This window comes from Delphinus delphis, chromosome 5, assembly GCF_949987515.2.
Source record: "Delphinus delphis chromosome 5, mDelDel1.2, whole genome shotgun sequence".
Classification (NCBI taxonomy): Eukaryota; Metazoa; Chordata; class Mammalia; order Artiodactyla; family Delphinidae; genus Delphinus; species Delphinus delphis.
Genome location: NC_082687.1, coordinates 17,314,297 through 17,592,400, shown reverse-complemented (window position 1 = coordinate 17,592,400; position 278,104 = coordinate 17,314,297). Strand labels below are relative to the sequence as shown.

The window sequence follows — 278,104 nt, the reverse complement described above, 5'->3', positions numbered from 1 at the left end:
ACTTGCAGACTTCACAGTGGGAAATGTCTAGGGTCAGGTACCAGTGAATTCTGAAATCTTTGCAAGAGCTTTAGATTTCATCCTCTGGGCAATGGGACCTCTGTTGAAATTTTCTGAGCAGATTGGTGATATGATTATATTAAAACATTAGAAATTCATTCTTGCAACCCTGAGGAGGGGACATTAGAAGTGAGGAGAGGAACAGAGTGAGAAGGCTTTAGCTATGTAGAGGCAAAAGGGAACGGAGCCTGTTTTAGAGCAGTGTCAAAGGGGAAGGAGTGCATCAGATAAATGAGATATTCTTAGGAAGTATAGGTGACTTGGCACAAAGACTGATGGAGTGCAGGGTGCAAGGTAGAAGGAGACAGAATTGAGGCTTATTCCAATGTGTCTGTCTTGGCAACTGGGTGTGGACAGTAGGCCCCTTCACCAACTTGGGGTCTAAGAACAGCACCAAGTATTTGTAGTGAAGATGATTAAGATTGGCATTGGACTTGACAAGTTTGAAGTGCTTCTAAGATTTTCATATGGAGCTGTTTATACAAAGTCTGCAGCTACGAATTAAGTTCTAAGCTAAATATATAGATTTGGGGTTGATTCCCATGTTGATAATTCCCTGTAGTATAAGTCCACCTTTTCTAGCATTGAATTCTCCCATGGCCCCCACCCCCAACAAATTACAAGATGCAAAATTGTGATTTAAGTGTCAAAACTACAGTGATTTCAATTACAAGATGCAAAATTGTGATTTAAGTGTCAACACTACAGTGTGATTTAAGTGTCAAAACTACTGGTGTACCACCTCACACCAGTCAGAATGGAAATCCCTTTGCTTATGCAAAGAAATATCTCCCTCAAGAAATCCCTTCTGTGTAAACTACCTTTAGAAGATTCTGGTGTCTACAATTATCAACATTTAGACAAGCACAAGGTGTTGGCTGAATCCCTGGGGAAAGATAATATTTCCAGGGAGAGAGTATAGGACATCAAGAGAACAAATCAGAAGGAGAAACTGAAAGATCATTTCAATCAGGGAGAAGGTATCAGCTAACAGCCACAGAGAGAAGTGTTTGCACTACTATTTAAGGAACCATAAGTCAGTCAATTGACTGAGAACTAGGAGAAATGACTGAATAGGAAGAGAAGTGACAGACTGTGGAGAGACCTTCAATGTCAGGCTTTGGCTTTTCTTCCTAGAGAAAAGAGCCATTGAAGGTTTAGCAAATGTACCAATCTGGAAAATTAATAGATCAGTAATAAGTAGAATAGACTGAGTCTGGGTAAGGAGACCAGCTAGGAAAGAATTTCCATAGGACATGAGTGAGATAGATGAGAGACTGATCACACGTGACAGATGTGAGAAACTCCATAAAGGAAGGATCATTGAGATTGGTGCCTATTGTGAGAAAGAAAAGCCAAAGATGACCACAGGTCTGTAAATCAGGGGACAGGTGAAGAAGAAAAATCCACATAGAGTGCCAAAAAAGGGGGTTTTAAAACGAAAAGAAATGGGCCATATCTTAGAAACATGGATTTTTGAAGTGACAGGAGGCATTCAAATGATGTCCAGTAAGTAGACATAAGACTTCAGATCCAAGATGGCATGGGACATGAGGTAATAGTAAAAAGGATTAATATAAAAATGATTTCTGATATCAGAGGAACATGTCCTCATCTTTGAAGTAAAAGAACATGTCCTCATCTTTGAAGTAAAAGAAGTTCTGTGAATAGAGAGAGAGAGCAGGCAGACGAGATGGGAAGACAATGAGGAGACAACCTGTAATGAAGGCCAGAGAACTGAGGAAAGAACTGCGTTTTACCTCTGGAAATGGCAGTTCTAGTAAAGAGAAGGAGAGTGGGAGAAGCAAATTGCATAAGCAAAGAAGTTCAAGAGTTGAGTTGTAATGACGAAAAGGCAAGTGTGGAAAACTTTAAAATATTGGACAAAAACAGTAGTAGCAACAGGGTTGAAAGGAAATTCTTTTTGGGGGATAAATGAACAGTCAGTGGACAGTAGAGAAGAAATGATTAAAAAAAAATTTTAAGAGAAATAATAGATTAAATTACCACAGAAAAGACAGGAGATGGCTACAGCACACAAGAAAGGTAGAAACTAATCTCCATTTTCTTATTTGTAAAATGGGGATAATAAAAGCACCTATCTACAGCACTGTTGTGATAATTAAATGAGAGTTCATGTAAAACACATATTCTCACTCCCAGCAGTTCTTTGTCCTACAATAATATCCACTGCCTAAAACAGTATGTAATTCTCAAACCACTTCCATCTTGCTGCCTCTACCATAGGGCTTAGGAAAGGTATATATTGCTTTCCTAGCCTTTCGTACATCTAGGAGTGGCCATATGACATACTTCTTGCCAATAGGGATGTAACAATATTCTGATGGAGACTTCTGGGATGAAGCTGCCCATTTTTTGATGAAGGAAACAAATATGTTTGCACTATCCCTTTTTTCTCCTTCCCCCTTTTTTCTCCTTCCCTGTTTTGCTTTCCTTAAACATAGTTGTAAAACCTGGAGCTGGGGCAGCCATCTTGGGACCAGTGATAACAATCGTAGAAGAACTAAAGTAATTTCAAAACCGCTGGCCTTCAGGGACTTCCCTGGTGGCACAGTGGTTAAGAATCCGCCTGCCAATGCAGGGGACACGGGTTTGATCCCTGGACCAGGAAGGTCCCACATGCCGTGGAGCAACTAAGCCTGTGCACCACAACTACTGAGCCTGCACTTTAAAGCCCACAAGCCGCAACTATGGAGCCCACATGCTGCAACTACTGAAGCCTGTGTGGCTAGAGCCTGTGCTCCAAAACAAGAGAAGCCACCGCAATGAGAAGCCCGCGCACTGCAACGAAGAGTAGCCGCCACTCGCTGCAACTAGAGAAAGCCCGCGTGCAGCAACAAAGATCCAATGCAGCCAAAAAAACAAAACAAAACAAAAAACGCCTTCATGTCACCATGCTGCTGAACACATGCAGAAAAATCCCTACTTCCAAATTATGATTATTTGGTAAGAAAATAATTCTTAAGTGATTAGTCCCCTCAGAGTCAAGTTTTCAGTTATCTGCTCTTGAATACATTTCTAACTACTACACTTCTTAGGGTTACTTTAGACTTCCTAATCCCCACACTAAAATTTGAACTGGAGGCCCACCACCTAGCCTACTCTTCCTCCCACAGGTAAGCCTGCCAAACGTAAAGTGCCATCGAACACTCACTGCCATGGCACACTGCCTGCACATAGTAAGCTATTGATAAATAATTGCTGTTATTATTACTATCAATAGCCTTTGATGAGAGAAACAAAAATGTGAAAAAACAAATGAGCTACTAAAATACTTCTGTAAGAGACACAAAGCACCTTTATTGTAACAACAGCTGCACAGCAAGGAGAACAGACGTCACAAGACATGGCAGCAGGAGATTTCTCATCCTCTGACCTCTAAACAGGTAGTCCTACAGCTTATGTGTCAAGTATTCATGGGTTGCCTTACATATAACCTTTAATATTATGTTTAACTTAAATGTTATGCTGAGATTGGTTCAAGATGGCAGAGTAGAAGGATGTGCACTCACTCCCTCTTGTGAGAGCACCAGAATCACAGCTAACTGCTGAACAATCATCGACAGGACGACACTGGAACTCACCAAAAAAGACACCCCACATCCAAAGACAAAGGAGAAATAGCAATGAGATGGTACAAGGGACTCAACCACAATAAAATCAAATCCCATAACCACTGGGTGGGTGACTCACAAAGTGGAGAACAATTATACCACAGAAGTCTACCCATAGCAGTGAAAGTTCTGAGCCCCATGTCAGGCTTCCAACCTGGGGGTCTGGCAACAGGATGAGAAATTCCCAGAGAATCAGACTTTAAAGGCTAGTGGGATGTGATTGCAGGACTTCGACAGGACTGGGGGAAGCAGAGACTCCACTCTTGGAGGGCACATACAAAGTAGTGTGCACATCAGGACTCAGGGGGAAGGAGCAGTGACCCCATAGAAGACTGAACCAGACTTAATTGCTAGTGTTAGAGGGTCTCCTGCAGAGGTGGAAGGTGGCTGTGGCTCACCATGGGAACAAGGACACTGGCGGCAGGAGTTCTGGGAAGTACTCCTTGGTGTGAGCCTTCCCAGAGTCCGCCATTAGCCCCACCAAAGAGCCGGGTAGGCTCCAGTGTTGGGTCGCCTCAGGCCAACAACCAACAGGGAGGAAACCCAACCCACTCATCAGCAGACAAGCAGATCAAAGTTTTACTCAGCTCTGATCACCAGAGCAACACTCAGCTATACCCACCACCAGTCCCTCCCATCAGGAAGCTTGCAAAAGCCACTTAGATAGCCTCATCCACGAGAGGGCAGACAGCAGAAGCAAGGAGAACTACAATCCTACAGCCTGTGGAACGAAAACCACATTCACAGAAACATAGACAAGATGAAAAGGCAGAGGACTACGTACCAGATGATGAACAAGATAAACGCCCAGAAAAACTAAATGAATTGGAGATAGACAATCTTCCAGAAAAAGAATTCAGAATAATGATAGTGAAGATGATCTAGGACCTCGGAAAAAGAATGGAGGCAAAGATCGAGAAGATGCAAGAAATGTTTAACAAAGACCTACAAGAATTAATGAACAAACAAACAGAGATGAACAATACAATAACTGAAATGAAAAACACACTAGAAGGAATCAATAGCAGAATAACTGAGGCAGAAGAACGGATAAGTGACCTGGAAGACAGAATGGTGGAAATCACTGCCATGGAAAAGAATAAAGAAAAAAGAATGAAAAGAAATGATGACAGTCTAAGAGACCTCTGGGACAACATTAAAAGCACCAACATTCACATTATAGAGGTCTCAGAAGGAGAAGAGAGAAAGAAAGGACCTGAGAAAATATTTGAAGAGATTATAGTTGAAAACTTCCCTAACATGGGAAAGGAAACAGCCACCCAAGTCCAGGAAGCTCAGAGAATGCCAGGCAGGATAAACCCAACGAGAAACATGCCAACACATAGTAATCAAATTGACAAAAATTAAAGACAAAGAAAAATTATTAAAAGCAGCAAGGGAAAAATGACACTATACAAGGGAACTCCCATAAGGTTAACAGCTGATTTCTCAGCAGAAACTCTGCAAGCCAAAAGGGAGAGGCATGATATATTTTAAGTGATGAAAGGGAAGGAACTACAACCAAGATTACTCTACCCGACAAGGATCTCATTCAGATTCGACGGAGAAATCAAAAGTTTTATAGACAAGCAAAAGCTAAGAGAATTCAGCACCACCAAGCCAGCTCTACAACAAATGCTAAAGAAACTTCTCTAAGTGGGAAACGCAAAAGAAGGAAAGGACCTACAAAAACAAACCAAAAACAATTAAGAAAATGGTAATAGGAACATACATATCGATAATTACCTTAAATGTGAATGGATTAAATGTTCCAACCAAAAGGCACAGGTTCCTTGAATGGATACAAAACCAAGATGCGTATATGTGCTGTCTACAAGAGACCCAATTCAGACCTAGGGACACATACAGACTGAAAGTGAGGGTATGGAAAAAGATATTCCATGCAAATTGAAATCAAAAGAAAGCTGCAGTAGCAATACTCATATCTGATAAAATAGACTTTAAAATAAAGAATGTTACAAGAGGCAAAGAAGGACACCTCATAATGATCAAGGGATCAATCCAAGAAGAAGATATGACAATTATAAACATATATGCACCCAACAAAGGAGCATCTCAATACATAAGGCAAATGTTAACAGCTATAAAAGAGGAAATCGACAGTAACACAGTAATAGTGGGGGACTTTAACACCTCATTTACACCAATGGACAGCTCATCCAACAGAAAATTAATAAGGAAACAAAAGCTTTAAATAACACAACAGACCAGATAGATTTAATTGATATTTATAGGACATTCCACTCAAAAACAGCAGATTACACTTTCCTCTCAAGTGCACACAGAACATTCTCCAAGACTGATCACACCTTGGGTCACAAATCAGGCCTCGGTAAATTTAAGAAAACTGAAATCATATCACGCATCTTTTCTGACCACAAAGCTAGGAGATTAGAAATAAATTACAAGGGAAAAAGAGTAAGAAAACACAAACACGTGGAGGCTAAACAATACGTTACTAAGTAACTAAGAGATCACTGAAGAAATCAAAGAGGAAATCAAAAAATACCTAGAGACAAAGGACAATGAAAACACAATGACCCAAAACCTATGGGATGTTGCAAAGCAGTTCTAAGAGGGAAATTTATAGGAATACAATCCTACCTCAAGAAACAAGAAAAACCTCAAATAAACAATCTAAACTTACACGATACAGCTCCACAGGTGAATTCTATCAAAAATTTAGAGAAGAGCTAACACCCATCCTTCTCAAACTCTTCCAAAATTGCAGAGGGAAGAACACTCCCAAACTCATTCTATGAGGCCACCATCACCCTGATACCAAAACCAGACAAAGAAACTACAAAAAAAGAAAATTACTGACCAGTATCACTAATGAATATAGATGCAAAAAACCTGAACAAAATACTAGCAAACAGAATCCAACAACATATTAAAAGGATCATACACCATGATCAAGTGGGATTTATCCCAGGGATGCAAGGATTCTTCAATATATGCAAATCAATCAATGTGATACACCATATTAACAAATTGAAGGATAAAAACCATATGATGACCTCAATAAATGCAGAAAAAGCTTTTGAAAAAATTCACCACCCATTTATGATAAAAACTCTCCAGAAAGTGGGCACAGAGGGAACCTACCCCAACATAACAAAGGCCATATATGACAAACCCACAGCAATCATCATTCTCAATGGTGAAAAACTGAAAGCATTTCCTCTCAGATCAAGAACAAGACAAGGATATCCATTCTCACCACTATTATTCAACATAGTTTTGGAAGTCCTAGCCATGGCAATCAGAGAAGAAAAATAAATAAAAGGAATACAAATTAGAAAAGAAAAAGTAAAACTGTCAGTGTTTGCAGATGACATGATACTATACATAGATAATCCTAAAGATGCCACCAGAAAACTACTAGAGCTAATCAATGAATTTGGTAAAGTAGCAGGATACAAAGTTAATGCACAGAAATCTCTTGCATTCCTATACATTAACAATGAAAGATTAGAAAGAAAAATTCAAGAAACAATCTCATTTACCATCACATCAAAAAGAATAAAATACCTAGGAATAAACCTACACAGGGAGGCAAAAGACCTATACTCTGAAAACTATAAGATACTGATGGAAGAAATCAAAGACGACACAAACAGCTGGAAAGATATACCATGTTCTTGGATAGGAAACATCAACATTTTCAAAATGACTGTACTACCCAAGGCAATCTACAGATTCATTATAATCCCTATCAAATTACCAATGGCATTTTTCACAGAACTAGAAAAATCTTAAAATTTATATGGAGACATAAAAGACCCCAAATAGCCAAAGCCATCTTGAGAAATAAAAACGGATCTGGAGGAATCAGGCTCCCTGACTTCAGACTATACTATAAAGCTATAGTCATCAAAACAGTATGGCACTAGCACAAAAATGGAAGTATAGATCAATGGAACAGGATAGAAAGCCCAGAAATAGACCCACGTACCTACGGTCAATTAAACTATGACAAAGGAGACCAGGCTATACAATTGGAGAAAGACCGTCTCTTCAATAAATGGTGTTGGGAAAACTGGAGAGCTACACGTAAAAAAAGTGAAATTAGAACATTCTTTAACACCATACACAAAAGTAAGCTCAAATGGATTAAAGACCTAAATGTGAGACTGGACACTCTACAACTCTTAGAGGAAAACAGAGCAGAACACTTTCTGACATAAATCACAGCAATATCTTTTTTGATCTGTCTCCCAGAGTAATGGAAATAAAAACAAAAATAAACAAATGGGACCTAATTAAAATCAAAAGCTTTTGCACAGCACAGGAAACCATAAACAAAAGGAAAAGACAACCCACAGACTGGGAGAAAATATTTGCAAATGATGTGACCTACAAGGGATTAGTCCTCAAGATTTAGAAACTGCTCATGCAGCTTAATACCATCAAAACAAACAACCCAATCAAAAATGGGCAGAAGACCTAAATAGACATTTCTCCAAAGAAGACATGCAGATGGTCAAGAGGCACATGAAAAGATGTTCAACATCTTTATTTATAAGAGAAATGCAAACCAAAACTACAATGAGATATCACCTCACACCAGTCAAAATGGCTAACACCAAAAAATCCACAAACAATAAATGCTGGAGAGGGTATGGAAAGAAGGGAACCCTCCTACACTGTTGGTGGGAATGAAACTTGGTACAGCCACTATGAAGAACAGTATGGAGGTTCCTTAAAAAACTAAAAATAGAGCTACCATAGGATCCTGTAATCCCACTCCTGGGCATATATCCGGAGAAAAACATGGTCCAAAAGAATACATGCACCCCAATGTTCATTGCAGCACTGTTTACAATAGCCAAGACATGGAAGAAACCTAAATGTCCATTGACAGAGGAATGGATAAAGATGTGGTACATATATACAATGGAAGATTACTCAGCCGTTAAAAAGAATGAAATAACGCCATTTGCAGCAACATGGATGGACCTAGAGATTGTCATACCAAGTGAAGTAAGTCAGACAGAGCAAGAGAAATATCATATGATATCACTTATATGCAGAATCTAAAAAGAAATGATACAAATGAACTTATTTACAAAACAGAAACAAACTCACAGACTTAGAAAACAACTTACAGTTACCAAGGGAGAAGGGATTGTTCGGGAGTTTGGGATTGACATGTACACACTGCTATATTTAAAATGGATAACCAACAAGGACCTACTGTATAGCACAGGGAACTATGCTCAATATTATATAACAACCTAAATGGGAAAAGAAATTGAATAAGAATAGATACATTTATATGTATAACTGAATCACTTTGCTGTACACACCTGAAACTAACACAACATTGTCAATCAACTATACTCTAATATAAAATAAAAAGTTTAAAAACCTTCTAGCTTATACTACTGATAAAAATGTGAATTGTTATAGGTTTCTGAAAAGCAATTGGCAATATTTATTAAAATGCTAAAGTACACCTGTCCTTTCCCCCAGGAGTACTATACTTGGGAATCAATTCCTAGAAATAAAAGTATCTGGGTGTGAGGATGTAAAGACAAGATTATTTACTGCAGCCTTGCTTGTAGAAGAAAAAAATAAGTAATTTTTAAACAGTCTAATTGACAGAGTAAGGAATGATAAACCCCTATTTTGAATGTTAAGTGGATGTTTAAAAAAACAACTGACATCTTTTAAGAGGGACGAATGGGATGCATCATTACATGTAGAAACTGAAGTACAGAGTAGTAATGTGTATTGTATGATCCAGTGTTTGTGAAAGACGAAAATAAACCAAAAATAGATTCCCATTTATTAGTATATAGGTTTATATGAGCATGGAGAAAGGTATGGAAATGTACATACAGGCTGTTTACCTCAGAAACCTGGCCTGACTTGAGTTGGAGAACAAAAGTTAACCTTTTACCTGCAACTGTTTGGCTTCACTTGTTACAATGAAACTTATGACTTTATTACCTATAAAGAAACTGTAGAGAAATGAAAGATTTCAACTGCTAACATACATATGTAACCGTGAAATAACTTGAAGTTACTGTGATTTTTGTTTTCATTTTCGAAAAAACACTCCGGCCCAATAATTGTCAAAATAATATAAACTGTTTGGGGATGTCTCTAAAATCTTGAGAAGATTTCAAAACTCTCTGTCCATTTTGCACATTACTCATGGAGTCATAAACATGTTTTTCTTAATGGATCATTTAGGAACCTATAATTATCTAAGGCAGATATATAAGGCTAGATATAAGAAACATTTTTCACAGGCCTTTAAAAAATGTTTAGAGCTTTTAAACATGAGTTTGTAAGGTCTAGTAGATTTTTGGCTGATAGTTATATGAAATTAATATAAACAAACTTTCTGGAGTTACCTGCATAGTTCTGGATTCTGCATTTTTTTCTCCCAAGGGGCTTATCTTTGGATCTTCACTTGCCCTCTTGGACCCCAGAATGGTGGCAGCTGGGTATGTACTTTCCACATAGAAAACTGGAAAATTCTTCTCTGAATAATCTGACAAGCCAAAAGAGAAAAGACCTCAAAATACCAACATTGCGATGCCCTAACAATAAAACACACCAGATAATTCTACAGCAAATCCCACATTCAAAAAAAGCCATCCATGTGTTCTGAGCTTCCCAATAGCTTATTAGTGTGCCATTCTTCAACAGAAGCAGACAACCAAGAATCAGCAGACATTTGAGGTGATTCTATCAATAGCTTTCTAATATGAGAGAGAACAAAGCAAACAAAGAAAAGTTGGAAGAAATAATCCATGAAAAGAGAAAATGTAAAAATCTTCAAAAAGGCTGTTATTAATATTCTGAAAGAGACAAGAAGATGGGGTATACATGAAGTAAGAACAGGTGGCAATTTAAAAAAAAAAGAGCTCTTGGGAATTAAAAATTATCATAGCAGGAAAGGAACTCCAATAGAAAAATTTAAAGATCTCAAAAAATCTATCCCCCGCAATGAACTTTTTCTCAGGAGGCTACCTGATGAAGTTCTCCTAAAGTGGTAAGTGAATTCAAGAGAAAAACACGGGATCTAGGAAGCGATGGTCTCACCCTGGAGAGAATGAAGGGATTCCCCAGGACAAGGGCAGAGAAGCTTGAGGATGGCAGATGTGCCCAGATGCAGAGCATTCCCAGCCCACACTGGTACAAGCCAAAAACTCCAGTAGGAAAAGTGTCTGGGAATAAAATTTCCAGTACTGTGCTGGCTCCTCCTTGAAAACGCCAAGGGTCTTGAGAAGTTTAGATGGAGCCAAAGTTGACATGTTCTGGAAAACTGTGCTACAAAACTCAAGTGGCTTTAATGATGACAAAGATATTGATGAAACACATGCAGCTCTAATATGAGGATAATAGTGAACTTACTGCATAGTTATTGTGAGGATTTAATGACTTGATACATGTAAAGCATTTAGAACATACTGAGAGTGACAAAGATATTAGTTGTCATCATCATCATCGGGCAGGTTATTAAACTCTACAGTTAGGCCTCCTGGAATACTGGCTCTACCACTAGTTGTTTATCTTGGGAAATTTATATAAACTCCTTAAGCCTCAGTGTCCTCATCTATAAAATGTACATAGCAATGATATCTACTTTATAGGCTAATTTTAGGGTTTGAATTAGATAAGACAATGTATATAAAGTACCTAGCAAATTAAACACTCTATGAATATTAGATATTGATAGTAATCATTTGTTTTCCATGGAAAATAACATATTTTAAATTTTTGAGAAGAAAACTCTCCACCATTAGAGAACTATTCTTAGTTTTAAGATAGTTTTATATTGTTGCAACCATGGCATTTGTATTACTTTGTATTATTTTAAAAGTATTATGAACATTTGGTGTTTCTATAACATCTCGGTAATTATATTTTGCATCTGCCAAGCACATCATCAAAATGATTCGAAACAAGTCACCAAAACATTTGTGGGACATTCAGATTGTTTGTAGTTTGGCTCTCATCAAGAAGACAAAAGTGTACATCTTTGTCATTTTGGATTTTGGCTTCTCATATATTATTTCCCAAGACTCTCAGGAGATATGCAAACAAGACTGACGTGTAATGGTCTTCATGGCAAGGATCCCAGCTCCAAGCTACAAGAACATTGGCAAGCATTTCAACTCCCTCAACATCTCTGACTTCAGTCTTAAAATAAAAATGAAATGTTAACCGAATAGTTATAAATGATTTTGAATGTGGGTATTTTTCAAAACTGCTCTAGGAATTTATTTTTTTAACGTTTTTATTGGAGTGTAATTGCTTTACAATGGTGTCTTACTTTCTGCATTATAACAAAGTGAATCAGTTATACATATACATATATCCCCCTATCTCTTCCCTCTTGCGTCTCCCTCCCTCCCACTCTCCCGATCCCACCCTTCTAGCTGGTCAAAAAGCACTGAGCTGATCTCCCTGTGCTATGAGGCTGCTTCCCACTAGCTATCTATTTTACATTTGGTAGTGTATATATGTCCATGCCACTCTCTCACTTCGTCCCAGCTTACCCTTCCCCCTCCCCGTATCCTCAAGTCCATTCTCTACGTCTGCGTCTTTATTCCTGTCCTGCCCCTAGGTTCTTCATAACCATTTTTTAGCAAGTTTTTTAAACTCCTTAATTGCCAGTCCCATCATCTGAAAAATAGGGTAAATATAGTAGTTCTTTTCTTACCTAGTGTAGTGAGAACTAAAGGAGAAAATGCAGGTAAAGCACTTGGCAAACAAGCTGACACACGTTAGGCACAAAATGAACGTTTCATTGTAGCAGAAACAATAATGATAACAGTAGCTTCAGACAAAAGTTGAGGAGGAAGGTACATATATTGCAAAAGATAAGTGAAGGATTTCTTCCTGTTTTAAGATATCTGGGTGCTCTTTTATTTCTTCATTCGTGCAGTTTTCCATGAGTTGATTAAATGTAAATAAAACTGTATAAGTACTTCAATGTCAAATACTAGAGAAAACTTTACCATTGACCAACCTCCCATCATGAAAGTTTCTTTTTCCAGAAACTCTAGATGTCTGAATTTCCAATTTGAATAAAAACCCAATTTAAAAATTAAACCATTTCAAAAGTGATGAGGCTGGTGCTTGGAATGACTAAGTATAATTGACACCGATATTTCTTCTCAGCGCTAACCCTTTGCTTCATTGAAGGAATTTATTCACATTTTCTAACATTCTTCACGTATCTGCCATGTCTCCATCCTCTCTCACTATATGCAACACACTGAAGAAGATCACCCTTAATAAGATTCTTGTTTTGGATGGAAAAATCTGTGATGGGTTTTTCCTATCGTTCAATTCCATGCTGACAAGTTTCTAAGTTACTCAAATTCTTGCATAACAATTATATAATATTCAAATATTTTAGTAAAAATTGTCCCATTAGGCAACATAAAATATTTGAGGCGAAGGCTCTGATAAAGTGTACTAGCTGTCTTTTATAAAAAGAAGTCAACCCCTTTTTTTTTTTTACCATATCCTAACATTTCAAAATAGCCTTAAATGCAATTTTACATAAATTTATAAAGAACATAATGTTGTAGAAACACAACCCTGCTAGGAATATAAAGACCTGGGTTCTAGGTTCAGCACTTCCACTTTCTAGATGTCCATCAGTGTCTTAAAATGTACCCAGGATTTGATTTAGTCAGATATGGTACGATGACAGACACAGTGACAACTGCCTTGAAAGAAGAGTTTATTGCTCACAGTTCCCCCAAAAGAAGGGAGCATGCCACGCCATGCAGGGCCATATGGGGAAGCCCAGGGTCAGTCAGGAGGCAGAAAGAGCTAAGGAAAAGCATGGGCCAGGGCCTTTATTGTGGATTTCAGGAAAAGGAACAGGCAAGGTGGGGTAGGCAGGCTAAGTGAGCTTCAGTGGGTTCTGGGCCATAGGGGTGGTCCCAGTTATCTGGTAACTGGCCCTGGGGTGATTTAGGGCAGGAGGATAGTGTCCCAGAATGTTGGCACCAACAAAAGGAGGTGGATGGGGGATATGGACTGAGATTGGTTGGCTTGCATATCAAAGATGTACTGAAGCAAGCTGTTTGCTATCTCTGGAAATTAGCTAACCCCGGGAGAGGCAGTCCCTCGCTGGGTCCACAAGGTCCCAAGATATCAAAGTATTCTAAAATATATTTTAAAAAAACAAAAACATAGTAAATACAATCAGTAAAAAATATTTAACCTCTCCGAACATCAGTCCCCTCAAAGTCAGAAAAATAGGGAAAATAATGCCTGCTTCTGCCTCACTCACTGTAATCAAATAGTAAATGGGATCTAGGCAGGATGCCACCAGCAACTTCTGCAACTACTCTACTACGTTACTCTCAAAACACTATTAAAGTACAGAATTTTATTTCTGAGGTTGAAATGTTAGGTTTGTGAAGGAGATATATCTAGAGCCTCAGAGAGGCTTGGTGTATGGTAACTCAAATCATACCAGCTGGAGGGTAAGCTGTTACAGGAAATCACTGGTGCCCTGAGCACAAAGGATAACTGCGGGCTGATGGTCTGCGACCATGGCAGCACTGGATCCACTCCAACAGTCCAGTCCACTATAGCCCATGTAGGGCTCAGCTACCATATTGGTAATCTTAGCACTACTGAGCAGTAACTGGATTCTGCTATGAATTAAATTACCTTGCTTTTGATGATTAGGAAAGGAGTCAAAAAGTAAATGGTTTACTATCCCCCATGAATGCTTTTGCCAATTTTCTACATAAACAGTTCATTTGATTCTTTGTTTAGTTTTGATTCTTTTTTCCCAAGTCTTGTTATTATTGACCTCTCCTTCTACAGAGTTTAAAACCAGACTCTATTCCTAAACTGGTAACTGACTACTTGTAAAAAAAAATTAACATAGATTTACTTATAACCCATAAGTTGCCTTTATTCATTTATTTATTTTTGGCTGCATTGGGTCTTCGTTGCTGCATGCGGGCTTTCTCTAGTTGCGGCGAGCGGGGGCTACTCTTTGTTGTGGTGCGCAGGCTTCTCATTGTGGTGGCTTCTCTTGTTGCGGAGCACGGGCTCGAGGTGCACGGGCTCAGTAGTTGTGGCATGCAGGCTCAGTAGCTGTGGCTCATGGGCTCTAGAGCGCAGGCTCAGTAGTTGTGGTACACGGGCTTAGTTGCTCCGCGGCATGTGCGATCTTCCCGGACCAGGGCTTGAACCTGTGTCTCTTGCATTGGCAGGCGGATTCTTAACCATTGCGCCACCAGGGAAGTCCCCACCATGAGTACTGAGTGAGTTGCCCTTTGAAAGATATCAATAAGGCATCTGAATTGCTCCAAGATGGAAATTGGTATTTGTGTGTATGTGTGTTTGTGTAATGTGACATATCTTATGCATATGACTCTTACACCCAAGATTTTATGAGAAGTGAGAGGTCTCAGATCAAGTATAAAAGAGGGTGGCTGTGGGGAACCTTTTAGAGAATGGCAATAAAAGAGCCTTAAGTCAGTTCTGAAGAGCCCTTTAAGCAGTCACTGTGTGAACCCAGATGGCTACCTTTGCCCATGTCATCACTGTCCTCATCTATAAAATGGGGATAATGATACCTCTTTTCTTGAGAAACAGGTATGAAGATCAAATGTGAAAATAAGAGGAAAGACCAATGAAAGAAAAAAATACTGCAAAATTATGTTATAATAAAATTTTCATTGTGATTTGTTTGAATACTGATATATATGACCAATAAATTAAATTTAATTGGGAATTAAATTAAATTATAGTACAGGGCTTCCCTGGTGGCGCAGTGGTTGAGACTCTGCCTGCCAATGCAGGGGACACGGGTTCGAGCCCTGGTCTGGGAAGGTCCCACATGCCGCGGAGCAACTAGGCCCGTGAGCCACAACTACTGAGCCTGCGCGACTGGAGCTTGTGCTCCGCAACAAGAGAGGCCGCGACAGTGAGAGGCCCACGCACCACTATGAAGAGTGGCCCCCGCTCGCCACAACTAGAGAAAGCCCTCGCACAGAAACGAAGACCCAACACAGCCAAAAATAAAATAAATAAATAAATTAATTTAAAAAAAAATTATAGTACAACTTAATTAGCAACTGACTATAACACAATTTTGAAATGACCTAACTTCCTCCAGAAAATTATTTATTTACAAGGTGCAATTTGTGCTGCTTTTATGGGTTTATTTTCAATCAACAGTTTACTGTTTGGTATTTCAGAAATATTTCTCTTCAGCATACATTCATTAAACATTTAATAACAACATTGTGCTAGACACACTGAAAAAGCAGAGTTGAATGAAATCCAGAAGACTACAGATTCAAGGCATAGAGACCTCATTTCTGACTGGAAGACGGGAAGCCCTCGGGGAGCAGGTCAGCCCTAAGCTGAGCCTTGGGAGCTTACAGAACTACAACATGAACAACAGGGTAAAAGACACTGTAGAAATTGGAACTGTGTGTAAGAACCCATAAAAGAGAGAACAAAACTTGCATATGGTAAGCAGCAAACAATTCCATCTGCAAGGGCCAGATTGTGTTTGTGTAGAGTACTGAGTGAGTTTAAAGGTCTTGATTGCAAAATATTTTCTATGTCAACAAGTAAGAGTGCAAGAATTTTTACATCTAAAGAGAACTGGGTTTTCCTACGATATTATCATGCATTTCCTGGGCCTTACTATATGATATTGCTATGCAGTCCCACCTAGTAGTGATTGACATAAATCAACAATAATTTTGGTTGAAATTATTAAAGTGCACTTTGTAGCTTGACTGAAATCAGTCAAGCTACAAAGCATCTCAAAAATACAGGTGTTGGAGTGTTTGACCTTGAAGCCACTTTCTAGCTCTATGAGTCCACCCATGCTTCTATGTATATTGAGTTCAGAGCTTATGAGACTATGGTTCTGGGTTCTGAAACAATGTGGCCCAAATACTTTTTATAGAACTCTGAAACTGACCCTTAAGTAGCTCTCCTTTATATCTCCAGCTAAATATTTCACTCCTATCTCCCAGCAGTATTTAAATAAATGTATCCTATTTTGTCACCAGCAGTAAGAGAGTACCAAAATCCATCCATCACTAGCCGAGAAAAACAATAGACAGTTCCCACATTATTGACTGTGGATTGAAGCTTCGCATTCATAGGAAAAGAAAAGCATGCTGAGAATTTAGAACTAAGATTCTTCTCCATCGAAGCATGAGGTTCACGCAATGTTTCCTACAATGGTGTATGCGAGAAAATCTAAACTGAAAATTAAATAACACATAGCTTTTCAAGCATTTTAAATTTAGTGTTCTCAAAATATTTAAAGACCATGGTCAACAAATCGTGGGTGAAAATGCAAAAGGTGAATCTAATTTCCTGAGGAGATGAGGTAGGCATTGATGCTAACTTGAAGGAGAACATGCATTTATTGCTAAATGGCCACTTTTGCAGAGTTTACAAGCACATAAAAAAGATCAGAAAAGTTGCCACTTCTGCTCTTCACATTTACTATGACTAACAGGTAATGACTATAAATAAGTCCCAGATATTAATTTAATACAGTCATCTTCCCTACCTTGAAACCTAATTTCAGAATTTGACCCTAGAAACAGGCAGTTTTTTCCAACTTATTCAGAAAGTCCTCAAGCAATTTACATTACTGAATTGGAATATGAGGAAATGTTACTTCTCTTTAAATTTACTTTATTGGGATTGGCTTGATAGTTATCTATGATTTAGCAACATTAGACTTTGGTACCAAAGGTTAAAATAAATAACATTATTCTTTGTAATATTAACAGTGTATGTAGTAATAGAACAAAACAGAGTGCAAAGAAACTGAGATGAACTTTCATGAGAAAAATAAAATGCAGACCAAGCTTCTGGGTTTTATACTCCTGGGATAGAATATTATTAACCCTTCCCAACCCCACTAACAGAAGCCATTTGCAGAAACCTTTCTGCAAAGGGACTTACTGAACTTAGCTTTGATAGGGTATGGGCAGATGTAATTTCTGAGGTCATTTGGCTGTCACCTTCATTTTATGGGGAAGAAAATCAAGACCCAGGTAAGCGCAGTGTAGTGACTTACCAGGATCACACAGCCAATTACCAGCTGAGTAAATTTTGTATTCTTACCACTCCTTTCTCTACATGAATCTTCCATGTTACTCTCACATCTTTCATTTCACTCCTCGCGCACAGTGCCTCAATTACACTGAGCTTCTTTCAGTCTTCTCCCAGTTCCTGCCCCTCAAATGATACCAGGCTCCCTTGTCTCTGAGCCTTCACACATGTAGTTCCTTGTTCTGAAACCCATCCATGCCCAAACCCCATCCCCACCAAACTCCATGTTCCTTAACTCCCAGCCATTGTCCAAGTCACATTATAGCAGGGCCCTCAAGCTCCCAGAAATCTAGGTTACATATACTTCCTCTCTGTTCCTATTGCACCCTCTACTCCCCCCATTATAATATGTCAAACACTATATTGTAATTGTCTGATTAATTATTTGTTTGCACTATTAGACTGTGAACTCTTTGAATATCACATTCATCATCATTACCACAGCATCAAATGCAATGCCTGAAATATGGGATTGGCTCAGTAAAAAAAAGCTGTTTAAATAAATGAATAAGTAAGAACATGTGTTAATGAGCCAAGGTACTACAAATGCATTTAGAACAATGGAATTCGAATACTGCACACATCTAGGGTACCTGCCACTATACAATGTATAATGCTTGTTATTCTTCCTAACAGAGAACTGTGTTACAGCTATTGAAAGGGGTTGTGTAGTACCACAGGAGATGAGGGATGAAGCTAAGAAGCTGACATTTGAAGTGGAATACTATGATGATTCTCATGTAGCCATTCACAATTAGAAAACAGATGCTGTGGGAATCCTCCCTTTCCAATCATACCAGCTCATGGGCAGCTACAAGGTGATTAAACGTCATGGAGTGAACAGTAAAAAAATCAGATTTGTAGTTACTAGAGGTAGGGGTTGGGGGGGGTGAGTTAGATGAAGGTAGTCAAAAGGTACAAACTTCCAGTTATAAGATAAATAAGTACTAGGGATATAATGCACACGTGATGAATATAATTAAAACCGCTGTACCTTATATATGAAAGATGTTAAAAGAGTAAATCCTAGGTGGTGGAGTCAAGATGGCAGTGTGGGAAGACTCGGAGTTTGCATCTCCCCACGACTAGGGCTCCTGCAGGATGCCGATGGGGGGACCTCAACGCCCAAGGAGACGGGAGGAACCCCAAAGCAAACCGGTAGGATGTGTGGGGACTGAGTTGGGGAGGAGAAGTGGAGGTGGAACAGGACTGGCACCCCTGAGGGGTGTGGCTGAGAGGGGTGAGGGGTTCCCATGCCTGGAGGGACGCTCGGGGCTCAGATCGTGGGGTGTGTGCCCAGTGTGTCCCCTGCCCAATCGGCCGGGGATGTCTGCGGGCTCTTGGGCAGGGTCCTACGCCCTCAGAGGCCTGCTCCGGGCCGCACTGGTCTTGGGGGCATGGGAGGGAGGCTGGGGGAGAACAGGAGAGGCAGGCAGGAGGGTCCCTCCAGAACCAGAGGAGCAGGGGAAGGAGCAGAGGGCATTGGCACCACCCACTAGAGCCCGGGAAACCTACTGAGCTCCCAGGCCAGTCCCCCACCCTCCAAAGCCCCCTCCAGGCTGCGTGGGTCCTGGGGGCATAGGAGGGAGGTTGGGGCGGGAGGCCGGGGCAGGGGGGGTGGGGGGGGAGGGAGGGAGTACGAGAGGCAGGCAGGAGGGGCCCTCCAGGACTGGAGGAGCGGGAGAGGAGTGGAGGATATTTGCCTCACCCACTCGAGGCCCAGGAAAACTGCTGAGCTCCCTGGTGGGGTTCCCCCGTCCTCTGAGACCAGAGGTGGGAGACACGGCTGGGCCCCTTCTGTTCCATTGAGCCGAGGCCCCACACCCCACACCCCCAGGGCCTTTTCCAGCCCTGTGGGTTCTAAGCAGAGGCCCCACCCACCACCCAAACCCCACCCCTGCTTAGGTCCCACCCTCCACAGCCAAGGCCTTTCCACCTTTTTTTTTTCTCCTCTTTTATACTATTGTGGTTCTGTTTTACCTTCTGGTTGTTGTTTCATCTATATATATATTTTTTCTTTCTAACATATCTGTTTGTTTCCTAGTCTAATTTTATTTTTTACTTTGTTATCGTTCTCCTCTTTTTTATTTTTTTTGCCACCCTGTGCAGCTTGCGGGATCTTGGTTCACGAGCCGGGGGTCGGCTGAAGCTCCTGTGGTGGGAGCTCCGAGTCCGAACCACTGGACTAACAGAGAACCTCAGACTCCTGGAAATATTCATCGGAGTGAGGTCTCCCGGAGGTCCTCATCTCAGCACCAAGACCCAGCTCTACCCAACAGCCTACAAACTCCAGTGCTGGAGGCCTCAGGCCAAACAACTAGTGAGACAGGAACACAATTTTACTCATAAAAAAAAAAAAATGAGATGACAAAAAACTATGTCACAGATGAAGGAGCAAGGTAAAAACCTACAAGACCAAATAAATGAAGAAGAAATAGGCAATCTACCTGAAAAAGAATTCAGAGTAATGATAGTAAAGGTGATCCAGAATCTCGAAAATAGAATGGAGGCACAGATTGAGAAAATACAAGAAATGTTTAACAAAGATCTAGAAGAACTAAAGAACAGACAAGCGGAGATGAACAACACAATAACTGAAATGAAAAATACACTAGAAGGAATCAATAACAGAAGAACTGAGGCAGAAGAACGAATAAGTGACCTGGAAGACAAAATGGTGGAAATAACTACTGCAGAGCAGAATAAAGAAAAAAGAATGAAAAGAATTAAGGACAGTCTCAGAGACCTCTGGGACAACACTAAATGCACCAACTTTTGAATTATAGGGGCCCCAGAAGAAGAAGAGAAAAAGAATAAAATATTTGAAGAGATTATAGTCGAAAACTTCCCTAACATGGGAAAGGAAATAGTCAATCAAGTCCAGGAAGCACAGAGAGTCCCATACAGGATAAATCCTAGGAGAAACACACCAAGACACATATTAATCAAACTAACAAAAATTAAATTCAAAGAAAAAGTATAAAAAGCAGCAAGGGAAAAGCAGCAAATAACATACAAAGGAATCCCCATGAGGTTATCAGCTGATTTTTCAGCAGAAACTCTGTAGGCCAGAAGGGAGTGGCAGATATACTTAAAGTGATGAAAGAGAAAAACCTACAACCAAGATTACTCTGCCCAGCAAGGATCTCATTCAGATTCCATGGAGATATCAAAAGCTTTTCAAACAAGCAAAAGCTAAGAGAATTCAGCACCACCAAACCAGCTTTACAACAAATGCTAAAGGAACTTCTCTAGGCAGGAAACACAAGAGAAGAAAAAAGACCCACAAAAACAAACCCAAAACAATTAAGAAAATGGTAATAGGAACACATATATTGGTAATAACCTTGAGTATAAATGGATTAAATGCCCCATCCAGAAGACAAAGACTGGCTGAATGGATACAAAAACAAGATCCCTTTATATGCTGTCTACAAGAGACCCACTTCAGATCTAGGGACACATGCAGACTGAAACTGAAGGGCTGGAAAAAGATATTACATGCAAATGGAAATCAAAAGAAAGCTGGAGTAACAATTCTCATATCAGATAAAATAGACTTTAAAGACTGTTACCAGAGATAAGGAAGGACACTACATAATGATCAAGGGATCAATCCAAGAAGAAGATATAACAATTATAAATGTTTATGTACCCAACATAGGAGCACCTCAATACATAAGGCAAATCCTAACAGCCATGAAAGGGGAAATCAACAGTAACACAATAATAGTAGGGGACTTTAACACCCCCCTTACATCAGTAGACAGATCATCCAAACAGAAAATAAATGAGGAAACACAAGGTTTAAATGACACAATAGACCAGAGAGATTTAATTGATATTTATAGAATATTCCACCTGAAAGTGGCAGAATACACTTTCTTCTCAACTGCACATGGAACATTCTCCAGGATAGATCACATCTTGGGTCACAAATCAAACCTTGGAAAATTTAAGAAAATTGAAATCATATGAAACATCTTTTCTGACCACAATGCTATGAGATTGGAAATCAATTACAGGGAAAATAAAACGGTAAAAACCACAAATACATGGAGGCTAAACAGTGCACTACTAAATAACCAAGAGATCACTGAAGAAATCAAAGAAGAAATTTAAAAATACATAGAAACACACACTTCCTCGGTCGCCGGCGTTCAGGAGCCCAGACGCAGCATCTGAGTCACCCGGCACCTTCTGTTCGGTCAGGCGTGAGGGTCTCGCCATGGTGTGTCGTCTGTGCCGCTAGGCCCGTTGTATGCCCGTGCACTCGCCCAGCCACCCGGCTGGCCTGCGGAACTCCCACCCGTGTCCCCCGGCTGGTCCAGGGGGTCCAGGCACCGCCTCAACAGGGGCTCCGCGGGACGCGCAGACTGGACCACAGCCTGCACCCCTAGCTGACGGCGTCATGAGGCACCTGCCGTACTTCCGCCGCAGCCAGGTGGTGCGGGGCTTCGGTCGCGGCTCCAAGTAGCTGGGCATCCCTACAGCTAACTTTCCTGAACAAGTAGTAGATAATCTTCCAGCTGACGTATCCACTGGCATATATTATGGTTGGGCCAGTGTTGGAAGTGGAGACATCCATAAGATGGTGGTGAGCATAGGATGGAACCCAAACTACAAGAATACAAAAGAGTCCATGGAAACTCATATCATGCATACTTTCAAACAGGACTTCTACGGGGAAATTCTCAACGTGGCCATCGTCGGCTACCTCAGACCAGAAAAGAACTTTTGATTCTTTAGAGTCACTTATTTCAGCAATTCAAGGTGATATTGAGGAAGCTAAGAAACGACTAGATTTACCAGAACATTTGAAACTCAAAGAAGACAATTTCTTCCAGGTTCCTAAAAGCAAAATAATGAATGGCCACTGATGGAAAAGCATCATATTTATTCATTCACTGTTTTCTAATATTTTACTGCTTATAACTCTACAGTCTCATCTTGGTTATACTTTAAAAATCAAACATTTTCCTACATTAAACTGTGAATTAATGTGAATTAAACAGTACAATGTAGTTACCATATTATGTTCCAACTGTTCAATTAAACCCATCATGTTACAGTACTAAAAAGGTTCATTTTAAAAATCAAGATTCTTTTTTATGTAATATGTTAATAAAAATGTACCACTAGAAAGGTCTTAAGTGTTTTATAATGGAAATGAAATATATATAAATGTGGGTAACAGGCAAGTCACTAGTTTGAGATGAGGACTATAATTCTCATGGTAAAATTCTAGCATGCATGTACCTATATAGCATGCTCTGCTAATCAGAAGGCTCACAAAAGTAACTATATTAAGCAGAGGTTTGACAGTTTATTACACACCTAAGGGGAAAAATCCAGACTTCATATTTTTGATATTTTGTGCATTTATATATTATTATAGACATGAAGACTTGTGAAATTTCATTTTAGTTAGTCATTTCCTTTAAGGGCTCAAATCATTGTACTGTGTTCCATCTTTGTTACAGCTGCCTCAGTTCTAATTGGTCTAGACTCTCTCCCTATTACTTTTTTGTTTTTCTTTTAAAACAGTAAAATAAGTGTTTTTTGAATCTCTAGCTCTCATTTATGTGTTGTATAACACTTCTCTCTTTTTAAGAGTAGATATTCTTCAACATTTTTCTTAACCTTTGTTTCCTGTAAAAAACTGTCAGTGTCAGTTCTTCCATTTAGAATATCCAACTCTACATTTACAAAATGTAGAGTTTCATCTGTGTCTGTATCTGCCATCCCATTCCTTCATTATATGAACAGTGATTAAGCACATATCTCTTGCATTTTAGAAAAAACACCCAAAAGTTCATCTGTAGGTTTTCTCCAAGTTTAAACGAACACCTAGCATTTCATTTACATATACCAGTTTCTTAAACAACACAAAATACTTGTTTCCCTCCCAGGGAAACTATTTTAAGAGCCAGCTAAACTATGAAATACAAGGTTATTTGTTTTTAATGTGATTATATGTTCCTGAGCAAATGCAAACTGTTGTAGTTGTGTGTGCACAATGTAATTTAAGGCTAAAGAGTGCTATTTAGAAGATAATTTTAAAGATAACTTATTATAAAACCATTTTCCCCTAATCTGCATAAACGAGAGAACTGATTTTAACAAAACTGTTTATATAATATTTAGAAGAACATCTAAAGCTAATGTTGGAGAAGGGAGAAGCAGGAATAAATTCACTTGGATTGTTTTGACTTTTTGGTGTATGAATTTATGGCAAACAATGTAGTATGTGTCTTTTTCATTTCTTCTTTATAGAAATACTTAGAAAATGTAATTGAATGTTAGAAATCCTATACTTGAAAAAAGCCTAAATTATCAGTGGTTCTATGAAACAAAGTTAAAAACAAACATGGAAAGTGTAAAAAAGATTTGTGTTTGTTTGAGTAGCCTGTGACTGATTGTGTCCTCATTAAGTGTGAAAATTCTTTGATATTGTCACCTTACATTTTGTTAAATAACTACTGCTTTTGAAAAGCCTATTGTGTGTGGTTTAGGAGTTAGTTAATAGTGTCTACATTTTTTAAAGTTTTATATTAAGTATTTATATATTATAAGAAATTGCAGTAGGGCCATTTTCGATTAGTCAGTGTTTTCAGGCCTTGAAAAAAATCTTGACCAAGTGAAAAAAAAAATACATAGAAACAAATGACAATGAAAACAGGTTGACCCAAAACCTATGGGACATGGCAAAAGCAGTTCTAAGAGGGAGGTTTACAGCAATTCAATCTCACCTCAAGAAACAAGAAAAGTCTAAAATAAACAATCTAACCCTACACCTAAAGCAACTAGAGAAAGAAGAACAAAGAAAACCCAAAGTCAGCAGAAGCAAAGAAACCATAAAGATCAGAGCAGAAATAAATGAAATAGTGGCTGTATCAATTTACATTCCCACCAACAGTGCAAGAGGGTTCCCTTTTCTCCCCACTCTCTCCAGCATTTGTTGTTTGTAGATTTTCTGATGATGCCCATTCTAAGCAGTGTGAGGTGATACCTCATTGCAGTTTTGATTTGCATTTCTCTAATAATTAGTAATTATTGGGTAGCTTTTCACATGCCTCTTGGACATCTGTATGTCTTCGCTGGAGAAATGTCTATTTAGATCTTCCCCCCATTTTTGATTGGGTTGTTTGTTTTCTTAATATTGAGCTGCATGAGCTGTTTATATATTTTGGAGATTAATCCTTTCTTCATTGATTCATTTGCAAATATTTTCTCCCATTCTGAGGGTTGTCTTTTCATCTTATTTATAGTTTCCTTTGCTGTACAAAAGCTTTTAAGTTTTATTACGTCTCATTTGTTTATTTTTGTTTTTATATCCATTACTCTAGGAGGTGGGTCAAAAAGGATCTTGTGCTGATTTACGTCCAAGAGTGCTCTTCCTATGTTTTCCTCTAAGAGTTTTATAGTCTCTGGTCTTACATTTACGTCTTTAATCCATTTTGAGTTTATTTTTGTGTGTGGTGTTAGGAAGTGTTCTAATTTCATTCTTTTACATGTAGCTGTCCAGTTTTCCCAGCACCACTTATTGAAGAGACTATCTTTTTTCCATTGTATACCCTTCCCTCCTTTGTCATAGATTAGTTGACAATAAGTGTGTGGGTTTATCTCTGGGCTTTCTATCCTGTTCCATTGATCTATATTTCTGTTTTTGTGCCAGTACCATATTGTCTTGATTACTGTAGCTTTGTAGTATAGTCTGAAGTCAGGGAGTCTGATTCCTCCAGCTCCGTTTTTTTCCCTCAACATTGCTTTGGCAATTTGGGGTCTTTTGTGTCTCCACACAAATTTTAAGATTTTTTGTTCTAGTTCTGTAAAAACTGCCATTGGTAGTTTGATAGGGATTGTACTGAATCTCTAGATTGCTTTGGGTAGTATAGTCATTTTCACAGTATTGATGCTTCCAATCCAAGAACATGGTATATCTCTCCATCCATTTGTGTCATCTTTGATTTCTTTCATCAGTGTCTTATAGTTTTCTAAGTACAGGTCTTCCACCTCCTTAGTTAGGCTTATTCCTAGGTATTTTATTCTTTTTTTTTGCAATGGTAAATGGGACTGTTTCCTTAATTTCTCTTTCTGCTCTTTCATTGTAAGTGTATAGGAATGCAAGAGATTTCTGTGTATTAATTTTGTATCCTGCAACTTTACCAAATTCATTGATTAGCTCTACTAGAGGGAACCCTCTTGCACTGTTGGTGGGAATGTAAGTTGATACAGCCACTATGGAGAACAGTATGGAGGGTCCTTTAAAAACTAAAGATAGAATTACCATATGACCCAGCAATCCCACTACTGGGCATATACCCAGAGAAAACCATAATTCAAAAAGACACATGCATGACAATGTTCATTGTGGCACTGTTTACAATAGCCAGGTCATGGAAACAACCTAAATGCCCATCGACAGATGCATGGATAAAGAAGAAGTGGTACATATATACAATGGAATATTACTCGGCCATAAAAAGGAATGAAATTGGGTAATTTGTAGAGACGTGGATGGACCTAGAGACCATCACACAAAGTGAAGTAAGTCAGAAAAAGAAAAACAAATATCGTATATTAATGCATATATGTGGAATCTAGAAAAATGGTACAGATGAACCAATTTGCAGGGCAGAAATAGAGACGCAGATGTAGAGAACAAACGTATGGACACCAAAGGGGAAAAGCGGGGGTGGTGGGACAGTGGGGGGGATGTACTGGAAGATTGGGATTGACATATATAGTCTAAGATGTATAAAATAGATAAATAATAAGAACCTGCTGTATAAAAAATAAAATAATATAAAATTCGAAATATAAGACCTATCTGATAAAGGACTTATCCAAAATATATAAAAACCTCTTAAATCTCAACAATAAGAAAATACTCTATTAAAAAGTGGGCCAAAGACTTAACAGACACCTCACCAAAGAAGATATACAAATAGCAAATAAAGCTATAAAAATATGTTTGACATCACATGTCATTAGAGAATTGCAAATTAAAACAACAATGAGATGGCACTACACACCTACTAGAACAGCAAAAATCCTAAACACTCACACACCAAATGCTGGCAGGGATGTGGAGCAACAGGAACTCTCACTCATTGCTGTTAGGAAAGCAAAATGGTGCAGCCACTTTGGAAGTTATTTTTGTGATTTCTTAAAAAAACTAAACATACTCTTACTACATAATTCAGAAACTATGCTCCTTGGTACTTACCCAAAAGAACTGAAAACTGTTCATACAAAATATCCATACAAAAACCTGCACATGAATGTTTATAACAGCTTTTTTCAAAACTGCCAAAACTTAGAAGCATCCAAGATGTCCTTCAGTAAGTGAATAGATACACAAAACTGTGGTACATACAAACAATGGAATATTATTCAATGCTGAAAAGAAATGAGCTTTCCAGCCATGAAAAGACATGGAGGAAATTTAAATGGATATTTCTAAGTGAAAGACGCCAATCTGAAAAGGCTACATACTGTATGATTCCAACTATATGACATTCAGGAAAAGACAAATCTATGGAAACAACAAAAGGAGCAGTAGTTACAAGGGGTTAATGGGGCAGGGGAGGGATAAATAGGCAGACTACAGAGGATTTTTAGGACAATGAATCTATTCTGTATGATATTACAATGGGTACATGTTATTATACATTTGTCAAGCCCACAGAATGTACAATGCCAAGAGTGAACCCTAATATAAATTAATGATTTGGGGTGATAATGATATGTCAATGTATGTTCACTGACTGCTACAAACGCACCACTGTAGTACAGATGCTTATAGTTGGGGAGGATGTACATGTGTGGGAATGGGCGTATATGAGAATTCACTGTACTTTCCAAACAATTTTGCTGTGAACATAAAACTATAAAAAATAAAGTTAATTTTAAAAAGTTTAAAAGAATAAATAATGGAATAGAAAAGAAGAAAACATTAGCAAAGATCAATAAAACTAAAAGCTGCTTCTTTGAGAAAATAAACAAAAGTGATAAACCCTTAGCCAGACTCATCAAGAAAAAAAAGGAGAGGACACAAATCGATAAAATTAGAAATGAAAAAGGAGAAATCACAGCTGACACTGCAGAAATACAAAGGATTATAAGAGACTACTACAAAAAACTATATGCCAATAAAATGGACAACCATGAAGAAATGGACAAATTCTTGGAAAGGTAGTTTTCCACAACTGAACCAGGAAGATTTAGAAAATATATACAGACCTATCAAAAGGAATGAAATTCAAACTATAATTAAAAATCTTCCTACAAACAAAAGTCCAGGACCAGATGGCTTCACAGGCGAATTCTATCAAACATTTAAAGAAGAGCTAATACTGATCCTTCTCAAACTCTTCCAAAATATTGCATAGGGAGGAACACTGCCAAATTCATTCTACGAAGCCACCATCATGCTGATACCAAAGCCAGAAGAAGATATCACAAAAAAGAAAATTATAGACCAATATCACTGATGAATATCGATGCAAAAATCCTGAACTAAATACTAGCAAACAGAATCCAACAACATATTAAACGGATAATACACCATGATTAAGTGGGATTTATTCCAGTGATGGAAGGATTCTTCAATATACGCAAATCAATCAATGTGATATACCATATTAACAAATTAAGGAATAAAAACCATATATCATCTCAATGGATGCAGAAAAAGCTTGTGACAAAATCGAACACCCATTTATGATAAAAACTCTCCAGAAAATGGGCACAGAGGGAACCTACCTCAACATTATAAAGGCCATATATGACAAACCCACAGCAAACATCATACTCAATGGTGAAAAACTGAAAGCATTTCCACTAAGATCAGGAACACGACAAGGAGGTCCACTCTCACCACTATTATTCAACATAGTTTTGGAAGTCCTAGCCATGGCAATCAGAGAAGAAAAAGAAATAAAAGGAACACAAATTGGAAAAGAAGAAGTAAAACTGTCACTGTTTGCAGACAACATGAGACTATACATAGAATATCCTAAAGATGCCATCAGAAAACTACTAGAACTAGTCAATGAATTTGGTAAGGTTGCAGGATACAAAATTAATGGACACAAATCTCTGGCATTCCTATACACTTACAACGAAAAATCAGAAAGAGAAATTAAGGAAACAATCCCATTTACCATTGCAACAAAAAGAATAAAATATCTAGGAATAAACCTACCTAAAGAGGTAAAAGACCTGTAATTAGAAAACTATAAGACACTGATGAAAGAAATCAAAGATGACACAAACAGATGGAGAGATATACCATGTTCTTGGATTAGAAGAATCAATATTGTGAAAATGACTATACTACCCAAAGCAATCTACAGATTCAGTGTAATCTCTATCAAACTACCACTACCAATGGCATTCTTCACAGAATTAGAACAAAAAATTTTACACTTCGTATGGAAACACAAAAGACCCTGAATAGCCAAAGCAATCTTGAGGGAAAAAAACAGAGCTGGAGGAATCAGGCTCCCTGACTTCAAACTATATTACAAAGCTATAGTAATCAAGACAGTATCGTACTGCCACAAAAAGAGAAATATAGACCAATAGTATAGGATAGAAAGTCCAGAGATAAATCCACACACATATGGTCACCTAATTTACGACAAAGGAGGTAAGAACATACAGAGGAGAAAAGACAGCCTCTTCAATAAGTGGTGCTGGGAAAACTGGACAGCTACATGTAAAAGAATGAAACTAGAACATTCCCTAATACCATACACAAAAATAAACTCAAAATGGATTAAAGACCTAAATGTAAGGCCAGACACTATAAAACTCTTAGAGGAAAACATAGGAAAAACACTCTTTGACATAAAAAACAGCAAGATCTTTTTTGACTCACCTCTTACAGTAATGAAAAGAAAAAGAGAAAGAAACAAATTGGACCTAATTAAACTTCAAAGCTTTTGCACAGCAAAGGACACCATAAACAAGACAAAAAGACAACTCTCAGAATGGGAGAAAATATTTGCAAATGAAGCAAATGAAAAAGGATTAATCTCCAAAATATACAAACAGTGCATGGAGCTCAATATTAAAAAACAAACAACCCAATCAAAAAATGGGGGAAGATCTAAATACACATTTCTCCAAAGAAGACATACAGATGGCCAAAAAGCACATGAAAATATGCTCAACATTACTAATTATTAGAGAAATACAAGTCAAAAGTACAATGAGGTATCACCTCACACCAGTCAGAATGGCCATTATCAAAAAATCTCGAAACAGTAAATGCTGGAAAGGGTGGGGTGAAAAGGGAACCCTCCTGCACTGTTGGTGGGAATGTAAATTGATACAGCCACTATGGAGAACAGTATGGAGCTTCCTTAAAAAACTAAAAACAGGGCTTCGCTGGTGGCACAGTGGTTGAGACTCCGCCTGCCGATGCAGGGGACATGGGTTCGTGCCCTGGTCTGGGAAGATCCCACATGCCGCGGAGTGGGTAGGCCCGTGAGCCATGGCCGCTGAGCCTGCGCGTCTGGAGCCTGTGCTCCGCAACGGGAGAGGCCACAACAGTGAGAGGCCCGTGTACCGCAAAAAAAACAAAACTAAAAACAGAACTACCATATGACCCAGCAATCCCACTACTGGGCATATACCTTGAGAAAACCGTAATTCAAAAAGAGATATGTACCACAATGTTCACTGCAGCACTATTTACAATAGCCAGGACATGGAAGCAACCTAAATGTCTATCAACAGATGAATGGATAAAGAAGATATGGCACATATATACAATGAACTATTACTCAGCCATAAAAAGAAACAAAACTGGGCTTCCCTGGTGGCGCAGTGGTTGAGAGTCCGCCTGCCGATGCAGGGGACACGGGTTCGTGCACCAGTCCGGGAAGATCCCACATGCTGCAGAGCGGCTGGGCCCGTGAGCCATGGCCGCTGAGCCTGCGTGTCCAGAGCCTGTGTTCCGCAACGGGAGAGGGCACAACAGTGAGTGGCCCTCGTACCGCAAAAAAAAAAAAGAAACAAAACTGAGTTATCTGTAGTGAGGTGGATGGACCTAGGGTCTGTCATACAGCATGAAGTAAGTCAGAAAGAGAAAAACAAATACCATATGCCAGCACATATATATGGAATCTAAAAAAAAAAAAATGGTACTGATGAACCTAGTGGCAGGGCAGGAATAAAGATCTAGACATAGAGAATGGACTTGAGGACACGGCGGGGAGATGGGGATGCTGGGGCAAAGTGAGAGTAGCATCAGCATATATATACTACCAAATATAAAATAGTTAGCTAGTGGGAAGCAGAAGCATAGCACAGGGAGATCAGCTCGGTGCTTTGTGACCACCTAGAGGGGTGAGATAGGGAAGATGGGAGGGAGGCTCAAGAGGGAAGGGATATGGGGATATATGTATGCATATGGCTGATTCACTGTGTTGTACAACAGAAACTAACACAGTATTGCGAAGAAATTATGCTCCAATAAAGATCTATTAAAAAATAAAGAGTAAATCCTAAGAGTTCTCATCACAAGGAAAAAAATTTTTTCTATTTCTTTAATTTTGTATCGATATGAGATAATCTATGTTCACTAAACTTATTGTGGTAATCATTTCATGATGTATGTAAGTCAAATCCTTATGCTTTACACCTTAAACTTACACTGTATGTCAATTATACCTCAATAAAACTGGAAGAAAAGAAAAAGAAATGCAAAAAAAAAAACAAAAAAAACTGAAGGAGTGAAGTGCACCCTGTAACTACGGATCCAAATGAGATGACTTCCAAGACTCATAAGCAGAGATGATTATTGTCTCTGCTTCCTATTACTAAAGTCAAATCCTATGATTGCCAGTTACCCACTGGACTTGATCCAGGGGACATTTTCTGGTGCCTATGAGGAAAGAGGGGAGATAAATGTAGACATAACAAATGGGGGCAGGTAGACAATTTTGTCCTTTAAAATACTCATGCTGTAATTATTTTGTCCTAGCCACATTTATGCAGGCAAGTCAGTCATTTCAGCGTTTCAATTTTTGTGTTTCAGCATCCACTGTGTCTTCTCATTTTGAGATCCCAGATGATGAAAATGGAGCATAAACATCCTCAGCAATGCTCCTTTCTGCTTTTTTCACTAATAAACCTACTGATTAAAGTTTGACATTAATTCGTAGGGTTTTTTTGGTATGAGTTTAATCCATCTACATTACTTTTTTAATTGAAGTATAGTTGATTTACAATGCTGTGTTAATTTTAGGTACATAGCACAGTGATTCAGTTATACGTATGTATGTATACATCTAGTTTTTTTCCCTTATAGGTTATTACAAAATATTGAGTAGAGTTCCCTGTGCTATACAGTAGGCCCTTGTTGGTTATCTATTTTATATGTAGTCATGTGTATATGTTAATCCCAAACTCCTAATTTATCCCTCCCCACTTTCCCTTTTGGTAACCATAAGTTTGTTTTCTATGCCTGTGGGTCTATTTCTGTTTTGTATATAAGTTCATTTGTAACTTTCTTTTAAGATTCCACATATAATGCATCTACATTATTTTGTTTGCTGATATTTTTATAATTATTTCTTATATTGTGTGGGGTTTGGGGGGGGTTTAATTTGTTTGTTTGCTTTCTGAAAGGTGGAGAGAAGAAGGCAGAAGGCTAGAGACCTGGAGACCCAAGGAATGTATGGTGTGAGTTACCTGGGTTTTCTGCATGCCTCATATATCTCAGACTTGGAGCTGAAGAAGCCAGAAACCTCAAAACAACAACAGGCACAGACAAAGAAATAAGGCCCCAACAAAAGCCTGCTCTCTCTAACCAAAGAGTTACAAAAGGGGCAGCCTAGTAAAACAGAAAACATTTAGATAATAGCTGCTCTACCCCCACCAAAACACAACAGAAAGAACGGTAGCCCCACCCACCAGGGTGCTGTCAGAGAAGGCAAAGGAAGGATCTGGGAATTTCAACCCCATCTGGCAGTAAGGAGCACCCACCCCATAGTGTGGGTGGGAAGCCTAGACTTCCATGCCCACCCAGCAATAATGAAGTACCCCTCCCCTCCTTCCTGAGGTGGTGTCAGAGGAGCCCTGGTGAAGAGTCAGAACTTTCACTACCACCCAGCAATAATTAGGCTACCCTTACACACACACACACACACACCCACACACACACACGAACACGCACACACACACTCACTCCCCATTGTGTCATAGGGGCCATGTGATAGCAGTAACAAGGCACTGCTATCCTTTCCAACTGGGGAGGTGTCAGTGGAAGCTGAACGGAGAGTTGGAATTCTCACCTCTGTCCAGAAGTATAAGGAGCAGTCTCCGCCTCAGGAGGTGATGATAGCTAGTGGGGAACCTGAATTCTACCACCACCACCCCCCGACAGTAATGAGTCAGTCTCCCCCTCCCCTTCCCCTGCAGAGCTACCATGGACCCCCTGCAGATTTCACCAGTTTTCACCCCAGATTTCACTCAGCAGCCTGAGTCCCTCCCTGCTCCTTCTCCTTCCTCCCTGCCAGAGCCCGGGATTGCACAGGCAGCCAGCCCCAGCCTCTGTACAAGTACAAAGACACCAGCCTAGACCCCTGTGGCTGACCCCCACCACCGTGCACATGCTCGGGGCTAGTGCCTCCAGCTGTGCATCCGCATGCTGCCAGCCTGACTCCCACTTCCAGCCTCCACTGTCAAGTGCATACCCACGGCAAAACCCTGCAGCCTTGCGAATGCAGCCCCACAGCTGCTTGTGGGTCTTGATTTTGCCCTATCTCCAGTCACTAGTCTGCACTGCTGGGCCTACCTGCAATGAGCCACTCCAGCTTTGCACCTGCACTCCACTGGTCCAAGCCTGTCCACTGCCATGTGCCAGTTGCAAGACCCTGCAACCACAGGAGTGTACACCAACAACAAGGGCGCCATAGCTGCTTGTCAGCCCCGACCTGACTGACTGCCGTCACTGGGCTGCACCACTGTACTCACTTACAGCTAGCCAGTCTACCTGTACAACTGCATCCCACCAGCCTGACTTCTACCACCAGCCTCCACTGCTACACACAGGCCCATGGCAAGACCCTATACCACAGGAGTTCTTGCCAACAGCCAGGGCCCCCAGAGCTGTAGGTGCACCCACAGCTGGCCCCAGCCTTTGCTACTAGCAATGGCCCTTGCCACTGCATGTGTGCCTGCAACCAGCCCCTGCCACTACACAGACACTTGCAGCTTCTTCCCACAGCTGAGCCGCTGCACAGACACCACCATTGCCTGCCTTGGTCCCTAGCCACTGGACCTAGAGGTACCGCTGAGAACCCCAATAGCTCCTGCAGCCACTGCAGACCCTTCCGCAGCACTCGCCAGGCCCATGCAGTTGTCAGTTGACAAGTGTACCAAGACATCCAATAGAGAAAGAATATCTTTTCAACAAATGGTGCTAGGATAACTGGATATCCTCACACGAAAGAAAATGTTGGCTCTTCACCTCACATCATATACAAATTAACTCAAAATGGATCAAAGACCTAAATGTAAACACTAAAACTATAAAACTTAGAAAAAATTGATCAGTGTAAATCTTTGTAACATTGGAGTAGGCAGTGGTTTCTTAGATACAACACAAGAAGAAGAAGAGGAGGAAGAAGGGTAAATAAATAAGTTGGACTTCATCAAAATAAAAAATTTTTGTACTTCTAAGGATATTATCGAGAAAATGAAAAGAAAACCCACAGAATGGTAGATAATATTTTCAAATCATATATTTGATAAGAGATATGTGTATCTAGAATAAAGAATTCTTATGACTTAATAAAAAAGACAAAGAGCTTAATTGAAAACAGGCAAATACTCTGAATAGACATTTTTCCAAATAAGATATACAGATGGCCAATAAGCACATGAAAAGATGGTCGACATCATTAGACGTCAGAGAAATTCAAATCAAAATCACAGGGAGATACCACTTTGTACCTACTAGGACGGCTATAATTTTAAAAATAGGATAATATCAGATGTTGACAAGGATGTGGAGAAATCATAATCGTCATACACAGCTGGTGGGAATGTAAAAGGGTGCAACCACTCTGGAAAACGGTCTGGCAGTTCCTCAAAGAATTAAACATAGAGTTCTACCATATAACCCAGCAATTTATTTTCTAAGTATACACCCAAAAGAAATAAAAACATATGTCCACACAAAAATGTGCATGAATGACTATAGCAGCATTATTCATAATAGTCAAAAATTGGAAACAACCCAAATAAGCATTAACTGATGAATAGATAATGTACTATATTAATACAATGGAATATGTTTTGGCCATAAAAAGCAATGAATTATTGATACATGCCACAACATGGATGGACCTTGAGGACATACTGCTAAGTGAAAGAAGTCAGTCATAGAAGACCACATATCATATGATTCTATTCAGTAAAAACATCCAGAATAGGTAAATCTATACAGACAAAAGGTAGATGAATGGTGGCATTGGGCCAGGGTGGTGGTTTGGGGTGGGGGACGTTGATGAGAAAGGAATAGAGAGGTATGGGTTTCTTTCTGAATACTTTCTGAAAGTATTTTAAAATTGATTGTGGTGATAGTTGCCCATATCTGTGAATCTACAAAAAAACTGAATTGTACGATTTAAACGAGTGAATTGTATATTAAGTCAATTATATCTCAATAAAGTTGTTTTTTAAAAAGACAGAAATTGGTAGAGTAGATTTAAAATCATGACTCAAATGTACGCTGTCTATAAGAAAGTCACTTTATATATAGGCAGGTTGAAAGGAAAGAGGTAAAGGATATATATCATGCAAACATTAATCAAAATAAAGAGGGACTATATTAATATCAGATAAAGTGGACTTCAGAGAAAATAAAATTGTCAGAGGCAGAGCAGAATATGATATAATGATAAAAGGGCAATCCACCAAGAGGAACCAGCAACCCTAAATGTGTATGCACCCAGGGCTACAGGTTCGTGAGGCAAAAGCTGGTAGAACTGAAAGGAAAAGTAGACAAATGAACAATTTTAGCTAAAGGCTTCAAAATCCCTGTCTGAAAAACTGATAGACAAATTAGAAACAAGGCAAAGGTACAGAAGAACTTATAACACCATCAATTAATCGAACCTGAGACATTTATTGAACATTCCACCCCAAAGCAGCAGAATACACATTCATTTCAAGTGCCCATGAAACATATTCCAAGATAGATCATATCCTGGGCCATTAAACAAATCTCAACAAAGGAAAAAGAACTGAAATCATACAGTTTGTTATCTGATCACAATGGAACTGAACCAGAAATCAATAACAGAAATCATAAACATCAATGACAGAAATAAAAGGAAAATCTCTAAGCACCTGGAAGCTAAACAACACACTTCTAAATAATCTGGAGGTCAAAGAAGAAGATTCAAGGGAAAGTTTAAAAAATACATATACCTGAATGAAAATGACAAAATACCGAAATTTGTGTGACACAGCTAAGGCTGCACTGAATCTGATCTATGGTACCAAATGCTTACATTAAAAAAGAGGAAAAACTGCAAATCAATAATGCACATTCACGCTTCATGACCCCAGAAATAAAAGAGCACAATAAACGAAAAACAAACAGAAAGAACAAAGTAAGTTAATAGCAAAAATCGGCAAAATTGAAAAGAAAAAAATAGAGAAAAATCAATGAAACAGAGCTTGTTCTTTGAAAAGATCAATAAAATTAACAAACCTCTGGCAACACTGACAAAGAAAAACAGGAAGAACATACAAATTACCAATAAGCAGGAATAATACAGAGTATATAACTACTGACACTGCAAACATCAAAAGAGTAATACGAGAATACTATTAACAACTCTACACACGTAAATTTGACAACTTAGATAAAATGGAGTAATTGCTCAAAAACCGCAAGCTACCACAACTCACCAAATACGAAACAGATCACTTACACAGCCCCACAAATATGAAGGTAACTGAACTCACAATGTAAAATTTTAAACATCCCAAATTAGTAATCTGTAGACCCAGATGGTTTCACTGAAGAATTCACCCAAACATTTAAAGAATTAACACCAATTCTACACAATCCCTCACAGAAAATAGAAGAGGAAATAATTTTATGAAATTGGTATTACTATGAAAACAAAATCAGGCAGAGACAGTGCAAAGAAAGAAAACTAGTACACCAAGTAGAATGTGTTCCAGGCATGTAAAGCTGGTTCAACATTTGAAAAGTAGTCGATATAATCCACCATAATCCAACAGGCTAAGGAAGAAAAATCATATGCTCATATCATGACACAGAAAGAGCATTTAATCTTCTTCTCTTCCCCTCTAGCTAAAACTTTCCCACTGGTGTTGCCTTTCATTGGGAATGTATTTCCTTGTCCCCATGTTCATCAGGGTCCTGGTCAAGACTCTCTTAATCCACATACAGAGATTTGGTCAAATCCAAATCCTGATTGTTAGACTTCTTACAGAAACTGGTTTCAATTTCTCTGAGTGACCAGCTCAGAATACCAAGAGGTGAGGAGCTTATGCTAAACTACTAGATACAACTGTCTAGTAACATCCTAATTCCTCGAAAATGCGACACATGCTTGGAAAATCAAATGGATTACTCAAGTTTAGAGTTACAGAGATCATATCTGCATTTGAAAAACAACATAGACACAATTCTATACACGCTATGAGAAATTTTAAACTTGGACATTTAAAAGACCAAAAGAACTTCATGATTGAGAGAAGAAAAAAAAGTTTACACAAATTCACCTTTCGTGCATTTTCACTGAGCTAAGTCTATTTCATATCATACTTAGGAACCTCCCTTAAGGAACAGGAAAATCTGAGCTTCCAAGCATCGGGTGTGTTAATTTCCTGATTATACACAAAGCTCAGGACCCAGCCTCTTGATCAAACAGTGATGTTTACTCTCTTGGACTTTGAAAGTTGTAACCAGAATCTCCCTTTCTCAATATATTCATCTGTGGCCAGAAGAACACGGAGAAAATCAGCATGAGTACTACAGAGAAAGTAAGTATAGTCTTCTTTATGTCATATCATAATTGTGTCAATCTGTGCGCTTGTCTATTTACCAACACCTCATTGCCCAAGTAGTTTGTATACTCCTAAAGTGGGAGAGAGTCTTAATCTTAATACCTCTCCTTCTCCTTCCCCTTTTCTTTTATTCCCTTAATGTGCTTTGCCTTTCCTCAGTTTTTTCAGTCCTTAATAGGCAATATATCAAACCCTCCTATATCAAACTTTCCAGAGTCAAAGATATACCCCCTCCTTCAAGGATCTCACAGAGAGACATAGTAATTATAAGAGTGTGCAAGAATAATAAAAAAAGAGAGAGAAAGTGCTCCTAACTTAGCCTGGCTTCACAGAGAAGGTGACATCTAAGAGGAAACTTACAGATGTAAGAATTCACCAGGTAAAGGAGGAGACAATTGTACAGGCAGATGAAACAACATGAGGAGAATCTCCAGAATATTTTTTGTGCCTGGAAGTGACCAGAAATAAGGTTGGAGAGAATAACAGGAAGAAGATCATGGAGAGCCTCGTAGACCATGTCGACAGATTCTGATAAACAATTGGTGGCAATATCATTTTTAGGTAGGGAAAGAGCATGATCAGAATTCCAGTTGAGATAGCAATTCTATAGAAGATGGACTTGAAGGTGATGAACCCAAGCCAGGTGAAAGGTAATGAGGACTGGACCACACAGTAGCAGCAGGAATGGAGAAGAAGGGACAGATAACAGAAACTTTTAGATTGTGGAGACTGAGGGAAAGAGAAAAATTAAGGCTACTTCCCAGGTTTCTTTCTTGGATGAGTGAGTAGGTCACATGGCCACTCACTGAAACAGAGAATAAAGTAAAGAGTAAAGAACAGATTGCGTGTTAGGTCCACCACTGGGCAGGGGGAGGGTGGTGGCAGAAGAAAGAAATAATGGTGTGTATATGTTTTACCATGTGGAATTTGAGGTACCTGTAGGACATTCAAGTAGCTGATGAATAGAATCTAAAGCTTAGGGACAAGTCTATCCATAGATACAGATTATGAACATCATCTACATAAAGGTAGTAGCTGAATCTATAAAAACAGGTGAGACCACATAAGAAGAGAATTTATAATGAGAACAGTGGTGGGCTGAAATCAGAACCCCTAAGAACTACCTTACCATCAACAACCTCGTCAATCTCAGTCTGCCAGGGACCACCACCATTTGATGAATTGCCACAACTAGATGGTCTCCATCCCTGCCTCCACCCCAAAATTGATTCTCTCCCATACCTAAGATCACAAAAAAACTCCTACACTGCAAAGTCATTTCTACCCTGACACTGGACAACTTCATTCATGGTAAGATCAAAAGTATGACATCTATCCTCTTGGTTGTGTAGCATTATGTAAATATAGTTAGAATTGCAAGACTAATTTGAATACAGAGACTGATAGTACAAGAAAAGTTGAATTGAGGTTCAAGAGGCTACATTCAGCGTATATTTAAGCGATGGTTTCTTTTTTTTTTTTTTTTTTGGCTTGAGTGCAGAAGAATTGGAGTCAACCTTCAAATAATCATGAATACAGGATTTCTCCAACTCCCAAGCCTAAGGAGTTTCCTTTTCTGCCCCCATATTCTTTTTCCCAGGTTATCAGGTGCAGAACAGCCATACTCTGGAAGCCTGGTGGCCCATTTTCCATTGAGAAGGTAGAAGTGGCTCCACCAAAGGCAAAGGAAGTTCACATAAAGTTCGCATAAAGGTAAAAAAAAAAAAAATCCACAACATTTCCACACCAAAATTCAGAGCTGTTCACTGTAAGTTATACATCATTTTCACAATGTTCAATTCAAAAAGAAAACTATACACTCTCCTATTCCTTTTTTATTAAAAATTTCCATCCATCTTTAAATCTAGCCAGAGAAAAGTTTAGGGAGGTATGGCATAGGCTACATACCCAAAGGATACCTATTTGTAACTATTACTATTTACTAATTAAAAGAAGTTTCTACCCACAAACCATATTTTAATCTGTACTTGCAACTTTCTTTATGATATTCCTCATGATATTTAAGTTATCTTGAAATACAGTCCTCCCTCTATAGCTGCAGGGGATTGGTACTAAGACCACGCCCACTCCATATCAAAATCCTAGGATGCTCAAGTCCCTTATATAAAATGCTGTGGTATTTGCATATAACCTACACACATTCTCCCGTAATACTTTTTTTTTTTTTTTTTTTCCGGTACGCGGGCCTCTCACTGTTGTGGCCTCTCCCGTTGCGGAGCACAGGCTCAGCGGCCATGGCCATGGCTCATGGGCCCAGCCGCTCCACGGCATGTGGGATCTTCCCGGACCCGGGCACGAACCCGCGTCCCCAGCATCGGCAGGCGGACTCTCAACCACTGCGCCACCAGGGAAGCCCTCTCCCGTATACTTTAAATCATCTCTAGGTTACTTAAAATAGCTAATACAAGATAAATGCTATGTAAATTGTTGTAAATACAATGTAAATGACATGTAAATAGTTGCCAGCATGCAGCAAATTCAAGTTTTGCTTTTGGGGACTTTCTGGAATTTTTAAAAATAATTTCAATCCCTTGCTGGTTGTATCCGTACATGCAGAACCCACAGATAAGGAAGGCTGACTGTATGTTGTATGAAATTTGTTTGATTATAGATAAATCAAGTCTGAATCCTTGGAATTCAGGTTAGAGCTGGAAGGGACTTAGGGATGCCTGTTATTTTACAGATGAGAAGATTGAAATCCAATAAGGTGCAGCGACTGTTCAAACGGCTAAGTAAGAACACAGACTTCAACAGTTTTTCTCAACCTTGCTTATATATTTGGAATCACCCGGGAGCTTTGAAAAATGCTAATAACTGAGTCCCATCCTCAGACATTTTGAATTTGTGATTTAATTGGTGTGGAGTGCAGTCTGGTCATGAGAGGTTTTAAATCTCCCCCAGGTGATTCTAATAAGAGGCTACCAGCCCAGAAGGTAGTTCGCCTGACTTCTCGTTCAGGTTTTTTAAATTGCCATTATTTAATTTTAACAATGATGAATAAGTACTTCTTATTAATGGATTACAGAGAGTCATTTTCTTGCACAGTTACTTTGCCTGTGCAATCCATGCCCTCTTTTCAGAGAGTCTTCTCTGGTCTATACCCCCTGCCGAGTGCACAGAAGTCCATTTGGCTAACCCCATCCACGCTCTACCCACAGACTCACAACTCATACAATGAGATTTGGACACTAACTCAAAGACATCTCCACCCATTATCTGATAAGCTACAAATCTGAATCTCTCATCCATGCATTTGAACAAGATACAGAGAGATTGAGCAAGGCAGGGGATGGTGGAAACCGGAAAGGCTGGAGGGGCTCAGGGCTGGTGGCCATTTTAACCATGTGATCATGATGAATAAGAGAAAGCCTGTCTGCAAAGAGTAATAGGAAAATGCAGCTATGCACACAATGAATCAAAGTAGAGAGATGAAGACAAAGGCTGCTTGATGGATTTCTAGATCCATTAGGTCTGACTGCACTTCCTACAATAACGTTACAAGCAATTCTATGGTATTCTTCCAATAATCCCCCTTTTACATGGGCAAATTCAATAGATTTCAATTCTTGACTTAGTTCTGTATGTGTGCGTGTGTGTGCACATGTGTGCCAAACGCGTGCCCATTTTAGAGATGAAGAAACTGAGACTTGGAAGGATAATTTACCCCCAGGTCACACAGCTAAGAAGGAGGGGTGGGGACAGAGCCAGGATTCCAGCTTTGAGCTCTTTCTTATCCACTGCTTTGAGAGTCTCCACTTTATCTGGCTGATTTACAACAAAAAATGGGACTATGACTTGTACCAATAACACAACTATAAAGCCCTAATGTGAAATAAATTAAGGTCTCAATTATAATAGGAGACATTATCCTTTTCCTTCCGGTGTTCCAATTCCTTCATTTCTATAATTGGTCCTTCTCCTCCACACTCCCACCCACAAGCTCCAATGAAGCACAAAGTGAGACCTTTGATCAGTCACACTGTGGTTTTACAACTGTCTCTTCTGAACCCATCCTGCCCTCTTCAGTACTCTTTTTTTTGTTTTTTTTTTTTACATCTTTATTGGAGTATAATTGCTTTACAATGGTGTGTTAGTTTCTGCTTTATAACAAAGTGAATCAGTTATACATATACATATGTTTCCATATCACTTCCCTCTTGCGTCTCACTCCCTCCCACCCTCCCCATCCCACCCCTCCAGGCAGTCACAAAGCACAGAGCAGATCTCCCTGTGAACAAAAAATAGAATGCACTGAAACTGAACCTGAAAGTGCAAACGAGACAAAAATTTCCCAAAAAAAGGTCAACCAAGGGAAACTGTTGAACAATTATTTAAATGAAGCATATGATAAATAGTTGAACACATTAGTGGAACCAAATAGGGAAGGAGTCCAGAACTGGACCAAATATATACAGGAATGTACTATAGGATTAGGTTTACCTTTCAAATTTGAGAGGGAAACATTGATTATTCAATATATGATGTTGAAACAACTGGATAGTTATCTGGGGAAAAAAGGTAAGTTGAGCTGCTATTGCATTCTTTATACAAAAAAAAATGCTATATGAATCCAAGAATTAAATGTGAAAAGTGAAATCACACAAGTGCTATAAAGTACCGTAAGAGAACACTGTAGGAATGGAAGGAAAGGAAGGAAAGGAGAAGGAAAGGAAATTTTAACCAATACAAAAATCCATAAGATGTAAAATAACATATAGATAAATTTGAAAAGTTTTTTAAAATTCAGAGAAGGAAAGGAAATTTTAACCAATACAAAAATCCATAAGATATAAAATAACATATAGATAAATTTGAAAAGTTTTTTAAAATTCCATATATAAAAAATAACCCCCCAAAAATCAACAAAACAATATGACAATAGGCAAATTTCCTCACTATATAAAGAATTCTTTAAAAGCAATTTAAAAGCAATTTACAAAAATTGGCAAAGAAAATACATATCTAGTTTGGAGGGAAATATAGAGAGAGATAGATGCAGATATATACACACACACACAAATGCTTTTAAGCATGTGAGCAGATGCCCAACCTCAAACCCTCAAATGTTAAATAAATAAGTGGGGGAGGGATGGATTGGGAGTTTGGGATTAGCAGATGCAAACTATTATATATAGAATGGATAAACAACAAGGTCCTATTATATAGCACACCAAACTATATTTCAATATCCTGTGATAAACCATAGTGGAAAAGAATATGAGAAAGAATATATATATATGTGTGTGTGTGTGTGTGTGTGTGTAAATGAATCACTTTGCTATACAGTAGAAATTAACACAACATTGTAAATCAACTATACTTCAATAAAATAAAAATTTTAAAAAATATAGTGGAAAAACACCGTTTACCTAAGAGATTAGCAAAGACTTAAAAGTATGATAATATATAGGGCTTACGACCCTTGAGGTTGTAGGACTGGAGTTCTCAACCTCAGCTGATGGGCTGTCAGCTGGGGCTGCTGCCCTTAGCTCCTTGAAGCTGCGCACATTCCTTCTCATGGGGCTCCTTCACCCCCTTCCAGCTTCAAAGCAGCAGTGACACATCAAATCCTTCCTGTCCTTTGAATCACTATATCTTTCTCATCTGCTTTCCTCTTGTCTCCTTTCAAGGGCTCCTTTCATGAACTTTTGGTCCACCTAAATAATCCAAGATAATCTCCTATTTTAATGTTAATTGATTAGTAACCTTAATTACATCTGCAAAGCCCCTCTTCTTTCCATGTAACGTATTCACTGGCATGATAACTTGACATATTCAGTGTCTGAGGACTAGGATAGGACAACTTTGGGGAGCCACTTTAGAAATTCTGCCTAACACAGCCCATGTGTGCCCAAAATATTCATTGCATTGTTGTTTTTCATGTCAGGGAGAAAAAAAATCATAAAAACAGGAAACAACCTAAATGTCTTATCGGTGTCCAGGGGACTGGTTAAATAAATTATGATATATTTATACAACAGAATACTATGTAACTATTAAACAAAATGATAGAATGCTACATGTACTAAAATGAGAAATCTCCAGAATCTATTGTTAAGTAAAAAAGCAAGGCCTACGACAGGGTAAATAATATGCAGCCTTTGTATTTTTAAAGGACTTATATCTCTGAAAGATATCTCTGAAAGATATTGACAAGAGTAATTGTCTCTAGGGTGGGGTAAGGAAGACTGGAGACTACGACATCGGTTTTCACTTGTGCAGTTTAAATTTTTACCGTATGTATGTGTTACTTTTTAAAAAATGAAAATAAGTGAAACAAAAGAGTCTAAATCCTACAAATGCTTTTAACTGAAAATTGCTCTGGTTTACAGCAGTAGACAATGGGACAGTCACTAAGTCCATCACAGGCAAGTTATTCTAATGTTCTCCTTATACTTTGAACATTACTAGAGAAAAACATTACTAGAGAAAACTGCCTACCATTGGTTTCCATGGCCAAAGAGAATGGGCTGGTGTAAAACACAGAAGACAATCCTTTCTCCCTGATGATTTTTTAAAAGAAGAATAGAACCAGGAGTAAGACCTCTGGAATGGGGTTTTTCAAAGGTACTTGTATATTGTAAATATTTGAGGAGGACACAAAAGGAGACAGATGCAGACCTGGGATTGCAGGAAGTGAGGACAGGAGTTAAAGGGCCTCTCTAAAGAAACTTTCATAAAGAGCTTTCCCTTTGTCTCTTTAGAAATATTTTCCATTTCTTCACATTTTCTTAACCCCTCTGAAAATATTTTGATAATAAATGAAACTGTATTAACAAAACAGAAAGAGAACTCTAGCAAACAGCAGAACCCATGGAGCACTGCCTCGTTTATATTGCTTAAAATCATGACAAGATTTAACTTAAAATAAAAACAAAAGACTTCTTTGGTAGAAAAAGAAATCTCGGATTCTACCTGTGTAATCCAGATATTTGTCGTGCATGTGTGTCCCCACCTTTCATTCACTATCCCCCCTCCAAAAAAATGGCTGGGGTCCCCATGACAATTACTGAAGTACATACTCCCTCCATGTTTTCTGAGCGTCCCCAGGAGCTAACATTCATGTGGTCTGAATTCCTGCTCCTGCTGAATCGTTTTTGAACCATCCCACTGGTCAGTTGTCTTCCTGGAGCTACTGTTATCTGGGCTACTTCACTATATGCTGCACTTTCCCTCTTCCTGTAGTTCCCAAAGCACTACCAACACAAAGCCCTAGTGGGTAGCAGACTTTGCTGATGATTTAGGAAAGATAGATTATAGTACAGTGTGACATGAACTGACAACATTAAGTTTAATGTTAGGCTCTGCTGCCCTCATGTCCTCTGGCCACTCCCACTCATGGAATTTTACATGAGCTGTCTCTTTTCTCACTCATATCTCATACAAGCCGATTCTTGCCCTTCTCTACACTCTTTCTCCAAGAACTGGTACTTCTGTTGTACCCACCCACAAGCGAAAGACCCAAAATTCCTCCTATTTTATTACTTACACTAATATAATTCTTATTTGTCTATACGTCTTCCACCTAAGCTCTAACCAGAACCCTTGCCCTACGTTACCACCCACACCATTAAGGCATTTTCCCCATACCAATCTGAAACTTTCGTTTTCCCTTGGCCAATTGTCACAAACTGTAGCCAGATCCTAAAATAACACTTTTTCAGGAGAGGAATCAACATGGCAGAGTAGGAGGACACGGAGCTCACTGTCCCAGAAAAACACATCAAAAATACATCTACACGTGGAGCAATTCTCATTGAAAACTGGAGACTGGCGAACAGACTCTTGTACAGCCAAGGCTGTACGAAAGACCCACACAGAATCAGGTAGGAAGGGAAGAGAAGTGGTCAGGTCAGGACCTGCACATCTAGGAGGGGACACAGAAGACGGGGAGGATTACATGGGTTCAGAGATCCTCCCTGGGGATTCAGCCGTGCGAGCCACATATCGGGCACCCCAGCTTGGGGGGGGTAAGTCCCCTTGGCTGGTTTGAAAACCAGTGGGACTGACAGTGGAGCTGTAAGAAACCTAGACTATGCTCATGAAGAATGTGTGCACACACTTGCTCACTCCTGAAACAAGGCAGAGGAAGCAAAATGAGATTGTCTGGGACTCTGACAAGTTCCCTACAACTGCCCCAGCACGCGCCCCAGCCTGAGCCCCAGCCCGAGCCAAGTGTCCGCTCCAGGCCCTCTTGTTCCACAGCACAGCTCCACACTAGCGCAAGGGCTGATAGAACCGGGGGAGTGCACAGTTGTGCAGGATGGAGCCGACTCGGACCCAACATGGCATCATAACTGGGTGAGGGTGGCCGTTGCTGGCGCCCATGGAAGCAGCAGATCTAGAACTCTGACTGGGTCCAGGACTGCCACAGCCCATTCCCTGACCCATGCCGAACGTCCACACCAGCCTCTCTTGCTCAAGCACTGCTCCCCTCTGGGGCGAGGGTGCAGGCGCTGGGAGGGGGCAAAGCACACAATTAGAGGGATTGGAACCAGCTCAGATCCGACCCTTACAGCTTTTGCTCCAGCAACTAAGGACCTGACCCCCACTCCCAAAAAAGTCCTGTTGGCCACTGAGCAGTAGAGAAGCCCCAGCTCACACCTGGCTCTGGCACTAGCCCCTCTATCTCCAGTCCCACCTCCTACCAAGGTGATAGCTGCCAGCACACCCTGGGGGAAGATATGACTCATGCTAATGTCAGATACAGCTCTCCCTGCAAAGCCACTGGGCACACACGGACTGTATAGGGATGTTTCCACACAAGCACACCAGAATAGGTAACTGTTTCACACAATATCATAGAGACAAGAAAGTTAAGCAAAATGAAAAGAAAGAAAGTTAAGCAAAATGAAAAGACAGAGGAATTTATTTCAAATGAAAGAACAAGAGAAAACCCCTGAAAAAGCAATTAATGAAACAGAAATAATTTACCAGATAAAGAGTTCAAAGCATTTGTAATAAGAATGCTAACTGAATTCAGGAAAAGAATCAATGAACATAATGAGAATTTTAACAAGGAACTAGAAAATATAAAAGGAACCAGTCATAACTGAATACAATAACTGAAATAACTGCGCGTCCAGAGCCTGTGCTCCGCAACGGGAGAGGCCACAACAGTGAGAGGTCCGCGTACCGCAAAAAAAAAAAAGTAAAGTGTAACATAACAACTTAAATATTCAATAATAAAATATTAGTTAAAGTCTGGAGGAGATAATAGAATACTATGGCTTTTTACCAACAGGATCAGAAGTATTTCAATATTTTAACAATTGGCATCACCTTAATAGGGTATGTTAGCTGCATATAAGCCCTGAATTTTCCCTAAGGAAAAGCACAAGTACAACAGGATATACATGAAAAGACTTGTTATGCAATTCTGATTCATCACAAAACAGAAAATGGATGAAAAAAAAATGTGGTCAATTCATACAATGGAATACTCTACGGTAATGAAAATAAACAAAGTACAGCTACAGGCAATGTGGATGAATCTCACAAAAATAGAGTTGAGAGGAAAAAAAGACATGAAAGAACACATACACTATGACTCCATTTGTATAAAGCTTTTAATCAGTAAAACTAAACTATATTGTGTAGAGAAGCATAAATCATAAAAGAAATGCAAGGAAATTATTATTAGGATTGTGAAAGAGAAGGATGGATATAGGAGGGATTCTGGGTCAGTGGAAATGTCCTTCACTTTATAATTATTTGTTAACTTATCTAATAGGTTTAATGACCTTTACTCTGTTATCTTATATTTTGCAATAAAAAAAGAAAAAAACAAGTAAACAGAAATACCCAAATAGTTGGAAGCAATGAGGGTTTGCAGCTGAAATATGACACCACAAATGATGATGTGGAGAGAGATGGGCAAAGTTGCAGATTACAGCAACAAAAAAGGAGAGAAAATAATTGGAGAATAGAAGAGCAGAAATGGTATTTATTCAAAGACAATTCTACACAGGACACAGAGCACCCTGGATAGAAGAAGAAGAACTTAAATCAGAAAGAAACTTCCAAGGCAAGTTTCCCAAAGAAAATGGGCACCAAGGGCAAAGTAAGCAAATATACTGTTTCTTTGTTCAATTCTTGTTTTGTGTGTGTGTCTTTATACAGTTGCTAAAAGAAGCGTCCTTGGGAATTACTCTCAGAAAGCAGCAGTTTAAAGTTGATCAAAAGCTAAGTCCTCATCAACAGATGTACGGATGAAGAAGATGTGGTATATATATACTCATATAGGTACTTTCCTGGTGGTGCAGTGGTTGAGAATCCACCTGCCAATGCAGGGGACATGGGTTCGAGCCCTGGTCTGGGAAGATCCCACATGCCTCGGAGCAACTAAGCCCGTGAGCCACAACTACTGAGCCTGTGCGCTAGAGCCCGTGAGCCACAACTACTGAAGCCCGCGTACCTAGAGGCCGTGCTCCACAACAAGAGAAGCCACCGCAATGAGAAGTCCCCGCACCGCAACAAAGAGTAGCTCCCGCTTGCCGCAACTAGAGAAAGCCTGCACACAGCAACGAAGACCCAACGCAGCCAAAAATAAATAAATAAAAATATATATATATATATATATACACACACACACGTACATACACACTCACAATGAAATATTACTCAGTCATAAAAAAGAATGAAATCTTGCCATTTGTGACAAGATCGGTAGACCTAGAGGGTATTAAGCTAAGTGAAGTAAGTCATACAGAGAAAGACAAATATTGTATGATTTCACTTATATGTGGACTCTAAAAAGCAAAAACAGATGAACAAACATAACAAAACAGAAACAAAATCATAGATACAGAGAACAGGTGATTGCCCAGGGTGTGGGGGTGGGGAGTTGGGAAGATGAGAGAAATAAGTGAGGGAAATTAAGGGATACAAACTACTAGGGCTTATAGCTCTAGCAAATTCTCAGGTGATGTCAATAACTGCTGGTGGCAGGGAGGTCCACATTTTGAGCAGCGAAGATGTAAAACACATCTGCTCTAGCAATAAGGATTCAGGTAATGCAGAGCTGATAACAAATGGTTCAATCAACAAACACATATTGGTCATCTACCATGCCCAAATCCTATAAATTTATCCTCTTTATTCTGGAGAGAAAAAAATCAAGCCTTTATAATAGGGTAAACTTTAATACACCTGTTCTTTTTGAAAATTAAAAGTGCAATGACTACAATGTAGAATTTGACTTCTTATTTTCAATTAAGGTCCCTTGTCTTTAGAATAATATAATTATATATAACATCCAGCCACAAACTCCAAAACTCTCTTTCATAAAATAATAGTATCAACATGTTCGTTCATTTTTTTTCCATGATATTCTTTCTTTCTCTCTCCTTCTCTCTTCCTCCCTCCTATCCTTTCCCCCTCTCCCTCTTTCTCAGGTTATTAAATGCAAAGCAGCTATCGCCTGGAAAGCAAACAAGCCCCTCAGCGTTGAAGAGGTTGAGGGAGCTCCCCTCAACGCTCATGAAGTTCGAATTCAGGTGTGTGTGAACTTTCCCAGGGCGGGACAGGCAAGACACCAAATGCAGACTTGGCTTCGGTCAGGTCAAGCCTATGTAGTATAACTGGGAGTCCCAGGAGTTTTCACTATGGGGGAATTACATATTTAGGTTCACAATAAAAACAGGTATTATCCCCAGGAGGGGTAAATTGTAAGAATCAGACAAAGGAATTCATTTTAGATTAGAATTAGGTAGGTTTTCTTTTTGTTTTCCAGTTGCCAGTTATTGAAAAGTGTTATTAAAAGAAAGATTGAGAGTTTGGTTCAAAACAAGGAAAGATCTGATGCTAAGGGTCCTGGGTGCCCAGAGGAGGGGACAGAAGTGAGACAGCAGGGAGAAGACATGGCACTGAGCAGAGAGGGATCACAGGCGACAAGTTGAGTCAATTTCTCCATTTTCTCCGCAGCTGACCTGGCTTATATTTTTCCTCAGGATCACCAACCACAGTAAGAGTTGATGCATGAGAATGAATGAGTTATCCTCATGAACAGAATCCTGAAAAATAATACTGGGACACTTCGTAATTAATTAAGACAATTCCTTATTTGATATCTCTCTTTTAACTATAGAAGTTTTATTACCTCTATTGTATTTCATGTCGTTTCAACAAAATTTGAACAAGCTCTCGAAACCTGTGTTCCCCCTCCACTCCCTCTAACAGAGTTTAACTTTTCTGTTACCTTTGATTTCTCCTCTCCTAGAGACAGTGACTGCCAATTCTCTCTCTTTGTGTGATTTTTTCAGTGACAGTGAAAGGAAGAAAATAAAGATGCATTAAGAGGAAAGACTATATCGCAACATATTTTTAATTGTTCTTTTTTTTTTCAAAATGCAATTCTTTTATTGAGCTCAATGAGTGTTGTTAAGTTTCAAGGTGTCATTGGGCCTAAAATTATCCTCCTAACAACCCCAATGATATAATTACAGAAACAGGACTCAAGTCTGCGGTTGCTTTGTAGATAATCGCCACCACCTTGTGCCATACTGATGCCCATGTCATCCATCCTCAATTTGAGGGGCTTTTTTCCCAGTGATCCTTGGCCATGAGGCTGCAGGAATCGTGGAAAGTGTTGGGCCAAGAGTGACCAACTTCAAACCAGGTATTTAAATTTCTGATTCCAATTAAATGGAAATGTCAGGATATTTCAGGGATAATTCCTGATACAGTCCTGGCTTTGCATGCTATAATTGATCTCTGTTTACATAAGGGGACCATCTTTTCCAAAGCAAAACTGAAGCACACAGTCTATCAGAGTCTAGCAATGAGACACAATATTTCCAATCAGAGCTGCCTAGGGACTTCCCTGGCAGTCCAGTGGTTAAGACTCCACACTTCCACTGCAGGGGGTGCAAGTTCGATCCCTGGTCTGGGAAATGAAAAAAAAAAGAACTGTCTAATAAAATCTGCGAAATACAGTCACTTTATTTACATATAGCACTGCGAAACTGTCCTATGATGCAAAGCTACAAGGTGAGCTTACACTGAGCTTCCAAGGGGGAACAGATGACAATTTAAAACAACCTCCTCTAAATAAAACAGAAAACTATTTTAATATTATAAAGAATTTAAAGAATGATGACTTATAGGTAGCTTAAGCGAGAAATATTATGCATATGTCAATGTTAGCTTAAATGTCTTCTTGGAAGTTTGTAAGATAAACATGTGTATGAAGCATGCCAATAGTCGAATTATTTACTTTACATTTTGTAACAGATCCATCAAATACTGCAATATGAGCTATGCAATTGTCACTTATCAGACAGGATGAACCGTATCATTCTTTCTTCCTTTAATGAGGATGCTCCAAACTGAGAAGTATATTAGTATCTTTCCATTCAAAACAAGATTATAGAAACAAATTGCTCTCCAAAATTTGGCATCCACAAACAAGTCTGGCCAATGTACTCCCAGCTCTACCACTTACTGGCTGTGTGACCTTAACCAGTTAAGTCACTTTTCTGTGACTCAGCTCAGATTTCCATTTTCTAACGGGGACAATAACAGTACCCATCTCAAAGGGTTGTCCTGAGAATTAAATGAGATAATACATGCAAGCCGTTAGAATGGTGACTGACACATACTAAATGTTGAACAAATGTTAATCATCATTATTGGACCTTGGTCATCAGAGGATAGAAATCATTATTGAAATTGAATAAAAAGTAGAAAATGTAGAATTTGAGAGTGAACTAAATGAAACATGAAGATGACATATAGTTTACTCTCCATATCTAGCCTATTGCCCACCTCCCCTATTATATAAGGATGTTCTGTTCCATGCAGGATGTTTAGAAATGTAATAAATAAAGTCCTTATGTAATAAATAATAGTCATAATGCAGAGTGTTGCAATGACAGCAGAGTCTCACAAAGGACTCTGCACTTGATGGTATAATACAGATGTGTTGCTTGACTGCCCAGCAGAGAGAAAACGAAAAAGAAAAAAGACAGTATATACAATACTTGGGAGAATCAGCAATCTTGCAGGTTAATAAAATACTGTAGCCACCTATACTTCCTACTGAACATAAAATGTATACCATAAAGAATGGTGTTTTCCACCGATTCACCTGGTAGAAACTATAAGTAACATCTTAGGCATCATCTAACACATGGCCTTCTTTTCTAGGTGACAAAGTAATTCCACTCTACACACCTCAATGTGGAAAATGCAAGTTCTGTCTGAGTTCACACACAAATTTTTGTGGAAAAATCAAGTAAGCTCTATAAACTATTAGTAAGAGTATAAATCGTTACAAATATTTTGGGCAGTACATTGGCATACCTAAATGGAGTTGAAGAGGTGGATACTTTGTACCCACCAATTCTAGATGTGTACAAGAAACTTGTAAAATCACCCAAACAGACATGCACCATAATGATCATTGCAACACTGTAATAACAAGCAATTGAAAATAGGGTAAATGTCCTTCAATAAGAAATAGATTAACAAATTGCTATGTAGTAACACAATGGAATTACTATATACCAATGAGAATGGCTAAACTTGCTCTAAATATACTATATAACAATGAGAATGGCTAAACTTGCTCTAAATGTATCAACATAGAATAATCTCACACATATAATGTTAAGGGAAAGAAGCAAGTTTCTCACAGATAAATTTAGTCATATACAATAACAATACCATATATTGTTTATGGTTCATGTGTATGTAGTAAAGGGAATGATAAATGCCACATTCAGAATAATAGCTACTTCTACAGAGGATGAGAGAGGAATGCAATGAGTCACAGTAATTTATTCCAAGACCACATAGATGTAAGTCCTGGAGCTAGATTTTGAACCTAGGCAGTCTGGCTCCAGAGTCAAAATTTTTAATTGCCTTATTCTCTACTGAGACTATAGAAAGATCTGTTTTTGCTTAATTCTAATTGAAACTAGTTATTTTAGAAGCTAAAATTTTACTACTCTTACATAGATTACTGTGCCTCAATTTCCTCATCTATAAAATGGGGACAATAATAATGCCTACTTCACAGGGTTTTGCAGATATTCAAAGAATGAACACACCCTTTTGCAAACCTTTAATAATAGATTTTGACAATGACCATCAATTCTCTCTAACGTCACAAAAATAGAGATAAGGTATTATATGCCTCCAGATGAAAATACACAACACTATTTTAGCAATATTCCTACAAAAACATAAAACCTGAATCAGATCAAGCATTTAGATCAAAAATACTAGTTTAGAGGAAATACAGTGATGGAGAAACATGTTAAACCAGATTACAAGAGTGTAATCAGAAAAATCTAGAGTGAAGAAAATTCTGGAGGCCAAATGACTGTTTCTTCAACAAATAAATGGCAGGGAAAAAACAAGGGGTGGGGTGAGAACCTATAAATTAAAAGAGACTTAAGAGACATATCAACCAAATGCAATGTGTGGAACTAAAAGAATCTTTATCTTTTAGAGACACATACTGAAATATTTACAGATGAAATAGCGATGTCTAGGATTTACTTCAAAATAGTCCAAAGTGGGGAGGATAGGTGCTGGTGTTGGGGAAGCAGGTAGGTAATAGATGAAACTAGATCAGTCATGAATTGATAATTGCCAAAGCTTGGAGATGGTTACATGAGGATTCATTTTGCTATTCTTTCTACTTTTATATGTGCTTGAGTTTTCCATAATACAATTTTTTAAAGAAATACATGTAAAGCCCTTAAAAGAGTTTCTGGCACATAAGAAGTATACAGTCAAAAGTGTATTATTATTATCATTATTACCTTTAGACCAATTCTGACTATATATTTAGGTGAAAATTCTCAAGCCGTTTTTTTTCAATTTTTCCATCTAATAAAATTATCATAACGAATACATAACGCCTAATTTTTTTCTTCAGGAAAGTAATCAGTGGTCCATCTACTTTCTCTTTTTTTGTATCTTTTTCCCCTAGGCATTTCAAAACTCCTATGGGTGATCAAAAATTAATGGAAGACAAAACTAGCAGGTTTACCTGCAGAGGAAGACCAATTTACCATTTCATGGGAACCAGTACCTTCAGTCAGTACACTGTAGTGTCAGATGTTAACCTTGCCAAAGTTGATGATGATGCCAGTTTAGAGAGAGTTTGTCTGCTTGGTTGTGCATTTTCAACTGGCTATGGTGCTGTAGTCAACATTGCCAAGGTAAAATACTTAATCACCAGGTTGTGTAAAATAGACATTACTAGGAGGCAGCATGATAAAGCAACCAGATTTATCTTCAAAACCTGGCTCTGCTGTTTATTACCTCTGTGATTTTAGGCAAGTTATTTAACCTCTCTATTCCCATCTCTCTACCATAATATCTACTACAAATAGTTGTGGGGATAATTAAATCATATTACATATGTAAGACATCTGGCCCAGAGGCTAGCATATAGCTGGCACCCAGTTCATGTTCTTTTCCTTTACTCGAATGTTAGATTATAGACTGTCCCTGATTTAAATACAGCCTGATAAATATGTCCCCTAAATGCGAATGCTCGTCCTGGGGCAGCAGACCCAGTCAAGAGACAACAGAAACCTCCACCCATCTCCATAGAGCCACCCTACTTTCTCCCTGACACAGCAGATTCCTCTCTCTCAAACTGTAGTAATTCATCTCTGCTTCTCACCCTGTGCCTTTGTGGCTTCAGGGGAAGGTCTCAGATGGCAGCCCTGATGATGGTAAGATGCATCCCTGGAATTCCATGTTAGAATTTAGCTTTTACAAAGCTCTTCAACTGAGAGATTAGAGAGATGTCAATATCACTTGGACGCTTCAAACAACCTCCTTATTGGAACCTCCTTGACATCAATCTTTTCCCCTTGACTCTAAACTGCAAAATGCAACCAGAGTGATCTTCCTAAACAAAAAATCTGAAGTTTTTATTCCCCTTTAATTATTCCCCTTTTCCTTCAATATGCTGTAGTCATTCTTTCTCCTTCTTCCTTTTGTGGCTCACTGTTCCCCTGGGCCTGACCCTCAGTCTCTGGGCTCTGGACTGCGTCTCTGGACTTTTCACACCTGGCTCCCACCAACACTGCCTGGAAAGCTCCCCCACTTCTTCTGGCTGACTCCATTTATTTATCCCTTCCTGTTGGAAGCCTACTCCCCCCTCCCAGGCATGCATGAGGTATCCCTCCCTCCCACTTTCCCCTAAAGTTTCTGTATTTAACCCTGTCTTCCTTCTTATCACACTATGAAGAAATTTCCCATTTATTTCTCCTTCCTATTAGATGATTTGCTCTGTAAGGGCAAGAATTCTCTCTTGTTCATTGTGATAGCTCCAGAGCCTAGCCCTGTGCCTGGCACATAATACGAGCTTGATAATTTTTCAGCAAATGAATGAATAAAGCCAGGTTCATGTGAAACACCTAGAACGCCTTGGTGAGGCTTGGTCCTCAGCCTTGCAATCCAAATATTCTTTTTTATCAGATTCCTTAGAGTTGTTCAGTGCCAAGGAAACAAAGTCAAACTAACCAAAATAAGAGGCTGATCTAGTAGCCAGAATATCGAGATATGACTTTTCGTTGAGAATTACATCAGCCATAAGAATGCTACTCTTGGCTCTTAGTGTATTATCTCCCTCTAAAAGTTCATTCATTCATTTATTCATTAACAAAAATGTAAAACTATATGGGAGGTCAAACTACAATCGGAAGGCTCCTGGAGGAAGGGTGTTGCTAGTTGGGTGGAGTTCAGAGTTGATGTGACCCTCCAGTCAAGGCGTAGTTTCCTCGAGCTAACACTGGAGACACAGGGAAAAATTACTGCTCTTTGCCACCACACCCCACCCTGCCCTTTTCTGGACTCCATGCTGACTGTCACCTTCTACTGTTCTAGTCTTTCTTCAGGGATATTAACACTAGAGATTCAGCCACAGTTTTCTTTTAAATCTAGTCAGAACTTACCTAAACTCCCAGAATCTGCTCTTCCTGCTACTGAGGAATAGCTAAACCACCTCACGCTCAAAGAAGAGAAATAAATCTGATAGGAACAAGTTAAGAGAAGTGAAGCGTCAGTAATTCTAGTCAAAAGGCAAGAGCTTTAATAATGTTTAATTTACTTCTGGGAAGAAAAGTGATGCATAAACTCTGATTAATTATTGAGGACCACTCCCCCAGTATCACCAGAACTCTGGGTTCTTTTAAACCTATTTGTATCCTTTACTGCCAAATTAATCACATTTCATAGAGATCTTTGGAAGCATAAAAATGTCCTGTAACAGTGTTGTCTGCAGATAGATAATCAGTGTATATATGTCAGTGCTACTCTCTCACTTTGATCTATTTTAAAAAGAAACCAATAAACCCATTAAAATGTGTGGGCTTCAGTTTTTGTTCTCATAACACCAAAGGGAAAAGGAAGACAAGAAAATGATTTTCACTTGGGTTTGTTCGTTTTGAGCTGAATATCTAATGGTCTTCAAGTGTTTCTGCAGATTTAGACAGTGATTCATCCATTTTCATGTTGGCAAATTGCCCCCATTTAGCTATATCATTTAGTTTTATGACAGGCAGTCTTTATTTATATGGTCCTGCCCCCACCTCACTCGGTCCCTATTTTACAAAGTGGGACCAGGGACTCCTGGTGGTCCAGTGGTTAAGACTCTGTGCTTCCCATGCAGGGGGCACGCATTCTATCCCTGATCAGGGAACTAAGATCCCGCATGCAGCACGGAGTGGTCAAGAAAAAAAAAAAAAAAAAAAGTGGGACCAGCTGCTTGAGAAGTTAATGTATAATTTTCTTGCCTGCAGGTCACACCTGGTTCTACATGTGCCACCTTTGGCCTAGGAGGTGTCGGTCTTTCAGCTGTAATCGGTTATAAAGCAGCAGAAGCTTCCAGAATCATAGTTATTGACATCAAAAGTGAGAAGTTTACAAAGGCCAGAGCCCTTGGAGCCACCAACTGCCTCAATCCTAGAGACCTAGATAAACCCATTCAGGAGGTCATTGTTGAAATGACCAATGGAGGTGTGGATTTTGCCTTTGAGTGTGTAGGTGGAGCTAAAATCATGGTGTGTATATTTTTTATAGTAGGATATAATAAATATTGCTTATTAACATTTATAATATGTGCATCTTAATATACTTATTAAATTTTAATATTTATATACATGTATAAGTTATGTTTAAGAATAGTTATTAATACTATATTAGATATCATATGTTACATACATATAATTAATTTTTACTTATTAATAAATATTAATAATTACTATTTAATATTAATGTGTTATTAATATTTGTTTATTCTTTCACATGAAAGTCAGCAAAAAATTAAGAGAAAACTTAGAAATAAAAACTTTCAAAGAATTGTGCCTATGAGAAGTGAGGAAAAAAAACAGAAAAGGCAGATTTAGAGGAGGGAATAGACAGGGTGAATGGAGTCACCCCTAACAGCCAGAGGTATCCACTCTCATCTTAAAGTAGAGCAAGGAGATGTTAGCAACCTACAAACAAGCCAGTTCTGTCCATCAGATCTCAATAATCAGGCTGCAGAATTAGGTCCAAATTACATATGTGAAATTTTCAATTAAAAAAGTCAACAAGCTGCAAAATTAAAAACTCAATCTTTTTTTCCTAAACACTACAATTTTGTATCATTCAGATTTCTTCCCTCTCAGGACAGGAAAGGAGGGCCCTTCTGAGTGCAGGGCCCTGGGCAACTGCACTGGTTGCAGGCCCACATAGCCAGTCCTGTCTGTTCTGCTCCAGAAAATGGGGTAAAGAGCCAACTGCACAGGCAACATAGGGAGAAGTTAGCCTCCAGAGCACGCAGCCTTAGTCTCCAGCAAATATTCACCTAATGCATCTTTGCTCAAAGCCACTAGGTAGAGTTTTGTTTTGTTTTTTTTAACAAGATGACCAAAGAATTCATCAGCTAACTTTTCTGCCAATGGAGGCTTCTTAGTTCATTAGTGAGAGCTGTGAAGTAGTTATGACACTATTCCCTTTTATTTACCCCTTCACTCAGCCTGGCTCCTAAAACTCTCCTCTAGAGAGGGTACACAGAATGAAATTCTGTACTTCAACCTCCCAGGAGCAGGCTTTGGCAATTTTCCCCTCGGTTCTTACCTGACACAACATGATATGACAAAAGAGAATGGAGACTGGGAAGGCTGCCCTTCCTGGGTCTTTCCTCTTAGAATGGCTTCATTATAATAGTGCAACTGCTTAAAAGAGGATCTGGCAGGTAATAAGCACTCGATAAATGGTAGCTATTACTGACATTCGTGCAGTGAGGACCCCTTGTACTGCACTGCTTCCCTGCATCCAAAGCTTCAGGCCTTGCTTTTTCAATTGTCCTTGGCACCTGTGGCCTTCAATGTGCCACATCCCTCCCTCCACTTCCCACAGCTCATATGTTTCACAAACACTGAAATTCAGCCCACTTATTTTTCTAGTATAGAGATTCTCAAAACTGGCTATACTTCAGAAGTACCTGGGGAGTTGTTGTTTTCCAGTATCAGTGAATTGACCCATACCCAGGATATTCTCATGCATTGGTTCTCAAGCTGAGAACCACTGATCCAAAACTTGGCAGGTTCTATTATTAACTTATTTATTACACCAAGAAACGTATTTTAAATTATGGAATAGAATTACACTAGAGAACCCAGATAAAAAGAGATGGGTTTAATCACAAAAAGATGGGCTAACTACCCTTCCACCAAAAGCTTCCATAACTAGGGAAAGCTTAATTTCTACGTTGTGGAGGAGATTCCAGTAATGGGAATGAACTTAATTTCAATGACCACTAATGCTCTAAAGCAGTCTAAAGAACCCAACAGAACAATTAGAAATTTACAGTAATGGACAATTTTATAAGATTTTGAGAATTAAAAATTCTCATCAAAAGTTATCAGAGGCTACCAAATAAAACCCTGTATTTGCATATAATACCCATTTAACTAAGTTATAATTATGGAGGTTAATTCCCTGCTTGGAGCAAAGCTCAGAAATGTAGAGAAGGGCAATAGGAAAAACATTAAATTAAAAAAAAACAAACAAACCAGGAGTAATGTAGGCAGCTACCTTAAGGTTGCAAGCAGTGCCTGTGCTCTTTACCTCTCTCTGTGGATCTCTCTGTACAATATACATTAAACAAAAATATTTCTGCCATATAAGAAGTATAGAAACTAGAAGAGTTGCTATTTAGAAATGTTAGAGATTCTCAAAACTATAAATACATATTCAAATAAAGATTTCAAAACACATTCTAAAAGTTCTAGGTCATTGCATTGCCCATCCCTAGTAAGACAGACAGAGAGAAGAGGGAAAGAGTTTACTGTACTTCAGATTGCTTCTTTCATATAATGATCAGTGATGAACAGGAATGGTATTCCTATTGGGACTTCTGTAGAAGTAAAAGTTGCCTCAACAGGTGAGAACAAAGTTAACCACTGGCTATGGCAAACAATATGGGATAAGTTTATATTTTTCTTGTATAATATTAGTCTCAAAAGATTTTAAATGTTCAACTATAACATAGGGCTTCTATGTGGAATGGCCATCCACAAGTTTATATCTTTCTTAAACTTATTTACATTTTCAATCTTGGCATTTTTATATTAACTCCAAACCTGCAGTAGGTTACGATAATATTTTCTCTTTCTCTCATGCAAAGATCAATGCAAATCCCCTGGGCCCCTGTCTTCCATGTAGTGATTCAGCAATCAAGGAAGTTCAAATTTGTGGCTTTACAATCTCAACAAGAGGTCCTCTTGGTTGTTAGAGTAGAAGGGACAGCTGGCGGGATGTACACTGGCTTTTCTATTTTGGCTAGGAAACAGCACACGTCACTCCTGCCCATAGCCCAGAACTAGTCATATGACTCTACTTAACTGCAAGAGAGCTAAAAAATATAGGGAAGCAGACGAAATGTTTGACGAGCAGCAGCCACTGTTATTTTCTGTTTAACCATCTTGCCTTCTGTTTTAAATAGCATTTCTTTTAAATTATCCTACATTGAGATCTGCTAAGTTTACAGTATATGCCTCATTTTTAGACTCTAGTGAATACTTATTCACCCTCTGTTCGTGACTTAATTTTGATCCTTTGTCCCTGGAATTGCAAATATCTTCATATATACCATTGTACCTGGTCAAAAACTTGTTGACTAGAGTTTATAATATCTTCTATAGATCTTTCTTTACCTTCATGTATGCATATTTTTCTTGATATACAATGAGATGCATTCTGGGTTCAGCATAAGTGTGGTATTAAACAGAGTAAAATATGTTTGGTTTCTTTTCAATATCTTTTTTGATGACATTCAAAATTTTATTGGATATTCTATCTGAAACAGAACACTGGTGCCTCAAGTCTCAATCTACAATATTACAACCTCATTAGCCATTATCTTTTATGCAGAGTTGTGTAAAATTTCCCTAAACTATTGTACAAACCCACATTGGAATTCATGTTCTACTTTTCTACTTACTCAGCTAATCTTTTTGTTTGACCTTCAGAGAGCAGCCCTTGACAGCATAACAGTAGGTTGGGGAGTATGTACATCATTGGAGTAAACGTTGGTGACAACGGATTGAGTGTTTCTGCAGTGGAGCTAATAATGGGCCGTACTCTAAATGGAACAAGCTTTGGTGGTCAGTTTTTTTTTTCTTTTAATTTTCTTCATAGTAGTACTCAAATTATCATAATTAGGATTATTGAAAGGAAAGGAAAATAATTTATTTTTTAAATATTGAGTGCCTAGAACATATCTGAAGACTACCTGAAAGCTATTTATTCTATTAGTTACTTGAAAGTAAACAGAGTTTCTTTATAGAAGGATAACTATAATTTGCAAATTGAAATTCAGTTTGCATTAAAATAGACCAACATAGGGGAACAAAAGGTAGACAGTGATCAAATTGAGATACCTCCTTATCTAGAATTAGAAAATAATCTTGAATTTTTCTTTTGAAGAAAAAAAATTTAATAGATAGAAGTACAAAAAATTAAACATAGCAGGGGGATAAGCTATTTGAAGCAACCCAAATCTGACCTGATAATTTCATTCATTCGACAAACACTGGTTAAACTACCTTTTCATGTCAAGCACCATGTCTTTATTTGGTATTTTGGCCAATTACAGATTGGAAAGGTATCGATTCTGTCCCAAAGCTGGCTGCTGACTACAAGAATAAGAAATTCGATCTGGATGCACTGGCGTCCCATACCCTTGCTTTTGACAAAGTTAATGAGGGATTTGACGTAATGTACCAAAGAAAAAGGTAAATTACCAAAGAGATGAGTGAGCAGTTTGAAAAACCTTTATGATGATTCTATTTTCATTTGATGTTGAAAACTAACCAGTGTGTCTTTTCTGACACTTTCCACATCATCAGAAGTACTCAATGTCCTTAAAAGATTAAATAGTGGCCATTTGCAAAAAAGAAAACTTCCTACTCTATTTCCATAATGTACATGGACATACACTGTTCCAACATAGAGTGGTGATATAAACTGACACATATTTTCCCCTTCACAAATTGTTAACTCAGTTGGGGCTGCTCCATAGCAAGAGAGGTTTCTAGAGTATAATGTCAGGTTCAATATAGTACAATATGGCCCTGAGTCTGGAATCACTGTGGTCTGCGACTGACACAGAATGCCCACTCCAGGCCCTTCATTATCAGACTCAGGTGAAAACCATGGAGATGTGAGTAGTGAGTGGCAGGTAACAGATACTTAAAGGGTTCCCCAACTGCCTCATTCTCTTGCTTTGTCATGGTTGTCTTACAAGTGATTCAAGTCTACAATTTTAGCTACATTGTGCTCTCTTGGCATAGACCCTGAGAAATGATTTATAAAAATGTCCCAATCAGGGGATCCCTGGTAACTGGGGAGTGGGTAAGACTAGGATCAATGATTTTGGTTAAAATAATCAACCACAGTGTTGATCAATAGAAGCAAAGGCCAAAACACCAGGAACAGTGTTACACAGAAGAGATGCAAAAAGGCAACAAAAAGAAGTGAAAGGGGGAAAGTACATAGTTAAATGACAGGACTTTGAAGCAGAGAACAAATGTTGCAAAAGAAGAAAATAGGTCCATGGTGTGAGAACCAAGGATACTTCCTGGGTAAGAAATCTGAGAAAATATCTCTATTCATATGAACTCCCTAATTTGCAAAAGTGTTAACTGCAATGTAAAAAAAAAGACGTTCAGGGCTTCCCTGGCGGCGCAGTGGTTGAGAGTCCGCCTGCCGATGCAGGGGACACAGGTTCGTGCCCCGGTCCGGGAAGATCCCACATGCCGTGGAGCGGCTGGGCCCGTGAGCCATGGCCGCTGAGCCTGCGCGTCCAGAGCCTGTGCTCCGCAACGGGAGAGGCCACAACAGTGAGAGGCCCGTGTACAGCAAAAAAAAAAAAAAAAAAAAAAAAAAAAAAGACATTCAATAAAAAGAAAAGAACACTTAAGAAAATGGTAATAGGAACATACATATTGATAATTACCTTAAGTGTAAATGGATTAAATGCTCCCACCAAAACACATAAAATGGCTGAATGGATACAAAAACAAGACCCATAAATATGCTGTCTACAAGAGACCCACTTCAGACCTAGGGACACATACAGACTGAAAGTGAGGGGATGGAAAAAGATATTCCATGCAAATGGGAATCAAAAGAAAGATGGAGTAGCAATTCTCATATCAGACAAAATAGACTTTAAAATAATGACTATTATAAGAAACAAAGAAGGACACTACATAATGATCAAGGGATCAATCCAAGAAGAAGATATAACAATCCTAAATATTTATGTACCCAACATATGAGCACCTCAATATATAAGGCAAATTCTAACAGCCATTAAAGGGGAAATTGACAGTAACACAATCATAGTAGGGGATTGTAACACCCCACTTTCACCAATGGACAAATCATGAAAATGAAAATAAATAAGGAAACACAAGCTTTAAATGATACATTAAACAAGATGGACTTAATTAATATTTATAGGACATTCCATCCAAAAAAAAAAACAGAATACACTTTCTCCTCAAGGGCTCAGGGAACAGTCTCCAGGATAGATCATATCTTGGGTCACACATCAAGCCTTGGTAAATTTAAGAAAATTGAAATCGTATCAAGTATCTTTTCAGACCACAATGCTATGAGACTAGATATCAATTACAAGAAAAAAATCTGTAAAAAATACAAACACATGGAGGCTAAACAATACACTACTTAATAACCAAGAGGTCACTGAAAAAATCAAACAGAAAACCAAAAAATACCGAGAAACAAATGACAATGAAAACACAACGACCCAAAACCTATGGGATGCAACAAAAGCAGTTCTAACAGGCAAGTTTATAGCAATACAATCCTACCTCAAGAAACAAGAAACATCTCAAATAAACAACCTAACCTTACACCTAAAGCAATCAGAGAAAGAAGAACAAAAAAACCCCAAGTTGGCAGAAGGAAAGAAATCATAAAGATCAGATCAGAAGTAAATGAAAAAGAAATGCAGGAAACGATTGCAAAGGTCAATAAAAGTAAAATTGGTTCTTTGAGAAGATAAACAAAATTGATAAACCATTAGCCAGACTCATCAAGAAAAAAAGGAAAAGACTCAAAACAATAGAATTAGAAATGAAAAAGGAGAAGTAACAAGTGACACTGCAGAAATACAAAGGATCGTGAGAGATTACTACAGGCAACTATATGCCAATAAAATGGACAACCTGGAAGAAATTGACAAATTTTTAGAAAAGCACAACCTTCCGAGACTGAACCAGGAAGAAATAGAAAATATGAACAGACCATTCACAAGCACTGAAATTGAGACTGTAATTAAAAATCTTCCAACAAACAAAAGCCCAGGAAGAGATGGCTTCACAGGCGAATTCCAACAAACATTTAGAGAAGAGCTAAGACCTATCCTTCTCAAACTCTTCCAAAATACAGCAGAGAGAGAAACACTCCCAAACTCATTCTACGAGCCCACCATCACTCTGATACCAAAACCAGACAAAGATGTCACAAAAGAAGAAAACTACAGACCAGTATCACTGACGAACATAGAGGCAAAAATCCTCAACAAAATACTAGCAAACAGAATCCAACAGCACATTAAGAGGATCATGCACCATGATCAAGTGGCGTTTATCCCAGGAATGCAAGGATTCTTCAATATACGCAAATCAATCAATGTTATACACCATATTAACAAATGGAAGGAAAAAAACCATATGATCGCCTCAATGGATTCAGAAAAAGTTTTTGACAAAATTCAACACCCATTTATGATAAAAACCCTCCAGAAAGTAGGCATAGAGGGAACTTACCTCAACATAATAAAGGCCATATATGACAAACCCACAGCCAACATCATTCTCAATGGTGAAAAACTGAAACCATTTCCACTAAGATCAGGAACAAGACAAGGTTGTCCACTCTCACCACTATTACTGAACATAGTTTTGGAAGTTTTAGCCACAGCAATCAGAGAACAAAAAGAAATAAAAGGAATCCAAATCGGAAAAGAAGAAGTAAAGCTGTCACTGTTTGAAGATAACATGATACTATACATAGAGAATCCTGAAGATGCTACCAGAAAACTACTAGAGCTAATCAATGAATTTGGTAAAGGAGCAGGATACAATATTAACGCACAGAAATCTCTTGCATTCCTATACACTAATGATGAAACATCTGAAAGAGAAATTAAGGAAACACTCCCATGCACCACTGCAACAAAAAGAATAAAATACCTAGGAATAAACCTACCTAACAAGACAAAAGACCTGTATGCAGAAAACTATAAGACACTGATGAAAGAAATTAAAGATGATACAAACAGATGGAGAGATATACCATGTTCTTGGAATGGAAGAATCAACCTTGTGAAAATGACTATACTACCCAAAGCAATCTATAGATTCAATGCAATCCCTATCAAACTACCAATGGCATTTTTCACAGAACTAGGACAAAAAATTTCAAAGTTTGTATGGAAACACAAAAGACCAGGAATAGACAAAGCAATCTTTAGAAGGAAAAATGGAGCTGGAGAAAGCAGGCTCCCTGACTTCAGACTATACTACAAAGCTATAGTAATCAAGACAGTATGGTACTGACACAAAAACAGAAATATAGATCAATGGAACAGGATAGAAAGCCCAGAGATAAACCCACGCACATATGGTCACCTAATTTATGACAAGGTAGGCAAGAACATACAATGGAGAAAAGATAGCCTCTTCCATAAGTGGTGCTGGGACAACTGGACAGCTACATGTAAAAGAATGAAATTAGAACACTCCCTAACACCATACACAAATATAAACTCAAAATGGATTAAAGACCTAAATGTAAGGCCAGACACTATAAAACTCTTAGAGGAAAACATAGGCAGAACACTCTATGACATAAATCACAGCAAGGTCCTTTTTGACCCACCTCCTAGAGTAATGGAAATAAACCCAAAAATAAACAAATGGGACCTAATGAAACTTAAAAGCTTTTTCACAGCAAAGGAAACCATAAACAAGACGAAAAGACAACCCTCAGAATGGGAGAAAATATTTGCAAATGAAGCAACTGACAAAGGATTAATCTCCAAAATTTACAAGCAGCTCATTGCAGCTCAATATCAAAAAAAAAACCAAACAACCCAATCCAAAAATTTAGGTCCAGAAGACCTAAATAGACATTTCTCCAAAGAAGATATACAGATTGCCAACAAACACATGAAAGAATACTCAACATCACTAATCATTAGAGAAATGCAAATCAAAACTACAATGAGGTATCACCTCACACCAGTCAGAATGGCCATCAAAAAATCTACAGACGGGCTTCCCTGGTGGCGCAGTGGTTGAGAGTCCACCTGCTGATGCAGGGAACATGGGTTCGTGCCCCAGTCCGGGAAGTTCCCACATGCCGCAGAACAGCTGGGCCCGTGAGCTATGGCCACTGAGCCTGCGTGTCCGGAGCCTGTGCTCTGCAACGGGAGAGGCCACAATACTGAGAGGCCCACATACCACCAAAAAAAAAAAAAATATATATATATATATACAAACAATAAATGCTGGAGAGAATGTGGAGAAAAGGGAACCCTCCTGCACTGTTGGTGGGAATGTAAATTGATACAGCCACTATGGAGAACAGTATAGAGGTTCCTTAAAAAACTAAAAATAGAACTACCATATGACCCAGCAATTCCACTACATATATATATATATATTCCACTACATATATACAATGGAGTACTACTTAGCCATAAAAAAGAATGAAATAATGCCATTTGCAGCAACATGGATGGACTTAGAGATTATCATATTAAATGAAGTAAGTCAGAAAGAGAAAGACAAATACCATATGATATCACTTATGTGTGGAATCTAAAATATGACACAAATGAACTTATTTATGAAACAGAAACACAGACATAGAAAACAAACTTATGGTTACCAAAGGAGAAAGGGTGTGGGGAAGAGATAAAGTAGCAGTTTGAAATAGCAGATACAAACTACTATATGTAAAATAATCAACAAGGACCTACTGTATAGCACAGGGAACTATATTCAATATCCTGTAATAAACCATAATGGAAAAGAATACAAAAAATAATATGTATATATATGTATAACTGAATCACTTTGCTGTATACCGGAAGCTAACAACATTGTGAATCAACTATACTTCAATTTTTATTTTTATTTATTTATTTAGGCCATGCCACGCAGCTTGCAGGATCTTAGTTCCCCAACCAGGGATGGAACCCTTGTCCCCTGAAGTGGAAGCACAGAGTCCTAACCACTGGACCGCCAGGGAATTCCCTATACTTCAATTTTTTTAAAAGAAAAAAAGTGGGGAGCGGAGAAAAGACCCTTTCCTTCCTGCCTTTGGATACTGTCATGTAAGGACATGACAGTCTGGAGCTGCAGCAGCCATCTTGCAACCATGATGGGAAAGACGAGACTGGCAGAGAAGTTGAACTAGAGCCTTGACATCATTGAGCAGCAGAATTTACCATTCTCTTTCATTAAAATGTCCAGCACTTTCGGAAGCAACCATCTACCCGCCACAGGCTTTGAATGGCTCATGTACTTTAACACTCTTCTACAGCAAAAATCTTGTGGTCCCTAAGGCTTTGCCTTTAATACTTTCTTACTTATTTCCAGTAAATCAGAGTTGATTTTCTATTAACTGTTCCACCCCTGCATACCTAGAGATAATCTACTCCTTAAAATCAACTGGATTTTCACTGCTTTCAGCCTCAACAGGTCGGATAATTAATCCCAGACTGACCCATTCCCCTGATGATCTGTTTTCTTGCAAAATTCCTGATACTGCTTTTGACCGACTTCATTGCAAGTCACAGGAATCAATTCTGGCTAATTTATAATGATAAGGAATTTATTATTGGGCAAGTCCTAGAACTATCAAGAGGACTAGAAAACACTTTCAGAGATTTATAGCTTGAAATTATGTCCAAACCCAGGCAGCAGAACTGATCTGATCACCATTTTTCTTGACCTCAGGTTCAAGATGCCGCAGACTGAACCATCAATTCCACCCCTGGACAGAGGACACCGCCACTGGCTTGACTGCCATTACTGCTACAGGAAATTAAGTCCACAGTAGAGAAGGAGTGAGGGACTTACTTCTTCTCCCTTCTGTGCTCCATCTCCTCCCACTTCTTGCTAGCTACTGCTTCAAGCCCCCTCAATTGTCCAGCCTGGAAAAGAGGAGAAATTTAGAGGAAAAGACTACATTTTATACAACCAATACTGTTGCAATCTGATATTGGTGTCCTTTGGGTGCAGCATCTTTTAGATACAGAATTCCTTCTTGAGTGGGGAATTTCTGTGGGTTTCACAAAGAATCCTCTGACCCAGTAGGGATCTCCTACCTGCAACTCCTTTATAGGGATGATTCTTTCTACAACTGGACAACTAAGACGCTACCTTCAACCCTTTGCTTCCACAAGGGTCACCTTACCTCTCCAGATGGATTTCTGTGATGAAGCTCCTTTTAAAATAATCTACAATTGTATCCCTTTGCAGTTTCCACCTTTGGTCCATGGGAAACACACTTGTGTCCTTGTCCCCACTAAACTCTGCTCTACTTCATTCTGCCACCAGCCTTAAATTTATTTCAGGTAACAGACCTTGCATCTTCCACGTTTCAGAGAAAATACTTCAAGCTTTTTGAGTGTTTTTCTTCTCTTGGCTTCAGATGAGGGGGAAGTGCTCCCAACATACTTACCAGGAAGTAGGAGGGGCATATACAGCACACTGACAACTCTCTCCAAAGAAATTCTCCCTCCAAACCATTTCTGCCCTTCCCCATGGATTCTTTGCCCTCCCTTATATAGCTGAGAGATAGGAGATGAGCTAATGCTGACAGAAGATGTCTCTTAGCATGTCCTACATAAGGTACTCTAGTACCTTGCTTTAGAACGTGAGGGTAATTTTGGCACCTATATTGCTTGGCCTTGGAGTTTTTAGCCAAAACTGAGACAAAATGAAAAGTTCCATTTTAACTTCCTGTTACATTTAATCATGAAACTATCCCTTGTACAGGCATACCTCAGAGATATTGCAGGTTTGGTTCCAGACCACTGCAATAAAGTGAATGTGGCAATAAAGTGAGTCACATGAGGTTTTTTTTTTTTGGTTTCCCAGTGCATATAAAAGTCATGTTTATACTACACTGTAGTCTATTAAGTGTACAATAGCATTATGTCTTAAAAAAAAGTACATACCTAACTTTATCACTAAAAAATGCTAACCATCAACTGACAACACAAGGTTGCCACAAACCTTCAATTTTTAAAAATTCAATATCTGTGAAATGCAATAAAGTGAAGCACAATAAAATGAGGTATGCCTGTACTTCTCCAGCCTGTCAGGTTTTCCAGAGTCTCCATAGTTCCAATCAGGAAAAGATATGTTCAGGTTACTTACAATAATGGATAACTTATAATACATTACCTACAAAAAAACATAAGGAAAATTTACCTCTTTGGGATCGTTGCACCACCCAAGGAGTCTCTGACCCCCTAATTCTGTGATATGTGTTCGTCTTGAAAAATAACAGGAAAAACTGCACAACACAATTCAGATTTGCAGCTGCAAACTAGGTGTCCATCTACTTTGTATGCTATGTGTATGTGTGCTTTCCAAAGAGAAAGGATTTGATGGGTAGATTTCGAGCCTCAGTATTTAATAGAATTAGTACCAACCACTTCTGGCTCCCCTGTGTTTAACCCATCTGTGGCAGTTCAGTTTCCTGTTCCAATTCAGAGGGGCCATAGCAAGGGCTATCTCTACCTCTCTAATGGAATATGTACCCAAGCAATGTCAACTGAAGCTGGTAAAACAAAAAACAAAAAAAGTTCCCCTCAAAATGTAGCAGACATTTATGGCTTCATGAACTCTTCCTTCAATTCATTCAATACTTATCTTTATTTCTTGTGAGCTCTATGAAATATGCTTCAACTTTCTGAAGTCTGTTTGACTATGTCTAGTGTACACTTACTTGCATGTTACAAAGTCTAAAATGACAGGTCATTTTCACCTAATAAGCCCTTCAGTTCAAAATGAGCTGAATTAAAAATAAATTTAAATATAAATGTTTCAGACATTAGATGAAATTCCTAAAAATCTTACATGTTCTGGTATAATATTATAAGTCATAATTCTAGTTATTACTTTAAAATGCATATCTCAGAAATAAAAATAACTTTTAAAAATAAGCTGAATTATCTTAAGAGTTAGAATTAAGTACAAGTTAACAGTGTCATTCATTGTTTCCTCTCTTCTATTCAATGAAATGGAGAGCACAGTAGGTCAAGAATTTAACAAAGGGCCTGCTTCCAAATGCTGCCAGGAGGTTGAGATTCCCCAATACTTTTATATTTTGCTGCTATACCAACTTTGTGATCTGTACCTGGAAAGATCACCTGTATCTCCTACCTGCTCAGGCTATTTCTAATTTAGTCCACACTAGCAAATTCTCTAATGAGACTGAGGGCCTCTGATTTCACCTTGTATCAATTTTGTCTTCTCATAGGAAGTAGATGAGACTTAAACATCTACTTGTAATTCCTGTCTATTATTATTATTTTTTTTTTTTTTGCGGTACGCAGGCCTCTCACTGTTGTGGCCTCTCCCGTTGCAGAGCACAGGCTCCGGATGCGCAGGCTCAGCAGCCACGGCTCACGGGCCCAGCCGCTCCGCAGCATGTGGGATCTTCCCAGACCGGGGCACGAACCTGTGTCCCCTCCATCGGAAGGTGGACTCTCAACTACTGCGCCGCCAGGGAAGCCCTATTATTTTTTAATACACTTTATTTTTTAGAACAGTTTTAGGTTCACAGCAAAACTGAGTAGAAATACAGTTCCCACGTACCTCCTCCTCCCTACCGCACACACACAACCTCTCCCACTATCAACGTTCCCCACAATACTGGTACATTTGCTACATTGATGAACTACTTTGACACACCATTATCACCCAGACTCCTATGTTAAGGTTCACTCTTGGTGTTGTTCATTCCACAGGTTTCGGCAAATGTATAATGATATATATCTACCATGTAGTATCATAACAGAATAGTTTCATTGCCTTAAAAATGTTCTCTGTTCCACCTATTCAGCCCTCCCTCCCCACTAACCCCTGGCAATCACTGATTTTTCTACTGTCTCCATAGGTTTCTTTTCCAGAATGTTAAATGTATAGTTGGAATCACACAGTATGTAGCCTTTTCGGATTGGCTTCTTTCACTTAGTAATATGAATCTAAGATTCCTCCACGTCTTTTCAGGGTTTAATAGCTCATTCCTTATTAGTGCTCAATAATATTACATGGTCTAGCTGAACCACAGTTTATCCATTCACCTACTGAAGGATATCTTAGTTGCTTCCAAGTTTTGGCAATTATGAGTAAAGCTGCTATAAAACTTGTGTGGACATGAGTTTTCAACTTTTGGGTAAATACCACGGAACAGGATTGCTAGATCACATGGTAAGAATATGTTTAGTTTTGTAGGAAATCACCAAACTGTCTTCCACAGTGGCTGTATCATTATGCATTCCTGCCAACAATGAATAAGAATACCTGTTGCATTTGGTGATGTCAGTGTTTTGGATTTTGGCCATTCTAACAGGTGTGTAGTAGTACCTTATTGTTTTAATTTGCAATTCCCAAATGACACATGATGTTGAATACCTTTTCATATGCTTAGCTGCCATATGCTTCTTTAATGAGCAATATGTTCAGATCTTTCACCGCATTTTTAATTGGGTTTTTTGTTTTCTTATTGTTATTTGCATATTTTGAAAATGGCCCTTGATCAGATATGCTTTGTTAATATTTTATCCAAATCTGTGGCTTCCCCTATTCTCTTGACAGTGTCTTTCACAGAATAGAAATGTTGTTTTATATTAATGAAGTCCAGCTTATCAATTATTCCTTTTATGGATCATGCCTTTGGTATTGTATTTTAAGAGTCATCACCATACCAAAGGTCATCTAGATTTTCTCCTATGTTATCTTCTAGGAGTTTTATAGTTTTGCATTTTACATTCAGGTCTATGATCCATTATGACTTAATTTTTGTGAGGTCTGTGTCTAGATTCATTTTTCTGCATGTGAATGTCCGGTTGTTACAGTACCATTTTTGAAAAGACTGTATTTTCTCCATTGTATTTTCTTTGCTATGTTGTCAAAGATCATTGACTTTATTTATGTGGGTCTATGTCTGGGCTCTCTATTCTGTTTCACTGATGTGTCTATTCTTTTGCCAATACCACACTGTCTTGATTATTATAGCTTTATAGTAAGTCTTGAGGTTGGGGGGTGGCAGTCCTCCAACTTTCCTCTTTTCCTTCAATATTGAGTTGACTAATCTGGGTCTTTTGCCTCTCCGTACAAACTTTAGAGTCAGTTTGTCAATAACCACAAAAATATCTTGCTGGGATTTTGATTGGAATTGGGTTGAATCTACAGATCAAGATGGGGAGAAATGACATCTTGACAATATCAAGTCTTCCTAACCAGGGACTTCCCTGGCAGTCCAGTGGTTAAGACTCCGTGCTCCCAACGCAGGGGGCCTAGGTTCAATCCCTGGTTAGGGAACTAGATCCTGCACACCACAACAAAGATCCCGTGTGAAGCTACTAAAGACCCGGCACATCCAAATAAATAAATAAGTCTTCCTATCCATGATCTGGACTATCTCTCCATTTATTTTGTTCTTGTTTGGTTTCTTTCATCAGTTTTGCAGTTTTTCTTCAGAGATCTGGTACATATTTTGTTAAACTTATATCTAAGTATTTCATTTTTCCCATGCTAATGTAAATTGTATTGTTTTTAATTTCAAGTTCCACTTGTTCATTGCTGGTATATAGGAAAGCAACTGACTTTTGCATACCACCTTGTATCCTTCAACCTTGCTATAGTCGCTTATTAGTTCTACAAGTTTTTTGTGGATTCTTAGACAGTTATGTCATCTGTGAACAAAGACAGCTTTATTTCTTCCTTGCCAATCAGTATATCTTTTATTTTCTGTTCTTGTCTTATTGTGTTAGCTAGGACTTCCAGTATGATACTGAGAGGGAGTGGTGAGGGGGGATAGCCTTGCCTTGTGCCTGATTTTAGTAGGAAAGCTTCTAAATACTTTCCTATCATTAAGTACATTGTTAGCTGTAGATTTGTTGTAGATGTTCTTTATCAAGTTGAGAACTTTCCCCCCATTCCTAGTTTCCTTAGAGTTGTCATCATGAATGGGTGTTGGATTTTGTCAAATGTTTTTTCTGCATCTATTAATATGATTGTGTGATTTTTCTTCTTTAGCCTGTTAATGAAATGAATTACATTAGTTGATTCTCAAATGTTGAAACAGGCTGCATACCTGAGATAAATCCCTTGGTTGTGCCATATAACTCTTTTTATTAATTACTGGATTCAATGTGATAATAGTTTGCTGAGAATTTTTACATTTTTACCCCTTTATCATTATGTAATGCCTCTCTTTATACCTCATAATATTTCTTGCTTTGAATCTGCTGTCTGAAATTAATACAGCTACTCTAGCTTTCTTTGGAGTAGTGTTAGCATGTTATATCTTTCTCCATCTTTTTACTTTTTTTTTTTTTTTTTTGCGGTATGCTGGCCTCTCACTGTTGTGGCCTCTCCCATTGCGGAGCACAGGCTCCGGAAGCGCAGGCTCAGCGGCCATGGCTCACGGGCCTAGCCGCTCCGCGGCATGTGGGATCTTCCCAGATAGGGGCACGAACCCGTGTCCCCTGCATCGGCAGGCGGACTCTCAACCATTGCGCCACCAGGGAAGCCCCATCTTTTTACTTTTAACCTATATGTGTCTTTATATTTAAAGTTGGTTTTTTGTATATAAAATATATTTGGGACTTGTTTTTTGATTCAACTGACAGTCTCTATCTTTTAATTGGTGCATCTAGACTATCGACATTTAAAGTGATTACTGATATAGGTGGATTACTATCTATCATATTTGTTACTGTTTCCTATTCGTTGTCCTTCTTCTTTGTTACTGTTTTTGTCTTCTCCTTTTCTACCTTCTCTGGTGTTAATGCAGTATATTACATGATTCCATGTTTCCTTCTTTCTCAGCATATCAGCTATACTTCTTTATTTATTTACATCTTTATTGGAGTATAATTGCTTTACAATGGTGTGTTAGTTTCTGCTTTATAACAAAGTGAATCAGTTATACATATACATATGTTTCCATATACTTCTTTAAAAAAATTTAGGGGGCTTCCCTGGTGGCACAGTGGTTGAGAGTCCGCCTGCCGATGCAGGGGACACGGGTTCGTGCCCCGGTCCGGGAAGATCCCACATGCCGTGGAACGGCTAGGCCCGTGAGCCATGGCCGCTGAGCCTGACGTCCAGAGCCTGTGCTCCGCAACGGGAGAGGCCACAACAGTGAGAGGCCCACATACAGAAAAAAAAAAAAATTTAGTGGTTGCCCTAGAGTTTGCAATACATATTTACAGCTAATCCAAGTTCACCTTCAAATAGCAATATATGGATTCTTTGGTAGTACTAATACTTTACAATAACAAAATAATCCTAATTCCGCCCTCTAATCCCTTGTATCATTGCTGTCATCCACTTCAATTATACATAACTATAATCATCAAATGTTCTTGCTGTTACTACTTTTTTTAATGAGAAGATGGAATTGGAGGTAGGTTATTTTCAACTATTTATTTATTCGGCTGCGTTGGGTCTTAGTTGCGGCATGCGGGATCTTTTGTTGTGGCATGCAGGATCTTGCATTGCGGCATGCAGGCTCTTCATTGCGGTGAACGGGCTTCTTTCTAGTTGTGGCGCATGGGCTCCAGAGTGTGGGGGCTCAGTAGCTGCAGCGCACAGGCTCTCCAGTTGTGACATGTGGGCTCAGTAGTTGAGGCTCACAGGCTCTCTAGTTGTGGCACACAGGCTTAGCTGCCCTGCAGCATGTGGGATCTTAGTTCCCTGTCCAGGGATCGAACCCGTGTCTCCTGCATTGGAAGGCAGATTCTTAACCACTGGACCACCAGGGAAGTCCCACTATTATTATTTTGAACAAACATTATCTGTTAAATCAATAAAGAAAAATAAAAGTTTTTATTCTACCTTCACTTATTCATTCCCTATTGCCCTTCCTTTCCCTATTTGGATCTGAGTTTCTGACCTGACTCACTTTCCTTCTCTCTGAAGAACTTCTTTTAACACTTCTTGTAAGACAGGTCTTCTGGCAACAAATTTCCTCAATGGTTCTCTGTCTAAGAAAGTCTTTATCTCTCCTTCACTTTTAAAGGATAAAGTCACAGGACACAGAATTCTAGATTGGAAGGTTTTTTCCCTCAACACTTATATACTTCACTTCACTATGTTTTTGCATAGGTGATTTCTGAGGAGAAATTGGTTGTAATTCTTATCTTTGCTCCTCTTTTGGTAAGGTGCTTTTTTCCCTCTGGCTTCTTTCAAGATTTTTTCATCTTTGATTTTCTGTCATTTGAATATGTTATGCCTAGGTGTAGTTTTTTCGTTTGTTTATTTTTGTTTTGTTTTTTGGCATCAGCCTCCTTGGTGTTCTTTGAGCTTCTTTAATCTGTGGTTCAGTGTCTGACATTAACTTGAGGAAATTCGCAATCATTATTGCTCTAAATATTGCTCCTGTTTCTTTCTCTTCCTTCTTCTGGCATTCTCATTATGTATATGTTATGCCTTTTGTAGTTACCCCATAGCTCCTAGATATTCTTTTCCATTTATTTCAGTTTTTTTTTTCTGTTTGCTTTTCAGTTTAGTAAGTTTCTACTGACATATCTTCAACCTCATAGATCTTTTCCTCAGTTATGTACAATCTATAAATAAACCCACTGGCACTTCCCTGGTGGCTCAGTGGTTAAGAATCCGCCTGCCAATGTACGGGACATGGGTTCGATCCCTCATCTGGGAAGATGCCACATGCCGTGGAGCAACTAAGCCCTTGCACCACAACTACTGAGCCTGCACTCTAGAGCCCATGAGCCACAACTACTGAGCCCGCGTGCCGCAAATGCTGAAGCCTGTGTGCCTAGAGCCCGTGCTCCGCAAGAGAAGCCACTGCAATGAGAAGCCCATGCACTGGAATGAAGAGTAGCCCCCGCTCGCCGCAACTAGGGAAAAGTCTGTGTGCAGCAACAAAGAGCCAATGCAGCCAAAATAAATAAATAAATTATTATTATTATTTTTTTTAAACAAAGGGCTTCCCTCATGGTGCAGTGTTGAGAGTCCACCTGCCGATGCAGGGGACATGGGTTCATGCCCTGGTCTGGGAAGATCCCACACGACGCGGAGTGGCTGGGCCCGTGAGCCATGGCTGCTGAGCCTGCGCGTCCAGAGCCTGTGCTCTGCAACGGGAGAGGCCACAACAGTGAGAGGCCCGCGTACCGCGAAAAAAAAAAAAAAAGCCCACCAAAGGCATTCTTCATTTCCATTTCAGTGATTTTAATTTCTAGCATTTCTTTTTGTTTCTTTCTTAGAATTTCCATCTTTCTGCTTACATTATCCATCTGTTCTTGCATATTGTCTATTTTTTCCATTAGCACCCTCAGCATATTAATCATAGTTATTTTAAATTCCTGATAATGTCAACATCACTGCAATATCAAAGTCTGGTTCTAATGCTTGCTCTGTCTCTTCAAACTGTGTTTTTTGCCTTTTAGTATGCCTCGTCATTTTTTGTTGAAAGGCACATATGATATACTTATTGGGTAAAAAGGTGGTAAATAGGCCTTTAGTCATGTAATGGTAAGGTGTAGGAGAAGGGGAAGGTTTCTGTAGTCTGATGATTAGATCTGGGTCCTTCAATGATACACACAAAGACAGAAATAAGAGTACCTTTAAGGAAAAAGGATGACAGGATGAGTCTGGGACAAGTTGAGTCTGAGATAATTGTGAGATATCCTAATGGAGGCAGAGGTCTAGAAGGCAGTTGTGTGCCCAAGTCTGGAGTTTACTGGGAGCCATCCTGATTCATAATCTAGAAGTGGTCCTTATATAAACAGAAGTTAAAAGCCATGGTGTAGATGAGTGGGTAGAGTGAAAGGAAAGGCTTCGGACAAACTTTTTGGGAGCACTAACCCTTAAGGTATATACTGAGGGAAAGGAGCCATTAAAAAGACTGAGCAGCAAGGAAGAAGAGTGGTCTGTTCAGTAGAGCCATTTTAATAAAATTCAGCATCCATAACAGAGTTTAAGAGTAAACTGGCAAATACTTCATCCTCCCTCTCTCTACACTCTGGTCCACTCTTAAAACACATCAAATGCATCCATGTTTCAGAGATTTTTCCCTGCCCACTTCTCCTCCTCGCAAAGTTCTCTCCCCATGTCCTATCGACCACCATCAGAAATCCTACTCACCCTTCAGCAGCAGCTGGCATAGGAGCCTGGTGTAAAATGAAGGATGTTGCCCACCATCCAATTCTGCAAGGATTGAGTCACTGGCCACTGCAGTCGCTGACCTACAGTGCATCCTGAAAGGAATTCAGGGTGAAGATCAGGAAAGTGGCACTCCGTGCTCTGGGAAAACAGGAGAAACAGGCCCTTAGATAGTGAGAAATATTTCAAGAGAAACTTTTTTATGAACCTGGATTCTCACACCTTCCCATGCACGAAAATCATTCACTTAAGATAGCTGTTCCTCGGGACTAGCATAACCTTCTAGGAGATAACACGCTGGATTACATGGACCTCCCTCCTCCAAATCACATATCTATTGGCCTCCCAAGACAACTCTTCTGAGCTATCTGAGAGGCTGTCTCCCACGCCACAGTCCCCAGCAGGACACTGAATAAACTCACTGGTCGTCCCTTGCGCGTTTCTTTTCAAGTTGACGCTGGGAAGTGTCCTGAAGGCGCTTCCGTTTGGGGCGTGCCCTTTATTCTTCTTCAAACAGCTCAGCTGACGGAGACTCCCTCGAACAACTGCATCTTACTCGCCTTGCGCTCTCAAGACGTGCCCACAAAGTGTGTAGAAGGAGCACAAAGACGGTGCAGTCCTCTCATGGCTTCTCACATGCTTCCAGAGAATTTAATTCCTGGCTCCTCACCTTCCACCACTCTCCTTTGTAAGCTTTATCGACGCTGCCTGGGCTACAGTCACACGGGGAAACCCTTTCCTGACAGATATAGTGCAGGGTGCCTGTCACGTGGCTCACGAAGCTGCCGCCACCAACCAGCCTCCTTGACACCCCTCCAGCTCCCCGCGAGACCACCTGGGCCTCCGCAGGCGCGTTGGCCGGGCCGCAACCCAGGCCCCGCCCCTCACGGCCCGGCCCCCGCAAACCCCGCCTCCACGCTCTCCCCGGCGCAGGCGGGACCGCGCCGGACGCACGCCCCACCCACATCCTCGATCTTTCATTGCGGTGGGGACTTTCCCGAGTCCTTGCTTTGCGCTGACCGGAATCCGAGAAGATGGCGAGCCAGGTATTGTCAGCTGCTACGCTGGCTGAGTCCAGAAAACGAAGCGAGGGAGGGAAACTATGGAGCAGAACCGGGCCCCTGGCCGGGTGGGGGGGGGATCGTGGCGGGGGGGGAGTCAGGAGGTGAGGGGGAGACGCGCGGGGCCTGGCCCTGAGACGGCCTCCGGCTGCCGGAGCTGAAACGGGGCTTCGGTCGAGCGGTTCAGCAAGAAGGGAGGGAGGAAGCTTTGTTTCGGCTCCGTTCGTGGGAGGGTTTTTGCTGCTGCTTCCTGGGACAGCCGAAGCGGGGTGGGGGTGGGGAGAACCGGAGAGTGGAGGTGAGGGGGGAGTCGGTCTCTAGCCTGGTGTTCTGGGGGTGGCTTAGGGGCCGCCACGCCTTGCGTACACAAAAATAAGTAACTTGCCCGGGGCCATACTTTTCGGTGGCAAAGCTGCAGCCAGAGCCCGTGCTCCTAACCCCTGCGTTGCCTGTTTTTCACGATAGTGGTTCATAATTGAGCTATTACTGTGCTACCAAGGAATGTTTTTTTTTTGTTTTTTTTGTTTTTTTTTTTTTTTTTGCTGTACGCGGGCCTCTCACTGCTGTGGCCTCCCCCGCCGCGGAGCACAGGCTCCGGACGCGCAGGCCCAGCGGTCATGGCTCACGGGCCCAGCCGCTCCACGGCACGCGGGATCCTCCCGGACCGGGGCACGAACCCGCGCCCCCCCGCATCGGCAGGCGGACCCTCAACCACTGCGCCACCAGGGAAGCCCCAGGAATGTATTTTTGGAAGGCTCTTAAGGGCCCTTTCGGTAACGTTTTGGAGCACTTGGGCACCAGAGCTTTTTTTTTTCCCTCCTTTAATCCTCACATAACAGCTATGCAAGGTAGTGTAGCCCATTTTACAGACCAAAAACTTGAGGGTTAGTGGTTTGTCGTGCTTAGTGATAACACTAAACATAGTGAGCCGGGGTTCCGAACCCTGTGCAACAGACTATTATTGCAAGTTCTTGAAATACAGATTAGACAATAAACAAAGGCAGAAATATATGAGTAATATGATTAATCCGTCTAAAGTTGCTGATTGTTTTAATGCTTTGCAAACAGATTTTCTAAAAAGATTTGGACTTGAATAGAAATGGTAAATTCTAAACGATCTTTCAGATTTAACAAGTTGGCAGGGTTTTTTCCTTATTACCAAGTGCCTTCAGCAGAGAATGTGAAAACTTATAATTCCTGTGATAGTTCAGATGTTGAAGTAGAGCAATTGCGTGTGGATTTAGTGTGGGGCTTTGTTTTGTTTAGAATTGTCATTGACAGGAAAAGGTTAAACTTTCACATATGCTTTAAAAGGGTGGAGAAGGGACTTAAAGCTTAGATTATGGATGATTTATTCTTGTTGCTTCAGATCTCTAGAATATGTGACTTCATTGTTAGTATTCTGAATTTTACCTTTGGAGTTTCATTTTGAAATTTATGGTACATTGAGGTGAAAAAAGATTCTAATGCAGTGTATGAATTTTTTTTACCAGATTGATTGATCAGATTTAATATCTACATTTTAATTTTAAAAGTGATCATTTCCAGCCTCGCCAATTAACACAAGCCACTCATCCTTCTACATAGTTCAGTTCTTTTTCTCTACTCTTTGTTCTCTTGCTACTAATAACTACCACCTTATTTCTGCAAAGCTACACTGTATAAGGGGCTTCATATTCACCATTCACAGTCACTCTATATGTAGATATTTTATCTTTATGTAACTAATTCTTCCTCATCTTTCCGCATCCCAGTTAAAAGTGACACTTTCCCAAACCCACCAACCAAAATCTCCACATTTTGCATTCTGTAGCACTTTGTGCCTATCCCTTTAAATCACACTTTTTGTAATCGTTAGCTTTCGAGTCTGTCTCCTATAAACCCATTGCAATCTTTATTCTGTGAACATGCTTCATAAGCATTATGTGAACGAGTCAAAACCTTCCTTATTACACTTCATTCTCTGGTAAAGGAGGAGTGTACTGACTAGACTCTGAAGTAGCACTATACTATAGAAATACAGTATGAGTCACATATATAATTTTAAGTTTTCTATTAGCCACATTAAAACGGTATTAAGTTGGATTAAAACTTAACCCAATGTAGTCAAAATACTATCGCAACATGTAATCAATATTTTTTTAATATTATTGAAATATTTTAATTTTTTTATACTAACTCTTCAAAATCTGGGTATATTTTCTACTTACAGCTTATCTCAGTTCAGACTGGCCATTTTTCAAGCACTCAAAAGCCACACGTGGCAAGTGGCTACTGTGTTGGATAGCACAGTTGAAAGGGATAGATGTAGGGTTTTTTTAATTCCCCCATTCTGATACTTTTCCTTACGCTCCTTCCCACGGTGCAGTTTTGCACTAAACCAGTGTTACTTAAACCAGCCTGAGCAAAAGAATTTCGTAGGGCACATCTTAAGCATTCAGATTCCTTGGACCCTGTACCAGACTAGAATCAGATTTTCTTGGAACCTGTATTGTTAACCAGCTCCTGTTTATGCATTGTAGAGGGTCATTAAATATTTGATGAGTGAAACTTTATTTTTTTTATGGGGGGGGGGCATGCGGTTTGCAGGGATCTTAGTTTCCCCGGAACAGGGATTGAAAGTGGGCCCCAGCAGTGAAAGCGCCGAGTCCTAACCACGGGACTGCCAGGGAATTCCTGAATTAAACTTCTTCATGTGGTCATCTCGATTAAACCTTTTTAATGAATATCACTTATACGAAGTATAAACCCGTGCCAGACAGTTCTCCATATCACTTAGAGTTATATGTGTCTTTGTGAATTTGTGATATACTTTCTAAGATTAGCATTCCAGCATCTAAATTAACTAAGTAGTTTGTTACTAGTTCAGGAGGATAAACATCTTGCTCTGTTTTCCCCATTTCAGGTTATCAAATGTAAGGCTGCGGTTGCCTGGGAGGCTAGAAAGCCTCTCTCCATAGAGGAGATAGAGGTGGCACCCCCAAAGGCTCATGAAGTTCGAATTAAGGTAATGAAACATCCAAGGCACTGGGAGAAAAAGGCTTACAATTAGGTCTCTGGATAGATGAGTCCTCTGAGGTCTGCAGAGGAGAAATCCCAAAGGACAGTGTCAAGGAGAAGGTATTGAACGTCATCCAACCTTGGAATCACAGCCTCTTATTTTATCCCTCTCACCTTTGCAGCAGTCTTCTCCCATCTTTTTAGCTTTGGTGTTGTGCTGAGCAGCCTTCTCCATGGATCATTGGATTACTGCATTTTATCTTCTGTAGTCTGGGTTTAAGGTGGCTTGGTAGGATGCTCCCCTTTCTGCTGATCCCATAAGTTAAAATCTATGGTGACACATTAGAAACAAAAGAAGAAAGAAATGGTCTTTGGATTGTTAGAAGAAACTTCAAATAAGATTTAGGAAGAGGTTCCTAATTGATTAGACCAACAAGCAAGTGAAGTAAGCTTGCTAAGAGAGCTTTAAAATGTACTGACCCTTGCAGACAAGGCCAGGGTTCAGGGGATTCACTATTGCAGTGCTTCTCAACCTCTGCTGTGGCAGGGAAGTTGAAGTTACCCCTGGAGAGAGTCATACTGCACAAGGCAGGCAGCTGGATGTTCTGGCATTCTCCTCTGTACTTGTTTTCATATAAAATCAGTGCTTTAAAGTAGTGAACATTGAATAAAACTAACCTCTAGAAAAAATAAGCATTTTTTGCTGTGAATTGGAGTATACTTACCCCATCCCACCTCCAATTCTCAGGTTCCCAGGGGTCACACTGAACAGGTTGAGAAGCCAGAGCCAAATAACTTTCAGATCCTTTTAACCCAGGCCCAGGGATCTGAAATCTTAGACTGGTGTGTGTGTATTTCTTTAAGTTCAGAAATCAGCCTGGTTGTGATTTTGCTACTAAAAAAGAAAGTGTTGGTCCTGGATGTACTAAAATGAGCCGTATCGGGCACACTGAGTTCAGCAGGCTTCCTTGGGAAACGGCTAACAAACAGCCAAGAATGTTACATTGTAATTGGATATATTTGTGAGAAGCATAGAAGCATAAATACAGACACCCCCAAGACTTTTCCTTTCTGTGCTTTTGGTAGTTTGGAGAAGTGAGAGGTGCTTGAAGGCTAGAGAAATCGGGATAAAGGGCTTATTGAAGTAGAAATTGTGTGTGGCTGCTAAAAGGGGAGTTGGTTCCAGTAAAACCTCTGAGTTTTGGCCCAGACCAAGCAGGCTGACGTATTTCAGAAATAGCCAATACCTTATTAGAAATCGCATTCCCCAGCAGTTAGGAGGAGGCCAGCAGTGAGATGGGCTCCACCTGCTTTTGCACACAGGGGATGTTCCTCTCCACACCTGCAGACGGCACAGTGCCCAAAACATCACCTTGTTTACCTTCTCCTGCTAACATGCACTGAAAAGGAGAATAGATGTACCATGTTTCATTGCCTATAAATGCACCGTTACTTTTAAGTACCACTAAGAAAATGCTGCCAGTTCTAATTAAGATGCCATAGACTTTAAGCATATGCTGATTTTAGAGAGGTTAAAATATGAAAGAATTGTATCTTCTAATCAATAAAATGTTATTAAAGTAAAAGTGCCTCCACCTATGCCTCACTGAATCGCATGCACACACGCAGACACTTTAATACCCTGTTAGATTATTGCCACTGCAGTTTGCCACACTGACGCCTATACCCTGAGTGGGGCTGATCCTGAAGGGAGTTTTCCAGTGATCTTGGGACATGAAGGTGCTGGAATTGTGGAAAGTGTTGGTGAAGGAGTTACTAAGCTGAAGGCAGGTAAGGAGAGTATTTGAATCACTTATTTTACAATTTTGGCTTATTTCTATAGGGAAATTATGTTTCTCATTACTTATACATTGTTTATTTGTGAATAAGTTATCGCCTCAGTAAGTTGTCAAGATTGATTTTATACGCCTCATCTGAAAAGCACAAATATTTGAGAGTTTCTTTCTCTCTCATTATGCAGACTGCTGTTTATCTGAAATGGTTTAAGTACATCGCCAAAGCAAATTTTGCCCAATTAAGCAAGAATTTTTGAAGATGCATTGAGTCAGTGTTTTGAAGCACATGACCTCCTTGTTCTCCACGTACTGTTTTAAAAGTTTCACTTAGACAGAAATTTGAAGCTTGTATTTTTTGCATAGGCAGTGTCTGAATGATGTCATGTAGGTAAAGTTCTAGGTCTTAAAGTTGTTAACTTTGCAAAGCTGCATGGATTGACAAGAATGGGAATTTGGGGGACTTCCCTGGTGGAGCAGTGGTTAAGAATCCGCCTGCCAGTGCAAGGGACAAGGGTTCGAGCCCTGGTCCAGGAAGATCCCACATGCTCCAGAGCAGCTAAGCCCGTGTGCCACAACTACTGAGCCTGCACTCTAGAGCCCGCAAGCCACAACTACTGAAACCCGCGCGCCTACAGCCCATGTTCCACGACAAGAAACGCCACCACAATGAGAAGCCCATGCACTGCAACGAAGAGTAGCCCCCGCTTACCGCAACTAGAGAAAGCCTGCACACAGCAACGAAGACCCAATGCAGCCAAAAATAAATAAATAAAATTTTTTTAATTAAAAAAAAAATGGGAATTTGCAGGGGCTGATGTATTCATTTAGAATCAGATGCTACCTATTCAGGATAATGTCCTTGCATTTGTTTTCCAGGTGATACTGTCATCCCACTTTACATCCCACAGTGTGGAGAGTGCAAATTTTGTCTAAATCCTAAAACGAACCTTTGCCAGAAGATAAGGTTAGTATCTTTTTATTTTATTCTTAAAACAAGAGGTAACACTAATCATGATAATATCATGATAATAAGTAATTACGTGGCAATTTATACAGGGCATTTTACATGAATTATTTCATTCCATCTTTAGGGCAACCTGTCATTATCATTGCTATCACTATATTCATAGATGAGAAAATTTAGACCCAGAAATTAAGTGGTGTGCCCAGCATCATCAGCTGTTAAGAGGTACCTCACAAATTTCTGAACCCGTTCTCTTTCCATAACACTAGGCTAAATTTGCCAAAATATGTAGTAAGGAGGGACATGCTTATGAAATTAAATGAAGTCATTTTTATGAGCCATTTTATTGTCCATGAAATCGAAGTAATAAAACTTAGCTCATAAGGTTTTGGGAAGACTACAAGAGATAACATAACCTTTTGACACAGAAAAGGTGGTTATTTGATTGTAGCAAGGTAACACACTTAAAGAACTTCAAGGCATTTAAGATCTTGTGTCTGTTCGCCCCTTTTTTGTCTTTTTTATTGAAGTAGAACATACATATAATGAAGTAATTAAAGTATACAAATCTTAAGTGTACAGCTCCATGAATTTTTATACATATACACACCTAATAGTTATAACCATCACCCAGATCAAGATAGAGAACCCTTCCAGCAGCCCACAAAGTTCTTCATGTCGCATACAAGTCAACATCTGCCTCCCTCAAAGCTAACCACTATTTTGATATCTTTCACTGTAGGACTTCATATAAACAGAATTATGCAATATGTGCTGTTTTGTCTGGCTTCCTTCGAGATGTATCCAGGTTGCTCTGTGCATCAGTGATTTTCTTTTGTTTCTTTCACATTCCATTCCAAATAATCACTGTTACATTCTCCTGTTCATGGACATTTACGTTGCTGCCAGTTTGGACCTGTTGCGATTAGTGCCACTATAAGCATTCATATGTGTCTCTTGGTGGACATATACACAACTTTCTCTTGGGTATTTCCCTAGGATTGAAATTGCTGAGTCATGGGATATACTCCCACCAGCAGTGTTTGGGAGATCTGTTTATTTTTGCATTTTTTTCTAATGCCATTGACAAAATTAGTTTCTATTTTTGGAAATAAGGTTCCATTTATTTTATCACGTAAATCCAGTTAAAAAGCTAGAACCGGGCTTCCCTGGTGGCGCAGTGGTTGAGAGTCCGCCTGCCGATGCAGGGGACACGGGTTCGTGCCCCAGTCTGGGAGGATCCCACATGCCGTGGAGCGGCTGGGCCCGTGAGCCATGGCTGCTGAGCGTGCACGTCCGGAGCCTGTGCTCCGCAATGGGAGAGGCCGCAACAGTGAGAGGCCCGCGTACCGCAAAAAAAAAAAAAAAAAAAAAGCTAGAACCGAAAAAAGAAAAAAACTAGGCATTTTGAAAGGGAATTCCAAACACGGTCTGAAAAAATTTTGACACGTCAGATATAATAATGGTAATAGGTTTTTTTGTGGCTGTCTGTAACCTTTTAGAAGGACAAGTCCTTTCAAAGCTTAAAATACATCCCATATCACCTTTTGTTCAAGAAACTCTTCTGGGACAGGAGCAATTTCTCACATTCAGAGCTAAACAAACTTAACTTGCTCTCATAAAGATACAAGTTATTTATCGTAGAGCTTTGTCACCTATTTGTTGTTTGTTTCTGATCATATTTTTGTTTTTCTCCCAAAGGAAATGTACTTATTCTTGAATCCAGAGGCAATCCATTTTTCTTCATCTATATATATTTATTTATTCACATGTATTCCAAAGGATTTGTCCAAGAATGTACATCAAATTGTAGTGTTTATTTTTGTTAAAATAACATATATATTAAGCACTCTGTGCCAGGCACAGTGCTAGTGCTTTACATAACCTCATTTGATCTTTATAGCAATGTCTAAGAAAGATAGATTTCTCTGATTTTCTGGTGAGGAAATTAAGGCACAAAAGTTAATTCACTTGCTCAGGAGCACGTGGGATTTGAGCACAAGTGTGTCTGCCTTTAGGGCCCATGTTCCTAAGCAAGATGTTACATCACCTATTTAGAATATCAAAAATAATTTTTGTTACCATGTATCATATCAGTGGTGAGAGCTACACTCTTGAAATAGGCCTCCTGAAAGGTCTAAATCAGCCAGTGTGGACATCTACTTTCATCAGCTGATGTGGATAGTTGCTTGTAATCTTTGCTGTGTAGATGCTGGTTTTGGCTTTATGAAGTTATATTTGGTCACAGAGTTTTACGATGGAATTTTAAAATCATTTCATCTGATCCATAAATTGTACCTGTTAAAATTATTTCAATACTCTGACAGTATAATCCAGAAGCATATTGAATGCTGGAAAAGATAGGTAAGATTATAATTCTTTTATAAGTTTTCCTAATAAGGCATTGCTGAAAGGTGCTAAATTAATGAATATATTAGAAATTAGACTTTTGGTCTTAGCACACTCTTCTGTTTACTGGTCATTATTTTTAAAATTGATTTCTTTTTCCTGTGCATTTTAGGAAACTTGATTCTACCCTACCTTCTTCCTTTTTTATTTTCTTTAGAGTCACTCAAGGGAAAGGATTAATGCCAGATGGCACTAGCAGATTTACTTGTAAAGGAAAGACAATTTTACATTACATGGGAACCAGCACATTTTCTGAATATACAGTTGTGGCTGATATCTCTGTTGCTAAAATTGATCCTTTAGCCCCTTTGGATAAAGTCTGCCTTCTGGGTTGTGGCATTTCAACTGGTTATGGTGCTGTTGTGAACACTGCCAAGGTAAGTGTTGGCCTGGGTTTTAGCGTCCACCTTCTAATTTCATACAACAAAGCCTTGCTGGAATAGTGAAATAGGCCCAAACAGTAAGAAACCTAATGATTTCCTTGACTCTTGTGAAATGAGTACCTTATAGACTATCTTTACTATTAGGTGGAGCCTGGCTCTACTTGTGCCGTCTTTGGCCTGGGAGGAGTTGGATTGGCAGTTATCATGGGCTGTAAGGTGGCTGGTGCATCCCGGATCATTGGTGTGGACATCAATAAAGATAAATTCACAAGGGCTAAGGAGTTTGGGGCCTCTGAGTGTATTAACCCCCAGGACTTCAGTAAACCTATCCAGGAAGTGCTCGTTGAGATGACTGATGGGGGAGTGGACTATTCCTTTGAGTGTATTGGCAACGTTAAAGTCATGGTGAGTATGCTTGGCTTCATTCCAAGTGGTGGTGGTGGGGGCTGCTTTTTTTAATGTAATTTCTTTAATTAAGGTCAAAAATTGTTTTGTTTTGTAAAGGAAAAGTCTTGAATTCCCTGATAAGAATTATTAGAAGGGAAAATGACTACTTGAACTAGAAATTGGAAATGATACAAGGGAAAGATGAAGGGAAATGTTTCTTTGCTTTTCAGTGTACACATAAATCTCAGAGTATGTTTCATTAAATGAAAAGGCAAAATGATGCAGCTGTAGAGAACATGGGCTTTGGAATTAGATATATGTCCACTTACTAACTCAGTGACCTTGAGCAACTACTTAACTTCTCTAAACCTGTTTCCTTATGTGTAAAATGCAGATAGTAACTGTAGGTACCTGACACAAAGTAGACACTCAGCAGAAGTATAACTATTACTTCTCTGCCTGCTGCCTTTATTAAGCCTTTAGAATTTTGAGCTAAGATTTACTTTTTAAAATAACAAATGAAAGCTTTTTATTTTCAATTTGTGTCAGTGTTGGGCCAAGTTCGTAAATTTTTTAAAATACCTGTTAAAATTGTTCAATAAAATTAAACTTACTAAATACTCACTTTGGACATTTTGTTGCCGTTTTTCTAATAAGCTCTGTACCACCACCCTCTCCCCCGGAAGTTTCTGGGGAAGCAGATATTCTCAGCACAGTGCACTGACCTCTGTGATTTGCCTGCAGAGAGCAGCGCTGGAGGCCTGCCACAAAGGCTGGGGCGTCAGCGTGGTGGTTGGAGTAGCTGCCTCAGGTGAAGAAGTTGCCACTCGTCCATTCCAGCTGGTAACAGGCCGCACGTGGAAAGGCACTGCCTTTGGAGGTAATTTGGTGGATGAGATGAGTACATTTTCTCTTTTGTTACTTCCATTGGCAGAATTTTAATCCTAGTCAGCATTTACCCCTGGGACTGGGGAGGTGCTCAGCTTCTCCTGAAGCACAAGGCTACTTCTTACACATTGAAAAAAATATTAATATTCTGTTAATGAAATAGTTGAGGGTAGGTCAGGAGTGAGAAGCTGGTTACAGGATAAGCAAACGACAGTATCAGCCACCCTGTGCCGTGTTGTAGACTTACATAGGTTATTGGCATTTTTTACTCATTTGTCCAGAGAGTGCAGTGATCCCTGGATGTGATCATACTTCCGTCTGAATAGCACTGATTTCAGCAGTAACCAATACTAAGTCTTAAACTGAAAATATTAAATTTGACAAAACCTTACAACAAAATTGAAAAGCTGCCAGACTGATCATTTTTCCCTTGTATGATCCTAAAAGTATGTGGTTGTTTGGGGTTGCCTAACTACCAGCAGAATGCTGAGAAAGTTTCCACCTTTTTCAAGGTTGCTCAGCTAGAGAAGAGAAAAGACATCAAAACATGTTTGTAGGGGCTTCCATAGTAGCACAGTGGTTGAGAATCTGCCTGCTAATGCAGGGGACACGGGTTCGAGCCCTGGTCTGGGAGGATCCCATATGCCGCGGAGCAACTGGGCCCGTGAGCCACAACTGAGCCTGCGCGTCTGGAGCCTGTGCTCCGCAACAAGAGAGGCCACGATAGTGAGAGGCCCGTGCACCGCGATGAAGAGTGGCCCCCGCTTGCCACAACTAGAGAAAGGCCTCGCACAGAAACGAAGACCCAACACAGCAAAAATTAATTAATTAATTAATTAACTCCTACCCCCAACATCTAAAAAAAAACTATTAAAAAAAACAGCTGTTTATTTCAAAAAAAAAACATGTTTGTATATCCCAACTGTTGTGAATAAATGAAATCTAAAGTTTTTCATAGATTTTTAAAAAATATATTTATATCCTTACCATCCTCCTAAGGAGAAAGAATTACATAGCATGAGGGTTTTTTTCCTCAAGAATTTGCATTTCTTTTTTTTTAACATCTTTATTGGAGTATAATTGCTTTACAATGGTGTGTTAGTTTCTGCTGTATAACAAAGTAATCAGCTATGCATATACATATATCCCCATATCTCCTCCCTCTTTCATCTCCCTCCCACCCTCCCTATCCCACCCCTCTAGGTGGTCACAAAGCACAGAGCTGATCTCCTGTGCTATGCGGCTGCTTCCACAAGCTATCTTTTTTACATTTGGTAGTGTATATAAGTCCATGACACTCTCTTACTTTGTCCCAGCTTACCCTTCCCCCTCCCCGTGTCCTCAAGTCCATTCTCTAATAGCATGAGTTTTTAATGATCTGTGTTTAAGCAAAGTGTCCCCTACCTCATGCCAGCTTTTGTTTCAAGGCCAAAAGAAAAGATTAGGAAAGTATGAAAAATGAGGGGTTTGGTCAGAGTTTTCCTTCCTTATACTACAGAATTTGTCAAGGCAAATGTCAAGCTGACTAAACCCTCTTTTCCAAACCGCTACACGTATGCCGCACTTGAGTATTTTAAATGGACAGACTTTCAGAGCCATACGTGCAGCTCAGGGGCATCATCTCAGGGTCCATAGCTGTATTTGAAAGGGTGTTCTTAGTCCGGGAGACTGAGCCAGGGGGTTTGGTAGTCACCTCTCACTGAAGCCTCATCCAAGCACATGCTTATTGGGAAATAAGCTGGAGCCTTGGGGCCCCATGGGTGTTGCTAAAATATGACTCACAAATGTAAACAGAAGTTTCAGTTTAGGGAATGGCAGTGGCTGTGGTTGTCTCAGTTACCAGATTTAAAGGAGAAGAAAAAGCACTGCAGTTTGGAAGGAAAGGGTAACTGGTAGAGGACACAAGAAGGGAGATTTGGGAAAGGCTCAAAAGAGGTTTGAAATGTGGTCCAAAGACTCCCTGGTTTAAAAGGTGGGAAGGCTTCTTTGTTGATTTACTGCTTCTTTCAACACAAGTGAGAAATTGAAGGATCTGATTTTGTTTAAAATGGTAACCTGTAACTAAAGATCACCTACTTTGCTTTTCAATTTCAGTTTTCTCTTCTGAGATGGTACCCTTATTGTTGAAATTAAAACCACAGAAATAGTCATGTATCACATCAGTTTTTTTCTTCCTTGAATTTCACGCTTACAGAAATCTTTGCTGTTGTGGACTTAAATAAGCTTATTCTGATTCTAGAGTTCTATCCTGTATGGTATAAAAATCTCCATTAAGATTTAATGAGATTTTAGTAAATCTTAATACAGAAAAAGTAAGTGCTCAAAAGGCATTTACTTTTTTCTTAAAGATGTGCATTTCTTCTTCCTCTCTATGCTGATTTTGAAGTTTTTCATTCCTCTTTAGTTCGTGAAAAAATTCATTCTCTTAAATGTCTTTGTCACCCACTAAGTAATAAGCATACTGTAGAGATTTGTTGGAAAACTTAATGAGTAGATGTATGATTTCTTTTAGGATGGAAGAGTGTAGAAAGCATCCCAAAGTTGGTGTCCGAATATATGTCCAAAAAAATAAAGATTGAAGAATTTGTGACTCACAATTTGCCTTTTGACCAAATTAACGAAGCCTTTGAACTGATGCATGCAGGAAAGAGGTGAGCTTTCTCTTTAGCTGTTTAATGTAGAATGTGGTAATGATTTGGGGCTTATGCAGGGAGAAGGGTAAAAAAAAACAATTTTAGTGGTCTTCAAAGAAATCATTCAGAACCTGTTTATTGCTTTCTTCTCTTACAGCATCCGAACTGTTTTAAAGCTTTAAATTCAAAAGAGAAAAATTCTTCCATCCTTATAACTAAGTCTTGTGGTCTGATTGGAGCAGCCAGACAAGCAGGAAGGAGCTCTTTCAAGTTCACATCTTCTTAGACCCTCATTAACTGACTCTGGGGAATAATGTTTTCTGTATAAATTCATAAATGTCTAATCAAGGACAAGGCTAATACTGTCATAAGTCTGTTTTCTGGACTCTTCACATAAATAATTGCTGGCTCATTAAGGAATATTTTTAACATAATAAAAGGCATTTCTGCATATGTGTGGAAGTTGTCAGCTCTGTTGTATGTCAAATTCTTTGTCATGGTTGCTCTCCCCATTATCTTCATTCTTTAAAGGAAAGATGGAGGAAGAAGGGCGGTGGTGAGTATCTGAACCTTGTCTTCTACTGTCCTTGGTAACTTTCGCTTAACTTTTAAGGGTCTCAGGCCCATTTACTAAAGAACAAATTTCTCCAATCAGCAGTAGCACAGTTAATCAGAACCCAGATCTGCTTCTGTGAGATTATCTTCTTGTGGGCAAGTACCATGCATTGTTCAGACTTAGACTCCTAATTCCTAGTATGACATCTGGCCCACAAATTCATCATTGAAACTACCTTCTGAGCTTAAGTAGGTATATATGTGTTGTTGGTCACTCTGAACTATTTCAAGCATATGGAAAATATTTATATACTGAATACCCAAATTTCCAGTACTTATTTTGTCAAATCTTAACATCTTACTCTTCCAGGCCACTTTGCCTTTCCTCTTCTGCGGTATAGTCGACATCCAGAATTGGGTGTTTATCACTCCCATGCATATTGCCATACTTTGACTACACATATCCGTAAACCCTTTAGTCTTCAGTATTGTCATACATGTTTTAAACATGATACTGTCTCATTCTGCAGCTTTCATTTTTCACTCATTATTTTGTGATTAATCCCTCTTGTAGGTGATGCTCCCATTCATTAATTCTAGTACTGTGCAGTAGTCAATTATATGAACTACCATAATTTATCTGTCTCCAGTTGATAGCATATAGTTGTTGACCAAATTGTTTCTGTATTGCTAACAACACTGGTGGAACATCCTTGTACATTGTGCTCAGTGCATTAGTTATGAAGGATGTGTACCATAGGATAAACACATTTTAAACCTTACTAGAAATTGTCAAATTGCTCTTAAATGTGGTTGGACATTTTTGCAAATCAGATGGGTGTGAAATGACTTTTATTTGCCTTCCCCTTAATGACTAAAGTCTTTTTTTTTTTTTTTTTTTTTTTTGGCCGTGGCACACAGCATGGTGGGATCTTAGTTCCCTGACCAGGGGTGGAACCTGAGCCCCCTGCATTGGGAGTGCAGAGTCTTAACCACTGGACCGCCAGGGAGGTCCCAAGTCTTTCATTCTTTTGGCCATTTGTATTTCCTTTTTTGTGAGGCATCTGTTCACATCCTTTGCCCATTTTTCTGTTGGATTACTTCTCTTTTTCTGAGTAATTTTTAGGGGTTCTTTATTCTAGATGCCAATCCTTTGTAAGTTTTATATTAATATATTTTATATTTCTTAATTTTTATTTTAGTATAGTCAAATCTATCAGTCTTTTCCTGGTGCTGTTAAGTAACATTTAGGTTTCTTTACCCTGAGCAGAATAAAGCAGCAAACGAAAATGATGCATAGTCTTACCATCCAGGTGATCCATTAACACAAAAATAAATACATGAAGGCAATACATCCAAGAGTTAGAACATTCAAATAGTAGAGAAAATTGCATAAGAAAAGCTACACTTCCCTCTCCCCCCAAAAAAATAGGTGACCACTATTTAGTTTATGTATCTTCCCAAAAGTTTCTATGAATATAATAGCATTTATACATATACTTTAACACGAAGGAATACTATTAACACTATTCTGTGCTTCCCCCCGCCCCCCGGTCTCCATACCGTTTATTTCTCCGTCCCGGGAGGTGGGGTCGCTGGGGGCGGGGCGGGCAGAAAACCGCGTGCGGGCTGCGGGCCTGGGGCAGGGGACTCCGGAGCGCGACGTGCAGACGAAGGTGGAGCCGTTCCAGCCCACGTTGGCCGCGTTCATATCGTAGTAGTTGATGTAGATCCTGCCCGGGCTGACGCGCAGGCGTCACAGCAGCTTGCTGTCGGAACGGTTCTGCGCGCCGCCGATCTTGGCGATGCTGTGCAGGCTGCAGAGCGCGCACGGCTCGCTGGAGCCCCCGAAAGCCAGGAGCTGGTCCGGGACCACGTGCACCGCGATGTACAGCGCCGGCTTGCCCGTGGCCTGCCTGCGCCAGCTGCTGGGTGAGATCGGAGAGGAGCCCGTCCGGCACAGAGGCGCGGGGCACGTTGGTGTTCACCAGGAATATCGACATGACGGCGAGGGAAGGCGGGGACAGGGATACAGGAACCAACCGACTCTCGTGTGAACGGCGCCCCGCCTATTATGTGCCTTTTTCTTCTTTCTACATCATAGCATAGTTTAGACTGTTTTTGTATCAGGACATCAGATATGCCATGCACATACATATCTTTTGGTTTGATTGAAACCATGTGCTTTTTCTTGTTTTAATTCTTTTGACTGATGTAGCTTAATTACTCCCAAAGTTTGTGTTTCTGAGAGAGCAATATTTAGTTGACTGAAAACTAGAAAAGTGGCAGTTATGGTCAGGACTTCTTTTTTGGATCTCTGGTGCATTTGAAGGACTAGGCAGTATGACCTAGCTTCTCTCATTTTACCTAGAGGGCTGGAGACCCAGTCGGGACCCAGATGGCTCCAACCTATTGTTCTGGGTGAACTGGAAGAACAGAATAAAAATAGCTTCTACCCTAGCTGTAGGAAGTGTGCTTTAATCTGATTTGTTTTAGCTCAGCCTTCCAGGAACGAAGTATATTATTGCCTTAAGCGACTGCAGTAACAGAATGGGTATATAGGGTAATAATGGAGGAGAACTAATAATTTTTTTTGGTTTTTTTTCGCCTTTATTTTTCTTCTCATACATGAGTTATACTTGAATGAGAATGGCAAACATTATGTTCTCCAATAATGAGAAAATAATTTTAAGATAGTAAAATAATGTAACTCCAATTCTTGTAGCTGGCCAATTAGGGAGTTTACTTTTCTGTCACTGTCATGTACATAGTCTCGAGCCAGCTAATTCAGTTTAACAAGTATGAGCATTTCCTGGCTGAAAGTACAATTGTCTCTTTCAAAGAACCAGTATTAAGAATCAATTTTACAAGATCTTTAATATAAAGATTCTTGGAACATGGAACTATAGGTATAAAGTATTTCTTGTTAAGATACTTTAATACATCCTCTTGGGTGGCATCTAGGTTGTTACGTATATTGCGGAACCAAATATTTTTTGGAAGAACATACACAACATAGGGCTAAAAAACATTCACTATGTGCATGTCAGCAAATCTATCCTGGTTGTCCAAAATGAGGACTCTACCACCTTAGAAGTATTGTCGGGAATTTTTTGAAGTTATGTTTAAACTGCTTTCTTGGATAAAAGGTATATAATTTTAACACAAGTCGCTAACCTCTGCTGTATATTTCATGAAAGTTGGTAAAAAAAATTTTAAGGATCCAAAATTTTACAATATTAGGATGTATCTTTTAACAGCTTTTTGTTTTTCATTGAAAATGCTGGTATACTTGCCATTTTTCAAATCTTTCCTGCTTTTCCATTTTCAGCATGTCGGGCTATTCTGCTTTCTATTTAACCCACCTAGTGATGTTCACTGTAGAAAGATAGTCCATATACAGGCTGACTTGGAATTCCATGTCTGACTTGGAATGAGTTCTTTACTACATGCACAGAGAACTAACATAAGGTAGAACCTGTGGAATGATGAGGTTATTGAGATGAGGGAAAAAACTGCATTATTTCCAAACTTTGTTAGAGTGGAGCCAGTTAATGTGTGTACAGCTTAAACAAATACAGCTCCGAAAGATAAACACAATGCTACTTCCATTCATCCCATTTCAAAGCAAAATTAAATGTAGCTCATGATTCTCAAAATGTTTTGTTGATCTGGGAAACAGGGAACATATTTTTACATGCACAGATGCTTCAGAACATTTTCTGCATGGCTACCAATCTCCCAAGTAGGTTGATGATCAAAGTCCTAAAGTAACTGACAGTTCTTTGGGCCTAGAGATACTTTGTGACCCAGGAAAAAACCAACTTTGCACTCAGCCAATTTTGTTTCAATTAACATGCAAGATCAGATTCTCTGTCAGCAAATACCCTGCAGAAAAAACAGACAGAAAACACATTTGGAAAACATTAAGTATATTTAAACAGTTACTTAGATAATAAGTACATAGAACTATACCAAGGAAATCATATCTTTAAAGAAACAACTAGGAAGTAAACCAGCACAGTGAACCGGTACGTACAAAGTCCTGCATTATACAAACTTCTTCTGGTGGAACTTTATAGGAACAGAGCAAGTGGGATGGGCTTTTAAGCAGATTGATTTTTATCAAACTGGACATCGTAACAGAATTCATTGAGAGGTAATATGTACATGCTCCCTTCAGGAAAGGAGCGCTAATCCACCACTGAACTACCCAGAGTTTAGACGTGGACTGAAATATTCCTGACTACCAAAAATATCTAGATATGTTAAACAAGATAAAACAGTGGAAATTTGCTTTAAAATACCTGTTGTTCTCTTTCTTAAATCTACATCTTAATATTAAATGTTCTTATCGTTGGCTATTTTGTTTTCTCAGAATCACCCAGGGCTCAGATTTACTGGTAAAGTTTGAAAAATTCTATTCTGAATTTTCTGTTGATGTCTGACCCAAGTACTGAAATAAAGCAAATTCGCTTTATAGTCACATTATATATAGAATAAAACAGTTGCTAAGTTGTGGCGTCATTACACAAATAGGATACCTCCATAGAGAAATACGGTGATTTGTCCAAGCCATTCAGCTAGTTTAAAAAAATCAGAGAACTGGGCTTCCCTGGTGGCGCAGTGGTTGGGAGTCCGCCTGCCGATGCAGGGGACACGGGTTCGTGCCCCGGTCTGGGAAGATCCCACGTGCCGCGGGGCGGCTGGGTCCGTGAGCCATGGCCGCTGAGCCTGCGTGTCCGGAGCCTGTGCTCCGCAACGGGAGAGGCCACAACAGTGAGAGGCCCGCGTATGGCAAAAATCAGAGAACTCAGAGCCCTAGTGTCCTGATTGTTGATCTCGTGATCGTCTCATGACACCACAGTGCAAATGTGCCTGAGAGTTTGGCATGTGTTTGTTGTTGGGAGCTGAATGAAGAGGCTGGAGTAATAGTAAAAGGGCCAAGCACCCAGGAGATGGAAGCAATTATTCTACTCAAAGCTTCGCAATAGTAAAAAGGCTGGACATTCACAAGAAAAATTATTAAAATACTTTGAACTCCAACAAACATCAGTGGTAAGTGAAAATCTTTCCAGGAAGCCCTTCTTGAGTGCTCCGCATATTGACTTTGGGGCACATTTTAGTGAGATAAACCAGTGTTGACACGTTTGAATGTAATCACAGAATTACCATACACAGACAGTTCTGTTGTTCCTCACCACAGTCCCCAAAATGAAAAGCAGCAGGTAACAGGTAGCCAAGGCCACCTGACTCCTGGCTTTTTTTTGCAAAATAACCAAATGCAAACCACTGTTTTTCTTTTTCATACTTAGCAGCAAAAGGAAAAAGAGGTAAGGAAGGAGGCTGCCACCAAAGGCTGCTTGTGAGTTCAAACACAGTGGGACCACAGAATTTCGATGCATGGAACCTGTGCTGCCTTTCTTTCGATGTTCATTTTTTAAATGAAGCAAAACACATTAATAACTTTTAGAATATCAGCATAATGCAGCCTATGTTGTGAAACAATCTGTTCCTAAAACAATGTCCAGATGTTTTTTCCTACTCTGTACTGAAAATAGGCTATACATCCACATTACAAGTGGTATAATTTGCTCCTCTGGTAGCTAGAGAACTTGGTAGAAGCCACACACCATCAAATGTAGACAGAATCATATCACATTATCTCAATTGATTCCAGTATTTCTAACTCCCAGACTGCTAAAAAATCTTCCCCACCTGTATAGCATGCTTTGCCCCCAAGATTCACTGCATTTACTGTTGAAAAGTAACTTCATGGTTTATGAAATTTAGAATACTGCAGGATCAAAATTAATTACTTCAAATAGCTTTTAACCCAATACTCTGTACCCCCTTAGTGAAATATGTTCCAAGAATAAGAACAATCACAACTTTTACACTTAAATTTTGGTAGTGATTTTGGTATAGTAATTCTAAAATAATTTTACATGTCATGTAGAATCAAGCAAATAAGTTAATATTAATGTTGTTCAGAACCAAAGTTCTCACCATGGGAGAAGGAAGATACAAATATGGAACAGGGAAGGGTGAGGAAGATTAGTGTTAAATTTGAAATCAGAGTATCAGAATGAATTCATGATTTATAAAAAATGCATTTGCTGGCTCTGTTCCCTGAACGGCCCTAGGAGCAATGACACCCCAGCAGCACCCAGATCTTGATTTCCAAATACCATTCCCCATGAAAAGAAACTAGGGCTCCTTGGAGAAGAAGCCAATTCCCAGGCTGGGGCAGGAAAAGTGTATGATAAATCTAGAACATCTTGATACGGCAAAAAGCAAGAATGTGCTCAAAGGCTAACAGACACAGATCAAAATGACCCATAAATAAGCTTAAAGGTGCTTCCACTGGCCAAATACAGACCATTTAGAGTAACTAATTGAATTTTTAAAAACAACGAGCCCACACTGATACTCAAAAAAGTGCTTCTTTAGTAAAAGAATGCCAGCCAAGAAATGCAGACAGAATGCTAGATTTAGAAAGTCCCTATTTGCAGCCACCAATGTAACAAAATAATGGATTCCGGCAAGGATTATTAATGAATGCTAAAATCATTAAGTGAACAGGATATCCAAATGGTCTCCAAGTATCTCCTCCCAAATTATTTGCTTAAGAAAGGGATCTTAAAATAGAAAATCTGAAAGAAACCTAGTGAGCAAACATATATTGGCAATAATGTGACAATGACAGTATGTGCCTTGTGATGTGATGTGATGCGATGCGATGCGATGAATGGGACACACCACATGCCATCTATGGAGTCTTCTGCCAAAACATTTATCCTGAACCTACTCATGAGGAACAATCAGGGAAGCACAGAATTCTACAAGCTAACTGGCCTGCTTTTTCAAGTCAGTTTCATAAAAGATAAAAAAAGGTGGAAGGATTGTTCTAGAGTTTAAAAAAACCTACAGATGACAACCAAATGCCATGGGTTTGGATTCTGCATTTTAAACAAGACAAACGCTTTAAAGTACACTTGGGGGGAAACTGAGCCTCAGGTTTGAATGTGTACTATACATTAGATAACTATGAATAATCAATTCCTTGGGTGTGACAGGAGTATTATGATTGTGTAGGAAATGTTCTTATGTTTTAAGAGAGACACACTGCAACAGTAGCAGGTGAAGTACGACAATGCCATTTCTCTCAAAAGAAAAATGCTTTTTATATAGAGAGATGTGACGCAATAACAATTGCTGAATACAGGGAAAGGATATGTGGTTATTTCACTGTACCATCAACTTTTCTGTAAATTTGAAATTTTCAAAATTAGAAGTTGGAAGTAAAAAAAAGAAAAAACGGGGGAGGGGGTAGGACAGAAATAGCTTACAGATACCAGGAGGGTGCATTTGGGGGCTTTAGCAAACTGGAGCATCCCACTCTCAAATTTAACCAAACTCAATGAAGAGCCAGAAGTGGTGACAGGACAAACTGAGGAATCAAGCTAAGATGGCAAATTCCTAAACACCCTCTTCCTGTTAATTTAGACATGTGGATGGCAAGTAATATAAAGGTGTTGGTGAACGGGTTCTAATGTACCTTTATACATTTTACCAGCAAAAGACATAAAATGAAAATAAAAGGCAAACACCTTTCCCTTCTACATTGTAATTCCAAGGGGGATGAAGGACTGTCAGGGGAAAAAAAGGATTATTTTAAAGTTAATACAAAAAATAAAAAGCTAACACACTGACATTTTTGAGAAGTTGGCAGAATGATGAAACTACCCTAGATGTTTTCTCATCTAAACCTACTAAACAAACATTTGTAATCAGACATATACAATTAGACTAGAGGACATATTGTTTTAAAATCTCCCAAACCGAGAAAAGCACCATCACCAGTGTGGTGTTTATCTTTTAACAGCAACAAAAAAAAACTACCCACCAAGACTTTTTTTCTTTGAGCTTAATTTCTAATAGTAGACACTGAGTAAGCCCACACTGTTAATTCCACTATCAGTACATAAGATGCTGCCTTACATATGCAGCAGTCGCCACCTTAAACTATCTCAGAAATATGGTTGCATTTCAAATACTGCTGGTAGACTGCTGAACTAAACACAGTACTGGAATTTGTATATAGACATTCAACTTAAAAAAGTATTTTTACTCAAATTTTATTTTAGATTATGAAATTAGCCTCCCCATTCCCACCACTTCCTTCTGAAATCCCCAACAAATACAGCAAAGTTAACAACTACATGGTGGGATAGTCATTCAAACTTTTTAATCTCCCTTTACACATTATATTAACATTCATATTGCAAGGCATTCCATTCACAAATATTACAGTTTGATAAAAAACTTCACACACATACCAGATTCAGCCACTTTACTAAATCATTAAAATAATAAAAGTAATGAAAACATTATAATTCCTTTAAAGCAATAAAGGTCTGAGGCACTCTGGGAAAGATGTTCTCATACAAATGTAACATGTCAGTGGTATCGAATTATCTTAGAATAAACTTACCAGATACCTAGTAATCAAGTACTCTCTAATGACAATGACCTTGATCTGATATGTCGTCACTGGATGCACTCCCATTTGGACTGAACTACTGAAAGGAACACAGATGTTGGGCAGCTGAGGTCATTTCTAATGAGGTTCCCAACTATGTAAAGGAGAATTGTGGTAGCACACCAAGGACAGCTGCATCCCTGCAAGGCAACAGTCCAATTTCAAAGAAGTTCCTTTCTCATCCCCACCAGGTTTATTAAACATTAGCATTTCCAGACTCTGCTCACTGCTGGAGAGATTTCAGAACTGTCTTTCCCCATCAACCCCCACAGTGCAGCCTCCACCCTTCTCTGAATATCTCCAAGGTATGCCTTTGAAATAAGAGAGAAGGGAGCGTTTTTCCTACCATTATGACCAAACAGAGGTCTGAAATAGCAACTATTACAAAAATCCCATTCTCTGCAACAGCCAGCTTCCGCTTGGAGCGTGGCTATTTTTGCCATAAACTAGATTTTTTAAAACCTGATCATCTTTTTCCAAGGTGAATTTTGCCATAGCCATTCATGCACACAGAGTCCACACTGGAAAGTCTCACTGACCGAGTGCTTCCTTACACACAATTACGAGGGTAAATTAGCAGGGGAGGAGGGAGGCTAATTCCCAGCTGGGAATTAAATCACTGCAAATGACGGGTCCATTTACGACAGCATAGAACCCTGTCAGAATCAACACAAACCCCAGGTCACATAGTGTTTGGTAATTACATATATGGAATTTAAAATGTATACGTATATATTTCCATACATATATAATTAAAAAAAAAATCGGGAGCAAAATATGTTGCTAAAGTTTCAGGGATTCTCATCTCCAACATTCACCTGGAAAGCAGGTGGCTCTGAAGGCCCGGTTGTGGCAGTGATAAAAGCAACTAGAAGCAGGTTTAAGTAAAAGTGCTCAAAGGGCAAATGAGAAAACAGGGGCGCAGAGATTTTTTTGTGTGGGGAGAGGGGAGCATTGAAAGGAGTTGAGAAAGCTTCCTTTATTCTTCTTGGCTTTTTCAGACCCAAGACAAGTTCTTGAGGACACACATCAAATGCTGTAGTCCTTCCTTATCTATAGTCGAAACAAAACAAGTTATAAAAAATGTCCTCTTCCATCCTGTACTCTCAATAAAACACCGAGTACAGCCAGAAGGTATCACTGAGATGTGCCATCTCGGGAGAAATTAAAATTGGGACATGAAGTGAGGCCGCGCGCTATCGAGTCGCCGGGTTAGGATTTCGCAGCCAGTGTCCGTGACCAGCAGGGTGTGCTCGAACTGGGCAGACCGTTTCCCATCTCTCGTCACTGCTGTCCAGCCATCCGGCCAGGTTTCATCCTGCCATCCGCCTTAAACAAACAAACACCAGTTCTTAATTCTATCACTCAGCTTGTTTTCTTAATAAACTCCCTAGGCAAGTGTACTGGCCTGTACTCCAAATCCTTGGATATCTCAGAAAACTAATTTTAAAATTCACTATTAAGATTCCTATCTACACTTCAACTGTTTAAGCTAAAGCCTTTTCTATTTCATTTTGGTCTTTAGTCCAACAAAGTAATAACAGTGTTTAAATTTTAAAACTTCACATTTTGTATACTTCCCAAATATTAAATCAAGGTGGTATTTCCAACATAAAGGCACTCAGTTTCATTTTCAGAAACGTAACTGATAACCACTCATCACAGAACTACAAGTAAGAAACTGAATTAATGAATTTAGCTCTCTCCTGGTATAACTTTGGAATCTGACTGAACTATAGCCGATGTATATTGTGAAGGAAATAGAGTAACTTCTTATACTTTTATTATAGCATTTAATTCCTGATATAATTTTTAAATGGCAGGCACAAAGATGGTGAGAACAGATTATACTCTGAAATTTTTATAGGCCACACCCCTGTAACCAGAAAGAGGGCAGAGAAAAAGAGAGACTGGTGAGAAAATTTTTAAATTATTGGGAGTTCCCTGGTGGTTAGGATTCCAGGCTTTCACTGCTGTGGCCCAGGTTCAATCCCTGGTCGAGGAACTGAGATCCTGCAAGCTGTGCAATGCGGCCAAAAAAAAAAAAATTATGATGAGGGAGAATGGGTTAGAGAGAGGGTTAGAAAGGAAACGAAGGGACAATGAAAAGAGCTGGGAGACAACACAGGAAAAAGAGAATGGGGGGAGGAGTAGGGCAGGGGAGGAGAGGCAACAGTGGAATGACAAAGTTCTGCAATTCCAGATACTACTATAAAAATGTGTTTACAGAGACTTTCTTATCTCCAAATTAGATGTAAAAAAAAAAAATCAATATTCTTCATTCTGAGTAATCTTTTTTGCCTTGGGGGTGGGGGGCCCACACTTCACAGCTTGTAGGACCTTAGTTCCCTGACCAGGGATGGAACCCAGGCCCACGGCAGTGAAAGCGCCGAGTCCTAACCACTGGACCGCCAGGGAATTCCCATTTTGAGTAATCTTTACCAAAGATTAGGTCTTACTGCCTCAGACACATCCCAGAGTACAAAGTCTGCAGTGAAGTAACCTACTTTTGCAATATTAAACCCCAGTCTAAAAAGAAAATATGAGGTAGCTTAAAGAAAGTTAACTCATGCTTTGTCAACCATCTAAAGATGAGTAAACAGGTATTTCTCAATGTAACGAATGATCTTTTCACAAACGGATTTAAGACATAATACACTGGGGGTTTTTTATAATTTTTTTTTTTAATTTATTTATTTTGGGGCTGCGTTGGGTCTTCGTCGCTGTGCGCGGGCTTTCTCTAGTTGCGGCGAGCGGGGGCTACTCTTCGTTGTGGTGCGCAGGCTTCTCATTGCGGTGGCTTCTCTTGTTGCGGAGCATGGGCCCTAGAGCACACGGGCTTCAGTAGATGCAGCGCGCGGCCTCAGTAGTTGTGGTGCGTGGGCTTAGTTGCTCCACAGCATGTGGGATCTTCCCAGAGCAGTGCTCAAACCCGTGTCCCCTGCATTGGCAGGCGGATTCTCAACCACTGCACCACCAGGGAAGCCCGACATAAATACATCTTTAATTTTATTGTCATCTGCTAAAACAGATCCTTTACTAATGTCAAGTTAAATATATTAGACTACTATTCTAAGGAAATTCAAATTCTTCTTTGGATTAGAGACCTTCCACTAAGCAGCTGGGATTTAACCTAGCTGAGTTACACTGAGGTATATTTGTTATAATCTGACGATTGTCTGAACCAGCTCAACACTGTGTTATTTGCTTACTCCCGGAAATACCACTTCATGTCTCACCAGCTAAGTGCCAGTTAATGGAAATAGGTATGTAACCAAAATGACACTTTCCTCTCACTGTCTTGCCTTTCTCTGCTAATATACTCAATGCTCTTGCAATGGGTTACATATGATCATTATTCTTATTCCAGGGAATGACAAAACAATACCTTACATTTGTACAGCCCTTTAAGGTACTTTGTGTTAATACAAATCATCTCACTTAATTCTTACAACAGCCCTGGGGATTCAGCAGGATAAAGATTGTAACTTCCATTTTACAGAAAAGGGAACAAAGGACCAGGTTAAGAAGGTAGCCTCTAAAACAACCTCCAATGCTCCTCTCCCCTTGAGTGTGGGCTGGATTTAGTGACTCAGTTCTAAGGAAGAAAATCTGGTAGAAGTGATGGGATATCACTCCGAAGATTAGGTTATAAAAAAGACTGGAAGGATCCCAAGGGGACGCATCCTTTAACACAGGGACCAGGACACAAGAGCCCTACTACTGTTGCCCCACTCTGCATCCCCCAATCCCAGCGAAGAACTGGCAGAAAGCAAAGGTGAAGGCCTCATGAAGGAGGCCCCAGTTATTATGGACAGCCTCAGTGGGGGGCCCCAATCATGACACCAACCATCACTGCCATGTGCCTGTCACAGTGACCAACAGCGAGGACACAGAACTGCCAGTGCTGAGCGTGTCTATGCTGTGCTTTTTCCACAGCAGTTGTATGACACCACCTGACGATATGAGGGCAGACCCTCAAGCGGCAGAATGGCTCATGAGTTTAGAGTCCCACAGATTCTGCCACATAACTAGCTAAGTGACTTTGGGCAAGTTACTTAACCTCTTCAAAAATCAGTTCGCTCCCCTGTATAATGGGGATAGCACCTACCTCATAAGTTGTGGAGAATTAAATTATATAACTCTGCCGTAAAACGAATAGCTCGGACTTCCCTGGTGGCGCAGTGGTTAAGAATCCGCCTGCCAATGCAGGGGACATGGGTTCGAGCCCTGGTCCAGGAAGATCCCACGTGCCGCGGAGCAACTAAGCCCGTGTGCCACAACTACTGAGCCTGCACTCTAGAGCCTGTGAGCCACAACTACTGAGGCTGCGTGCCACAACTACTGAAGCCCGCGCGCCTAGGGCCCGTGCTCTGCAACAAGAGAAGCCACCACAACGAGAAGCCCACTCACCGCAACGAAGACCCAATGCAGCCAAAAAATAAATAAATAAAAATTAATTAATTAATTTGAAAAACAAAAAGACAAAAAAAACACCAAATAGCTCTAGCTTCTTTTTTCCTCCTCCTCCTCACCCCCACCAAGACAAGCAAGAACTTCTGCACAGGCTTGATGGAGGCGCCTAGTTATTACCATGCTCCCTTTGACAGGACCTTTATGAAAAGGGACCAGGATTCAAGCACTTCAGCATCTACGGACAGCAGGCAAATTACCGTGCAGAAGGTATTGCTTTCTTGCCAACCCTTACAATTTTCAGTTCTCTAACATGATACTGAATCAAGTTAGAGATAGGACGGGGAGTGGAAATGAAGCAAAAAGAAAGTAGAGCAGACTACTAATCTGATCATGAGTAACCAAAAGTAAACAAAAATTCAATTAAAGAATGTTACAGCATCCCTTTTTTCTCACCTTCACAAATCATTGGCTCAATTGTAAATACGTGGCCGGCCTTCATCACTCCAACTGCTTTATTTTCTGAAATTAAAGAAAAAAATCTCAGAACACAGCAAAAAAACCTACAGCATATTGTTAAGCAGCTCCCTGGGAAAAGTACGCAACTTATATTCCCATGAGTGATTCTTAAATTAATGACTTTCTCCTCTCCTGATTCCCCTTTCTTAAAGCAGATCATTCAACAAACAGGGATTTTACTGAAAACCACCTACTCTGGGGCAGATACTGTCCTAGGCATATTTCATTTTCTTTACGTCTTCTCTAGGAAAATACAGAGATGCCCTAGGCTGGATCTCAGATGTGGTTATCGCTTCTATAAAAGGAAAAGTGCCCCCCATTTATGTTATAGCAGGGTTAGAATTGCAACCATGCAACCCAGCAAAGCGCCACACTCATGGAGGTACGACACTTTAAAGAAGAAGACATTTCGAATTCCACCAGAAGCCTCCTACCTCTTGGGTGCGTGTAGGGGTGTGGATGCGGGTAGAGATGGGGGCACAGCCCAGAGAAACAACTGCACCATTTTTTAAAAGTTTTGTAAATTGTCTTATCTTCGGAGGGGGACAAAGCCCCGCACACTAACCTACTTTTCTTTAATGCTGGCACGATTATTCCTTTCTATTGGAAACAAAAATTCCATTTCTCCCTCCAAAGACTTTTTGTCCAAGTTCACCAATTACAAAAGTATTTTTCAGGATCATTGTGAGAAACTCAACTATCAGTGCCCAGGCGTGCCATCTTCCCAAGAAGGCCAAAAATTTTAAACGGGATAGGCCTTTTTAGACAATCTCAGACGAAAATGGAGAACCAGTTTAAAGTTCAAACTGTCAATAAAAACCAAAAACTGATAAGAGCATCGGTAAACAGGTGACTGCACTTGCGCTGCCGGACCACCAGGTGGCGAAAGCACCGGCTTTCAGGGGTTTTCTGCGTAAGGCTGCGGTTCTTCCGGAGGGCAACCCATGTGTCGACAGAGGCCGACCCTGCTCAAGCTGCTCTGTCTAGGTACGGTCTAACCTCACCCGCACGTTTACACTCCTGCACGCCCTTCCTTGTGAATAGCTATCACGCTGCTTTCCGCTATCTTAGGTATTGCCAAAATACACTTATTCTACAGATTCCAAATCAGGAGTTTCTAAATTATTATAAAACTCTGAGGGGCAAAAATAATCTTTACTTTTTATTTCTAATTTCATGAACTTTCTCTCCAAATGACATGCAATTTACTACATATATAGACTTGGTCATATTCCTTTGGGGATATCAAACAGAAAATGTCAAAGAGAGTCAGTGTGGTGTCATGGAAAGAAAAAAGGATAAAGGAATTGATAGCTGTGCTGTCCAGTAAGGCAGCAACTGGGTGCATGAAGATCGGCACTTAAAAAACGGCAAGTCAGAAAGTGCATGTAAAAATATGCCGATTTCAAAGACAAAAAAACTGCATGTAATATATCGCAATTTTTTTACACTGATTAAATGTTGAAATGCTAATATTTTTAATGTAATGGATTAAATAAAATATAAAATTAACTCCATCTGTCTCTCTTTACTTTTTCAATATGACCACTAGAAATCTTAATATTACATATGTGCCTCACATACACTGGACAGCGCAATACAGAGAATCCAAGTTCCACTCCTGTTTCTGCCATTGATTCATTGTTGTAGAAGTTACAACTTGCAGCTAACCTTGACTCATGGTTTCAGCTTCTCAACAAGGCTCAAACATACATCGCCTAGCGACTACACTATAGCAGATACTACTGCTGAGTGCTTTTACAAAAGTGTGCACCCGCTCTACCGTCTGCCTCCCAGAATTACCGTGATATATATTCTAAAGATAGGGTAGCATCACGTTTACTTTCGAACCATAATGACAAAGAAGCACACTACACTCTCATCTAACGAGGACTTCTCTTACACGGAAGGAGGTGGAGGGAAGTCACACAACCATTTCCTGGTTCCGTGCTCCGGTGCTTAGGAATATGAAGTCACAAGCCAAAGCAGGGATCGTTTACATTTCAAAAGGCCTCTGCAGTAGAGACTCTCAGCAGCTTCCTTTAACACGTCCCTAAAGGGACCACACATATTTTGTTTTATCTAAACCCGATTAACACTTGACTTTTCAAAAACATATCAGTTGGATGAAATGAAGTATACCTGGGTCCTTGTTTCTTTTTTCAGAATTTTTATTTCTAATTAAAGAGTTTAACATGAAACTCAAGCGCCATCTCTTGTGTATGGGTGGTATGGTATTTTGCTGACACCATCATCACTGACCTGTATCTCCGTCTCCCATAAATTCTATTTCCTTCAAAAAAAATCTCTCTTTATGACATATGCACACTACTGTGTATTGATATAAAATCGATAATTCCTGAGAGCCTACTGAATAGCACAGGGAACTCTACTCAATACTCTGTAATGGCCTATATGGGAAAAGAATCTAAAAAAGAGTGGATATATGTATATGTATAACTGATTCACTTTGCTGTACAGCAGAAACACAACAATGTAAATCAACTCAACTCCTATAAAAATTAATAGACATAGACAGATAGACAAAAAGTCTCTATCTAGTCCATACCTAAACCTAAGTTTGTTACCTCTGCAAGCAAGGGTGCTTTTTTCATTCCCTCCCTTGCACACTCTTGTTCCACACACAAAACACACACACGTACACGTGTGGCACACGCCAGTGTCATCAGAATAGCTACTTCCATTCTGTTAAAGGCAATGCACATCAGGTGATCACAGGGCTTACCAGGAAGGAATGAAGTTGGCTACCTATTTTCTATTGCTAGCTTTTATTTCAAGCACAATTCCAGCTGAAATAAGAAGGACTATGTGGTCTGCTAATAAATGCTTATTGATTTATGTCAAATGCTGTGCCTTAAGTGCCTTCTCTAGCTCCTCCTGTTGAGACGTTTCTCACTCATTTCCCTTTCTCTTCACAACTACTGACGTCTTAGATTTTACCTCACATCTGGATTACGACAACTGCATCAGGCTGAGAAGCCTGGCTAACTCACACCGGCAATCCATTCTAGACACCACTGCTAACTTTTCTTCCCCAAATGGCAATTTCACCTTGCCATTCTTCTGCCAAAAAATGTTCTACAAATCCCTAAAAGGAAGTCAACTATCCTCGATCTGGCACTGCCCATTTCTAGTCCTTAACACATAATTCTCAGCCCAAGCTTATCTTGTCTCTGTTCAGTCTCAACTTGAAGCACCTATTCATGCTTCCCCACCGCCTGGAATGCCCTTCCTCATCCCTCCAGCAAACCAAAATCTCAATCTTTATTTCTCCCACAAGACCCAGCGCCAAACTGCTTCAGTACTTCCTAGGCAGCACGGGAAAGACTGACTCTAGAAAGCCAGACAGAACCTAGGTACCAATCCTACACCTGACGTTTATTTACTAGTTTGTGTGGACTTGAATAAATACACCACTTCCCTAAACGCAGAATCTGCTTTTTAAAAACAGGGCTGAGGGCTTCCCTGGTGGCGCAGTGGTTGAGAGTCCGCCTGCCAATGCAGGGGATGCGGGTTCGTACCCCGGTCCGGGAAGATCCCACATGCTGTGGAGCGGCTGGGCCCGTGAGCCATGGCCGCTGAGCCTGCGCGTCTGGAGCCTGTGCTCCGCAGCGGGAGGGGCCACAACAGTGAGAGGCCCACGCACCGCAAAATAAAAAAAAATTTTTTTTAAAAATTAAAAAAAATAGGGCTAAGAAATTATTCATAGAGTTGTGATGATCAAATGAGATAATGTATAGCATCACCATCATCATTATCATCACTCTAAAAGTTAACATGCATTATCTCACTTAATCCTACTAACAGTTCTAGGGTAGGTACCATTCCCTGCTATTGCGCATATGAGGAAAAACGTAAGCACAAGGAGGTACATGAAAGTGTCTACATAGCAATGGCTCCTACATATTTGTTAAATTCCTCCTTAGGTCACTTACTGTGGACGGCTTTCCTTTCTAGCACTAAATAACAGACTCACCCCTGCATGTCTTAACTCTCCAAGAGAAAGGTTTCTGTAAGACATTAATCGCCCAAAACTTCCTTTGTTAATCTATCAGACAGCACTCAATTTGAGAAAAGGTACTTTTTTTTTTTTTTTTTTTTTTTTGCAGTACACGGGCCTCTCACTGTTGTGGCCTCTCCCGCCGCGGAGCACAGGCTCTGGACGCGCAGGCTCAGCGGCCATGGCTCACAGGCCCAGCCGCTTTGCGGCATGTGGGATCTTTCCGGACCGGGGCATGAACCCGTGTCCCCTGCATCGGCAGGCGGACTCTCAACCACTGCGACACCACGGAAGCCCGAGAAAAGGTACTTTGTCGATTCCCCTCTATACCAACAAAGAATACAGTAGCTGACATGTACTGAGGACTCAAATCAAACCCAGCTGAACCAATTTCATTTAAGGAATCAGAATACATGTGGCAGAGAGTACTGGCTGTTCACCAAAATTACTAGTGTCCTTGTCTTCCCGAGCACTCAGCTGGATTACATTTCCCCACCTCCCTTGCAGTTAGTGTAGCCATGTGACTGAATTCCTGCCAATGAAAAGTAAATGTAAGTGATTTATGCCAAGTCCAGGCTGGCCCATTAAAACCTCCCAAGCATACCCCTCCATGCTTCTCCCCTCATCCCCAATATCTGTACGACTAGGAGGGGAACCCCCAAAGTGATCTTGAAAGCTATAGGTTGAAAGTGACAAGAGCCTGGGTCAGAGAGTAACTGTCCCACCCCACACCCCCAGAGTGACCAAACACATATGCTGTGGACTGTTATGTGCCTTGTGTTTACATTCTGGGGGGTCTGTTTATAACAGCTAATAGATTACTTTAATAAATACAAAATAGTAGGTCCTGTTAAATGTTTGAATATTTGTTAGTTAGCAAATACCAAATCTTTGGACAGTACTTACTGGCATAGTGGGGTACATTGGGGGCCGTATGAAAAAGCTTGTGGATTCCATGCCCACAATAGCTTCGAACAACTGAAAATCCATTTGCTTGGGCATGCTTCTGAATAATGTTTCCCAATTCTCTGTATCGAACACCAGGTTTCACTGAAAGGAAAAGAGAAGACTCATGACAAAGAGAAAGAAAAACTAATAATTACTGAGCAATCACTGTCTATGCCAGGAACCTTTCTGAAGGCTTTACACACCTACATTCCGAGACTTTCAAGATGAGGAAACCGAAGCACAAAGAGGCTATACTGCCAGGAAACGGCAAAGCTGAGATCCAAGCCAGCAGCACCTGCGTTTCCTCCTTTTTTGCAGAAGAAGAGGGCGTGTGCAGCAGTAAGGGGTTGGGAGAGGCACCGCTTGCTCTCTGAATAAACAAGAGAATGGAACACACACTTCTCTTCCTCGCCTTCCCTAAGGTCAGTGTGCTTTCCATTAAAGCGAGCAGAAGAGATAAGAGAAGAAAGAGCATCAGGAGAAAAAGGAATGTCCAAAAAGGAACTTGACTTGTCCTCAGTTTTAGTCTGGTCAATTTCTCAAAGAATTACTTCCCCTGGGCTTCTTTATACCCATAAAAGTGGTTCTCAAATTATGCATAGTTGCCTCTGCAGAAGGTCTTAAGAGTAGGATGTAGAAAGGTACTTCTCACTGTATACTTCCAGCCCCGTTTAATTTTTATGACTTTTACCACTGTTTAAATAAAAACCCAAAGAAGCGGTTCTTATTGCTGCTACAGCTCTCCTAGCATGGAGACTCCTAGGGAACGCGCCCACGGTTCTGGGGGTCCTCCCACGCCCTACAGTCCCCTACTGTGCCTCTCTCATCTCCAACCTGAGGCGCAGGCACAACACATCCTCTCCCATCAATCAAATTTCCAGGTGAACGGCTCAAGGCATCATTTTCATAACATTTACTTGCTCTTAACCACATCTTCCAGCTTGACTTTTTTTTGGGGGGGGGGGTGGGAGGTTAATGATTTTTGAGGAACATGCTGACTTGCATAATGATTTTCTTGCATTTCCATCCAAGCCGTCCTATCAGCCCCAGTCAGCAGGGAGGAAAGGAAAATTTTAACCATGGTGCACAACACACAAGAAACTGTTCAACAACAAGGACGGAGGGTGAGAGAGGAGACTTCTCCCCTAATTCTCAAGCCAGAGGGAATTCTGGTCCCAGGGAAGTACACTTCATAATATCTGGAGACGTTTCTGGTTGTCACAACAAGGAGTGGTGGTGCAAACGGCCTCTGGTGGGTAGAGACCAGGAATGCTGCTAAGCATCCTACAGTACACAGGACAGGCTCCCACAGCAAAGGATTATCAGACTCAAAGTGCCATGAGCATGCAGACTGAGAAGCCCTATTCTAGAAGGCTAATTTCATAGCTGGTCAAGCTCTCTAGTGCTCTGCACCAGGGTGGGCAGCCAAATTATTGGAAAACAAGAGGCAGGAATGATACATACAAAAGTGTTAATAGCACTTTCCAGAGATGAAGCAACTTCTATTCTTTCCTGTCTACTGTTAATGAAGACTTTGGTTTCTTGTAGGTTCTTAGCAACTTTTATTCCTGTGTCACTGTAAAACAACATTCCAGCTGTCTGGTTATTTCAATCAACTCACAGAGAAGCAAAAGGGACATAGACATTGAACACAGAAACCCTAAAAATGATTTAAAACTAAAGCTTCCAAAATGAGAAACTAAATATTAAAGTCCTCATCTCACAATACCACAGAGAATATCAAAGTTTTTAAGTATAATCAACAGTGAAAAATAAGGAAAAGAATATCTCACATATTGATATATAAAAATAATCACATGCTTTCATTTTTCATTCCTCTGACTTCATTAAATTAGTAAAAATTGCATCATATCCTATATTTTTGCCTAAGAACCCTGTCCTGTCCAATACATTGTTGATGATATATCAGATTTATTTAACAGGGGGTAGGGGGTGGATAATACACTGAACAATAAGGTTGAAATGCTGTGGATTTTAACTGAAAAGTTATTTGCCCTCAAACTGTCCTTTGTAATAGTCTGTTAACATTTGCAACAAGACTCTCCTTCTCTTTCCTCACAAGATATGGCATAAATTTTAAAAAACCTGGATGAACTGTTGTATGTGAGAAAAATCCCACAGAAATACACCTCTACCCGAAGATATTATTCACTGCAATAGCAAGATATATGGAAAACACCAAAATCCAGTAGGGGAACAGTTGTAGAAATTTTTATACTGTGGAATATAATATATAGCCATTAAAAGAATGGAGATCTATGCATACAGGTACGTACGTATTTTAATATGGAAAGACCTCTAAGATATTACTAGTTGAAAAGTACCAAATTATAGAATACCGCAAATCTTATGATTCCGTTTAACCTAACTAAACACATACATACAGTTATGTGTGTTTCTATGTGTGTACTAACATACTGCAGAGAAAAAAACCTAAATGTTAAAAGTGGACACCTCTGGGGACTTCCCTGGTGGTGCAGAGGTTAAGAATCCACCTGCCAATGCAGGGGACACGTGTTCGAGGCCTGGTCCGGGAAGATCCCACATGACGCAGAGCAACTAAGCCCGTGCGCCACAACTACTGAGCCTGCGCTCTACAGCCCGCAAGCCACAAGTACTGAGCCCATGTGCCTAGAGCCCGTGCTCCACAACAGGAGAAGCCACCACAATGAGAAGCTCGCGCACTGCAACGAAGAGTAGGCCCCGCTCGCCGCAGCTAGAGAAAGCCTGCGCGCAGCAACAAAGACCCAACGCAGCCAAAACTAAGTAAATTTATTAAAAGAAAGTGGACACCTCTGGAGAAGAGAGATTAAAAAACAAAAAAGGAGAGGCAAGCGTAAAGGAAGATCACTCATTTTTCTCTTATAATCTAACACACTCTTTCCCAAAATAATTAAAAAGTAGAAGAAAAGTTGCACTGAAGAACTATCCACAAGTCAGAAAGAGAAGAACAAATACTGTATGTTAACACATATATATGGAATCTAAAAAAAATGGTTCTGATGAACCTAGGAGCAGGACAGGAATAAAGACGAAGACATAGAGAATGGACTTGAGGAAACAGGGAGGGGGAAAGCGAACCTGGGATGAAGTAAGAGAGTAGCATTGACATATAAACACTACCAAATGTAAAATAACTAGCTAGTGGGAAGCAGCTGCATAGCACAGGGAGATCAGCTCGGTGTTTTGTGACCACCTAGAGGGGTGGGATAGGGAGGGTGGGAGGGAGACGCAAGAGGGAGGAGATAGGGGGATATATGTATATGTATAGCTGATTCACCTTGTTTTACAACAGAAACTAACACAACATTGTAAAGAAATTATATTCCAATAAAGACGTTAAAAAAAAAAAGTATCCACGCATTCCTCCTCATTTATCAGCCAGAGAAAAGGAAGATAAATCATAGAAGAGTCAAAGGAATAAGCAATAGTCCGGTCCATCCTCATCAAGGGATTCCCAAATCATCCTTAAACCTACTACTGCCAAACCCAAAGCTAACTCAGGGAGGGTAGAGGCACAGCTGGGAGGGATAAGGCATGCACAGTATAGTGACAGGTCACTCAAGGCCCACACCACACAGTAGCTCCAGCGGGTGCCCAGCACTGAGCCTGACCTGCATCAATGGCTTGCATCAGGCACTCATACGTGGTCTGAACCAGTTTCCGAGCTCCCTCATCCACGTCTCCAACAAAAAACGTCTCATTCAGGTCCCCATGATAACCATTGCGATAAAGAGTGATGTCCACTGCAAAAGAATGTGCAAACATAAAGACCACACTTGTTTTTTATCTCAAAATTGAAGTTAACTTTCTCCAACATGACAGAATCAAGCAGCTTAATGAGAGAGATAACTTCTGCATTCACAAGTGACACCAATGAATACACACTTAATGCCCAAGAGACACTTCTTGTCTGTAATGCAACTGAACTCACTGTGGAAAACAGGTCCGTGGTCTCGCAGCACAAGCCAGACAGTGGGCTTTAATACTCTTACAGCAGTCGTTAGATCGTTTACGTCAGAAGAAAAATGTAACCCCGGATATATTCATGCAAGATCAATGACCCAAGTTAAGAACATTAAATGAAGGACTTTGCCACGTTTTGACATTAAACAGGAAATACTGCTTTCATTAGTTATCTTTAATGACTTTTTCCTCGTCCTAGTGAATCAATAAATAGAAACATTTACACTATTCTACACTTATTTTTCAAAGACTCATTTGCCTTTCACTGATTTGTGACTATTCCCACGTTTAAAAATACAGATTACCACTACACCACTAAACTCCACTAAATGTATCCTACGGAGCACATTAAATGAGTATTCTTAAACCATAAATTTTCAGTCCACTTAAAATATCACAATATAGGTGTGTTGGCTCTAGCACAACACTCACGTTCCTGAAAAACCTCACACATTATGTGTGTAATAAAAATAATAAGGCTTATATATGAAAAACAGCATTGGGCAGACCCCTCAAAACTTATGGAACTTTATAAACAGATACTCTAACTGAAGCAAAAACAATTCATATAAAAACAGTGTCAGGGCTTCCCTGGTGGTGCAGTGGTTGAGAGTCCTCCTGCCGATGCAGGGGGACACGGGTTCGTGCCCCGGTCCGGGAGGATCCCACATGCCGCGGAGCGGCTGGGCCCGTGAGCCATGGCCGCTGGGCCTGCGCGTCCGGAGCCTGTGCTCCGCAACGGGAGAGGCCACAACAGTGAGAGCCCCAAGTACCGCCAAAAAACAAACAAACAAACAAACAAAAAACAGTGTTGGTCAAGTCCCCACTACCATTCACAGCCAGCATCACAGTTGGTCCATTCTCTGTAGCCTTTAACACCTGGGCTCAGGCTTCCTTGTTTGATATATAGATCCTTGAAGATATCTGATTACTAAAGAGACCAAGTTCATCAATATTAAAAATACCATCGAGGGGAGCCTAATTCATCAACATTTTTTCAATCACGGAGGAAAATGTTTTTTGCAGCTTCTTTCTCTGCACTTGGAGTTTCCCAAAATAGCTTAACACAGTGGTCCCTAAAGCCACTTTCTGAACTTCTTACATCAAGGACAATACTTCTGCAGAATTTTTAGCTTTTTTTCTTAAGAGCTTCATATATTACTAATGATTTCTCTTTATCTGTAAGAAAGCCTGCCCTGATTTCTTCAAAACCAATAGTGGACTAAAAGGAATAAGCAAAAAAAAATCCCACTTGAATCAACATTACTTCCACACTTCACTGACATCTTTCCCCTATTTACCAATCACATAATGATCATCTGCATTAAAGAACCTGTATCAAGCACATCATAGTAGAAGCACCTTGAAAGCAGTTAAACATCTTAAAACCATAAAATAGGTTTCCAGAGATTTTCAATTTATTTTAAGTTTTAAATATGAAAAAAGTAAAAGACAGGAAGCAAGTGAAGAAAATGCAAGTCACTATTAGACTCCCAAAGCCTTGCTGTTTCTTTGCTAACAGTGACAAAAGTCACACTTATTTCTTACCATTAACAATATCACCTTCTTGCAAGGGCCGTCTGTCTGGAATTCCATGGCAGATCACTTCATTCACTGAAGTACAACAAGACTTTGGGAAATTATAATAATTCAGGGGAGAAGGATAGCAATTTCTTGCAATGCATGCCTATAATAAAATAAAAATACAGAGAGAATAATCTGGAATGTGCCAAAGAAAAAGTTAATCTGTATACAATTAATCATTTTAAAATTTGAAAAATGTGGAAAATTTTGTTGTACAAACGCTCCTAATGAAGAACTTATTTAAGATTTTATTTTAGAAATACTAGTAGCTATTACCTTAAACAGTAGATAAATAGTAGGGTTTGTAAGTCAGACCACAGGCAAACCAGTTTACTTGATAATCGCAAAGGAAAAGAAAATTCACATATTCCAAATATTTACATATACAGATGTCACTATATGAAGATTTTATTTTAGAATTACCTACTCCTTATTAAAAACATATTATTTAAATTTAAAATTTTAAATTAATGTGCACACTTAATGTAATTATAATTTCTTATATAGAAACAAGCCTCTATCCCTAATAATAAAAGTAATAAAAATAAAAATAAATACTAGTAATAATTAAGAGATGGTAAAGTATTCCCTGAGACATTTTAACCACTACATTCATGTGGAACAACAAAAGAACCTCTAAGAAAATGATCTGGTTCCCCATAAATAAGTCTTATTTTACTTGGATGTTTTTATACAGTGGTAGTCATAGCATACATAATTTCTCTTTCCACATTGCCACAGTCTTCCTACAAATAATTTAAAAATAGTTGCCTAGAATACACTTTGTGGAATGTACTATAATTTTATTGGCAATTCTAGTATTGAAAATTTATATTAGTTTCCTCAATTACAAAAAAATTATGATCAATAACTACATGCCTATCATTTTTCCTTATATTTAACGATATGCTTCTGTATTTCTTACAGCAGTATAAATACTAGTTAAGAGCACACAGAAGCAGATTGCGTTGACTGAAAATGCCAACTCCATTACTTACAAGTTGTGTAACCCTGGGCAACTTAACCTCTCTCTGCCTCAGTTTCCTTATCTGTAAGATGGAGATGACAGTAGCATCTATCTCATTGAGTTGCTGGGGAAATTAAATAAGTTAATAAAAGAAGCACGTAAAAGAGCACCTGGCCTATAGGAAGCATTCAAACTGCTATTAATGCATACCACATACAGCTGACACGAAAAACCTGGGGCCACAGGGGGTGGGGGAAGGATGGAGGGGGAGGGGGAGGGGCACTGACCCCCTGCACAGTCCAAATTCCACATATAACTTGACTCCCCCAAAACTTTACTAATACCCTACTGTTGACCTTACCAATAACAGACAGTTTAACACATATTTTGTATGTGTTATATACTGTATTCTTTATATTACATAATTCTTTGTATTATATATTGTACTCTTACAATAAAGTAAGCTAGAGAAAAGAAAATACTACTCTAAAAATCATAAGAAAAAAAAGAATGCCACGTGGTGAGGCCAAAGAATTTTTTTTTAATTTTTATTAAATTTTTTTTAAAAATCGAAAGGAAGAGAAAATACATTTACAGTAGATATATATATTTATTGAAAAAAGATGAAAGATCTTTTTCATCACATGAAAAGATCCATGCAGGGACTTCCCTGGTGGCGCAGTGGATAAGACTCTGCGCTCCCAATGCAGGGGGCCCGGGTTCGATCCCTGGTCAGGGAACTAGATCCCACATGCATGCCACAACTAAGGAGCTCACCTGCCACAACTAAGGAGCTGGTGAGCAGCAACTAAGGAGCCCTGGAGCTGCAACTAAGGAGCCCACTGCAACTAAGACCTGGTGCAACCAAATAAATAAATAAATACTAAAAAAAAAAAAAAAAAGATCCATGCAGTTCAAACCTGTGTTGTTCAAGGGTCAACTGTACTTTATAACATGGAACAATATCCAAAAATCAGGATTTATAAAATTCCAAATAAAAAAATGTTCTAAACATTTTTATAGCTCAAGACACATTGTCAAATTTCCTTCCAAAAGGATAGTTCCAATTTACAATACCACCACCATGCAAAGGAGTACCAATTTCATCATCTTCCCGTAGGCAATGGACATAAACATCTTTAAAATACTTACTAATTTAGTAGGTCTTTATGACTTGCATTTGTTTGATTACCAGAGCAGGTTTAATTAGTTTTCCATGTGATTTATTAACTAATTATTGCTCTTCTACTATGAACAACCTAATCATATCATATATGTACTCATCTACTGTAGGGTATTTTTTTTGTTTTTTTTATGATCATGAATATTTATTTACTAAAGGGTTTTAAGGTCTCTCTTTGGTAGATAAGCAATCTTTATTTTAAAAGTATACTTATACCATATTTACTACAAACATGTATCTGGTCTGTTTGTGGCCTTGTTATTACAGATATAAAAAGGAAGACGTTTTCCTACTAATCTAGTTTCAGAAGTTATATTCTTTTTTATTTCAAAATATTTGATGCATGTGGTAGCGTGATTTACTTAAAGTGCTAATAAAGCTAATCATCTTATAAAAGCTAAACTAAAATGTTATGAAATGTGAGGTTTCAGAAACAAGATATTTCAAGCTTACCTCAGACCCCAATACCACAGATACTTAAAGATGGGAATAATGACTGTTGAATACTTTCTATATTTGAAACAAAGTGAAAACTTTGCTTTCAAATTAGCCAAGTGTAGATATTCAGAACTTAGGTTTACTTAATTTTTTACTTTAATGTTTTAGACTAAACATCTAACAGTATGAAAAATTTTTTCAAAGCATAAAATTAAAATTCTTACTAAGTGTACAGCATGATCTATTTCTTCAGTAGTTACACCTGGTTTAATCATATCAGCAGCAATGTCCAGTACTTCTCTGGCAAGCTGTAAAAGAGAAACACTTCATACATTCAAGAAGAAATGAAATAGAAATAGAAATCTGTACCCTTTGGACTAACTTAGATTTTGTAGGATATTGATAAGACGAACCTCACTTTGCATATTATAATCCTGAATTTTCAGTTTACAACCATTTGTATGTATTTCTAACACCCATTAATAAAAGTGTATGCATGTGTGTGTAAACATATAAATAAAATTGGGCTAACTAGAAAATAGCTTAATAAGTACGTCTGACTGATTTCTATGTGAAAATGTACATCCTAAGTAATCTAAACAATAATGAACTGATGAAGTTTGAAGCTTCTCACAATTCTACAACAGGGAAGAGAAGGGAGGGAAATAAAAGAATAGACGAATGATTTTCCTCAAAGAACCAAAGAAAATAACTATTACATGTAGAATGGATGAACAACAAGGTCCTACTGTACAGCACAGGGAACTATATTCAATATCCTGGAATAAACCATAATGGAAAAGAATATAAAAAAGAATGTATGTATAACTGAGTCACTTTGCTGTACAGCAGAAATTAACACAACATTGTAAATCAACTGTACTTCAAAAAGTAAATTTAAAAATAAAGTAAATATGGCTAATCACAGTTTTACTACGTAACATTTGTTACTTTTATAAATGAGCAAATCATTGACTTCATGTGTTATAACTACTTAAACATGTTCTATCCCAAGGGGGGGAGAAAAAAACTCTTACCCTACATACGAGTCGCATCCCTTCTATATCTTCAGATGAGAGTAACTTAATTTGAGAAGTACCCTTAAGAGCCTGCTCAGATTCAGACATTCCTGGTAAAGAAAATCAGTAAGTAAAACCAAAATGAACAAAAAGACGTAGTATATATTAGCATAATTATCCCCTAGATGATATAATAATAGTCAGGTCTCACTATTTCACACAATGGTATTTCATAATATGGGAGGGTCCAGGTCAGGTTTTCTGAAAAACTACTTGCAACATGAAATTTGCTAAACAAACTGAGAGAACAATTTTAAAGAACAAATTTCCAAATCTATGAGAAATCATTCAAGATGGAGTACTTATTATTTGCCCGGGAGTGTGTTAATAAGGTCAGTAAATGATTCACATTTGAAGAGCACCATACAATTTATAACTGTTTTCATGATCATCATCTCATGAAGCAAGTAGATTATCAACAACTGATAAATTAATTACACCCATTTCTTTTTTGAAACCGGAACCTAAGTCAGTGTTCTTTAAATGGCAGCTTGTGACCCTTTAGTGGCTATTAGTGGGCTATGACTAATATTTTTTTATAGTAAATAAATGGAATAGAAAATAATAGACTATATCATACAGGGTAAGTAAGTAAGTAAGCAAGTAAGTGCTGTTGTAAAATGTTTGACTGTTGATTTATACACACACACATATACACAGATCATGCTATAAAATACAGTTCTCTGGGTCATAGTCAAAAAAGTTTGAAAAATACTGCCCTAAGAATTTTCACTCATAAAATTAGCTTAATTGAAGTTATTCATACATTTAAAAGCATTAAAGCCAGTATAATAATTATTTCAAAATCTGACAAAAAGAATATAACCATAAACTACTTTTTATAAATGCTGATATAACAATACCAAATAAAATATTATCAAACAGAATCCTAAAAACATAGTACAGCATGACTTCAGCGAGATTCATATTGGAAAGGCAAGGATGGTTCAATATTAAACTATTAATATAACTCATCATAGCCATAGATTAAGTAATGAAAAATAAATGATCATCTAGAAGGATAATTCTGATACCATAGCCAGCTACCACTTTTACATGATAAATACAAATCTCAAGCCAAGAACCAACATCATGGAATGCCCACTCTCAGCACTAGTATTTTTAGCACTGTTCTGACAATACCAGCAGATGTACTAAACGAGAGAAAGAAACAAGACATATAAAATTAGGAAGAAAAGGAAAAACTCCTTATCAATTTCAGATACGATTATATATCTCTAGAACAAGGGAATACCTGGTAAATGACTAGAAATAAGAATTCGGCAAGTTGGCAGATAAGAAAAATATATAAAAATCAATAACTTTCCCATATACAAACAAGCAAAAAATACAGAAGATATTATATTCACAGGAATAACTTAAAAAGATAAAGTATCCAGGAATAACTTAACATTAAAAGGCCTAATGAAGGAAAGAAAAACATACCCTGTTCTTGGATAGGAAGACTCAATACTGTAAAGGTGTCAATTCTTCCAAAATTACTCTATAAATTTAATACTATCCCAATAAAAAATGGCAACAGGACATTTTTGGGAACCAGACAAGCTGATTCTAAATTTCACATGGAAAAACAAACATGCAAGAACAGCCAGGAAAATTCTGAAAACGAGGAAAGGCGGGGGCAACAAGGCCTATCAAGTATGAAAACATGATATAGCTGTAATAATTAAGAGTTTGGCAATGGCATGTGATTAGACAGATGGGTTAATGAAACAGAACAGAATCCAAAAACCTAAAGACGTGAAGATTTAATATAGTGATACAGCTTGCATTTTAAATCAGTAAGAAAGACTAATTTTTAAAAATAACTCGTGATGTCACAACCAGATATTCTGCTGGGAAAAAAATAAAGTTGAATCCCTACTTAACTCCTAAAGATAAATAAGTTTCAGATGGACCAAAAATTTTATCACACACACTCAAGAAGCGTAAAACCATAGAAACAGAAGAAAACATGGGAAAATGTTTTTATAATCTCTGAACCCAAAAGGTCTTTCTAGGTCATAAAGCCATAGGCACCTTATAAGAAAACACTGATGAATTTTACTACAGAAGAATGTTGAAAGTTTGTCATAAATGTAATGTTACAAAGACAAAAATGTAACTGCTTGATTGGGAGAAAACATTTCATAGTACATACATCAAGAGATTATTTTCCTTAATATAGAAAGAGCATTTATAAGTCAGTATGGAAAAAACTAAGTAATCTAACTGGGGGGAAAAAAGTCTAAGGATATGAATAGACAGTTCAAAAGGAAAAAAAATACAAATGATTTTTAAAAATATAGAGATGCTCAACCTTACTCAAAATGCAAATTAAAAAAACTGCAAAATACCATTTTTCATCTTTCAAATTAGCACAGATCGCAAAACTTGATAAGATTCTAAGCTGGGGAAGAGATAGGAAAACAGGACTTCCCAGGTGGCTCAGTGGTTAAAAATCCGCCTGCCAACGCAGGGGACACGGGTTTGAGCCCTGGTCCGGGAAGATCCCACATGCCAGGAAGCAACTAAGCCCGTGTGCCACAACTACTGAAGCCCACGTGCCTAGAGCCTGTGCTCTGCAACAGGAGAAGCCACCGCAATGAGAAGCCCATGCACCGCAATGAAGAGTAGCGCTCCGCTCACGGCAACTAGAGAAAGCCCGTGCGCAGCAACGAAGACCCAATGTAGCCAAAAATAAATAAATTTATTTAAAAAGAAAAAAAGATACAGGGAAAGCGACTCTCATATGTTTTTATCCGGCAAAAAAACCTCTGAGATTTATAATACCTCTCAAAATTTTTAAAAATGCATGTATCCTGTGATCTAGCTATTTCACTTTAGGCAATTAACCTATAGAAATACTCTCAACATGTGTACAAATATGTAATTATAAGAACAGTTCCTGCAGTCAAATTGTTAGAAGTAAAAACCTGGAAATAATCTAAATATACATTAGTAGGAGTCTGGTTTAATAAATTGTAACATGTCCACATAATGGAATACTTCAGTCATTAAAAAGAAAGAAATGGTTTTATATCGGATTATATGGAATATTTACAACATAAAATATAACAGAGCAAGGTGAAAAGGTGTATATAGTTTGTTCGTTTTGTGTATAATTGGGTGGGGGTGTGTTAATGTGTGTACATACAACAAATATCTCTGAAAAGTTCTACAAGAAATCATTAATAGTGATTACTTCTGGGGAAAGGTACTCACTTTTCACTGTGCAACATTTTATCCTATTACAATTTACCTTATCTATGTACTCTTTAAAAATACAATTTAAAACTATATTCAAGAATATTAAATACAGTGTAATGAAATTATACATCCTCAACAGTATTCTATCATTCAGACTCTTTTCTTCCAATTTATCTGAAATAGTGGAGTTTAATTAAATTTTCAAATTATATTCATAAGGACTTAATACAGTTCCTTTTTCTTTGAGAAAAAAGCAAAGGTAGCTTAGCTCAGTAGATTAAACCACATTCAACCATTTTTGACAAGCAAACTCAGTAATTTCACATAATCCAACTTTAGCCTATGCTGTAGAGTACCTATCTTCTCTGCATGTCTCACTATCATTAACCATAAAGGGAGAAGACAATAGAACCCACGCCAGGAGTGTTGAAAGTATTAAATGGAGTAATACATGTAAAGAGGTTGACACAGTGCCTGACACACAGTTATGAAAAAATATCAGTTATAGAATCATCAGCATCACCATTACTACTATTATCATCACCATTACTACTATTTCTATTACTGCTACAGTCCAGAGTCTTTAGTTAGGCATGCATTCAAGGCCTCCACCATCTGTTATTTCCTAAATGGATATTATTTAATTAAGGTTGGAGAACATGCTAAAATCAAAACTATTTTTAAAATCTAGAATTTGATATAACAACACTAAATACAATATTATGTTGAATGTAGCCTTTAACAGCCACATAAACAATGTTTTCAGAATTGATTAGATTTCTAATGAGAGGAAAGAATCTTTAATGCTCTCAAATGTTCTAGTGTGCCTTGAAAAAACATATTTACATTTATTGGAAATCCAGCACTGAAACTTTTCTACTAAGAAAGCACTCTTTTCCTCTGTAGTAGTCTGCAAGCCCACAAACTGAACTATGAAGAAACAGCATAGCAGAATTTACCTAAAGGGTGATCAGCATAGTCTGGTCTTTGAATATAACTTGGCACTGGCCTTGTTGGCATCTGAAAAAAAACGAAGAGGTTAGATGGATCCGATTCAAACATGAAAGTAACTTTCATTATTAAAATCTACTAACAGGGCTTCCCTGGTGGCGCAGTGGTTGAGAGTCCGCCTGCCAATGCTGGGGACACAGGCTCGTGCCCTGGTCCGGGAAGATCCCACACGCCGCGGAGTAGCTGGGCCCGTGAGCCATGGCCGCTGAGCCTGCGCGTCCGGAGCCTGTGCTCCGCAACGGGAGAGGCCACAACAGTGAGAGGCCCGTATCACAACAGTGAGAGGCCCGCGTACCGGAAAAAAAAAAAAAAAAAAAAAAATCTACTAACAAAGAAAATAAAAGTGGGGGAATAAACACCAAATTCAAAAGTTCATTCATTTCGTTGAAATCAGGGGTCCCCAACACCTGGCCACAGCCACGTACTGCACAGCAGGAGGTGAGCGGTGAAGCTTCACCTGCCGCTCCCCATCACTCACAGAAGCGCCTGAACCACCCCCCAGACCCAGCCCCGTGGAAAAACTGTCTTCCATGAAACCAGTCCCTGGTGCCAAAAAGGCTGGGGACCGCTGACTTAAATGAAAAAAAAAGTTTTAAATGACATCTTAAATATCACAACATATCTGTTTTGTGAAGATCGAGCCTAGTGCTAATGCCACCCCCTTTCCCAGGATATGTAAGGAATGGGGAGAGTGACAGAAGCCATTAAAGATTTAAGATTACATGCAGACAAGGAAGGTGCCCGTGTTGTTCCAAACAAATTGGTGAACCACAATCAGTAACAAAATGATGTCTCAAAGTAAATGTACACCAATATGTTCCTGGATATTATCTCTGGGAGCTACAATTAAACTTTCTTATATTTTTGACATTTTTCCAAATTTTAAAAATTAAAGATGTATCTTTTTTTCTTGGCGGTACGCGGGCCTCTCACTGTTGTGGCCTCTCCTGTTGCGGAGCACAGGCTCTGGATGCCCAGGCTCACTACCATGGCTCACAGGCCCAGCCGCTCCGCGGCATGTGGGATCTTCCCGGACCGGGGCACGAACCCACGTCCCCTGCATCAGCAGGTGGACTCTCAATCACTGTGCCACCAGGGAAGCCCCGATGTATCTCTTTTATAAAATGAAAACAACAGTAAAAAGAATTTAAGTATTTGAGAATGACAAATAAATTTCAACTTAAGTCAATTCCTAGGTTAAGACTCTGAAGTCAGTCTGCCAAGAACGCTGGAAGGAATAGGAGTGGCAGAAAAGCCATATCAAACTTAAGGTAGAAGAATATCACACTGAAAACATTTTAGAGAAGTAGTAATATACACTACCATTATGTTGGCCTAAAAATATCTATTCTACCTCATTCTTTCTTAAATATTAAAGAATCCTTCATCTAAAATTTTTCTACTTCATCCATGATTGCCAATTATCCCTACTAACTTCTAAATAATGTACCATAAAAGTTAAAAAGCTAGAATGTAAACTTAATCCTGATCACATGATTCATAATTGGAATACAAATTATAAGTATCATTTTTAGGAAACTGAAAATTGGTTTAAAAGAATGTTAAATTTTTATTACCTTATTTACTCACCAGTGGATAATGTGGTCTGAGTTTACCAGTATATCGATAACCTGCCCATGGGTCAGTGTTGATATCACCTTCCACAGTCCAGGGAGACACAGATTCTCGCTTGGCCTTTTCATCTTCTGGGAGATGGACAGATGAATGAGAGAAAGAAAGGCCTCAGTGGTCAAGCTACTGAGCAGCAGCATACTTTAACTATCACCATTTGAAAGCCAAGCCAAAGAGCCCAGGCACAAAATCCAGCAAACTTCTACCCTAACCTAAGTCACCAAAGCTACCGCTTTCTTGCCACAGCCCTATGACTCCTCAAAGATCTAAGTGTCTTGGGAGAAAAAGCCCAAACTAAACATATTCTCATTTTTTACACAATGTTGAATAGGAACAGCTCATAGCTGAACTCCTTTTCTCAAGTAAATACTAAATGTATTCTCTCTACAATGTCAATTTATAGGAAGCCTGCTTTTTGAAATACAAAATTTGAGCCTGGGGAAAACTTCCCAACTGAGAGCAGGTATTACAAATGGATTCTGTGCTTTTACTAAAAGAACAGATTCTAAATAATCCCAAAGCAAATTTAAAGTAAAAAACAAAAACTTCTCACTTAGCTGATGAATGACTTTCAAGTCAACATTTTAAGTTGCTTAGAAAATTTGATGAGTATCATTTGCCTTTTTTTCAGGAAGGAGGTAACAGAAAGAAGTAGGTAATAGAAGGAAGTAGGAAAAGGCAAAGATAAGGGGAGGGAACAATCAATCGGAAGTTACTGAAAATTCATTAGAAAAATTAAGAACCAAACACACACCTTACTACCAGGTTAGTTAATAATATACAATGTTGTATTTACTGAAATACACCTAAAAATCTTCACACAGAACCTACCCTTAATGGTATCTGAGCACATTAACTGCAGTTCTGATCCAAAAACCAAAATAAAACTACTAACCTAAGAGTTTAAATGGCAGGAATTCAAATCCCTCCTACACCAAGTAGCAGCCTATATACCTCCCAACGCACACCAGTGTCTTCCTGATTATTGTAATGCTAGCACAGGTTTTAAAAGGCAAGCTCCAAATAATTTTAGAAGTGTACAAGGAAAAAACTCCCCCCTTTAAGCAATCTATTTAAAATTGATTTTGGACAGATGGAATCATGTCATCTTAAGCTAAAGAGGAATGGCGAAATGGGTGAAGGTGATCAAAAGGTACAAAATTCCAGTCATATGATAAATAAGTCCTGGGGATATAAAGGACAGCATGGTGACTAAAGTTATCAACAACAAGAAAAAGACAATCTAATCTCATTTTCTCATTTTACACATGAGGAAACTGAGGCAATATGGTTCACATGGGCACAGAAATGTGGAAATGCTGCTTCCCAGTCCAGTACTCTCTCCAAAGAGCATGTGGTCAACTTGGGATTAAAAGGCCCTTGAGGGGCAATTGAAAAGAATGCAAAAATACCACCAATCCATTCACATTATTTTGGAAGAAAATACAATTATAATATTACATATAACGTAAAGGAATAGAGGGGACTTCCCTGGCGGTCCAGTAGTTAAGACTCTGAAGTCCCAATCAGGGGGCATGGGTTCAAACCCTGGTCGGGGAACTAATAAGATTCCCTCATGCCACATGGCGCAGCCAAAAGGAAAAAAAGTGAAGGAATAGAAAGAGAGAAAGGAAAGCTCTGCTACACTACTAAATTTTAGATATCTTTCTCCTCTATGAAATTCAGGAAAGGTTTCCTATTGACATTAACATTCACACGAAACTGTTTCTCATTCCAGGACAGAAATGGACTCCATTCACTGCCACTAGGGTCAAACATTATAGAAAATAGTTTAAAATGCAGGCCAACTTACACCTGCTTTAGCTGTGATTGCATCAAGTGCTTCTGTCTGAATCATAAACTTCAAGAATAATTTTCACCAGAAACAGGACAGAACAGCAATCAAGATGCAGGCTTTTTGCTTTAACATCATCCAAGGGAGGGTGAAAACGAAGGACGTAAAATCTTTCCTTCCTACTGATCTGGATTCTGAACATTCCACAATCGATTTTCAAGAGAATTGAAAGCAGATCTCCAACAAAAAATATAACCCAAAAGCTATCTAAATAAGAATGAAATATGGCAAGCCCTTTTCTAGTCTCTAGGTATAATTTACTTAGGGAAAGTTTCTCTTCCGAAGTAAATTTTTCTTAATGTAAACTATTTACGGATCAATTGATTCAAGCCCCTAAGTCCCAGACACATACGTAATAGAAACCTAATAAATATGAATTGGACTGGGGGTTGGTAACAAAATTGCATACTAACTGGTCTTTTTCAAATGACTGTGAAAGCACAGGACAGCATAAACGAACATCTGTAAGCTGTCTTTCAAACATCACAATGCAACAGGGCCAGGTAAGCTGCAGGTGGTGTCAAAGAGTACCTGATACATGCAAGATCAGGTACCAAGTACAGCACACCTTTCTTTCTTTCCTCTTTAAAAGGTTCTGTGCAGGTGGCCTCAGCTGCCACAAAAGAACTGCCCATATCTAAGCTTTGCCTGGAACAGAATCTTCTGATCACAATCCTGACTCAGTTCTCCCAGAGGTGATTATTAAATGCCTACTGAGCACTTACTATGCACTGTACATACACCAAGCACTCTACATAGATTTGTTTATTTAACACTCAAAATAAATGCATGATTTCGGCAGCTTGGAAGTGAGGCTTAGAGTAATCTGTGCTCACAAAACTTGGTGGAACCGGTTTTGAAATATTACCTAATACCTTCCCTCTGCAATCCAAAATTCAAGCACATTAATTTGGAAGGGTAGAAGAGTAGAATAAAAAGTATTATTTAGAGGTGTTTTTTTTTTTTTTTGGCCGCACTGTGCGGCTTGTAGGATCTTATTTCCCCGACCAGGGATTGAACCCAGGCCATGGCAGTGAAAGCGCCAAGTACTAACCACTGGACCGCCAGGGAATCCCACAGAGGTTTTTCTTTTGTGTCTTTTTTTTTAAACGAGTTTTTATATCATATCTTTGGCTATTCAAAAGATACTTGTCGGGACTTCCCTGGTGATGCAGTGGTTGAGAGTTCGCCTGCTGATGCAGGGGACATGGGTTCATGCTCCGGTCCGGGAAGATCCCACATGCTGCGGAGCGGCTGGGTCCGTGAGCCATGGCTGCTGAGCCTGCGCGTCCGGAGCCTGTGCTCCGCAACGGGAGAGGCCACAACAGTGAGAGGCCCGCACACCACAAAAATAAAAATAAATAAATAAATAAAAAGATACGTGTCAGCCATGTCCACCTTTTACTTTAGGAAAATGGGAAGCAAAGAAACACACTGAGTATATCAGTGGTGAGTGTAAAAAGTGTAGAATAATATAGTATTGAGATGTGAAGTGCTACAACTTTTACAGATCAAAGGCAATGGTACTGTGTAAACTCTGGCAGGAGATATGTGTAAGAAATATGCACCCAAGCATCAGCATTACATGCATTTAAGGACTTGACAACCTAACTGGTCTTCTTTACTATGACACATAAAAAGTAAATTCTGCTCTTAAGTCATTTAACTCACACTTGAAATATTCCTAAGGCCTGATTAGCTTCTGCAACCAAGAAAACTCCTGGTCCAAATGATTTCACTGGTGAATTCTACCAAACATTTACAGAAGAAATAAGACCAATTCTACACAACCTCTTCCAGAAAATAGAAGCGGAGGAAATGTTTCCCATTCTATGAGTCCAGGATTACCCTAATGCCAGATCCAGTCAAAGACATTAAAAGCAAATTACAGACCAATATCCCTCATGAACATAAATATAAATGGGTCATCTTTAATTAGAGATCAGTTCACATGAACTGTTTGTTACATTATTTCACTATTATTTCTTGGAATGAGGTGCTATCTTTTAAGATGCCCTGGTTCCTTCCCAGCCCAACATTCTTTTCCCCTAATCCCTTTCTCAATACTCTTCTTAGCCCTGGAGATCACCTTTCCCCACACCATTCCCTCCTCTAGGACTGTCATCCACAATGGTAGTTGGGTTCAATTTATTAGGGCGTGAAAGACACAGGGCTGGCAGCTGAGGGCTGACTCTACCCAACACAGCCCAAAGTGATCAAGAATATTAAGCTCACCCACTGAAGAAATCATCCCCTAAGATCCAAGAGGGCACAATCTGAAACACGGCACCATACTAAACTCTAGAGGTATAAGTAAAACACAAACCGTCTTAGTCCAATGCAGTAACAACTACTTAGGAAACACCAGCTGTTTAATTCTCTTGCAGTGTAAGTCATAATGAAATAGCTCTATCCTTAGAAACCCAATATTGAAGAAACAAGCATACTTCAATGAGTTGGCAAACACTTGCAGTAGAGACCCATTCTTTCTTTCTTTCTTTATTTATTTATGGCTGCATTGGGTCTTCGTTGCTACACACGGGCGTTCTCTAGTTGCTGCAAGCGGGGGCTACTCTTCGTTGCGGTGCACGGGCTTCTCATTGCAGTGGCTTCTCTTGTTGCGGAGCACGGGCTCTAGGCACACAGTCTTCAGTAGTTGTGGCACGAGGGCTCAGCAGTTGTGGCTTGTGGGCTCTAGAGCACAGGCTCAGTAGTTGTGGCACACGGGCTTAGTTGCTCTGTGGCACATGGGATGTTCCCGGACCAGGGCTCAAACCCGTGTCCCCTGCATTGGCAGGCAGATTCTTAACCACTGCACCACCAGGATAGCCCCAAGTTCTTTTAGTAACATACTCCTTCACCTAAATCCTTCAGTTCCCTGTGCTTTAAGTTCCTGAATATAAAATGTTAATAATTGGCTCAAAGAGCTCTAAAAATACCTAACACATTTGATATACAGTATTTAAAGTATAAGTGAATAAAATAAAATGGCATATTTAAACCAATCTCTACACTTTGCAGGTAGCAAATCCTGCCATTTATGCTTTTTAAACTCATTTATTCACATCATTTTTCCTCATCTCTAACCACATTTCCTCCCACAATAGCCTAGCATTTCCGTTAAATGTAGACTTCACTTTATACAACCACAGAATATATGTCTTTTTAAATTTTTATTTCCTTTTCCTTGAAATGGTGGTTAAACTGACCTCAATGAGATTTTTAAGGTATATACACATATAAAACAATCTACCAAACTTTATTAAATCAGCAAATTCCTTAAAAATATAAAGTAGATGAACTAAAAATACCAAGATCAGTAAGTTGAAAGAAAATCTTATACCAAGAACCACGTACTATCTGCCGATCCACCCATAAGGATGGCAATGCTGTAAGAAAAAAAGCCCTTGTCAATTTGCAAGTAACTGTGACGAGTTGTCCTGAGCTAGCCACACTAACGGCTTGAATTTATAGGATGAGTCGCGAAAGCAGAAAAGGCCATTCGAATCAGCAATAGATCAGTGTGGTTGACAGCAATAGCTAAAAAGCAGCCAATAGTTTCACTTTGTGGTGTCTCAAAAAGGAAAACTAAACATTAGACTGTAAGGAATAACATTAAAACATCCAAAAAACAAAGTGATATAATTTTGAGTTAGACAGCAACTGAAATTGAAACTAAACAAGAACAAAAGCGATTTGATTAAATGAAGCCAGATAGCTCGTGCGCCCTTGCCTACAACACACAAAGGCTTCTAGCAAAGGAAAGCGGGTGCCAGATGCCAAAAGTTTAGGATGTCCTCTGGTATTGCTCAAGCCAGATCCCACTCGTGGCAGCCATCTCATGTTACATATGTGAAACAAGATTAACAGAGATATTAGTCACGTTTTATTTAAATGATTACATACCACAAAGAACAAAAAATGTCCTAATTCTAGCTTTTGGGATTATACCGTCAGAACATTCAAATATATGCTTTCAGAGCTGGAAGAATTCTTGTCTTCTGCACAAAGCCACTTCTAAGAAAAATGGTATAGAGATGTGTGACTTTACTTACTTGCTTTCTTATGTAGTAACTTGTGAGTAGCCCAGCTTCCTTTAAAACATTCCTAAAAGGAACAAACATGAAAATTAGTGTCACACTTTCTTTTTTTTAAAAAAATTAATTTATTTTATTTATTTATTTATTTTTGGCTGTGCTGGGTCTTCGTTGCTGCACACGGCTTTCTCTAGTTGCAGTGAGCGAGGGCTACACTTCATTGCAGTGTGCGGGCTTCGCTTTGCAGTGGCTTCTTTCGTTGTGGAGCATGGGCTTCAGTAGTTGCGGCATGCGGGCTCGGTAGTTGTGGCTCACGGGCTCTACAGCACAGGCTCAGTAGTTGTGGCACACGGGCTTACTTGCTCCGCGGCATGTGGTATCTTCCCGGACTAGGGATCGAACCCGTGTCCCCTGCATTGGAAGGCAGATTCTCAACCACTGCATCACCAGGGAAGCCCCCAGGCTTTCCTTAATTAGAAATATTTTAAAGAACTTTATATATAAGAAATAGTTATTGGAAACCTTATTTGCGAAAATCAACATCTGTAACTTCACTACATTAAATATTTGGAAAAGCTTAAAAATGATAATGCCTATTTTAAAACTCATTTCATAAAGCAACCTAATGGATTAGAGACCTAAATGTAAGACCGGACACTATGAAACTCTTAGAGGAAAACACAGGAAGAACACTCTTTAACATAAATTTAACATAAACATAACAGCAAGATCTTTTTTGATCCACCTCCTAGAGTAATAGAAATAAAAACAAAAAGAAACAAATGGGACCTAATAAAACTTAAAAGCTTTTGCAACGTAAAGGAAACTGCAAACAAGCTGAAAAGATAACCCTCAGAATGGGAGAAAATATTTGCAAATGAATCAACGGACATAGGATTAATCTCCAAAATATATAAACAGCTCATGCAGCTCAATACTAAAAAACAAACAACCCAATCAAAAAATGGGCAGAAGACCTAAATAGACATTTCTCCAAAGAAGACATACAGATGGCCAAGAAGCACATGAAAAGCTGCTCAACATCACTAATTATTAGACAAATGCAAATCAAAACTACAATGAGGGGGCTTCCCTGGTGGCGCAGTGGTTGGGAGTCTGCCTGCCGATGTGGGGGGCGCGGGTTTGTGCCCCGGTCAGGGAGGATCCCGCGTGCCGCAGAGCGGCTGGGCCCGTGGGCCGTGGCCACTGGGCCTGCACGTCCGGAGCCTGTGCTCCGCAAAGGGGAGGCCGCAGTGGTGGGAGGCCCGCGTACCGCAAAAAAAAAAAAAAACTACAATGAGGTATCACCTCACACCAGTTAGAATAGGCATCATCAGAAAATCTACAAACAACAAATGCTGGACAGGGTGTGGAGAAAAGGGAACCCTCTTGTACTGTTGGGAATGTAAATTGATAACAGCCACTATGGAGAACAGTATGGAGGTTCCTTAAAAAACTAAAAATAGAATTACCATATAACCCAGCAATCCCACTACTGGGCATATACCCTAAGAAAAACCACAATTCAAAAAGGCACATGCACCCCAATGTTCATTGCAGCACTATTTACAATAGCCAGGTCATGGAAGCAACCTAAATGTCCATCGACAGATGAATGGATAAAGAAGATGTGGTACATATATACAATGGAATATTACTCAGCCATAAAAAGGAACAAAATTGGATCATTTGTAGAGACATGGATGGATCTAGAGACTGTCATACAGAGTTAAGCAAGTCAGAAAGAGAAAAACAAGTATCGTATATTAACACATATATGTGGAACCTAGAAAAATGGTACAGGTGAACCAGTTTGCAGGGCGGAAATTGAGACACAGATGTAGAGAACAAACGTATGGACATCAAAGGGGGTAAGTGGTGGGTGTTGGTGGGTGGTGGTGTGATGAATTGGGAGACTGGGATTGACATATATATACTAATATGTATAAAATAGATAACTAATAAGAACCTGCTGTATAAAGAAATAAAATTCAAAAAAAATAAATAAAGCAACCTAAACTTCAGATTACATACTTCAAATAAGCCAAAAAACATTAGTCAATATTGTAAATAGTAGCCATAGTTATATTTCAATTTCATGTCATCAAATTATTTTGAAGAATTTGAAAAGAACTCTGAACCAATGAAGTAATCATACACTGCAGGAAATAAAAATAAGGAAAATTTTGCAGATTCTTCCATGATTTATAGTAGTTTGACTCCCAGTTAGTCATATCGACTTTGTTTACTATGTGCTGACAGCCCTACTAGACTAGACTGTAAGCTCCGTGAGGGAAGGGACTATGTCAAGTTTACCACTATATCTCCAGAGCCAAGCAGAGCACCTGGCACATGGAGGAGTTTCAGTGAACACCTGCATATTGATCAGAATGGATAAATAAATAACTAGAAAGACTAGACTTTTCAGTTGGGAAAATACGTTCGTGTGACATAATTCAGACACCAGTAAGTAGTACTGAATTGGGAAAATGAATTCAAGTAGTAAATTGAATTCAAGTAATGAACTCAAGTAATAAATTGGAAAAATGAATTCAACCAGACATAGATTTTACTGATGTTTTGACTTTTATAGTCTTTCCTTCAAATAATTTAAAATTACTCAAATAAATCATTACAAATACTAAGAAATTTCACAAATCCCTACAAACGTTTTGACTTTGCAAACACACAAAAAAATCCAGGAATAAGAGGAAAGCTAAAGAAAAAATAGAAGGAGAAAAAAAGAAAAATCCCTAGGACTATGTAGTAATCAACACCCATTACACCAGTGATGCTAAAAGCTGCTTTCCCTAGAGATTTACCCAACAGCCTCGGCTGGTTTCCCCCTCCAGGGCCAGACCTTCACTACTTCCCCTTCACTCCCCTCGCATCTTCCGCAACCAGCAGCAGTTGAGTCAAAAATCCCAGATTAACCCATTACCTCCTACTACAACCTACAACCTCAACAGACTTCAACGGTATAAAAAGGTGTATGCAACATTAAAGACCTCCAGTTTTGAAGCTGAAACCGAGCTCAGTCTTTTGGGGAGGATGGGAGATATAGGAGGCAAAATAATGGTGCCTAAAGACGTCCGTGTCCCAATCCTCAAAACCTGTGAATATGTTAGTTTACAACTAAGGTAAAGGGGAATATAAGCTGTTAATCAGCTGACTTCGAGAATGGGGAAGACTATACTGTTTACCCAGATGGGACTAATGAGATCACAGGGTCCTTAAGAGGTGGAAGAGGAAGGCAGAAGGAGTCAGAGAAAGATGTAATGATGGAAGCATGGCCACAGAAATGTTACATCACTGGCTATGAAGACAGAGGAAGGGAGCCACCAGCCAAGGGATGCAAGAAGCCTCTAGAAACTGAAAAGAGCAAATAACACATTCTCCTAGAGTCTCCAGAAAGGAATGCCAACCTGCCAACACGTGCTTTTAGCCCTGAGACCTGTGTCAGACATACTGAACCGCAAGATAACAAAGCTGTGTTGTTTGAAGCCACCAAGTTTGTTGTCATTTGTTTTGGCAGCTATAGAAAACTAGTACAGGAAGGAAACTAGAGTTACCCCTATCTGTTGTCACTGCAAAAACCACTCACAACTGGCACAAAAATCAATTCCTCCCCACCATGGAGTTATAGGAAATTGGTAGAAAAACAAATATTTTTCTATGATTTTACCACAAAAGAGGATTATTAAGATTAATCGAAAAGTCCCAAGAACTAAAAAGGAATAAATTATTTCTTCAGTATTAACCTATTACATGAGGGGTTGCCAACCCCCGAGCCACAGACCGGTACTGGTCTGTAGCCTGTTAGGAACCAGGCCGCACAGCAGGAGGTGAGCAGCGGGCGGGTGAGGGAATGAAGCTTCATCTGTATTTACAGCCGCTCCCCATCGCTCGCATTACCGCCTGAGCTCCACCTCCTGTCAGGTCAGCAGCATTAGATTCTCACAGGAGCGCGAACGCTTCTGTGAACTGCACATGCAAGGCATTTAGGTTGTGCACTCCTCATGAGAATCTGATGCCTGATAATCTGAGGTGGAGCTGAGCGGGTGATGCTAGCACTGGGGAGCGGCTGCAAATACAGATTATCATTAGCAGAGACGTTTGACTGCCCAGAGACCTTAATCAATCAATTGCTTGCAGACTCACATCAAAACCCTATCAGTGAGTGGCAAGTGAAAATGACCTCAGGGCTCCCACTGATTCTGCATTATGGTGAGTTGTATAATTATTTCATTATATATTACAATGTAATAATAGAAATAAAGTGCACAATAGATGTAACATGCTTGAATCATCCCGAAACCATACCGCCCCCCCGCACCCTGGTCCATGGAAAAATTGTCTTCCACGAAAGCAGTCCCTGGTGCCAAAAAGGTTGGAGACCGCTGCATTACATAAGAAAGGAAAACTCAATGTTGAATTGTAATAGGAAGACAACCATAGTAAAAACTGTAAATTATCATTTACTAAATATATGTGCACTATACACCTATATCTCATTTCATCCTCACAAAAACCCTGCGAGGCAGATGGCACTGTCCCCATTTCACAAATGATAAAACTGAAGCACAGATGAACTAGATAATTTGTCTATCACATAACAGAACCGTACCTGGCAGAAGGAGGACGCAAAACCAGGATTACCTGACTACCGGTCATGCTTTCTCACTGTTTTACAGTGTGTGAATGGGCTGGGTGGGGTGGGGGGAGGGGTGTTTTGCGCATACTCAATTCAAAACACTGATTTAGCACCAAACCTGGAACTAGAAAACACAGGTGTGATTAAGCTATACCATGTGTTAGCTATACCATTATAAGCTCTAAAATTTTACCTTTAAATTTAGGAAATGATGATACTTACTACCAGTTTAATGGATCCTCAGTTGCTCCACCTATAAAGTGGGTTGATTTTCTCCAGGAGAAGATCACATAGCAGATTAAAGGAGATAATGCAACTAACATATATAAAAGTAGTTAAAGTGTCTAGCACATAGCAAGTATCAACGTATGACATCTTAGTGCTTATCACCATACCCAGCATTAAGCAGGTTTTCTCCACAACCGTTAGGGAAGAAACAAAGATAATGTGATCATATACACAAAAGCCTTCTAGGGGATTCCCTGGTGGTCCAGTGGTTAGGTCTCCACGCCCTTTCACTGCCAAGGGCCTGGGTTCAATCCCTGGTGAGGGAACTAAGATCCCACATGCTGCACAGTGCAGCCAATAAAAAAAAACCTTGTAGGGGCTTCCCTGGTGGCGCAGTGGTTGACAGTCCGCCTGCCGATGCAGGGGACACGGGTTCGTGCCCCGGTCCGGGAAGATCCCACGTGCCGCGGAGCGGCTGGGCCCGTGAGCCGTGGCCACTAAGCCTGCGCGTCCGGAGCCTCTGCTCCGCAACGGGAGGGGCCGCGGCGGCAAGAGGCCCGCGTACGGCAAAAAAAAAACAAAAAAAACCTTGTAGATGTAGAAGGAAACGTGAACTGCTTTCATCACTTTCCAGGACAGACTACAAGCTGCCTGCTTCATAGCCATCCTCCCCTTTCCTCAACAGCCAAAGAATCCTGCTAGAGTGGAGTTGTGGGAACACTGCTAAAAACATTCCCAGCCTCCTTGAAGCTGCAGGTGGTCACGTGACCCAGTCTGGCCAGCCAAGTGTAAGCCCAGTTGTTGGGTGGGGCTTCTGCAAAGCTTCTGAGAAAAGAAACATCTATCTTTTACTCTTTGCCCTTTCCCCTCTTCAAACCCGGAGATGTTGCCTTAAGTCAAGTAGCAGTGCTGTGCCTGCAAAACGACAAGCACACCCCGAGAAGCCTGGGTCCCTAATGACTTTGTGGAGCTGCTGTTCCAAGTCCCAACACATCCACCTCCAGACTCCTCATCATAGTAGAAAAACAATAACAGAGACGTCAGTAAAAAAACTCCACAACTTTAGTTTTGGTGGATATACTGGTTAGAAATTGCATTGGATTATGAGGTACGAAAACTCAAAGAACACTGGGATAAACAATCACTCACCTGTTTAATAAAAGACAAAAAGGGGGCTGGAGGAGTGATGGGTGAAAGCAGCGATAATAAAATCCCTGGAACCTGTAAAATGTTACCTTATTCGGGAAAGGGGTTGCTGCATATGTGATTAAATTAAGGATTTTATGATAGGGAAATTATCCTGGATTATGCAGGTTGGCCCTAAATGCCATCATCACGAGTGTCCTTGTAAGAAGGAGGAAGAGGGGGGTTCACACACAGAAAAGGAAAACGTAATGTGCCTAGGAGGGCAGAGATCAGAGTGATGTGGTAGAGCCCCTGGAGGGAGCGCGGCCCTGCCAGCACCTTGATTTAGGTTCAATGAAACTGATTTTGGACTTCTGGCCTCCAGGACTAAAAGAGGATAAACGTCTGTTGTTTTAAGCCACTCGGTGTGGGGGATTTGTTACAGCGGCCACAGGAAACTAATACAGTGACTAACAAGACATCAGGGCACACACTGAAACAGGGTGAGGGACTAACTACAGTCTTTCTGAAGCTTTTTCCACTTACCTGTACTTATTTATGGACTCAACTCCCAATTATCCACGGTAATTTTTAAATGGGGCAAGCAAAGTCACACGACCTACTTTAAGAAACCTAACTTCAGTCAGCAATTTCAACCTCTTCTCTTCCTTCCCTCTCCAAACTATTCTTCCTCATAGACATGATTGGCAAAAGTGACAAGACAGACTGGAGCTTCTTGTTTTCCTTCTTCCAGTCTAGCCTACAGCAGAGATGTTTATGGTAGTAAGACTGTCAGCAAGGAAAAGGTCAGGGATGGAAGGAAAGGAGTGAAGGGAGAAGTTCAGGGTAGGTCCTAGGACCGCAGTCTGAGTCCACCAAGCCCAGAGGCAAAAATCCCACCATGGCAGCAGCATGGTAGGCATGCTACTGCCATCCTTCACTTCCAGGCCTTAACTCCAATGTTTCCTGAACACCAGGCCAACCATCTGCATACCAACTATGCTTGGTACAATTTTCATTTTCATTATGCCAGCTCAGAATAAAGCAACTGAATGTCTGCCCAATGAGAACTAAGTATGGCTAAAGTGGCTTACATGTCTCCTAGGTATTGATATAGCCAATACTACAGCAATACTGTGAATAGTCTTCCCTGAAAAAAATCAAAGATTCCAGCTAAATAAACCCCTTTAAAGAATCTTAAGATATAACTGAATCAGGATCCAAAAAAAAAAAAAAAAATCAATAGGTAATTTGAAAAGGAAAACACAGTTTGAAAACTAGAAGAAATTTACAATTTTCTAGAAGATTAAATTTGCCAAGCAGGCGATTTCCCACCCAATAGCAACTCTACTCTGTCTTATATCTTATGTAAAATTGATAGAGATTTTTTAAATGCTACTATATTAATATATCCCAACACAAATAACCATTTTTAAAATGAATTTTATCTTCTACAGACAATGTACTAATTTTAAATGCTTGCTCAGGGCCATATATAATATTTTGAATGTCCAAATATTCAAATACAGATTAGAAAGTGAACATCTTTAATGTATAATGATACCATCTAGGCTTGAGTATACATTTCACTGTATCAATTCCTATAGTACAAGACTTAACATTTTCAGACCACTGAAGGCTTTGAGAATCTTGGGAAAGCAATCATTCCCCTCCACAGAAAAAAAAATTATCCATGCACATATAAAATACAGAGTGCCATGTGGTTGTAACGTGCACTCTGTACTTGTATGTATGAATGAGTGAATGAACAGACTTGTATGCCCATGTTTATATGAGCATAGGTGCTGGGCATTCAGCAGTGAACAATATAGGCCTATTCTAGACAAATATTACATGGCTAATCACACAATTTACTACATAGTTTAAGTCATAAGGGCTAAACAGAAAAAATACACAGTGCTATGAGAAGAAGTAGAAGACAAGAGCTAAAGACAGAGGCAGAGATAAGAGCCTGTTAAAAATTCTGGTCTATTGGGGCTTCCCTGGTGGCGCAGTGGTTGAGAGTCCACCTGCCGATTCAGGGGACATGGGTTTGTGCCCCGGTCCGGGAAGATCCCACATGCCGCGGAGCGGCTGGGCCCGTGAGCCATGGCCGCTGAGCCTGCGCGTCCGGAGCCTGTGCTCCGCAAAGGGAGAGGCCACAACAGTGAGAGGCCCGCATAACGCAAAAAAAAAAAAAAAAAAAAAATTCTGGTCTATTCTAATGACAACAGAAAAAGCCACTAAAGGGTTTTAAATGAAGGAACAACCTGATGATGACTTGAGTTTACAGCATCCCTGATCTCCATCCACACACCCCAAATTAAAACTTTAATACACAGAATGGTCCTGAAGAACTCCATAAAGCTGATTTTTAATACAGGCAGTCCTTGCTTTGCATAGTAGTAAACAATCATACAAGCTGTAACCGTAAAAAGCAATATTCAGGGCTTCCCTGGTGGCACAGTGGTTAAGAATCCGCCTGCCAATGCAGGGGACACAGGTTCGATCCCTGGTCCAGGAAGATCCCACATGCCACAGAGCAATTAAGCCCATGCGCCACAACTACTGAGCCTGCAGTCTAGAGCCCACGAGCCACAACTACTGAGCCCACGTGCCACAACTACTGAAGCCTGCGTGCATAGAGTCCGTGCTCTGCAACAAGAGAAGCCACTGCAGTGAGAAGCCCGCGCACCGCAACAAAGAGTAGCCCCCACTCGCCGCAACTAGAGAAGCCTGTGCACAGCAACGAAGACCCAACACAGTCATGAATAAATAAATAAATAAACAAATAAATAAATGAACAAGATGTTTAAGAAAAATTCTCGTACTGTAGGTTATAAATATACAGGAAACTGAAAAAGTAAAACTAATATTTGTTTAGTATACTGTAATTTAAAACATTAGATATATTGAAAATTAGGGTATTTTATTTCTTTATTTTAAAACTTATCAAGACTAATTTGAACACGTGTGCCTTCTTCCCACTGTATAACTCAGTAAACAGAGTGAATATCTTTGTTATGCTTGGCAGATTGTCACACTCCTTTTTAGGTTTAAAACAGCTTCCAAATTTTATCCTTTGCACTCTCAATACCTCTGAGAGTTCTTTTAATGTAAAGTTTTTTGTTGGTGTCACTTCCCCTGAGACACCAACATTCTTTTCATCACAACCATTTTCCTCATTTATGTCAACAAGTCTGTCCGACTTCCTCTGGCTGCACATCTATAGAGTCTCTAGAAAGGTGGGCAATGTCAACACTCCCCTGGGTCAGCTGTTTCTTCCACAACTCCATTTATGTTCCATTTAGATTTCACTTCCAGCATTAACACTTAGCACTTCTTTGTTGCACTTCCATCTTTGTTAGCCAATTCCTTCTTTCAATGATCCATTTTTGTAAAATGTCACATAAGTTTAATCATTGGGAAACAAGAAAGCTAGGCAACTACAGGCTCTGCTGTCTGCAAGAGAACCGAGTGACAGATGCACAGGGACCAATTGCTGACAGGCTTTGAACGAAGTGGAGGGACTGGTCACTCACTGATCAAGACGCACAGCTGTGATTTACGCAGTGATCTGAGGACTGAAGAGCTAGCAATGAAGTCTTATGTACTTCATGTCATTACTCATGTTGTTCGGAGACTGGTTTTAACTACTCTATGGTAACTAGATTCATGCATATCAAAACTGCAAAATAAGATCTGCCTTTATATAGCTGGCAACCCAATACAACCTATTTATAAACTTTTCTAAATAGGTTATGTGAACAAAGTACTTTTGCCTCACCCAGCATCTTTTTTTGACCTCACAGAAGCTGACACATATTTCCTTAAATAAAATAACATCTCTATCCCAACTGATTCATTTAGAGAACACAGAAGTTTACACACCAATTTAACTCAAGAAAGGGAGGGGAAAGAACGAACCATCAGAGAGGAGAGATACAAGAAGCATTTAAAATGTTAAAGAAAATTAGTATTTTCACCTAATTTTTTTAACACTACCAAAAAATCCATTGCCTATTTACTACTAAGGATAATTCATAATTCATAAAGGGTTTATAGGTAGGGACAACTCAAAACTCACATGATTTTCTAAATTAAGTGTAGGGCAGCAGCTAAAATCATGGACTTTGAAGTCAGACAGACTTGTCCCATAGCTTGATCATTTATTAGCTGTAAGGGGAAAAAAAAATCTTAATATCTCTGCGTTCCACTTTCCTCAACTGCAATGTAGGGAAAACTGTGTAAAAATGTGTGGCCAATAACAGTTTTATCAATTTTATTATTTTTTTAATAGATTTATTTATTTTTGGCTGCATTGGGTCTTCGTTGCTGTGCGTGGGGCTTTCTCTAGTTGCGGCAAGCAGGGGCTACTCTTCATTGCAGTGTGCGGGCTTCTCATTGCAGTGGCTTCTCTTGTTGTGGAGCACGGGCTCTCTACGTGCACGGGTTTCAGTAGTTGTGGCTCGCAGGCTCAGTAGCTGTGGCTCACGGGCTCTAGAGCGCAGGCTCAGTAGTTGTGGCACACGGGCTTAGATGCTCCGCGGCATGTGGGATCTTCCCGGACCAGGGATCAAACCCATGTTCGCTGCATTGGCAGGCAGATTCTTAACCACTGTGCCACCAGGGAAGTCCCTCAATCTTATTATTTTTAAAAGCAATTTAAACTTGAAATTTGAAAAGATGATGCACCTGTATATTTTTAACATGTCTGTGTCAACCCTGCCCTGAATTCTTAGCTTATGAAAACTTATGGCAGTTAGGCAGCTAGTGATGACTGTAACCTTTGTAGCTGACTAGCATCACTGTCCACGGAACCTGCGCATTGGGGAAGGGGATGCAAGAGTCGGGAAGAGGGACTTCCCTGATGGCACAGTGGTTAAGCATCTGCCTGCCAGTGCAGGGGACACGGGTTCGATCACTGGTCCAGGAAGATCCCACACATGCTTCAGAGTAACTAAGCCTGTGAGCCACAACTACTGAGTCCGCGTGCTGCAACGTCTGAAGTCCGGTCACCTAGAGCCCGTGTTCCGCAACAAAAGAAGCCACCGCAATGAGAAGCCCGCGCACCACAACGAAGAGTAGCCCCCTCTCGCCACAACTAGAGAAAGCCCACGCGCAGCAACGAAGACCCAAGGCAGCCAAAAATAAATAAAATTTTAAAAAGTCAGGAAGAACCTTAGGTTTGAACAGGCTCTCCAGCCAACACAGAGACCATCACAGAGAACAGCCTGCCAGCTCAAGGTGTGTGAGCACATCTTGTGACTAACCTTTGGCAGAATTCTAAGCTATTCAGACACAAAAGCAAACCTTAGGAAGCCAGGTTTTAGGGTTTTTTTTTTTAATTTTTTAAATTAAAGAAACATTGAGCAGAGACATCAGTAGCTACTGTAAAGGAGACAAAAGTCAGAGGTTCACAGATTTAGTCCAACTACAAAACCCAAACAGAATGTATGGCACAGCTATTTAAGGAACCACTGAACTGGTGATGAGTCTACCATCCTCCCCCACCAAAATCACCAGGGACAACATGGAAGTGCCCACCGGGGCACAAACACAGAGCAGTCCAGAAGCCCTCTAATTCTGGCTCAAGGAACAGGAAAGGGAACGCCTAGTGCTCAGAATACAGTCCACCTTCTTTTCTCATTTCTCTCTTCTCACACCCCAAACCCCAAGTGATCCTGAGGCGACCCACAATGTGAGCTCATAGGAGTCAAAGTTCTGAGGAAGAGGCATCTCCTCTCTCATCAGTGAAGCTGTGGTCCAGCGAGGGTGGGGTCGAACCCCATTACTTTCTTCTCTGTGTCCTCCTGTCATTTGGCCCAGACAAAGGCACCGTCATGAAGTATGCAGCAAAGCAGATAACTAAAACCCCAGCTTTCTGGCCAGAGGATCAAAAATGAGGATTCCCAAGGAACCGGAAAGTACCAGGAAGAAGCACCAGAAAGTGACCCCATAAAGTTGTTCATAATACAATACTGATGTGTGTGAGAACAGAATAGAGAGACCATCTTCCAGGTCTCAGGGACAGATCTGAATGGCACTGCTAGGTTTTGAAAACTGAACTGACACTGGACCCAAAGAAGGCATGTTAGAACTTGCAAGCTGAACCTAACCAGATTATTACCCAGCTAAAACTTAAAATATCAACATTCTTCACAAGATTTAAACAAGACTCAAGATCTCATAATATTCAAAATCCCTAGGATACAATCTAAAATTATTCAGCATATAAAGAACCTAGACAATTTCAATTTACAAGGGAAATGAGTCAACAGACACCGATGCTAAGATGACACCAATGTTGGCATTAACTGACAAACACTTTAAAGCAGCTATTATTAAAACATTCCAACAATCAATCAAAACACTCTTCAATCAATGGAAAAAAAAGAAAATCTTCGCAAAGAAGATGTAAAGAAAAACCAAACGAAAATTTTAAAATTGAAAAATACAATGCCAAACTAAAAAATTAATTGGATGTGCTCAATAGCATAATGAAGATGTCAAAGGAAAGATGCAGTGAACTAAAAGATTGAAAGAAATTATCCCATTTGAACACAGAAAAGATTTTTTTTAAAAAAATGAACAGAGCCTCAGGACCTATATGACATAACAAAGAAAATTACTAAGGGTAAAGAGTTAAATTACAGAATGTTTTTTTTTTAAAGGTCAATTAACTAAGATGATGTAACAGTCTAAACTGTATATATCAAACAACAGAGCTTCAAAATACATGAAGCAGAAAGTAACAGAAGTGCAAGAAGAAAAAGAAAAATCCACAATATAGTTGGAAACAAAAATCAACAACCATTCATGATAAAAACTCTCAGTAAACTAGAAGAGAATTTCCTCAACTTGATAATGATCATCTACAAAAAGTCTACAGATTATATCATAGTTAATGTGAAAGACACAGTGTTTTCTCCCTAAGATCAGAACCAGACAAGGATGTCTACTTTCAACATGCATATTTCAACATCATACTGGAAGTCTTACAATGCAACAAGGTAAGAAAAATATAAAAGGCATACAGACCGGAAAGGAAGAAATTAAACTGTCCCCATTCAAAGCTGACATAATTACCTATATAAAAATACCAAGGGAGGGCTTCCCTGGTGGCGCAGTGGTTGAGAGTCCGCCTGCCGAGGCAGGGGACGCGGGTTCGTGCCCAGGTCCGAGAAGATCCCACATACTGCGGAGCGGCTGGGCCCGTGAGCCATGGCCGCTGAGCCTGTGCTCCGCAATGGGAGAGGCCACAGCAGTGGGAGACCCGAGTACCGCAAAAAAAAAAACCAAGGGAAAAAAATCTCCCAGAACTAAAATATCAGTTTAGCAAGGCCATAAATACAAGGTCAACGCACAAAAACCAACCATATTTCTATATACTGGCCATGTGTAATTGGGAATACACAAAGTAACACCATTTACAATCACTCCTCCCAATATTAAATAAATAGTATAAATATAACAAAAGACGTACAGGAGCTGTATGCTGAAAACTAAGAAACAATGATAAAAGAAATCAAGTAAGAATTAAATAAATAGACATCCTGTGCTCTTGAAGTAGAAGACTAAATACAGGAAAGATGTCAATTCTCCCCAAATTCATTTATAAGTTTTTGTTTGTTTGTTTTTGTTTTTTTGCAGTACGCGGGCCTCTCACTGTTGTGGCCTCTCCCGTTGCGGAGCAACAGGCTCCGGACGCGCAGGCTCAGCGGCCATGGCTCACGGGCCCAGCCGCTCCGCGGCATGTGGGATCTTCCCGGACCGGGGCACGAACCCGTGTCCCCTGCATCGGCAGGTGGACTCTCAACCACTGCGCCACCAGGGAAGCCCCATTTATAAGTTTTAAGCAATTCCAATCAAAATCCCAACAGGAGGGGACTTCCCTGGTGGTCCAGTGGTTAAGACTCCACACTCCCCATGCTGGGGGCTCGGGTTCAATCCCTGGTCAGGGAACAAGATCCCACATGCAGCAACTAAAAATCCCGCATGCCACAAGGAAGATCCTGCGTGCTGCAACTAAGACCCAGCATAGCCAAATAAATACGTAATAAATAAATAAATAAATCCCAACAGGATTTTTTTTTAACATAGAAAAGCATGATTCTAAAATTTATATGCAAAGGCAAATTAGAATAGCTAAAACAATTTTGAAAAAGAATAAAACTGGAGGTATCTTATACTTTTTCTTATAATAAGGACATAATTTTTTCTATTTCTACTCTTAAAATAATGTTATTAGGAACTGGTATTGAATCCTATCAAATTAATTTTGTATCCTGCTACTTTACCAAATTCATTGATTAGCTCTAGTAGTTTTCTGGTAGCATCTTTAGGATTCTCTATGTATAGTATCATGTCAGCTGCAAACAGTGACAGTTTTACTTCTTGTTTTCTGATTTGTATTCCTTTTATTTCTTTTTCTTCTCTGATTACTGTGGCTAAAACTTCCAAAACTATTTAGAATAATGGTGACAGTGGGAAACCTTGTCTTGTTCCTGATCGTACAGGAAACGGTTTAAGTTTTTCACCATTGAAAATGATGTTGCCTGTGGGTTTTTCTTATATGGCCTTTATTATGTTGAGGTAGGTTTCCTCTATGCCCACTTTCTGGAGAGTTTTTATCATAAATGGGTGTTGAATTTTATCAAAAGCTTTTTCTGCATCTATTGAAATTATCATATGGTTTTTATCCTTCAATTTTTTAATATGGTTTTTCACATTGATTGATTTGGTATATTGAAGAATCCTTGCATTCCTGGGATAAACCCCACTTGATCATGGTGTATGATCCTTTTAATGTGTTGTTGGATTCTTTTTGCTAGTGTTTTGTTGAGGATTTCTGTATCTATATTCATCAGTGATATTGGCCTGTAGTTTTCATTTTTGTAACATCTTTGTCTGGTTTTGGTATCAGGGTGATGGTGGCCTTGTAGAAGGAGTTTGGGAGTGTTCCTCCCTCTGCTATATTTTGGAAGAGTTTGAGAAGGACAGGGGTTAGCTCTTCTCTAAATATTGATAGAATTCACTTGTGAAGCCATCCAGTCCTGGGCTTTTGTTTGTTGGAAGATTTTTAATCCAGTTTCAATTTCAGTGCTTGTAACTGGTCTGTTCACATTTTCTATTTCTTCCTGGTTCAGTGTTGGAAGGTTGTGCTTTTCTAAGAATTTGTCCATTTCTTCCAGGTTGTCCATTTTATTGGCATATAGTTCTTGTAGTACTCTCTCATGACCCTTTGTATTTCTGGAGCATCAGTTGTTACCTCTCCTTTTTCATTTCTAATTCTGTAGATTTGAGTCTTCTCCCTTTTTTTCTTGATGAGTCTAACGGTTTATCAATTTTGTTTAACTCACAAAGAACAAGCTTTTGGTTTTATTCATCTTTGCTATTGTTTCCTTCATTTCTTTTTCATTTATTTCTGATCTGATCTTTATGATTTCTTTCCTTCTGCCAACTTTGGGTTTTTCTTGTTCTTCTTTCTCTAATTGCTTCAGGTGTAAGGTTAGGTTGTTTATTTGAGATTTTTCTTGTTTCTTGAGGTGGGATTGTATTGCTATAACCTTCCATCTTAGAACTGCTTTTACTGCATGCCATAAGCTTTCGGTCGTTGTGTTTTCATTGTCATCTGTTTCTAGGTATTTTTTGATTTCCTCTTTGCTTTCTTCAGTGATCTCTTGGTTATTTAGTAGTGTATTGTTTAGCTTCCGTATGTTTGTATTTTTTACAGATTTTTTTTTCCTGTAATTGATATCTAGTCTCATAACGTTGTGGTCAGAAAACATACTTGATACGATTTCAATTTTCTTAAATTTACCAAGGCTGATTTGTGACCCAAGATATGATCTATCCTGGAGTATGTTCCATGTGTACTTGAGAAGAAAGTGTATTCTGTTGTTTTTGTATGGAATGTTCTGTAAATATCAATTAAGTCCATCTAGGCTAATGTTTCATTTAAAGCTGGTGTTCCACATTTATTTTCATTTTGGATGATCTCTGTCCATTGGTGAAAGTGGGGTGTTAAAGTCCCCTACTATTACTGTGTTCCTGTGAATGTCCCCTTTTATGGCTGTTAGTATTTGCGTTATGTATTGAGGTGCTCCTATGTTGGGGCATGAATATTTACAATTGTTGTATTTTCTTCTTGGATCGATCCCTTGATCATTATGTAGTGTCCTCTGTCTCCTTTTTTTTTTTTTAATTTATTTATTTTTATTTTTGGCTGTGTTGGGTCCCCATTGCTGCACGCGGGCTCTCCCTGGTTGCAGCGAGCAGGGGCAACTCTTCTTTGTGGTGCATGGGCTTCTCACTGCAGTGGCCTCTCCCGTTGTGGAGCACGGGCTCTAGGCGCCGCGGGCTCAGTAGTTGTGGCACACGGGCCCAGCCGCTCCGCGGCATGTGGGATCCTCCCAGGCCAGGGCTCGAACCCATGTCCCCTGCATTGGCAGGCGGATTCCCAACCACTGCACCACCAGGGAAGCCCCTCTGTCTCTTTTAATAGTCTTTATTTTAAAGTCTATTTTGTCTGATATGAGTATTGCTACTCAGCTTTTTTTTGATTTCCATTTGCATGGAATATCTTTTTCCATCCCCTCACTTTCAGTCTGTATGTGTCCCTAGGTCTGAAGTGGGTCTCTCGTAGACAGCATATATACGGGTCTTGTTTTTGTATCCATTCACTCAGTCTGTGTCTTTTGGTTGGAGCTTTTAATCCATTCACATTTAAGGTAATTATCAATATGCGTGTTCCTATTACCATTTTCTTAATTGTTTTGGTTTCGGTTTTGTAGGCCTTTTCCTTCTCTTGTGTTTCCTGCCTAGAGAAGTTCCTTTAGCATTTGTTGTAAAGCTGGTTTGGTGGTGCTGAATTCTCTTAGCTTTTGCTCGTCTGAAAAGCTTTTGATTTCTCCGTCAAATCTGAGTGAGATCCTTGCTGGGTAGAGTAATTTTGGTTGTAGGATTTTCTCATCACTTTAAGTATATCTGCCACTCCCTTCTGGCCTACAGAGTTTCTGCTGAAAAATCAGCTGATAACCTTGTGGGGATTCCTTTGTATGTTGTTACTTTTCCCTGCTGCTTTTAATACTTTTTCTTTGAATTTAATTTTTGTTAGTTTGATTAATATGTGTCTTGATGTGTTTCTCCTATGGTTTATCCTATATGGGACTCTATGTGCTTCCTGGACTTGGGTGACTATTTCCTTTCCCATGTTAGGGAAGTTTTCGACTATAATCTCTTCAAATATTTTCTCAGACCCTTTCTTTTTCTCTTCTTCTTCTGGGACCCCTATAATTTGAATGTTGGTGCATTTAGTGTTGTCCCAGAGGTCTCTGAGATTGTCTTCAATTTTTTTTCATTCTTTTTTCTTTATTCTGCTCCTCGGCAGTTATTTCCACCATTTTGTCTTCCAGCTCATTTATTCGTTCTTCTGCCTCGGTTATTCTGTTATTGATTCCTTCTACTGTATTTTTCATTTCAGTTATTGTTGTTCATCTCTGTTTGTTTGTTCTTTAGTTCTTCTAGGTCCTTGTTAAATGTTTCTTGTATTTTCTCCATTCTTTTTCCAAGATTTTGGATCATCTTTACTATCATTACTCTGAATTCTTTTTCAGGTAGACTATTTCCTCTTCATTTCTTTGGTCTGTTGGGTTTTTACCTTGCTCCATCACCTGCTGCGTATTTCTCTGTCTTCTCATTTTTTTTAATTTACTGTGTTTGGGGTCTCCTTTTTGTAGGCTGCAGGTTCATAGTTCCTATTATTTCTGGTGTCTGCCCCCAGTGGGTGAAATTGGCTTCCTGGTTAGGGGGACTGGTGCCTGTGTTCTGGTAGATGGGGCTGGATTTTGTCCCTCTGGTGTGCAGGGACACATCAGGTGGTGTGTTTTGGGGTGTCTGTAAACTAAGTATGACTTTAGGCAGCCTCTCTACTAATGGGTGGGGTTGTGTTCCCGTCTTGCTAGTTGTTTGGCATGAGTCATCCAGCACTAGAGCTTGCTGGCTGTTGGGTGGAGGTGGGTTTTAGTGTTGAGACAGAGATCTTTGGGAGAGCTCTCGCTGATTAATACTACATGGAGCTGGGAGGCCTCTGGTCATCCAACATCCTGGACTCGGCTCTCCCACCTTGGAAGGTCAGGCCCGAAACCCAGCCTGAGCACCAAGACCCTGCCAGCCACACGGCTTGGAAGAAAAGGAGGAGAAAAAATAAATAAAAAAATAAAAAAACGAACAGGACTTCCCTGGTGGCGCAGTGGTTAACAATCCACCTGACAATGCAGGGGACATGGGTTCGAGCCCTCGTCCAGGAAGCTACCACATGCCACGGAGCAACTAAGCCCATGCGCCACAACTACTGAGCCTGAGCTCTAGAGCCCGCGAGCCACAACTACTGAAGCCTGCGTGCCGAGAGCCCGTGCTCCACAACGAGAAGCCACCGCAGTGAGAAGCCACGCACCACAACGAAGAGTAGCCCCCGCTCACTGCAACTAAAGAAAGCCCATGCACAGCAATGAAGACCCAATGCAGCCAAAACTAACTAACTAAATAATTTATTAAAAAAAACAAAACTGAAAAGAGACTCAAAACAAATGGTAAAAGCAGACAAAATCACACAAAGAAACATACACACACACACTCACAAAAAGAGGAGAAAGAAAAAAAAAAGGAAAAGAGCAACCAAACATATAAACAAATCCACCAATGATAACAAGCACTTAAAACTAAACTAAGATAAAACCAAAACCAAAAATAGACAAAAACCAGAAACAAATTAGACACAGAAAGCAAACCCCAAGTCTACAGCTGCTCCCCAAAGTCCACCGCCTTCTTTTGGGAGCATTCATTGTCTATTCAGGTATTCCACATACACAGGGTTTACCAAGCCAATTGCGGGCATTTAGTCCACTGCTCCTGAGGCTACACAGAGAAATTTCCCTTTCTATTCTTTGTTTGCACAGCTCCTGGGGTTCCGCTTTGGTTTTGGTCCCTGAGGGCGTGTTGGCCGCCCTCAGGCATCTGTTTCCTGCCCAGATAGCACGGGGTTAAAGCAGTGGCTGATTAGAGCTCTCTTGCTCACTCAGGCCAAGGAGAGGGAGGGGTACGGCAGTCACAGATGGAATGCGGGGCATGTCTGTGGCAGCAAAGGCCAGAGTGACACTGCAACAGCCTGAGGTGCACCATGTGTTCTCCTGGGGAAGTTGTCCCTGGATCACGGGACCCTGGCAGTGGTGTGCTGCACAGGCTCCCAGGAGGGTGAGGGTAGTGACCTGCGCTTGCAAACAGGATACTTGGTGGCAGCAGTAGCGGTCCGTGCCCGCCTCTGGGGCCCAAGATGATAGCTGCAGCTCGTGCCCATCTCTGGAGCTCACTTAGGTGGTGCTCTGTCACCTGTGGGAACACAGAGCAGGAAGCCCCTCCCCTCGCGCACTCCAAGACAATGGTCTTTTGCCTCTTCGGCAGCTCCAGACTTTTTCCCAGACTCCCTCCCTGCTAGCTGTGGTGCACTAACCCCCTTCAGGCTGTGTTCATGCAGCCAACCCCAGTCCTCTCCCTGGGGTCTGACCACCGAAGCCTAAGCCTCAGCTCCCAGCCCCTCCCCCCATGTTGCACTCGTAGGTGCAACACAGGAGCACCTCAATATATAAAGCAAGTTTTAGAATACTTGCAGTGATTTCATTTATAAAAATCTCAAAAACACCAAAACTAAACAATGTATTATCTAAGGAATCAAACATGAAAAGCAAATGAATGATAAACACAAAATTCAGAATAGGGAGTTCCACTTGGGTGAGAGACACGTAAGAGCCTTCTGGTTTTACTTGCTTTACTAATAATGTTCTTTTTAATAACTTAGGTGGTTAAGTATAGAGGCATTTACTATATCACGTTTCTTTAGATCCTATGGATGACTTACTGTTAGTTTTTTATTCTATTCAACATCTAATAAAAACAAATGAGTAAAAAAAAAAAAAAGAAAACTTATAGATCCTGACTTTAAGGTACTTAAAAACCTCAATTCAAAAGCAACACTAAATCACATAACTGCATTTATATTTTTCTCCACATATTAGTAGTGAACAATGCAGAGTTATCAGTATTCAAATAGTTAAACCCATCACTAGCACCAATTAGTGAAACAATCAGTAAGAAAATTAATCCCCATTCAGAGGGGAAAAAAAAAAAAGCCATGCCATGTCTAAAACCTAATGGTACTTACATTTACCTATTTTACTAAATGATTTGAGCTCATAGCTTGATCAATAAAGCAGGGTAACCTTCAGAATCTGATGCAAAGGGCTGCCCTTTTTTACCTTTTATCAAGGCAGAACCAAAAAATACAAGTTCAAAATATGGAAAAGTCTCTGTTGCCTCCCACTATATGATGATAAGGAAACTGCTAAAGTCACAAAATTTCACTTATACCCAAACCACTCTTTAGAGGCCTGAGCCTATGACCCAGATAAATGTCACACTAGCCAACTCCAGCTGACAGGGATTTTAGGAATGCTTTCCAACAGACATGGCACAGCTCTGGTGTATCAGGAAGAAGTCCCCACTGAACTTAGCTATAAAACAGATAGGTTACTAGAGACAAAAACAGGAAAGAACTTTTTTTTTTTTTAATGGTAAGAAGACTTTAACATGAGATCTACCCTCTTAACAATTGTTAAGTGTCAATAATAATTTACATTGGGACTTCCCTGGCAGTCCAGTGGTTAAGGCTCCACACTTCCAATGCAGGGGGCACGTGTTCAATCCCTGGTCGGGGAACTAAGATCCCACATGCCGCAGGGCACAGCCAAAAAATTTATGTATATATAATTTACATTGTTGTGGGTACAATGGTAAAGAGCAGATCTCTAGATTTTATCCATCTTACTTGACTGAAATTTTATGCCTACTAATTAGTAACTCCCCATTTCCCCCTTCACCCAACCCCTGGCAACCACTCTTTGAGTGTCTGATTTTGACTATTTCAGGTACCTTTTGTAAGTGGAATCACACAGTATTTGTCTTTCTGTGACTGACTTATTTCATTCTGCACAATGTCCTCCAGATGCATCCATGCTGTGGCACATTGCAAAATTCCCTTCTTTGTTAAAATTGAATAGTATTCTGGGCTTCCCTGGTGGCGCAGTGGTTGAGAGTCCGCCTGCCCTGGTCCGGGAAGATCCCACATGCCACGGAGCGGCTAGGCCCGTGAGCCATGGCCGCTGAGCCTGCGCACCTGGAGCCTGTGATCCGCAACGGGAGAGGCCACAACAGTGAGAAGCCCGCGTAACGCAAAAAAAAAAAAAAAAATTGAATAGTATTCTGTTATATATTTATACCACATTTTGTTTATTTGTTCATCCATCCATGGATATGTAGGTTGTTTCCACAATTTAGCTATTGTGAATGGTGCACAAAGGGAAAACTCATTTGCAATGAATAATTGAGGGGAATTTTCAGAGGGCCCCCTTTCCTAGGTTCAACTATAGCTGCTAAATACACACATTGCGAAAGGCAGGCCTAGCTTACAGGGTGTGTTGAATTGTTCTTTATTCAAAGCCAGATCCGAGATTGATATCAATCAAAGAAAAAAAAGATTTATAATTGTTGAGCTGCCCAAGCATGAATAAGCAAATGCTTCATGTTAAAACTGTGAGGTCAAGAGAGGTTCAGGATCAAGCAGAAAGGATAATTATATTTATATTTGGTTACATTAAAACTTTAATATGGAGAGAATCCCAATGGTTGCTCTATAGAGTATTCCTGCCTATATTACATCAACTAAATGGATTTGCTATTAATACCAAAGACAATTCCTCATTTATAGAGAAGGAGCTACCATGCTAAAGCTCCTCCCTCCTGTCTAGAGCTGGGTATGTGTTTAGCAATGGGCTTATGTGTCTGTCATCCCCACCAAATTATTAAGACCAAACTAAAAATGTTGTAAGTATGCCAAATCTGAAACAGACTCACCCCCCCAAAAAAAAAAAAGTGACTAAAACTTCTACCACAAGCTATATCAATAGTATAAGATCACATCTACTTCCAATAGCCCTTCAATCTCTAAAACAGTAACTCAGAGTTAAAGATTTGTTCAACTTTCTACTATCTACCAACCAAATGATGCTTGGTTTTCACAAGTTCTACTGGAATAAAAGTATAATTCATGACAAGCATTTATAATACAAACATGTCAATAAAAGGAGATCTCCATTCACCACCAGAAGTTTCTCAAACTAGTAACAATCCATTGACTACACTGTGAGAACTACTAGCAGCTTGGGGTGCTTCAATCCTTGGTTCCTGGGTTCCTGTACCAGTCCTACTATTATCCTATACTCCCGAGTAAATCAAAATGATTTAAATTTCACAAGAACATTTATTGAAGAGCAGTTAAACAGTAGCTAAAAAAATTGAAAAGAAAGTAAATTCATACCATTCTGACAAAAACACATACAAGTATATGCACATAAATGTATATAAGAATATATAAATGTGTTTGTAAGAATACTCATCAAAAAACTCACAGAAATAATCACTGGGTAACTTTTCACCTGCATTTTCTAATTTTTTCTACAGCAAAAGTTATTTTTGTTTAAAAAAAAAATCACAACCTCTCTAGACCTTCATCCTATTCATTTTTTAATAAGAAGCTAAGACAGTTGTACCCAAACACCAATCTTACAACAATATCTAGGCATAGTGTGAGGTAATGTGAGGAATTTAAAGAAAATCCCTAGAAATAAAAAGTATAATATGGTAATACCTCCAAGGAGGATGAAGATGAGTTCCAGAAACACTCCGCATTCTCAGGAACTTTGTTACCAAAGGAGAAAGCGTCTTAGAGGGCAGGTCTGCATTTCAAAGATGCTACATGTTGGAAGGTCAATTCCTTCCTCACTTTCCAACTCCAACATACAAGATGCCCACCCACTTACTTTCTTACTGAAGACCCAATCAGTCACCTTACATCACCACTGTTTCTCTGAAAGAACCTATTGCAAGAATTTGTTCAAAATGTTCATAACAAACGATGCTTCCCCATTTCATAGAATATGTTTATTTACTACTTATATTTTTATTTTTTTAAATACATCTTTATTGGAGTATAATTGCTTCACAATGCTGGGTTAGTTTCTGTTGTACAACAAAGTGAATCAGCCATATGCATACATATATCCCCATATCTCCTCCCTCTTGAGCCTCCCTCCCACACTCCCTATCCCACCGCTCTAGGTGGTCGCAAAGCAAAGAGCTGATCTCCCTGTCCTATGCTGCTGCTTCCCACTAGCTACCTATTTTACATTTGGTGGTGTATATATGTCAATGCTACTCTCACTTTCCCCCAGCTTCCCCCTCTCCCCACACCGTGTCAAGTCTGTTCTCTGTGTACGTCTTTATTCCTGCCCTGCCACTCGGTTCATCAGTACCATTTCTATCTTTTTTTAGATTCCATATATATGCATTAGCATACGGTATTTGTTTTTCTCTTTCTGACTTACTTCACTCTGTATGACAGTCTCTAGGTCCATCCACCTCACTACAAATAAATCAGTTCATTACTTTTTATGGCTGAGTAATATTCCATTGTATATATGTGCCACATCTTCTTTATCCATTCATCTGTCGATGGACACTTAGGTTGCTTCCATGTCCTCGCTATTGTAAATAGAGCTGCAATGAACATTTTGGTACATGTCTCTTTTTGAATTATGGTTTTTCTCAGGGTATATGCCCAGTAGTGGGATTGCTGGGTAATATGGCACTTCTGTTTTTGGTTTTTTAAGGAACCTCCATACTGTTCTCCATAGTGGTTGTATCAATTTACATTCCCACCAAGAGTGCAGCATTCCACTACACCCTTTCCAGGATTTATTGTTTCTAGATTTTTTGATAATGGCCATTCTGACCAGTGTGAGCTGATACCTCATTGTAGTTTTGATTTGCATTTCTCTAATAATTAGTGGTGTTGAGCATCTTTTCATGTGCCTCTTGGCCATCTGTATGTCTTCTTTGGTGAAATGTCTATTTAGGTCTTCTGCCCATTTTTTGATTGGGTTGTTTGTTTGTTTTTTATATATTGAGCTCCATGAGCAGTTTGTATATTTTGGAGATTAATCCTTTGTCTGATGTTTCATTTGCAAATATTTTCTCCCATTCTAAGGGTTGTCTTTTAGTCTTGTTTATGGTTTCCTTTGCTATGCAAAAGCTTTTAAGTTTAATTAGGGCCCATTTGTTTATTTTTGTTTTTATTTTCATTACTCTAGGAGTCCTTAAACATTTTTAAACCTTCCTTATATCTGACTGTAATAGTATTAGACATAAGGCTATGTGTGTAATAAAACTATTTACTGAACACTGTGTGAGGCACTTCGCATGCTCTAATTTACCTTCACCTTAGCTCCATAAAGAGGGTGTACCATTAGCCCTCTCATAAAATAGGAGATGACTTACCCAAGGACATGGTCTCAAAAATTTTAAACCCAGGTCAGACTCCAAACCCAGGCAGGCTCCTTCCACTTATACTATACTACCTTTTAAGTTCTTATGCCTTATGAAGCGCTGCAAATCACTCAGGTCCTTCTCAGCAGATCCTTCAACTAAGGACAAGATAGCATCTGCCCTGGGGTGTTCACTAAGGGCTTGATTGCTCTTTGCTTTTCCTTCTCAGGCCCAATGACCTTTCTTCTTTTATTTAATGAACTGAGTGCCTACTGTGTACAAGGCACTTAAAAGAAATACAAAAATGAGTACAGCACAGCCTCCATCCTCAAAAAACTCTTACAAACTGTTAGGGACTACAAGTAAACTACTAAACTACTATTAAAATTGGTCAACTACTATTGAATAAGATGGATACATCTATAAAGAAATACCACCAAACATCAGGAACTCCTGAAAAGCTCGATTTCAAGTAAAACGGGTTTTACTCATTAAAGGACCAAAACTTTTCTTAAAATTAAGCATCCTAAATAAAAATATTTCTATCTTCTTAAGCATAAACTCAGTATAACAATAAAAAGAGCTAACACTGATGAAATGCACTGCTATGCTAAGTGTTTTACATACACTTAGTATTTAGTATTTAGTACCAACCCTGATGTTGGTACTATTCATAGACCCATTTTAAAAGGCTATAACAAAAAACAAAGATTATCTACCTAAAGCACACAGCTAGTAAGTAATGGAGCTGTGATTCAAATGCAGTAGTCTACCTCTTTATTCTGCCTTTTGATACAATGACTCAAGCATTTATTGACCACCTATTGCATAGAGCATTGTGTTGAGAAATGAGGATAGGGAACTGAACAAGATAGCTTCTTCATGACTTCACCTTCTGATTAAAAGACAGATAAACAAGAACAAAAATGAAATAATTACAGATTGTATAAAATGTTATAAAGGGAATAAGGTGGTGTGACAGGGTAACCGGGAAAGGCTTACTTCTGTTACGGCTCTTGTAGTTTTGTTCGGTTTGTTCCCAAAGACAAGCTGGCCAGATAGCCAGGCTGGGGACCAGAAGGGCAAGGAGAAGAGAAAAGACAGACCACTGCTAGTGAAAATGATCAGAGAAGTGGCACGAAGCCCTAGTTTCATCACAAATGTGGAAACTGGCTTAGGAAAAGTTAATGATTGATCAAGGTCTCAAGCTGGGACTGAAAGAATAGCTGTGATTTCTGAAGACAGGTGCCCTGACTACGGGGCTAGAATCCTGCAAGCAATGGTAACTCTATTTGTTATAGGTGGCGGTAAGCATAGTCAGACTGTGCTATGCTAGGGGAGAAATAACTTCTGTACAAAAGGTTTTCTTCCTTTGATTTTTTTTTTGTGTGTGTGTGGGTGGGTGTGGGTGTTTATTTGCAAGGTGGGAAACTACAGCAGGGAAATGAACTAAGAGAAACTGGTGAGAAATTTTTAAAACTGACTAAAGGAGGTAGTAACAGAAATGAAGAAAGAGACAGCTTTGAGCACCATTCAGGATATATTTGGCTACAGGTATAACAATGGGACTAGAAATATACCTGCAGAATCCAACATGAAATACCTACTGTACTGAATAAACCCTGCATGTTTTCACAAATGTGTTGGCATTTTTCCATAAACCCCAATGAGCCAATGTTCTTTCTACTGAATAAAACCATGCCTAAGAGAATATCACCCATCCCTGATGAATATGGCTTCATAGTATCTTTTTAAAATCCCAGCAGGTAAGTCTGTGTACATATTAATTCATTTAACATTACCAAATGCCAACTAAATTTAAGCACAACATAAACCACATTAGTCTACTCATGCGGTACACAATTTCCAAAGATAAACTACTGTTTTTTGTTTTAAGTCCAGGTCCCACACAGGCCTCAACAAATTATAGAATTTGAAAATTATTTTAAAGAAACAAAAGGACTCAGACCACTTTTAGCATGTTGAGTAGTCCCAATGCTATTTTTAAAATGAGCAACACTTCTCCATGCGCAACTTTTTCCAAATGATACTAACAAGGTCAAGGATCATATCCTATCTGAAAACAACACCTGTACAACATAGCTAGGATCTCTTACAACCGCTTATCTACAAGTGCTGGACCTTAAGGATTTTATTTATACGTTAATTTTACATACATCTTTATGTTTACACAGTTTATATTTGAAATATTTATATTATTGCTCTTATATATTTGTTTTCCTTCTATTCGTTTATATTTTTACATATAACAGTGCTACAGTGTACTGACGACCTTTAAAAAGAACCTCCTTAGGTTTCACCAAGATTTCACATTCATTGGATAATTTGGGCCTCAGAACAACCTTGTGAAATATGCAAGTAAAAGTATCATCTTCCCCTCTGCACAGAGGTGCTCAGCAAGATTAAGTAACTTGACTAGTTCAAGATCTCACAGTCAACGGCAAGGCCAGGGCCCTGACCGTGCCTTCAGACTCTTTGTTCATGCTCTCCTCCTCGCGGGACACTACCGATTTAGTACCTGAATATTCACGTGCCTTTCTTCAACAAATCCGGACTGTAACTAAAAGCCGTACCAATGCCGCCGGGCCAATACTCCGGGCGTCTAAATGCAGCCGGAACACTAGTGCTCTTCAGTAAACATAAACACCAGCACACGTTGCAGTCCGGACCCCATTCAGTGCTGGCTTTGCTCCACCGCACAAAACTTGTATTTTAATACACTACGGCTTTAAAGCATAACTCTTAATGGAACTGTCTTTTTCACTCAGTGGTAAGTTCAGTAAATCAGGGGTGACTCATACTGTTAACTTATGGTTTTGTAAATTAATAATTTTGGATGCCAAAGGAAAAGAATGAATTACACAGATCCCTCTCCATCCCCAACCCCAAAGTTGCCGAAGTGTCAATGCGCAGCAGTAAAACCTACGGACAGAGGTGGGTGGGGCTGGTATACCTCCTCTCTGCGACCCCCACCGTCCCAGGTAACTCACTCTTCAAAGGCCAGCGGGTCTCTTCCGACCCCCAATCCCGTAGGGACCAGAGTGACTACCCGGCCCCGCGGCCCCCAGCGACCAAGATCAGAGCCCTGCCGGGAGCTGCAGCTGTGACGACTCGCACAGCTGGGGCTGCCGCCTTCCCCCGGCGTCCCCACCTGTCCCGGGTAGCCCGCACACCTGGCAGCCCCAGCCCGGGCAGAGGATGCGCGGTGAGAACCGGCCCCTCAACGCGGGGCCCCAGCGCGGCCGAGCGACTCAGGGCAAGTCCGCTTCCGCCCCCAGCCCACATGGCCGCGGCCGCCCGCGCCAGTACCCAGCGTGCGCCCCGCGCGGCCAGGATCCGGTGGGGCCCCAGATCCCCCGGAGGAGAGAGGGGGCGGCGGCGCTTCAGACTGTGGGGAGGAGGAAGCGCGGCCGGCGCGACCGCGGGGGTAAGAGGAGGAGCATGTCCCGACCGGCGGCGAGGTCAGGCGGAGAGGGGAGGGGGGGCAGCGGCGGCGCCGCTGGGGAGCGGGAGTCTACCTGCGAGCAGAAGTACGAGCCCTGTATCCCCAGCTTGATGCAGGTGGGACACTGGAGCTTGGCCTCACTGCTGCAACCGTCCGTCTCGCACACACGCGTCTCCACGGCCGCCATGCTGGCTGGCTGATGGAGGAGCACCTCACCGAGGAAGAGGGGGAGGAGGGAAGGAGGAACTGCTGGGCAGAAGGAGGGCAGGGGTGGGGAGAGAGGCCGAGCCGGGGGAGGAGCTCGGCCCGCCAGGCCTGGGCGCGGGAGGAGGAAGAGCACCGGGCCTGCCCAGACCACGCTGCGCGCCCCGCCCCCGCCCCGCGCGCGCAGCTGGAGCCCCGCCCCGCGGCCTTAGCCCCGCCCCGGCCCGAGGCTCCAGCCTTTTCGCGGCCCGCGTGCACGTGGGGGCCGTAAGGGTACCTGGCAGGGCGTTCGGCCCCTCCGTGCTGTCCTGTTTGTAGCCGCGGCCAGCGCGACCTCCTGGCGCCCGGCGGAGAAGGCCCGGTGCGGCCAACTGGGAGAGGCCCTGTCAGTTCCTAGAGAGAGCTCCCCAGTCGTTCCTTACTGACTGGATCCCAGGGTCCTGAACGTCTCCCATACTCTCAGGAGGTTGGAAAGGGCGCTCCATTCCTCTGTGTTGGTCCACCCGGCAACTCCTTGGAAAAGGAAAGTAATTCCCTTTTTAAAGTTCTGTTTCTCGCGGATAGTGTCTGATCTGAGGCCTGAGGACCACCGCTCATTCACAAAACAAGGAGCCAGGGAACTGTCAATGGAGAGGTGGGCTGGGACTTGAGTCTGGCTTCCCTTGTGCCGGATTTTTTTTTCACACCACCGCCCCTCCATTCACAATGTACAGTGCTACTGATGGTAACGCAATTACGAGGTAGTCAATACAAACCGTAGTTTTTTGTATTATCCCAGTTGATAGTTTAAGAGGTAAATAGGGGAAAATTGTGTTGATCATGAAATGTCAGAGTTGATAGGAGCTTTAGAGTTCATCTAATACAAACCTCTTGCCTAAATCTCTTCAACTGCATCCCAGATCTGCCATTTTCTAATTTGTGCTTGAATACCTCCTGTCACCAGGGAAGAGAGAGGAACTAGTATTTTTTTTTTTCTGATAAATTTTTTTAATAATTTTTATTGTAGTTGCTTTACAATGTTTTGTTCGTTTCATCTGTACCGTAAAATGAATCAGTTATATGTATACATATATCCACTCTTTTTTAGATTTCCTTCCCATTTAGGAAGTATTTATTGATCATCAACTTGTTAGCGCAAGTTCGTGTACCCAACGCACAGTGAGGGCAAACACCAAAACGTGGGCGTTTGGAGCAGAGAAAGGTTTATTGCAGGGCCACAAAGGAGACAGGTGACTCATTGCTCTAAAAAAAAAACCCAAACTCCTTAAAGGGTTTCAGCAAAGCATTTTTTTAAAAGCCAGGTTGGGGGGCGAGGGTGGGGGAGGAGTTGCAAGGTATGTGATCAGCTCACGCAAAATTCTCTGATTGGCTGAAGGTGCAGGCAACAGGGAGGTGTCACAGGGATTAACATTATCAGTCCTTAGGCTATGGGGAGGTCTGGGGCTATGTGCTCATGGTCATCAAGTAGTTAATACCTTCCTTTCAGTGGGGGGTTTTCACATCTGTAAAACAACTATGGAAATGTGCATGAAATGCTGTTATCTAGGTACTTCAGAGAGGAACTAAAGAAGAGGATATGAGAAAAGGCCTGTCCCAGGAAGGCCCCATAGGGTCCTGCTCCATTACAAACTAAGTGCTGTGAACTTTGTGTTATCTAATTCATATTTTTAAAAAACTTTCCATATTTGATAGATGAAAAAAGCTCTTTTTTTTTAATTTTCTTTTTTTTTTTTTCTTGGCTGTGTTGGGTCTTCGTTGCTGTGTGCAGGCTTTCTCTAGTTGCGGTGAGCGGGCTTCTCATTGTCGTGGCTTCTCTTGTTGCAGAGCACGGGCTCTAGGCGTGTGGGCTTCAGTAGTTGTGGCACGTGGGCTCAGTAGTTGTAGCTCGCGGGCTCTAGAGTGCAGGCTCAGTACTTGTGACACACGGACTTAGTTGCTCCGCGGCATGTGGAATCTTCCCAGACCAGGGCTCGAACCCGTGTCCCCTGCATTGGCAGGCGGATTCTTAATCAGTGCGCCACCAAGGAAGCCCTCTTATTTAATTTTTAATTGCTTTGTTTTGTTATATAAGCAATAAAATAAATAATGTAATAAAATCAAATAATAAATTTTAAAATTTATATACACATGAGCAAAAAAGAAATCAAGCACCAAATATATGTATATATGTATATGTATGTGTATATGATATGTGTATATGCACATATAGTACATATATATAGAATATTTTAAACGAAGACTAGACTGTACTATGCAGAGTATTTAGTTACCTGTTTTGTTCAAGTTGTGAACTTCCTTTATTGCCATCAGATATACTTTATTCCAGGAAATTCCCTGGTGGTCCAGTGCTTAGGACTCCACACTTCCACTGCAGGGGTCACGGTTTGATCCCTGGTTGGGGAACTAAGACCGCATATGCTGTGCAGTGCAACCAAAAAAAAAATATATATATATATATGTACTTTTTGCACATAATTTTAATGTCTGCATAATATTCCATTGTATAATTTACTGAGCCAAATTAACTAATAATAGACATTTAGGTTATTTTTAATTGTTATGGATTATAAACAAGGCTTCTGTGAGTACGTTTTTAGTTCAAACTTTATATAAATCCTCACTTACTTAGGATATAGTCTTAAAAGTGGAATTGCTGCATCAAAGGATTGTCACTGTTGTTTATTCTTTTTTATATAGTTTGCCAAATTTTTCCTCAGAAAATGTGTAAAAATTTACACTCTGGTCAGAACTGTATTAGAGATCTTATTTCCTGAGACCTTACTAGTACTAGGTATTATCTATTTTTAATGTTTTTCATTTTGATAAATATGTAAATCTATTTGTTTTTAGATTATAGTAAGGCTGAACATTTTTCTATGATTATAGCACTTCCATTTCTTCTTTTATGTGTCTGCTTTTGTTAAAATTTCTTTTTTGCAGAACAATACTAAACAAAGAGTCAACACAACTTGGCCACGTTACCATCGCCTAAACACATCAGTGTTTCATCTGTCCTAGTTACCTTCAATCCTTATTCGCTTGCCTATTAAATGTTTACATATTTGCAGTCATTCATGGAATATTTTGCTCTGCATTTTCACATAGCACTATGCCATGGATTACTCTTAGATTTAGAGAAACAGTAAGTCCCATTCCTCTTCTACACAATAGCTCTTTATGTATTTGGTACTATCATGTCTTATAGTTTCTCAGTTCTTACAATATTCCCTTGTATTTTATAGTATGTTTATTTTATTTTATTTTACATCTTTATTGTAGTATAATTGCTTTACAATGGTGTGTTAGTTTCTGCTTTACAAAAAAGTGAATCAGTTATACATATACATATGTTCCCATATCTCTTCCCTCTTGCGTCTCCCTCCCTCCCACCCTCCCTATCCCACCCCTCCAGGCGGTCACAAACCTCCGAGCTGATCTCCCTGTGCTATGCGGCAGCTTCCCACTAGCTATCTATCTTACATTTAGTAGTGTATATATGTCCATGCCTCTCTCGCGCTTTGTCACAGCTCACCCTTTCCCCTCCCCATATCCTCAAGTCCATTCTCCAGTAGGTCTGTGTCTTTATTCCTGTCTTATCCCTAGGTTCTTCATGACATTTTTTTTTCTTAAATTCCATATATATGTGTTAGCATACGGTATTTGTCTTTCTTTTTCTGACTTACTTCACTCTGTATGACAGACTCTAGGTCTATCCACCTCATTACAAATAGCTTAATTTCGTTTCTTTTTATGGCTGAGTAATATTCCATTGTATATATGTGCCACATCTTCTTTATCCATTCATCCGATGATGGACACTTAGATTGTTTCCATCTCTTGGCTATTGTAAATAGAGCTACAATGTACATTTTGGTACATGACTCTTTATGAATTATGGTTTTCTCAGGGTATATGCCCAGTAGTGGGATTGCTGGGTCATATGGTAGTTCTATTTGTAGATTTTTAAGGATCCTCCATACTGTTCTCCATAGTGGCTGTACCAATTCACATTCCCACCAGCAGTGCAAGAGTGTTCCCTTTTCTCCACACCCTCTCTAGCATTTATTGTTTTTAGATTTTTTGATGATGGCCATTCTGACTGGTGTGAGATGATATCTCAATGTAGCTTTGATTTGCATTTCTCTAATGATTAATGATGTTGAGCATTCTTTGATGTGTTTGTTGGCAGTCTGTATATCTTCTTTGGAGAAATGTCTATTTAGGTCTTCTGCCCATTTTTGGATTGGGTTGGTTTTTTTTTTTTTGTTATTGAGCTGCATGAGCTGCTTGTAAATTTTGGAGATTAATCCTTTGTCAGTTGCTTCATTTGCAAATATTTTCTCCCATTCTGAGGGTTGTCTTTCGGTATTGTTTATGGTTTCCTTTGCTATGCAAAAGCTTTGAAGTTTCATTAGGTCCCATTTGTTTATTTTTGTTTCTTTTTCCATTTCTCTAGGAGGTGGGTCAAAAAGGATCTTGCTGTCATTTATGTCATAGAATGTTCTGCCTATGTTTTCCTCTAAGAGTTTGATAGTTTCTGGCTTTACATTTAGGTCTTTAATCCATTTTGAGCTTATTTTTGTGTATGGTGTTAGGGAGGGATCTAATCTTATACTTTTACATGTAGCTGTCCAGTTTTCCCAGCACCACTTATGGAAGAGGCTGTCCTTTCTCCACTTTACATTCTTGTTTCCTTTATCAAAGATAAGGTGACCATATGTGCGTTGGTTTATCTCTGGGCTTTCTATCCTGTTCCATTGATCTATATTTCTGTTTTTGGGCCAGTACCATATTCTCTTGATTACTGTAGCTTTGTAGTATAGTCTGAAGTCAGGGAGCCTGATTCCTTCACCTCCGTTTTTCGTTCTCAAGATTGCTTTGGCTAATCGGGGTCTTTTGTGTTTCCATACAAATTGTGAAATTTTTTGTTCTAGTTCTGTGAAAAATGTCAGTGGTAGTTTGATAGGGATTGCATTCAATCTGTAGATTGCTTTGGGTAGTAGAGTCATTTTCAAATGTTGATTCTTCCAATCCAAGAACATGGTATATCTCTCCATCTATTTGTATCATCTTTAATTTCTTTCATCAGTGTCTTATAATTTTCTGCATACAGGTCTTTTGTCTCCTTATGTAGGTTTATTCCTAGATATTTTATTCTTTTTGTTGCAATGGTAAATGGGAGTGTTTTCTTGATTTCACTTTCAGATTTTTCATCATTAGTGTATAGAAATGCCAGAGATTTCTATGCATTAATTTTGTATCCTGCTACTTTACCAAATTCATTGATTAGCTCTAGTAGTTGTCTGGTAGCATCTTCAGGATTCTCTATGTAGAGTATCATGTCATTTGCAAACAGTGACAGCTTTGCTTCTTCTTTTCTGATTTAGATTCCTTTTATTTCTTTTTCTTCTCCGATTGCTGTGGCTAAAACATCCAAAACTATATTGAATAAGAGTGGTGAGAGTGGGCAACCTTGTCTTGTTCCTGATCTTAGTGGAAATGCTTTCAGTTTTTCACCATTGAGGATGATGTTAGCTGTGGGTTTGTCATATATGGCCTTTATTATGCTGAGGAAAGTTCCCTCTATGCCTACTTTCTGCAGGATTTTTATCATATGGGTGTTGAATTTTGTCGAAAGCTTTCTTTGCATCTATTGAGATGATCATACGGTTTTTCTCCTTCAATTTGTTAATATGGTTTATCACATTGATTGATTTGCATATATTGAAGAATCCTTGCGTTCCTGGAATAAACCCCACTTGATCATGGAGTATGATCCTTTTAATGTGCTGTTGGCTTCTGTTTGCTAGTATTTTGTTGAGGATTTTTGCATCTATGTTCATCATTGATATTGGCTTGTAGTTTTCTTTCTTTGTGACATCCTTGTCTGGTTTTGGTATCAAGTTGATGGTGGCCTCATAGAATGAGTTTGGGAGCGTTCCTCCCTCTGATGTATTTTGGAAGAGTTTGAGAAGGATAGGTCTTAGCTCTTCTCTAAATATTTGATAGAATCCACCCGTGAAGCCATCTAATCCTGGGCTTTTGTTTGTTGGAAGATTTTTAATCACAGTTTCAATTTCAGTGCTTGTGATTGCTCTGTTCATATTTTCTATTTCTTCCTGATTCAGTCTTGACAGGTTGTGCATTTCTAAGAATTTGTCCATTTCTTCCAGGTTGTCCATTTTATTGGCATAGAGTTGCTTGTAGTAATCTCTCATGATCTTTTGTATTTCTGCAGTGTCAGTTGTTACTTCTCCTTTTTCATTTCTAATTCTATTGATTTGAGTCTTCTCCCTTTTTTTCTTGATGAGTCTGGCTAATGGTTTATCAATTTTGTTTATCTTCTCAAAGAACCAGCTTTTAGTTTTATTGATCTTTGCTATCGTTTCCTTCATTTCTTTTTCATTTATTTCTGATCTGATTTTTATAATTTCTTTCCTTCTGCTAACTTTGGGGTTTTTTTGTTCTTCTTTCTCTAATTGCTTTAGGTGCAAGGTTAGGTTGTTTCTTCGAGATGTTTCCTGTTTCTTAAGGTAGGATTGTATTGCTATAAACTTCTCTCTTAGAACTGCTTTTGCTGCATCCCATAGGTTTTGGGTCGTCATGTCTCCATTGTCATTTGTTTCTAGGTATTTTTGATTTCCTCTTTGATTTCTTCAGTGACCACTTTGTTATTAAGTAGTGTATTGTTTAGCCTCCATGTGTTTGTATTTTTTACAGATTTTTCCTGTAATTGATATCTAGTCTCATAGCGTTGCGGTCGGAAAAGATACTTGATGCGATTTCAATTTTCTTAAATTTACCAAGGCTTGATTTGTGACCCAAGATATGATCTATCCTGGAGAATGTTCCATTAGCACTTGAGAAAAATGTGTATTCTGTTGTTTTTGGTTGGAATGTCCTGTAAATATCAATTAAGTCCATCTTGTTTAATGTATCCTTTAAAGCTTGTGTTTCCTTATTTATTTTCATTTTGGATGATCTGTCCATTGGTGAAAGTGGGGTGTTACAATCCCCTACTATGAATGTGTTACTTCGATTTCCCCTTTTATGGCTGTTAGTATTTGCCTTATGTATTAAGGTGCTTCTATGTTGGGTGCATAGATATTTACAATTGTTATATCTTGTTCTTGGATTGATCCCTTGATCATTATGTAGTGTCCTTCTTTGTCTCTTCTAATAGTCTTTATTTTAAAGTTGATTTTGGCTGATATGAGAATTGCTACTCCAGCTTTCTTTTGATTTCCATTTGCATCGAATATCTTTTTCCATTCCCTTACTTTCAGTCTGTATGTGTCTCTAGGTCTGAAGTGGATCTCTTGTAGACAGCATATATATGGGTCTTGTTTGTGTATCCATTCAGCCAATCTGTGTCTTTTGGTGGGAACATTTAGTCCATTTACATTTAAGGTACTTATCGATATGTATGTTCCTATTCCCATTTTCTTAATTGTTTTGGGTTCGTTATTGAAGGCCTTTTCCTTCTCTTGTATTTCTTGCCTAGGGAAGTTCCTTTAGCAGTTGTTGTAAAGCTGGTTTGGTGGTGCTGAACTCTCTCAGCTTTTGCTTGTCTGTAAAGGTTTTAATTTCTCCATCAAATCTGAATGAGATCATTGCTGGGTAGAGTAATCTTGGTTGCAGGTTTTTCTCCTTCATCACGTTAAATATGTCCTGCCAGTCCCTTCTGGCTTGCACAGTTTCTGCTAAAAGATCAGCTGTTAACCTTATGGGGATTCCCCTTTGTGTTATTTGTTGTCTTTCCCTTACTGCTTTTAATATGTTTTCTTTGTATTTAATTTTTGACAGTTTGATTAATATGTGTCTTGGCGTATTTCCCCTTGGATTTATCCTGTATGGGACTCTCTGTGCTTCCTGGACTTGATTAACTATTTCATTTCCCATATTAGGGAAGTTTTCAACTATAATCTCTTGAAATATTTTCTCAGTCCCTTTCTTTTTCTCTTCTTCTTCTGCAACCCCTATAATTGAATGTTGGTGTGTTTAATGTTGTCCCAGAGGTCTCTAAGACTGTCCTCAGTTCTTTTCATTCTTTTTTCTTTATTCTGCTCTGCAGTAGTTATTTGCACTATTTTATCTTCCAGGTCACTTATCCATTCTTCTGCCTCAGTTATTCTGCTATTGATCACATCTAGAGTATTTTTAATTTCGTTTATTGTGTTGTTCATTGTTGTTTGTTTCATCTTCATTCTTCTAGGTCCTTGTTAAATGTTTCTTGCATTTTGTCTATTCTATTTCCAAGATTTTGGATCATCTTTACTATCATTATTCTGAATTCTTTTTCAGGTAGACTGCCTATTTCCTCTTCATTTGTTAGGTCTGGTGGGTTTTTATCTTGCTCCTTCATCTGCTGTGTTTTTCTGTTTTGTCATTTTGCTTATCTTACTGTGTTTGGGGTCTCCTTTTCGCAGGCTGCAGGTTCATAGTTCCCGCTGTTTTTGGTGTCTGTCCCCAGTGGCTAAGGTTGATTCAGTGGGTTGTGTAGGCTTCCTGGTGGGGGGGACTAGTGGCTGTGTTCTGGTGGATGAAGCTTGATCTTGTCTTTCTGGTGGGCAGGTCCACATCTGGTCTTGTGTTTTCAGGTGTCTGTGGACTTATTATGATTTTACGCAGCCTCTCTGCTAATGAGTGAGGTTGTGTTCCTGTCTTGCTAGTTGTTTGGCATACGGTGTCCAGCACTGTAGCTTGCTGGTCGTTGAGTGAAGCTGGGTGCTGGTGTTGAGATGGAGATCTCTGGGAGATTTTCACCATTTGATATTATGTGCAGCTGGGAGGTCTCTTGTGGACCAGTGTCCTGAAGTTGGCTCTCCCACCTCAGAGGCACAGCACTGACTCCTGGCCACAGCACCAAGAGCCTTTCATCCACATGGCTCAGAATAAAAGGGAGAAAAAGTAGAGAGAAAGAATTAGTAGAAGTAGGAAGAAAGAAAGAAAGGAGGGAGGGAGGGAGGGAGGAAGGAAGGAAGGAAGGAAAACATGAAAGAAAGAAAGAAGATAAAGTAAAATAAAGTATGATAAAATATAATAAAGTTATTAAAATAAAAAATAATTAAGAAAAATATTTTTTTAAAAAACGGACGGATAGAACCCTACGTCAAATGGTGGAAGCAAAGCTATACAGACAAAATCTCACACAGAAGCATACACATACACACTCACAAAAAGAGGAAAAGGGGAAAAAATCATAAATCTTGCTCTCAAAGTCCACCTCCTCAATTTAGGATGATTCGTTGTCTATTCATGTATTCCACAGATGCAGGGTACATCAAGTTGATTGTGGAGCTTTAATCCGCTGCTTCTGAGGCTGCTGGGAGAGATTTCCCTTTCTCTTCTTTGTTCTCACAGCTCCCAGGGGCTCAGCTTTGACTTTGGCCCCACCTCTGTGTGTAAGTCACCGGAGGGCGTCTGTTTTTCGCTCAGACAGGACGGGGTTAAAGAAGCCGCTGATTCGGGGGCTCTGGCTCACTCAGGCCGGGGGGGAGGGAGGGGCACCGAGTGCGGGGCGGGCCTGCTGCGGCCGAGGCCTGCATGACGTTGCACCGGCCTGAGGCGCGCCGTGCGTTCTCCCGGAGGAGTTGTCCCTGGATCCCGGGACCCTGGCAGTGACGGGCTGCACAGGCTCCCCGGAAGCGGGGTGTGGATAGTAACCTGTGCTCGCACACAGGCTTCTTGGTGGTGGCAGCAGCAGCCTTAGCTTCTCTTGCCCGTCTCTGGGGTCCGCGCTTTTAGCCACGGCTCGCGCCCGTCTCTGGAGCTCCTTTAAGCAGCACTCTTAATCCCCTCTCCTCACGCACCAGGAAACAAAGAGGGAAGAAAAAGTCTCTTTGCTCTTCGGCAGGTCCAGACTTTTCCCCGGACTCCCTCCCGGCTAGCCGTGGTGCACTAACCCCTTCAGGCTGTGTTCACGCTGCCAACTCCAATCCTCTCCCTGCGCTCCGATGGAAGCCCGAGCCTCAGTTCCCAGGGCGGGTGAGCAGACAAGCCTCTCGGCTGGTGAGTGCCGGTCGGCCCTGATCCTCTGTGCGGGAATCTCTCCGCTTTGCCCTCCGCACCCCTGTTGCTGCGCTCTCCTCCGCGGCTCTGAAGCTTTCCCCCTCCGCCACCTGCAGTCTCCGCCCACAAAGGAGCTTCCTAGTGTGTGGAAACCTTTCCTCCTTCACAGCTCCCTCCCACTGATGCAGGTCCCATCCCTATTCTTTTGTCTCTGTTTTTTCTTTTTTCTTTTGCCCTACCCAGGTACGTGGGGAGTTTCTTGCCTTTTGGGAGGTCTGAGGTCTTCTGCCAGCATTCAGTAGGTGTTCTGTAGGAGTTGTTCCACGTGTAGATGTATTCATGGTGTATCTGCTAGGGTTGGAGGGTCTCCTGCAGAGGCGGGGCATGGCTGTGCTCATGATGGGAACAAGGATACTGGCAGCAGAAATTCTGGGAAGTACTCCTTGATGTAAGCGCTCCCAGAGTCGGCCATTAGCCCCACCAAAAGGCCTCTATAGTATGTTTAGATCCCTTGTAATCTTTGTCCATCTACTCTGGAGAAATTCCAGTTTGTTGACCTCTGTTGGGTTGTGTCCAGGACTGAGCTAATCAAGTAGAGAAACAGGAATTTCTGAAAATTCTAGTTCAAAAGACCCTCAGGGTTTTTCGCAGGGAGACTAGAAACTCTCCTGCTCTTGCTGGCCACCTCCTCTGGAGGCTGCTGCTTCCTTGCATCTTTAGGAAAGCAGTGCTTGGGGCAGTTAAGAGCCCAGATGTTGTATTAAGATAGGCAAACCTGGGTTGAAACCTCTACCTACATACCCCCTCCCTTAGTCATGTTTCCATGGGCCACTTGTTTAACCTCACTTTCCATATCAGAAAAATACAGATTAGAGTACCTACCTCATAGAGTTTTGTCATAATTAATTTGGAAACACTTTGTGAAGTGCTTAAGAGACCAATAAGTTATAATTATTATCAATACTAGTTAGCCTTGCCATCAGCTCCTCTTTCTTTGGTCCCCTTCACCCCCACAAGGCAAGCTATTGAGTGATATAAACTTCTTAAGACCACCTTTATGGCTGGTTTTGGTTTTGGGGTTTGTTTTTTTTTTTTTTTGAGTTTTTTTTTTGGCTATGTTGAGTCTCTTTGCTGCGTGCGGGCTTTCTCTAGTTGCGGTGAGCAGGGGCTATTCTTTGTTGCGGTGCGCAGGCTTCTCAATGCGATGGCTTCTCTTGTTGCGGAGCATGGGCTCTAGGCACACGGCTTCAGTAGTTGTGTCACATGGGCTCAGTAGTTGTGGCTTGTGGGCTCTAGAGCACAGCCTCAGTAGTTGCAGCACACGGGCTTAGTTGCTCCACGGCATGTGGGATCTTCCCAGACCAGGGCTCGAACCCATTGTCCCCCTGCATTGGCAGGTGGATTCTTCACCACTGCGCCACCAGGGAAGTCCCTGGCTGTCCTTCAGATAAGCAATTTTATGCTTTTGTTTAAGCATGAAAAAGTGATAAACATAGATTTTTATAAAATTATGTCAGACATAGTCCTGTTGTATTCTTCTCTTCCTTCTTCTTCTGAGATTTTTAAGTCAAAATCCCCATTGGACATCGGTTTCTGTTTTAATTACCTTGGGCAAAGTTCAGCAAACCCACTTACAGGCAGAAGAATGGACTTCAGAGTCTCAGATGAGAATTTGGCATTTCTGAGAGTCCTTTGGCCCTGGAGGCACTTGTTTCCCTGGACTTTTGCACAGAGAAAAGCATTTTTCAGGTAGTATCTAAGCACATGCCCAAAGCCATCTGCCCAGCTTGCTATTCTGTTTCAAGTGTCCACAGACAGTTCACATTCAACATGGTCAAAAATAAACAATTGTCCTCTATTTGGCACTTCTGTCACCCCCTTTAAATCTGCTTTTTCTCCTGAATTTCCTATTTTGTTTAGTGACATCCTTTCTACTGTTATCTCCCAAGTTAAAAATTAGGCTCTCTCAGGAGTTCCCTGGTGGTCTAGTGGTTAGGATTTGGTACTTTCACTGCCATGGCCTGGGTTCAATCCCTGGTCGGGGAACTGAGATCCTGCAAGCCATGCAGTGTGGCCGAAAAAAAAAAAAATTAGGCTCTCTCTTCTTCCATATGCCCCTACATCAAATTATTTACTCAATCCTATAGGTTTTATCTTCTAAGTATTTGTTTTATGTGTTCTCTCTATACTTTGGCTTTAGTTTTAGTTGAGGCCGTTTTAAGCCTAAGCTTTACAGTAGCCTCTTAACTACCCCTAATTCCATTGAATCTGATCCCTGCCATCAAACTGATTGTTCTAAGAGACAAATCTGATCATGCCTTTCCCCTGCTTAACATCTTTCACTAATATGGGGCCTATGGAGCTGGAGCCAGGGTCAGAGAGGTGACCAGAGCTTGCAGAATTGGGGCCAATGAAACAGCGCTTAAGGGGATCTCTGGGACCACCAAGGCCAAAGCTAAGGAGATAATCAAGGATCAGAGGCTTGGTACATAAAGGGGAAATGAGAAAATAAGTAATTAAATTAAAGATACTGAGATTCAAATTTTTCACTGTCTAAGGAGGGAGTTTAAAATATGGAAAGGCTGAAGGCTAGAATGAATCATGTAGTGTTGTATTGGAATTAGAAGTATCAGCGTGAACTCAAATTTTGATACATAGATAATATAGACGTGTGTGTGTGTGTGTGTAAGTAATGCTTTACCCACTGAGAGGGCCTAATGGCAATGAGCACATCTGATTTCCAGATCTTGGTTTCTAAATACCATTCTCCACTAAAAGGAATCAGAGCTCCTGGAGAACTGGCTCATTCCAGGAGCAGGGTAAGTACAAGATAAGTATGTAAAGTCTCATTGTACCAGAACATAAACTAAAGCTCAGAAATGATGGAGACCCCTGCAACTAAGACCCGATGCAGCCAAAAATATAAATAAACAAATAAATATTTTTTAATAAATAAATGATGGAAAGTATAAAAAGGACATAGTAGCCAATTTGAAGGAGCTCCCACTGGCCAAACTGGAGACAATCTGAGCATCAGAATAAATAATGATAGTATCAGGTTATAACCCATTTAAAAAATGGTCATCCATGAGCCCATACTGATAAAAACACATAAATAAACACACAAATGAGGGGCAAAAGTAAGCACTTCTTTATAATAGAATGTCGGATAATAAGTGTGGAAGAAATGAAGTCATTAGAAAATCACTGTTCGGCAACCATTATAGTAATACTTTTTTAGGCAGGAGCCCTCAATGGGTGCTAAAACAATTGGGGGAGAATTTGTTAAGAAACAGGATATTTACATAGCCTCAGTGTAACTCCCTACAAAATATTTATCATTTAAGAAGGCAAAATGGTAACTTCACAGCTGAGAAACATTGCAGGTGCTTTCTTAACTATGTTATCAAAGTTAAAATCACCAGGAAGAGGACAAATCAACTTTGTGCACCTCCTAATATGAAACACTGAGAACATGGTATATCTTTTGTGGTGTTCTTGCCAAAAATGCATAATTGATTCTAATCATGAGGAAACATAAGACAAATCCAAACAGAAGACAATCAACAGTATAATTGACCTGTACTCTTCAAAATGCCAATGACCCAACAGGGAAAGATTTGAGGAACTATTCCAAATCAAAAGAGACTGAAGAGACATAACAATTAAATGTAACACTTGAAACTGGGTTGGATCTTGGACCAAAAGAAAAAAATGTTTTTGCTGTAAAGGAAATGGGTTATGTTTGATCCCTATTTGATCTCTTGGTGAAATTATAATTCTGTTTCTTCAAGATCCAGCTCAGATATCACTTTACCCATTAAATTTTTGCTGACCTCCATAGCTCTAGTTAATCAGTGGCTTCCACTGTGCTACCTCTAAACCAGGTACATGGTGCTATTGTCGCCATTAAGGATAATTTTAAGTAACATTTATTAAGAACTTACTATATGCTAAGCATATGATCATATGCTTATAAGTAAGTATAGATACTAATGGGTTTACTTTTAATCCACATAAGGACCCTATGAGGAAGGTACTAGTACTAATCCCATTTTTATCTCTCTAGCCCAAGTTCACATAACCAGTAGGTGGCTGAGCCTGGACTTGAGTTCAAGTCTGTCTGACTACAAAGCCCATGCTCTTAACCACTGTACTCGTTACCTTTAATCTTTCACCTGTCTCTCCTACTAGACTGTAACTTTCTGTGACAAGAGGGTTATAGCTTATTTTTTTCTCTATTCCCAACCGTTAACCCTATCACAATTCTTGACATATAAGTGCTCAGTAAATGTTTTTCCTTCTTAAGTTTTTTGCAAATATGAATTATGTCAAATGTTCAAAAAAGAAGAAGGATATATGTACATGTTGATTGAAAGAGAGAGAGAGTTGGGGGTGATGGGGAGAATACCTGTTCTGTCAGAATGCAGAAAGAAGCAGAAGACACTCTCAAGCTGGGTAATTTGAGAAGAGTGAAGAATTTAATAAAGGAACCAGGGACTTCCCTGGTGGTCCACTGGTTAAGACTCCGAGCTTCCACTGCAGGAGATGCAGGTTCAGTCCCTGGTCAGGGAAGTTTCACAAGCCACAGGCGCTGCCCAAAAAAGAGACAGACTCTATACTAAGGCATGGACAGTGTCTTGGAAAACCAAAAGAAATACTACAATAACTGAGAGTTAACAATGAGGCAATATTTACATTTCTTGGTCTGAAGGAATAGAGGGAATGGACAGTAAGTTGCAACTGCCCTCGAAAATCAAAGCCACAAGTTTCCGTATTCAGATCCAGTGGAAAATGGATCAACTATATTTCCTCTTTCTGTAGTAGCATTTTCACTGATGGATGCTAAAGAATGCTTTGTGCCTGCTGAAGAAATATTTCTAGCCAAAATTGAGAAGTTTATTAGCATTCAGCAAAATAGTTTTTTGGTTCTGTCTGCTACCCTACATGGGGCCCGAGGAATGGAAACTGATGTTCAGGATTCAGCAGAGACTCCTGGATAGTACCTTATTGGATACTTCCAGTACACTACACAATAAATGCAAATAAATGCAAAACCCGGAGTCAGCTGAGAGGAGAGGGCCTCCTAGCAGGAGCTGTGACTTTTGGTTAAGAGGCCTAACCAACCTAAAGCCACCCCAAAATCAGGAATCTGGGACCTCATTCTCTTCCTCCCTTTCAATCCTCTAAAAGCGACAAGGATAAGGAGCCCATTGATCTACAGTGAAACATACAAGTCAGCCTCAAAGGGCAGAGGACCAGATTGAGATGGGTGGAAAATGGATGCAGAGGGGCAAATGGAAAATCACCCGGAATAATGTTGTACCTACCACCTCTCTTAAGAAATGGAATACGGCCAATACGGTTGAAGTCCTCAGTGTACCCCTCCCCAGTCACATCCCTCTGCTTCCTCTCCTCCAGTGCTGCCATAAAGATTCTTAGACTTCTGCATAATATGTTATTTTTAAAATAAAATTAAATAAAAGAATTTTCTGAAAAGGACTAACACCTTCCTTGCTCTGTCATATTTTTATACTTGAGAAGCGTCATGGTATTATCAATGGGCTGGGAGTCAGAAAACTCTGATCCATGTGTCTAGTTCCAAACTCTTTGTCTTGTGCAAAGCAATTAAAATCTTTCAGCTTTTGTTTCCTCATCTGTAGAACATTGTTATGAAAATCAAATGAATTGGTACCTATGAAATCATTTTGTAAACTGGAAAGCACCAATGAAAGTAAACGATCGCCGTTTATGTCTGCCCCCCTTCTATATATAACATATCCTGTAAGAACAAGAACCTTGTCTCTCTTGTTTGTTTGCTGTTGTGTCCCTAGTACCCAGAATGGGGGCTGGCACAGTATAGGCATTGCATTAGTATTAATCAGGGAATGCTAACTGCTGTAACAGACAATCCCAAAACACTCAGTGGCTTAAGAAAATCAGCATCAGTTGTAGGTCAGTCAGGGAAGCCTTGCTCTCTCAGTCAATCAGAGATTCCGGATCAATCACTTATCTCTACCACATCCTAGGTCCTTGAAATCCTTACCCAAGGATAGGCTGGCACAGGAGCTTTCCTGTGCATGACATTTAACAGGCCACTGCTGGGAGTGGTGTAGTTCACTTTAGCTCATCCCATTGGCCAGAAGTCAGTCACTGGCCACATACAAGGGATGCTAAAAAACACAGTTTACCTGTAGCTTCAAAATAAGAGAAAATGAGTTTGATCAGCATCTAGCCAGTCATTGCTATGGCTTTCACTAAATATCTGTAGAACAAATACATGAAAAATTAATGAAATATATACAAATGAATGTAGCCTAAGATCCACTTTTGTTTTTTAGCTTCTCAGTAATGGCTTAATTTTTTTTATTGAAATATAGTTGACTAACAATGTTGTGTTAGTTCAGGTATACAGCAAAGTGATTCATATATATGTGTGTGTGTGTGTGTGTGTGTGTATATACATATATATATACACACACACACACACACACACATATATATACACATATATATATTCTTTTTCAGACTCTTTTCCATTATAGGTTATTACAAGGTATTGAGTATAGTTCCCTGTGCTATACAGTAGGTCCTTGTTTTTTATCTATTTTATGTATAATAGTGTATATCTGTTAATCCCAAACTCCTAATTTATCCCTCCCCCAACCCCTTTCCCCTTTGGTAACCATAAATTTGTTTTCTATGTCTGTGAGTCTGTTTCTGTTTTGGAAATAAGTTTACTTGTATCATTTTTTTAGTTTCCACATATGTGATATCATATGTTTGTCTTTCTCTGTCTGATTTACTTCACCTAGGATGATAATCTCTAGGTCCATCCATGTTGCAGCAGATGGCATTATTTCATTCTTTTATGGTTGTATTCCATTGTATATATCTTCTTTATCCATTCACCTGTCTGTGGACGTTTAGGTTGCTTCTGTGTCTTGGCTATTGTAAATAGTGCTGCTATTGAACATTGGGGTGCATGTATCTTTTCAAATTAGAGTTTTCATCGTTTTCGGATCTATGCCCAGGAGTGGGATTGCTGGATCATATGGTAGTTCTATATTTAGTTTTTTAAGAAACATCCATACTCTTCTCCATAGTGGCTGCACCAATTTACATCCCCACCAACAATGTAGGAGGGTTCCCTTTTCTCCACACCCTCTCCAGCATTTGTTATTTGTAGACTTTTTATGATGGCCATTCTGACAGGTGTGAGGTGAAATGTCATTGTAGTTTTGATTTGCATTTCCCTGATGATTAGAGATGTTGAGCATCTTTTCATGTGCCCATTGCCCATCTCAATTTCCTCTTTGGAAAAGTATCTATTTGGGTCTGCTGTCCATTTTTTGATTGGGTTGTTTGGTTTTGTTTGTTTGTTTGTTTTAATACTGAGCTCTATGAGCTGTTTGTATATTTTGGAAATTACGCCCTTCTTGGTCGCATTGTTGGCAAATAATTTCTCCCAGTCCCTAAGTTGTCTTTGTTTTGTTTATGGTTTCCTTTGCTGTGCAAAAGCTTTGAAGTTTAGTTAGGTCCCATTTGTTTATTTTTGCTTTTACTTCCATTATTCTAGGAGATGGATCTAAAAAAATATTGCTTCTATTTATATCAAAGAGTGTTCTGCCTATGTTTTCATCTAGGTTTTATAGTATACGGTCTTACATTTAGGTCTTTAATCCATTTTGAGTTTATTTTTGTATATAGTGTTAGAAAATGTTCTAATTTCATTCTTTTACATGTAGCTGCCCAGTTTTCCCGACACCACCTTTTTTTTTTTTTTTGCCGCACAGCATGCAGGATCTTAGTTCCCTGACCAGAGATCAAACCTGTGCCCCATGCAGTGGAAGCACAGATTCTTAACCACTAGACCACTAGGGCAGTCACCAGCACCACTTATTGAAGAGACTGTCTTTTCTCCACTATGTATTCTTGCCTTCTTTGTTGTAGATTGACCATAAGTGTGTGGGTTTTTTTCTGGGCTTTGATCTATGTGCTCATAGATCTGTTCCATTGATCTATGTGTCTGTTTTTGTGCCAGTACCATGCTGTTTTGATTACTGTAGCTTTTCTAGTTAATTTTTCTAATGCATAGTATGATAAAATTTTTTTTTTAGTTATAGGCAGAGCCAGTGCTTGACCTACAGGTATTGTAAAAATTGCCTGACCTATTTTGAGGAGACAGCTTGACCTTTATTAAAATGCTTTCGTTTTAACATGTACACATTTTAATTCTACTAGAAAGTGGTTTCTACAATTAATATTAACATTGTACACACTTGTGTTTGTTTTTATGTTTATATGTACACAGAGTAGCAAAATAACAGAAGGACGAGGTTACACAAATTCACATTTCAGCCAGGAACGACATAAAACATATCCCTGTGTGCTTCTATACAATATGTATGTGTTCATCAGATGATATTGTAAATTATATCTCCAATAATGATTTTTACTCATGAAATGAAATAGAATTAGCATTTTTTGCTAAAAACCTCTCTAAAAGTCAGTATATTCCTTACTGTGTTGCTGTAGATAGCTTTTCTGCAATATTCTTTTTCAGTTTATAAAGAACCAGATTATAACAGGCTGTTTACAATTCTAAGCAATGACATCTTTTCCTTCTTATTAAATTATAAAGCACCCAATGCATTTTAATAGATGCTTCGATTAAATTATGAGTATGAATAACAAAATATCTGTTGGTCCTGATTTGCAACCAGTCAGGACGGGGGAAAAATTCCCACACCTACCTTGTACATAAATACAGAGGCTCTTAAAATATTTAAAATGAGACATTTGTATTTAAAACCGTATTTTAAATAGACACAATAAACATTATTTGATAAATATTTGTTAGTACTTTTAAGAGGGTGTTTTTCTCACTTTATCAATAAACATCTTCTAGAGACAAACTAGAAAATATAACAAAAATATTTCTTTTATAAACCCAGTTTTAAAACTACCAACAAGTAGCTTACTGAGAAATGTATTAATATCAACAGGAAGAAATTTAGAAAATTTTATTGAGAGACATAAATAAATATAAAGACAATATTTATATATAGGAAGACAAACTTATTTTTAATTGATGTATAGCTGATTTACAATTTGTGTTAGTTTCAAGCGTACAAATTTTTTTTTAAATGTCAGTTTATCCCAAGTTAATATATAAGTTAGTTATCATTACAGTTAAAATTAGTGAGATATTATTATAGTTTTGTTAGTTATTGAAATTATTTTTAATTTTTTTTAAAACAGTCAAGGATAGGCACAAGATTATGGAAGAGAAATAATAAATTAAAAGGGAAGCCTAATTTTACCATATATAAAACAACATATGGTACCAGTATAATAATATAGTCCCATGGGATAAAATAGTCTAGAAAGCAGAGTGATAGAGTCCAAAAAATAAGAATAACTGAGTTCAAATTCTGATTAATCCCCTTTCTAGTTAGTTTCTCCTTGCCTGCCTTTTACATAAGAGAATTCATTCACATATAATGGATGAAAGTATTACAAATCAATATAGAGGGGAAGAATGTTTGACTAAATAATCTAAGGAAAATTAGGTGGCAATTTGGAAAACAAAATTTTTTAATGATAAATCAAGAACAAAAGTAAAGGGCTTCCCTGGTGGCACAGTGGTTAAGAATCTGCCTGCCAATTTAGGGGACACGGGTTCGAGCCATGGTCCAAGAAGATCCCACATGCCGTGGAGCAACTAAGCCTGTGTACCACAACTACTGAGCCTGTGCTCTAGAGCCTGCGAGCCACAACTACTGAGCCTGCATGCCACAACTACTGAAGCCCACACATCTAGAGCCCATGCTCCACAACAAGAGAAGCCACCACAATGAGAAGCCCACGCACTGCAACGAAGAGTAGCCCCCACTCGCCGCAACTAGAGAAAAGCCTGCACGCAGCAACAAAGACCCAACTCAGCCAAAAATAAAATTATAAAATAATAATAATAATAAAATAAATTAAAGAACAAAAGTAAAAAATTAAAGGTAATAAAATTAGCCAAAGAATAACCGAAAGAAACAAAATTGGATATTTAGAAAACCTGTGAGAGATTTTCTAGGTCTATGTTTAGAAATTATTTAAAAAAGAAGACTAAGTCCAAATTCAACTTTGTCATGTACTTATTGAGCACCTACCATATCCTAAGCATTATTATAGAATCTCAGGCTAGATCAGTAAACAACAGGCAACACAGAGTTTGTATTCTTGAAGATTCCAGCAAGAATCAAGTAAATATCAAGGATAAATAACTTCTTTGAAGAAAAATAAAGAATTATGTGGTTACTGGCTTATAGACAGATGTATAAATCAGTGGAATAGAATTGAGAGTCCAGAAAAAAACCCATACATTTATCTTCCAAAAAGTTGGAAATGACACGTCCACCTACTGCTGAAGGAATTTTTTAATGTGTTGTATCTGTATAATGGGATAGTATTCAGCCATAAAAAGAGTGAACTACATGCTACAACATGGGTAAGCCTCAAAAGCATTATGCTAAGTGAGAGAAGCCAAACACAAAAAGCCACATATTGTATGATTTCATTTACATGAAATGTCCAGAATAGGCAAAACCATAGAGATAGAAATTAAGTTAGTGGTTTCCAGGGGACAGGGACAAGAGAGAATGGGGAGTGACTGAGGATTTCTTTTCAGGTGATGAAAATGTTCTGGAATTAGTGGTGATAGTCTTATCGTTGTTCTTTTGAAAGTGATTTTTTTTTTTTCCCTGTGAATGCTTTTAAGATTTCGCTCTTTGTCTTTGGTGTTCATTAGCTTTGCTATGATGTGCCAGACATGATTTTCTTTCTATTTGCTAGGGTCTAGAGTTTATTGACTGTACGGCTTGATATCTCTTGTCGGATTTTGAAAATTCTTAGTCAGTATCTCTCATTACACATATGTTAAAAGTAAATTTCAGTTACACATATATTCAGTTTCTTATCAGTGTCCCATATGATTCTTACGCTCTTTTTAATATTTTCTATTCTTCCTCTTCTCCAACTTTCTGTCTGAATACAAGCCAACCCTTGTGCTAGGAACCCAAAATGTTATTATTTGGTGGTTTTTTCTCCTGATCTTAAATCATTCAAGAAAATTGTCCTCCTATCTCCTGCCAAAGAGGTGTGTATATCTGACTGCCTTAATGCCCAGGAAAGAGTCTTCATATTTTCAATTTTTTTTAACATCTTTATTGGAGTATAGTTGCTTTACAATGTTGTATTACTTTCTACTGTATAGGCATATTTTCACTTTTTTCTCCCAGTCAGCTCCTGGAGGCACAGCTTCCTCTTGTGCAAATCTCATGTTTTCATTCCCATTTTCTTTGATCTTGTGGGTTTTGATATATATTTTATTCCTTTACTGCCTCTTTATGAAGCTTTGAGTAGAAGAAAAAATAAGTGGTCACTCTGCCATGTTAAACAGGAAGTCATATGTACAGTACTATTCAGTGCTGGCAAGAGTGTCATAAAACAAAGCATTCTAATAGATTTCTAATGCTAGTGTCCTTTTTTAAAAAGGTCTTTAAATCTGATCTCTCTTCTGAGAAGAAAACCTAAATAAATCACCTAAAATTCAAAATTAAGAATATTTTCTATGCAGAAGGATATTCACAGTAGCATACTTACTGAAAGATAAAATTTAGATTAACCTAAATATCTAATGATCTGGTACTAGATAAATAAATCATGGAGTCTACATATAATAGAAAATTGTACAGCCCTTTAAAATTGTAAAGATACGTGTTAATGTAGATAAATGCTATTACATTATGTTAACTGAAGAGGACAGAATTTTTTAAAACTTTACAGAAACAAACACAACTCAAAACAGAAGCATAGGGACTTCCCTAGTGGCACGGTAGTTAAGAATCCACCTACCAATGCAGGGTACATGGGTTCGAGCCCTGGGCCAGGAAGATACCACATGCCACAGAGCAACTAAGCCCGTGCACCGCAACTACTGAGCCTGCACTCTAGAGCCCGCAAACCACAACTGCTGAAGCCCATGTGCCACAACTACGGAAGCCTGCGCGCTTAGAGCCCGTGCTCCACAACAAGAGAAGCCACCTCAATGAGAAGCCCGTGCACCTCAACGAAGAGTAGCCCCCACTCACTGCAACTAGAGAGAGCCCACAGTCAGCAATGAAGACCCAAAGCAGCCAAAAATAAATAAATAGATAAATAAATAAACAAATAAATTTTTTAAAAAAAGAACTACAATTCTGCAGCCTGTAGAAGTGAAACCACATTCAAAGAAAGATAGACAAAATATAAAGGCAGAGGACTTTGTACCACATGAAGGAACATGATAAAACCCCATTTAGAACAACTAAATGAAGTGGAGTTAGGTAACCTTCCAGAAAAAGAATTCAGAATAATGATAGTGAAGATGATCCAGGACCTTGGAAAAAGAATGGAGGCAAATATCGAGAAGATGCAAAAAATATTTGACGAAGATCCAGAAGAATTAAAGAACAAACACCTAGAAGAATTAAAGAACAAACACATAGAAGAATTAAAGAACAAACAAACAGAGATGAACAATACAATAACTGTAATGAAAACTACACTAGAAGGAATCAATAGCAGAATAACTGAGGCAGAACAGATAAGTGACTTGGAAGACAATGGTGGAATTCACTGCCACGAAACAGAATAAAGAAAAAAGAATGAAAAGAAATGAAGGCAGCCTAAGACACCTCTGGGACAACATTAAACACAGCAACTTTCGCATTGTAGGGGTCCCGGAAGGAGAAGAGAGAGAGAAAGGACCTGAGAAAATATTTGAAGAGATTATCGTCGAAAACTTCCCTAACATGGGAAAGGAAATAGCCACCCAAGTCCAGGAAGTGTAGACAGTCCCAGGCAGAGTAAACCCAAGGAGAAACACACCAAGATACATAGTAATCAAATTGACAAACATTAAAAACAAAGAAAAAATATTGAAAGCAGCAAGAGAAAAACGGCAAATAACATACAAAGGAACACCCATAAGGTTAACAGCTGATTTCTCAACAGAAACTCTACAAGCCAGAAGGGAGTGGCACGATATACTTAAAGTGATGAAAGGGAAGAACCTACAACCAAGATTACTCTACCCTGCAAGGATCTCATTCAGATTCGATGGAGAAATCAAAAATTTTATAGGCAAGCAAAAGCTAAGAGAATTCAGCACCACCAAACCAGCTCTACAACAAATGCTAAAGGAACTTCTCTAAGTGGGAAACACAAAAGAAGAAAAGGACCTACAAAAACAAACCCATAACAATTAAGAAAATGGTAATAGGAACATACATATTGATAATTACCTTAAACGTGAATGGATTAAATGCTCCAACCAAAAGACACAGGCTCGCTGAATGGATATAAAAACAAGACCCATGTATATGCTGTCTACAAGAGACCCACTTCAGACCTAGGGACACATACAAACTGAAAGTGAGGGGGTGGAAAAAGATATTCCATGCAAGTCAAAATCAAAAGAAAGCTTGGAGTAGTAATACTCATATCAGATAAAAGAGACTTTAAAATAAAGAATATTACAAGAGACAAGGAAGGACACTACATAATGATCAAGGGATCAATCCAAGGAGAAGAGATAACAATTATAAATATATACGCACCCAACATAGGAGCACCTTAATACATAAGGCAACTGCTAACAGCTATAAAAGAGGAAATCAACAGTAACACAATAATAGTGGGGGACTTTAACACCTCACTTACACCAATGGGCAGATCATCCAAACAGAAAACTAACAAAGAAACACAAGCTTTAAATGACACAATAGACAAGTTAGATTTAGTTGGTATTTATAGGACATTCCATCCAAAAACAGCAGATTACACTTTCTTCTCAAGTGCTCACGGAACATTCTCCAGGATAGATCACATCTTGGTTCACAAATCAAGCCTCAGTAAATTTAAGAAAATTGAAATCATATCAAGCATCTTTTCTGACCACAACGCTCTGAGATTAGAAATGAATTACAGGGAAAAAACTTAAAAAACACAAGCACATGGAGGCTAAACAATACGTTACTAAATAACCAAGAGATCACTGAAGAAATCAAAAAGGAAATCAAAAAATACCTAGAGACAAATTGCAACAAAAACACGACCATCCAAAACCTATGGGATGCATCAAAAGCAGTTCTAAGAGGGAAGTTTATAGCAATACAATCCGACCTCAAGAAACAAGAAAAATCTCAAAAAATAATCTAACCTTACACCTAAAGGAACTAGAGAAAGAAGAACAAACAAAACCCAAAGTTAGCAGAATGGAAGAACTCATAAAGATCAGAGCAGAAATAAATGAAATAGAAACAAAGAAAACAATAGCAAAGATCAATAAAACTAAAAGCTGATTCTTTGAGAAGATAAACAAAATTGATAAACCTTTAGCCAGATTCATCAAGAAGAAGAGGACTCAATCAATAAAATTAGAAATGAAAAAGAAGTTACATCAGACACCACAGAAATACAAAGCATCCTAAGAGACTACTACAAGCAACTGTATGCCAATAAAATAGACAACCTGGAAGAAATGGACAAATTCTTAGAAAAGAACGTTCCAAGACTGAACCAGGAAGAAATGGAAAATATGAACAGAGCAATCACAAGGAATGAAATTTAAACTGTGATTTAAAATTTTCCAACAAACAAAAGCCCAGGACCAGATGGCTTCACAGGTGAATTCTATCAAACATTTAGAGAAGAACTAACACCTATCCTTCTCAAACCCTTCCAAAAAAGTTCAGAGGAAGAAACACTCCCAAACTCATTCTATGAGGCCACCATCACCCTGATACCAAAACCAGACAAAGGTACTACAAAAAAAGAAAATTACAGACCAATATCACTGATGAATATAGATGCAAAAATCCTCAACAGAATACTAGCAAACAGAATCCAACAACACATTAAAAGAATCATACACCATGATGAAGTGAGATTTATCCCAGGGATGCAAGAATTCTTCAATATACACAAATCAATCAATGTGATACACCATATTAACAAATTGGAGAATAAAAACCATATGATCATCTGAATAGATTCAGAAAAAGCTTTTGACAAAACTCAACACCGATTTATGATAAAATCTCTACAGAAAGTGGGCATAGAGGGAACCTACCTCAACATAATAAAAGCCATATATGACAAACCCACAGCAAACATCATTCTCAATGGTGAAAAACTGAAATCATTTCCTCTAAGATCAGGAACAAGATAAGGATGTCCACTCTCACCACTATTATTCAGCATAATTTTGGAAGTCCTAGCCATGGCAATCAGAGAAGAAAAAGAAATAAAAGGAATACAAATTGGAAAAGAAGAAATAAAACTGTCACTGTTTGCAGATGACATGATACTTTACATAGAGAATCCTAAAGATGCTACCAGAAAACTACTAGAGCTAATCAATGTATTTGGTAAAGTTGCAGGATACAAAATTAATGCACAGAAATCTCTTGCATTCCTATACACTAACAACAGAAGATCAGAAAGAGAATTTAAGGAAATAATTCCATTCACCATTGCAACAAAAAGAATAAAATACCTACGAATAAACCTACCTAAGGAAGTAAAAGACCTGTGCTCAGAAAACTATAAGACACTGATGAAAGAAAGCAAAGATGACACAAACAGATGGAGAGATCTACCATGTTCTTGGATTGGAAGAATCAGTATTGTGAAAATGACTATACTACCCAAAACAATCTACCGATTCAATGCAATCCCTATCAAATTACCAGTGGCATTTTTTACATAACTGGAACAAAAAAGCTTAAAATTTGTATTCAGACACAAAAGACCCCGTATAGCCAAAGCAGTCTTGAGGGGAAAAAAATGGAGCTGGAGGAATCAGACTCCCTCACTTCAGACGTATTACAAAGCTACAGTAATCAAGACAACATGGTACTGGCACAAAAACAGAAATATAGATCAATGTAACAGGATAGAAAGCCCAGAGATAAACCCACGCACCTATGGTCAACTAATCTATGGTCAACTAATCTAAAGGAGGCAAGGATATACAATGGAGAAAAGACAGTCTCTTCAATAAATGGTACTGGGAAAACTGGACAGCTACATGTAAAAGAATGAAATTAGAACCCTCCCTAACACCATACACAAAAATAGACTCAAAATAGATTAGAAACCTATATGTAAGACTGGATACTATAAAACTCTTAGAGGAAAATATAGGAAGAACACTGTTTGACATAAATCACAGCAAGATCTTTTTTGATCCACCTCCTAGAGTAATGGAAATAAACACAAAAATAAGCAGATGGGACCTAATGAAACTTAAAACTTTTGCAAAGGAAAGGAAACTACAAACAAGATGAAAAGACAACCCTCAGAATGGGAGAAAATATTTGCAAGTGAATCAACAGAAAAAGGATTAATCTCCAAAATATAGAAACAGCTCATGCAGCTCAATATTAAAAAAACAAACAACCCAATCAAAAACTGGGTGGAAGATCTAAAGAGCCGTTTCTCCAAAGAAGACATACGGAGGGCCAAGAAGCACATGAAAAGCTGCTCAACTTCACATTATTAGAGAAATGAAATCAAAACTACAATGAGGTATCACCTCACACCAGCTAGAATGGGCATCATCGGAAGATCTACAAACAACAAATGCTGGAGAGGGTGTGGAGAAAAGGGAACCCTCTTGCCCTGTTGGTGGGAATGTAAACTGATACAGCCACTATGGAGAACAGTATAGAGGTTCCTGAAAAATCTAAAAATAGAACTACCAAATGACCCAGCAATCCCACTACTCGGCATATACCCAGAGAAAACCATAATTCAAAAAGACACATCAACCCCAATGTTCATTGCAGCACTATTTACAATAGGCAGGTTGGAAGCAACCTAAATTCCCATTGGCAGACAAATGTATAAAGAAGATGTGGTACATATATACAATGGAATATTACCCAGCCATTAAAAGGGACAAAACTGGGTCATTTGTAGCAACGTGGGTGGATCTAGAGACTGTCATTCAGGGTGAAGTCCAAAAGAGAAAAACAAATATATTTTAACACATATATGTGGAATCTAGAAAAATGGTACAGATGTACCAGTTTGCAGGGTAGAAATAGAGACACAGATGTAGAGAACAAACGTATGGACACCAAGGGGGGAAAGCAGTGGGGGGTGGGGGGGTGGTGTGATGAATTGGGCGATTGGGATTAACATGTATACACTGATATGTGTAACATTGATGACTAATAAGAACCTGCTGTATAAAAAATAAATAAAATAAAATTCAAAATTCAGAAAAAAAGAAAAGTATAGAAGAAACATTTCCAAATATGGACAATACTTACCTTAGGATGGTGGAACAATGACAAATAGGGTTTCTTTTCTATATACTTTTATATTTTTCCCAGTAAGCCTAATGAATGTGTGCTTTCTTAAAATAAGGAAAATGGGGAAAACAGTATGTTTAAATGAAGAAACATTATTTCTTTAACTTACATACTATGCTATTTATAATAATATGAAACCCACATTATTTGTCCAAAATCTCCTATTTCTTTTTAATTCATTACAAGTTCTGGATTTCAGTTCAGTTATAAAGATGGGGATTTTTCAACATGAATTTCTTAAAAATAGTGTTTAAGTAAGAATTCTGGACTCACAAGCCTAAGAAACCCCTAGACCATCTTCTCTCCATTTCCTAGAAAACACGTTTCATTTACAGTTCAGCCTCAGAATGAATTGAGTTAAATTCTGTGCTAATACAGCTTTAAAATGCAGTGCCTCAGATAAATATCAACCAAGCACTACAAAGTTTAATTTGAGATATGTGTTCCACATTACGATCTGATCTCCCTCCATACTGTTTAACAAATTAAAATGGCAAGTGGCATCATCCCTTTTGAGGCAGCAAGAGATATTGAAGAGCTGCTTGAATTTACCTCTGCTGAAATATTCTACAATGTGTTCCATGACTGTTCTGAGACTGATTACATATAAAGTTGAAGTAAAAGTTAATTTTTTTTTTTTAGTGGGTATAGAGATGCGGTGTAAAATAAGCACCATTCTGGTTTTCTGTTTTGAGTGCTTATGATAAATTTAAAAGAAGTGAAATATTTGAGTAATTAGAATTAGGCAAGTATCCGTAAATTGTGGAACATTTGACATATACATTAACACCAAAGCCACATTGCAGATTCTGAGCTTTATTTCTCATGTGAACTGTGAAAATAATGCCCAGGCTAGCAAGATCTAGAAGAAGAAAACTTGATTACCAAGGAACATAACATTTATATGCAGGAAAATAGCCTTTCATATTCTGTTTATGTTCACAGCAACCCCTTTTAGCAAAGAGAGAGCCCCAGGAAAGAAGCAAAGTGAAGTACAATTCTTTTATATCTTTCCCTTTGGGCTCAGATTACACAGAATGGTTTGTTTGCTTTCCAATAGATGGCGGGAAAGGCAACTGTAGTACACCAAACCAGTTTAGAAATGAAAGACAAGCCTCTGTTTGTTTTACAGATTTATCAGCTTCTTTCCTGGTAGCTCAGTCAAGCTTCTTAGGAGGCCCTCTACGGCTGCCATTTTGCCCTGCTTGGTGGTCACTCACAAGAAATGAGCTTACTGATTCCTATGGCTTCCTTTCTTAGCAAAATGGTCCTTTCCTATCAGTGCTTTCCAAGTTACTCTATTTGCATAGCTTTGTGACTCTCAAAGGAACACATACCATGTAGCATATAAATTAGGAAATTTATAGCATCCATTCATGGATCTTGATTTATGGCAGGACTCCCATTTCAGCTCTATTCTGGGCATGTCTGAAAGCAGTGCAAGAAGTGAGATCTACAGGGGCTAGCAGGAAAGGCTCAAAGGAGAGGTCAGACATGCTACCAAGGTCAGAATGTTTTTGTGGGAAAGCTACCTCATCTAGCTGTGAGTATAGCTGCTGTTGTGAGAATAACCAGTGTGACTGTGTGATGCTACTTAATTATCTCTGGATAATTCAAAAGTGTCAATGTACAACCTGAGATTGCATAATCTATCTACTTTGCTTCATTCCAATGTCATCAGCATCAAAATGAATAATGCAATTGAATGATGCAATTCACTCTTTCCCTATCTTACAGTTAAACCATTATTTCTTCTCAAGTACTTGGTACATTTAGGCAAGTTTTATGTTTCAATAATAGTATTTACAGGGACTTCCCTGGTGGTCCACTGGATAAGACTCTGTGCTCCCAATGCAGGGGGCCCGGGTTCTATCCCTGGTCAGGGAACTGGATCCCACATGCATGCTTCAACTAAGAGTTCACATGCCACAGTTAAGGAGCCTGCATGCCGCAACCAAGGAGCCAGTGACCCGCAACTAAGGAAGCCCACGAGCCACAACTAAGGAGCCCTGGAGCTGCAACTGAGGAGCTCGTGAGCCTCAACTAAGGAGCCTGCCTGCCGCAACTAAGACCCAGTTCAACTAAATAAATAAATAATAAAATAAATAAATAAATATAAAGAAAGTATGCCTTACCATCCTGGCTATACAAACAGAATAACAATAATAATAATAGTCTTTACAACAAGAATATTAGTAATGCATCTCTAAGGAATCTCAAGTAATTTTATAATCATTACTGTTTTACCCATGTATTCTGATATATTTTAGAAAAATGAAGAGGATATGTTTTCAATGCCTTATGTCATTTCATCTTATTTAAAGCATTGATATTATCTATAAGTACTTGATTCTATAATTTATAAAAACTGAATAAGACATGACCATAAAATACTTTTGGAGAGTTCTCTGAAAAGTCTGATATTAGTGAGCCTGCACTTTTACGGCTTCCATCCTCTTTTAAAATAAAAATAGAGGTCCCCAACTAAATCATGTTATGTTCCTGAGAGTCTCAAATATTGAAGGAAAACATATTTGCCATAAGATCTCTCTCTTCGGGACTTCCCTGGTGGTCCAGTGGATAAGACTCCATGCTGCCAAGCAGGGGGCCCGGGGTTCGAACCCTGGTCAGGGAACTAGATCCCGCATGCATGCCGCAACTAAGAGGTCCACATACCACAATTAAAGATCCCACATGCGCAACTAAGACCCGACGCAGCCTAAATAACTATTTTTTTTACCAAAAGATCTCTCTCTTCTGTTTCACTTAGGATGAAAGATTTTGATGAACTCATGAGATTGTTGAAAGAATCTAACACTTAGAGATATTCAAAGATTGAAATGCAATCAGCTTAGTGGGGATATTTCTACTTATCTGAAGAGCTGGATTATTTGTCTCAACTCAGAAAATAAAGGATCAGCTTCTAATATACAGGGGTTTCATAGGATGCAAGAAGAGAACTCTTGCCTACAGAATTAGCAAAGTAAAAACTGTTTGTTTTACAAATTTAAAGATTGGCTCATGTATAAAGAATCCTGCCCACGCTGTACAAGATTACACTTGTGATGACTTAGGAGATTTCAAGAAGCAGAATGCTGATTCTGAGGTTGTAGGGCCTTTTGGGATGTATTAGTTTGCTAGGGCCACCATAACAAAATACCATGGACGGGGTGGCTTAAACAACAGCTTATTTTCTCACAATTCTGGAGGCTAGAAGCCTGAGATCAAGTTGTCGACACATTTGCTTCCTTCTGAGGCCACTCTCCCTGGCTTGTACATGTCCACCTTCTTGCCGTGTCCACACGTGGTCATCCCTTGGTCTGTGTTGTCTCTGTCCTAATATAAGAATACCAGTCATACTAGATTAGGGCCTATCCACATGGTCTCATTTTACCTTAATTACCTCTTTAAAGGCCCTATCTCCAAACAGTCACATTCTGAGGTGCTGGGGGTTAGAATTTCAATAAATGAATTTGAGGGGGCACAATTCAGCCAATGACATCGGGAAATATGCTATCCTGGATGTGTCAGAATCTAGATCCAGGAAATGTGGAAGCAGTTCACAGTATTTCCCAATGTATGATCTTGATTATTCACATGATAATGCTAGAAGACCCAGGAGATGCCTCAGCATACAACAATATTTGCATACATGGTCACACATTCAGAATAGAAGAGGAGTCAGTTACTGCTTTATCTTTTAATTTTTCATAAAGATCAGTAAACAGTTACAATATTTTCTTCCCAGAACCTTTGTCAAAATTGTTTACATCATCTCACTTAATATCCGTGTCCAAAACATCTGTTTGGTTAGAACATCTCAACCATGTGTTTATCAACAAATTTATAAGTTTTATCCAAGAAGTCGGTGTCTATTTGATGTATTTGTCAGAATAGGCTAACTGCTGTAACAAACAACCCTCACATCTCAGCACATTAAAGTTTATTTCTCCTTCATACAAAGTCTAGTCGGTATTCCTGATTGTGCAGCTCTCCTAGGCAATTTTTCTCCAAGTGGTTACTCAGAGAACTGGGCACTTTCCATCTTATAGCACTACCATCTTAAATAGGTGGGTTCCAAGGTTTCCATGGGAGGGTAATAGAACATGCAGAAGGCACTCCAGATATTTACTTCCTTGACCTGAATGTGAAAGCACATCACTTCTGTTCACGTTGGCTAGAACCAGTCATATGCTCCTACTTAGATTCAGAGAGACTGGAAAATATAGTCTTTGGCTGGACAGCTGCTTCCCAGTAACAACTCTCCACTATGAACACAGAATCTGAACATTTAGTTGTCAGCTAGCCCCCACTGCTATGAACAGCAACTGCAATGTAGGTTTCTTAAAATTCAGTTGCATTGCAAATGTGGTGGCTAAAAGCCAGACTACCCAGCTAGAATCCTGGCTCTGCTGCTTATTGGCTGTGTGACTTTGGAAATACTGCTCACCTCTAACCACCTCAGCTTTCTCATCTGTAAAATGGGGATTTTATTCAGAGGTTTGACCTGACTAACTGTAAAGCACTTGGAATAATGCCTGGCCCATAGCACTCTATAAATGTTACCTATTATTATTATTTATATGTCTGTCCCCACCACACTCCTTGTGAGATAGGCTCAGAAAGTTTCAGGAACCCATAGCCCTAAATGCAGCAGAGGTGACCCAGGTGGCCAACAGAGGTGGCCCTGACTGAATGAATGGACCAATATTCTCTCTTGCAAAGGCTGAGTGTTTAACACACAGTAAGTCAGCAGTTTATTACCGGAGTGGAATTCAAAAAATGAAAAGAACAAAACCAAACACCCAGAGAAAAGGCAATGATCAGAAGCCATGAGACAATAAAAGCCAAGAGTTGTCAGACACCATGAATGGGAAAAGCTAGGAAAGACAATGGAGAGAATGGAGTAGCGGGAATAGCGCGGCTGCAGAGAGTAGCTGAGTCACCAGAATGGTGTAGGACTGCAACAGGGACCCGTGGCCTCATGAGAACACAATGGCATGAACTGCTAATATCCCAAACGACCTTCCAGTTTCATTCCAGTGGGAGGAGGGTCTGACTGTAAGACAGACGTTTGTCTTCCTTATTTTACAGCCCCATCACTTAAGATTTCCTAGCATGTCATTTTGGCTTGGGATTTGAAAAAGCCTGTCAGTATAGCCACTGTGATTAATTTGAAACTTAGAAGTGATCTTGGTACTCTTTTCTGATAATACAAGTATTAGTGACTGTGAATCTCAGTTCACAGATACAGATGTACAAAAAGTGTTCTACAGCAAGGTGCTTCCTGATTCTGAGCCCCACCACCCCCTTCCACTGGTGTGTGGAAACTTAACCTTGTTCATTCTTAGAGCTTGACCCCAGCTTACCCAGGATTGTTCACAGTTCTGGTGTCTAATGCAGTGCCAAGGCATCCAGCAGATTGGTCATCTCTTCACAGCCCTTGACCACGCTCTGTCCACATCATCCCTTCAGGTCTAGGAGCTCTGAGCTGCTTCTGCTCCAAGTTTGCAGCACGGATATTTTTACCAAGGCTGAGAATTCCATGCTTGGGGACTCATGTGCCCTGCAGTTGTTCCTTTCTAGGGTCCGTCTTGCTCCCTCCCTAGCAATACTACCTGAAAGTATGATCCAGATTCCCATGTCCAAAACCCAAGTCCTCTGGCCCTTATTGAGCCTAAAGAATCTGTTTTCCTTTTCTTTTCTATTTTTTAAATATTTATTTATTTATTTGGCTGTGCCAGGTCTTAGTTGCAGCACGTGGGATCTTCGTTGTGGCATGCAGGATCTTTTAGTTGTGGCATGCAGGCTCTTACTTGCATCATGTGGGATCTAGTTCCCTGACCAGGGATGGAACCCGGGCCCCCTGCATTGGGAGCACAGAGTCTTAACCACTGGACCACCAGGGAGGTCCCAAGAATCATTTTTCTTAACAGAGAGAAGTTCTTTTACTTCAACTTTCTCCAAGCCATTTTGTCCCTACCTGCACTTTCTCTCTTCTACAGAGACTTAGCCTTTTGAAATAAAAGCCAGAAAGTTTTCCAGGCGACTTCCATTTCCATCCTTACTACACACACTTCATCTTGATGAAGAAAGCACAGACCTGGCCACCTACTTATTTGAGAGGACAGGGAAGGGGGAAAAAAAGAGGTAAAAGTTAAATATCTCAAAATATTTTGTGTTCTTCCTTTATTTCTTTTTGCCATAGATACCTGGAAGCTCAGGTTCAAATTGTATGGTTAGTACATGTAACAATTATAGACCTTTGAAATGAGGATATTTACTAATTTATTTTTCTTATATTCTGATTTCTGGTTGTTCATTCTCATTTTATTATTTGGTATACCTTGTAAACAAATACATTTACCTACCTATTTAAATCCCCATATTGATTTTTTTTAAACTAATAAAATTCATTGCAGCAGTGTGGAGTGTAGCTATAGTCTAGCAGGTTACAGTAATAGAGACATACTCAAGCTACCAGAACTCAAGAAGAGAGAATATGGCCTGGGAAGAATATGGCAAGGTCCATCCTGATGTCCAGCAGTTCTAGTGACTCAGTAAGCTTCCAATGGCTTCCATTGTCTGCTCGAGCATAACAGAGACTCAGTTACTCTCTGTGTCTGATTGTCCTGCTCTAGATGCCACCAATTAACTGACCGTCTTTTTTCTCTCAACATAATGGCATTTATTTATTTTAGCTTCTCCTTATTGTTGACTTCTCCTACTTAAAGACTTCTACTAGTTACCTTTTCTCAATCTTGGTCTTTCAGTTTTTGCCTTTGCTACCGTTTGAACACCTCCCAAAGAAAGATGATGTTTATCAGACTAAGTAACTGCAATTATTCCCAATTGAGTTTTCGTGATACATCGACTCATAATTTTTTTTTTCTCACTAGGTTACTAATTTATTATAAAAGGATATTAAAAGATACTAATCAACAGCCAGATGAAGAAATACGTAGGGCAAGATCGCAAACAAAGGAGCGTCTGTCCTTGCGGAGCTTGGGGCCCAGCATGGTGGCCTGAGGAACCCATGTGGAAACCAGTTTCCCCAGGTGGAAACTCCGAAAAAGGGTCTCAACTCATAGGTTATTATTGACTAAATGGGTTATTGACTTTTCTTGGCTCTGGTAACTGCCCTTGTTCATGTCAGTTGTGGCTAAGGTATCGGGGTACTTTCATACAAGGAGAGAATTCTATGCAGAAATAAACTCTGGAAGAGGACTATAGAGAAGAACCTCTTAGAAGGGGCTGTGGGCAGACAGCTATCCTAAAACTTAGCTTGTTCAGTATTACCATTAATTAAAAGGTAGGGTAAATAAGGCAAATATTGCTCTCAGAATATGAAAATATATCCTTTCCCTTTGGGGATAAAACCCCACCCTGACACATGCAGACATGGTTTGGCTCCATGATCTCTATGAGGCAATGACCAGAGTCCAAATTAGTATATTTCCCATAGTCTGGGTTATTTAGTCTTAAATAAGACCTTATACAATTGGTAGCTTGTGACTACAAAATGGGATTACACTTTCTATTTGTCTCTAAATTTTTATAATACAAGTTCCCAGGTGGCCCCTTTAAAATATCCCCGATAGGGCTTTCCTGGTGGCGCAGTGATTGAGAGTGCGGCTGCCGATGCAGGGTACGCCGGTTCGTGCCCCGGTCCAGGAAGATCCCACATGCCGCGGAGCGGCTAGGCCCGTGAGCCATGGCCGCTGAGCCTGCGTGTCCGGAGCCAGTTGCTCCGCAACAGGAGAGGCCACAACAGTGAGAGGCCCGCGTACCGCAAAAAAAAAAAAAAAAAAAAGAAAAAAATATCTCCGATAGTTCTGATGATAATTTGTGACCTCTAGATTATTTGATATACCCATTTGCCCAGCTCCCACTAGCTTATAGATGCAAATAAGGTCATGTTAAGCGGAATAACCAACTAGTGAACAACTGATGTCATCCCCTGCATAGTGCAGCACTCCAGTCCCCTTCGCTTTCTTGAAGTGTTTTAGGCATCTTCAGTGGGTGTCTCACATATGCGCACAAACACACCCTGATTCAGCAGCCACCCACTGGGTATCACATTCGCTCGCTGGAACCTGGAGCTCTTCCACCAGCAACGAGTTTCTGCTGGCATGGTAATTTCTGCGGGGTTCCACTGATGTTCAGGGAGGCTTCTGGATCACATGATGGCCACTGCTGGCACGAAGTTCCCTGCAGACATTGCTCTGGTTCCACAGGGCCTCTCAGCTTCTGCTCTACTCCAGCAGGCATGGCAATTCTTGCTGGTCTCAGACACCGCTCTGCCTGGCAGTGTCTCTGACCAAGCACCACCCAAAGGCACTAAAGGAAAATGCTTCTCCCTGTCACTTCTCACAGGGGGAATCCAAACCAGCAGTGTCGGTATCTTACAGTCTTCAGTAAAACAGCACTTTCAATTTTTACTTAGAGCCCTCTTTCTCCCTAGGTCCCAGCCACCCACTCAGGGGACTTGTAAATGAGAATGTGCTTAATGACAGCCACCAGGCTGCCAAGATCACTATTCTTTTACTAAGGCTCTCTTACAAACTCAAGTCCATTGTTTCTGACTTGGTCTTTCTTCAAGGTGATTTCTCCCAAGAGGCAATTTTGTCCTCATCTAAATGATTCCTGGTGGGCCCACCTTACCAGTTTGCCAGACATTCCTGCTCTTACCTGAAACTTAACCTCATTTCAACTTGGGACTCCCTGCTATGCTTCAGTACTATTTGGTGTATTTTTCTTCCCCAGTTCTATCTGCCAGATTAAAATGAGATCTTCAGGTAATGTGCATAAATACTTATGCTCTTTCCACCACTAAAAGAAAACCAAGGCATCCCTATAGACATTAGCAAGTGCTAACACAGTGACAGAAAATACGGTAAAGATGAGAAAAACAAACCCAGTTCATGTCATAGCCAACTACTTAGTCTAATATATGTAATTAATTATAGACTTGCCAGCTTTCAGCAATTTTGCAGAAATTATTACACAAATAATGAATCATTGAAATCCAGAATCTCAGAATAATTAAGAAAGCTGTCAGTAATTCATGGGACTGAAAAACAAAGAAAATAAAGACCGAATCTGTCATGATAGCCTATTTTAGCTTTGCTTACAGCAAATTTTTTATCTAAATTAAACAGAATTAAATAAAGAAAATAAAATGAAGTTTTGAGCTAATTTTGTTGAGAAATGCCAAAAGCATTCATAACAGATTCAAGAACAATTTACCATGAACTCAAAAGTTAATTGCAAATCTGATTATAAATCACTAATATAATGGGTTGAACTATTTTATTTCATACCGATTTTAAACATTCTTCGATTTCTGTAGTACTTGTTGGTTATTTATTTGGTTGGTTTTTAATGTCTGTACCATTCCCAGAAGAGCATTTTTTTTCATAGTATGCACTCCAAATAGTATGATAAATGAAGGAGCAAATGACTGATTGGCATGTATAAGAGAAGGAATATTTCCCTTAAGTATTTTGGCTTGCCTTCTTGCAGCAGCATGTCAGAGTGACTAGGACCCACACCAGAGCCAGACAGTCTGGGTTTACATTCTGACTCTGCATCTGTCAGCAGTGTGAACCTGTACAGTGCACTTAACATCTCTGTGCCTCAGTTTCCTCATTTGAAAATGGGAATAATAATAGTGCCTGTCTCATAGGGTGTGGTGAGGATTAGATGCAATTTCATGTATAAAGTCCTTAGAACATTGCCTGACACATGATAAAGCATAAGTGATTTCCATTATTATTCCTTTAACACATATGAATACTCCATTTTAAGTAAAAAAGAAAAAGAAACTTTAAAGAATTTTGAACTTTCAAAACTATCTGTAATTAATTTATTTTAGGTAAGGTGAAGACTAAACCTTAAGAACTCCGCAGGATAGAAAATGTCATGCTTGCTGAAGAGAAACAGATACTCAGGAGACGTGACCATGAAGTAAGAGAATTCTGAGGTTTGGGGAAAATCCTAGTGGCAAGAGGTAGTACTGATGGGCAAGGCAGAAGCAGAGGGGAGAGGTCCCAAATCACAGAGACTCAAGAAAACCAAAATAAATATTACCAGTAGACACACCACAGGTCTGGTCACCATATGAACATGATCTTAAAAGATTTCAACTCAGTCTTTGAGAAATTTCTTCCCTATGGAATGATTTATTCCATTTCCTAAATGAACAGTGTAAAGAGATACCTATGGTCACATCCCTGAAGCCCATCTCTGATTTGTTCCACAGATGGGGTTCTCAGTTACATGCAAGTTAAGACTCAAACTAATAGAGTCCCACCTCCAGCACACCTTGTGTGTATGTCTTTCTGCTCCTACTTTAGCATCATGCCTGAAGGTGCAGGTGCCTGCTCGGCTGGCAAGTACCCGCATAGTTGCTGTCACTCTGTAGAGCTTCCCCCACTTTAATGCTGTTGTCATTTGACATTTATCACTATATTTGCATTGCTGTGTTTCTTGTAGTAAAATTCAGAGGAAAATAAAACCTGGGTTTTATATTTCTTAAAAAAAGAAGATAGCATTATTCTTTTTTGCAGCAAAAAGTATTTTATTTTACCCTGGCTGTTTCATGCATTTTTGCAAGCTGCCCTCCCTGGTAGGTATGAGTTTGTGGGCTATGTTCAGAAGCTTTGCTTATGTCGAACCTTATAGAAAGTCATACCAGCTATTAACTTGGTAAAGATTCCAAAAAGAATGGAAATACCCAGGACTGGCTTCAGATGTATGCCTGTAGTATTTTATTGTTAAGAATGGCATTGGTTATTTGTTTCAGATAAGTAATTGCTATGATAAGAAGGGAGTAGACTGCAATTTTAGTTTGAATCTAAGGTGAGTACTGAAATTTTATTTTTTTTAATTCAGTATTTTTTAAACAAATTTTTAGTATTTATCTAGATGAGTTTGCAAACTTTCTCCTTTAACTGTTTATTTCTTTTTATATATATATATTTCCTTTTTTTTTTTTTTTTGGCTAGGTCGGGTCTTAGTTGCGGCGCACGGGATCTTTGTTGAGGCATGCGGGATCTTTTCGTTATGGCGCATGGTCTGCTTGTGTTTCTCTCTAGTTGTGGCGCTCGGGCTCTAGGGTGTGTAGGCTCTGTAGTTTGCAGCATGCAGGCTCTCTTGTTGAGGCGCACGAGCTCAGTAATTATGGCACGCCAGCTTAGTTGCCCCATGGCATGTGGGATCTTAGTTCCCCCACCAGGGATCTAACCCGCGTCCCCTGCATTGGAAGATGGATTCTTTACCACTGGACCACCAGGGAAGTCCTTTTTAACTGTTTATTGTCATCAGTTTTGTATACAACATACATACATATGATAGGCTTTTAATAAATGCATTATTTTGCATTGCTGGAATAAATCTTACTTTGCCATGATTCATATTGACACAGTTGGTATATTTTTCTAATATTTTATTTGAAATATTTTTTCTCTTTTTTTGTAAATTGAGATATAACTGACAAGTAACATTGTGTTAGTTTCAGGTGTACAATATAATGATTCAATATTTGTATATATTGCAAAATGATCACCACAATAAGTCTAGTTAACATCCCTCACCATACATAGTTACAAAATGTGTTTTCTTATGATGAGAACTTTTAAGATCTACTCTCTTAGCAACTTTCAACTATGCAATACAGTGTTATTAACTATGATCTCGGGTAGCCTCAGCCTGCAGCGGCTTGAAGCAGGATTTCTGTTCCCTGCCAGAGACTGAGGTTGGGCAGCGGCAGTGAGAGCCCTGAATCCTAGCCACCAGACTACCAGGGGCCAGTGGCCAGTGACAACACCTTGGCCCATCAGCTGTGTAGAAATGAATTTCCACATAGAGACGGAAAGTAGAGAACCGAATGAAGTGTTTATTAGGAGGAAAAATAGTACAGTATGTGTGGATAGTCACAGAGGTGGGCTCAGAGAGAGAGTCGTGTCCTCTTGGTAGTTTGAATCACTTTTATGGGGCATGTCTTCCGGGTTTCCTTTGGCCAATCATCTTGCTTTGCCTGTTTCTGAGTCCGTATCTTGTATATTTCAGGGTCCTCCCCTTTGTGCCTGCGCATCTCTTAGCCAAGATGGAGTCTAGCAAAGAGGCCTATGGGTAGTTGACATCACTTACTATCTTGTATATTTCAGGGTCCTCCCCTTTGTGCCTGCGCATCTCTTAGCCAAGATGGAGTCTAGCAAAGAGGCCTATGGGTAGTTGACATCACTTACTATGGGGTGGCGCCCCCTCCCTTTTTGATCTCCAAGGAGCCTTTCTGCGCATGTGTAGTTGGGAAGGGCTCCTTGATTTCGAGAATGAGGAATATGTGGTCTTTTATCTTATCTGGGTAGGGCCCAGCCTCCTCCATCATACTGCTTTTATGGAGTTTCTGCTATTATGGAGTTTCTGCTATTATGGAGTTTCTATCCACAGGGAAGAAACTGTTCAGCTTGGGGCCCATCTATCTCCTGCCTCAACTGTAGTCACCATGCTATGTACTACATCCCCATGTTTTATTTTATAACTGAAACTTTGTACCTTTGACCCCTCTCACCCATTTCAGCACTTCCCACCCCACTTTTTCCTCTGTTTTTAAGTGATTATTTCTGTAGATTTAATTTTTAATTTTTGTTCTTTGTCTGTATTTTATGTCAGAATCAGGTTAGCCTCATAAAATGAACTGATAAATTTCCATTTTTTATATTTGTTCCAAAATATCTAAATATGATATGTAGTATCAGTTCTCTGAAATCTGATATAATTTATCAGTTAAACCATTTGGGCCTTTTGTTTTGGGGAGAGTTAACAGTTTTACATCTTCTCAATTTCTTCTGTTGTTACTATTGTATTTAGCCATGACTCCTCTGGGCTAAATTCTTTAATTTTTCTTTTCTTATTTTTTTTTTTTTTGCAATAAGTTGTATATAACATATTCATGTAATTTTTAAAAATCTCTTCCAGATTTTTGGTTACATTCCCTTTCTTGTTTCTAACAGTATATTTATTTTTCTCTCTTTCGTTATAATTTAGTGTGATCAGGCTGAGAGTGCCTGAGGTACTCATCTAACAAGAGGAATGGTCTTGTCAATAAATCCTCTCCGCTGGCCATGATTCTTCCTCTCTTGGACAGTGCTTGGATGGGTACTGTCTAAATTTGTTTCCCTGACTCTTCTCATTCAGCATTTTGATAACAGACCAGACCCCTGCTGTCTGACACAGTCACACATTCTTCCTTTAGATATGTTAATGCTTTCTATCTTTACAGTCCAGTTTGGTTGGTCTAGAACCACTCTATTTAAGGTGACTTTACCTATTATTGGGTTTTGCTTTTAACATGAAAATAACATTTATTTTCTGAATTTAAAAACAATACAAGCTCGTTATAAAACATTTAAATATTCCAGATATTCCAGAATAGCATGAAGAATGTAAAATTGACCAGAGAACCACTAGCCAGTTAAAACCACTGTTAACGTTTTGGTAAACATCCTTCCAGATCACCCTCAATTAAAATGAAAAAAGTATCACATCATACATGACTTTTTATATCCTATTTTTTTACTCAACAATATGCTGTAGACATTTTTCCATGTCAGTAACTACAAATGTATGTCATCATTTTAACAGGTATGTATTATTGCACAGTATGTATGTTCCACATTTATTTGTGTTTAATTTTACATTTGAAGTATCAGAGGAAAATCTTATTTCCCTTATTTTTAAATTCTTGAAAGTTATCCCACCAGAATGTCCCCAGAACAAATACCCACTTTTATTTAAGTTTACCATGTACCAGGCTCTCTGCTAAGACTATATGCATTGACTTAATTTAATCTTCTTACAAGGGCAGGGAGCCTGGAGTGAAAACCAAAATCATCAACCGTCTTCCAGGTGACAAGGTACCATAGATTTTCCACAAAAAGGTAATTTTTTCCCCACTTGTTTTCAAAGTGCTCTTGAAGACACCATTGACCTTTTAGGATGAAACTTCACTTCAACTGACATTTATTGGGCTGTTACCAACATTGATTTGAGATCTAGTTTCTTCACCTATAAAATAAGATAGTTGGATTAGTTGTTTCCAGGACTTTTTTCCAGCTCTGAAATATTTGATTCTGGGTAGAGGACAGTGTGACAGGTGGGTTTGTGCGTTTTCAGGGGGAAAGGGTAAGACAAAATGATTGTAAAATATTCCTTACCATCAAAGTGTTTATATCAGAGAGGACAAATATATAGACACCTCTTGAAGTATAAAAGTTAAATCTTTTAAATGGAACTTTATGAGCACACATAGGAGAACAAATTGACTAAAGAAGGCAAGGAAGGCCTCATGGAAAAGGTGGAAATTAAGCTGGGCTTGAAGACTAGATAACAGCAAAATGTGCAGATCTACAGATGTGTGGAGATTTAATCTGTGATTTAAGAGGGAAGGTAGATGGGATGGAAGGTGTGTCAGATAACTTGCATTTGTTCCTTTGCGTTCCCTCTTCACTGTGCTCCACCTTGAGTCCTCCTGCTCTGTGCCTTGGGAAGTTTACTTGCATTGGTAGACTTGCTTTTCCTCTGGCTTCCGGCTGGGTTCAGCTAATCTGAAAATAAGAGGGTAGGGGAAGACTGAAGTAGGAATACCTGTTCCTGGCCCCTTCCTTGCCAAGTTTCCATGGCTCCCTCTACTGAAGGCACGGATCTTGTTTAGAGTTCAGCTCCATTCACTTCCCTCTCTAGATACCGGTAATGCTCCTTCCCCTTGCTCCTTCAGACCTAGAGGTCCCATCCCAAAGCTATCCTTCGGGTACTGCACCATGTTCCGGTGTCTCCCTAAACTTTGCCCATGTCTTGTAAATAATTCCCTTACTAAACTCTCCTTGAATTACCCAGTTTAATATGCTGTCCATTTTTTTAATTGAAGTATAGTTGCTGTACAATATAAGTTACAGGTGTACAATATAGTAATTTACAATTTTTAAAGGCTATACTCCATTTATAGTTATCATAAAATATTGTCTATATTCCTCGTGTTGTACAGTATATCCCTGTAGCTTATTTTATACCTCTATATCTGTGAATCTGCTTCTTTCTTGTTATGTTCACTAGTTTGTTGTATTTTTAAAATTCCACATATACCTAATATCATACAGTATCTGTCTTTCTGACTTATTTCACTTAGCATTATGCCCTCCAAGTCCATCCATGTTGCTTCAAATGGCAAAATTTCATTCGTTCTGTGGCTGAGTAGTATTCCATTGTACATGTATATCACATCTTCTATATCTACTCATCTGTTAATAGACACTTAAGTTGCTTCCATTTCTCAGCAACTGTAAATAATGCTGCTATGAACATTGGGGTGCATGTATATTTTCAAATTAGTGTTTCTATATTTTCGGAAATATACCCAGGAGTGGAATTACTGGGTCATATGTTAGTTCTATTTTTAGTTTTTTGAAAAACCTCCATACTGTTTTCCACAGTGGATACACCAATTTACATTCCCACCAACAGTGTACAAGAGTCCCCTTTTCTCCACATCCTTGGCAACATTTGTTATTTGTGGGGTGTTTTTTTGTTTTGTTTTGTTTTGTTTTTTGATGATAGCCATTCTGACCAGTGTGAGGTGATATCTCATTGTGGTTTTGATTTGCATTTCCCTAACGATTAGTGATGTTGAGTATGTTTTCATGTGCCTGTTGGCCATTTTTCATGTCCTCTTTGGAAAAATATCTGTTCAGTTCTTCTGCCCATTATATAATCAGGTTGTTTGTTTTTTTGATGTTGAGTTGTATGAGCTGTTTATATACGTTGGATATTAATCACTTATCAGTCATATCATTTTCAAATATTTTCTCCCATTCAGTAGGTTGTCTTTTCATTTTGTTGATGGTTTCCTTTGCTCCACACAAACTTTTAAGTGTTAGATTGCATTTATTTTTGCTTTAGGAGATGGATCCACAAAAATATTGCTGCAATTTATGTCAAGGAGTGTTCTGCCTATGTTTTGCTCTAGGAGTTTTATAGTATCCAGTCTTACAATTAGGTCTTTAATCCATTTTAAGTTTATTTTTTGTATATGGTATTAGAGAAATGTTCTAATTTCATTCTTTTCCATTAGCTGTCCAGTTTTCCCAGCACCACTTATTAAAGAGAGTGTCTTTTCTCCATTGTATATTCTTGTCTCCTTTGTCATAGATTAATTGAGCATAAGGGTGTGGGTTTATTTCTGGGCTCTCTATCCAGTTTCACTGACCTATATTTCTGTTTTTGTGCCTGTACCATACTGTTTACTATAGCTTTGTACTACAGTCTGAAGTCAGGGAACGTGATTCCTCCAGCTCTGTTCTTCTTTCTCAAGATTGTATTGGCTATCTGGAGTCTTCTGTATTTCCATACAAATTTTAAAATTATTTTTTCTAGTTCTGTGAAAAATGCTATTGGTATTTTGATAAGGATTGCATTGAACCTGTATATGGTCATTTTAACAATATTGATTCTTCCAACCCAAGAACATGGTATATCTTTCCTGGGTTGTCTTCAGTTTCTTTCACCAGTATCTTATAGTTTTCCAAGTACACATCTTTTGCCTACTTAGGTAGGTTTATTCCTAGATATTTTATTCTTTTTGATGCAGTGGTACATGGCACTGTTTCCTTAATTTGTCTTTCTGACAGTTCGTTTTTAGTGTATAGAAATGCAATAGATTTCTGTATATTAATTTTGTATCCTGCAACTTTACCAAATTCACTGATGAGCTCTACTAGTTTTCTGGTGGTGCCTTTAGGATTTTCTGTTTCTAGTATTGTGTCATCTGCAAACAGTAACAGTTATACTTCCTTTCCAAATTAGATTCCTTTTATTTCTTTTTCTTCTGTGATTACTATGTCTGGGATTTTCAAAACTATGTTGAGTAAAAGTGTATGCCACACATTCATAAAAGAAAAAGTGTATGCCATCCATTTTTTGCTATTACCTTGATACTGTATCTATGATTAAGGAATCATTAAATGTCTTCACATTTTAATAATTGTGAAATCATGATATATCTTATCCATGATGTATAAGGTCCACCATGCCCCTTGGACTCATACCTAAAAGCTGTTATTACATCAATGATGTATCATAATCAATGGTATCTTAGAATGGAAGAACTGTAGTACATAGTGAAAGATATTCTCAGGAAAGGCTAAAAAGACCCACTTCAGATTCTTGTGGAAATAAGAAAATTTGAGTTTTATTTTGTAGGCAACTGAGAGTAATTCTTGGGCTTCTAAATAGAGTGCCATAATTAGGCTTGTGATATAACAATAATCTTTCAACAGTGTGGAGGGTAGACTGAATATAGAGGTCTGAATACAGGAAGATCAGTTGGGCCGTTATTACAATAATTTAGGGGAGAAAAGTGATGATGGTCCAAAGTAAGGCAATTAGAGTAGAAACAAAGAAAATGGAACTGATGTAACAGCCTGATAAGGCTGTTATAGTTGTAAGAAAAAGCAGTTAAATCAGAATAGCACAAGTATTTAAGACTTTCAGAAAATCTAAATAGATAGGTACAGACCCACGGATCCTCCTTTTCCTAAGTGCTAAAACAATATTCTCATTTGTGTAGAAACCAGGGAAAGGTTCATACCAAGAAAGCCATAAATTGATAACAATTAAAGTTGGGTTATGGGTAAATAAGATTTGTTATTATTCTTACTACTTTTGTGTATGTTTGGAATTTTCCACATTAAAAAATTAAAATGCAAAACAATTAAAGTACAGTCATCCCTCAGTATGCACAAGGGTTGTTTCCAGGACCCCACACAGATACCAAAATCCAGAGATGCTCAAGTCCTTCATATAAAAGGCATAGAATTTGCATATTCTGTATCTATGCACATCCTCTTGTATACTTTAAATCATCTCTAGATTACTTATGTCTAATACAATGTAAATGTGATGTAAATAGTTTCAGGCATGCAGCAAATTCAAGTTTTGACTTCTGGAACTTTCTGGAATTTTTTCCCCAATATTTTCAATCAGTGGTTGGTTGAATCTGCACATGCAGAACCCATGAATATGAAAGGCTGACTATAATGCTTTTTTTTTAATATGAAAAATGTCTTTCAAATACAGAAGGATTTGCACCAAATGGAATAAAAATTAGAGAGAGGCATAAAAATTAGTGGTTAAGAACACAATCTCTGAAAAGGGATTCCTGCACTGTTGATAGAAATGTAAATTGGTACAGCAACTATGGAAAATTGTTTGAGGTTCTTCAAAAAATTAAAAATAGAGCTACCATAAGTTCCAACAATTCCATTTCTGGGTACTTTTCCTAAGAAAACAAAAACACTAATTCAAAAATATGTGTGCATTGGGCTTCCCTGGTGGCGCAGTGGTTGAGAGTCCGCCTGCCGATGCAGGGGACACGGGTTCGTGCCCCGGTCTGGGAAGATCCCACATGCCGCGGAGCGGCTGGGCCCGTGAGCCATGGCCGCTGAGCCTGCGCATCCGGAGCCTGTGCTCCGCAACGGGAGAGGCCACAACAGTGAGAGGCCCGCGTAATGCAAAAAAAAAAAAAAAAAAAAAAAATATGTGTGCACCCCTGTATTCATAGCAATATTGTTTACAGTAGCCAAGATAGGAAAGCAACCTAAATATCCATCAACAGATGAATGGATAGAAAGGACGTGATATACATAACTACAACGGAATATTACTCAGTCGTAAAAATAATGAAATCTTGGGACTTCCCTGGTGGTCCAGTGGCTAAGACTCTGCACTCCCAACACAGGGGGCCCAGGTTCGATCCCTGATCAAGGAACTACATCTCACATGCTGCAACTAAGAGCCCACATACTGTAACTAAAGATCCCTCATGCGGCAACAAAGATCCCACATGCCACAACTAAGACCCGGCGCAGCCAAATAAATAAATATTTTTTAAAAATGAAATATTGCCATTTGCAGCAACATGGACAGACCTAGACAGTATTATGCTAAGTGAAACAGAAAAAGACAGATACTGTATGATTTCACTTATATGTGGAATCTAAAAAATAAAACAAATGAACCAACATAAAACAGAAACAGAGTTATAGATACAGAGAAAAAACAGGTGGTTGCCAAAGGGGAGAGGGTGGGGGAATGAGTGAAATAGGTGAGAGAGAGTAAGAGGTACAAACTTTCAATTACAAAATAAATGAGTCATGGGGATAATATATACAGCATGGGGAATATAGTCAGTAATATTGTAATAACTTTGTATGGTGACAGATGGTAACTAGACTTGTGGTGGTGATCATTTTGTGTTGTATAGAAATATTGAACCACTATGTTGTACACCTGGAACTAACGTAGTGTTTTAAGTCAGTTGTACTTCAACAAAAACAAAAAGAAACAAACAAACAAAAAACACAATCTCTGAACAAGACTGAGTTCACTTATGAATCAGAAGTCTAAGATCCACAAAGTCTTCAAGCTGCCCATGACTCAGTTCTCTTCCTCTTTCTCCTAAATCACAGAAGTATAATAATTACAACAGCGAACACTTACAGAGCCTTGACTATGCACCAGAAACCATTTTTTAAAATTAATTTTTATTGGAGTATAGTTGCTTTATGATGTTGTGTTAGTTTCTACTGTACAGAAAAATGAATCAGCTCTACATAAACATATATCCCCTCTTTTTTGGATTTCCTTCCCATTTAGGTCACCACAGTGCATTAAACCACTTGGTTTTAAGTTTATTGGTTAAAAATCACAATCCCATTGTGCTTCTCTATAATTATACCTAAGTCATCTTTATTGATTTTGGTAATTTCTACTCAGTATTGTGGGGATAGGCTTTGTTTTGGCATTTCCCTCTGACTTATTAAAAAGCCTAGAAACTTACTGAGTCCAAGGAGGCCTGTTCTTTATTTTTTATTGAAGTATAGTTGATTTACAATGTTATGTTAGTGTCAGGTGTACATCACAGTGATTCAGATTTTTACATATATATATGTATATTCATATATATTCTTTTTCAGATTCTTTTCCCTTATAAGTTATTACAAAACATTGAGTACAGTTCCCTGTGCTATACCATAGGTCCTTGTTGGTTATATGTTTTACACACTTGTTTTTGGCTGCACCATGAAGCATGCAGAACTTCCCTGACCAGGGATTGAATCCGTTCCCTATGCAGTGGAAGCTCGGAGTCTTAACCACTGGACCACCAGGGAAGTGCTGTTTATCTATTTTATATATAGTAGTGTGTATATGTTCATCCCAAACTACTAATTTATCCCTTCCCCACCCCCCTACCCTCCCAACCCCACCTCCGTCCCAAGGAGGCCTGTTCTAATTCCAAACTGCTTAGCTGCTGAAGAAGAATTAAAAGAATTAAAAGAATTAAAGAATTGGCCTAGTTCACTAACAGCTGTAGTTCAGGGGTATGATTTTGTCTACTAACGTAACAATGATACTCTTGCTGGTCCAAATTGGGGCCAAGTACCCTCAGTGTAGGCCCCAAAGTTATAACATTTTAACTTATATTTGGGAACACACATTCCAAGACAAGTAGGAGGTGAGGTGGTGAGGGGGAAAGCTTCCTGGTGATCCACATGCTATGCCATATAGGGCTTGGTCCCTATCCCCAGATGTCCCCTTTCTTCATGGCTAATTCTTGGTGCCTTTGGTGTCCTTCACTACCAGGGTATCAGTTGGGACTGGCTCAATCTATTAAATAGATTTTAATAAATTGGAATATCAAAAGAGAAGAGGTCAAGGTCTTGGTTCCTTTCTACCCAGGAGGCTCCTTGTTTTCTATGAAAATTCTCATATGAAGAGGCATTAGGAAGGGCAGGCTTTGTCAAGCCACAAAATAAAGGGTAAGGAGTACCTGTGTTCTTACATAATTAAGAGCAGCCATTCCAGTGGCTCTTCTCAGAAAAAAGACATGCTCTAAAGGGAAATTCTGTCTCCATGTAGAGTAGCAGCTGGCCAATTTTTAAATTTGTTTTTAAAAAATGTCAAGTTCTACCTAACGAGGCAACACATTATTCTTCCTCATTCCATTCTCACTGGGGAAGCGTACACATCACGTTGTATCGTTCCTGGCCTTTAGCTCCTTGAACCACCTGAATTAACCCCCTACCCCATTTTGTTACTACATTTTAAATTATTGGTTACAGATCTATCTCAACTACCTAGGTCTTAGAAATATTTGAATTAGGCCTAAGGAACTTTCTCTTGCCTCATATTCCTCTAATTATTTATTTTTCTTTCTTACCTATCTAGACTCCAAAGCAGTTTGTGACCTCCTATTAGTATTTTATCAATTTCATCAGCTTGGATTTTATTTCTCTTGCAGTCATTCTTCTCCCAGAGAGTAAGCAGCTATTCTTTCTTCATTTCAAATCTACAGAATCAGTTTCTGTTACATTCTATAGAATCAGGTTTTATTTTTTTAATTAATTAATTTTTGGCTGCATTGTGTCTTCATTGATGCATGCAGAATTTCTCTGTTTGCAGCGAGCGGGCGCTACTCTTCGTTACAGTGCGCGGGCTTCTCATTGCGGTGGCTTCTCTTTCTTGCGGAGCATGGACTCTAGGCGCGCAGGCGTTAGTAGTTGTGGCACGCGGGCTCAGTAGTTGTGGCTCGTGGGCTCTAGATCACAGGCTCAGTAGTTGTGGTGCACAGGCTTAGTTGCTCTGTGGCATGTGGGATCTTCCTGGACCAGAGATCAAACCCGTGTCCCCTGCATAGGCAGGCAGATTCTTAAACACTGTTTCACCAAGGAAGTCCTGGTTTGTTTTGTTTTGTTTTTTGTGGAACACGGGCCTGTCACTGTTGTGGCCTCTCCCGTTGCAGAGCACAGACTCCGTGGCCATGGCTCACAGGCCTAGCCGCTCCGCACCATGTGGGATCTTCCCGGACCGGGACACGAACCCATGTTCCCTGCATTGGCAGGCGGGCTTTCAACAACTGCGCCACCAGGGAAGCCCCCTGGTTTATTTTTTTATCACACACAATACCTCTGTTACTTTCCAAGTATGTAACGTTCCCCTATTTCTGTTGCTTAAAAGACTTTAAAGGTATCTTGGGTCTCCTATCTTTGTTATTTCTTCACAAACTTTGGTACACTACACATGTAGGCATATAAAACATTTCAAACACTGTAGACATGTAGAAAGTGAAAGTGTCCCGCATTATCCCTTCCCCCTTCACATTACTCAGAGATAACCATTCTTAATATATTGATATGTGTCCCTCTGAATATTTCCAAATCATCATTCTTTCAAAATACGCTTTAGTTTTTACCCTATTTTTAGAGATTATGCATTTTATAACATCTAAGTTGGTCAATCTGGGTAATTATTCATCTTTGTATGATATTAAGCTCTTTTCTTGGTTTTTCTTCTATACTAAACACTCCGTTCTTGGTAGCACATCACTCCTTCCTCTTTGCTGTAACCTGCTCTTCCCTCTCCTCCAATTCTCTGGCTCACATGAGTCATTACATTGTTACAAATTCTACCCCTTCCCCCAGGCAGAGTTGACTAGTCGAAGAGTGAATTTATAACACAAATTAGGCCAATCATAACACCCCACCATTGCTGAACTTTGTTGATTTGTCCAGGTGTGGGCACCTGACTTAGAACTCATCCTTCCCTGGGATTACATAAACATAGGATCATGGGAGTCATTACCATTACGGTGGCAAAGCCTGTAATATGTCAGTGAGGGTTAGAGTTTTTGAAAGTCATGTTTCCTAGACTCTTCAGAAAGCAAGTGTTGACAGAAAATTAATCAGTTCATCTAAGAAAAAGAATGGAAAATTTCATCCAAGCCAATTTGAGGGTTGTAACTGGGGAAGAGCATATCAGAAAGCTCTGAGAACTGTTCCACCCACTAGAAGCCAAAATACAGTTATACAAGGTTTTTGAGACAAAAAAAGCTGTACATTAGATGATGTATGATTGACAGTTTACACAATCTGGATCTGCAAGTACAAAGTGATGGTCATCGTGACCCCTTACAAGATCAAGAAGAAATTTCACTTGCATTTTCTCTATTCTATTTCCAATAGAGAAAATGCAAGAAACATTAAACAAGGACCTAGAAGAACTAAAGAGGAAACAAGCAATGATGAACAACACAATGAATGAAAATAAAAATACTCTAGAAGGGATCAATAGCAGAATAACTGAGGCAGAAGAACGGATAAGTGACCTGGAAGATAAAATAGTGGAAATAACTACTGCAGAGCAGAATAAAGAAAAAACAATGAAAAGAACTGAGGACAGTCTCAGAGACCTCTGGGACAATATTACACGCAACAACATTCGAATTATAGGGGTCCCAGAAGAAGAAGAGAAAAAGGAAAGGACTGAGAAAATATTTCAAGGGATTATAGTTGAAAACTTCCCTAATATGGAAAATGAAATAGTTAATCAAGTCCAGGAAGCACAGAGAGTCCCATACAGGATAAATAAAAAGGAGAAACACGCCAAGACACATATTAATCAAACTATCAAAAATTAAATACAAAGAAAACATATTAAAAGCAGCAAGGGAAAGACAACAAATAACACACAAGGGAATCCCCATAAGGTTAACAGCTGCTCTGTCAGCAGAAACTCTGCAAGCCAGAAGGGACTGGCAGGACATATTTCAAGTGATGAAGGAGAAGAACCTACAACCAAGATTACTCTACCCAGCAATGATCTCATTCAGATTTGATGGAGAAATTAAAACCTTTACAGACAAGCAAAAGCTGAGAGAGTTCAGCACCACCAAACCAGCTTTACAACAAATGCTAAAGGAACTTCTCTAGGCAAGAAACACAAAAGAAGGAAAAGACCTACAATAACAAACCAAAACAATTAAGAAAATGGGAATAGGAACATACATATCGATACTTACCTTAAATGTAAATGGATTACATGCTCCAACCAAAAGACATAGACTGGCTGAATGAATACAAAAACAAGACCCGTATATATGCTGTCTACAAGAGACCCACCTCAGACCTAGGGACACATACAAACTTAAAGTGATGGAATAGAAAGAGATATTCCATGCAAATGGAAATCAAAAGAAAGTTGCAGTAGCAATTCTCATATCAGACAACATAGACTTTAAAATAAAGAAAATTACAAGAGACAAAGAAGGACACTACATAATGATCAAGGGATCAATCCAAGAAGAAGATATAACAATTGTAAATATCTATGCACACAACATAGGAGCACCTCAATACATAAGGCAAATACTAACAGCCATAAAAGGGGAAATCAACAGTAACACAATCATATTAGGAGACATTAACACCCCACTTTCACCAATGGACAGATCATCCAAAATGAAAATAAATAAGGAAACACAAGCTTTAAATGATACATTAAACAAGATGGACTTAATTGATATTTATAGGACATTGCATCCAAAAACAACAGAATACACATTTTTCTCAAGTGCTCATGGAACAGTCTCCAGGATAGATCATATCTTGGGTCACAAATCTAACCTTGGTAAATTTAAGAAAATTGAAATCGGAGTGGAGGCTGAAAGGAGGAGTCCGCCCAAGCAGTGGTGTAGAGGTGACTGGACGCCTGGATTCCTCAGTTTCCTCCTTCTTCCATTCCTGGGCTGGAAGAAATAGCTGAACATGTGGAATCCCAATGCCGGGCAGCAAGGGCCATATCCACACCCCCCTAACGTCGGGTACCCTGGAGGTTGCAATCCTGCCCATCCACTACCTGCCACCCCTACCTTTCCTCCAGGCCCCTTTCCCACTCCCCCAGGAGCACCCCAGGGGAATCCAGCCTTTCCCCCTGGTGGGCCCTGTCACCCTGTGCTACCGGGGTATCCAGGATGCCAACCCTCAGGTCCCTACCCCCCTCCATACCCACCACCTGCCCCTGGCATGTGTCCTGTGAATCCATTGGCTCCTGGCATGGTAGGACCAGGAATGGTGATTGACAAGAAGATGCAAAAGAAAATCAGAAAAGCTCATAAAAAGAAGCAGAAACACCACAAACATGGCAAGCATTCCTCCTCCTCCTCCTCTTCCAGCAGTGACTCTGACTGAACACAGGGCCTGGACCCTTCCCTCAAGTCTCTCCAGTTCTGCTCTCCCATCAAGCTTCAGATGCCATTTTGTACTGGGGGAAATTAGCCCTTGTGTCCCTCCCCCCGCCACCCCTGCAATCTAAGCCTCACTCTGCTGTTCAACCCTAACTGGCTAGGGAAAATGGGAAAAGAATTGCCATGGGTTAGCAAAGGCCATCTTCCCACTGCTTGGATAGAACTTTTAGCTGGTGAATTTTGCAGGAGAACTATTTTTTGAAAATGGTGAGATTTGAGCTAAATGCTGCAGACAAGTCTAAGATCTGTAAAATGTGATTTCTTTACTTTCTTTTGTAATACTCATGATTGGGGAGATGCTGTGGAAATTTAATTATGGAAAGGAAAAAGCAACCTGTATCTTTCTTGTAATTGTGGCATGCTTGGATGATTTAGTGGCAAATAAACATTTCCCAGCAGGAAAAAAAAAAAAAAAAAGAAAATTGAAATCGTATCAAGTATCTTTTCCGACCACAACACTATAAGACTAGATATCAATTACAGGAAAAAAATCTGTAAAAAATACAAAAACGTGGAGGCTAAACAATACACCACTTAATTGCGAAGTGATCACTGAAGAAATCAAAGAGGAAATCAAAAAATACCTAGAAACAAATGACAATGGAGAAACAACGACCCAAAACCTATGGGATGCAGCAAAAGCAGTTCTAAGAGGGAAGTTTATAGCAATACAATCCTACCTTAAGAAACAGGAAACATCTCAAATAAACAACCTAACCTTGCACCTAAAGCAATCAGAGAAAGAAGAACAAAAAAAACCCCAAAGTTAGCAGAAGGAAAGAAATCATAAAGATTAGATCAGAAATAAATAAAAAAGTAATGAAGGAAACTATAGCAAAGATCAATAAAACTAAAAGCTGGTTCTTTGAGAAGATAAACAAAATAGATAAACCACTAGCCAGACTTATCAAGAAAAAAAGGGAGAAGACTCAAATCAATAGAATTAGAAATGAAAAAGGAGAGGTAACAACTGACACTGCAGAAATAAAAGAGATCATGAGAGATTACTACAAGCAACTCTATGCCAATAAAATGGACAATCTGGAAGAAATGGACAAATTCTTAGAAATGCACAACCTGCCAAGACTGAATCAGGAAGAAATAGAAAATATGAACAGAGCAATCACAAGCACTGAAATTGAAACTGTGATTAAAAATCTTCCAACAAAGAAAAGCCCAGGACCAGATGGCTTCACAGGTGAATTCTATCAAACATTTAGAGAAGAGCTAACACCTTTCCTTCTCAAACTCTTCCAAAATATAGCAGAGGGAGGAACACTCCCAAACTCCTTCTACGAGGCCACCATCACCTTGATACCAAAACCAGACAAGGATGTCACAAAGAAAGAAAACTACAGGCCAATATCACTGATGAACATAGATGCAAAAATCCTCAACAAAATACTAGCAAACAGAATCCAACAGCACATTAAAAGGATCATACACCATGATCAAGTGGGGTTTATTCCAGGAATGCAAGGATTCTTCAACATACGCAAATCTATCAATGTGATAAACCATATTAACAAATTGAAGGAGAAAAACCATATGATCATCTCAATAGATGCAGAGAAAGCTTTTGACAAAATTCAACACCAATTTATGATAAAAACCCTGCAGAAAGTAGGCATAGAGGGAACTTTCCTCAACATAATAAAGGTCATATATGACAAGCTCACAGCAAACATCATCCTCAATGGTGAAAAACTGAAAGCATTTCCACTAAGATCAGGAACAAGACAAGGTTGCCCACTCTCACCACTCTTATTCAACATAGTTTTGGAAGTTTTAGCCACAGCAATCAGAGAAGAAAAGGAAATAAAAGGAATCCAAATCAGAGAAGAAGAAGTAAAGCTGTCACTGTTTGCAGATGACATGATCCTATACATAGAGAATCCTAAAGATGCTACCAGAAAACTACTAGAGCTAATCAATGAATTTGGTAAAGTGGCAGGATACAAAATTAATGCACAGAAATCTCTGGCATTCCTATATACTAATGATGAAAAAGCTGAAAGTGAAATCAAGAAAACACTCCCATTTACCATTGCAACAAAAAGAATAAAATATCTAGGAATAAACCTACCTAAGGAGACAAAAGACCTGTATGCAGAAAATTATAAGACACTGATGAAAGAAATTAAAGATGATACAAATAGATGGAGAGATATACCATGTTCTTGGATTGGAAGAATCAACATTGTGAAAATGACTCTACTACCCAAAGCAATCTATAGATTCAATGCAATCCCTATCAAACTACCACTGGCATTTTTCACAGAACTAGAACAAAAATTTTTGCAATTTGTATGGAAACACAAAAGACCCCGAATAGCCAAAGCAATCTTGAGAACGAAAAAAGGAACTGGAGGAATCAGGCTCCCTGACTTCAGACTATACTACAAAGCTACAGTTATCAAGACGGTATGGTACTGGCACAAAAACAGAAAGATAGATCAATGGAACAGGATAGAAAGCCCAGAGATAAACCCATGCACATATGGACACCTTATCTTTGATAAAGGTGGCAGGAATGTACAGTGGAGAAATGACAGCCTCTTCAATAAGTGGTGCTGGGAAAACTGGACAGGTACATGTAAAAGTATGAGATTAGATCACTCCCTAACACCATACACAAAAATAAGCTCAAAATGGATTAAAGACCTAAATGTAAGGCCAGAAACTATCAAACTCTTAGAGGAAAACATAGGCAGAACACTCTATGACATAAATCACAGCAAGATCCTTTCTGACCCACCTCCTAGAGTAATGGAAATAAAAACAAAAATAAACAAATGGGACCTAATGAAACTTCAAAGCTTTTGCACAGCAAAGGAAACCATAAACAAGACCAAAAGACAACCCTCAGAATGGGAGAAAATATTTGCAAATGAAGCAACTGACAAAGGATTAATCTCCAAAATTTACAAGCAGCTCACGCAGCTCAATAACAAAAAAACAAACAACCCAATCCAAAAATGGGCAGAAGACGTAAATAGACATTTCCCCAAAGAAGATATACAGACTGCCAACAAACACATCAAAGAATGCTCAACATCATTAATCATTAGAGAAATGCAAATCAAAACTACAATGAGATATCATCTCACACCAGTCAGAATGGCCATCATCAAAAAATCTAGAAACAATAAATGCTGGAGAGTGTGTGGAGAAAAGGGAACACTCTTGCACTGCTGGTGGGAATGTGAATTGGTTCAGCCACTATGGAGAACAGTATGGAGGTTCCTTAAAAAACTACAAATAGAACTACCATATGACCCAGCAATCCCACTACTGGGCATATACCCTGAGAAAACCAAAATTCAAAAAGAGTCATGTACCAAAATGTTCATTGCAGCTCTATTTACAATAGCCCAGAGATGGAAACAACCTAAGTGCCCATCATCAGATGAATGGATAAAGAAGATGTGGCACATATATACAATGGAATATTACTCAGCCATAAAAAGAAACAAAATTGAGTTATTTGTAGTGAGGTGGATGGACCTAGAGTCTGTCATACAGAGTGAAGTAAGTCAGAAAGAAAAAGACAAATACCGTATGCTAACACATATATATGGAATTTAAGAAAAAAAAAATGTCATGAAGAACCTAGGGGTAAGGCAGAAATAAAGACGCAGACCTCCTAGAGAACGGACTTGAGGTTATGGGGAGGGGGAAGGGTGAGCTGTGACAGGGCGAGAGAGTCATGGACATATATACACTAACAAACGTAGTAAGGTAGATAGCTAGTGGGAAGCAGCCGCATGGCACAGGGATATTGGCTCGGTGCTTCGTGACAGCCTGGAGGGGTGGGATAGGGAGGGTGGGAGGGAGGGAGATGCAAGAGGGAAGACATATGGGAATATATGTTTATGTATGACTGATTCACTTTGTTATAAAGCAGAAACTAACACACCATTGTAAAGCAATTATACCCCAATAAAGATGTTAAAAAATAATAATAATAAATAAATAAATTTTAATTCCTTTAAGGCCAAATGCTGATGCTTGTTGTAACCTGTTAGGCTGATACAACATTTTTGGAGAGCAATATGAATTCCAATATGTATAAAAAGTGAAAGTTGTGTTGTATTCTATAAACCATTTAATTCCATTGCTGAAAATTTATCCTGAAGTAATTATCTAAAATATGAAAATAAATTTCTCTTGAATGTATGCATTAGAGCATTATTCATAATAGGAGAAAACTGGAAATAACCTGAATATGTAGCCATGGAGAATTAGGTATTGTAATATATCTACTTAGTGAAATATTCTGAGGCCGCTAATGCTACCAATGTTGATGTGATGCTCTAGGAAGGACACAATATTACATAGAATTTCTGCCAAAAATGTACAAGTTTAAAAGTGTTGTATCAACATAAGAAGTCCACAATAATCCTAACAGCATCGTAGGAAACAATCACATAAACCAAATTAAGGGATATTCTTCAAAACAACTGTCCTTTACTTTTGAGTGTCATTGTTTCAAAAGACAAGCTGAGGAACTGTTTCAGATTAAGCTGAAGAGACATGACAACTAATGCAATGCATGATCCTAGATTGGAAAAAAAAATTTATAAAACTAATTATTCGAACAATTGGCAAAATTTGAATATTGATTCGATGATTAAATTTTAGATAAAAGTGTTGAATATTACATTTCCTGATTTAATTGTGTTATGGCTCTGTAAGAAAATATTTTCATACTTAGGAGGAACATGTTGAAGTATTTAGAGCTCATTATGTCTGCAACTTGCTCTCAAATGGCTCAGAAATAATGAAAGATTGAGAGACAAGGCAACATGTTAACGATTGTTTACTTTAGAAGGGTTTGTGGAAGTTACTACTGCAACTATTCTGTAAGTTTGATAATTTTTCAAAATAAAATGTTTAAAAAGTATTATCTAGTCTACAAACAGTGTCCAAAATATTCTCAATAAGAGATCACGTGAAAAATACAGTTCAAAACTGTATGTGACCTATAATTGTAAGAGCATAAAATGTTGGCATATTGATGTATTAGGGTAGTAGGGAAGATTTTCCTTTTTTAAAAAAAAATTTCTTTAATGATGTTTGTTATATTGTGTTTAAAATGAAACCATTATATAAGATTAAATGCATTTAAAAAATCACCAAGGGGCTAAAAAACAAAAAAAAAAAAAAAAGAAGAGAAGAAAAAAATCACCAAGGGGAAGAACAGTATAAAAACAATAAGAATAATAGAATAATTTTTAAAATTCCAATTCTACTCCAGGGTTCCTTAAACATGTTTTGTTTGTTTGTTTGTTTGTTCTTTTTTTTTTTTTTTTTTTTTTTTTTTTTGGCCACGCGGCTTGCAGGATCTTAGTTCCCCAACCAGGGATCCAACCCGGGCCCCTGACAGTGAAAGTGTGGAGTCCTAACCACTGGAACGCCGGGGAATTCCCTCCTTACATTTTGAAAAACGAAAGTTTAATTTATAGATCCAAACCAGTTTAAGCTGTTGTCCCATCCCCTAACATGAAAGGTTTTGCTAAAGTCCAGCTCCAAGTTAAAGAGCAAATAAATAACAAATTCCTCACTTGGTATGGGTGTGATTTCTTTTTTTTTTCTTTTGATGGAGCTGAACACAAGGCTTTTAAGTAATATTATCTTCTATCAGATATCTGGTTTAGTCTCCCAAAATAAGAACATAGTTCCAAGTTTCTTTATGAGTACTTTAAATACTTTTACCCCCTAGGCAGTTTCAGAAAATAGCATGAATTTCCTATATTTAACATTACCTTTTTTCGGCTCTTTGAAAAAAAAGTTTTATTGTGGTACAGTTGACATGCAATGTAACATTCCTCTTTTTTTTTGGCTGCGTTGGGTCTTTGTTGCTGCACGCGGGCTTTCTCTAGTTGCAGTGAGCAGGGGCTACTTCCTTGCGTTGCGCAGTCTTCTCATTGCGGTGGCTTCTCTAGTTGCGGAGCACGGGCTCTAGGCGCACAGGCTTCTGTAGTTGTGGCTCGCGGGCTCTAGAGCGCAGGCTCAGTAGTTGTGGCGCACGGGCTTAGTTGCTCCTCTGCATGTGGGATCTTCCCGGACCAGGGCTCGAACCCGTGTCCCCTGCATTGGCAGGTGGATTCTCAACCCCTGCGCCACCAGGGAAGCCCAACATTCCTTTTTAAGACAAAAAAATAAACAAAAGTTAATAAGTTAAAATATTTAAATATTTTCACTTAAATATTTTCAGTCAAGTATCGCTCTGCTCTTCAAGTATTAATTACATTTAGCTAATCCTTTTTGTAACTAACAAAACAATAATTTCCCTTTTCTTCAAGTATTAATTACATTTAGCTAATCCTTTTATTTATTTATTTATTTATTTTTTGAGGTACGCGGGCCTCTCACTGTTGTGGCCTCTCCCGTTGCGGAGCATAGACTCCAGACACTCAGGCTCAGCGGCCATGGCTCACGGGCCCAGCTGCACCGTGGCATGTGGGATCTTCCCAGACTAGGACACGAACCCGTGTCCCCTGCATTGGCAGGCGGACTCTCAACCACTGCGCCACCAGGGAAGCCCTAGCTAATCCTTTTTGTAACTAACAAAACAATAATTTCCCCTTAGTTTTAAAATTTCAACAATGACTGCTGACATTTTCCTATATATTGCCCAAATCTCTTTCAGAATGTAAAAGTTAAGCTCTAATAAAGGAATAGGATCGTGTTTACTTATCTTGCCATCTTATTTTACTGTACAATAAAATATGTATTTAACTCTCATGTGAACCTATTCTCTTACCTTTCAGGGAGGAAAAGCATATAAGCCTATATGGAAAAACTTTTAAGCAAGGTCAGATTTTTTTCTTTAAGGTTCTGTTTCCATAAATTGCCTGGCAATTAAACTAACAGTTTGTTTCATAAATCTGCCCAGCATAGTAATTTTTTTCATTTTCCAGAAGTCACTTTTTATAAGCTAAGTACATCCAGTCTGCTAATACGCATATCTAGATCAAACCCTTTTCCCCTTCTTAAAACCTGATAATCTCAGGCACTGATATGATAAAAGTATAGACCCGTTTCTTAACTTTCCATTTCAGAGCTGTGAATACTGTTGGTCAGTTTGTACTAAATGCATCCACAGACCTGACAAAAGCTCTCCCCAAATAGTAAGTCTTTAATAGTGATTTGTCATTTTTTAAAAAGATATAAATGGCTCTCTTGCGAGTATTATTACCATTATTTTATTATTTATTTTTAACAAAACAATAATCACGGTTTTCCATTAGCTACTTGAAACACATAAGGTGATATCTGAGAATTTTTAGTACATCCCATGTTTCTGAGCAATGTCCTGAATGAGGATTGGTATCTCTCAAACTCTGAATTTAAAATAAGAGTTTAGAGGCAGGTGAATCAAAAATTTCTAATTCACAGGTCTCCAACGATGCTGTTGGAGTAGAAAGGCACATGGCAAGTCCTGGGGAAGGTAGCCAACCAGACCATTCCTGTAGATTGGTGTTTCCTCCGAGAATCATCACAATCTGAGGACACAGAGAAAATCCAGTCCACAGGGGTAGTTTTCTTTTAGCCAAGCTCATAGAGTGTAAGTAAAACAAACTAAAAATTTAGTGCCAGTTAAGATGGACTCTGAGCAATATAACTAGTCTAGACATTCGTGTATCCATATCAGCCCTACATATATACAAATCAATACCAGAAGATATGTTCATCATATGGTCGCTTGGTAAACCTGGAACCAAACAAGGAGAATTAGTTCTGGTGTCCTCAAGAAACCGTCCCCAATGAGGGCCAAATGGACCAGAGATCCATATTTTTGCACCAGGGCACTCTGTCCCTAGAACAAAACTAGGTGGTCAAATATTGTCATTCTGGATTCCTCTTTTATAGATGGTAAGCAGACCAGCCCCCACCCATTAACATATTTCTTTAGACAAGTTCAATATAAGCACTTACTCATGTATGTAACAATGAAAATCCAATCATGCTTCCCTGAAGTTCCACCCAAATCTCTGAATTTTGGGTGTTTACAATCTTGTGGGTTATTTCTAAAAGCTACTGATCTCATCCCACTACATTTAAATTTTTTTCTAATTTCAATTTTAAAAGGTAAATTACATTTCTTTATAGTATCTTATTGTTGACCCAGCATACTCCTTATATGAATTTTTCACATACTCTTTGCAGATTATTTCTCAGTATTTCAGACAATTATCTTTCTTATTAGGCAGTCCAATTACAATCTAGTCAATATTATATAGTGTTAAGAGCCCTGAAGACAGAACTGTGTTCTTGGGAAAGTTATTTAACCTCAGTTTCCTTATCTATCTCAGAATGTTGTTTTGAAGATAAAATGAGGTATTATCAATGCACATAAACTGCTTAACATGATACCTGGTATATAGTAATTTTCCTATTACATTGTTAGTCCTAAGGCTAGAATTCTGTGAAGTTTTAAAAATCTTGGTTTTTCCCAAATATTTGTTGGCATTCTACCTACAAATCATCAAGGACCTAACATTTTGCTAGTGGAGGCAACCAATGATTAATTAAATAATATTTAATATAATACTGGGTTTAGAGCTAGAGTTATAAAGTGGCCTGAAGAAAAATAAAGCAGGGTTAAGGAGATAAAGAGTAATGAGCATGGCAATTTAGATAGGGTGGTCAAGGAAGCCTTCCCTCAGGAGATGGCATTGGAACAGAGATCTGAATGAAACAAGGGAAGAAACGAAGTGACTGTCTCAATCGTCAGGTGAATGAGTGCTTGTTTTGGCTTGTTAGCTGCACCCTTTCTGTTCTTAGTCACACTTCTTTATATGGGTAGTGAACTATTTATATATCTATGACTTAGGATGCCAAACAGAACAGTCCAGAAAGGAAGTGCCTGGGCTTCCCATGTCCTTTAAATATCCTTCAAATATTACACATTTCCCATTACTAACTTAGTACTTCTTGAATTGTCAGTTTTGAAGTCCTTCAAAGAGATACAGGCATTTTGGAAGACCCTATCAGAGGAAAGCAGCTCTGGTATGGAAGAAAGAATCTTGGAGTCAAGAGAACTGGGTTTGAATTCCAGCTCACCCATTGGCTGTGTGGACTTGCCTGTGTCCCCTACTTTACTGAGTCTGTTTCTTTATCTATAAGATGGGGGTGATAATTTTTAATTCACATATTTGTTATAAAGGTCAAATGAATTAATTGATGTGAAAAATATGTGGTATGTTATAAGAAATCAATAGTTGACTCTGAAAGCTTGGAATATCCTTAAAGATAATGGGCGGGGGTTGGTTCTCTGCACAGAAGAATTCTTAAGCATATTACACTATACAAAAAGTAGAAATAATAAATTTATGTTAATATAATATTACATCATGGTAATTATAGTTACATTGAGTGCTTACTATATTCTAAGAACTATTCTAAATAAGTTACATGGATTAACTCATTTCTCACACTAACCATGCAAGATATGTACTGTTATTGTGCCTATCTAACTGATGACAAAATGAAGCACAAAGAGACTAAATAATCTGCATGTGGTCACAGTAAAAGGGAGAATTGGGATTATGAACCAAGAAAATTTGACATTGGAGCTCATGCTCTCACATACTAAACTATATAATTGTAATTTAAAGGATTATTTATCCTGTTTGAAGCCATCATTTTAGGTCTTTCCTAAAGTAACATCACTGTAGAAAGTGACAATAACAATTTAAAAAATAGAGTATAAAGTATAACCAAGTTTAAAAAGAGAGTGAAAAAGGTTTTAAAAAAAGTGTTAACTAGAGGTTGGTTTAGATTATATCTAAAGTTAATACCCAAAATGAAAATATTAAGGATCATTTACTTTATTATGCGATTTCATATCTTCAGTCTCAAAACCTATTCATTTTAAGAAAAAACGATTGCTTAGTACTAATCCAAGTCTAAGAAAGGCAACTAATTTAAACAGAATGTCTAAAATTCCAAGGCCTGTTTTTTTTTAAATCCTAGACAGTGTAGTAGTAATATTTTTATAGCAGATGTGATCAGTTTGAACCACAGTTGAACAATGCCCAGCAAAACAATGATTTTGATTATTTAGAAAACCTAAATAAAATTCCAATGACAAAATACATGATAAAAATGATGCGCTGTTTTTATTATGATGCGTTCTATTAAATTATTTAAAGTCTCTTTACCATGAGTTAGATCTATAAAGACTAGTGATATACCAGCTTCAGGATTATATTAGGTAGAGAAAAGATCATGACTATTTACAGATGCTAAATGATAACCAATCATTCCAGGCATTTATTTATTTATTTATTTTCCAGGATTTTAAATAATAGTTACCATGATACTATGCTGGGCCATTAATTATGTATTAACTAGATAACTCCAACAAGTAGAATAGTGTTTCAATACCATATCCCATTTCAAATATCTTTTTTATTACTCTTTCCTTTAAGTACAAGCACAAATATGGTAGTAATGTAACAAATGTACTTTTTTGTGCATTAATAGATTAATAAAGAATAAAATATTTCGCCCATGAGCCATGGCCGCTGAGCCTGCACGTCCAGAGCCTGTGCTCCACTACGGGAGAGGCTACAGCAGTCAGAGGCCCGCGTACCGCAAAAAAAAAAAAAAAAAAAAAAAAAGAATAAAATATTTCAGATTGGCAAAAGCAAAACAACCATATACACACATAGATAAAAACCTAATCACCAAGTCTTTGACATGGTAGAGTCTAATGGTAATATTAGGAAAAGACACATGAATGTGTCATAAAACACATGCAACAAAGCTCATAGAAAATGGAGAGAAATTAAGCTCCAAAGAGGAGTATATATATATACTTCTACTATACATGTATAGTAGAAGTACTAGGATGATTGACAAAAGTGAGGTGTGTTTTGATCAAGAGAAAAGTTAAAATAATGGAAGCTATTATTAAAAGGAAGTTTTAAGAACATCACTGGTATTCAGTCCCACTGAAATCTCTTTAAATCTCTTTTGTTCTATTATCTAGCAGCATTGGGAAAATAATACATATATACTATCTCTTCAAAGAAGATAACAGGATACTACTTTTAAACAACAGAAAGTATCACTGAGGTCGACTATAATTACTTTGGATAGGTTAACTAAGAGTAGATAGTCTAAATAGAAATTCATTTATCCATTTATTTTATGTTTTCAGAATTCTTTCTACTTTAAACCTACTAGAGCTAAGTTGGTCAAAAGCTTTTATTAATCGTGTCTGACATCCAGGTAAACCAAAGCCTATGATCAGGCAATGGTTTTGAGTTATTACAGCCTCAATTATGTGTTAGCCAACTCAAGCGACCATTATGTAGTCAGTAATAGGTATGACACAGCTCTGGACATCAGCAACACTGTAAGCAGGCAGGCACAGGCAACCTGCTTATACTGATTTTTCTGGTGTTAACATTCTTAAGCAGCATGGAAAACAGTAATCGTATGTCTTCCTCATTAAAGCCTTACAGTAGCACTCTACTAGATTTCTTTACCTCTGTTTTTTGTATTAATAACCATGCAGAATAACACTGTCTTGAGAAATGACAGCACAGCATCTTACAGGGAAAGGAAATATAGGATGCCACTGTAGGGATAAATTTCTAATTACCAGTGATTATTGTGAATATAACACTATTTTCCTGAACATTAAAGTCTCCATGGAGGGTAGGTACAGTTCAAAAAAAAAACTTGTCTTGAAACTTTAAAATTGCATTGGTGTACATGATAATGTAAGAAAGTGCACGAAAGAAAAAAATTAAACATTGTTTAAAAAAAAAAAACAGGGAAAGCCGCTGATCCTTAGGAAGGCACGAGGTTGACTATTCTGAAGCATTTAGGGAGTCCGATTCATTTTCAAAGCTGGTTACAATCATTAGCATAGCACACCCTTGTGAGGGAAGTGTATTATCATCTGTGGTTCATAAATGAAAAAGCTAGGGCACTGAATGATTAAGTCACTCGCCCAAGGAGAATGAGTCAACGTCGAGTCATAGTTGACCCGGCCTAACGACTCCTGACGGTCAATCCAGGGCTTAGTCAGCGGGGGCCGGAGTGGCTTCCCTGGCTGGCACCCGGACTTGGGCTAGTTCCAATCACGTTAAAGCAGAACAGTGGAAGCGAGAGGACCCAACTTGCAAATGATTTTTACTTCCACGCAAGCCTTAGCCTTGAGGTCTTAATCTCAGGAGTTGGAACAGGAAACGCTGTCGGGTGCACTCCCCCTCCCCCAACCTGTGGCAAGTGGGTACTGTGGGCAGCCCCGCCACTCCTTTTGGCAGTGATGGCCATGAGTGACCACCAGCGTTAGCGGAGCCGGGGGACCGGGGAGGGTTGCCTGCTTAAACGATTCTCCATCGCCGCCTCTTTTTGAAACTAAGAGAAAATGGTGTGCAGTCAAAAGAAAATTAAATGAACACACAGGCAACTTGTTCTAGGACCTCAACTAAGCAAACGAAGCCTTATTGTGCGTGCTGAACCTACGGTTCCCAATCTTTCGGGAAAGATGGGAGGACAGGGCGACAAAGGGTACAGCAGGCATGCCTGGCAGTAAGTGCGACAGCAGCTATCCAGGCGGAAGAGCAGAGGACTGAAAACCACCCTCCAGAACGCGTGTGTCCGCCGCGCCGAGAACCGCGCACGGTACCCATCGACCACGTGACCAGTCCTTTTTTTTTTAAACTTCTTTGCCTGAAAGAAAAAAAAACGAAAACGAGAGAGAAAGACAGGAGAAAGACTCCACTTCCCAGAAGCCTCTCGTTAAACACGCCGCCGCAGTCTTGCGCAGGCGCCGCCAGGGCCAAACGGACACGTCCGTCACGTGAACAGAAGCCGGCCAATGCGGTTTGAATCTCATTTTTTTCCTCTCACCCCCCCCTTCAGGAGCGGTTGTGCGATCAGATCGATCTAAGATGGCGACTGTGGAACCGGTGAGTATTGCTTTTGGCCCCCACCCCCACAGGCCCGCACGCTCCATCTCCCTTCGCACTCGGGGACCCCGCGGGACCGCGTTCCCGGTGCGCACGCTACCCCTTGCCGCCCCCTCCCCCTCTTCGTGGGCCTGACCTTCCCGCGGACAACTGGGGGCGCCCCGGAGGTTGGCCGCGACGGCGTGTAGAGCCCACGTTCTGGTGGGGGCCCGAGAGCTCGCGGAGAGGTGTGGGGGAGGGGCGGCGCCTCAGGCGGAGCCGCGAGGGGGTTCGAGGGTGGAGGGCGACCTGGGCCCTGGGCTAGGTGTGTGGGAATTGTGTCTTCGGGATAGGAGGGCGCTGGGTCGTCTCCGAGCTGGCGCCCGGATCCGCAGGGAGGGTGGGCGGCGAACCGGCCTGGAATGAGATGGAGGGAGCCTTGGGGCAGCCTTTCCGTGTCTCCCTCCCTCGCTTTAGCCCAGGGGCTCGGGTGCGGAGCGCGCGCCGGAACTCCTTAGACTGGTGGGCCAGGGAGCCGGTGGGCGCGCGTTGCCCTAGGGTGAGTTGGGCGGGAATGGTGCCGCGGCGTGCGCGGAGAAGCTTCGACCTCGCCTAGGGGAGCCGAGAGCGGCCAGCGCATGTTACGCCGGCGCGTCCAAGAGTCGCCGGGGTGGGCTGCAGGGGAGGCGAGAAGGGTTTGGAGTGGGAAGGAGAACCCCGTGTCACAGGGTAAAGCTCTGCGAGTAGGATGAAGGGTGGTGGTGGTGGTTAGCCGGGGGATCACATTGTCCTCGCCCCTCCATGCTGGAGGCTGGGCTGTCATGGAGGAGGGAAGGGGGAGGAGCGAGGCCTACGGATAGCTGCTGCTGGTCTGGTTGCCGGCCGGACCTGCTGCATTTCACACGCGCCCGTCTCCCATTCATTCATCGTTTCCGCGCAGTGCTCACGCCTCAGAAAATGCGAGTGGGTGTAGATCCGTCTGTTCTTCCGAATCTGTCTTTTTCGTCTGGAAGGTTCCTCAGGCACAGATTATTGGAAATAGGAACTTAACTTTTAAAGTTACTTTTCCATTTGATTTTCTCTTTATCCGTTCTACTGGTTTCTCTCCCAGTTTGGGCACCATCTTAAACTTCTTTCAAGCAAGCTGATCCCAGAGCACCAAGTTGATTGATAACCGTCCAAAGGAGGGAGTATCTTTGTCATAGTTTGGGTTTGCCGGCAGTGGCTCACTGAAACTTCTAGGTCTGTGTTGCCGTTTCAGGAATGTTGCATCTAAGTGATATTTTAGAGGCATAATACATTAACCAGAAAACCTTTGATACCCTGGAACCAGTTCTGGACCTTGGTTGCCGGATATTTTCATATATCTTTAATGGTAGTTTGTGATTTTGATAATGGCTTCCCAATTTGCTTTGACTTTTTAACGACTTTTATAACTATTAAAAAATTAGTTATGAAAAGGTCTATAGAATACAAAAATGCTTATTTTTCATTACATTGACTTAAACACTATCCTTACCTTGTTGCCAGAACTTAAGGCACATTTCCTGCTTGGTTACTTATTCTTTTATTGGTACCAGTGTTTATTTACATTCCTGGAAATTAGGTTGACTACAGAACTTTATTAAGTTGCTGATACAGTTAAATGATTTTTAGAACATTAATGTTAAATAGATAAAAGATAAATATGTAAAACTTGAACTTAAAACCCTTTTATGGGCTCTGATACTACTTCTGACTGGATCAACTCCTACCGACCGTACCAGCGTCAGTAAAAGCATTACAGCTGGTAATAAGGGCAAGGCTAAAACCTCTGAACAATAAAACAATGTAGTCTGTGAAGTTTCAGTAACATTTAGGGCCTTTGGGTTTTGCAGGCTATGCTGTTTTGTTTCAACAACATGGAACAAAACTAAAAAGTGTTGAAGGACTGTTTTGAGTCAGTAAATATTTATAGCTCCTGATACATTTAGGACCTTGTACCAAGTGTTCTTTAGGATACAGAGTTATACAAAATGTGATTCTATACCTTGTTCAGTGTAAATTTTAGGAACTTAATTTCCAGTGATCTGGTCAATGATGCAGTATAGCATTCCTTCTAGTGCTGACCCCAGGGAGATTTCAATGCTGCATTTAAATTTGGGGAGTAGGGAACCTAAAAACTTAGTGTGTGAAAGTCAAAAGCCAGATTGAAGCTATAATAGAGTGAGGATGCATGTAAAATAATCTTGTGTTTATTTTTAGTGAAAAATGCAAGTTTAAAGTACTTTTAATGCACCTTTGTCCACAGGTTAGTCATTTAGAATTCTTTTTGACAATTTTAAATAGTGGTATATATATATTTTTTAAGCAGCTGATTAGTATTTGCTGCAATTGAGGTATCCATGTAAAAGCCTACAAAAAGCATATTTGTTCATTGCTATTTCAGCTAGCTTGTGAGTTTCCTTATTTTTTGCTGAGCATAATCAGAAGCACCTAGAGTCATGGGTTTTTTCTGCTTGTCCCACCTTTGAAGGCATTCAGGGAATTTTTATTTATGGAAATTAAGTAAAATATCAGTCATTTTCAGTTTGATATTGTGCGCTTCTCAAGTGTGTGTGTATAAGATCATTTAGATTAAGAAATGGCTTACATGGAATCTAAAAAAATTATACAAGTGAACTTATTTACAAAACAGGAATAGATTCACAGACATAGAAAACAAATTTATGGTTACCAAAGGGGAAGGGGAGGAGGAAGGGATAAATTAGAAGTTTGGGATTAACAGATACACACTGTATAAAATAGATAAACAACAGGGACCTACTATAGAGCACAGGGAGCTATATTAAGTATCTTATAATAACCTATAATGGAAAAGAATCTGAAAAAATATATATGTACATATATACACACGTGTGTGTGTGTGTGTGTATATATATATATATATAACTGAATTACTTTGCTAATACACCTGAAACTAACACAACATTGTAAATCAACTATACTTCCAAAAAAAACAAAAAACCCCACAACAAAATACACACAGACACATAAAAGAAGTGGCTTACAAATATTAAACTTGTTGACAAGCTTGATAGGTATATTAAAGGCAGCATTTTACCTCTTAACAGGTAATATGGCAAAGTTTTGAACATTGGGATAAACAATACTCTCCTATTCTATTGGCATTTAAATTGTGGTTAGGTCAAAATTAGACTTTGTGGGTAGATCAAAGTTAGACTTAATACCAGTTGGCGAAGGTGGCAGGCCATCTTACCTCCAGTGGGTCGTGGGTTTTGGCAGCTTTTATCTTCATTCTTCATTCTTCATTATTGGGGTTTTTTTGACTTGTAGTTCTTTTAAAGGTAAGAGATTTTGGTTTATTTAGTTAAACTGAAGGTATATAATTTTACTTGTTTTTACATTGTATCTCTTGAATTTTTTAAACTGTACATTAGTTTCATAAATGGAATCAACTTGGACAATCAGCTGATCTAATGTTTCCTTTTTTTATCCTTTAGAAACACGTTTTGTATTGCAAAGAGTTTATTAAAAGTAAATAAGTCTTAAATACGTGTTGACAAATATGTTGTTATATAATGCCATGTATTTTTGCTAACCAAAGACTATTGATTAACAAGCAGACCTTGCAAATTAATATGCATATTTTTGCTTTAAGAAAGAACCCAGGGGCTTCCCCGGTGGTGCAGTGGTTGAGAGTCCGCCTGCCGATGCAGGGGACGCAGGTTCGTGCCCCGGTCTGGGAGGATCCCACATGCCGCGGAGCGGCTGGGCCCGTGAGCCATGGCCGCTGGGCCTGAGCTTCCAGAGCCTGTGCTCCGCAGCGGGAGAGGCCACAAAAGTGAGAGGCCCACGTACTGCAAAAAAAAAAAGAAAGAACCCAGTATATCAAAGTTCATTCATAAACCAAACAAATTTAGTTCCGGTGTTTATATTTTAGATTTCACTTTGTTTTTTACTCTGAATTAAAATTAGCCTAATTATTTGACTTAGAGAAGTCCAGTTTAGAAATAGACATAGTTTTACACACCAAAGTTGCAGAGAATAAAATGTTTAATGAATTATGTAACCTTAATCCAATTTGGACAGAAAATTCTATGCAAAATTTTTTTTAAAGTATTCTGTTTAATTTATATAAGGTTAAGAATATAGGAGAAGTACCAGCAGTCCTGGATGTAACAAGCAACCTGTGAAGTACTTGTTCTAGCAATGGTAATTTCTTCTATTACTTCTCTGCTACTATTAGAAACTTCCTTGCTCCTCTGGTACCTCTGAGTTGCTCCATTTTTGTCATAGAGAGTTTTTTGAGAAGTGGAAACGAGCCAGAATTATAGTCTAATTTTAATATCTGTGTGACCTTGAAGATGGAAATTTCTAAGTCTGGCTGAAAAATGGGAATAAGATATAGTGGTTTTGATTTTCAAATGCACTATTGAGGGATGAAAATTTATCAGTTATGAAGAACTAGATAGAGGACTTCCCTGGTGGCGCAGTGGTTAAGAATCCGCCTGCCAATGCAGGGGACATGGGTTCGAGCCCTGGTCTGGAAAGATTCCACATGCCGCGGAGGAACTAAGCCTGTGCGCCACAACTGCTGAGCCTGCACTCTAGAGCCTGTGAGCCACAACTACTGAAGCCCACATGCCACGACTACTGAAGCCCGCATGCCACGACTACTGAAGGCCGTGCACCTAGAGACCATGCTCTGCAACAAGAGAAGCCACCTCAATGAGAAGCCAGTGCACCACAATGAAGAGTAGCCCCGCTCACAGCAGTGAAGACCCAACACAGCCAAAAATAAATAAATTTATTTTTAAAAAAAGAACTAGATAAAGTTAATATTCCATAGGTGTGCTGCATGTAGGTGTATCCATGCAAAGTTGTACTCATTTTTTCCTCTCTTTGCTAGGAGATTTACATAGCCGACTTTATCATTTCTTTGCCATTATTAAGAAATACAAGGCTTATGACCCATAACCCACAGATAGTCTCCCTGCTCCTTACTGTAAAAATCACTAGTGTTTCTTTAAAAGTTCCTGTACATGCCTGGAGAAAAAGGAAAGGATGGCTTTTGTCTCTTAAGTACTAAGTAGTCCCTTCTAGAACCTGAGAATGTGGTCAGAAAAATAAGATTGTTTTTCCCAGTTGGAACTTTTGATACATCTTCCATAGAAACAATAGGAAGCTGTAGTTTTGGCTTACTGTGTTCAGTAAGTTTCTATGGAATTATGACAAATTAGGACCCAGCATTGAATTTCCAGGGCTATAGATTTAGAGTTCTAAGCAACTGAATAAAAATGATATTTTAAACACAGTCTGTAACAGTGATTTTTAATGTAGGTGATTTTTATATCTTAATAATAGCTAACACAAAGCACTTACTGTATGTCAGGCACCTTACTAAGTGCTTTACATATATTTATTCATTTAATTTTTAACAGCAAATCGATGAGGTAGGTATTATTCTTATTTCACAGTTGAGGAAACCAAGGCACGGAGAGATTAAGTAACTTTGTGTGACTAACTTGCCCAAGATCACAGAGCTAATAAGTGGTGGGGTGGAGTTCAAACTAAAGCAACCCATGTTCCAGAGTGTGTGTTCTTAACCATGACACTGTCTTTCCCATAGGCATTTAACGTGTGTTCCTTGTGTGACTTGGAAAGATTAATTTGATAAACTTAATAGATACTTTGCTACAGTTCTAAAAGTATGTGGACATTTATTTTTAGTTTCTGTTGTACTACAGTGTTGGCTAACTGATATCCAAAGTATAGAATCTTAAGAAAATATCACCAAGAAGAAAATATCACCTTGGTGTCTAAATTTGAGGACTAAACAAGTAGTTATCCTGGCCATACTGGTCCAGAACTTTGTGCGTTGATTTCTAAAGAAAGTGAATGGTCACTCTTCTTCTCCCCCTTTACATTTGGTTTCTGGACCTGTCAATTCATATGTTTTGCCAGTTAAAATATTTTGCTAGTGAAAACAGTGTAGTGAAATTGAAAAAAAATTTGCAAACGTGGAATTTACTCTCATCTACCTTTGTACTTTTAGTAATTTTGGTGAAAGGTCTGGCAAAGAGTCAAGCAGTTTTGAAAAAGTTTCAGTTGTAGTATGTTGCTACTCTTAAAAGCTAAATTATTTGGGGAATGTAGAAGTAATAAGACCATAAGATTTCTCTGAAACTCATGTCTTTGCAGTAATCTTTACTTTTATTTATTTTTATAAATTTATTTATTTTTGGCTGCATTGGGTCTTCGTTGCTGCGCGCAGTTTTTCTCTAGTTGCAGCGAGTGGGGCTACTCTTCCTTGTGGTGTGCAGACTTCTCATTGCGGTGGCTTCTCTTGCAGAGCACAGGCTCTAGGTGCGCAGGCTCAGTAGTTGTGGCTCGCGGGCTCTAGAACGCAGGTTCAGTAGTTGTGGCGCATAAGCTAAGTTGCTCTGCGTGTGGGATCTTCCAGGACCAGGGCTTGAACCTGTGTCCCCTGCATTGGCAGGCGGATTCTTAACCACTGCACCACCAGGGAAGCCCTGCAGTAATCTTTAAAGCTAAAATGTCTTCAGTTACATATTTTAAATGTGTTCATACAAAATGCTATACAGAAATTAGAAATTACAGAAATTTTTCTGTGCTCTGCTTATTACAGTGACAGTCAATAAGTTTTAGTATTTATGTGAACTGATATTAGTATTGCTATAAAAAATTTGGGGTTTTACATGGGTCATCTTAGGGCAACAGCTTATGTAACCACAGTCTAATAACATAAAGTATTAACTAAAGTCAATATTTTAATAGAAAGATAAAATACCGTAATTTTTTGTAAATCTTAATATTGTGGGATAAATACTTTTTATAGGTGAGAAATTCATATTTCAAGTGATTTTTTTTTGATTTTAAAGCTTTTTAAAATTAAATTAAAAAGTTTCTACCAAGGTCACATAGTTCCTAAGTGAGAGAGGTAGAACTCCAACCCAGGTTCTATCTTCAAGCTTTATTACTATACTTAAAAAAAAAAAAACTAAAATTCAACCAAAACTAAAATGTCCAACTCTTTGCCTTCAGCAAAACTCTTACCTTATGGATAAAATTGATGCATAGGTCATCATTATACACAAATAAACATAAAATCATATCTGAAAGGATGTATCAGATGGTTTATGGGTGGTGGCATGATGAGATTAGGAGCGATACATTTTATTTTTTCTTTTAAACTGGTGTGACGTATTTTAAAATAATATTTAGTAAAATCTCTTTTGGGTTTTGGTTTATAGATAATGGTATTTTAGCTTTTTTTAATAGCTTTTTTCTTGAAGATGAGTAATAAATGCTCATGTTCCAAAATTCAGATGGATCCTTTTAGCTGTAAACAGCTGGAGCCTGTGACCTCATTTTCAGAATAATGTTTTTAAATTAAATAAAATACATAGGATTACAAAGGAAACTAATTATATTGAAGTTGAAGTACAGTAAGGATTAAGTGAGTTAACATGAAACATTAAGGGTGCTGCCTGGCACAAGCAAAGTCCTGTCTTACTGGTGTGAAAAACCTATCTCCTATCTATTTTCTCCAGTCACCTAGTTCTCCTCTCCAGAGCATCCAGTATTAACCAGTTTTTTTGAGGATTCTTCTTAAAAAAGGCTGTCCAAGAGAACTTCCTGTGATGATGGAAGTGTTCTATATTTGTGCTGACCAATACGGTAGCCACTAGCGGCACTATTGAGCACTTGAAATAAGACTAATCCAACCCAGGAGATGAATTTTAAACTTGTATTAATTGTATTTTTTAATTAATTGAAATTTAATTCCATATGTAGCTAGGGGATACCAAATTGGACAATGTGGCTGTAGAATCTAGACATATCCTGCTGTATACAAACACATGTTGTATTATAACTTTGTAAGGTACAACTGAATATGACAAAGACCAGTTTGGTTGGGCAAGTTATTTTTTAATTTTATTCTAGAAAATGTTTCTCTGTATTTTAGTTTTTAATTTTTTTCTCTCTGTATTTTAAACTTCCAAAGATAATTATTTGCTTTTGTATGGACAATTAAAATTGTCCTAAAATTACAATTGTCCTATGACCTTGTTTTGCTGTTTAAGAAAATGTGTGGGTGAGTAGCCCATTGTATACATTGTCCACAACTCAAATTTTGTACAAGAGTATACAGTGAAATCTTCTCAAGCTGATCCCATCCAGGTGGATCACTTCTAGGGGCAACCACCATGGTCAGTTCATATCTTTCTGTAGAGATTTGTGTTCATTTGGCCCCCCATCCATGGATTTCCGTCTGAGGATTCAACCAGCTGTGGATCAAATTTTGGAGAGCTGTCTGTACTATACCATGTTATATAAGGGACTTGAACATCTATAGATTTTGGTATCTGAGAGGATCCTAGAATCAGTCCCCCACAGATGTCGAGGGACAACTATATATACAAGCAAATATGATTTGCAGTTGACTCTTGAACAACATGGGTTTGAACTGCATGGCTCCACTTATACACACACGGATTTTTTTCACTTAATACGTACTAAAGTACTATGTGATCTGCGGTTGTTTGAATCTGCAAATGTGGGACCTTGGATGAGGAGGGCTGGCTGTAAAGTTATGTGTGGATTTAAGACTGTGTAGAGGGTCAGTGCTCCTAACCCCTACGTTGTTCATGGGTCAGCTGTATATTCTTTCAAAAAAATAAATGGTAGCCAACTCTGTACACTATTCTGGCACATTGTGTTTTTCAGTTAGTAATATATTTTTTAGAGCATTACATGTAAGCACAAAGCTTTCACTTTTTTTCTGATGGTATGTATTACATGGTTTGGTCTTAAAACTTTTTTTTTTTTAATTTTTTTTTTTTTTTTTTTGCGGTACGCGGGCCTCTCACTGTGGCCTCTCCCGTTGTGGAGCACAGGCTCCGGACGCGCAGGCTCAGCGGCCATGGCTCACGGGCCCAGCCGCTCCGTGGCATGTGGGATCTTCCCGGACCGGGGCACGAACCCGTGTCCCCTGCATCAGCAGGTGGACTCTCAACCACTGCGCCACCAGGGAAGCCCTTAAAACATTTTTATTTCTATACTGATGAACATTTGCTAGGGTTCAATTAAGGCATATAAGTATATTCGAGTTTATAATCCTATATAGATTGTAAAAGGGAATGTGATCGTTAATTTGGGGATAAATTATAGTACCGTTTGTGTTTATTGGTGTGGCTATGTGATCCATACCAGGTGAGCCAAGGACTAGGTGATAAATTGAACAATTAGAAAGATTGGTAACTACTATTATTATTTGAGAAAGGCAATAGAAAATTTACAGGTATGGAAGATTGTTAGCTATGCCCCCTAAAGAATCATACTTCCCTGTATCCATAACTTTGAGTAGTCTACAGCCCCCCCATCCCCACTGGGCTTAGCCATGTAACTTGCTTTGGAACCATTTGCTATTCCAGTACTGTGATGAATAACCCTTTACCTGTGTCATTCTACACATGGGGTAGTATATCTGTAAGGTGAATGTTTTGGCAACAAATTGAAAATTAAAAAACTACTGGTCAAATAAAACACTTCTGTGACTCTTGTTGTCCATCATGCTACAATTGTTTTTTGTTGATGTTGTTAGAGATCCTCTCTTTTCTAATAGCAAGATGCTTTTATGTAGAAAAAATGTGAAATACATTTGTACGTAAGTTTTAGAGTAATAACCTGAAGACCCATGTACCCATCACATAAGACAACATCAGTACCTCAATTTTTTTTTCTTAATTTTTATTTATTTTTGGCTGTGTTGGCTCTTTGTTGCAGTGCATGGGCTTCTCATTGCGGTGGCTTCTCTTGTTGCGGAGCATGGGCTCTAGAGTGCAGGCTCAGTAGTTGTGGCACGCAGGCTCAGTAGTTGTGGCTCACGGGCTTAGTTGCTCTGCGGCATGTGGGATCTTCCCGGACCAGGGCTCGAACCCGTATTCCCTGCATTGGCAGGCAGATTCTTAACCACTGCGCCACCAGGGAAGCCCCAGGACCTCAATCTTACACTCTGATCACATTTTCATTTCTTTGCCTCCTTACCTACTCACTGTTCTGACTTTCATGTTAGTCATTCCCTTGAATTTTTTTTTTTTTACAGTATAATTATCTTTAGAGTTTAATCTCCAGTGTGTATATCTTTCAGCTAAGTATTTTAGTTTTGAAAAACTAAAAACTTAGATGATGTGTAGGGAAAGCACGGTATTGCTACTGTTACAGGTAGGTTCCTAAGATAAGCTAAACACCATTTCTGGGTTATAGTTTGGCTTCAGCTTCCTGGAATTTTTACTAGAGCCCATCTTGGGAAAACGAGTGGGCAAGATCATGAACATGTTCTGGGAAACAAAGGACTCTACAGTTATCTGCTGGGGCTGTGGTATGGGCCAGGCAGAGCCTTCAGTTAGGAGAGTGGTCTCTTCGAGTGAGCTGCTCTGTATCTTGTTTAAGAATAGGTTAATTCTGGTGTGAAATTCTGAGCTGTTCCAGGGAGCAGGGCACAGAAGAGGAAAAAGGAGCTTTGTTAACTATATATATATATATATATATTTTTTTTTTTTTTTTTTTTTTTTTTTTTTGCGGTACATGGGCCTCTCACTGTTGTGGCTTCTCCCGTTGCGGAGCACAGGCTCCGGACGCGCAGGCTCAGTGGCCACGGCTCACGGGCCCAGCCGCTCCACGGCATGTGGGATCTTCCCGGACCGGGGCACGAACCCACGTCCCCTGCATCGGCAGGTGGACTCTCAACCACTGCGCCACCAGGGAAGTCCATGTTAACATATTTTTAAGCTGAGTTACGGGTACATAAATGTTCAGGCCAGGGACTTCCCTGGTAGTGCAGTAGTTAAGAATCCGCCTGCCAGTGCAGGGGACACAGGTTTGAGCCCTGGTCTGGGAAGATCCCATATGCTGCGGAGCACCTAAGCCTGTGCGCCACAACTGCTGAACCTGTGCTCTAGAGCCCCACGAGCCACAGCTACTGAGGCCCGTGTGCCTAGAGCCCATGCTCCGCAACAAGAGAAGCACCGCAATGAGGAGCCCGTGCACCACAACGAAGACTCAATTCAACCATAGGTAAATAAATTTTAAAAAATAATAAATTTACAATTTAAAAAATACCCAAAAAAAAAAAGTCCAGGCCAGACACATGGCAGTCGTTTTTTAATAAAAGGTACAATAGTAAGCCTCTTGGTCATAACAGCACATGAATGTAGCCTGAATCACATTGCTCCAGTCTAGACCATTGGCTCTCTATATCTGGTGCACACCTGTCTTTTTTGGATCTCTTTTGACTATGTTCCTTATTTGCTCTCATATGACTTCTGTGTTGCACTCCTGTTTGCTGTATCTCTTGTTTTCCTCTTATTTGGTTACTTGTTTCACTTTGGTGGATCACATCTTGCAGAACTTTTTTGAGAAAAGGTACATGAGGGTTATTAAAGATTTTTGAGACTATGCCTGTTGAACAATATCATATCTGTAGTTTGGCTGGGTGTAGAATTCTTTTCTTCAGAATTTTGAAGTTCCATGGTCATCTTCTCTTGTAACTGTTAATAACTCAGGAATTATTCTGATGACTTTTTTTTTTTTTTAATGTGACCAGTTCCCTTCTACTCACCAGAAATTTATAGAGTCTTTCCTTGTCCCCATTTCACAATGACATGCTCTAGTATGAGTGTTGTCATCTATTGTGCTGGGTACTTATTGGACTTTAATATAGCAACTCCTATCCATCACTTCTGAGAGATTTATTGGTGATTTTCCTCTCCCGTTTCTCTTTGAAACAGTTATTCAGATATTGAATCTACTGCAGTGGTTCGTTAGTGTCTTCGAGCTCTGATGCACTCTCACTCTCATTTAAATTTTGCTCTCATTTTCCATCTCTTTTTGTTTGGTTTTCTGGGAAATTTATTTTCCAACCTTTTCTGCCTCATAATTTTAATTTCCAGATGTTCTCTCTCTCTGGTCTTCTGAATGTTCATTTTTATAGCTTCCTGTAATTGTGTGCATGCAAAATCTTAACATCCTTTTGAGGATATATATAGGTACATATTTTTAAAGGCATTTTCTATTCCCTGCCTGTCTGTTACCTCCAAATTGCTTCTTTTCTTTTTATTTTTGAACTCATGGCAGCAAGCCTAGGGACTTGGAGTAGGGGGAGGGGATGGAGGGATCTAGTTATTTCCCGAACAACTTTCCCTGGACTCTTTTTAATTTACTCCCTTCCTTCACTCCCAGTTCTGAAAGGTGCTGCCAGGAGACTTTAAGGTGTATATTGATTACTTAGCCCTTTCCATCTACATTCCAGTTCTTTTTTCTCTGCTCTTCCCATGGTTGTGGGCTTTTTTTTTTTTTTTTTTTTTTTGGTAAATTACTATAGTTTTAGTAGGGTTTTGAGAGGGAACAGAATTAGAACCATTTATTTATTGAAACATTTGAGTGTCTATCATGTGCCATGCACTCTTGAGTGATTAACCCACCTCTCTCTTAACCTAAGAGTTACTGGATTACTGAATATAAAAGAAATAAAGAACTAACACTTATTACCACATTTTAAAAGTAACTTTTTGTTGCATTCTAGTGGTAGTTTTTTTAGTTTTTCTTTAGGCAAAAAACGCCAGGAATAATAAACCTAGCAAGTTCTTTGCAGCATTCATATACCCAAATGCCAGAGCCTTCAAGTGCCCAGGAATTATAAACCCTAACAGTTAGTTTGCAGGATTCATAAATAAAAGCGGTACAGCTCTGAGAACTACAGTGGAGGACTTTAATAAGTGAAGAATCACTTAATCACATAATTTGCTTTTGAAAGAGTTAATGTTGGAAAGATGTTAATTTTTCCTGAATTTTATGTGTAAATTCAGTATAAACTGAGTCAAAATGCCAAAATCTTTGCCAGTGGGGTGGGAAGCTACACTTTATTTTTATTCTTTTGAATTTTTAAATTTAATTTATTTTTTTATACAGCAGGTTCTTATTGGGAAGCTACACTTTATGCTGGGGTTCTCAAGCTGGCCTTAGGGCTGCTTTTGTGTGGCCTGCTAGCTAAGATTTTTTTTTTTTAATTTATTTTGGTTGCACTGGGTCATGGGCTTCCTCTAGTTGCGCCAGGTGGGGGCTACTCTTCGTTGCGGTGCGCACACTTCTCATTGTGGTGGCTTCTCTTGTTTCGGAGCACAGGCTCTAGGCGCGTGGGCTTCAGTCATTGTGGCACGCGGGTTCAGTAGTTGTGGTTCGCGGGCTCTAGAGCGCAGTCTTAGTAGTTGTGGTGCACAGGCTTAGTTGCACCACGGCATTTGGGATCTTCCCAGACCAGGGATCGAACCAGTGTCCCTGCATTGGCAGGTGGATTCTTAACCACTGTGCCACCAGGGATGTCCCAAGAATGGTTTTTATTTCAAAAAGTAAAACAAAACAATGAATAAGTGATAGAAGTTTACCAGCCTAAAATATTTACTCTCTGGCCCTTTAGAGAAAAAGTTTGCAAGTTTATTTGAAAGAATAAACAAATGAGAATTAGCAGTAAATTTTTGGAGGAGAAAAGGGGAATGGAGAATTTGCCCTACATGGAGAAAAAAACAGTATTCAACAAAGGTAACTTATAAAAATGTGATATTGGTGCAAGTGGGGACTGACATCTTTGGAACAGACTGAACAGTCCAGGAGTAGAGTCTCTGTATCTTTGGGCTTCAGTATAATTTTGTTACAATAAATTTGGAACATTTAGCTCTGTATGAAGAAAAAATAATCTGCAATCCCAACAACATGTTCTCTGGTTAATATTTTGCTTTACTTGTTTGTGGATTCTTTTTTCTCACCATGTCTCTCTTTGTGTCTATTTCTTTTCCTTTGACTTTTTTAGAGCCATTTTAGGTTCACTACAAAATAGAAAGGAGGGTACATACCTCCTGCCCCAACATCCACAGTGTCCCCCACAATCAACATTCCACACCAGAGGGGTACATTTGTTACGCTGGATGAACCTACATTGACATGTCATTATCACCCGAAGTCTGTACATTACATCACGACTCACTCTTGGTGTTGTATATGCTGTAGGTTTGGACACATGTGGAATAACACAGTTAGCATTATAGGTTTCATACAGAGTACTTTCACTGCCTAAAAATCTTCTGTCTGTTCATCCCTCTTCCTCCCTAACCCCCAGCAAGCACTAATCTTTTTGCTGTCCCTGTAGTTTTGTCTTTTCCAGAAATATAGTTCTTATCATACAGTTACCATACAGTCTATAGTTTTTTTTTAATATTTTATTTTTTATATATTTATTTTATTTTTCTATATATTTCTTTGGCTGTGTTGGGTCTTCGTTGCTGCCTGCGGGCTTTCTCTAGTTGTGGCGAGTGGGGGCTACTCTTCGTTGTGGTGCGCGGGCCTCTCATTGTGTTGGCTTCCCTTGTTGCAGAGCACGGGCTCTAGGCACGCGGGCTTCAGTAGTTGTGGCACGTGGACTCAGTAGTTGTGGTTCACAGGCTCTAGAGCGCAGGCTCAGTAGTTGTGGTGCACAGGCTTAGTTGCTCTGTGGCATGTGGGATCTTCCCGGAGCAGGGCTCAAACCTGTGTCCCCTGCATTAGCAGGTGGATTCTTAACCGCTGCGCCACCAGGGAAACCCAGTAGATAGTCTCTTAAGCCTCCTTTCATTTAGTAATATGCATTTAAGATTCCTCCATGTCTTTTCACAGCTTGTTAGCTTATTTCTTAGTGCAGAATAATATTGCATTGTCTGGATGTACCACGTTTATTTGGGACTGGTTAAATTAAAAATAAAGTGCCCTCCCCCACAAAAGTAAAGTTCTCATTATTCAGTCCTGACATCTTTTTTCTACTTTTATGTTAACATTTTAAAATGATTTTCCAAACATCACTTCTAGTGCCTATATTATAAACACCATGATTTATCTGTTACCTTTTGGTCGTATTTTTTAATATATATATATTGCCTCTAGTTTTCCTTCCTGATATAAAATATATAAAGCTTTTATTGTCCTGACAGTTACTTTGAAGAAATCTCTTAAAAGTATAACTGGGTTAAAGAATATAGAAGTTTTTATATTTGGAAGTTTGGATGGTTCATTAACTTAAGTGAAAGGATATAGTCATACTCTATAAACCTGGGGACATTTGAAACAGTGTAGTACCTGGTTTTCTAATTTTTAAAGAAATATTGGTGGATTTCTTTTTTTTTTTTTTTTTTTTTTTGCGGTACGTGGGCCTCTCACTGTTGTGGTCTCTCCCATGGCGGAGCACAGGCTCCGGACGCGCGGGCTTAGCGGCCATGGCTTACGGGCCCAGCCGCTCTGCGGCATGTGGGATCTTCCCGGACCGGCGCACGAACCCGTGTCCCCAGCATCGGCAGGCGGACTCTCAACCACTGCGCCACCAGGGAAGCCCAGTTGATTTCTTTTGAAAAATGGTTTAAATACTTGGAGAATAAAAGGATAAATCTAATTTTCTTATTAAACCATAGTTTACATTGAAATTTTAACTTTTAACATTACAGAACTTTAAAAAAACTAACACATGGAATTTAAAAAGAATTAAACTGCTTATTTGTTTAGCTGACATGTTAAAATTGACTTTAAAAAATATTTATTTTTTTAATTGATTGCGCCGGGTCTTAGTTGTGGCAGGCGGGCTCCTTAGTTGTGGCATGCGAACTCTTAGTTGCAGCATGCATGTGGGATCTAGTTCCCTGACCAGGGATTGAACCTGGGCCCCCTGCATTGGGAGCGTGGAGTCTTAACCACTGTGCCACCAGGGAAGTCCCTAAAATTGATTTTTTTAAACAAATATTTAACCAGTATCATTAAATTTTAGTTATGCTTTTCAAAGTTTTAAAAGGAATAAACTTTAAAAGAAGCAGCAGTTAAATTCTTTAAAATGTTTGCCTTTCAAATTGTAATTATAAATCTTTAAAGAATGAATGAAATAGAAATCATCATGTTACGGGAACCAATATAATTTTGTGCAATGTAAATGTTTGTCCTAACATCATTTTAATGTTATTTTGAAGCACTAATTTTTACTTTTGTATAATGTTCAACTTATATAAATTTCTCCTTAGATATTTAAAAAATGTGAATCTTCTGGTAGCCTTTGGTTTAAGTAGTATTGACATTTAAATTTTATTGTTAATCTCATCATTCTTGATCATACATGTTTGTTATTTCTTATGTCTCTGTCACACTTCCTGAATTTGTAGTCTTGCCCTAAGCTACATTAAGATGTGCAGAGTAATTTGGTTGACAGATATTAGTGTTCCTTTAGGAATTAGTTTATTTTAAATGTAACAAGATGCCTACAAGTCTTTCTAGTTTTAAAATTATATTCTAGAAGATAAGAAATTCAAATGTGAGCTATAGGAATTTTTTTATTAGTAGAATGTGGTTAAGTGTAATTTGCTGACTATCCAGAAATACAAACTTTTAGCTGTAGCGTAGCAAATTTAACTCTGTTCACTTAAAAGTCTAGGGCTAGTCATCAGTTTTAGTCAGATAATTACATTATTATTACTTAAATAATTAATTGAACAGCTATTAAATTTTGTCGTAATTTTTAGACACAACACAATTTGTGCAGATGGTCAAAGCTCTTCCCTCTGTACCTCAGCTTTCAATATTATTGTTTAGGTGTCATATTATATTAGTAAAAAGGAATGTTAAAAAGTACTGTCTTGAATCAGAATTGATATATGGGATCTCACAGTCCTTTACATGAAAAATAAATTCTCCATTTGAGCAGTGTTCTAAACTTAAAAGGTTTGTATTTTGCTGAATCTACATATGTTGTTTATCTACTTCGACTTTTTAGTTTATGGCACAAAGGTCACCAATTTGATCCTTTATTACAGACAAGGAAGAAGACCTGCAAAATCCACAGCTGCACTTTTCCTGATGAGTGATGCCAGATTAGCTGGTATTCCTTTACTATAGGTATATTTGAAAACTGACACTGAAAACAGTTGGTTTAATTATTTGTGATAATTTTCACTGTTTACACCAGATTTTTTTTCATTCCTTACAAGGCAGGTGGTGAGGCTTTATTTGTTTTTGTGTACTAGTTAATTAATTATACTAATTTACATATGGGAGAGTGCTGGGGGAAATGTATCTTTACTAAAAAGAGACCTGGGAACTGAATGTTTGGATACTAAAAGGAAGAGTAAAGTATCCTGAAGTCTATTTACATATGTTGTATTAAAAAATAATCTTCTTAGAGTTAACTATTTGTATCCATAAAAGGTAGCTTTTATATATGCTTACCTGTATTTCTAAGATATTTTGATCACATAGGCATTTAGTACACTGTCTTGCATAATATAAAATCAGTATAATCAATCATTGGTGTTTACTTGCTTTTTCCCCTAGTAGTGGGATTGTGTGTGTGTGTGTGTGTGTGTGTGTGTTTGTGTGTGTGTGTTTGAAGAGTGAAGTGTACCATTCATGCCTTTCTTCTAATTTATTGGCAATGGCATGCACTTGGAAGATAGTGAAAGTGTTGAGCCTGAGGCTGTGGTACAAAGCATAGTACATACTGTAGGGTTATGCTGCCTGGAAAGAGTACCTTGGTAACAATATACAATTTATTATCCAATTTTGGGCACTTGTGAGAGTGAACCAGGGTTTTAGTAATAATAATTATGCTGAAACGACAAACAGGTAAAATTTGGACACATAGTATCCCTAGCTATGAATCTTGACAGTCCTGCAATAAAATGTAGAATATAGATAAGACTTGTTAACTTCCCAGGGCTTAAATTTGAAGAGTGGAGAGAGTAGTAGTTTCACAGTATTGTGAAGATTGAATATACTGAATAACATATATAAAAATATGCAGCCCGTTGCTTGTTAGTAACTGCTTAGTAAATGTTACCTATCAAGTAAAAACTCATAGTTTGGTAGAAGTGTGAGGATTGGTGTTAACCACTTTAAAAATCATAAAACACTACCATCTTTTCCTGTTCTTACTTTGCTCACCCTTCTGTTCATTATTTCATATCTTTATTTAATGCCTTCAGTTTACTGAAATGTTGGGTTAGTAACTGGTAGAGATAATTGTAGCTGCCTTGGCCATAATAGCATTTACATTTTTATTAAAGCCACAAATGGTCTTTGCCATTCAGCTAAAAAATAGTGAAGCAAGGAAGGGGAAATATAAGGAAGTGCTACTGGAGATGGGTTACCAATAATATTGTTATCTGTTATTTGGTACTATGGTGTTTTGCCCCACCAAACCATATATCTGTGAATGGCAGAGTTGGGATTACAACCTGGGTAACATGGCTCCAGAGTGTGTAATCTAAACCAGTGTCTCTCATACTTTGGTAGAAAACTAGTTTGTTTTGTTTTTAAACAATTTCCAATCTAATGTTTTGTAAAATGATAACAATAGGATAAAGAGATGAAAAAAGGCATACAAAATGTAAGCCTGAATTTTATATTATTAGTTTGAACAGACATAAATATACTGTCAAATTACCATAAAATTTCTAAATGTTTACTTTCCATTTCTATACTTAACTTGGTTGTAGACTAGAACCTGCAGAAGGTCTGATTTTGAGTGCTTTAAACCATTTTTAGTGCCAGGGAACTATTGATATTTGTGTACTTTTTTGTTTTTGGCTGTGCCGTGCAGCTTGCCAGATCTCAGTTCCCCAACCAGGGATTGAACCTGGGTCAAGGCAGTGAAAGCCCAGAATCTTAACCACTAGGCCACCAGGGAGCTCCCAGTATTTGTGCATTTCAAATGAAGCCTTAGGTGATTGGTTGTCATGAGGGGAAGGCTCCTTATATTTCTACAAGAGATAGTTTGTGTGTTAGGGCCAAGGGTTGCTAAGAAATGTTGAATGTTCATAGCCATGGAAAAAGTGCACCTTGGTTTTGGAATTTAAGCAGTGTAGATTTGAACATGGCTAGAAGGAATCTAAATTTTGTAGTCAGATTAGAGAAAACCCCACAGAACTGATGCTACGTCCGGGAAATATCTAGCTTTATACTCTTAAGATTGTACCACATGGTTAATAATTGTGACTGACACATTTGCTGATTTTTGCAGAATGCAGTAAAACTGCTTGAAATTTTTTGCAGCTAATTGTTAGACTTGTCCCACCCTTGCTCGACTTTATTTCTTCCCCTTCAACTTTACTTTCTTCTATTGGTGTGACAGCTCCTTAGCCCTGGGACCACGAAATTATACTGTACATTAAAAATTTTTTTTTAATTGAGATTCAGTTTATTTACAGCGTTGTGTTAGATTCTGGTGTACAGCACAGTGATTCAGTTTAATATATGTATGTATGTACTTCTCCATACTCTTCCATTATAGATTATTACAAGATATTAAATATAGTTCCCTGTGCTATACAGTAGGACCTTGTTGTTTATCTGTTTTATGTCTAGTAGTGTGTATTTGCTAATCGCAAGCTCTTAATTTATTGTCCCCCCTCCATACAATTTTATTTGAATCTCATAAACTCAGCAAATCCAAAACCAGGTTTAATAACTTGTACTTAAACTGGTTGTCTCTTCTATTCCCTTACTTGTTATTTGTATTTAATCACTTTGACCTGTTAATTAGTGGCTTCCATTGCTTACATGTGGAAAGATACAGTTTTAGCCTGACCTTTGAGGCCTTTTACAGTCTTGCTCCAGCCTACCATTCTAGCTGTATCTTTGGTTTCATGGACCCTCACTTTCAGACTCCCTGGTTTATTACTGTCTTCTTGGTAAACACTGTACCATCTCATGGCTTTACTCGCCATTCTACCCCCTTGAAAAACAGTGGTTTTTCACTTGCAGATTGTTTCTTAGGTTAAAATTGTATTTGATTACTTTGAAAGTAGTCATAGTCTTTTTTTTTAATTAATATTTTTCTCAATTCACTTTTTCAAAAAATATATTTATTTGTTTATTTTTGGCTGCGCAGGCTTATTTATGTTTATAAATAAATAAATTATGTTTATTTTTGCCGTGCGCAGGCTTTCTCTAGTTGTGGCAAGCGGGGGCCTATTCTTTGTTGCGGTGTGCGGGCTTCTCCTTGTGGTGGCTTGAGAGTAGCCATAGTCTTTTAAAGTAGCATTTCCTGGTTTGGGTAATTTTCGAACCTAGAAGTATTGATAAAACATGGATATTTAAAAAGTAATTTCCAAAGAAAATTGCTTATGGGGGAGACCACCAAGCTGAGAGAGTAGGTAGAGGGATGTTGTGGGACTTTCCAGTAGAGAATTTTGTTTTTAAACTGGATGTAGGGAATTCCCTGGCGGTCCAGTGGTTAGGACTCTGCGATTTCACTGTGGAGGGCAGTGGTTCAATCCCTGGTCGGGGACTGAAATCCCGCAAGTCGCCTGGCGTGGCCAAAACAAAAAACAAAAAACTGAGTGTAAATTTAAAACTATTTTACTGTCTGCTCTGTAGGAAGCAACCATAAAAATGACAAGTTTGTAAAAAGTTCCCATGTAATGTGATAACCTTGTTTATTGCTTCTTTGATGATCTCATATAATTAAAAAATATCTAATTAAATCCATTTTAAACATATCCCGTGAAAACACCTGTTAAGGGTTTTTAGGGAGAATTTTGTGAAGTTGGTGCTACAAGTATCCCATAGTACTCCTCTTCCGACCTGTTTTTTGGTGATCCTAAGTCTTAGATACCTAACTAGTTAATAGCCTTACAAAGAATTTTAAGAGGAGATATAATTTCAAAATACTTTAATTTTATTTTTAAAGTCAATTTATATTAAAAGTACTTAGCAGGGCTTCCCTCGTGACACAGTGGTTAAGAATCCTCCTGTCAGTGCAGGGGACACTGGTTTGAGCCTGGTCTGGGAAGATCCCACGTGCTGCGGAGCAACTAAGCCCATGTGTCACAACTGCTGAGCCTGTGCTCTAGAGCCCACAAGCCACAACTACTGAGCCTGTTTGCTACAACTACTGAAGCCCTCACACCTAGAGCCCGTACTCCGCAACAAGAGAAGCCCACTTGCCGCAACAAAGAGTAGCCCCCGCTCGCCGCAACTAGAGAAAGCCTGCGTGCAGCAACGAAGACTCGATGCAGCCAAAAATAAATATTTAGCAAATTAAGACAAATAATGAATAATTTGAACATCTATTATAGTTAATTGATGTTTATGCTTAACTCGGGATTGACCTGAAAGTTTTGTTTTTTTGCCACACCGAGCGGTTTGCGGGACTTTAGCTCCCGGACCAGGGATTGAACCCAGGCCATAGCAATAAACGTGCCAAGTCCTAACCACTAGACTGTCAGAGAATTCTCCTTTCTAGGGTTCTTTTAAAAATGTATTTCATCATTCTTATTTGGCATATATCCATAATTATAAGTCATTTTTGATCAAAGAATTTTATTTAATTGTTTGTTTGGCTAAACCAGGTCTTAGTTGTGGCACACAGGATCTTTGATGTGGCGTGAGGGATCTTTCGTTGTGGCATGCGAGATCTAGTTCCTTGACTAGGGATTGAACCCAGGCCCCCTGCGTTGGGAGCACGGAGTCTTATCCACTGGACCACCAGGGAAGTCCCTGATCGAATAATTTAATATAGCACGGCCATCATTCTGGATATTACTTCTCATTGTATATACTACCATGGATTCAAAAGGTATAGGGGGACTTCCCTGGTGGCGCAGTGGTTGAGAGTCCGCCTGCCGATGCAGGGGACGCGGGTTCATGACCCGGTCCGGGAAGATCCCACACGCCACGGAGCGGCTGGGCCCGTGAGCCATGACCGCTGAGCCTGCGCGTCCGGAGCCTGTGCTCCGCAACGGGAGAGGCCACAACAGCGAGAGGCCCACGTACCACAAAAAAAAAAAAAAAAAAAAGGTATAGGGGATTGGAATTTCCCCATAGAATAGACCACCCCCATAGAATTAATCTGAAAGTTTAAAATAACATCCTACATGGCCATTACTTTTGTTTTGCTTTATCTAAGTTGAAAATAAGAAAAAAAGCATCCTGATTATTTCAAAGTTAAGAGATTTTAAACAAAAAAATAAAACAAGTTGAAAGAAATGACAGGAAATGATTTTATAATAAGGCATGTCTGAGTAGTCTCAAACAAAAATAATGTTTTCCTTTGCAGTAATTTGCAACATAATTGCAGACTCAAGAAGTTTACAGAGTGGCAGACTTTTCAGGTTGTGCAGTGGTTAAGAATCCAGTGGTTAAGAATCTGCCTGTCAATGCAGGGAACATGGGTTCGAGCCCTGGTTTGGGAAGATCCCACATGCCGCGGAGCAACTAGGTCCGTGCACCACAACTACTGAGCCTGTGCTCTAGAGCCCACAAGCCACAACTGCTGAGCCCATGTACCACAACTACTGAAGCCCATGTGCCTAGAGCTCATGCTCTGCAACAAGAGAAGCCACCGCAAAGAGAAGCCTGCGCACCGCAATGAAGAGTAGCACCCCGCTCACGGCAACTAGAGAAAAGTCCATGCGCAGCAGCGAAGACCCAACACAGCCAAAAATAAAATATAAATAATTTTTTTAAAAAAGTTTACAGGGTGCGGACTTCTCTAGCAGTCCAGTGGTTAAGACTTCGCCTCCCAATGCAGGGGGTGCGGGTTCAATCCCTGGTTGGGGAGCTAAAATCCCACATGCCCCAGGGCAACTAAGCCCACATGCCACAGCTAGAGAGAAGCCCGCACAGTGCAACGAAAGATCCTGCGTGCTGCAACTAAGACTCAGTGCAGCCAAAAAATAAATATTAAAAAGTACATGCATTAAAAAAATTTCTATTGATTATGAATGGATTGTTGTGATAAGTATATGACCATAGCAAAGTACGACCTGAGAAAATTTGTGTTGAGAAAATATGCCCTTTTAAATACATGATTTTTAATATTAATGTTTTCATAAGTAATTTCCATCATGAAAATGATTCTGAATCTTACTAGATTTGGTCTGTGCCATGTGAATGAGTATTTTTGTAGAGTATTTGAGTATTTTTTATTCTGTCACGGAAACAATTGGCTATTAATCACTTTTGCTTTATTAAGAGGAATTAAATTCAAATAAGTTTAAAAATTTAAACATCTATTAAACTGTAGATAATAATTTAAAAGGCCAAAAAAGGTGGGAATTCCTGGCAGTCCAGTGGTTAGGACTCTGCGCATACCACTGCAGGGGGCACAGGTTCAATTCCTGGTTAGGGAACTAAGATCCCGCATGCCTCACGGTGTGGCCAAGGGAAAAAAAAAAATCTAAAAAAGAAACATCAATACTACACTTACATTAAAAAAGGGTTTCAAATACTGAAAAGATTGTTTATGGTTAATAAACATTGTTTTCAGTGTTCTAGAGCATTTGTCTTAATCTAGTACGTTTATATAATATTAAAAGCAAAGACTAAGTTTTTAAACTAGTATACTTACTCATACATCTACACAATCATTTAAAGATGAGTAGCTATATTTATTTTAGTTACAGGAAAACCCCCAAATTATATATTATTAATATAAAGGCTAATATTTCAGCTAATGTAGAATGTAAAATTCAAAGGAACACTTTTTAAGGAAGTGAACATATTTTTTTCTGAGTTATTACCTGCTTTTAGTTCTTATATATCTAGAGACTTTTGATACCATCTAAGCTTTCCACCATTCTCCTAATGGTGAAAAGAGTAGAATAAGAGAAAAGAAAGGAAAGTACTAAAGGAGTTAGGAAGTGACATTTTGTACCCTATGAAACTTGTAATTACTCATACTGTGATTGTCTTTTACATGCTGCTGAGGTAAAAAGTGTAAATATGTGCTGTGAAAGTATGGTTTGTAATGAGGATTGTGAACTTATGAATATGTTTTACTTATCATTTGTCTTTTTTTTTAAAGATGGTAGCCAGTTCTTTTAAATTTTATTTATTTACTCTTTGGCTGCGTTGGGTTTTTGTTGCTGCGCGCGGGCTTTTTCTGGTTGTGGTGAGCAGGGACTACTCTTCGTTGCAGTGCACGGGCTTCTCACTGCAGTGGCTTCTCTTGTTGCAGAGCATGGGCTCTAGGTGCGCAGGCTTCAGTAGTTGTGGCTCGCAGGCTCTAGAGCTCAGGCTCAGCAGTTGTGGCACACGGGCCTAGTTGCTTCGCGGCATGTGGGATCTTCCCGGACCAGGACTCAAACCTGTGTGGCCTGCATTGGCAGACAGATTCTTAACCACTGTGCCACCAGGGAAGCCCTGTCTTTTAATTTAGGTAAATAGGAGAATTTGCATTATTTCTTAAGTTTGGGAGGAAGAGTATCTTTTTTCTTTTTTGAGCACCTCACGAGGCATGTGGGATCCCAGCTCCCCGACCAGGGATCAAACCCGTGTCCTCTGCAGTGGAAGCTCAGAGTCCCAACCACTGAACCGCCAGGGATGTCCCAGGAAGAGTATCTTTTATTCACACATCCAACCTCACAAATCCATATATACCCAGTCCTTTGGTAGGACCGTCATTATTATGTTAAACTACACAAGGCATCATTATTATTATTCCTTTAAACTGTTAATAGTTTTTCATATGTTTACCCATACATTTACCTTTTCCAGTGCTTTTCATTCTTTTTTGCACTTCCATTCTCTTGTCTGGGAACTTTTCCCTCTAGCCTGAAACTTTCCTTTGGTGTTCCTCTTACTTTGGACCTTGGGTGTGAGAGTGTGTTTGTGTAGTGTCTGTGTGAGTCTGACTTGACTTCTCTATTTCTGAAGGATATTTTTCCTAGGCACTGAATTCTTTTTTAAAATATTTATTTATTTATTTATTTGGCTGTGCCAGGTCTTAGTTGTGGCATGTGGGATCTTTGTTGTGGTGGGTGGGATCCTTAGTTGCAGCATTCGAACTCTTTTTTTTCTTTTTTTTTTAGAGAAAGTGAACAGTTTTATTTACGACACTATTTATAGTCACCTTTCAGCATCTCAATATTCTAAGATAGTATGTAATGATTTACATAATTTCTCTCTATGACATCATAATTTGCTTCAAAAATCTTGCTTCCAGAAGAAAATTCTTACTACTTAACATGAATCCCTATAATATTTATTGTAAAAATGCCAATTCTACTATTAATAATAGAGTAATAAAGTCAGTAATATGTCTGTGTAATAATATGCAGTGAATAACAGTTTATCTTGTCATCAACTTAATAAAGTCCAAACATTCCCAAAGCAACAAGGATTTTGAGCATTACAGAGTCTGGACATCAATGCTTCCAATTACCCAGTTGTCTGCTAGAAAGCTGGTACAAACTGGCACTAACATTTTTAAGTGACTTTTACATATTAAAAATTCAATTAAAAATATCAAAGAAAAAATATATGGTATTCCAAGCATTGTTCTTTATAATATTTCAACTTTTTGCATTGATTAAAATACAGTTTGAGACAGAGTAAAACTGTGTGCAACAATTTCCAGAAATACATATAGTATCCATACATATGAAAAGATCCACCTCAATAAAACAAAATAATATTTAATATTTTCAAACATTCAGAAGCATATGATGCATTAGAAAAGGTCTTAAAAAGCTACATAATAAAACAGTAGTTAAATCAGGAGAGGGATCCTAGGTTTCAGTAAGGTCAAAGGTGAGTTTTTAATTTCTGTTGATTTTTATTTTTTTTCAAAAATCAAATATATATTTTTAGACAGTAAACATGATCTATTTTTGCTTCTTTCCAATGATACACATTTGATCACTTTTTTTTTAAAGAGCAGGTTCTTATTAGTCATCAATTTTATACACATCAGTGTATACATGTCAATCCCAATCCCCCAATTCATCACACACACACACACCCCCCCACAGCTTTCCCCCCTTGCTGTCCATACATTTGTTCTCTACATCTGGTCTCAATTTCTGCCCTGAAAACTGGTTCATCTGTACGATTTTTCTAGGTTCCACATATATGTGTTAATATATGATATTTGTTTTTCTCTTTCTGACTTACTTTACTTTGTATGAAAGTCTCTAGATTCATCCACATCTCAACAAATGACCCAGTTTCGTTCCTTTTTACAGCTGAATAATATTCCATTGTATATATACCACATTTCCTTTATCCATTTGTCTGTCGATGGGCATTTAAGTTGCTTCCATGACCTGGCTATTGTAAATAGTGCTGCAGTGAACATTGGGGTGCATGTGTGTTTTTGAATTGTGGTTTTCTTTGAGTATATGCCCAGTAATGGGATTGCTGGATCTTATGGTAATTCTATTTTTAGTTTTTTAAGGAACCTCCATACTGTTGTCCATAGTGGCTGTATCAGTTTACATTCCCACCAACAGTGCAAGAGGGTTCCCTTTTCTCCACACCCTCTCTAGCGTTTGTTGTTTGTAGATTTTCTGATGATGCCCATTCTAACTGGTGTGAGGTGATACCTCATTGTAGTTTTGATTTTACATTTCTCTAATAATTAGTGATGTTGAGCAGCTTTTCATGTGCTTCTTGGCCCTCTGTATGTCTTCTTTGGAGAAATGTCTATTTAGGTCTTCTGCCCATTTTTGGATTGGGTTGTTTGTTTTTTTAATATTGAGCTGTTTCTATATTTTGGAGATTAATCCTTTGTCCGTTGATTCGTTTGCAAATATTTTCTCCCATTCTGAGGGTTGTCTTTTCATTTTGTTTATGGTTTCCTTTGCTGTGCAAAAGCTTTGAAGTTTCATTAGGTCCCATTTGTTTCTTTTTGTTTTTATTTCCATTACTCTAGGAGGTGGATCAAAAAAGATCTTGCTGTGATTTATGTCAAAGAGTGTTCTTCCTATGTTTTCCTCTAAGAGTTTTATAATGTCCGGTCTTCCATTTAAGTCTCGAATCCATTTTGAGTTTATTCTTGTGCATGGTGTTAGGGAGTGTTCTAATTTCATTCTTTTACATGTAGCTGTCCCGTTTTCCCAGCATCACTTATTGAAGAGACTGTTTCTTCTCCATTGTATATCCTTGCCTCCTTTGTCATAGGTTAGTTGACCATAGGTGCGTGGGCTTACCTCTGGGCTTTCTATCTTGTTCCACTGATCTGTGTTTCTTCTTTTGTGCCAGTACCATATTGTCTTGATTACTGTAGCTTTTTAGTATAGTCTGAAGTCAGGGAGTCTTGATTCCTCCAGCTCCGTTTTTTTCTGTCAAGACTGCTTTGGCTATACGGGGTCTTTTGTGTCTCCATACAAATTTTAAGATTTTTTGTTCTAGTTCCGTAAAAAATGCCATTGGTAATTTGATAGGGATTGCGTTGAATCTGTAGGTTGCTTTGGGTAGTATAGTCATTTTCACAATATTGATTCTTGCAATCCAAGAACATGCTATATCTCCCTGTCTCTTCGTATCAACTTTAATTTCTTTCATCAGTGTCTTATAGTTCTATGCATACAGGTCTTTCGTCTCCCTAGGTAGGATTATTCCTAGGTATTTTATTCTTTTTGTTGCAATAGTAAATGGGAGTGTTTCCTTAATTTCTCTTCAGATTTTTCATCATTAGTATATAGGAATGCAAGAGATTTCTGTGCATTAATTTTGTATCCTGCAACTTTACCAAATGCATTGATTAGCTCTAGTAGTTTTCTGGTGGCATCTTTAGGGTTCTCTATGTATAGTATCATGTCATCTGCAAACAGTGACAGTTTTACTTCTTCTTTTCCAATTTGTATTCCTTTTATTTCTTTTTCTTCTCTGTTTGCCGAGGCTAGGACTTCCAAAACTGTTGAATAATAGTGGTGAGAGTGGACATCCTTGTCTCGTTCCTGATCTTAGAGGAAATGCTTTCAGTTTTTCACCATAGAGAATGATGTTTGCTATGGGTTTGTTGTATATGGCCTTTATTATGTTGAGATAGGTTCCCTCTATGCCCACTTTCTGGAGAGATTTTATCATAAATGGGTGTTGAAAGAAAGGTTTTTCTGCATCTATTGAGATGATATGGGTTTCATTCTTCAGTTTGTTAATGTTGTATCACATTGTTGATTTGCGTATATTGAAGAATTCTTGCATCCCTGGGATAAATCCCACTTGATCATGGTGTATGATCCTTTTAATGTGGTGTTGGATTCTCTTTGCTAGTATTTTGTTGAGGATTTTTACATCTGTATTCATCAGTGATATTGGTCTGTAATTTTCTTCTTTTATAGTGTCTTTGTCTGGTTTTGGTATCAGGGTGATGGTGGCCTCATAGAATGAGTTTTGGAGTGTTCCTTCCTCTGCAATATTTTGGAAGAGTTTGAGAAGGATGGGTGTTAGGTCTTCTCTAAATATTTGATAGAATTCACCTGTGAAGCCATCTGGTCCTGGACTTTTGTTTGTTGGAGTATTTTGAATCACAGTTTCAATTTCATTACTTGTGATTGGTCTGTTCATATGTTCTATTTCTTCCTGGTTCAGTCTTGGAAGGTTATACCTTTCTAAGCATTTGTCCATTTCTTCCAGGTTGTCCATTTTATTGGCATAGAGTTGCTTGTACTAGTCTCTTAGGATGCTTTGTATTTCCGCGGTGTCTGTTGTCACTTCTCCTTTTTCATTTCTAATTTTATTGATTTGAGTCATCTCCCTCTTTTTCTTGATGAGTCTGGCTAATGGTTTATCAATTTTGTGTATCTTCTCAAAGAACCAGCTTTTAGTTTTATTGATCTTTGCTATTGTTTTCTTTGTTTCTATTTCATTTATTTCTTCTCTGATCTTCATGATGTCTTTCCTTCTGCTAACTTTGGGTTTTGATTGTTCTTCTTTTTCTAATTCCTTTAGGTGTAAGGTTAGATTATTTATTTGAGATTTTTCTTATTTCTTGAGGTAGGCTTGTATAGCTATAAACTTTCCACTTAGAACTGCTTTTGCTGCATCCCATAGGTTTTGGATGGCCGTGTTTTCGTTGCAATTTGTCTCTAGGTATTTTTTTATTTCCTCTTTGATTTTTTCAGTGATCTCTTGGTTATTTAGTAATGTATTGTTTAGTCTCCATGTGTTTATGTTTTTTATGGTTTTTTCCGTGTCATTCATTTCTAATCTCTTAGCTGTGTCATGTGGGATCTAGTTCCCTGACCCCAGATTGAACCTGGGACCCTTGCATTGGGAGTGCAGAGTCTTAGCCACTGGACCACCAGGGAAGTCCCCTCCTAGGCACTGAATTCAGTCAGTGTTGACAGTTTTTTCCCTTAAGCACAAGGATGTTATTCTGTTGTCTGATGGTTTCCATAATTTCTTTTGAGAAGTTAGCAGTTATTCTTATTGTTCCTTTGAAAGTAATGTGTATGTGTCTTTTTAAAATTTTTCTTCCTAACTGCTTTTAATATTGCCTCCTTTAGTTTTCAGTAGTTTGAGTCTAATGTGCCCAGGTGTAGTTTTTGTTTTTGTTTTTTGTTTGTTTTGTTTTTTTTTTGCAGTGGACCATTTTTCAAGTCTTTATTGAATTTGTTACAATACTGCTTCTTTTTTTTATGTTTTGATTTATTGGCTGTGAGGCATGTGGGATCTTAGTTTCCTGACCAGGGATTGAACCCGCACCCCCTACATTGGAAGGCGAAGTCCTAACCACTGGACCGCCAGGGAAATCCCCCAGGTGTAGTTTTGTTTGTATTTATACTGCTTGGAGTTGCCTCAGTTTTTTAATCTGACTTGAGTCCCTCATGTAATTTGGTAAATTTTGGTATTCTTTCTTTCTGTATTCCTTCTGTCCCATTCTCTCTTATCTTGTCCTTGAACTTTTTAACCATCTTGACATTTCTTACTATCTGTTTTCCCCTCCTCTGTGATTATTTGAATATTTTCTACTGACCTGTCTTTGAAGTTCACCAGTCGTACATTCTGCTGAGTCGAGTTTCTTGTTATTCAATAAGCTCTCAATTTCAGACATTGTAGTTGGCAGTTCATTAGTGTCTATTTGATTCTTTTTAAAAATTGATTTCAATTCCCTTTTCAAATACTCCTGTTTCTTCTATCCTTTTTCCACATCTTCTATTTTATTTATTTATTTGTTTGTTTGTTCATTTGTTTATATTTTTGGCCATACCATGCGGCTTATGGGATCTTAGTTCCCTGACCAGGGAATGGACCCAGCCCTGGCAGTGAAAGCACCAAGTCTTAATCACTGGACCATCAGGGAATTCCCTCCATCTTCTATTTTACCATAGTAGTCATAGTTATTAAGACTTTGTCTGCTAACTCAGTTATCTGGATCATGTATCTGTTATCTGGATGTCTTTCTATGGACAGTTTAATATCTTGATCATTAGTTGCTATAAAAAATTTTCTTTGCATGTCTAATAATGTTTGATGGTTTGCTAGGTATCGTAGATAATATTCATAGAGGCTCACACTTCTGTTATTTTCCTCCAGAGTATAGAGTCTGGTTCTTGGGGGCAGTTAATTTATTTATCAGTAGATTACCTTGATCCTGTCACGGATTAGTTTTAGGATTTGTTAAGCATATGTATTTCACTTGATAACTAGGACATGACCTTTCTAGGATTTCATCTGAAAGTTGAGGATTTTCAACCATCCACTCTGGCTGGGTCTGAATTAGTCTTCCTGATGCTGTTCAGGCTCTGAAGTCTTGGCTCAGCTGTTCCCTGCTAGACTACCCGGAGCTGCATTCCGAACATCTCAGTTTAGGAGTCACAGCCAAGGACTTCAGGGATTTTTACATAGATTTTTGAGGCTCACTCCTCTGCAGCTCACTTTTCTCTGGTACCCTGTTCCCCAAACCCCCTGTCTTATCAGTCCCTAACTGTTGGCTATTTTCTCTGTTCACTCAGACTACCTCTGTCTGGAGACCATCATTAATTTTAAGCTAGTAGAGTAAGGAATGGCATTTGGTAATGATCATCTATTTGAAGATGTAAATTGATTGTGATGAGGAAATGCTGGTAAAAATGATTGGTGCTCTGGTGCTATTAAGGCATTGGCTACTCTGTAAATTTTATGGCCTTAACTACTCTGTGTAAACATTTAAATTTATTCAGTTAGGTAATCAAGCCAGTAAGTTCTTATTGGTGTAGCGTTGTGATCATTGGCATTACAGTTGTGAGCAAAGTCAAGATAAAGCCCTTGCTATGAGTGACTTCATAGGCTAGTAAAAAGTACTTACTGGAGGTGTCTTGTTGATAAGAAAAATGTATTTTATTTTGTAAAATGTGTATCACCTGTCCCTGAAGTCTTTTTTTTAGATCATACATCTCTGATTTACAGAATGTTGTTAATGTGAACATATATCTGTATTGGTTTGCTAGTTGGATTTAAATCTGATATCCAAACCCTTGTTTCAGTGCCCTCCTTTTTTGTATCAGCTTTTGTTTCAGCGTCTGGTCCCTTTTCTTAGCTATCTGTTGATACCAATTTACAGTAGGGTGAAGAGTTACATGGATTAATGTGGAGAACACTTATTATTCCCAGCCTCCCTTTTTCCCTGACATTTTTAGATGACAATTATGTCTAGCCTAGAAGAATTTAAGTTCAAGCCAATGTCCAGCTTTTTTGCTTAGGGCCAATTGAAAATGACAAGTTGCTGAACTTTGTCACCATATATAATAACAGTGTAACATGAAAGCAAGGACCTGTGTAGTATTGCCTTGATCACTTTATAAAGATTTTTGTGTTTGTGTCATTGTGATATAGTTAATATACTCTCCAAACTTTAATTGTATCTCCCCCACTCCCACTATGCACCGTGTTTAGTATGTTAAGAAAGGTACTTGATTTTCCCAACTTTTTTCCATGGTCTCTAACAGTCTTATATTAAAATGTGTAAGTGGAAGGTAACAATATACAAAATTATTATTATTATGTTTTTAAATTTGAGAAACCTTTTGCTCATAATGAAGAGATGCTAGAATGAAGAGTCTGGTGCTTAGAGTTTGATCTGTGGTCTATTTTATCCAGTGCTTCTGCTGTTAATTCATTCTCCTTAAAAAAAATATGGACAATATTAGTTCAGATTTATTTAGCGTATTGCTGTCGTAGGAATTAATTTTTCACAGCATTGTGAATTAACTATATTTCAATAAAAATTTAAAAATAAATTTCTTAATGTTATTTCTTCATGTTAAGAAGTTCATAATGTTTAATTATTCTCCACTAGGAAACCACCCCTACTCCTAATCCCCCACCTACAGAAGAAGAGAAAACAGAATCTAATCAGGAGGTTGCTAACCCAGAGCACTATATTAAACATCCTTTACAGAACAGGTAAGCTTTCTGACACATAGGTGTTCTGACTTAGGCCGCAAGGTAAATGGTGAATGGGACAGGTTTGGAGGGAAAAGTTAGATGAGACTAGTTTTAGATAGGTGAAGGATTCCATTTTCATTTGGATGACCCATGTCTAGCAGCAGTTTTTTGTGTGAATCTTGAACTCAGATAGTAGAACTTTGAAAGAGTGGTTTGAAATTCATTGGTAATTGATGGTAATTGAAAGCACAGTAGTAAATGAGTTCTCACAACAGAGGCTTGGAATATTAGCACATAGGTGATTTTTTTTTTTTTTCTTTTTTTGCATACGCGGGCCTCTCACTGCTGTGGCCTCTCCTGCTGCGGAGCGCAGTCTCTGGACGCGCAGGCTCAGCGGCCATGGCTCACGGGCTCAGCTGCTCCGTGGCATGTGGGATCTTCCCAGACCGGGTTGCGAACCCGCGTCCCCTGCATTGGCAGGCGGACTCTCAACCACTGCGCCACCAGGGAAGCCCATAGGTGATAGTTTTGAGTAAGAGTGCCTATGAAGAGAACAGTCTTGTGGTTGCAAAGTGGGAGGGGTGTGGGGGAGGGATGGGCTGGGAGTTTGGGATTAGCAGATGCAAACTGGTGCATCTAGAATGGATAAACAGCAAGGTCCTACTGTATAGCACAGGGAACTACGTTCAGTATCCTGTGATAAACCATAATGGAAAAGAATATGAAAAAGAATATATGTATATGTATAACTGAGTCACTTTGCTGTATAGCTGACATTAACATAACATTGTAAATCAACTGTACTTCAGTAAAATTTTTAAAAAAAGAATGCCTTTGAAGGGTATAGACATATAAACTGTATAAACTAGGAAAGAGTGCTTGGTCATGGAAACCAAGCAGATGGTTTATTTTAGGACAAGATAAGCATATTTGCCACAGAAAGGCCAAATGTTCATTGGATTGAACAATAAGTCCTTGCTAACATTGGAGAAAGTTTAGTAGAGCAGGTGATGGAAGAAGATTGGCATAGTTTGAAGAGTGAATAGAAAGTATACAAATGTATAGAGCAGGAATAGGCAATTTGAAGTTGGTCTGTGAAGAGAAAAGAGAGCTAGGGGATGTGGAGGCTGGAGATTGGTTGGTTGTATTTAAGAGAAGTTAGGTGAGGAAAAGAGGAGAGTTTAGGATGAGTTAAGTTTTCATAGTTACTGTGTAGTAGTTTAATAGTTCAGTATATGGTTTTTCCTATCTCTACCCTACCACTTCCCAGTATGTTTATGTTTTTTACTTGATTGTCTTTCTGGCTTACATGATGAAAATTAACACATTCCCTGAGAACTGATGGTGGGAAGAAAATGGCAACTCAGAAACATTGTAAGAATCTGGAGGAAAGTAAATTGGAGTTAACTTTTGAGGATCTTTAATTCCTTTCATTAAAGGAATTAACTTATGAGGATCTTCAGTTCCTTTCATTCCCCCCACTCCCAGGCCTTTTACTCTCTTTACCTTAAAGATCCCATGAGACTGTCTATAATTTAGTTTCATTTATCTGAAAAATGTGTTGTCCCTTTATGTCCCTTTATTTTTTATCATTTCTTCGTTATCATGGTAGACCTATTGAAATAATAGTCCAAACACATTCAGTAGTTTTTTCATAGGAGACCTGTGGTTCAGCAGTTCTCTAGACAATGTGAGTGAGATGTCAAAGGTCAAATAGTCCATAAAGGGTAAAAATTCTTCCTCAGGAAAGCATTGTGCCAAAGGTAATAGTTGAATGTTGATTAGTGGCAATTTCATTTAGCTAACCTAGCAGCAGTACCCAAACTTTTAAAGTATGTTTTTTCATCTTTTCAGTCGTATATAAAAAGCTAGCTCTGTCTTCTTGACTGTGAACACAGTTCTTAGTGTTGCTGTTTTGTGGGGAGAAGTAATCAAGGCATGTATCCCTCATAGCTTAAGTGAAATCTGAGAAGAGATTCCTGTCCTATCAGTGAACAAACTGATTAAATCCTAAAATGAAGTTTGTGAGGATTTCAATTTCTCTTATCAATTCTATTTCTTGTGTAAAATAGTATCATATGGAAAACTATTTTAAGACATTTTTGGTTCCAATTTTGGTAGTTTCTTCATTATTTACTTCTTGTAAATATTGCAGAATTATGTTTTCTTTTAAAAAAAACTATATTATTATAAGAAAGATTAAATTATTGGGGTACAAAGTATATAAAGTAAAAGTTCTCCGCTTTTTTCTGATACCTTCTTCCCCATTTTGCTTTTCTCCATTCCCCAGAATAGTCAGTGTTAAAAATTTGGTTTGTATTTTTCCAAAACCTTTCAATATGCATATATATACTTTTTTTATATAGATGGTGATACTGTTGAGTTTTTTTGTTTGTATATGCAGGTTTTGACTCATTATTTTAAACCACTGCCTTGTATTAAATGAATATATAGTCACGTATTTTATCAGGCTTACATTAATGTGTATATAGAATTTTTTTCTATTTACAAACAGTGCTATAAAGTATACGTCCTTATATATTTTTTTGCAGTTGTGTGAATATATCTAGGGTAAAATTTCAGAGTTCTTAGGTTAAAGACTACCTTTTAACTACCTTTGTAGAGATTGCCAAATTATCCTCCTTTATCAGCTTATTAGACTCTTAACAGTTTAAGGGTTACTGGTTTCTACATCCTTGGCAACACCATCAATCTTAAATTTAATTGCCTGTCAGATTGGTTCTAGATTGATTTGTGAAAACAGTGTCTTATTGTTTTAAATTTGCATTTCTTTTATTGAAATTTCAAGACATTTTTGTTGAAAACAATCGCTTATTTGTTTTTTTACCTGTGAGCAGTCTGTTCAGTTCTTTTGTCTATTATTTTCTTTTGGGTTATCTTCCCAAGTTTATTTCCAAGCATTGTGTATTAGGGATGTTCACCCATTCAAGGGGGGGAATTAGGTTGAAAATGCATTTCCAAATCATTTGTCTTTCAACATTGTCTAAGGAGTTATGTTATTTTAGAGGTTTTTGATTTTCATGTAATCAAATACCAGCTTGCTTCCATGGTTTCTGGGTTTCATGTCAGTCTTAGGAGAATTTTACTCACACAATTATCCTATTTAATAGCTGCCTAGCAGTCTCTTGCATGTATTATATTATTTATATTTTATTTAAATCTTAACTTCTTTGGGCTCATGACCCCTTTACATTCTTAAAAATTATTGAGGATTCCACAGTGCTTTGGTTATGTAGATTTTTATCTATTTTCATTTGCTATATTAGAAAATAAATTTAAAAATGTAAAATTATATATGTACTTAACCCATTGCATGTTAATGTAAATAATTTTTATGAAAAAAATTTATTCAAAATAAAAAATACGTAGTGGAAGAATACATAAAAAATACATAGTGGGAAGTATTTCTGTAAATCTTTTTAAGTGCCTGACTTAATAGAAGTCAGCTGGATTTTCATAGTTGCTTCATAGTTGCATTGTCTTTGGAGATAAGTTGTTTCAGAGAAAGTATGAGAATAAAATACGGCCTCAGACAGGTACATGGTTGGAAAAGGAGGAGAAATTTTAATAGCCTTTTAAAATAATTATGACTATCTCCTTCCTTTGATGCTAGGTTTCTTATATGTTAGTTGAATTGTAGAATCTGAAACCATATCCAAGAACTTTTTCTACTCTGTTACATTAAAATCCATTGGTCTATCTTGCATTTGGAATGTATCCTTCACCCATGCACACCTCTGGTCATTTGGATAATATTGGTTCAGTGAGTTCGCAGATCTTCCAAATATTGGCACTTTTCATTATATGATATCAAAACAATAACATTAATTATTATCACTACCTAAACTCATCAGAAATATCATCAAGTGTCATTAAATTGTTAAGTGCACAGTGACACATGCTTTCCAAAATTCTGATTTTCTCCTGAAAGCTCAAATTTTAGCAGCTGGCTCAGTCTGTTCATTTTTCAAGAAATAATCATGGTTGATCAGCCAATCTTCTTCCAAGTAAAAGTGGTGTTCTTTGAAAAAAGTAACTAGTTCACCTCACAACTCAATTGCCTAAGCATCGTATTGATATTTGGTATGCAGAAATATTTTTTGTGCAGAAAAAGACATGTACACAGATTGAAATTTAATGAAACCAGTAGTTTTTACTGCTGGTTTCCATTCAGTGGCATTCTTAACTGAAACTGACATTATTACTGTGAGAGTTGGTGATAATAAAGGATACAGTGACTACTAGTACAAATTGGTGCCACTGTATAATTCTTGCTGTGTACGGCACCAGTAGGTTTACCAACTGTTGCTTTTGCATCATCAGTGCAGATATCAACACAGTGAAAAATAAAATGTCTTAGCATTTTTATGAAATAGCTTTTACTCATCAGCACTCCTTGAAAGGGCCTTAGGATCCCCTAGGGGCCTGTAAACCACATTTTGAGAACTGTTGGTAGGCACTTAAGATGTTTCCAAAATTTTCCAAAATTAAGAACATTCCTGTACAAACATTTTTGCTTAGTTATCCAATTATTTTCTTAGGATATATCTTTATATGTTTAATGGCTGAATGCAATTTTTTTTAAAGATGGAATTAAATTTTATTATTTATTTTATTATTTTTAATTGAGATGTAACAGTTTCAGATGTACAACATGATTCAATATTTGTATGTATTGTGAAATGATTACAGTAAGTCAACATCTGTCACAATACATATTTATAAATTTTTTTCCTTGTGTTGAGAACTTTTAACATTTAGTCCCTTAGCAACTTTCAAATTTGCAATGCAGTATTATCACCATGTTGTACTTTACATCCCCATGACTTATTTATTTTACAACTGGAAGTGTGTATCATTTGACCCCCTTCATGCATTCCCCCACGCTTGTGCCTCTGGGAACCACCAATCTGTTCTCTGTATCAGTGAGCTTGGGGTGTTTTTTTGGGGGGTTTGTTTTTTTTAAGATTGCACATATCAGCGAGATCATACAGTATTTGTTTTTACTGTCTAGTGTCTGATTTATTTAAGTTAGCACAAAGTCCTCAGGGTCCATCCATGTTGCAAACAGCAAGATTTCCTTCATTTTTATGACGGAATAATCCATTGAAAATGTATATATATATAAACCATATTTTCCTTATTCATGCCTTGATGGACACTTAAGTTGCTTCCATGTCTTTGCTTATCATGGGAGGGGGGGCACATTATCTTTTTCAAGTTAGTGTTTTCATTTTCATTTTCTTCTGATAAATGCCCAGAAGTGGAATTGCTGGATTCAGTGGTAGTTCTAATTTTAAATTTTTGAGGAAAGACTGAATTAATTTTAGAAATCCAGAGTATAATACTTGACACTGTGTGTGTATGTTTAATAGTTTTTCTGCCTTTGCTTTTTTAAAAAAATTTTTTTCCTTGAGAGTGGGTTGGCAAATATACATTATCAAGTAGGTGCTGAAATGCATCTCATTTTTATGTCTGAGATTATCAAGCATTAACCATAAAGTTATGAAATATATGTCCACTTGGAAACCTGTCTTCAGACAACATTTTTATCAATGAGTAAGTGAAATTTCCTTAGAGGTGGTATAGTAATTCAGAAAATACAGTTTTACTAAAGATGAATCATATTGGGATGATAATATTTAAGCATAACTTTTATGTGACATGAGTTTGTCTTCAAAGTATTAGAATAAAACTTTTTTAGACAAAGTATATACAGATATATAGAAACTACTATGCATTATTTCAGAATATATCTGTGGTAACATTATTCAATGAATCCCTGTATTATATTCCCGTTTGTATGAGTCCCCCCCCTCCGCCCCCATTCCTAGTGCTCTCATTTCTCTCCTCTTGTTTCTCTGTAAATTCAGCTTCCCTATTCCCCACTTAACCTTTCCAGTTAAGTGCTCCTAGTCTGTTTTTCTTAAATAACTGCTTAATTATCTCTATCATAGCACTTAGGACATTGTAATTGTCTCTGTACAACATTTCTGTGAATTCCCTGTGGGATGAGCCTCAGTGGATCTCTAAGTATAGCAGAGAATCTGTTACATAGTAGGTACAAAACACATACTTTTCATTTTATTTATCTATTTATTTATTTTTTAGCCACACCACATGGCTTGCAGGATCTCAGTTCCCCAAATCCTAACCACTAGGCCACCAGGGAACTCCCCAAATATATACTTTTTAAATGAAAGAAATAGAGAAAACTACTCATTTGCTATTATAAATAAAATTTTTATTTATTTTATTTATTTTTAATTGTGGTAAAACACATATATAAAATTTACTATCAACCATTTTAAAATGTACAGTTCAGTAGTGTTAAATACACCCCCATTGTTGTGCAACCAGTTCCCCCCCCCACCCCGAACTCTCTTTATCTTGCAGAAAAACTTAAACTCTCCACCCATTAAACAACAACTCTCCATTCCCCTTCCCTTTTAGCCCCTGGGAACCACCACCCACTCTCCATTCCCCTTCCCTTTTAGCCCCTGGCAACCACCATTTACTTTATTACTCTAGGTGCCTCATACAAGTGGATCATACAGTATTTGTCTTCTTTGATGGACTCTTTTCACTTTCCTTCCTTTTTAAGGCTGTTTAATATTCCACACTACATTTTGTTCATTCATCTGACAATAGACACTTCCCCCTTTTGGCTGTTGTGAATAATGCTGCTTTGAACATGGATGTAAAGCTACGTCTTTTTTTTTTTTTTTTTTTGACACTGACTTTCTGTTTTTAGATGGGCACTCTGGTTTTTTAAAAATGATAAAAGCAAAACTTGGCAAGCAAACCTTCGGCTGATCTCTAAGTTTGATACTGTTGAAGACTTTTGGGCGTAAGTAACCATTCATTTTAGGATGTTTGTTGTGTAATTTTTCATTTTAAGTTGCATTCACAAAATGAAGGGTAAGTTGTGAACAGTTAATATTCACCTTTTTGTATGTCCATCTTCTCACAACTGTTTGAATTGGTGATTATTCCTCATCAGTTTTAGAAAGCTTCCGTCTTGTCGTCTTTTAGCTCTGCCTATTCTCTATTCTTTGTCCTGAGATCTCTTTCGTTGAGAATCCTTTATTGTTGCTAGAATTTCCAACAACTTTTAGGAGCTTGTCCCCTTTCTTGGTTGCCTATATACATTTGCCCTATTCTTAGGTATTCCAGAGCTTTCTTAGGCCGTTATTTCTGCAGATTCTTTCCAGTATAATATCTGGATTTCCTGTGATAGAGATTCCAAGATTTCAAAGGCTGAACTGCTCATAATTCAGGGTTTGTCAAAGAATGACAATATCTCTGATGATAGTTTATTAATCTCATTATACTTCGTGGTCAACATCAAGAAGAATAGTTGAAATATTTTTGAGATTTTTTTTCAATTTAGCAAATAGTTAAGATTTCGGGGTCTTAAATCTTTGCATCACTTCAAAATATGATTTAAAATGACAAAGTTCTTTTCAGGAAGTTTTGGAATATTGATTCTTTAAAAACAAAGTTGATTTAGTATGTCTGTTTGCTTGAAAAATGTATGGGGAGAAACTACTTGAGAACATGAAAGATACAACTTGTTGAAAACATTTTTAAGAGCTGTAAATTACCTAGCAGTTATCTAAGTATTCTAATTTGTTCAGCTGGTGTATTTTGGATCATATCAGTGATGTGATTCTTATGTTTAATTTAACTCCCTGAGTGTAGCGTACAGACTAACAGATTGTGATTAGAAAATTTATGCATGTAATGTATACTTCCTCCAGGGCAGAAACAATTTTCTGTATATTTCTAGTGCTTTGCCCATATTAGGCATTTAGTATGCATTTGAATCACTGAAAACAAAGCATAGAATAATTAGAGAAAACTGTATATTGAGACCACTTTGAGTGGTCACTTTTAATTGAAAACATTTTTTTTTTTTTTCTTTCTTAGCGGTACACGGGCCTCTCACTGTTGTGGCCTCTCCCGTTGCGGAGCACAGGCTCCGGACGCGCAGGCTCAGCGGCCATGGCTCACAGGCCCAGCCGCTCCGCGGCATGTGGGATCTTCCCAGACCGGGGCACGAACCCGCGTCCCCTGCATCGGCAGGCAGACTCTCAACCACTGCGCCACCAGGGAAGCCCTGAAAACATTTTTTAAGAAATTTAAAAATTTTTAATTTAGATATTTCACTAGCCTGAAGGTAGAAGCCTAGATCATTTGATCTCCTGAAGTCTATCACAGTAAAATTGTTATAAAACGGGCAACAGAGTAAGAATGCTTTGCCTGTCTCCAATATTTTATACAGAAGTGATGATCTTAGCTATATGACTAGTGACCATGGATGGTGTTATTATCCTTAGTTAGATATTACTATTTGGGAAGTAATTTAAAAGTACAGATTCTATGGTTCCATCCTATACTTAAGGAATTAAAATCTCAAGAAGTAGGGTAAGGAACTGTTTTTTTATTTTTATTTATTTTGGTTGCTATTTTAATAAATTCATTTTTGGCTGCGTTGGGTCTTGCTGTGCGTGGGCTTTCTCTAATTGCGGTGAGCGGGGCCTACTCTTAGTTGCAGTACGTGGGCTTCTCATTGCAGAGGCTTCTCTTGTTGTGGAGCATGGGCTCTAGACAGGCGGGCTTCAGTAATTGTGGCACACGGGCTCAGTAGTTGTGGCGCACGGGCTTAATTGCTCCATGACATGTGGGATCTTGCCAGACCAGTGCTCGAACCTGTGTCCCCTGCATTGGCAGGTGGATTCTTAACCACTGCGCCACCAGGGAAGTCCTGTTTTGTTTTTAAAAGCTCCCCAAAAGATTATTATGCTGACTTAAACTAGTAATGGTGTGTGGTGTTTGGGAACCATTGATCTGTCCCACTCTTGGATACTTTCAAGGATAATAATGTTGACTTACTTTAGTCATGCAATCCTGATGGTCAGGGAGTTTGTCTTGCTTTCTCTTGATTTGTCTTTTTGTGTGTTTAAAACTGCTCATTAGCCTCACGGATTCTTTCATCTACTTAAAGCCACCTCATACCTCTCTTTTCAGTTTCTTGTATATACATATGTATGTATTAAGTTAACTAATACATCAAACTTGTCAGAATAAAATTATTAAAAATATTTTCTTGAAAATCATCAGATGTTGATTCTTGAAGCTGACTGTTACTGAGATCTGTTTGGTCCATTTCAGAAATTGACTTCATGGGGGCGGGAAGTAAACATGAGTTTTTATCTTATTTTTATCATATTCTCTGAATGTATATGTACGCACCTAAACTTTGCATTACATATGCTATGTTTATAATTGTTCTTTTCTTTTATCTAGTCTGTACAACCATATCCAGTTGTCTAGTAATTTAATGCCTGGCTGTGACTACTCACTTTTTAAGGTATGTTTAATTGGTGACTTCATATATTTATTATAAGACTGGACCATTCAGGTACTCATTAAAAAATCTTGCCATAAACTTAGGAATAGTTAATGTTGTGGTGCTTGGAGAATAATTAAATTAGCTTTACCAGGTTTTAGCATAAATATATTTTGCCCTATTTTAGTATAAACATTGGGTTGGCCAAAAAGTGCCTTTTTGGTAGAAATAAAAGACACATTTTTTTAAGTAAAAATAAAATACACATTTAATTTAGTTAAACCATGTTTTAAAGTAATAGAACTACATTTGAAGCCCCATAATTCATAGGTCTAGTTGTCTAGTTAAATTAGCATTGTTCTGTTTTGCCCTTCCTCAAAACGTCTAGTGTTTTTCTTCTCTAATTGTTTTTGTTTTTCTTCTCTAATTGTATTTATTCAAGGCATATTTTTCATTTTCTCCAAGAACTTTATTGAACAACGTATTCAGCCTTTGGTGTGGTTGGTGGTGGTTCATTTAGCTTGCCCAGGATCTCTCCCGTTCTACATTATTGTACAGTATCCACTTTTCATCACCTGTCACAATTTGTTTTAAAAACGGAACGTTTTCATTATGTTTAAGTAGAGAATTGCATGCTTGAATACGTTCAAGAAGGTTTTTTTCACTTATGTGGAACCTAAACATCAAAGCGATTCACATAACCAAGCTGGTGCAAATGATTGTCAGCACTTAATTTTGAGTATGTTGGCTCTCTCCTGTGTGGTATTACGTTGATTGTTCTCAGCTAATGTCTCGATTTGATTGCTATCGACTTCAACTGGTCTGCCTGACCGTGGAGCATCGTCCAGTGAGAAATCTCCAGCACAAAACTTTGCAAACCACTTTAGACACATTCAGTCAGTCACAGCACCTTCTCCATACACTGCACAATTCTTTTTTTTGCATTTCAGTTGCATTTTTACCTTTCTTGAAATAATAAAGCCGAAAATGTTGCTTTTTTTCTTCCATCTTCAATATTAAAATGGCTACATGAAAATTCACCAATTCTGATAAGTCTTTTTTTAAATGCACGCTGATATGACAGCTGTCACATACAATCTAACGAAATCGTTTTGAATGAAGTTAAAGACAACTGAGCGCTACTAGATGCACCTTAGGGAAAAAACCAAACGAACCTTTTGGCGAACCCAGTTATTGAAATTAAGTGAGTCAGACTGTATGGGCACATACTGTGATTGATTTTGAGGAGAGCTTTGATAATCCAAATGGGTCATCCAATCCGTTTCTTCTTTATATATTTGAGTAGACTGAAGTCCAGAGTTCGTCAGGAATTCTTAACCTGTAGTGTGTGGGTCCTTGAGATATTTATGAGTTTTGTCAGCTGGTAGTGGGTGGGACAGTCATTAGCTCTCTGAAATTGTGTAAGTTTTTAATATATTTTCTAGGTATAGAAATGTATACAGCTTCTCAAAGGTATCTGTTACTCAGAATGTTTTAGAGCCTCCAAATTAAGTGAAACCCAAGGTTTGATAGTTAATAAGTGCCCAAGTCAGTACTCTAATTTTGCTTTAAGTCTTATGTGCTTTTTTCCCCACTACATCAATTAACAGTTTTTATGGATATAAAGTAAATAGTTAATAGGGTTGTTGCTTGCTGTTTCTAGTGGTGATCTCAAGTTAAAGTAACAATATTGTCTCATATTGTTGTCTCCCTAACCTTGTAGGATGGTATTGAGCCTATGTGGGAAGATGAGAAAAACAAACGAGGAGGACGATGGCTCATTACATTGAACAAACAGCAGAGACGAAGTGACCTCGATCGCTTTTGGCTAGAGACAGTAAGGTTTTAAAATTATAAAGCTGTTTTGGAATACTAAATCTTCACTTATGTTACATTTTATATTGGTTACTTAATTCAAGATGAGATAAGGATTCCCACAATAGCTAAGCCAGCACTTAATTTTGTTCTGTCCTGTGAATCTTGTATACTTCTTACATACTAATACAGTGAAACTCCCTACCACATATTACACATCCAGAAAGTGATCGGCAGTTGACTCACCTTCCAGAATAAGGTCATCCTGGTCATCTCATTAAGTTCAAAATTATGTAACCTCTCACATTTTGTATGATGTAAGTTTTTTTACAATCCTCTTAGAGTATTGCTCTGTATACTAAACTTTTTAGATCAGTGAAGGAAACAGTGAAATTGTAGCTTGATATCATTCACCTTATATGTTGTGATGTAACTTGGGACTTTTGGCTTCATATGACATTTATTAAATATGAGATAATAGGCATTTTCTCTAGTGAAAGTTTTCAAACCCCAAGCTTTTAGGAGCAGGGATTATAGTCTCTTTTGTATCCCTATCACTTGACAGTGTCTGGTTTATAGTTAGCCCTTACTAAGTTGAGCAATAATAAATATTTCAGTGAATGGCTTTTAAAGAAGAAACTTAATTTTGCGGGAATTCCCTGGCAGTGCAGTGGTTAAGACTCCCGGCTCCCAATGCAGGGGGCCTGGATTCGATACCTGGTCAGGGAACTAGTTCCCACATTCATGCCGCAACTAAGAGTTCGCATGTCGCAACTAAGGAGCTGGCAAGCTGCAAAGAGGGAGCCCAAGAACTGCAACTAAGGAGCCCACTGGCCGCAACTAAGACCTGGTGCAACCAAATAAATAAATAAGTTAAAAAAAAAAAACTTAATTTTGCTTTTGGGAGAGATTATCAGTAATTACCATTTTAGAATTCTGCATTAAAAAGTCATTTCAGTTTTGCAGGATGACAAAAGTTCTGGAGATTGTTGGTGGTACAATGTGAATATACTTAACGCCACTGAACCGTACACTTAAAAATGGTTAATATGGTAAATTTTATGTCATGTATTTACTACAATTTTTTTAAAAGTTAGAAAATGTTCATGAAAAATAAGAACAAGAGGCAATTAAGCAGCTTTTTCAGTTATTCCATTAATGTTTGCTGGCAAGTATAAGCAGCAGCAGAGCAAAGTGAATATTAATAAAATAATTCACCTTTTATGTGCCCTGACATCAGTTGCCCAATTTGCTAAAAAAGTTAACAAAACTGATCATGTTCTTGATATTAAAGAATCAAATTAACAAATTTTTTAAAGACCAGGACAAAAAACTATATATAAATATAATTTACGCATTCAGAAAGTCGACTCTTGATTTAAAAACTGTTTTTCAGTTTTGTATATATACAAATATTTGAGACATTTGCAGCTTAATAAGCTGTTTATCATCTATTGGATGTAACTTGAGATTTGGGTTTTTTCTTTTAAGCTGCTGTGCCTTATTGGAGAGTCTTTTGATGACTACAGTGATGATGTATGTGGAGCTGTGGTTAATGTTAGAGCTAAAGGTGATAAAATAGCAATATGGACTACTGAATGTGAAAACAGAGAAGCAGTTACACATATAGGGTAAGTTTTGCTTTTTGTGTGCTTCTTTTAAAATAGATAACTAAAAGCAGAAGTACTTTTTAAATTAAAAGTATTTATGTAGATCATTAATTTCCTTTTTTTCATGAGCACTTTTATAATCTTGAACTGCTCTTATTCGTATTTTTTTCACTTCTGTAAAATTTCTTTTTCCTAGCAGTGGGGTATATAATCACTATTTTAGCATGTAGCATTTTATTATTTAGCATATGAGAATATGTCTTTTTTGCCCTACTTTAAAACCATAATGCTAATGTATAATACTCAATAATTTGGTGAATATTGGCATTTGCCATTGAAGTTTAAGTGACAGTAGCTTGGTTTTGTCCATATTTAAAACCCACATGTATAAATTTTAAAACTTTGTTTTGGCAAATATTACTATTTGCAAAAGTTGCCTATCGTCCCCGCTCCCCCCCCCCCCGCAAATGTCAGTCAATGTTAACTAGGATTTTCTCTTTACTATGTTTAAATTAGTAAAATTGGACTTTAAATTTTGTGTTAAAATTAAGTACCAGTCATAAGTCACAATATGTTTAGTTTGCCTCTTTGCATGTTGATTTTTCAAACATTATGAATTCTCCTGTGAACATAATTCCTTTCTGGATTAAAAGATGTGGGGATTTTCCAGGTTTCATTCTCCACGGGGTTTCTTACAAGAGAAGGTTGATTGTTGATTCGTCACCATATTCCTGATCTTTCTGTCAGCCTTAAAACTTACTGACAGTGGGGGTCTCCTATTTCTTTGAAAATGTGTTAAAGAAACTAAGTATGAACTTCTTACCTCGGAAAGTTTTTTATTTGTGTCAATATTAAACATTTTTGAAATCTCTGTAAAACTTTTGGCCTCACTTTTTCAAGGAAAAATTTTTTTTCACCCTTTTAAGTTGCATGGCTCAGTGCTCATTCTGGCATTTTTAGTGATTAAGTATAATTGAAGGTAATACATTATATCCTAATGTAAATCTGATAATAGTTATAATTTTAGTTATAAAATTATTTTTAAATACTCTATTCGAAGGAAGGTAGTAAAGTCTTCTGAAGGGTAGAGTATGAATAAAATTTCCTGGTATCATACTGCTAGAGTTTTTAGCTCCATGAAAATCTCTTTTTTTTATTTATCTTTTTTTGTTTGTTTACCATGTATTTTTTGTTTACCGTATTTTTTTGTTTACCATGAGTAAAATTTCCTGGTATCATACTGCTAGAGTATTTAGCTCCATGAAAATCTCTTTTTTTGTTGTTTGCCATATATATCTCTTTATTTTTGTTTCATTTTGGTGCCTGTTTTTAAAATTTTGCTATTTTTTCTCAGATACCAGATTCCTAACTTGACCTATGATGTTCTCATAAGATCATATGATGATCTGTCCCCAATTTTACCTTGTCAGCCTTATCTCTCATATTTACCTTTCTTGTGAGCTGTAGCCACACAGCCTTATTTTTGTTCCTTGGCCTTCAGATGTGCTTCATTCTCTTAGCATTATACTTTGACCTCATGAGTTTTTAAAAGGAGAGAGTTCTCTGATTTCAAAGAGGAGATTAGATCCTCCTTGCTAATATCACAACCCCTGTGCTTACCCTCATTGATACTCAGTCACATCTTATTTGAAAATTAGGTTGTAGAGTTAATATATAAGGCAGAAATCATGTTATGTTCTAAATTATCCTTAAAATATCATAAATCGCCTTCACAGTGTTTGATTTTTGTGTGTGAATTCTTGTCGGTAATAGGTAAGGTAAATGTAACTGCAGTAACATACAATATTTACTAAGGTTTATATGTAAAATATAATTGAAGCATTTTAGATCAGAAAATTAAAATGTGCATGTAATTGATTTTGAATACATTAATTATGTATGTGATACAGCTCCACCGTATGTATTTGTGATTATTTGTTTGCAAATAATCAAATACTCTAAACTATAAACACCATGAGCCTAGAGAGTGTCCTTGCTTTGCTTATTATTAATTTACTGATAATTATCACAGTACCTGATACATAGTAGACTCTCAAATATTGGTTAAGTGATTATGAAGAGTAAATTTTGCTAAAAGGAAAAAGGTGTGCAATTTCCTATTTCACTCTCTAGGTATTATTTTTTAATGTAAAGAGTAATAATACTGGATTTGGGGTGTATGTTTGAATAAAAATTAATGGCTACTTTTCTTCTTTTTCATCTTCTAGGAGGGTATACAAGGAAAGGTTAGGACTTCCTCCAAAGATAGTGATTGGTTATCAGTCCCATGCAGACACAGCTACTAAGAGCGGCTCCACCACTAAAAATAGGTTTGTTGTTTAAGAAGACACCTTCTGAGTATTCTCATAGGAGACTGCGTCAAGCAATCGAGATTTGGGAGCTGAACCAAAGCCTCTTCAAAAGCAGAGTGGACTGCATTTAAATTTGATTTCCATCTAAATGTTGCTAAGATATAAGAGAAGTCTCATTCGCCTTTGTCTTGTACTTCTGTGTTCATATTTTTTTTTTTTTCTTAATTTTGGCTAGAGTGTCCACTATCCCAATCAAAGAATTACAGTACACATCGTCCCCAGAATCCATAAATGTGTTCCTGGCCCACTCTGTAATAGCTTAAAAGAATTAACGATTACAAACACATTTGACCCATCTACAATATTAAAGAAAAGAATTTGCATTTCTATACCTTACAAGAGAACGATTCTGTTTATGTTCCATTGTATGCAGGAGCATATTTTGCTGGTTTGAAAGAGTATGATGCACACAGTTTTCTAACAATTTTCTTTGTTTCTTTTTACAGCATTGTCTGTGCTGTACTCTTGCTGATGGCTGCTAGATTTTAATTTATTTGTTTCCCTACTTGATAACATTAGTGATTCTGATTTCAGTTTTTCATTTGTTTTGCTTTTGTTTTTTTCCTCATGTAACATTGGTGAAGGATCCAGGAATATGACACAAAGGTGGAATAAACATTAATTTTGTGCATTCTTTGGTAATTTTTTTGTTTTTTTGTAACTACAAAGCTTTGCTACAAATTTATGCATTTCATTCAAATCAGTGATCTATGTTTGTGTGATTTCCTAAACATAATTGTGGATTATAAAAAATGTAACATCATAATTACATTCCTAATTAGAATTAGTATGTCTGTTTTTGTATCTTTATGCTGTATTTTAACACTTTGTTATACTTAGGTTATTTTGCTTTGGTTAAAAAATGGCTCAAGTAGAAAAGCGGTCCCATTCATATTAAGACAGTGTACAAAACTGTAAATAAAATGTGTACAGTGAATTGTCTTTTAGACAACTAGATTTGTCCTTCCTTTTATTTCTCCATCTCTATAGAAGGAATTTGTACTTCTTATTGCAAGGCAGTCTCTATGGTGTCTTCCCTTGTAGTGTCTTCCACGTGAATAGCGTAAGTTTGGAGCATCAGTTTGATTATTACGTTTATTTTAATTTTTAATAAATTGAATAGGTAGCATCATATATGGAATTAAATTGACATGGCTATCTTTTTTTTTTTTTTAATAAAGTAAGAGGCACAGTCCTTCAGTCTTAGGTAAACAATGTACTCTTAATATGTTAAAACTCATGAGAATTGCGACCTTGGTGCATCACCATTTGCTTGGTAGGAATAGCAGTTGTAAAACTTGGTTGCTGAATTGAGACGTTATTTTTCAAGTGTCCAAATGACACCATAGGGAAAGAGTTACAGGTGGTGGGCGTATGCATTAAGAATTTTGTTAGTGTTGCTGTCTAAATAGAATTAGAATAAACAGGTTATGAATGCTTGTATTTATAATGATGAATTGGTGTAGTATAGATTTATGTAAACTTGAAAACTTGATCTACTCTTTATAGGCATCATTTGAAAGCAAATTTGAAAACAGTTTGTTTATAATTACTGTATATTTCAGATCCCGTAAAATGAAATATGGTTATATTGTAGACAAAAGGGTAAGTTGAACTGTAGGTAGAATGAGAACCATTAATTGAGAGGAAATTTCATCTTTAGATGGTGATTATGAATGAATCATTTTAAAGCTGCTAAGTTTGACAAAAATCCTATATAAAATAAACATGAAATTAATAGTATTGATTTTATTGAGGAATTTAAAACAGTTTAAAGTGTACCACAAGCTACCATCTGAGTACTCGCAATACCACAAACACCCCTTGTTCAGTAGTCTGGAAATAACTGAGTCTTTTGTGTTTATAATCTGAATATACTGTACCTAGTAATATCTGTTGTTTAAGGTTGGGTGATTGTTTAAGGTGATTTATTGTCTTTGTTGATATACGTAGTTGTGAGCACTTCAAGAGCTTGCTTAAAAGTGACCGTGGAGGTGGTAGTGTGTGGGCAATGGGTGGCATTGGAGGAATATATCTATTAGAAATTAATGCTTAATTTCCTTAATTCTAGGATGCAGTCCATTTTAAGAAGTACCAGCTTTGGCGGGTAGAGGAGGAATAATGCATTAAATGTACAGAGTTCTAAATTTTTAAAAATCCTAATTTATAGCATTTGATTGTCCTCATTATTACCATCTGAGAATCACATTCGGTTTTAAGTCTTTTTCCCAGTATGGGTGGGGAGGAATGATTCTGAGTCACTTTTGGCAAATGCCACTTAAGTACCACAATGACTTGCAAATTTCCTAACTTTATTAGCATCTTTTCTAAATATAAGATTAGATTGTACATGATTTTCTAAGTTACTTTTCCCTCTCTAACAGGATATTATAAATAAATATATTTTCATAGTAGATTATTAAAATAATCTTTAATGGGTAAATAGTAGTTCATTGTAGGGATGTGCCATATTTCATTTAACCAATTTTGTTAATAATTCCAGTTCTGCAGAAGGATTTGAGGCATACTGTGTAAGAATCAAAAAGTCGAAATCCTTACTTAGTACTTATGTGCCAGGCAGTGTTCTAAGCACTTCACACGCACTTTAACCTGCACAATAATCCTTTGATGTAGGTGCTGTTATCCCCCTTTTACAGATGAAGAAACAAGCAGTGAGGATTTAAGTCGCTTAGTATGGATTTGAATCCTGGAAATTTGGTTTTGGAGATCCTGTAAAGCACATTATACAGTCTCAGTGATATAGAGCCTACCTGATGGGCTATAGTAAATTGCACCAGATTGTAGTAAGTTTATAGGTCAGGACATTTTAAATTTTACTTCCTTTGGTAATGAAACGTATAATAGATGGAGCGTCCCCCGAGGCCACTCTGTTCGCAGTCAGCTAAACTAATCATTTGGGGTTTTTTGAGAACATGGAGACAAAGGTACAGGAGTTTAGAGGTGCATAGATTAAGTGAATATTTTCGTATACAGTTTTAAGTGTCTATATCCTGTATCTTCTAAGCTAAATGGCAAAATAAAGCAGAGTTTTCAAGTTGAGCTGAGATTCTTAAATGCTGAAGTTTGCATTCAAAAGTATAATTTTAATTTACTAAGGCAGTGTGATAATGTGATGTTTTACATTTTAAAATTAAAACAAGTTAATGACAAGTCTCTGTGCTACTTTTTATCTCTTAATTGTTATGGATTGTCTTCATTAGTGAGTAGAGGAAAAAAAGAGCTGAATTTTCTCACTGAGAGTTAGACCTTCTGGGCAAATGCAAAATTTCAGGTCAGATTGACATTAAAAAACAAAACCCTAGGTCAGTGCTATCTGGTGTCTCTCTGGACCAGTATAGAAATTAAAGAATGTCTAGAAACTTCTATGGAAATTTGATATTGCTGTGACATTAAAGTATGTGATCATTTCTCTACTAACGGATTTTTAAAAATATATTTGTGACAAGAGTGCAGTTTGGGATTTAAAAGTGGTCCTTCATCACATATAATTTGAGAGACACTACTCTTAGGTTTTCCTCAATAGCCAAGACCAGCTCATTTGCCCATCAGTCTCTAAAAACATCCAGCTTACTATCTCTTCACTCCTCATCTCACAAGTAATGGACTTCGTGTCAAAGTTTCAGCCCTAGTCTGTAGTGTCTTTCAATAATACTTTCTGGTATCCTGCTTATTGTGAATTTCAAAGTAGAAATTCCTAATACCTTGGATAGTTTTAGACTTCAATAGTCTTGTGATTATTTCTTCCACTGCTAGAAACAAAAGAAAAATGAAATTGTGGGCATGAGATCACATGTGCTATGTCTTTCCCAATTCAGAGGAAACAGTTTCCACATTTTAATCTTGCCCCTTTTTCTTTTACTTCAGAACTTACAAATTCCTCATAGTTTTGCACAGAACTTATATACCTACGTTTCCTCCAAAAAATACATATTGAGTACCTCCGTTTACTGTGCTCTAGGTGCTGGAAAATACAGCAGAAAACAAAAGACTGGTCCCTGCTCTAAAATTTTAAAAGCAGACATCTATTCAGAATAAATAAATCTTTCCACAGGGTTCTGCAAATAGTTTATGTTATTGAAATAGAAACTCCTAGGGTTTCTGTTACTGGGTATTAGTAGTCTAGAGGTAAATATAAAATGAAGTTGTTTGCTCTGAACACCCTTCCAGCTGTAACATTGAGTCTAAACAGATCACACTATATAGGAGGACTCGACCAAACCCTCACATGTAAATAACAGCTTTTGCAAGACTTAATTTCTACTTTATATTACTGAAACCTGTGTGATTGTCCACGTAAAATTTTGTGGGTGTGGCTCTTTTTTGGTTATGAGATTGTACTTAACATACTTTTGAATTTGTTGAAGCATTTTAAATGATTGTGTCTGTATTGGTGTGGTTTTATACATAGCAGTTCTCCCTTTATTCACCTTCTAAAATACTGATTTTTTTTCTTTAATGTTTGACATAAAACACAAACATAACACATGCCTATTTTGTTTTGACTGTAGAAGGGTAGAAGGTGACAATTTCCTGCCTCCTTCAATCCTACTCTTCTTTTTCAAGGTACCACTCAAATTTCTTGTATATGTCTGAATTTTCTGTGCATACACCAGATGTATGTGTGGGCACATGTGTGTAACTTTTTTCTTTGGACACAAATCATTTTATTGAGAATATCAATAGCATTGTTTTCTCATTTAATAATCTTGGACAGTTTTACACATCATAACGCATATAAGACATTTTTAATTGCCTAGTGATCCATTATATGAATGTACGCCTTATTGGAGGACTGCCTGTCTTCCTTCTTTCCTTGTAATTTTTGCCTTTACAGTCTCCCAATGTAAGTTATAGTCTTATCTCTGTATAGTGTAGTTTTTTGATACGTGTAAGTTTGCTTTTCTTTAGCAGTACTGTATGGCCCTATTCTCTACCCATTCCACACCCAGACCGTTCTAATCCACATGCAAGGATCATCATCAGTTTTGTAATTGTGTTCTACAGAATGCTGCTTTGCAAGTTTTGCAGTTTTGGTCCTCATGGTATTTTTCTGATTGACTTTTAATTGTTTTATTTTCTTCTAGTGAGCCAACATTGTTTTAAAATACAAATAAAATAGTTTATTTGCTAGATAGTACTTCTTCCAGAAAACAAGCATTAAGCTAGCAATTCTATTTTAGACCTGTAAATATTAAAAAAAGCTTGAATCAGGTTACACTGATATAGGACCTAGTTTTGTTTTCAAGCCTTGTAATGAATTTAACTTAACAATTTTTGAACTGAGAGCATTTCCCAAACACATCTTTATATTGTCGTAACAAGTTTCTTTTGACATTTGTTTTTAAGGGTTTTTTGTTTGGGCCTTTTTTTGTTTAGTTTTGTCTTCAGCCTTTAACTCAATTTTGGGTAAGTGGTTTGTGCATGATGCTTGACACTTTGTTTCTGGTGTAAGATAATTTATAAGGTATGTGAGGCATAAGATTTTGTCCCAACTTGACCCTGCTTTGTGTTGTCTTGTTATGTCAAAGTGTTAATTAGGTGTATTCCATATACATTTGGGGCTTTTTCTGTGTTCTAGCACTGCCTTCTAGATAATAACCATAGTTAATTATTGCAGTGTTCTGTGCTTCTCCAAGCATACGGGATTTGTATTGAGCCAGAATGATATTTAAGGGAATCATAAGTTCCTATTTCATGCAACGTTTCTCCTTTCATTAATTATTAATTATTTACCATCAATTATTTACCTCCTCTTCATGTTTTTTTTAAGTGTTGCTATTTTATAAGGATTCTATCTTTAAATGTTCATATCTTCCATCTCTACTATTCTTAGGTTATCCATACTGTCAGTGGCTTTCAAATCTCTGTCCTTGTCCATGACCTTCTTGTGCTTCAGATCATGCTTCTCCCTGCCTATTGGACTTCTCTGTCAGGGGTCAGCAAACTATAGCTCATAGGTCATATTTGGCCTGCATTCTGTTTTGTAAATAAAGTTTTATTAAAACATGGACTTACATGTTTGTTCACATGTCTGATTTTTGTGTGTGTGTGTCATATAATGGCAGAGTTGCCTAGTTGTGACTGAGACAGCCCTGTAAAGCGTAAGATACTTATTACTCTGGGCCTTTGTAGTACGAAGTTTGCTGATCCTTACTCTAAATGTTTTGTAGTGACAGTGTCAGCAAAACCAAATGTTTTTAGTGACAGTGTCAGCAAAGCCAAATGTCTTATCCTATTTTCTTTTCCTTTTCACTTCCAGCAAGCCCCTAACCCCATTCCTACCTGATGGCTTTACCATTAATCCAGTCAACAGAGTGTGGTTTACATCATCATTTTCTTCTCTCCCCTCTACTTAGACAATGTCCTTGAGTCCACTGCAGTTTCTCCTGATTGTCCCTGGTACTATCTGGGTTCTTAGGCTAAAAGACATCCCAGCTTACCTCCCTGCTTTTTTGCCCATGTCCTCAAATGCTCATTGTTTGCATGTTAAGATTTCTTTTACTATTTAGAAAACAGCCAAGGTAATCAAGTTTTCTAACTGGGAAATACTGGAGCTTATGTACTTATTCTCAAAGTGATAGTTGGTGTTTTTAACTACAAAAATGATTGCATGGTGGTTTATAAATCATCAAGCAAAGCTTGTACTCTACAGGACAGTCTTAATATATTTTTTCTATTACCTAAAGCAGCATGTGGTATGCCTCTGTTTCTTGCTTTATTATAGAAAGTAAAAAAAAAGGGGGGGGGGGATGTGAGAAAAGATTAAGCCAGAAGTGAAGTTAG

At 38.7% G+C, this 278,104-nt stretch overlaps 5 protein-coding genes and 2 pseudogenes across 7 annotated transcripts; 5 read left to right on the top strand and 2 right to left on the bottom strand.

Moving 5' to 3' along the window:
* Positions 1-21,716: 21,716 nt before the first annotated feature.
* On the top strand, positions 21,717-22,918 carry LOC132425297 (riboflavin kinase pseudogene; annotated as a pseudogene).
* A 15,489-nt stretch (positions 22,919-38,407) lies between these two features.
* LOC132425677 (all-trans-retinol dehydrogenase [NAD(+)] ADH4) lies at positions 38,408-70,003 on the top strand. The gene is given in 12 exon segments (XM_060011909.1): positions 38,408-38,453; positions 39,553-39,605; positions 49,310-49,411; positions 50,392-50,454; positions 50,457-50,532; positions 52,062-52,149; positions 53,857-54,088; positions 56,684-56,944; positions 60,401-60,437; positions 60,440-60,535; positions 61,027-61,165; positions 66,621-70,003. Coding segments are annotated over 12 exon segments (1,320 nt in total). The 3' UTR covers positions 66,748-70,003.
* Positions 70,004-77,763: 7,760 nt separating this feature from the next.
* On the top strand, positions 77,764-90,818 carry LOC132425754 (alcohol dehydrogenase class-3). 2 transcript variants are annotated; one of them, XM_060012015.2, is made up of 9 exons: positions 77,764-77,892; positions 80,813-80,914; positions 82,557-82,698; positions 83,580-83,667; positions 86,234-86,453; positions 86,604-86,864; positions 87,591-87,726; positions 90,247-90,385; positions 90,525-90,818. In XM_060012015.2, exons 1-9 carry the CDS (start codon positions 77,881-77,883, stop codon positions 90,547-90,549), a joined length of 1,125 nt encoding a protein of 374 aa, XP_059867998.1. In that variant the 5' UTR covers positions 77,764-77,880; the 3' UTR covers positions 90,550-90,818. The 2 variants fall into 2 exon arrangements, with proteins under 2 accessions (XP_059867998.1, XP_059867997.1); XM_060012014.2 differs by lacking the exons at positions 90,247-90,385; positions 90,525-90,818 and adding an exon at positions 88,247-88,563.
* On the bottom strand, positions 90,698-93,297 carry LOC132425757 (uncharacterized). The gene is made up of 2 exons (XM_060012021.1): positions 92,486-93,297; positions 90,698-90,890 (listed from the first exon to the last, which is right to left on the bottom strand). The coding sequence occupies exons 1-2, from the start codon at positions 92,923-92,925 to the stop codon at positions 90,698-90,700; spliced, it is 633 nt and encodes a 210-aa protein (XP_059868004.1). The 5' UTR covers positions 92,926-93,297.
* A 4,848-nt stretch (positions 93,298-98,145) lies between these two features.
* METAP1 (methionyl aminopeptidase 1) lies at positions 98,146-158,488 on the bottom strand. The gene is made up of 11 exons (XM_060012010.1): positions 158,333-158,488; positions 130,370-130,421; positions 124,418-124,533; positions 122,776-122,836; positions 118,565-118,656; positions 117,752-117,835; positions 114,904-115,042; positions 113,004-113,135; positions 109,327-109,470; positions 104,337-104,402; positions 98,146-100,796 (listed from the first exon to the last, which is right to left on the bottom strand). Exons 1-11 carry the CDS (start codon positions 158,444-158,446, stop codon positions 100,633-100,635), a joined length of 1,164 nt encoding a protein of 387 aa, XP_059867993.1. The 5' UTR covers positions 158,447-158,488; the 3' UTR covers positions 98,146-100,632.
* EIF4E (eukaryotic translation initiation factor 4E) lies at positions 157,976-271,631 on the top strand. 2 transcript variants are annotated; one of them, XM_060012011.1, is made up of 8 exons: positions 157,976-158,241; positions 223,924-223,970; positions 256,039-256,145; positions 262,903-262,998; positions 265,461-265,524; positions 267,227-267,340; positions 268,810-268,949; positions 271,157-271,631. In XM_060012011.1, the coding sequence occupies exons 1-8, from the start codon at positions 158,013-158,015 to the stop codon at positions 271,269-271,271; spliced, it is 912 nt and encodes a 303-aa protein (XP_059867994.1). In that variant the 5' UTR covers positions 157,976-158,012; the 3' UTR covers positions 271,272-271,631. The 2 variants fall into 2 exon arrangements, with proteins under 2 accessions (XP_059867994.1, XP_059867995.1); XM_060012012.2 differs by lacking the exons at positions 157,976-158,241; positions 223,924-223,970 and adding an exon at positions 228,147-228,164.
* Positions 210,447-211,426, top strand: LOC132425296 (proline-rich protein 13 pseudogene; annotated as a pseudogene).
* Positions 271,632-278,104: the final 6,473 nt, after the last annotated feature.

Bases quoted from the DNA above. Each gene is read 5' to 3' on its own strand.
- EIF4E (XM_060012011.1), top strand. From the start codon at position 158,013: ATGCGCGGTGAGAACCGGCCCCTCAACGCGGGGCCCCAGCGCGGCCGA. The intron at 223,971-256,038 runs GTGAGTATTGCT...ATTCTCCACTAG, and splicing joins AGATGGCGACTGTGGAACCG to GAAACCACCCCTACTCCTAA. The intron at 265,525-267,226 runs GTATGTTTAATT...CTAACCTTGTAG, and splicing joins GTGACTACTCACTTTTTAAG to GATGGTATTGAGCCTATGTG.
- LOC132425754 (XM_060012014.2), top strand. The intron at 82,699-83,579 runs GTAAGGAGAGTA...TTTGTTTTCCAG, and splicing joins AGTTACTAAGCTGAAGGCAG to GTGATACTGTCATCCCACTT. The intron at 86,865-87,590 runs GTGAGTATGCTT...ATTTGCCTGCAG, and splicing joins TTGGCAACGTTAAAGTCATG to AGAGCAGCGCTGGAGGCCTG.
- LOC132425757 (XM_060012021.1), bottom strand. From the start codon at position 92,925: ATGTCGATATTCCTGGTGAACACCAACGTGCCCCGCGCCTCTGTGCCG. The intron at 90,891-92,485 runs GTATGGAGACCG...TTTCCTTTAAAG, and splicing joins CCGGGACGGAGAAATAAACG to AATGAAGATAATGGGGAGAG.
- METAP1 (XM_060012010.1), bottom strand. From the start codon at position 158,446: ATGGCGGCCGTGGAGACGCGTGTGTGCGAGACGGACGGTTGCAGCAGT. The intron at 124,534-130,369 runs GTAAGTAAAGTC...TCCATCTCCCAG, and splicing joins GTTACTACATAAGAAAGCAA to AAGATGAAAAGGCCAAGCGA. The intron at 100,797-104,336 runs GTGAGAAAAAAG...TGTTTGTTTAAG, and splicing joins TGAGCCAATGATTTGTGAAG to GCGGATGGCAGGATGAAACC.